Below are 288358 nucleotides of genomic sequence, written 5' to 3' on the forward strand. Positions count from 1 at the left end.
TCTGTCGCCTGTCCTTGGACTGTCCTTAGTGTCTGAGCCCCTTCTGCTCAGCTTCTACCACCTAAGGCCTCCGAAGGCCTCGGGTTGCCTGGGGTGCTGTGCCAGTCAAGTCCCAGGCTCTTCTTTTCTCTGGGCCCCTGCTGAGTTTGTTTCTGCTCAGGTAAACCGGAACCCTAAGTCTGCTCTTCATTAGCCCCAGGGCATGACTGGAACCTCTTTGCTGACATCTTTAGAAAGCTGGAGGAGACGCACTGGGAGGGGATGGTGAGGATGTTCCCTTGAGCCTGGGACAGGGTCCTGCCAGAATGACAGCTCCATTTTCAGAAGCAGTATTGCAGAATCCAACCCCCCCACTGCCCCTGAAGCCAAGTTCCCTAACCAACTACCCCGCAACGTTCACCTTGCAGGCAGTGCCTGCCATTCCTCACGCGTAGGCCCGCTCTTCAACCCTGACTGCGAGCTCCCCGCAGCAGGGAGAGAGCTGGTCTTGCTAATGGTCCACAAGGGCCAGCAGGAACTAAACTCCCACCGGCTCCTCTCTGAGATCACAGGCTCTACTCCCTTCTTCACTGCAGCCACTCTGGCCTTTTCCTAACTCGCCAAATATGGTAAACCCAAGGCCTTTGCTCTTAACATTGTCTTGCCTCAATGTTCTGCCCTTCTCCCCATATCCAGGACTCTCTCGACTTTAAGACTGTCAAAGTGCACTTCAACACCGTACTAACCATTCCATTTGAGATCCCACCCTCCGGGCTCTCGTCTTCCTCACCTGATACTGCTGTTTCTTCAGCCGTTTTTTGTTTTGCTTTGTTTTAAGGCTTTCTAATTTGCTACTTTATTTTGCTTAATTAATATATTTCCATGAATGGAATGTAAGCTCCAGCAAGGCAGGCTTGATGCCTTCTTCATTCCGTTTCCACAGCCCTAAAGCACTGCCTAGTCAGTGTCAGCAACCTCCAACTATCCATCAAATATTAAATGCACAGGTGAAATAATGCTCAGTTTAGACCCCTGCCCCTGCTATCCGTTCCAGTGTCAAGACCAGGAAGCCCCACGGATGACTTAGCATTCTCTTCAGAGGGCAAGGGAGCTGGCATCTGGGCTTGCTACTGTCCCAGCCTCACTCTCTACCAACATACATCTAAGGAACTTCGGGCAGGTTCTGGAGAAGTCTCCGCCCCTCCTGGCAGTTTGGGGCCCAAGGCTGCCTAGGGCAGAGGGGAGCCTGAGGAGGGGCACGGGCCAGCCCTGGCAACCTGCGATGGCAGGGCGAGCCGAGGCAGGCCCGCCCTTCACGCCCCCTCATACCAGGCACCCGGGCCTGCGGGGCCCCCGAGCATGCCGGGGATGGCTGCCCTGGCTTGACCCCGCACAGCCCCAGGCTGGCACCTGAGCGGATCCCGCGCTCCTCACGGCCCGCTCTCCTCCCCGTCCTCCCGGCCTCCGCCCCGGCCCGCTGCGGCTCCGGCCCTGGCCGGCAGGGGCCGCTCCTCGCGGCGCCCGGGGCCCCGCCGCGCCTGCCGCCGCCCGCTCCCCGCCCCTTCCCCGGCCGGCGTTCCCGTTACGCCGCCGAGCCGGGAGCCGGAGCCCGAGCCCGCGGCCGCAGCGGGAGGCGGCGCGGGGCCCGGCGGCGGCGGGGCCTGCGGGGCCTGCGGACGCGCGCCGGGCCGGCCAGGGCGGCCATGGCGACCAGGAAGGCGGGCTCGCGGCTGGAGACGGAGATCGAGCGCTGCCGCACCGAGTGCCAATGGGAGCGGATCCCCGAGCTCGTCAAGCAGCTGTCGGCCAAGCTCATCGCCAACGGTACGCTCGGGCGCACCGGGGCTGCGGGACCGCGGAGGCCTCCGGGGCTAGGCCCGAGGCGCGGGGCGCGAGCAGGGGCGCGGCCGGGCGGCGAGGCGCAGGCCGCGCGATGTGCGCGGAGCCAGGCCCTTGGGGAACGCGGGGTCCTCCGGTCACGCGGCGTGCTGCTGGGCCGGCGGGCGGTGGCGGCGCCCCAGAGTCCGGGCGTGCAGGGCAGGGAGGATCACCGACCCCGGAGGCCAGGGGCCAGACCCTGGTGGCTTCCAAGAAGTTGAAGCTGGTGTGTGTGTGTGTGTGTGTGTGTGTGTGTGTGTGTGTGTGTGTGTGTTTGTGTGTGTATGGCATCCCTAGGACATGCCTGTTGGCATCTGGAGGTCACCAGAGTGTGTGTGATGTGTTCAGGGGTCCTGCGAACGAGGATGTTGCAAACATATGGTATTCAAGGGCCCCGGGAGGACGCTCAGACTTGGAGGATGTTCGAGGTGGCATTGGCAGGTTGGGGGTGTGTGTCTTGAGGTCGGACAGTTGGATGTCAAATCTGCAGACCCAGAGAGGTCAGGGTGGAGAGTATAGGGGAAACAGAGTCAAGGAGAAGGTTATTGGGCAAAAAGGTGAGGATGTGGTTGAACACTGAAGGGTGATGGAGCTGATTGGATGAGGGGCTTGGTGTGCCCAGGAGCCCGGAGTCTGAGTTGGAAACCGGTGGCTGGACTTGGCCAACGACCCCGCTTGCTGAACTGAATCTCCCAACCCATCAAACCAAAATTGCAGCCAAAATCACATTCCAGAGCGAGACTCCACGTGGCCTTATTTGTTTTGGAAGCAAGTATGGTTAATATTTGCTTATGTTTTAGTACGCGCCAAAACCACAGGCAGGCACTAGGAGCACCGTGAAAGGGCAGAGGATTTTGTCCTGCTTCACCTCTGGCTTCCCAAGGCTGGCTGGGCCGGTGTGGGCCAAACAGCTAAGTCACAGAGAGAATGAATGAAGAGCTGGTACTGCTCATCCAAGAAAGGATGTGGACTATTCATCCGACTCACCTGTCCCTACCCAGATGGCTAGAGAAGTCACATCACATACCCTCTCTAAGGCCGGTCTATGCGATTTTCTGGAAATAGTGCCTGGAAATGAAAAGTTTTCTTTTCAATTGGGCTTCACTATGTAACCCTCAAACTCACCATATAGCTTAGGCTAGCCTCCATCCATCCTCGCCTCCCAAGCTTAGGACCATAGGCACATATCACCATGCAGAGAGGGGCAAGATTTTGGTTTTGCACACTGTCAACTACAGTACCTTTCTTTGAAGGGTTTTTTGGAAAATGATGGTTTGTCTTAGTTAAGTTAGCACCTTGAAAGAAGGGTTCTGAGTCCCCAGAACCCCAAAGGCAGCTTGCTCTTGCCCTCTTTGTCTCATTTCCGTACCCTCAGTTTCTTTTCTCTTGTTGAGGTCCCTGTCCTGAGTCTCCCGGATCAGCCATTCCATCTCCTTTGTGCAGGTTGATGGTAGGAGTCAGTGTGTTTTTGAGCTTCCTCCCAGATCTGCCCGCTGTCTGCCATGTGTAGTGCCCGTGCCCACCTGTGCCAGGTGCTGACTGGGCCTCTGCCCTCATGGACTTCCTTCCTCTGGGAGGACCCCTGAGAGTCAAATATGAAAGTAGTCCGTGGGAAGTAGCATAAAGAAAACAGACAAGTTGATGTGACTGAAAACAACGGGCGGGAGGAGAGACCGGACTGACTCGAGCCGCTGTGGTCCCTGGAATGAGTGGACGAGTGGACTTCCATGCATGGGCCCGTCCTTCCAGAACCTGGTTCCTGTGGCCTCAGCTGCCGCTGAGAATAGGGTGTGTGGTGAGCAGGGTGGTGGGGATGAGCAGAGCCCTATGGGAGATAGTTTTGTCCCAAAGCCTCACGTGGTGAGGAGCAGCCACGGATGGGGCAAGGTCACCGAGCTGTGAAGAGGGCAAAGAGACTGCTCAGAAAGACAAAAATAAAGCAGAGAAAGGGATGAAACAAACCCCAAATGGTGTATCTGCTGTTTGAGGGTGACTCTTTCCCTGGCTGATGGGGCCTTCCTGGGCCTGCTAGTGGGACGTCTTCCTGGCTTTGGGGTCCTGGCTCCCTTATAGCTCCTGTGGGTTTGCTAGCACATGTTTTGGGCAGGTGGGACACTGCTTTACTCCGTGCAGTAAGGAAAACAAATGAGCATCACACTGGTCATATAAGACAGCTTTTTGAAGGCAGCTGCCTGCAGGTCAACAGGAGCCTGCGGTCCTTGCAGCCAGCAGCCCTGGGCTTGGTCCTGCTGCTGCTTCACCCTGTCTCTGTGACCTTGGTCACAGCATCAACAGCCTGGAGCCTGTTGCCTCACCACTCAGTTCCCTTAACTTTCAGAGCCTCTTAAAAATGTTCTTTACTGAGTGTGGTGACACGCGTGTAATCCTGGCCCTCTAGAAACAGGCAGATCTCTAGGAATTCCAGGCCAGTCAGGGCTACGTAGTGAGACCACCGTGGTGTTGTTTTTTGTTTGTTTTTAAAGAAGTTCCTTGCAGGAATTAGGAAGATTAAAAACGGGCTGGGGATGAAGTAGAGCGGGATGCTTGCCTAACACACTTACAGTTCTGGGTTCAACAGGATGGATATGTTGACACTCCTTTAATCTCAGCACTGGAAAGGCAGAGGTGGCAGAACTCTGAGTTCCAGACAGTGACGGCCAGAGTGAGGCAGCGGTGTATGGGAACTGGGTGTGGCTGGCATATCTATAATCCCAAGCCCTCAGAGTGGGGGAGAGTACAGGGTCATCCTTGGTTGTCTCATCAGTTGGTGGCTTGGGCTATAGGAATAGGAGACTCTGACAGGAAAAAAACGATCAAAGTTTCTGAAGTCTTCCGTCAATAACCGTGGAGCTTTAGGTGTGGGAGTGTTTTGTAGATGTATCAGTTGGGACTGGGTGCCACAGCTCTGCGTTTTGATTGGTTGTGGTTTTCTGTAATGGTCTCCGTCTTCTTGCAGAGGGGTAAAGACTACACTTGTCTGTGGGGATGAAGACAAATGCTTATAGATTGTTGTTAGAAGTTATTAGCAGACTATTTTTTATTTATTTACCCCTTCATTCCATCAATCCTATAAATATCGAGTACCTACTGTGCGCTACAGAAGGCTGTATTAGTGAACAGACACCCAAGCCCACTTTTTGGCGGGGAAGGGCCAGTGAGGCAGGTGATGTGTTCATTGCATCATAAGCAGGGTGCTGATGGTGGTCGGCGCTGCTGGAGGGATGAAGGGAAAGGTTGGGTGGGAACTTGCAGGGACTGCTGATTTGAAAAGTAGGTAGGTGGCCGCAGTGACTTGGGACGCCCTGCTGAGAAGGCCTTATGGGAGATAGGCCCAGAGGAGCTAAAGGAGCTAGCTCTGGAGAGGGCGCTTCATGGCCTGGCCTGGGTGGAGGCAGAGCGTGTGGTGGACCTTGTGGGCTACAGTTATGGCTCTGGGTTTTCTCTGCCTGAGGTAGGAGCCAGCGGAGGGGTGGGAGCAGCAGCCGCTGATTCTCTGCTTCCCCTCAGCAGGGACAGCTCCTTCTGGGAAGGACGGCCTGGCCGTTTCTCACTAGGGACTCTAAGCTGTGGGCACTGGAAGTTATTGTCCCATCCTGACCCTGGAGATAAATGGGGCTAGACATTTTGCCAAGAGATGGGCAAGTTAGAAAAGGTCAAACGTCAAGTTGGAAAGGAAGCCAGCTATCTGTCTACTGCCCCCCTTATCTGTCTACTGCCCCCCTTATCTGTCTACTGCCCCCTTATCTGTCTACTGCCCCCTTATCTGTCTACTGCCCCCCTTATCTGTCTACTGCCCCCATCTGTCTACTGTCCCCCCTTATCTGTCTACTGCCCCCCTTATCTGTCTACTGCCCCCCTTATCTGTCTACTGCCCCCCATCTGTCTACTGCCCCCCCTTATCTGTCTACTGCCCCTATCTGTCTACTGCCCCCCCTTATCTGTCTACTGCCCCCCCTTATCTGTCTAGTGCTCCCCTATCTGTCTACTGCCCCTTCACTGTATGCACCATTTCTTCTGCTGTTTTAAAAAACAAGTTGATGTGTCCCAAGCTGGCCTTGCTTTAAACTCACTGTGTGGCTGACCTTGAACTTCTGATCCCTTGTCTTCACTTGCTAGAGTGCTGAGATTGTAGGCATTCCTCTGTGTCTGATTTATGCTGTGCTACGAATGGAACTCGGTGCCTTGGGTATGGTAAATGAACATTCTCCCCACTTCTAGACTCCTCCTGGAGCTGGCTGAGTGACCTTGAACCAGCTGGTCAACTTCTCCATTGGCAAGCCAGGCTTTATACACCTGCTCCATGAGCCACAAACATCTCCAGCTCCTCATTCCACACTGTCTTAAAGAGAGAGAGAGAGAGAGAGAGAGAGAGAGAGAAAGAGATAGAGATAGAGATAGATAGAGAGAGAGAGAGAGAGAGAGAGAGAGAGAGAGAGAATATGAATCACGACCTGGTTGTAATAACTGGCTATGTGCCAGCCTGTGCTAGAAAGATGATAATCTCTTCAGTGGAAGCAGGAGAGAGGTTTCTACTGAAGCCTAGGCTCTTGCTACCTAAAGTTTAGGGTAGATTCTCAGCCCACCCCACATATGCAAATTTTCCATCTGGGACTCAGTGGGTGCAGTGGGTACAGGGGTGAGGAACAGCAGGAGCCTAGAAGTGAGGCAGAGAACCAGGTATACGTCAGCTTGTGGTTGGCCCCCTGGGTACTCCATAGAACATTCCTGTTCTGACTTCCCAGAGTCATCGTCTAGTCTCTTAAGGTTTACCGCGTGTCAAGTGCAGTGCACGTGGGCTTTATCCGGACTGTCGCTGGAACTGACTGAGTGACCTCGAGCCAACTCTAAGCTCTCTGAGCATGCCTTTCCATTGATAAGATACCAGCTGCTCTATTAACGTGGCCGCGAGGATTGCTACCTATGAAGCTCAGTACATGGTGAGCTGGTGTTTCTTGTCCCAGGGCTTCATGTGGCCCCAGCTGGGGAACAGTGAGAGACAAAGACTTGGAAAAGCTGTATCTGAACTGGTACTTGGCGAGAGCCTCATATATTACTGTGGCAGGAGCTGGCATTCATGGATCCTGGGCAGTCACCGTGAGGTCATATAGAATCTCTCTAGACAGTTTATCTCTTTAGGCAGCCCTGCTCCTGAGCTCACCTGGAGCGGGGAAACCCACATGGTAATTCTCATAAGGGATCTCAGCCCATCTGATTTGGGGAGACTTGGAGATATTTTAATGACCTCTTGGTAATGGGTTGGTAGGGAAATGGTGCCTTTTAAAAGCCAAAGTTTGGCTCCAGAATTTATCTGGACCATGCTATGAGAGAGGTTCTTGGTTTGCCTGTGGCTGACCTCCTTGGTGTTTGAAGGCTTGGATGGCATCACAGTTTCCCTATCTAGACTCCTACCTAGTATCTTGAAGCCACTGCAGACTTCTCAAGAGAGGCTGTTATTGGTGGCCCAAGGTCTTCTTGGGAAATAATCTGATTGGGAAATAATCTGAATCTCTGCTGTGGAGTGAGATAGTGGCCTTGCTGTTTAGGAATGACCTTTTAGGACATTCCTGGGATACCCCACAAGCCTCCGGGAGTCAAACTGCTCCCAGGTCAGTGAGAACTCCCATGAGCCTCTACCTGTGCTTCCTGGCCAGCATCCTGCTTTTAAATATGGTCTTGTCACCCCTGAATATGGCCTTACTTTTGGGTTACTGGCACTAGGCTTTGGTTCTCATGGTCCCGACAGTGAGGGCAGAAAGACCTTGACTTAGGGCAAGCGCTGGGGCTGGGACTGCTCTGCTTTCCCCATGGCGTGAGTTGTTATACATGGAGGGACTTTGGGGCTCTGGGCTGGGGGAGGATTCTTGACTTTCATCTGCTTGGTTCATCTTCCCATCACCTTGGAGCAGGGTCCTTTCCCCTCATCCCTGGGCTAGTTTAGTTTAGATTCCTGGCCCCTGGTTTATGGTTCTTCTTCTGCATATGCCATTCAGCTCTGGGATCTTCAGTGAAAGTCAGAGCCTACCCATCTGTTGGGGTCTGGTCCAAGTTCCTCCTTGGAGCACGGATTCTAATTGGTCTTAATAATAAAATCCCAGAGTCAGCTATCAGGGGTGAAAGCTGAAGGATCAGAGAAGCAGAACAGCCAGAATTCTTACCTCTACCAGTGCTCAGACCAAAGGGGCGAGCTTGTCCCTACGAATCCTCAGACTGCATCTCAGACTGAATCCTCAGACCACCTTGAGCTCCTGTCTCCTCTCATCTTATATTTCTCTCTCAGCCCAGCCATATCTCTCCCATCTCCTCCTCCCTAGTGCTGGGATTAAAGACATATGATCCCAAATGCTGGGATCACCTTTGTGTGAGCTCTGTTTCTTCTTTAGACAGATTCAATCTCGTGCATCCCAGGGTGACTTTGAACTCACAGAGATACATCTGCCTCTGTCTCCCTCTCCCGAGTGCTGGAATTAAAGGTGTGCACCACCACTGCTTGGCCTCTATGACTAACTAGTGGCTTCGCTCTGTGCTCTGACCTTCAGGCAAGCTTTATGTCTTGAATCACAAACGGAATATCATCATCACACCTCCTGGCTGACCTTCCTTCACAGAGAAGGCGCCCATAACTGTGTGGACCATGTTGAGACCCTGGACATTATGTCAGGTGTCATTTTTCAAACTGTGCTGTTGGGGACCCTCTCTTGGGGGATGGGGCAAGCCTCACTTACGGGAGCAGACCCAAACCCCTGAGGTTTCCTTTGAAGGAAGGGCGCATATGCTTAGAGAACAAAAACTGTGAAATCTACCCATCAAGTCTAATTCACAGGAGAGGGAGCCCAGAGAAGGAGCTGCCCCCCCCCCCCCCCCCCCCCGTAAAGCCCTGGGCAGCTACAGGAGAAGCAAGTGGGTTGGAACACGAGCCCTAGAGCTTGCCTGCTGAATTCCCTGTGAGAGGGCCTGGGAAACTCTGGGTAAAGCTCTGGCACAGCCGAAGTCCGCTGAATCCCTCGAAATCAGATGATTTCCAGGTGAGGGCTATTTCAGAGTATGGAATATATCCTGGAAATTGCGGGTCTGGGGCAGCACTCCATTCATGTTCCGAAGTTATGTATAGTTCTTGCAAAGGGATAAATACACTGGGAACAGGCGTCAGTTCATCTTGGGTTTTGTTACTCAAATGAATAACAGTAAAAACCAGCTTTGGGGGGCTGGGGAGATGGCTCTATGGGTAAAGTGCTTGCTTATGAATGAGGCTCCGAACCCTAGAACCCATGAAAGAAGCTGGGATGTAGCAGCAGGCATCAGTAATCCCAGTCCTGGGAGCAGAAACGGGATCCCAGACATTTCTGGCCAATCTAGCCAAAAAGATGAACTCTATTTTTAGTGAGAACCTCTGTGAAGATTGATTAAGGAATATTTGCCAATGCCAACCTCTAGTCTCCAGATGCACATGAATGGGTGAGGGCATCCACATGGGCCAGCACACCTGCATAGATACACATGCATGTTGTGAGGGCATCCACATGGGTCAGCACACCTGCATACATGCACACACATGCGTGAGCGCATCCACATGGATCAGCACACCTGCATAGATGCACACACATGCGTGAGCACATCCACATGGGTCAGCACACCTGCATAGATGCACACACATGTGTGAGGGCATCCACATGGGTCAGCACACCTGCATAGATACACATGCATGTTGTGAGGGCATCCACATGGGTCAGCACACCTGCATACATGCACACACATGCGTGAGCGCATCCACATGGGTCAGCACACCTGCATACATGCACACACATGTGTGAGGGCATCCACATGGGTCAGCACACCTGCATAGATGCACACACATGCGTGAGCACATCCACATGGGTCAGCACACCTGCATACATGCACACACATGTGTGAGCGCATCCACATGGGTCAGCACACCTGCATACATGCACACACATGTGTGAGGGCATCCACATGGGTCAGCACACCTGCATACATGCACACACATGCGTGAGGGCATCCACATGGGTCAGCACACCTGCATAGATGCACACGCATGTGTGAGGGCATCCACATGGGTCAGCACACCTGCATAGATACACATGCATGTTGTGAGGGCATCCACATGGGTCAGCACACCTGCATACATGCACACACATGCGTGAGCGCATCCACATGGGTCAGCACACCTGCATACATGCACACACATGTGTGAGGGCATCCACATGGGTCAGCACACCTGCATAGATGCACACACATGCGTGAGCACATCCACATGGGTCAGCACACCTGCATACATGCACACACATGTGTGAGCGCATCCACATGGGTCAGCACACCTGCATACATGCACACACATGTGTGAGGGCATCCACATGGGTCAGCACACCTGCATACATGCACACACATGCGTGAGGGCATCCACATGGGTCAGCACACCTGCATAGATGCACACGCATGTGTGAGGGCATCCACATGGGTCAGCACACCTGCATAGATACACATGCATGTTGTGAGGGCATCCACATGGGTCAGCACACCTGCATACATGCACACACATGCGTGAGCACATCCACATGGGTCAGCACACCTGCATAGATGCACACACATGTGTGAGGGCATCCACATGGGTCAGCACACCTGCATAGATGCACACACATGTGTGAGGGCATCCACATGGGTCAGCACACCTGCATACATGCACATGCATGTGTATACATGCACACACACAAATAACAATTTTTCTATTTTTAGAGAGTTCTTGATTTCAGAAATAACTGCTAATGTACTGTGACCTGTAGTAGGAGTGTCCGACTTGTTAGGTAGCTGTAAGGACTCCCTACAGTCCTAATAGTGCTTAGCTCAATACTTGGTCAGAGGAAATGTCACCATGGGTGACATTTTATGCTGCTGGTGGCAGTGTTACCGTCTTCATTCCATGGCCAAGGCTCTTTCTCTTTCTCTCACCACCTCTCTTGTTCTTCGCCAAGCTGCTAACTTTTAGAGGGGCGAGGGCCCTTTATTTTTCTGGCCTCAAATTGTGGATGGAGCTGGGCTCACAGCTCACGGGTGCAGTATTGTGTTGACTTGGCCCACCTATAGACTTATGAGCCCACCCGTTCTCTGAGCAAATAGAGCGGGCCTCAGGAAGTAAGGTTGAGGGTCTCTTGCCTTGGAAGTGAGGGGTTCCCTCTCTACACACGCGCGCGCACACACACACACACACACACACACACACGCACGCATACACGCACACACACTCTTGAGTGCCACTTTCCACCTTCCTTTCCACCCTGTTCTGCTGCCAGCCACGTCTTGAGTATTTCATTGTGGTTAGGCCCTCCTTTGTGATTCTAACTTCATGCCTATAAATGAAGCTTGGCCCTGATTGGCTGAGGCATGAGCATGTGACAGTTCTAGTTAGTGAAACAGTAGTAGGTATTTACTTTATGCAGGGGCTTCTGGGAAAGATTTCCTCTTGCTGAAGAACCCCTATATGTGGGGAAAAATAGGCACTTTTCTTCTCTGGAAAAAGCTATTCCTGCCTTTGAAGCCTGGAGTTGCTGCTGTCTTGAACCCACTATGGTTCCCAGCCCCTGAGAGAGGCTGACCCAGCTTAAAGAAAGGTGACAGCTTAAAGAAAGAATGTGGTTATTGAGGGACCAAAGACTTCCTTCTGCCTGGAGCAGCTCTTGGGGGGGGGGGGGGCTTCCTGTTGTGTGAGGTAATGTGTTCCTTCACTGAGAACACAATAGGCAGGTGTGTGCTCAGTACTCGCTGCTGAAGGCATTCCAACGATCCACCCTCGGCCCTGGGGCTGCCTGGCCCGTGTTGTCTGGATGGGCACTCCAGAGCAGCCTTTGCTCTTCATTCCTATTGGCCTCACATGGCACTATTTCTCTCTCTGGGTGACCTCATGCTTGGCAGATGGTGGAGTTTTGCAGGCAGCTGATGTGTGTGAAAGCTGGTGTCCCATTGAGAAGTCCAGGAAGAAGGTTTTCATATGCCTCCCCAAACCACCCACTCAATCACGAGACAAGGCTGTTAGGCTAAACAGTGTCATGCAAAATATGAAGGACAGTCACAAGCCACCACAAATCTCGTGCAGGGGCAACACCCTGCCACCTGAGGGCTTGTCTTTCCCTGCCTGCTGCACATAGCGGAGGTGAAGGGGCCAGCACTGTGCTGAGCGGATCCTTTGGGCCTGGAGTTGACATGTGCATACTCTTGCCCCCACCGCCAAGGGCCTCATTTGGTCCTCACAGTTGGTTTTCCTGAATTGAAGCTGTTAAAATGGTGTCAGTAGGGAAAGAGACCTGGTGGCTCCCTTAGGCTTCTCTGTCAGATGTTGGGTGTGAACTTGTATGTGAATTCCTGGTAATTGCCCTATCACCAAGTGAGGCCAAGGGTCATGGTCCTTTTCATTGAGGGGATGAGTGGACTGGGACCCAGGGCTGCTCACTGACGGAGTCCAGCTCTCCTGGGATCAAGTCTGTTTATTCTAGCTCTCATGCTTTTCTGACCTGGTTAGTTCAAAGAATTCCCGAGACAGCTCGTTTAGAGTCCAGGTCACCACACTCCACTTCTGGAGACCCTTTGGAGCAAATCTCGTAGGGGTCTGCATTCACCAAGTCCCCAGGCAGTGCCAAAGGTACCAAGCCTTGTCATGGTTGGAGGTTCAGTGAAGACAAGGGCTGTGGGCATTGTAGATTTTCAGACATGTCTGGAGGAGTCTCCTTTACAGGTGGTGCTCTTCTTGGCTGAGGCAGGGGCTCAAACTACATTTTTAAGTAGAATCATTGGGGCTTGAACTGGCAGCTTTGAGGCCCTTGCTTTGAATCAAAGGAATTAAAGAGCACCTCCTGTGTGTAGACAAAGCAGCAGGCGACAGAGGGACGTCAGAAGAGTCGGTCACCCCAGGCAGCTGTTACCGTCCAGGTCGAGGACTCAGGTTTCTGGATCTGCCGAGCTTCTGCTTCAGGTGTGCTGTTGGGGTCAAGGAGAAGGACTCTGGTTTTTGTTTTATTTTTTAAAGGTTTATTTATTTTATGTGTATGGGTGTTTTGCCTGCATGTATGTATGTGCATCACACATGTGCCTGGTGCCTACAAAGGTGAGAAGAAGGCTTCAGATCCTCCGGGACTTGAGCTGGAGACAGTTGTGAGCTGCTGTGTAGGTGCTGGGGATTGAACTCGGGTCCGCTGCAAGGGCAACAAGTGCCCTTACTAGCACACGGAAGCATGGATCTTCACCACAGTGCCAGGTGTGAGACAGGAGAGCCCGCAGTCTGGGGAGGACAGTAACAGCGTCGGCCATCCCACAGGGCGTGGCTGGTTTGCTGGAGAGCCGAGGGGGCGGGGCACCGTGGCAGTGGACAGGCCTGGCGGAGTACAGGGCAGGCAGGAGGGGGTCGGGGCACCGTGGCAGTGGACAGGCCTGGCAGAGTACAGGGCAGGCAGGAGGGGGGCGGGGCACCGTGGCAGTGGATAGGCCTGGCAGAGTACAGGGCAGGCAGGATTATGAACAGGACAGTGGTAGAAGTAGACAAGTGTCTTACTTTTATGTTGCTGAGATTAAAAACAAAAACAAAACCTCAACAAAAGCAGCTTAAGAGAAAAGCTTTTGTGGCTCACAGTTTGAGGGTGCAACCCATTGTGGTGGGGAAGGCATGGTGGTGGAGCAGAAGGCCAGTTGTTCACATTTCCTGCGCTGGCTGGGGAAGCTGAGAGTGAGCCAGAAGTGGGCTGGGCTAGAAAGCCTCAAGGCCTTCCTCTAGTGACTACTTCCTGTATTGAAACTCCACCTCCAAAAGGTTAACAATCTTCCCAAACATGTCTGCCAGCTGAGACAAAGCATTTAAACACATGGGCCTATGGTGCATTTCACGTTCAGAGGGTGTCCTCCTGGACAGAGACTGGCTTTAATACTGGAAGCCCCAGTTATGTTATCGGGCATACAGTGGCGCATAATTAATCAACAACCTACCCTTTTGAGGTGTTTACTTGGCAGGCCTGGCAGGCAGGACAGCTGGTTGGAGTGCTTTAGCAGGGGAAGGAACTCTGGTGCAGGGACAGCGGGGACATTGCTGTCTGACTGCAGGGAAGGCACGCTGTGCCTGGATCTTGGAGGAGCGAAGAACAGAAGCAGCTGGCTGGGGAGTGAGAGCCTGGTCTGGGAAGGAAGTTGCCTCAGTCGGCAGCGTTCCATTGCTATGAAGAGGCACCGTGACCAAGGCAACTCTTATCAAAGAAAGCTTCAATTGGGGCTTGCTGATTGTTTCGAAGGGTTAGCCTCTGATCATGCCAAGAAGCAGCCAAGATGGCACTGGAGCAGTAGCTGAGAGCTTTTCACATCCTGTCCACAGGCAGCAAGCAGAGAGAGGGACACTGGGCCTGGTGTAGACGTTTGAAATTTCAGACACACCTTCTCCACCTATTCGAACCATCTAGTCCTTCCAAAGAGTTCATCAACTGGGGACTAAGTTTGCAAATATATGAGCTATGGGGGCATTCTCATTCAAACCATCACAGAAAGTGTTAGGGTTCCAATGCCTGACTCTGCAGAGGGGCACAGGGAGTAGGGAGTACCACGGCAGTGACAGCGGTGAGAGCAGATGTGAGCAGGAGAGAGCAGATGTGTGGGGCTAACTGTGACAAAGGTCCAGAGCTGAGGACAGATGGCATCTTCACGGCCCTCCCTTCCAGCCATTCGCTCAACACTTTGGTGAGCCCAGTACAGGATGTCCGGGAGTTGTATATGAAATGGGAGCAGATAATGTCACCACTAGACTGTCAGGTCCAAGAGCTGAACCTTTGATTGGTTTTGTTCATTGCCATACCCAAGCACTAGTTCTAGACACACAGCTGGTACACAGTTAATGATTTCGTGGACACCAAGCCTTGATAACTGAGTCAGGACACAGTGGAGCTCAGTTACTGAACACACCACCATTGAGGAGTTTACAGACTCATTTGCCTCTCAAAGGCTGAGTCTCTGCTGAGGAACACCCACTGCCCTGAGGCATATAGAGGGTGCTCAGGTCAGGGCTGGGTGTGGCAGTCAGAGGAGGGCTGTGGCAGCCAACGGGAGGGAGTGTGAAATCTGGTCCAGAAGCAAGACTGTTGGTGTTGGCTGACTTCCCTGGTTGGCTTGCCCAGGGCTCTGTATATCCTGTCTGATGGATTCCTCTCAGTGATGACCCAGCACCAAGCCTTTTCCTCCTCAGAGCTCTTGTGGGTATCTGATGAGCCTTTCCCAGGAGCAGAGGTGGCCCTGGGTCCCTTCTACTGCCCTCTTTGTCCAGCTCTACACACTTGCAGACTGCTTACCCTGTACCAGGAGGCTTGCTTTCCTGGAGGCACTGCCTTCATGGCTCTTGTCGAGTCAAAGGCGTTCTTCCAAGCTCTCTAGTGCCTGGGACTGGCCAGTTGATAAGGATGTCCTGCAGGGCATGCCAAGTCCATGACCTGCAGCAAATGCTACTTTTGCTTCCTGGCCCAGGCCAAAAGATTTGATTTCTACTGGGTGCAGGGCCCAGAAGCCTAGGAATAGGGTCTGTGAGAAGCCATGCAGTTTGCTTCACTTCCCGTGGAATCCTGTCTGTCTCTGCCCATTGTCCTGGCACTGAAGTCTTGATAGGACTGGAGGGTTCATCAGGCCTAGCCCCTTTGTCACAGTGAGTGTCCTCTGTGGTCCTCACTCAGGACTCAGGGTTCCTGTCTCCTCACAGAACTTGGTCCTTGGCCCGACCTGGGCTTTGACTCCTCTGGGATCCTGTCAGTTCTCTCTGGGTGTGTCTGATTTGTGTAGTGGAGCTGACTTCCTGAGAAGACCATTTCCTAGCCTCTGGGCTAGCCTGATAACATCCTCGGCCCTGTGGTTGCTTCCTGCCCTTAGAACTCTGGAGACAGGCTAGATCAGCTCTGAGCCACTGGCTTGCGGCTTTTCTTTCTTTTCTTGGGCTGATTTTTGTGGAAGAAGTATGTGTTCATGTCCATGTGGTGTGTGAGTGTGTTACAGAGTAAGTGTGAGCAAGGATGGGGTGAGCCTATAAGAGATTGTGACAGTGAATGTGTGTGAGCATGTGTGAGAGTATCTAATTGTGAATGTGTGTGTATGAGAGTGGGTGTAAACTGAGTATATGAGCAGCGGATGTATGAATGAATTTGTGGAACTGAGTATGAGTGAATGTCTGAGAATGTGTATGAGTATGTAACAGTGTGTGCATGTGTATAGTGTGTAACTGAGAGTGTATACACGTGTGTATAGTGTGTAACTGAGAGTGTATACACGTGTGTATAGTGTGTAACTGAGAGTGTATACACGTGTGTATAGTGTGTAACTGAGATCGTATACACGTGTGTATAGTGTGAGAGTGTATACACGTGTGTATAGTGTGTGAGAGTGTATACACGTGTGTATAGTGTGTGAGAGCGTATACACGTGTGTATAGTGTGTAACTGAGAGTGTATTCACGTGTGTATAGTGTATAACTGTGTTACCAGCATGTTCTCTCTTCTTTCCCCAAGTTGCTTCTGTCTCCCATCCTGTCTTCTCTCATTTCTTTGCTGTGTGTAGATATAGGGAGGAGATTTTGGCATGAAGCCTGGACTTTGACTACCAAGATTTCCCCAGAAGATCATTTATGCCAACTTCTTCTGGTGGGCCCCGTAATCTTTGCCATTTGCTATCTTTCAGTCAGGAGCTCCAGATGCTCTCCCACTGTGAACTGGGTCGCAGTTTAAACAAGGACAGCTGGAGTTGTCCAGTAGAAACCCTGTTCTGAGACCTCACGGTCAGCAGTCATGGCCAATGTGGGGAAAGCTTTGGGGGAGCAGTTCCCTGAGACCAGTGTCCTTGGCTGAGTTCTGCCTAGGGAAGGAGACGTGTATTCGTTGGTTTCAGGAGTACTTACTGAGCACCCACCATTCCCAAGTCTCAGTGTCCGGGCAAAGCGTGACAGAGTGAGTACTGAGGGGCTGGGCAAGACTGACGTGTGGCTTACAGTAGACCACAGATCCCTCTTCTACAGAAGGTCAGTGTGTGCCCTTCTTGCTTTGCTGTCGATGACCCCTGGTCAGATCCCCTGTCTGGGCAGGGCTTGCTGCCGTGCGCTGGTCACAGGAAGCAAGTATCATGCTCTTCTGTGGGTCTGTGCTCCCACCTTCCAAGGCAGACTTCTCCTGCTCCCTCATCTGGTGACCGCTCTCGGCCCTACAACCAGGACATCTGTCAGCTTCCCTCCTGCTGCTGCTTCGGACTTCAGCTCCTCCAAAGAACACAGCCAACTGCCTCTGCTCAGAACTCTCCCCTCAGTCCCTGTCTGGGGCCTGTGCTGCTTTGCCTTTGTCTCCTCCTCTGAGACTGTGCCCTCAGCACACACAGGTGCGGGGCTTTCCTCTCAAGGCATTGTTAGTCCTTGCTGCTCACTATTCCAGCCAGCCGTGACTGCTTCCTACTGATTGGACTTGCCTCAGCACCTCTAGTTCCTCAAAGACCACCCCTGTCAAAGTCATCCTTTGTTGTTGACGCAGCGCTGCTCAAAGTGTTGACTGTGCTTGCAGGCTTACCTCCCGTGATGCTCCAGCCTTTGTTACTTGCTTGGCTTCCTTCCAGAAGCACTAGACCACACCTGCTGGGTTCCTGCTGAGACGGCTCCTCCCTGGAATGCTTTTCCTACACGTCTAATTTTGGTTTCTGTGGCAGACACGTCCTGATTTTTCTTTCTAGGCCTTTCCCCTCAGTCTCCTCTAGCTTTGATCTGGAAACTGAATGTCATTGCAAGTTGAACTTGGCTTCGTTCCTCTGCTTCAGTAAATAGTGGTGTGGTACCGCTGCTCACCGCGAGGTCTATAGAATCATCTTTAGTCTCTGTCCTTTCTCATGGGCCGTGTATTAGATCACTTCCAGGCTGCTGTAACAAATCAGCCCACATTTGTATCCTCTTAGCTTTATGGAGGTGAGGAGATGAGACGTGGGCCTCATTGGTTAATCAAGGTCATTGTGATCTTTCTGGAGCTCCACCGGTGGATCTGTATCTCTCCTCTGCGGGTTCCATAGCGTGTGTACGTCATGCAGTTCCTACCCTCGTCTCCATCCTCTGCCCTGTAGCCCCATCTCCTGGATGCTGACCTTCAGCTGCTCACTCACACAGTCCAGGATAATTCTTCCTTCTCCAGCTCCCTCACAGTCCCCATTAACCATAAAATGCAGTCACACCTTCCTGAGGTCTGGGCGTGGACTTGTTGGGGCCATACCTCCAACCCAGTGCAGGAGTAAGCCTGGTTTGTTTTGCCTCTGAATTATATTCACACCTGGTCTGTTTCTCGCTTTCTTCACTCTTTCTTACCTCACTCGTGTCCAGATTGCTGTCACCTCTCACCTGCGTACCGTAGTAGTCTGTTTCTATCCTTGTCTCTTCGCCGAGTCCCCTCCCCACACAGCAGATGGAGGGAACTTGAGTCATAGCATTTTACCCACGACTTACAAACCCTGCAAGACTACAGCGCCGAGAATGCTTGCCATGCTCAGTAGTGTCTGCCACCCCCAGTGCTATCCCTCTGCTCCGACTGCACAGTTTGCTTGCTGGTCCTAGACCGTGCCACTTAAGACCTCGCCTCTCTGGAATGCCCTTTCGATGCGTAGGCCTTTGCATTCCTGACTCTGCGCTCTCATTGTCTCAAGAACCCTCTCCTTGGCTGGTCTTTCCCTGGCCTGACCACTCAGTCTGAGGAAGATACTTCATCCTCTGAGTCGTAGCAAGTGGTTAGAAGCTGGTAGACTCTGACTAAATGCTGATGCTGAGTGGCTGTGCAGGATTAGCGCAGACCAAGGGAACCGGGGGAATCGGCCCCAGGCTGACCTGCAGTGTGTCTTAAAGGATGCTGGATTCTGCAGACAGAGGCAGGAAATCCCAGCATGCACAGGCCTAGGTAAGACTAATGAACTTGGAGGATGCTGAGGACCTGGAGCGTATGTGTGAGAGAGGCTCGTGGCTCAGGCAGGGAGAGGTGGGTCTTTAGGAGTGATCATAGCCATGTTACTCTTCACTGGATTCTAAGAAGATGAGTGAAGTCTTGTGAACTCCTCTGTAGGGGGTCAAGAGCAACCACTCAAAATTCAGGGCGCACCATAATGTAGGTCACCTTTTCTCCTCTTAGATGAACTGGTTAGGGGCTGGTGAAGTGGCTTGGTGAGTAAAGGCATTTGCTGCCAGTCTTGGTGACCTAAATTCTATCCCCAGGACACACATGATAGAGGGAGAGAACTAACTCCCAGAAATTGTCCTTTGGCCTTCACATGTATACTGTGATGCGTGCACATACAAACAAATAAAAAATTATAATTAGTTAACTGGTTAATGTTTTGTTTAGCAAATGAATGTACATAGTGGTAAAAATCAATAATTCAGGGATATTTGGATGCTTCCCTTGACAATGGTGTTATGTCCTGATAAATTCCTTGTAGCAGTTACTATTCTTATTGCTATGAACAAACAAGATGAGAATCAGTTCATGAGAGAAAAGATTTATTCTGGCTCACAGTTTATGGAGACACAGTCCACCATGGTGGGCAGGTGTGGTGGCAGGAACAGCTTGTGGCTGTGGTTATGGGAACTTGCTCACCATGAGTGGATCAGGTAATGGAGAGTGGTCAATGCTGGCCTTCTGCAGATTGTTTCCTCTTGCCCTTGTTGTTATTCTAGGACCCCAGACTATAAGATGGTGCTGCCTCTGGGCAGGACAGGTCCTCCTTCCTTTGTTAGACCTGTTAGATAGTTTCACTCCTTTAACTACCCATACTCATTTCCAGAGGTGTGTCTCCAAGGTGGTTTTAAATCTAGTGACATTGACAGTAAAACTTAGACATCACACCCTTCATAAGTTGAAAGTATATTTTGTACACTCAGTGAATTAAGAGTCATAGCTTAGCCCTTAGATTAGCTTATAGTCAGACAAAAATCACCTAACCCAAAGCCTGTTAGTGTGTGTGCATGGACCATGTGGTTGCATGACTGACTGAGTCTCCTACTATATCACTAACAAACTTGGAAAAGACATTCACAATCCAGATACTGGTTTTCACTTTACACTTGGAAAGTGATTAAGTTTTCCATTGTAGATGAGGAGCCTTCTATAGTGTGGAAGATGAATGTCCATCCCATGCTGCCTGCTTGCACAGCCTTTCACCAACACAGCCACTCTTGGGGCTTTGTAGGGGACGTCTCAAAGCAGCCTGCCCATACGTGTATTTTAAATTTTATTTATGGCGAAGCAGGCATGAATGTACCATGGTATTCGGATGAAAGTAGAAGGACAACTTTTTCTTTTTCCAACTTTCCATCGTTCAGAGGAATTGAACTCAGATGTTAGGCTTGCATGGCAATGCTTCACCCTCAGAGCCGTTCCCTCACTCCTCCTACCTCCACACAGTAATGATGGTTCATAGACCTCACTCCCCCTCCTTCCACACAGTGATGACAGTCTATAGACCTCACTCCCCCTCCTTCCACACAGTGATGACAGTCTATAGACCTCACTCCCCCTCCTTCCACACAGTGATGACAGTCTATAGACCTCACTCCCTCTCCTTCCACACAGTGATGACAGTCTATAGACCTCACTCCCCCTCCTTCCACACAGTGATGACAGTCTATAGATCTCACTCCCCCTCCTTCCACACAGTGATGACAGTCTATAGACCTCACTCCCCCTCCTTCCACACAGTGATGACAGTCTATAGACCTCACTCCCCCTCCTTCCATACAGTAATGACAGTCTATAGACCTCACTCCCCCTCCTTCCATACAGTGATGACAGTCTATAGACCTCCTGACTCCTCCTTCCACACAGTGATGACGGTCTATAGACCTCCTGACTCCTCCTCCTTCCATACAGTAATGACAGTCTATAGACCTCACTCCCCCTCCTTCCATACAGTGATGACAGTCTATAGACCTCACTCCCCCTCCTTCCATACAGTAATGACAGTCTATAGACCTCACTCCCCCTCCTTCCATACAGTGATGACAGTCTATAGACCTCCTCACTCCCCCTCCTTCCATACAGTAATGACAGTCTATAGACCTCACTCCCCCTCCTTCCATACAGTGATGACAGTCTATAGACCTCCTGACTCCTCCTTCCACACAGTGATGACGGTCTATAGACCTCCTGACTCCTCCTCCTTCCACACAGTGATGACAGTCTATAGACCTCCTGACTCCTCCTTCCACACAGTGATGACAGTCTATAGACCTCACTCCCCCTCCTTCCACACAGTGATGATGGTCTATAGACTCCTGACTCCTCCTTCCACACAGTGATGACAGTCTATAGACCTCCTGACTCCTCCTCCTTCCACACAGTGATGATGGTCTATAGACCTCCTGACTCCCCCTCCTTCCACACAGTGATGACAGTCTATAGACCTCCTGACTCCTCCTTCCACACAGTGATGATGGTCTATAGACCTCCTGACTCCTCCTTCCACACAGTGATGATGGTCTATAGACCTCCTGACTCCTCCTTCTACACAGTGATGATGGTCTATAGACCTCCTGACTCCTCCTTCTACACAGTGATGATGGTCTATAGACCTCCTGACTCCTCCTTCTACACAGTGATGACGGTCTATAGACCTCCTGACTCCTCCTCCTTCCACACAGTCATGATGGTCTATAGACCTCCTGACTCCTCCTTCTACACAGTGATGACGGTCTATAGACCTCCTGACTCCTCCTTCCACACAGTCATGATGGTCTATAGACCTCCTGACTCCTCCTTCTACACAGTGATGATGGTCTATAGACCTCCTGACTCCTCCTTCTACACAGTGATGACGGTCTATAGACCTCCTGACTCCTCCTTCTACACAGTGATGACGGTCTATAGACCTCCTGACTCCTCCTTCTACACAGTGATGACGGTCTATAGACCTCCTGACTCCTCCTTCTACACAGTGATGACCGTCTATAGACCTCCTGACTCCTCCTTCCACACAGTGATGATGGTCTATAGACCTCCTGACTCCTCCTTCCACACAGTGATGACGGTCTATAGACCTCCTGACTCCCCCTCCTTCCACACAGTGATGATGGTCTATAGACCTCCTTTTGTATTTTGCTTTTTAAACCTCCTGTCTTTGAGACTGTTGGCTATTGCTGTGTAACAAACCAGCTCAGAATACAATGCCTATTACAGTGGCCACTTTGGATCCCCGGGATTCCAGGCTCACCAGGACTCATGCTTCTGTGACCTGTGGGCTCAGCCTGGAGCCTGCTGCTCTTGGATCTTAGATGGGCTCTCACGCATCAAGTCACAGCTCAGAGAGTGCCATTGTGTTTCATGTGGCCTTGGGGCTTGCTCTGGGTCCTATCTACACAGGCTCAAGCAAGTCATTCTGGTGACCACAGTGAGCCAGAAGTCAGAGGATGTGAGTCAGCCATTTTCTAAGTGCCTGTGCACATCACGGCATACACTGACCTTTTGATCAGAGAGGGGCGTTCATACGTCCAGGTTACCACACAAGTGCTTAAATAATTCCACCTGAGCCGGGCACGGTGCGCGCCTTTAATCCCAGCATTCTGGAGGTAGAGGCAGGTGTTCTCTGTGAGTTCAAGGCCAGCTTGGTCACAGAGTGAGTTCCAGCACAGCCAAGGCTTCACAGAGAGACCCTGTCTTGAAAAAACAAACAAACAACAACAACAACCACAAAACCCACCTGTTCAATTATCCTCTTTCACGTCAGTCTGACTCAGGCCCCTCCCACCCCTCCTCTCTGAGAGTTCGAGCAGATGGGACAGGAAGGGGATTCCAAAACCACCTGCCCAGTCTAAACCACAGGACTCAAGTGGCATAGGATGGAGGCTGAACACATTGAAATGCCAAGGTCCATGTAGTTTGTGCCGGCATGTTGGAGAGATGTGGTGGATGTCAGAGACCCCAGCTTCAGGGTCAGACCCCAGCTCCAGGGTCAGACCCCAGCTCTAGGGTGATCCGGCTGTGGCCTTGGCCATGCTGCTTTCTCTCTCCTGCCTGGCTCACTGTGAGATGGTGACAATGATAGACTCACACCTTAATGATGTTTTTAGGAATTGCTTGGCACATGGCCATGTGTTTAGTAAGAGCATGCTATGGCTGGGCTGTCAGCGGTCCCCAGTATTCCGTTCCTCTGATAATACTGCAGACCCCAGAAACACAGGGGATGTGTCTTACAGAGCTTTTAGGCCCTATAGTATCCAGTGTCTCTATTCTGGGACATAGTGGGCCCTTCATGAAAGAAAGGATCATTCTTAGTAGCTGGTGTTGCTTGGTACCTGCTGCATTCTATATGCATTGCATGTCTTTTGTGGGCCTTCCAATTGCCCCGAGGAAGTTAATAGGGACTAAGCGATTTGTCAGCCCCATACAGCTAGTAAGCCTGGTTCAGGTCTAAGGCTGAGACTTTCTCCCACCTTGTGCTGCTTGGGCTTCTCTGTCATGGAAACCACAGGCCTGGCCCCTTTGCTGCCCAGCTGCTCCCTGTGAAGCTAGAGACAGCACTAGCTCATGCTCTGCTCTCTGCCCAGTCAGTACATGCAGGAGCAGGAAGGTGCTCGGATTCAAGGCTCTGGTGGGCAGACTTCTAAGGGCAGGCCACAGATGGACACGAGGGCAGCTCCGTGTCTGTTAGCTGCTCTCGGGCCTTTGTGCTGTCCTTTCCCCATCTTCTGGGTTGTTTCTGTGACTGATCCAGAGGGACAAACTCCATCTCCATAGCTCCACCCTCGGAGGAGTGCGAGTCTGTTTGATGCTTTCTCCTTTTATACTTAATTCTTAATCCATCTGAAATTAATATTCCTGTGGCTTGCGGGTGCCTTTCTTTTTTCTTGCCTCATTGCCCCAGCATGTAGCCAGATATTTCTGGCAGTAAGAACTGGTTTAGTGATGTCTGCCCCTTTTCTTGCTGGTAGATTGTGAACTGAGGACTCACAGGACTCTGACAGCTTCAGGCAGAGTCCACATTGGCCACCCAGACCCCTCCAGTATTAGAGCCGAGTCTTGTCTCTGAAAGATGTTTTGGCGAAAGCTCTTGATGCCTTAATTCTCTGTTCTGACTGGGAGAATGAGTGAAGGGGAACTCACTTTTTTTTTTTTGAAGAGGACAAAGAAAACCATTTGTTCGGCAGATTAAAAGGGAGCCTAGAGAGTAAAAAAAAAAGCATTCATGAGATTTTTTTGGTTATCATGCTAAACTTAAAGTCAGACCATAAGCACTTGTTGGCCTGGAAGCCTGCTTCTTCCCTGACAGTATTAGGACACTGTAACACAGGTCACAAGAGCAGTGACTTCTGCAGGAGCTAGAGAAGTTAGTGTTGCCGTAGTAACTGATCACTGCCATGCCTGCTTGCATTTGGGCAGAGCCCTTCTGCAGTGCGCTCTGCCATTCTCATGGCCTGCACCTAGCGTTCTGAGACGGCATAGACCCATCCAGCCTTGGGGGGTCCAGTGAGGAGAACTGGCTTGGTGACCATGATGTTGTCACTTGCAAGCACACCACCGGGAAACCTAGAAAGGGTCGTCTTTAGCAGGGCAGCTGTCTTAGTGAAGGTTTCTATTGCTGTGAAGAGACACCATGACCATGGCAACTCTTATAAAGAAACCATTTAATTGGGCATGGATCTCACTCACAGTTTCGGAGGTGACCAGGTGCATGGTGGCGTGCAGGCAGACATGGTGTTGGAGAAGTAGCTGAGAGTCCTACATCTTACAGGCAACAGGAAATGTCTGTCACACTGAGGGAAGCTTGAGCAAAGGAGACCTCAAAGCCTGCCCCCACAGTGACACACTGCCTCCAACAAGGCCAAGCCTACTCCAACAAAGCCATGCCTACAAATAGTGCCACTCCCTTTTGGGGCCATTTTCTTTCAAACAACCACAGCAGCCACGTGGAATTGTGATATCAGAGGAGCCAAGGTGGGGTCAGGGAATTGCCTCAGGCAGTAGAGGGTTAAGCCTGGAGGATGTGGTCCAGTGCCTTGGCTGTCAGAGATTAATTCACTGCTGTGCACTAGGCACAGACTCCAGTGCCTCACTTGCAATTTGGAAAGAACGAGCCCTTGTTTCAGAATTCTGCCTTATAGCCTAGATGGAGCAGACAGGTAAACCAACACCCAGGTGAGGGTGCTTGAGCTTCCGGAGCAGCTGGGGTGGCCTGGGCTGGGCACGAGACGAGGAACATTCGCAATGCCTGGGTAGGATCTTACTGTGCCCTTCAGGGAATAGCAATGGTGCTGTCTCCAGGGTACCTGAGCGTGCCCCACGCTGGGTGATCTGCTGACCTGTGTGGAGACTCTCTAAGGCTTTGGATGCCACACTTTTCTCCTCTTCTGTCCCATCCTGCTGCGCCAGTCTTTTACTGAGCTTACCTACCTGCTCTCTCTCCAGACCTTTGTTCTCCGTCCTTCCTGTCCTTGGCTCTGGTAGAGTGTGCCATCCCTCAGCCTAGTACCCTTCCTGCTGTGCTCTCCAAAGTAGACAGGAAAAGGTTGGCATGGATTGATAATCAATAATCTTATCAATATTGTGGTTAATAAATACTCTGACATAGAAATTCACAACTTTTAAGGAAAAGTTCCATTTTCCCCTATATACAATTTAAAGTGACTTGCACGACTTGAATCCTAGCACTTTCAAAGCTGAGGCAGGTGGATCTCTGTGAGTTCCTGGCCAGCCTGGTCTACAGAGCTAGTTCCAGCATAGCCACGACTTTACAACAAGACCCTATCTTGGAAAAAAAAAGAAAGAAAACCACTGAGCTCTGCCTGGCCTGTTGAACACTGGCACTCCTGGCCTGTTGAACACTGGCACTCCTGGCCCGTTGCACGCTGGCACTCCTGGCCCATTGCACACTGGCATGCCAGTGATCCCAGCTCTTGGAAGTTAAGTAGAAGGATTACAGGTTCCAGGACAGCTTACACCAGGAGTTTTTTGTTTAAAAACAAACTAATAAAAGATTCTGTTCAGTGTGCACAATTTAAACTATAAAGATAAAAATATACATAGATCCCTAATTTTGTTACTCACAATTTTTTGTTAATTATTTTAGGCACCTTTATGGGGTCATAGACTTACACAGAAATGAATATTGAGACAAGCTTCCACAGATCTCACTCTTGTTCATTATGACGTCACTAGCCACGGGCAGCTATTGACCACTTGAGATGTGGCCGGCTTCCCTTGAGATGTGCTGTGCTTGTGAAGTGCACACTGGTTCTAGAAAACTGTGCGAACAGCTTTCCCTGCTGCCTGTTCCTTCCCACCCGCCTGGTGTTGGAGGTGTTGCCGTCTGCACCAGCCACCGTATGTGTCCATGTGCCCTCTGTGGGTGTAACTTCCTTCTCTTCTGGCACTGGAAGCTGCTGTAGGCCACCTGACTCTATGTTACGAGACATTTGCTTTCTTCCCAAACATCTAAGGAATTCTATGCTCAGGAACCTAGCTTAGCTGTTCTGGGGTTCTAGCTCCTCTGAGGACTCTGGTCTTATTCTTAGGACACAGACAGCAGTACCCAGGCTTGTCGCTCTTGCCATTTGGGTGAACTGATGCAAAGATGAGGTCACTGGGCCTTTGGTGGTTGGTGACTGTTTAATTGTAAATTTATGCAATATAGACAAAGTTGTTCTCCATTCTGTGTCAAGAATATTGTCCCCAAACCAACCTAAAGTCCATTGTAACCCAGCTGAGGTCCCCTAGACCCCGCCAGTAATAGGGTCCTTCTAGACCTTTGCAAGCTGACTATATGTTTAGTTTACCTCTGTCTGTCACAGCAAAATACACCACAGTCAGGCTGGAGTATGAGTTGTTCTGGGTTCATCCAGAACAGTCTGGATGCGTGGGTTCCAAAGAGCTGTACCTGGCTTCTTTTTAAAGCAAATTAACCAAAGTGGCGTGGAGATTATAACTACTTGATACATAAAACTTAGGTGTGCATTGGTGTTTTAACTGCGTGTATGTCTGAGTGAGGATGTTTGGTCCCCTGGAACTGGAGTTACAGACAGTTGTGAGCTGCTATGCTGCTGCTGGAAATTGAACCTGGGTTCTCTGGAAGAACAGTCAGTGCTCTTAACCCCTGAGCCATCTCTCCAGTCCCAGTGGAGAAGGCAGGGCTGTATAGTCGTGCTTTGTCGAGAGACTTCATTCAGGACACGTGACTAGGACGATGTCCCCAGACTCGCTGTCCATTCTCAAGGCCATAGACTTTGACAGAGTAGGGAATTCCACTGCTCTTCTCTTGGCAATAGACCACAATGGATTATGTGTGTCCTAAGGTCATCATGTTTCAGTATCACAGAATTGTTTTTACCTTTCCGAACTTGAATCTCCATGTTAAAATGTAGCCATCTTTCTGGAGTCAGTAGATATGAGGCAGAGGAATGACTACATGCTTGAACCAACGCTGCTGCCGCTCCTTGCTAAGAAGCAGTCCCTCACATAGACCCAGCCTTAGGCTGTAAAATTCCTGAGCCTTGCCAGGAGCCTGGAACCTTGGGGCATGAGGGTCCTGAGGCCCCCGGGGCTTTCTTTCTAGCACACACACCATTTCTTGCTTCCATTTTTCGTCTTGCCTTTCTTTGCAGATGATATGGCTGAACTTCTCCTAGGGGAGTCAAAGCTCGAGCAGCACTTGAAGGAGAAGCCCCTGCGCCAGGGAGCCAGTCCCCGCGGCCCCAGACCCCAGCTCACTGAAGTGCGCAAGCATCTGACTGCCGCCCTGGACCGAGGGAACCTCAAGGTACTGTGGGCCTCTGGGACCAGAAAGGGGTGGTGGGTGGTGCTGCTGTCATCTCCTGGGACAGTGTGAGCAGGGTATATTTGCAGCTCACCTGTATGGTGCTGGCGTTGTCCTCTTCAGCAGGCACGCTCCCTGCATGATCAGTACACCCACCCTAGGCTGCCCGGCCTGTGGGACTGCCAGCCTCACAGGGGTCTCTGCAATGCCACATTCTTCTGAGTGAGGGGATTGTTTCTCCCCGGGTTTTTGAAACAGTCTCATTATTAATTATAATTCAACATTAGTGCCTAGTTTCCTACTTAAATCACGTGGTTAATGAATGTCATACACCCTTGTAGCCTGAGCTGATGCCAATAGGCCAAGTGTTGCCTCATTGTGGACGAGAGCCAGGAACCTCCCCCACCCTTGGCTACCCCTTCGCTACCTGCTGGTCCAGGCCGTCTCAGCACTGCCCCTCCATCTTCTGTTTCTGGTCTCCACTGCTCAGTCTGCTGCTTTTCACACGGTTCCCCTCGCATGTTCCCTGTGAACCTGGCCATCCCTTTGTCTTTCACAGAACATGGCTCACCTTACTTGCCCTACCCCTCCTCTAGCCCTGGGGTCCAGCCTCTGCCACTTCCTGACATCACTCTCAATGTATTAGTTTCTTTTCCTGGTGATAAAATCCCCCAACAAAAGGAACTCAAGGGAGAGAAGCCAAAGAAGGCAGCAGGAGCTTGAAGCAACTGGTCACATCCACAGTCTGAGAGCAGAAAATAGCAGACGCTTGTGCTCAGCCAGCTTTCTCCTTTGTATACAGTCTAAGATCCCACCACAACTAATCCCTCACGCGCATGCCCAGATGCTAAATATAGCTCACACAGGTGTGCCTGGAGGCTTGTCTCCTGGGTGATCCCAGAGTCTGTCACCCTGGCTTAGCTGATGGCACCTCCTCCGGCCTGCCTGTCTTATGCTCTGCCCTTCCTGGAATGTTTTCCACTGAGGACAACAGTTTCTGGGGAACTTTGGAAGTTACGATTTCTTCTTCCTTTTATCTGATAAGTTGACTTCATCTTTCTCTTTCTGTCCCAGAATCCTCCTGGGCTGCCCCTGGCCTTTGCACTTTTCTGTTGTGCACCCTTCTTCCCCTCAGTACCAGAGAGACCATAGTCTTTTTTTTTTTTAATTATTTTTATTTTATATTTATGTGTACTTTGCCTACATGTATGTCTGTGTAACATATGTGTGCCTGATATCCTCAGAGGCCAGAGGAGAGTGTCAGAGCATCTGGACCTGGAGTTCCGGACAGTTGTGAGCCACAATATGGGTGTTGGGAATTAACTCAAGTCCTTTATAGAAACAACACAGGCTCTTGACCACTGAGCAGTCTCTAACCCCAAGGCCATATTCTTTTGGAATTCTAGATTGGAAACTTGTGCTTCCTGTCAACTTGCTGTGTGGCCTTGGGAGGTCCCTTTCTCCTCTGGCTCAGTTTTGGTAGGTTTGGAGTGGGCTTTTTGAGATGGTCCCTTTGGACCCTCCCAGTTCTTGGCTGCTTCAAGCTGTGATCTTCCTCTGTCATCTAGCTTCCTCCTCTGTGCTGTTGTAACAGGTCTTGGACAATGTTGGCCCAAGTATTCCATGTCATGGAACCTCTCAGAGTGAATAGACTCCGCATCTGCTGCGTGAGCTGGCTCTAGAGGCTAACTGAGGACTTCATTGTCACGTAGGATGCTCAGGGGATCAAGGACACACTGCTGCAACTGGAGCCTTTAAAAGCTGGTCTTCCGAGATCTCCTGAGTAAATTGGGAGCATGGGGACATGGGAGAGGGCTGAAGGGGAGGGGAGAGGAAGAAAGGGGAGCAGAGAAAAATATAGAGCTCAATGAAAATAATAATAATAATAATAATAATAATAATAATAATAAAGCTGGTCTTCACTTGCTAACTCGTGGCCAGTGCTGGGCCTCCCCTCACAGTTAGGGTACAGTTGTCTGCCTGGCATCTTTTCTTAACCGGGGCACTTTGGTGATGGGTGCTGATCAGCAGGAGAAGGAGGAGGAACAGTGGATCCCTGGGGCAATGATGACAACCGGTCAGACCCAGTATGGAGGTATGACTCTATTTCTTTTCCTAATCCCTTACCTTCTTCTGGGAACGTTAGTCATCCGTCTTACGTCTCTGTTCTCCATCCTTTGCAACCCAGTGTGGTAATAATGGTGAATTTCATATTGGAATTCCAGACTTTGTTTTAGTCTGGCTTTACAAGTCGTGTGATCTTGGGAAGTTCCTTAGCCTCTCTGAACTTCCTGTCTCTCAGGATTGTCCTGGGGTTCAAGTGTGGAAGTTCTTTAAAACTTTACCATGATACACCGGACGTGGGTTATCTACTGGTATCTTACTGCTTTTACTGAATTTTCTCCAGTTACTGGATTTTACTGTCCCCTGACTTGTAAAGAGTGTTCTAGAGCTGCAGAGTGTATGTGTACATGTTCTCTGTTCACACTAACATGACGCTTCTTTCCTTGACCAAGAGTCCATGAAAAGAGTAGATCCAACTGGCAATGCAGCCAAGGCAGATCTGGGGCCAGAGGTCAGAGGACAAGGAAGCAGCCTATGGTAGGCAGGGCAGCCCTGGTTCTGTGCAGCAGCAGGGAAGCTCAGTGGCTTTGGCCTCAGCTTGGCTGTTTGCTCACTGTACAATGCTGTGAATGGACTCAACCAGCAAGGTCCTCCTGGACCAGTTATCCTATGCTTCTGAGCTTGTCATTTTCTTCAAGCTGATTCAGATGCCCCTTCTGTTTCCTTTTTGTATTCTGTGGTTTTTTTTTTTGTGGCAAATACATGCTGCATAAAATTATTTCTCATCTAACCATTTGTAAGTGTATAGCTCAGTGGCAGTAAGCAAGCCACAACCCTTAGATTTTCCCAAACAGAACCTCTATCCCCATTCGGGGAAGGTGCCAGAGGACTCCCTAGGAAACCATTCTGGTGGTTGAGTGCCCCTGTGGTGGTGGTGGGGATTCTTTATACCCTCTCTCCCTTCGAAAGTCTGCTTTAGTCTTTGTCTTCAAAGACACTTCTGGGTTTTTATACAGCTATGTCTCCCTTGGGCCACCCCTAACTCCTTTTGCTGCCATTGGCCCTTATTGTTCACCCTCTCATCTGCTCCAGGGCAGCCTGCGGCCTCTGTTCCCTTCTGAGAATCACCTGGAAGCTGCCTTAGCTGCTCTTCTCTACTCTATGGTCCCAAGGGTCCTGCCATCCCACCCACTAAAGCTACTGGCGTGCATGTTTCTAGGTGTACATAAGTTTAGCCTTGCTCAAGAACAAGTCCTGGGAGAGGAGAACGGATGTTTCCTTATCTAGGTAGCTGGGCGCTTCCTCTCTCTTTGGCTGATAGGGTGTAGGGGAGGCCGGCAGAAGATGAGTCTGGTAGATAATGGGGGAGGGATGGGCGGAACTGTGACCCTTTAGCTGTCACAGAAGGGGACTCTGGTCAGTGACCTCAGCTTCCCCATCATGACTGGCTTCCTGCCTTTGTACCCTTTGGAAATCTTGACTTTGTGTAGTTTGGATTCCCTCTTGGGTATCGCTCACCACCTTGGGCAGGACCCACCTGGATGTCAGGCACCTCCCTCTTTTGAGACAATGCTCATATTCTCTACTTTGCCTTGGAAGCCTTTCTTCCTTCTTGATCCAGCCCAGGCCAGCGGAGAGCTGCAGGGGTTTGTGTAGTTTAGCTTTATTAGGGTGTAAGTCACATATTGGGCCAACTACATCAGTGTACAGATGAGAGACTCTCATGTATTCCTGAAGTCGTGCAACCATCAACGCTGTTGGTTCTCAGACATTTTCTTTCATTAGCTCAAAAAGAAGCCCCGTACTCCCTGATGTCAGCCTCAGGCACACTCATAGTTATGATTTTGTAAATTCAACCCTTCTGGACTTTCCTTACCAATGGGGTCATCTTGTAACATGTATCAGTAATTCATTTTTTTATTATGACAGTAATAACTTTATGGCTATCTCATGTTTTGATTGACACTTGGGTTGCTTGCACTTTGGGGCTATTGTGACTAATGGTACTTCCTGTGGAAGTTTTCCTGAAGCAAGCAGCAGGGCCCTAGGGAATACTGCATGTAATCTTGTAGGAATTTTTTTTTCTGTCTTTTTCCTTCTAGTCAGAATTCCTACAAGAATCCAATCTGATCATGGCCAAGTTGAATTATGTGGAAGGAGATTATAAAGAAGCCCTGAACATCTATGCCCGGGTGGGCCTTGATGACTTGCCGCTGACAGCTGTACCTCCTTACAGGTTGCGGATGATCGCGGAAGCCTATGCTACCAAAGGTGAGGACTGCGTGCTTTCCTCTAGGCCCCTGCTTTTTGTGCTCTTGACTGGTGATTAACTTGGTTATTCCCAGCAAAGCCACCAGGGTCGGTCTGTGTGCTAGGTGATGTTAAGCCCATCACCTTGTTTCCTCAGCACCTTGGTTCTACAGTTTTCACCTTTTGGTAAAATTTCTAGATACCGTGCCGTCTAGACAGTGACTTTTTGGTAATTACGTGGCCACACAGCATATGTAGGAATCCGCTTTATATGGTCGTCTGGCCACAGGACCAGCCATGTTTTATTTGTTGGTGATACATTTGGGCTAAGTAAGGCCAGATGCTAATTTCATAGCCATCGCTGTAGCAGTCCTCTGAAGGATCTGCATTCAAGGGTCAAGGAAAGTGTAGCTGCCCTCCCCTGGTGTGAAGCAGCTTGCGTGCGTGAGTGTGCGGAGAAGAAAGATGGGAGGCAGGGTGTCTGCTATCTGGCCAGTGCTACCGCCAAGCTGCCGATCCCTCCTCTGTGGTCACATCTGGTCATATCTGTGCCATGTGGTTAGAGTAGGGGGTCAAACCATGTAGTAATTATGAGTGGCAGGGCTTCGTCCCCAGCACCCCAGCCGCTAGCTTATGCCCCGAAATAATTACACGGACACTGTATTCTTTTAAACACTGCTTGGCCCATTCTCTTCTAGGCTAATTCTCACATATTAATTTAGCCCATTTCTAATCATCTGTGTGTAGCACCCCAAGGTGCGCTTACCAGGGAGATTCTAGCCTAGTCCATCCTGGGTCGGAGCTTCATGGCGTGTGTCTGCCCGGGAGCGGGGCATGGCGTCTCTCTCCGGCGTCTGCTCCCGAGAGCAGAGCTGTGGGGTCTGACATCACTTCCTGTTCCTCCCAGCGTTCTGTTCTGTTTACTCCTCCCACCTATCTTCTAACCAATAAAATGGGCCAAGGCAGTTCCTTTATTAGCCAATGACCTTCCTCCATCAAAACCATGTGCAGAAAGCACTTACCATGGCGCCTGGCCCCAACTCGGTGCTCAGTAAGTGATGCTTTCCTGCTCGCCCCAGACAATAACCGTGTGAAGAGACTGGGACAGCACCACCTTCTCAGAAGGAAGAAGGAGAAGGCTCTCTGGGCTCACGGGGGTACGGGATACTCAGAACTGGGCTTCCCGAGGCTACGGCATTCATAAATGGGCAGCATGAAGCCTCTGGTTGGCCTCCAGCCTCCCGCCTTCCCAGGTACACGTTGCACCTGACTGTGGCTGACCCAGGATGGGGATCTGGCCACTTGTATGCTGCTGAGATGTGGAGCTGCAGGTGGTCCATCCTGTCTGACTGACCCATACTCTATGGCACCGAACAAGGCAAGCCCAAGGCTTACTTCTGAAGAGATTTATGAGAGGCCTGATGTCCTTACTCAGTTCCCAGGAGCCTCCAAAACTTCCCGATTCATCTAATTATCTAAATGTTCCTGAGTGCTGGGAAAAGGTACCACTGCTCTTGACAGGCTCAAGCAGTTTAATTCGCATGGTCCTTTGAGGCTGTCTCCTGGGTTCTGAGAAGCAAGGGGCCTAGGGGCTGAACCCCAAGTCCGTCCTCTCTCTCTGGTGCATCGCACCCCCTAAGAGTCTTAAGCTGCTAGAGCTAGCTGTGTGTGCAAGCACATGCGAATGTATGCTCACTCCTCCAGGCCAGGAACAAAACTGTAGAATGAGTGAATCTTCCTTGGGTAGTTTCCAGTTAATGACCAGCCTGGGGGCTGGTGGGCTGTAACTGGGAGTTGGTTTGTTGGTTAGGGCTTCTGGGTGGCTCTGGATCTTCTTAGCATCAGAGTTCAGGCTTTGTTTTCCCCTAAGTCTAAAAATGGAAAAGTGAACATTGTCTGTCTGCAGGTCACTGCCTGCCCAGTCTTGTGGTCCCTGAGTTTGGCCCTGAGTAATAATGTACTTAGCAGTGGTCAGATACAAGACTGACACTGGCTCTTGAGACCTTGGCTAATGAGACCTGTGGCTTTTGTTAGTTTCTGATACCTGCAGGCATGGTGCAGAGTCATACATGTAGTGGGTCAATGAATAGTCACTTGGCCTAGAGGAAACAGCAGCAGTCTTGAAGGACCCAGACGCTGAGAGCCCGGATTGCTGGTGAGGGGCCATGCAGAATGATAGTGTGAGCACCAATTCTTAGTATCTGCTTGGGTCTGTCTGTCACTGCCACATGCTGGCAGTGTTACAGCTCGTGTCCCTCAGTGTTCCCTTTGTCAAAGTCTCCATGGTTTATAAGGATTATATAAAATTATCTGTCAGTCTGTCTGTCTTAAAATGTTACCTGACACATAGTATAATAGTAATGCTAGTTAGGTTGGAGAGATGGCTTAGTGGTTAAGAGCTCTTTGCTGTTTTTGCAGAGGACCTGGTGTTGATTCCCAGCACCCACTTGGTGGCTCATCACCATCAGTACGCACATATGTGGTGCATATCATACATGTATGCAGGCTAAACACTCATACACAGAAGAATAGAATAAAATAAAAAACTTAAGAAGTATTAGTGGAGAACTGTGATTTCTGTCCTAGTTGGGAAACATACTGTGCTGGGAACCTTTGTAGACCGCTTCATTGACTCTTCCCTGTTCCTGAGTTTGACATCTCTGCCTTTATACACAGGGTCTGGAAGTCCAAGGATTGTAGGCACAGTATCATCTCACTGGTTCTCGTTCTCCTCATCTGTAGAGGATGATAGCAGTGTGTTGGGGAGGGGTGCACAGCACTCGGTACACCCTTTGGCAGAGGAGCAGATTTACTTGTTTCTGTTCCAGTTGTCCCTTGGACCTGACAGCCAGTAGATGTACCTCTCCTGACGACCTAAGGAATCCAGTTAGGGGCAGGAGAGAGGCTAGCTTTCCTGCAGGAACACTCTGTTGCCTCTTGGTCAGACTTCCTGGATGTGTTGGAGGGAAACACTAAGGGCAGCTTATCTGATGATGAGGCATTAAGAGCTGATAAGTTAGGTGCCAGTGCCCAGGACAGCTGGAGAGGTATCTAAACAGGGTTGCTTGGGGGTGGGGCCTGAATGTGTGCCAGACCTGGATGTGTGCCCTGAACCTCATTAATCTTGTCCAGGACTGACTTGGAAGGGCTTCCATTAATGATTTCATCAGAGAAGGCCTTTCATGTTGGGATGTGCAGTCAGTTCAGGAAATATTTCATCAGGAGCAGGCATTCCCACAGCCCCATACAACTTCCTTCAGAGTGGGCTGGAGACACTGGTGAGAAGGACTCGCAGAGGAAGGGAAATATCCTTGGGCCAGGCTTCTCTTCTCTTCTACCGACCATGAGCAAGGGGCCCGTGCCGTGGTGTTAGCTAGCTTTCTCTACAGACTGCAGCATTCCCAGATCACTCTGCTTCCTGGCAGCGTGTGAAGGGGAACAGCAGTGAGGGGTGTCTCAGTGTTTGTCACCTGCTTTATTGCTTAGAATCAGCGCAGCCCTACACCCTCCTCTGATTGTCCACTCTGTGTTAGGAGCCTTTCTATAAAGCAGCATGTGAGAGAAGGAACTGGGGCGTCTGCCTTCCACAGTAGGCTGCACAGAAGTTAGGAGAGCTCTCAGGCCAGACTTTTCACAAGTCTGCCAGTTTTCCCAAAGCGTGAGAGCCATGGTCTTTAAACAGGACGTGTTCAGAAAGGTTTGTGTTTAGTCAGGCTCAGTTGAAAGCACCGTGTCCTCACACACCCACACACTCAGCTCACTGCGATCAGCCCATCGGCCAGACCCGCAGCGTCTGCCAGCAAAGAAAGAAGCTCCTGGAATTGCTGTTTTTGAGGAGCCTTCCCCCAGAACAGGGCCAGGCTAAGTCAACACCTCGGAGATGATCTACGGATGACTGGCGTTCACGTCAGGCATTGCTCTTTTGCCACCACACTTTCTTTAGTCCTGAGCACCTGGGTGCTCTCAGAAAAATGATAAAAACAAATTGAATTGGAAATTCTTCAGGTAGTGGGCAGCTGTGACTTGAATATCACCATGTTCTAAGAAGATGACACATTAATACCACTGAGGAAGCATTTATCTTTAATTAGGATTTCCCTCTCAATTTGAAAGAAAACAAAGCAATGAAAGCATAACAACTCTCTGTATCAGGAAGAGATGTGCACAGAGAAGGCAGGAGAGGCAGTACAAACCAAAGCCATCCACTGATGCTGCATCCATGGGGCTCTCTGGACACGGGGCCACAGCTCCTGCCCAGGTAGACATGAGGGAGCCGTGTCTGGCACACTGACCTCAGCTCAGGCAAAAATTCCTTTGAAGTTCTGCCAAGATTTCTTTAGATGAAAGAAAACCCAGCTCAATCCCAGTGGCATCTGGGTCCTTCCAGACTGATTCTCTGGTCACCTGTCCTCCTGCTGGTTCCCGTTTGGGTTGGTCACCTGTCCTCCTGCTGGTTCCCCTTTGAGTAGGTCACCTGTCCTTCTGCTGGTTCCTGTTTGGGTTGGTCACCTATCCTCCTGCTGGTTCCTATTCAAGTTGGTCACCTGTCCTTCTGCTGATTCCCATTTGGGTAAGTATAAGTGGAGTAGGTCTGGGCTCTGTGTCTCTTGGATTTGATGCTCAGGACTCAGCCAGGTCCTCAGTGAGTCTCGCTGGCCCTGACAGCTTTGCACTCCCATTCTTGATGGAGTATACATCCCATCATACCTATGATACATACGTATTGTGACAATATCCAGAATGGGCCCAGCGTGGAGCGTGTGAAGAGGGGGTAGCCCACTTTAGAATCCACGAAAGGGCAAGTGCCCATGACAAATACCCATAGTAGTGACTCTTCTGAGTAAGACTCCTCAGATAGATCCAGAGCCTTCTATTCCCTTTCTTCATTGAGGCAGCCCTGACAGGCAAACGGGGGAGCAAGCTAACTGCCCTGTGACAGGTCACTGTGGCCTTGGGAGCAGCCTGTCCAGTGGGTAGGAAGAACAGTCTGGAGGAGTTGAGCTAGGCTCGAGGGAAGGTTCTAGAGGAGATCTACATCTGTCTGTCTTCAGGCTTTGGGCAGTTAGATGGGGAATGGCAAGAAAATGAGTCAGTCTGCAGAAACTTTTGTTACAGCCTCGGCTTCCTTGGCCTGTCTTTATAAAGAGCTCTGGGGCAGGTGTGTAGACTGAGAATGCACTTGTCCTGGGAACTCAGGGGTATCATAAGGTGTCAGTCCCTGCAAAGAAGCTGCAGGATCTGGCCAGTGTAGAGCTGGAATTCTGTAGTGTGCACATGACCCTGCACACTACAGGTCGGACCCTGATTTGTTCTGGTTCTGTTCTGTGACTTGTAAGAAATTTAATCTGACTATCGTAGTTTTTCCCCAACAAAATGGGGCCAACAGTACTCTCACAAGAGTGTGGAGAAGACCAAAGGGGATAAGTAAGAAAATGCTTTGTAACACACAAATGTTTCAAGCGCAGGACCTTGTGAGGCGTCATCTCAGTGCGCCAGAGGTGGGAAACAAGATGGCTGCCTCCTCATCACTCCACGTCCTCACATCTGCACAGCAGTGAAGGCTTTGCCCTTGCACACTTGTTTGGTTGGGTTAGGTCTCACTAGAGCTAGAGCCAGGAGTGGTGCGTCAGAAGGACTTGGGCACACCATCTCCCCAGAGGCGTAGCTGTTAGCAATCCATTGTGTTCTCCATGCACTCACCATACTTACTTGCTTGAGTTTGGGTTTTTCTATAAAAATGGGATTTTTTTTTTTACATACTCTGCTTCTGTATATTTCCACCTTTGCTAGAGTTCTTGAATACCTATCCCAATGACAGATATATTTCTGTAGTTTTTAACAATTATCCAAGTTTTCATTGTGTGGGTAAGTTGTCACTATTTGAACACAGCTCTTGTTTTTACCTTTTCATCATTATCCCTAAGACAGTCATGTGCACCTCTTGGATAATTGCTTTGTGTTATTCCTCATGGTTTCCATAGGAAGTTCCCAGAAATAGAGATTCTGTGTCAAAAGAGAAGGATTTCTAGATTGTTCTGCAGAATGGCCAGATTTGTGTAAGGATTTGAATATCAAATGCTCTCCCAGGCTCATGTGTTGAAGCTTGGTAGAGGTGTGTCGGGATATAATGGAAAGAAAGAGATGGGGCCCAGGTAGAAAAAGGGGGGTTCTGCCAGGCGATGGTGGCGCATGCCTTTAATCCCAGCACTCAGGAGGCAGAGGCAGGCAGATCTCTGTGAATTCAAGGCCAGACTGGTCTGCAAAGCGAATTACAGGACAGTCAGAGCTGTTACACAGAGACACTACTCGAAAAACCAAAAAAGAAAGGGAAAGGAGCTTCCTGGAGGACTGCCCTGGAGAGGTACACCTTGTTCCTGCCTCCTTCCTACTCAGCCCCACTGCGCCCTCTCCACGTGGTGTCGCCATTTGGTGGACCAGGTGACCCTGAGCTGAAGCCACTGTGGGCTGGGAGAAACCTGCCCTCCTTTGAGTCAGTTTCCTCGGGTGTTACAGCAGTGGAAAGCTGAGTGGAACAGATTCTGTGCCTGTCCTCCTTCCGTGTGAAGGTTAGCCTTCTCTGTGTGGCCAGCACCATGTGACCAGCACTGTGTGACAGACAAATCGTGCCTGTGCCATAAGGCCATTTCTGTCCCACCATCTTTCCAGAATACTGTTTATAACTTAAAAATGTGTGTGTGTGTGTGTGTGTGTGTGTGTGTGCGCGCGCGCGTGCATATTACCACAGCACACATACAGACGTTGAGACAATATTCAAGATTCATTGCTTTCCCTATGTGGGTTCTGGGAACTGAACTGAGGCTGTCAGGTTTAGTGGAAGTGCCCTTACCTGCTGGGCTCTCTTTCAGGTGGTGTGCACAGCTTTAATCCCAGCACTCGGGAGGCAGAGGAAGGTGGGACCTTTGAGTGCAAGGCCAGCCTGGTCTACAAAGCAAGTTCCAGGGGGCTGGAGAGATGGCTCAGAGGTTAAGAGCATTGCCTGCTCTTCCAAAGGTCCTGAGTTTAATTCCCAACAACCACATGGTGGCTCACAACCATCTGTAATGGGGTCTGGTGCCCTCTTCTGGCCTGCAGGCATACACACAGACAGAATATTGTATACATAATAAATAAATAAATATTAAAAAAAAAAAAACAAAAAACAAAGCAAGTTCCAGGACAGGCTCCAAAGTTACATAGAGAAACCCTGTCTTGAAAAACCAAAAATAAATAAATAAATAAATAAATAAATAAATAAATAAATAAATGTTTTTAAGGAGTAATGCTGCTAGAAATAGCTGTGTATGGGTTGGGGTGGGCATGCATTTTCATGTCCCTAACTAGAAATGTATGTAAGAGTCACTGCATCATGAGGTACCTCTGACTTTACCATTTTGAGGAACTGAAAACTATTTTCCAAAGGAGTTTCACCTGTTCAGAGGTGATTTTTTTCCCTTACCCAGTGACTATCAGCTGCAAACAACTTCCTTGTTAGGAGTGAGATTTTGTGTTCTCCTGTGTGACGGGGTTTTGTCTAGTTTGACCTTGCAGGTCTTATGTGTGCTGTCACAGTCTCTGTGAATTCATGTGTGCACCAGCCGTGTTGTGTCTGGATGGCTCTTTCCCTGGAGTCACCCACCATCTCCTGGCTCTTAGAATCTTCCCGCCTCCTCTTCTGCTTAGACTTCTGACCCTCGAGGAGAGGAGTTTGATCCAAAGCCTCTCACCCTGGGCTCTCCACTGTCCAGTTGTGGGTCTCTGTTAGCACCACACACTGTGGAAAGAGGCATCTCTGGTCTCTGGGTGTGGTAGTGTGTCATCAGCAGTTGTGGGTCTCTCTGTTTAGCACCACACACTGTGGAAAGAGGCGTTTATGGGCATGGCAGTGTGTTATCAGTGTTGTTTTGTTCCATGTTCCTAGAGCACAGTAATCATAGTTTTTGAAAAACTGAGCTTTGTTAAGGCCAGTGATTTTCTGTTTTTGGTTTTGTATCTGAAAATCATTGGCTAATTGAAGCAAGGAAGATTTATTCCTTTGGTTTATTCTACAAGGAACTTTGTGCTATTAACTCATAAACTTAGGTCTCATAACTCCATCATGAGTTAATTCTTATTTTTATTTTTTATGAGGGAAGGTCATTCTTTTGGGTGTGGAGTTCCTGTTGTTTTAGAACCATGGTTAAGGCCATTATTTTCCCATTGAATTGTCTCCCATGCTTGTTGTTGAACATAATTGTGAGTGCTCCTCTCTGCACCCCACTGGCCACTGTGTCCATCCTTCCTACTGCGCTGTCAGAATCCCCGCAGCCTTGGATAAGCCTGGGACTTGGGCAGTCTTCTGATTTACTTTTCCGGCTCAAGGTTGTCTCAGTTCTGTCGACTCCTTACATAGCCATATAAACTTTAGGGCAGGAGAATTTGAACAGTATTGTCATCTTCCAATCCATGAGCATGGATGCTTTCTTTCACTTAAAGCATATTGTCTAGGTTCTTTGAGAATGCATCTCTTCTATTTCCTTTAAACATACCACTCTAAGCACTTTATTCTTTTCTCTGTTACTGTAAGCAGGATTGCCTCCCTGGTTTTGTTTTGAGATTGCTCACTGCCATGGACCTGCGGCTGGTTTTCTTGTGCTTGTTTCATGTTCCACAGTCCCGCTGAACTCTTTACTCTCATAGACTCTTCAAGGGATTTTAGTGTTTTCTGTTTACTCTGGTGACACCTGCATACAGAGTTTTACTTCTGCCTGCCTTCCTTTCTTTCTTTCTTCCTTCCTTCCTTCCTTTCTTTCTTTCTTTCTTCCTTCCTTCCTTCCTTCTTTCCTTCCTGTCTTTCTTTCTTTCTTTCTTTCTTTCTTTCTTTCTTTCTTTCCGTGCATAGTTGCACAGGCTGGTACTTTAGAGCCGACGTCCTTATTGTGTGGAAATCTTTGGTCTTTTATGATTAAGCTTAGGTCACCTATTGGGTTTTTATTTATGATGTTATCAACTCCAAGGACTTCTCATATTTCTAGATTGCTGGATTTTTAAAAATGTTTTTACTTGTGCTAGAGAATTCAAGGCACTTTTTTTCTTTTATGAAGGTCATATAATTTGTGTGCTTCATTCTCTTAGTACAGTAATTGGCATATGCTAGATCAGTCTTACATTCCCAGGATACCTCCCAAGTGGTCATGGTGTCTGATTGTTTTCTGTGTGGCTGAGGATTCATGCAGGCCACCCGTACCTTCCATGTGCTGAGCTTGCCCTTGCTATGAAGACACTGATGTCAGAAGATAGCTTTGTGGAGCATGCCCTCTGCTTCGGCTTTTTGGCATTGCTTCTTATTTCATCATTCATATGGGCCTTGGCTTGTCATGTATGTATGTATTTATTTATTTATTTATTATGTATACAATATTCTGTCTGTGTGTATGCCTGCAGGCCAGAAGAGGACACCAGATCTCATTACAGATGGTTGTGAGCCACCATGTGGTTGCTGGGAATTGAACTCAGGATCTTCAGAAGAGCAAGCAATGCTCTTAACCTCTGAGCCACCTCTCCAGCCCCCTTGGCTTTTCTTCTTAGAAGGATTTTGATTGCTAATGCAATCTCTTGCTATTCTATTGCCGTAGATTTTAAAGCCTTTACCCACGTTCTACATTTCTCTCTATATGACATCTGTTGTCATGTCGGGGTTTGTTGTGATGTTTTGTTTGTTTTGATTTTCTTTCGGAGACAGTCTCATTCTAGCTTGCCCATGCTAGCCTTGAATTTCCATCCTCCTGCCTCAGCTTCCTGAGTAGGTGGAACTAACGCCATGCACCATCCCACTATATGGCACCATATACCCAGCTATATGGCATCTTTTCAGAGGAGCACGGAGTCACTAGTGACAAACAACCATGGCTTTTTAGCTGGTTCCATTTTCAGGGTTGACAGCTTCAAAAATACTCTGTATTTCATCCTTCAGGGATAATCTGAGTAGTGACTTGCCCCATGTGATAAAGCAGACTCAATACACATCATAGTCAAAGCAAACAGCACTTCCTGTGCATGCCATTGATTGACAGTGTCAGTCTAGCGGTCAGATTCTCCTTCTCCTCTTGCCAGGAAGCTGCCTGCTATTGGCAGATTTTTAAGGAGGAAGTATGGGCTTGCATGAGTGTATAAGGAAGAGTATCTTTCTGGTGCAGGGTGAAGACTAGATCTGAAGGAATTAAAGACTGTAGGGAAGAAGGCCTGTGGGAGACTGTGAGCTGTCCGTGGGCCCTTCCTCCATGTTCTTTATTTCAAAGGCTCTGACTTCTGCTGTTTCCCTGGGTTCATCAGTTGATTTGTGCCTGGCTTTGGCCACCAGGAGGCACTGCTGGAAGGCATTGGGTAGGATGACATTAAAGTCACCGAATGTCCAGCTCCCTACAAATGAAACTTCCCTCTCTGTTTTAACTCCCACACAGTGACCCCTGTTTTCTGGGCTCTTTCAACTCCACCTCCTCCCTCTGGCCTTTCCAGGCTTTGTGATGCGGCGAGTTCCTGCTGATGCTGGTTCTGGGGTGGGGAACCATGTGATTTTTCTCCTTCTTTCATCTCTTCTGCAGACAGTTCCAAACATTAATTTCCCTTCATTTCAAAGAGCTAGCATGCTTTCTCTCATTGGTCCTGACCGATACCATCAATAGAGCCAAAGCCTGGATTCCAAGTACAGAGGGCTGCACCAAGGCCCGGACAGACGGTCCTGGTCAGAACCGGGAAGCCTTTGAAGGACACTGGGAGGAATGTGAAAGAGAAGCAGCAGATGGTGGGGTCAAGCTGCTGGTGTATGAGGGGCTAGTGAGGAGTGAGTGCAGGGAGGAGGAAGTGGCTGCTCAGTCCACTGCACAGGGAACAACTGGAGCCTCTGGGCTGCACAGGGCGTTTCCCTGGGCTGCAGGAAGTTGCAGGCTGGAATTTGGGATGGTGAATTCTGATCACCTGGGGCTGCTGTCCCGGGAACCTGACCACCTAAAAGGATTTCTAGGCCACTAGTTTATTGGTCCGATTAAAGGATTCTCTGTGGGTAAGGCGGGGTGCCTGACATTCACACAGAGTACTCAGGGAAAGAGGAGAACAAGGACTGATCTTGGTGCTACCAGGAAGTAAGGGTTGTCTGTAGGTGAAGTGCTCCTGGAGCTCTGGTGACACGGAACTCCCCGTCAGTGTTTCCTATTGTGGCAGCTGATGTTCTATATGAGGGCAGCACACAGACAGTGACCTGAATATCAAGCAGGACAAGTCAAACTGAAATTTAAACTGGATCTTGGAAAAGTAACATTTGACCAAGCAAGTATTCTTTTCCCCAAACTCAAAGCATGGGTTGTTAGTGAGTTTTCTGCTAAATGTAGGCACTCGTTGTTTTTCTAGATTTGTGGACAGTAGCTCCCAGATGGTCAGGCTGGCCACATATCCTGCTGTGTCCACCCACCCTCTTCTCCAGGCTGCCTGCCTGGCCACTCACCTGCCCTCACCTCTTCCAGGCCCACTCCCTAACTGGATTTCTCTTCTAGCTTGGTCTTATTCTGCTACCCTGAACTGGGTCCAGCCTCAGCGACACTGTTCTTGCATATATATTAGACTCTGCCCCGCGCTCCTGATTCCTCCTCTATGGTCAGTACAGTCTAGTTTGGCACTCAACTTTTGTTTGATTATTTTACATCTGCCACTTGCCTCTCTCTAGTAGATTGTATAATTAATTAATTCATGGAATCAGCAAATACGTGCGCACACGCTTAGGCTGGGCATTGAGGCTGGGCTTGTCTAAGCTGCTTGCAGCAAGGATAGAGTCTGCCACATAGGGTCCCCACATGAGACTGTTTATTAAAACTGCCCTGGCATGTAGGGTGCACTACTCAGATAGACCCAGGTTGTTTAATCCGAAGTTTCCAGTGTGTTTGAAATCCTGTCTACTTTAGATGACATAGATGTGGCCTTTGGCAAGCTTTAAAGCACACAATCCTGTCTGTAGCTCCTCTCCTGCCCACGGTCACCTTCAGAGTCTGGACTGCCTCTCAGCCTGCTAGGCTAAAGGGCTTCTGTAGTGCATTGGCTCCGGCACTGTGTGCTAGTCACTCAGGACTTTGTTCTTGGGAGTCAGCTCCATCCTTCTAGGATCTCGTAAGGCCCTGGGCTTGTACAGAGCTGGTCTGATGTGGACTGTCACCTGGCCTGGCTCCTGTGTTTTCACTAATTGGATCTGAGTGTGAGCCTTGCTGATCACAACCCCTCCTAGTCTCATTTGGCTGCTGGAGCATGTCTAGTGCTCATCCTCTTCCCCCAGATATTCATGATGCTCTGGAAAAGAAGAAAGCACACACACACCCATATTTGGAGAGCTCTGAGCTCTGTTGGGGGCGGAAGCAGAGCACTGGCTGTTCTGTGGAAAATGAGGGTGTTGCTGTGTGGCACGGAGTGTAGTTGTCCGTAGAGTGCCGGGGAGGGTACAGGAAGCTGAGTCCCTGCCCAGTGCCCTGCCCAGTGCCCAGCAGAGATGGCAACTGCCGTGCAGAGCATGCTGCAGCCTCCCAGACAGACAGGCCTCAGGTGTGTCCCAGGTTCTGGGATGTAGTACCAGATTACTGGTGATGGTTACAGCCTGTAAAACATCCTTCGAGCGTGGTCTAAGCCCTTGCCTCTTATTCCTGTTGATCTTTGCTACCCTAGAGACTGGCATAGATAGAGTCCCCATTTTAGAGAGCTGGTAGGTATAGATCCATCAGTCTGCCTCTTCACTGTTATGTCACCATGAGATCGCAGGCCCTTAGTGACAGAGAGACTGGTCCTGGTTGCTGTGAGGTGCATTGAGCAGACTTACAACCATTGTAGACCCTACATGAGGGAAGGAAAAACAGCCTTTCCTAAACAGTGCAGCCAACCCTCCTCCTCCTCCTCCTCCTACTCCTTCTCCTTCTTATTCTCCTTTTTTTTTAAGGATATTGGGGGCGCTTTGGAGCTCAGGACACACTAAAAACCTAGAACCCAGAATTCCATAGCAAGTTAGTGGGGGCCACATCTGTCAGACTCGACTTTTTACAGCAGTCAGAGGTTGTTCTGAAGCATGATGGCAGCTGCCACCAGGGGTCGCAGGAACCCTGTCAAGGCTCAGATAGGAACCAGTGTTGCCTGCGCAGTTGCTCCCTTCCAGGTGCATTCCATACCCTACTCCTAGAATCTGCTTGTCACTGTGTCTTAGCTCCTCATGGTCCCTGCCCTGCCACAAGGCAGGCTAACATAGTGCCCGCCAGACCGAGTTGGCATTTGCAGTCTCAGAGATTGGCATAGTTGTGATGCCAGGAGAAAGCTGAACTTGCCTGGTGTCTCTGTTAACCGGAACTTAGTGAGGGACACACAGCCTCTCTAGGAGGAAGCTGCACAGCCTGCCTTTGTGCAGCCAGGTCACACCCAGACTTATGTACCCATCTTGGGCGGAGGACCAGACTGCTGCCAGTGCCCTGGGGACAGCTTCAGCAAAGACCAAGTTAGCACAGGGACCTTTGTGCCAGGGCAGAGAGCCTTAGCAGGGGTCGTGCCCTGTATCCTCCTGGGTAGAAAGTCCCGGAAGTTAAGGATGCCCCTGTGGAAGGCCAGGCATTTCTTGATAGTTTTGAAGACAGAATTTCAAGTTTTAGGAACTGCATGTTTGCAAATGGCCATGCCCTTCTAGGTGAGGTCCCAGAGCTGTAGAGCAGACAGTTCTCTGGTCTGTTGGGGACTGTGTTCCAAGCGGGTACCAAAGTACAAAACTTGGGGTCAAGAATCAGGGTGGGTGTTGCTAATACCCTATGAGACCCTGGGCACAGCCTAAACTCCCCGTGCATATGCTTCCCTAGTTCCCGAGGGGGCAGGGGACCATAGAGGCCCCATTGTTTTTCTTTGAGAAGCTGCTTTTTTGCATTTGAAGCTTTGAGATCACTTTGGGCGATGAAAAGGAAGTTGTTTATAGGAAGTCGACGTGTGGTGGGTGTGGAGGCAGGAGTAGGTCATGCAGAGCTCCTGTGTGGACTTTGCTATGGTGGAAAGCCGGTTATGGGGACTTGTGGGAGGGATGCTGCCTGGCCTTGATGGGGCAGAGAACTACTAGCAAACTGTCCATCCCCTTTACCTCCCGTCCTGTTCCCACTCTAGGGTCACGATTCCCACGTGCTGGGAGACTGCATGCTGTATCGCTGTATGGAATGAACCACGCCTCTCAGGGTGCTGGTCAGAGCTTCCTGTTTATATTTAGATGCTGTAAGGAGAGCGCGAGTCCTTTCACTGCCACTGACCTACATTCATATTTAATGTTGCTTGTGTCTCTTGACTTCTCATTGGCTTTCCTTCTGGAGGCAGCAGAAACTCGGTTCATAGAAAGGTTGAGGACAGCGCTCTCAGTGAAAGTCTGTGGAGGTGTCTGTTCTGAATTCATTTAATGCCTTTGTATGTGTATGTCTGTGTGTGCACATGTCCGGAGGTCAGAGGGTATCTTGCAGGAGATGGTTCTCTCCCACCATGTAGATTCCAGGCATCAAACTCAGGTCAGCAAACTCAGATTTGGGTGACTTTATGGCCGACATCTTACCTGCCCTGTTGCATGGTTGAAGAATGTCTCCTCCTCTTTCCGCTACAAGTGGCTGCTCTGAGACTCCATCCCAGCTAGGACAGCACATCTCCTTGCTGCTCACTGGAGTCTGTGCAGCAAGACAAGGACAGTTGCACGTGTTTCCTGGTCACTGTCACCCTTGCTTCCATTTTGCATTGCGGAGTCCCCAGTGTGACCAGTCTTCTCTGGGAACACATGAGCCCCAGCCACAGTGACGAGGCCTCACACTGGGATCAGGGGTCTGTGGCAGCTATGCTAATCGCCCTTAACTCTGAGGGGCTCGAATGTGGGCGATGGGTACTTTCTGCTTGAGGCTTTCCTATATTTTTAGATATCCCTGAGAAGAAAATGGAAGGGAGTTGTCACTGGTACCAGGAGGATGCCTGCTGACGAGGGTGGTAACGGTTGGCTGAGTGTTTTCTGAATGCCAGGCACGGACATTGTCACCGGCACAAATGTCACTCGGCACATTTGTGTGATGTGAGGAGAAACAGTCTCCAGAACGTTAGACAGCAGGCCCCTGACTGACAGGGCGGCTGTTTGTAGAAGCAAGGGTTCGAAGCCAGCTGTCTGCCCAAAGTCCTGCTCCTTTGCCTCAGTATTTTGAAGGTCTATAGTTAGATGGTAGGTATGATTTTTTTCCAAACAGACCTTAAGAATAGCACGACAGAAAGGAGTTGGCCAACATAATCCACTAGTCCATGTCTTGCTCTGTAGCCAGGAGAATGAAAGCATAGGTTCCCGTGAGAAATAGTGCCTGAAGGTTTGTGGCAGGACTCTGGATAAACAAGAAGTGGAAATAAAATCCAAAATTCGGCAGCCTGTGAATGAATAAAGGAAATGAAGCTTCTACACAGTAGGATATTATTTGGCAATCAGAAGGGATGAGATTTTAAAAATGAATCGTGGTCATCATACGGTGCTGGACCAAATGCAGCTCGTAAGGGGCTAATCTTGTGTTTGTGCATCTCGCCCCAACTTCAAAAGTAATGAAGCTGGGATACTTGCTAAATAACTGCAAACCTTGAAAATATTTTGCTAAATCTAGCCAGACACAAAAGATCAAATCCCATATGATTCCATTTTTATGAGCTGCCTAGAAAAGGCACATCCGTAGAGGCAGGAAGTGGGTGAGTGGTCCCAGGGTCTGAGGGGGCTCAGGAAGGAGCTGCTGATGGCGGCTTCTTTTTGTAGTGATCACCTGCTCCAGAATTATCTGGTGATATTCCATTGGATTATATACTGTAGTTCGTTTTATAATATTTGAACAGTATCTCAGCCAAGCTGTTTAAACATTGACAAGCATCAGAGCGAAGGCTATGATGCTCCCGCCTGGAGCCTTTCCAGCCGCTGTTATCTAGGGCAGTGGTGACACGCGGTGTCAGTCACCGCTCACTCTTGGGGGCTTGCCGTGTGCCAGGCCCTGTCTTCATCATCTCCATGCTTTTGTTTTTATTATTATGATTGTTTGAGACAGGGTTTCTCTGTATAGCCTTGGCTGTCTTGAAACTCATTCTGTAGACCAGACTGGCCTCGAACTCACGGAGATTTGCCTGCCTCTGCCTCTCATTTAGCAGTCATGCATCTAATGTCATCTGTGTGCCATGAGCAAAGGAGCCTGCCTTCACAGCCCACGTCCTTGGCCATTCTAGCCCTAGGTCAATGCGTAGAGACTCTCGCGGCAGAGACAAGTATAATGGAATGCCAGACTCAGACTGGCTGGACCCTAGCTCTGTCCTTTTGTGTCATCTTGGATGAGTTCCTATCACCTCAAGGCCCAGTCCCTCTATCATGGAGCTCTCAGAGACCTGGCAGGTAGCACTCAACAGCTGTTATTATTGCTATATGTTAAATACATATTGGTATATTGTTATTAAATGGAAATGTAAAAGAGCATAAATTCAGATCACAGACTCTTGTTTCTAATTCAGTTTGAATTAGCATCTCATTTGCTTGTAGAATTATAGAGTGAGAAGAAACATTCACTGAAAGAGTGTTTGCTCTAGCAGGTAAATGCTGAATACGGGATTGGCTTCACTTCTGGAGATGTGTGCTTGTGTGTGTGTGCTTGTGTGTGTGTGTGTGCTTGTGTGTGTGTCTGTGTCTCTGTGTGTGTCCATGGTGTACACATGTATTTAGCTCCTGAGAAGGATATGCCGAGCCTAGAAGGAAAACAGTTCTTGGTGGTCCCCCAAAGGGGTCTGCCATGGCATCCAGCCAGGAGCCACTTAAACTCAGAGAAGCTGTGGGTTGACAGAAACTTCACAGGAGACCCCTGACAGCTTCTTTTCCCTCATCCCCTGCATGTGGTGTTTCCATGGTCGTGTCCCCTCTCCATGCTCCGCACACCTAATCCTCCCCTACACACCTGATACCTGTGGGAACCCTGAGTCTAGAGGCAAGCACATGAGTTCAGCAACTCCAGGCGAGCTGCCTTCCTATGACTTGCCTGTGAGTCTCGGGCTCTTCCTGGATTTCCTTTCCACTTTGGAACTTGAGATTCCCCTAACATTGTCTTACTGCCTTTGAAGCCTACACCGTGGTGCTGGGTTATCAGAGACATGGACTTATACTGAAGTTTAGTACGTCCAGTTACAAAGTCCTATAGACTCCCCTCCCCCCTCGGGTTACAGCGGCCTCAGGATGTGCCTCCCCTGTGTGTGAGTTCCCTAGCCGAGGTTGAGTTAACCGAGAGAGCAATGGCTGGTGCTGTAGTTCACAGGATCTCTGTTACATTTATAGCTTTATTGTATCATATAACTGAGAAGTTGTTATTCTGTTCATGTCCATGTGGCATTTAAGAATCAAAATATCAATTTGACTGTTCAGCCCTGTAGCACAAGGTATTGTCTCAGTGGTTCATAGCACAGAAGGCCTGGGACATGTGGTAGTCCTGGTGGTCCTGGAGGTTTGGATTGCTTGAAGTGGTGCAGCTCTTGGTAGGAGAAGCAATCAGCACTGGTTCATAGGATTCTGTTTGAAGCTCATTTTTATTGCCTTGCTAGGATTGGGCATTGAGTTCACTGCTATTTGAAGTTTGCTGCTCAGTAAAAGGATTGCCAGAGGGCTTTGTGGTTACAGGGAACAGGGTCAGAGCAAGGTGATGTTATCATTGTCAGCTGTGGTGTCCTAACTCCAATCATATCTACAAATTCTATGAGCACCTTCCTTGTAGGGTAGCTATGAAGATCAGAAACTGCACATCGAACCCAGGCATAGTGCAAGGTGCTGAGAAGGACCTACTTAAATAAACCTTGATTAGTGTGGGTCAGTCCTATACCCAGAAAAGAACGGGGGCTCTCAGATAAAGCTGGACAGGAGAGAATTCTGTAGTCCCACCTAAACAGAGCAGTGCAGAGAGGCTGGACAAGTTGCTCTCAGCTTGAGTCTCAGCTATCCAGCACCCTGTCCACTAGACTCCCCCCTGACCTTCCAGTAATGTCCTCCCCCTGGTCTTCCAGTCGTGTCCTCCCCCCCCCCCCCGTCTTCCGGTAGTGTCCTCCCTCCCCCTTGTCTTCCAGTAGTGTCCTTCCTCCCCCTGGTCTTCCGGTAGTGTCCTCCCTCCCCCTGGTCTTCCGGTAGTGTCCTCCCTCCCCCTGGTCTTCCAGTAGTGTCCTCCCTCCCCCTGGTCTTCCGGTAGTGTCCTCCCTCCCCCTGGTCTTCCGGTAGTGTCCTCCCCCTGGTCTTCCGGTAGTTTCCTCCCTTTGGCCCCTTGTACTACCTCAGCTTTCAGCACTGCACCCTGGACAGCCTGGGAAGGGCGTGGCCCCCACCCAGTGTGGGGCTTCCTCTCCGGCACCTGGGCAAGTCAGTTAGCTCCTTGGAGACTCTCTCTCCCCACATATTTAGGTACAGATATTACTTGCTGAGTGTTACTAAATAGCCAGTGTGTATGGAAGAGCTTTGAGAGCAAGGGGTGTATAATCCAAGTGATTTTATTTTTATCATTACGAGTTGACAGAAGGACCTGCCAGATCCTGATCCCTCTGTGGAACTTCATCCGGTCACAGGGAGATGGATCATAGACTGGCTGGGTGGGTGGTCTGCGCTTTTGAAACACAGCAATGTGGTCAGCCATTTATTATTAATACTTTAAACCTGGTCTTGTTGCCAGATGCATTTTATTATGACTTGACTGTGGCTTGAGTGTGTCCCCCAAAAGCTTTGTGTGCTGCTTCCTAGGGTGGTAATGCTACTCGATGAAGGAATGTCAGGATGTGGGAGCTAATGGAAAATGATTAGATCATTGGGCGCCAACCTGGGAAGGCGCTGATACAGCTCTTAAGGGACCAAGGTTTCTAGTTAAATAGAATGCACTTGGTCTTTTTGCTTCTTGTCCCACCATGACCTTTCTTCTTCTGCCATGATGCTGCCCACCTTGTTAGGGTGTAGTTAGAAGTGTCTCTTATCAGAGCTGAGAAGATGCTAACACTGTGTTACTGAACCTGTGACTAAGTCATCTGCTTTTCTGTGTAGTGCCTAGTCTTGAGAGAACAGATGAATATACACTAAATTTCTACCCTTTTGCATACAGCTTGATTTGGGGAAGCAGGTATTACTGAGATCTTACTGAGGTGTTTGCATCATAGAAGCCCTTTAGCAAGTCTGACCACCTCCCCATTTTTGATCATGCATTTCTCTAGGGGGGAAAAGGAAAGTCACTGAAAACACTACTGAGGATGACGGTTAAACTGACAAGGCTTCATCTCAGTTTCTAATGGGAGCCGATCTGGGCCCTGACCTAGGACTTTGCCTCTCAGACAGAGCTGATGTGACCCTGGCACTTGAAAATCACGTGCCAGTCCAGAGGCTTAGCTTTTGTCAGATACCTAAGGATTCTAGAACTGAGATGGTTGTTAGAATTCTGCCTGTGCTCTGATACATGCCCAGTGCATATAGGATGAAAGGCATGGTGTTGGGGGAAAAAGAAGCCACCATTAGTTCGACACCATGAGGGCCTTCCGCAGGCCAAGGGAGACTCGTGCAGCCCACACCTTAGGTGCTACAGACTTGCTGTCTAGATCATGATCCCACCCGAAGCACTGCTCCTCCTCTGCTGTGGAGGGCAGGTTGTGGAGCTTGTAGACCCAGAGGACTGGCTTTGGCTCTTTGGAACCTACTAACATACAAGGATCATCAAGCTGTATTGAACAGATTGGGTGTTTCTTTGGTTTTGGAGCTCTGACATGTCTCTGGATAGCTTGATAATTGCCATGGGCTTTAGCTGCCAGAGTCCAGCCTGCAGGAACACGGTATCAACCAGTAGGGTCAATTTTTCTTGATCTTCTAACATATTCTGGGGTATTGGTTTGGTTCTTCTTGTATTAAACTACTGGCTTTAGCTCTTACATTGTTTGGTTGCTTTTTATCCACAAAAAGACCAGACCATGGAACAATTTCTCTCCCCCTACCCCCCCCACCCCCCGTGGCTTTTAATTTAGTTCTAGTGGGTGTGTAAAGAACAAGATAAAACTGAAACCAATCACTTGCTCTCTTGCCTTTAGTAGTTCTGAGGCTGTTGTGTAAATGAGGAGTCTGGGTTTTTGTTTTGTTTTGTTTTTTCGAGACACGGTCTCTCTGTATAGCCTTGCTGTACTGGAACTCACTCTGTAGACCAGGCTGGCCTCAAACTCTGAGATCTACCTGCTTCTGCCTACCAAGTACTAGGATTAAAGGTGTGCATCACCACAGCCTAAAGGAGTCTATTCTTTTTTATCACGCATTTTCTTAAAAAAAAAAAAGTTAAGAAGTTATGGCAGAACTGTAAGAGGCTACTTGATGATTTGGACTGTGAATAAATACTAAAATTTAGAATTAAAAATTTAATTTTTTATTTGTGTGTCTGTGATCTGTGTGGGTACAGACATGTGTTTACTACAGGGCACATGTAAAAGTTTGAGAGCAGCCTTGGATGTGGGTTCTTCCTCCCATCCTACATGAGGCTCAGTCTCTTGTGTTCCCACTACGTATACCATGAGCTGGCCCCGGCCACAGGGCTTCTCCTGTCTCTGCTTCCTGTCTCTCCACAGGAGTGCTGGCATGACGGCAAGTGCTACCACATTTCTATTCTGGGCATCTGAACTAAGGATCATGGCAAGTATTTTACTCATTAAACTATCTCCACAGAGTTTTGAGTTTTTACAAAACTGTAAACACTCAGTTCTAGGAATTCAGTGAAGCTTTCAAGTACTTCATAATACAAACTGCCCACAGCCAGTGATGAAGCCAGAAAAGAAAAACCATATAAATTAACAGACGTAAGGGGGAGAAACGGAATTCCTTTCAGAAAGTATGTAAGTGCGAACTTAGTGGAGCAGCATCTTTAGAGGAAGAACGAGGGAGAAGCAAGCCATCAACCTTCAATTCCCTTCCCAGGGAAATAGCTCCAAAGATGAATATCAATATCGCATCTCCCAGACATAATGCAGCTAAGAAATCAGCAGTAGTAGGACAATCCCACAAATATATTTAAGGAATTACTTTGGGCAGAAGAAAAAAGACACCAGAAGGAAATGTGAATCAACACGAATGTTTAGCATGAAAGAGCCCAGCTATATTGCTGGAAATAGAAGACTAAGTTTCTTTAAAATATAATTGACTACTTAATACAATACTAGCGATGAGGGGACAGGTTATAAAGGTTGTTCAGAGTATGCGAAGTCATTTGAAACAGATCATAATTGAAACCAAGAGCAGTAGACATCATTTCTGCTAGTAAGTTAACAAGTGAGGTAAATACGCTAGCGAAATAGAGGGGAAAGAAACAGAACATGGGCACGTGGGACAAATACAAATTTCAGTAAATGTTACTGTGGGGGTCTGTTTGTCTTTTGAGACAGATCTCGCTGTATAGCCTAGGCTGGCCTCACATGCATAATCCTCAGCCTCCAGAGTACTGGGATCATGGGCATGTGTCACCATGTTTGCTGACTGTAAATGTTCCAAACACTTAAAACTAAACGGCCATCACAATGGAAAATAAGGAAGGTTTGAGTGTTGACTATAGGAAGTAGTTTAGAAAATAATGGCACAGTAGATTGAGAGGAAAAGGGATGAGAAATCTACTATGGTTACATTAACCAAATGAGAATTGGAGGAACTGGGTTAAAGTTGACAAAGGTGGTGTTGAAGCAAAGAAGTCAGTCTATTAAAGATTTAATAACAGTTTTAAAGTTTATATGCCCAATAGCAGAGCTTTAAAATATATGAAGGAAAACTGACGAAACTTAACAGAGAAATGGGAAGATGCACAGTTATGGTCGACTCAATGCCACTGTTTCAATAAATGTAGAGCGGGAAGACATATCAGTAAGTTAGAGAAAGAAGGCCAGGAGCAGTGTGTTGACTTGACCCAACCAACCTTAGTGTGACATTCCACCTTACAGTAGAATATACATTCTCTTCTAGCAAAAGACTTATAAGAGCAACTAAGTGAGAAACACATCGTGACAAAGTTAGAAGAATTCAGCTATGTTCTCTAGTGCCTGTCAGTGTTTCTCAAGACCACTGATTGCAGGAAAAAGCTCACACTTCAGAAAACTTATTTCTGCTTACTGTTTATTACACAAAAAGAGACAGACTAAAATCAGTAAAGGTAAAAGGCATGGAGGAACGAGTTCAGGAAAGAACGTGTTCCAATGTGGAGTTATCCTCTCCTTTCCAGAGTCCTGCAAGCAGCCCTCAGTTCTCCCAGCCGTGAGTGTGACGGCACTCACCAGGCATCGGTGTGAGCGTACACAGATCACTGTAACAGAACACAGTCCGGAGATGCACGCATTGGTGCCCATATGATTTCCCACAAATGTGCATCTCATTGGGAAAGGAAAGTCTTCAGTTATGTGGAATTAGAAAGCTGGAGGTCTGTTCGCAAAGAGGTCAGGTCAGTCTGTACCCTGCTGTGTATGTAAAACTGACGGCAGTGTGGGTCACACTTCTGGGCTCCAATTCTGAGGAACACGCAGGGCAAAGCCTTGTTAGCCCAAACTCAGCCCAATTAAAGAAAACATCCAATTCTAGAGGAACACGCAGGGCAAAGCCTTGTTAGCCCAAACTCAGCCCAATTAAAGAAAACATCCAATTCTAGAGGAACATGCAGGGCAAAGCCTTGTTAGCCCAAACTCAGCCCAATTAAAGAAAACATCCAATTTTAGAGGAACATGCAGGGCAAAGCCTTGATAGCCCAAACTCAGCCCAATTAGAGAAAACATCCAATTCTAGAGGAACATGCAGGGCAAAGCCTTGTTAGCCCAAATGCAGCCCAATTAAAGAAAACATCCAATTCTAGAGAAACATGTAGGGCAAAGCCTTGTTAGCCCAAATGCAGCCCAATTAAAGAAAACTTCCAATTCTAGAGAAACATGTAGGGCAAAGCCTTGTTAGCCCAAACTTATCCCAATTAAAGAAAATATGGATACCTTTGATTTCATCAAAAGTTTATTTCTGCTGTTTAAGAAATGTCCTGTTTGCGCGGCACAAACAGATCATGGTTGATCTCTATCCACCCAGGGAAAATTCCCTGTTAAAAAATGTAAAGAGAGGTGGGGGCGGGGAGAAGGAGGAAGAGGAGGACGAGAAGGAGAAGAAGTAGTAGTAATAGTATTCATAGAATGAAAATATTTCCAAATCACAAATCTGAGCATCTTTATCTAGAATATACAAACACTGTCAAGTCAGTAGGAAAACTAGTAACCTTGTAAGTGGATTAAATATTTTAAGACAATTGACTAAAGAAGATATGTAGATAATAAATAGGCACATGAACAAATGGGTGGCTGGAGTCAGTGGTTGTGGAAATATGACTCTAAACACAATGAGATGCCTTTTCCTGCCCTCTGAGGCAATGCTGTGTAAAAGTCAGACAGTAGCAATGCCAGATCTGTGGAGACAGGACGCTCACCCATGGCTGGCCAGATACAGAAAGCTGAAGCTAGTTTAGAAAACAGTTTGGCAACTAAAAAATTAAGAAGAAACTTGTCATGTGATCTAACAATTCCACCCCTATATGCCAACCAAAGAGTATTAAAATATTTCTCTACAGGAAGGCTGTCCATGAATACTTACAGCTGCATTTTTCATAGTAGCCAGAGTGGGAATGACCTGCGTCTGCACTGGGCAGTTGGGTAGAAAATGCAGCCTGTCGGAGCAGTGAAAATACTGTGAAAAGAGAAAGACAATAAAAACAGCACTGAAACTTTCTATATCCTGGATGAGCCTGGGAGCATGCATTCAAAAAAAATCTCCCAAAGGCCATATGTACAACTTCATTTATATAAAGTGTCCAGAAGGAGTAAGCTATAGAGATCGTAGATTGATGGTAGTCTAAAGCTGAGGGCAGGACTGGGAACTGACTTTATGAGCAGAAAACAGCATTTAAGGATGATGATATTATTCTAAATTCAAATTTTGTCTTAGTTTGGGTGAAGAGACACCATGACCATAGCAACTCTTACAAACATTTAGCTAGAGCTGGCTTGCTGTTCTGAGGTTTAGTCCAAAATTGTCATGGCAGGAAGCTTGGCATCGTGCAGGCAGACATGATGCTGGAGAAGGGGTTGAGAGTTCTACATCTGGATTCGCAGGCTACAGGGAGAGACTGTGTGCCACACTGGCTGTAGCTTGAGCATGTAAGACCTCAAAGTTCTTCCTCCAACAAGGCCACACCTTCTAATAGTGTTACTCCCTATGGGCCAAGCATTCAAACACGTAAGTCTGTAGGTGATATTCCTATTCAAACTACCACAAATTATAAAGTCTTTGAATTTATTTAAAAAAAATTGAATACATGAAACAGGCAAATTTTATCTCATGTATATTACACTGCACTAGTGATATCAGAATAGTATACTGTGATCACGACAGCATAATACTGATAAAAGAGCAGACAGGTAAGTCAGTAGAAAAGAGCAGGGCTAAAGGCTAGACCCATCCAACCGAGTCAACTAGGCTTTGACAAAGGCAGTCTTAATGCCAGGACTACTGAGTACAGACGCAGAAAAATAAAGAAGAAAAACTCAGCCATAGGCCTCAAGTGTTATAAGTGTCAAAATAAAGTGCAAAGCTGTGAAACTCCTGGAAGATAACACAGGAGAAAGCTGGGTGACTTTGTGTTTACCAGTGATGTTTAGTTATAATATCTAAAGTATAATCCATGAAAGGAAAAGTTGATAAAAATTAGAATTTAATAAAGTTAAATATATAAAATAAATAGTAAAGTTAATCTGAAAGATGCCAGCTAAGGAGTGGGAAGAGAAGGGTTGGACTTGGAAGGCTGGGGTCTGGCTCAGCTGGTAAAATGCTGCCTGTGCAAGCTTGCAGTTCAGAGCGCTAGCCTCTGTATAAAAGCCTGGCAAGTGCTCACAGTTCCAGCACCGAGGACCCTGGGGCTTGCTGGCCTGCAGTCTACCTGAATTGACAAGCCCCAGGTCCAGTGAGGAAACCCTGTCTCAAAAGTGATATGGAGAGGTAGAAAAGACACCAACACACAGATGAACATATCTGTGAATATACTCTATAGAAGTCTTAGATTTTGAGAAAAAATATTTACAAAAGAAATATTTATAATAAAGGGCTCTCATTTGAATATTAATTAATTTTAATCTCATTCTCATACAGAGAATACTTAAAACTCAAAACTGGAAATCCCTAAATACCCCAATTGAAAAAGAGCAAAAAATTTAACCAGGCAGCACTTGAGATAAGGATGCAGGTGGCAGATAAGCATGTGAAAGGGAAGTGCAGAGTCAGACAGGAGCGAGATGCCACTGTGCACCTATCAGACTGTCTGACTACCAGAGCCAGCAACACCAGTGCTGGGCACAAGCCGAGCGCTAGGAACTCACTTAGTCCTGCGCCTCAGAAAGCAGCGGCGAGAAGAAGTGTGGCGCGTTCTCTCCCAAGACTGTGTCTCCAGCATAGTCGGGCATGTGAGCTGGAAGGCACACATTTTGGTATTTACTAAGTTGAATTGAAGCATGTCCACAGAACAATCCTACATGAGTGTGTTTTTAACTTCTCCAAGAGCCAGAACTAAGCAGTCAAGCTAACCACTCAAAGGTAGGTAGGTAAGTGGAATGTTAGCAAGAGAACGAAACAAGCTAGCAAGCCGTGAAAAGACATGGAGTGGGGTCCACACTTGGAATGTTAGTGCCTGGTGTGACTTGGGACAAATCACTTTCCTTATCATGGCAGGTCTCCACGTCTTCAACTGGAAGGGAAATCCAGACTCTCAGACTTTGAGATGAGCTGGAATGTGTATCATGGCATAGGGCACTTGAGGCAGCAGAACTCCTATTGTAAAAATCCTGCCACACCATCCCCACCGTGTCTTCTCCTGCTGCCTTTTGTTGGCTAAAGACTGATCTCTCTAGGCCAGTTGAACATTGATGGACACTGGGCTCAAGAAGTGTCTGCTTGCCAGGCAGTGTTGGCACACGTCTTTAATCCCAGCACTCGAGGCAGAGGCAGGTGGATCTCTGTGAGTTCTAGTCCAGCCTGGTCTACAAGAGCTAGTTCAAGGACAAACTCCAAAGCTACAGAGAAACCCTGTCTCGAAAAACCAAAAAAAGTTTGCTCATTCTCACATTGTATTTTTTCAGCCTCTCATGCTTTCGCACATCTCAATCCTGAACTCTCCTCTGGCAAAGAGTTGTTTGCCCTCTATGAGAAAAATGCCTCCAGACAATGTTCTGGGTTGTCTTTTAGTCCAGAACTGAGTGTTGTCTGAATGTGGTAAGATTTCCTAGTTTTTAAGTAATGCTCCCTCTGAGCATTGAAGGCTTATTCCAAGGCATGCCCCAGTGACCCAGAGATGTCTCACTAGCTACCACCTCTTAAAAGATTCCATGTCTTCCCAGTAGCACCACTGTGGAGGTCACGCCTTTAACATAAAGGCCTTTGGGGACACTTAAGCTGTAAACAAGAGCAGCCACATTCGCTCACTTTTAAAAATTGTCAAAGAGCTTTGGGCATTGTTGAGTGAGTCTTTGTATTAGTTAGGACCCTCCTGGGACACGGTCAGTGGGAGATAAGACCTTTAGTTGACTGTTAGAACCCCAAAGGATCTGCTGGTGTGCTTCTAGTCCATTTTGAAGGCCTGGGAACCCGAAGGCCAGTGGCATAGGTTTCAGTCTGAGAGCCAGCAGGCCCCAGGCCAAGAGGAGCCAATGCTGCTGTTCAGGCAGGAAAGGCCTTGCTTTGCTCTATCCTAGCTAGTGTCCTGTTCTATTCAGGGTGTGCCCACTTAGGGAAGGCAGCACGCTTACTCAGCTTACCAGCCCAAGTGTAATTCTCATCCAGAAACACCCAACAGGCACACCCAGAATAATTGTTCAATCGTCCTAGAACCCCATTGCCTGGTGATGCTGATGTATAAAAATGACCCTCATAGTCTTCAGGACTGAAGAGCTTGTGGTGAAGGGCCCTCTCAAGGTCACACTGAGCATCAAGCTGAAATAGGCGGCTGTGTATTGTGAGTGGCCTCTTCTGCCACTGTAAATGTTCCTCCTGGTGCTTCATTTTGATGCTCCATTTGTCTTTAAGAGAAAGGACAATCAGAGTATGGTGTCACATGCCTTTAATTGAGAAGCAGAGGGAGAGGTAAGTGGATCTTTGTGAGTTCAAGACCGACTTGGTCTACTTAGGGAGTTCCAGACCAGCCAGTATTGCACAGGGAGGCCCTGTCTCAATTCAAGGAGGACAGGGTGGAGAGTCCAATTCTCCATCAGCCTCTAACGGCACAGACCATTTTCTGGCCCTCCAAAACCTAAAACTAAGTCCCATGGAAACCAGCTCATCCGGTTTCTGACTTTGCTTTGCTCTTAGGACTTTGTTTAGAGAAGCTGCCTGTGTCGTCCTCAACCAGTAATCTCCACGTGGACCGGGAGCAGGATGTCATCACCTGCTACGAGAAAGCCGGGGACATCGCACTCTTGTACCTCCAGGAGATCGAAAGGGTACGTAAGAACCATGTGTTTGTTCCAGCTGGTCTCCTCCCCAGCTCTGCACACGAGTCGGATTATGGGTAGCTGTAGCCTACCTCTGGAACACCGTTGACATGTCTGCCTCTGCATGCGAGCTCTGCTTGCATTCCTGAATGTTATGGAGAAAATGGTCATAGGTGTGGCATCTATGAAAATAAGTGGGTCAGTGTGTTTGTGCAGATACGACAGTAAGGGCTGTCCATACCTCTGGCACACTGGGATTGGCCAGTCACTCTTGTTTTCCTGGTGTAGACTCATATCTTTGCGTGATCTTCATACCAGCAGGTATTTAGCTGCAGTTTGGGCAGCTTTACCTTGATAGTATGGTAGAGGCTTGCCAGGTTCTTAACTAGTCTTTCTGGAATAGAGACTGTCTCCTGAGACTCTCTGGAAAGGTTATAGCAGTCAAATGTTTGGTCTTTCTCAGGGGAAGGAAAAATGGCAGCTGACAAGAATGTCACACAAGCAGAGACTGAGTAAGCAGAGGAGGCTGGAGGAGGGATGGGGTCAGGGATGGGGCCAGGGAAGGAGTCAGAGATAGGACCAGGGACAGGGTCAGGGACAGGGTCATGGATGGAGTTAGGGAAGGGGTCACGGATGGGGTCAGAGCCAGGGCCAGGGATGGGGCCAGGGAAGGGGTCAGAGATAAGACCAGGGATGGGGCCATGGATGAGGTCAGGGACAGGGTCATAGATGTAGTTAGGGAAGGGGTCACGGATGGGGTCAGGGCCAGGGATGGGGTCAGGGATGGCGCCAGGGAAGGAGTCAGAGATAGGACCAGGGACGGGGTCAGGGACAGGGTCATGGATGGAGTTAGGGAAGGGGTCACGGATGGGGTCAGGGCCAGGGCCAGGGCCAGGGCCAGGGATGGGGCCAGGGAAGGAGTCAGAGATAGGACCAGGGATGGGGCCAGGGAAGGAGTCAGAGATAGGACCAGGGATGGGGCCAGGGATGAGGTCAGGGACAGGGTCATGGATGGAGTTAGGGAAGGAGTCAGAGATAGGACCAGGGATGGGGCCAGGGAAGGAGTCAGAGATAGGACCAGGGATGGGGCCAGGGATGAGGTCAGGGACAGGGTCATGGATGGAGTTAGGGAAGGGGTCACGGATGGGGTCAGGGCCAGGGATGGGGTCAGGGAAGGAGTCAGAGATGGAGCCAGGGATGGGGCCATGGATGAGGTCAGGGACAGGGTCATAGATGGAGTTAGGGAAGGGGTCACGGATGGGGTCAGGGACGGGGTCAGGGACCGGGCCAGGGTCCGGTCTAGGCGGGGGGTCTGGAATGGGGTCAGGAATGTGGTCAGGAATAGGTGGCCATCTTACCTGTTCAGAAGGATCACTGTCTTTCTGGTCTGTTCTTTACTAAGCTCCTTCACAGCTCAGCCTCAGTTTCCCTATCTATAAAAGGCTCATACAAGTAGTCCTGCCACATGAAGTTCTTGCAAGAACTCTATAAGGTAACGTGGATAAAGACAGTCTGGATCCAGGAACATACTAGATTCTTGGTGTCACTAGTTTGTAAAGACACTAAGTCCTCACCATTTCTTCTGTGGCACTTTCCTGTGGTCTAACCAAAGCTGGACTGATATGCACCTGTTGGAAACAATAACCAACCTTGTAAGACTTGAATGTGATCGGAAGGTTTGCTTTCCATGAGCTTTCAAGGCCGTGTTTTTCCATAATGATTAGAGGGTAGAGGAACTACCTAAGCCTTTTTTTCCCTGTGTATACAGCTGGGAAGTAATTCTTACAGAAATCATTTCACAGTATGTTCATGGATGTGGGGAGAGACGGCCTTGTCTCTGAGCAGGGAAAGAAGAAACTCAGGAGTGCCTGGGAACTGCTGAGACTCATTTGACCCGGGCCTAACTAACCATGACTGTAAGACACAAGTTTGGGGAATTCAGGTTGATGTGGCTCTCTGGCCAATATGCTGTCCCACTGGAAGGTTCTGTGAGTAGTAAATTTTGTTGTTGTCGGAAATGATGGTGCAGGCTGATTTTGAAGACTGTGTTCCTCCCCTGCCGACCTGCCCTGACTGGCACATGGCTGTAGAAAACCCAGTTCGTCCCAACTGAGCTCTGCTGCTGACCATATATTTTGGCTTTGATCAGAGACCTTCATTTCTCAGCTCACCATCTACGTGTCCACTGTGGAGCTGCCCTTCCCTGGCAGGGAGAGAGGGATTCATTTGTCACATGTGTCTGCAGTGACACAGGAAGTGGTAGATGTGATCTCCTCCCTCCCTCTTCCCCACTTCCTTCTGTTTTGGTTTAAGGGAGTTAGGTTTTGAAAAGAAAGTTAAGACCCTGGGACATCCAGCAACTTTGGCCAATTAGGAACCAGCTCTTTCCTGACACCCAGTACGGGGCTCACCTCACCAGTTCATCTCAAGGCCGCTGTGTGGTACTGAACTGTCATCCTCACACCCGCCACGCCCACCACGCCTGCCACACCCACTTGTAGAAAGCACCCCACAGTACTTGACTGTGAGAACCTCAACCCCCAGAATCCCAGGCAAGCACTTCTCCTGCCTCCATCAAATCTCAGCCTCTCTGCGTGGCTCTTTCTGGCTCTGATTTTTCAGTACCATTTCCTTTATGGAAACTTTGGACCTGCCCAGACTTGAGCAAGGAAGGAGGTTGACCCAGCCGAACATCTGTTTTGACTGCAGTTGGTACTTGAGACGTTTTATGTTGGGCAGTCTAGAACCTGGGGAAGCTGCGCTGCCTGGGAGTTTAGGGTTTCATTGACCTTATTTGTTTTTAAAATTTGACTTGCTTTTGAACTTCTAAAGAGTTCTGCTGGAGTGAGAACAGAAATTGACTCTGAGAGGAGTAAAAGCCTGGGCAGGCCTGGGACAGGTAGTGCTTTACCTTCCAGTCGTCCCAGGAAGATCTGATGCGCCTTCGCCTTTCCAGGCTCTGGGCAGCGGCTGTGCACAGTGGCTTCTCCTGCCCTCCTGCTACCCTGAGGTGAGGCAGCTGCTCTTTGCCAGGATTTATTGTCATTTTATTTATAAGAATTGGCTCTTAAGTTCATTAACAGTAAAGCTTTGGGAGAACTCTTAAGGTTACTGTAGTGGCTAACAGTTTTCCAAATCTGAGGCTCTGCCATTCTCTGAATCTGCCTGCAGTTGGTCTTTTTGTTCATCCCGTGTAGGAGCTGTACAGAGCGGCAGTGGATGGCACTTCAGAAAAGGGTCTGAGCTTGTCTTCCTCTCGAGTCTGCTGGTACATGCTGTGAGAGGCAGCAGAGCAGAGTGAGTTGGCACTGGAGTCCTGGTCAAGACTCGGCTTAGCTGGGGAACTTTGAGGCATGCCGCCTAGCCTGTGTGTGTCCCTTAGCCTCATCTGTAAACAGCCGTTGGAACTGCCATATAGTATTCTCCAGTGCATTGCTAGCACATAGCAGATGTTAACATAGTGTTCATTACAACCTTTAAACGGTCCAGGTGTCTAGATGAAAATCTGGACTATTACAAGCACATTGTCTAGTTAGGAACATAGTAACACATTTATAAAGTATCCTTTTGGGGTCATGTGATTACTCTGTCTGTACCGAAGCCTGTTCTTCCTGTTCCTGGGTTCTGGATTGTTCTTTACACTCAGATGGACTTGGCCTGTTCGTTTATTTGTGCTTCACTTTCTGTTTTCACAGCAGACTAGGACTAGAATTGTCTAATGGCAAAGGGTTTGAGATCCAGCATTCCCAGGGATGGTGGGATGCCAGGTAGCTGGGTGCTGGCCCCAAATGTGGAGTCAGGGTCAATGGAGATGAGTCAGTGAAAGCTGTGTGTTCAGTGTTTGGTTAGGGTTGTCAAATGAAGGTTATAGAGATCTGGACCAATGATGTTCTCTGATAGTTTGTTTTCTGAAAGAGAATAAAATATAGCAAATATTGTGTGTAAAATAATTTGATCAGACTAATCAAATCCAAGCAAATAGCATTAACAGTGACATATGGTGGCTTTGATTAGTTTATATTCAGATAGTGGCAGCGTGCCAAGAGTAAATAAAGTTTTCTGCTCTGTTAGGCCCTTCTGGTGCTGCAGTGATATGGATAAAGATGACCTCATCCTTGCTGTCATAACCCAAGCCCTGCTTTTTGGCACATGAAGTCATCCTGTCTCCCGGCTTTGCATATACCGCCTGGCCAGCTGGTAGCACTCTAGAGCAGGAGCAGGGCCAGGGTGGAGCTCTGCCTTCCACTGACAGTTCATTTCTTCACACCCGGTTTTGGAAGAGAAGCTAAAGCTACATTGCAAGGCATCTGTACCTATTTAGGGGCCATTCTAGTGCTAAAGTTCTGAGAAGAAACACCAGGTCCCCAAGTATTGCAGAGCCAAGCCCAACACCAGGTCCCCAAGTATTGCAGAGCCCAGCCCAGATTCCTTCTCCTCAGTTAGCTACTCAGGGACCACAGGTCACGACTTGAGTTATGATGTCTGCTCTGCAAGGGAGCTTGAGTGGCACAGCTGAGCGAGACGGATCCAAAGCTGGATCAGATCAAGGTCACTGTGTGTCTTGAATTCAAGCTGGAATTGAAGCTGCCAAGAGAGGCAGGGCTTGAGTTAAACACATAAGCCACTGAAGTGGCTTTCAAATGTGAGGCAGCCAAGACAATGTCCTCCTCGCTGTTTGTTTCCATCATTCACTCCAGCTTAGAGCACAGGTCAGTACACGAACACTTCCTTAGGGAATGTCCAGAAAGGAGCTGGCCAGCCTCTGCTCTTGCACCTATAATTTTGAGCCTGACATCTGACTGCCTGGACCTGTGTCCTCCACAACATTCTTAGAACTCCAGACAGGTCCAGTAACTTGTGTTCACGGCTGTGCCTTGCTATAATGCCTTTTCCTTCCAAACAGTAAAGTAGTCTCTTTTTTTCTTGGTTTTTTTTTTCTTATTTATTTATTTGTTTATTGAAAAAAAATTTCCACCTCCTCCCAGCCTCCCATTTCCCTCCCACTCCTCTCCCCCTCCCTCTCCAGTCTGAAGAACAGTCAGGGTTCCCTGCCCTGTGGAAAGTCCAAAGTCCTCCCCCCTCCATCCTGGTCTAGGAAGGTGAACATCCAAACTGGCTAGGCTCCCACAAAGCCAGAACATGAAGTAGGATCAAAACCCAGTGCCATTGTCCTTGGCTTCTCAGCAGCCCTCATTGTCTGCCATATTCAGAGAGTCCGGTTTTATCCCATGCTTTTTCAGTCACAGTCCAGCTGGCCTTGGTGAACTCCCAATAGATCAGCTCCACTGTCTCCGTGGGTGGGTGTACCCCTCGTGGTCCTGACTTCTTTGTTCATGTTCTCCCTCCTGCTCCTCATTGGACATTGGGAGCTCAGTCCGGTGCTCTAGTGTGGGTCTCTGTCTCTATCTCCATCCATCGCCAGATGAAGGTTCTATGGTGATATGCAAGATATTCATCAGTATGGCTATAGGATAGGGTCATTTCAGGTTCCCTATCCTCAGCTGCCCCAGGAACTAACTGGGGATATCGCGGTTTTTTGAGACAGAGTTTCTCTGTGTAGCCCTGGCTGTCCTGAGAACTCTCTCCATAGACCAGGTTTAGCTTGAACTCAGAGATCCACTTGCCTCTGCTGGGATTCCAAGTGTGCGCCCCGCCTCCCGGCCAGTAAAGCATTTCCTATCTGCCTTGTTTTCACTTTGTTATTAAACATCACTTTCATAGTTATATACTATTTCAGCTGATGTCTTCCTATTGGGGCTAACTTGGCAACTTCCTCCAGGCAGCTTTTCCCTTGCTTTACACAATATTTCCTAGGGGCGAATTCCCAGAAGTGGGGATATTTTACCATTCACTTTACCATGTCTTGGGGCTATCAGCCAACACTCGCACTTTAAACATCTGCAGCTCAAGCAGGAGACAAGGCGTTGCTCTTCCTCTTGACAAATTGTTGCAAAATTATTTTCAAAGTGAACATAGTGTCTTGCATGCTTATTTTACATTTTAAAATTATTAAAGGAATTGACATTTCCCCCATATTTGCTTAGTTGTTGTTGTTATTTTAAAGACTAATGTCAGACCAGTGTGATAGCTCAATGGGGAAAGGCACTTTCTGGCAAGCCAGAAGTCCCGAGTTCAATTCCCGGACTCATATGCTAGGAAAGAGTCACCTCCTACAAACTGCCCTGTCCTCTACACACTAGCTCTGCAGTACCTGCAGCCCTCTCTACACAGTGGGTGAGGATGTGTTGCTGAGAGATGATTTACACACTGCATACAATGTGTCCATCCATTCGAATTGGATGATTCTGTGTGACTTTTGTTTTTATCTGTTAATGTATATGAGATAAGATAGCACCCGAACTCATCATCCTGTTGCTTCAGCTCCTGAAGTAGCTGGGATTGCAGACACAATAATGCCTTCAATATTTTTGATTGTATTCAGAGCTGTGTGAGCATCTCCAGAATTTAGTCCCAGGGTATCTTCATCAATCTCAAAGGAAGCCTCGTACCTGCCAGCAGTCACTCCTCATTTATCTATTCTAACGGCACTGAGCTCTTGCTAAGCCTCCTGCTTCCATAAATGTGCATGTTCTGAACATTTCGGATGAAGTCATATAATGTGCGGTCTACAGTGACGGGCTTCTTTGACTTAGCATAATGTTCTCCAGATCTGTTTGTGTTGCAGCATGCATTGGTTCTTTTTATTGCTGTGTAATCTTTTATTGTATTTTGTTTTAATGACTTTGTTTTTGTTTTAATTATGTGTCTTTGTGGCTGTGTGTGGATTCATACATGGAAGTGCATTGTGTATGGAGGCCAGAAAAGAGTATAGATCTCTTGGAACTGAAGTTGTAGGCAAGTTGTTAGCTCCCAGCCGTGGGTTCTGGGAAGCAAACTTGGGTTTTTGCAAGAGCAGTACATACTCTGAGCTGCTGAGTTTTATTATGGTTAAAACTTTAATGCTGGAGTGACCCCATCAAGGACTTCAGAAGTTTTCCACACTTCCATATTTCAAAAGAATGTACTTACAAATCAAGATTAGGGTTCAGTTTCATATAGTGAATACGATTAAATTTTTTGTTGCAAATTTTAATGCCTCTTCGTGGTGGTTTGAATGAGAACGACTCTCATACTTGGTCACCAGGGGAGTGACACTATTTGAAAGTATTAGGAGCTATGGAGGAAGTTTGCTACTGGGGGTGGATGTTGGGTTTCAAGAAGCCCATTCCAAGCCTGGTGGTTCCCCTTTCCTGCTGCCTGCCTGTGGATCCGGTTGTAAAACTCTCAGCTACTTCTCCAGCACCATGCCTGCTTGCATGCCCACGCACCTGGCCACCATGCACCTCATCCCACGTCCAGCCTGGATTATAATGGACTCTGAAACTGTAAGCCAGCCCCAGCCCCAGTCAAATGCTTTCCTTTGTAAGAGTTGCTGTGGTCATGGTTCTCTTCACAGCAGTGGAGCACTGACTAAGGTAGGGATTGGTACTGGGGCGGAGTTGCTGTGGCAGGTCCCACCATGCTCTTTGTTGGCCAAATGTTGACGCTGGAACCTTGTACTAGGAAAGCAGTTGAGTGCTTTAAGTGGTGCTTCCTAGGAGTGTGGAAGACAGTGGTGCTGAGAGAGTGTAGATTTTGATGGCTTGCCTTGAGAGGTTTCAGAGGAGAATATTAATAAGTGGCTGAGAGACCATTCTTGTGATATATTGGTGATAATGTGGCAGCTTTCTGCCCTTGTCCAAAAAAAAAAAAATCTGCCAGTGGTTAAAGTGAAGAAAGTTTAGATCAGGAGCCTTGGCAGAGGAGATTTCAAGGCAGCTACTCTTGACTCTGCCGTATGGTTATTGTGCTCAGTCTTATTCAGACCTGTAAGGAAAAGGAACATGCTGAGCAAGGAAAAAATTTTAAATGTCCAGTTTGAGGAGAAAAGGAGAACCAGGAAGTGTAATGGAGCTAAGCCCAGCACTCAAGGAGATGAAAGTTTAAAGAAAAGCCTGATGCTGGGTGGAATAGAAGGAGTGGTGCCCTCAGGGCAAGACCCCATCCAGCTGTGCTTTCACATTGTAAAAGGGAATTAAAGAAAACCTTAAACCAGTGGTTCTTAACCTATAGGCCGCAACCCATTTAGAGGTTGGATGACCCTTTCACAGGGGTCATCTAAGACCATCAGAAAACACAGAGATTTACATTGTGATCCATAATAGTATCAAAATTACAGTTATGTAATAGCAACAAAAATAATTTCATAATTTGGGATCACCACAACAGTAGGAACTGCACTAAAGCGTCTCAGTGTTAGGAAGGTTGAGAATCACTGGCTTAAGCAGTAGGGGAAAACCAACAGAAGGCTGACTTAGACGCAACTGAAAGAAGGGGCCTGTTGCAGCCCCAGAAGGTGCAGAATTTGGTGGCTTTGGCTTCATGGTGCCCACATTTGGCAGTTTGGCACCAGGATGCCTTAATGGAGAAGCTGCAGAACACATCCCTAGGAACCTCGCCACCTCAAGAGGATCAGGCTCTCAGCCAGCACGAGGAGCGCTTTGGTGTGGGAAGACCACTTTGAAGCCAGAGAATAATGTTGGGCCAGCGTGAAGTCAAGATCAGCTTCAGGAGGAGCTGACACCCGAGTGCACTCTGCACCACAGCACAGGCATCCAGTATGTCACAAAATGAACTTACATTAGTAGTTTATTGTAAGTAGTCAGAACATGTACAAGGTAGATTAGGCCAAGCTGTGATGGCCATTAGGTGTATTAAATGCTCTTGTAACTTATGATATATTTGTCACCATTAACCTCTTGGAAGCTGAGGAGTTTCTCTAGGAAGGATTATAGCCATGACTAAGAGATGTACAGTTCAGGAAGCATGTTGACATAAAGAAACTGTTTCAAAAGATTCAAAGAAAGCATTTGGTAAAACCCAACATCTTTTCGTGGTTAATGGAAGAGACAGCCAACAGTCTAGAGATGGGTGGGAACTTACTCAGCCTGGGAATAGGGTATATTCCCCCAAGATCTGAAACAAGAAAATTAGTTTTTTAATTACTTCATTTGATATGTTACTAGGAATTCTTCCCTGTGTTTAGGCCAGCAAAAGCAATAAAAGACATCTAGACTGGAAATTCCTTGCCAGATATGCGATTGTATAAACGTAAAATCCACACGCACAAATCTGTCAAAACTAATAAACAAATTCAACAGAGTTATGGAATATAAAGACTAGAAGACAAAGTCATGTGTTTCTGTACACTAACAAGGAATGGTTATAAAGTTAAAATTAGAGCATGTCTACTAACATCAAAAGACTAAAATTCATAGGAATTCATGTAGCAAAAAGTGTTAAATAGAAAAGGACTTCTCAGCAATTGAAAAGATACATCATACTCATGAATTGAAGCTCTCAGTCCATTAACATGGTAACTTTCTGGAAACGAATCCGGTAACAATCAAAATATGATCCACTTTTTTGAAGAAGGTTCAGAAATTTATGTGAAATTTCAGGTAAGCCAGAACAGCCAAAACATGTCTTGAAGTCAGTGAATCACGTTGGAAGACCCGTACAACCTGACCTCTGAACTTTCTACAAAGCCATAGTCTTCATCACCAAAATCACACCAAACTAAACAAAGAAAAAGTAGGCATTCAACTATATCTTTATCTGTCTGTCTGTCTGTCTGTCTATCTATCTCTATCCATACATCTCTCTGTCAGGCATATTTACATAGCAATATGAAAATGGTGATATAATGAAACAGAATCTTAAATCTAAAAATAATAATATAATAAAAATAGATGAAAAGTCAAAATAGAAAACATGAATATACTAATCTCAACATCTGTGTCATGTGTCATTAGTTACTATATAAAGTTGAAATATGAAGGTAAAAGAATAATTGTCCCCCCTTTTCCCTTGTATGTATATAGTTTTTATACACACATACTAATGCACATATAGTATAGTAAATATAATAAACTTAGTATTTAACTTTAGGGGAACTTTTAATGAATTATGTGAACAAAATTCTGGGGCAGGAAATATAACTTGGTGGTGGAGTGCTTGCCTGGCATATATAAAAGCCAAGCTTGATCCCTTCTACTGGAAAAGAGATTTCTCCTCTCGTGACTACTTCAGTTAACTTCTGTCAAGTTATAACTAGCATTTATAAGATGGCTTCTTTTTGTAAAATGATTTTTGTCTCTGCTTAATATGTATGTGCACAGAGATATGTGCATTGCTACTCAGCAGATGTTGCGTGGGCTATTACTTTATGGTAGAATTGTAAGCCAGTTTTTAATTTCTTTGGACAATACTGAATTGCTTTTGCTTTTGAATAATATAGCATTTCAAAAGTAAAGGCCATTGTCAAAAGAACTTGAAGGGTAATTGGAAAGTTTCAGTGTTGGACCCTCAAATTTCAGAGTTGTTGCATGAGTCTGGAAACCAGAGGAAGACCTGGATCAGAAATTAAACTGGAGAGTTGGTCACATGCCAGTGAGTTTTGAAACTCATAGAAATAGATGCTGTTATCTCAAGATAGACATAAGAGAAGACAGGGAATGCCTAGGACATGACTCTGTACATCTCTGTGACCCTTGACTTGACACACTGGAGGAGGAGAAGCCTGCATTGGGGTGGAAGTGCCATCCCTGCAGGAAGAAACACTACAGAGGTGGGAAGGAGCCGGGGACTTTTGCTAAGGTGTAGTGTAGTGTAGACACAACCATCTGGATTTTGTTCTCCAGTGGTGGCGCGTTCTTTCCTTTGTACCCAAAGGGAAGTTCGTAGCTTAGAGAACCAGCAATTGCTTCGCTTTTCTTTGGAGAGTAAATTCAAAGCCTTTGGGAGCTGCTGACTTTCAGAAAACGTGAGCAGCATGTCTGCAGAGCACCTGTGTGGTTTTTAAGTGCACTGTGAGTCTGGGCCTCTCTGAGACATGCTTTGTTCGCTGATGTGTGTTTACAGTTCACTCTGAACTTAGCTCGCAAGTCTTTTATCTGATGAGTTGGCAGCCTTTTCTGTTCTGTTTTTTCAGAGCTAAAGATTTAAATCTTTTCAACCTGGTTATCCACGGCACAAGGTGTCCGTGGCACAAAAGGCCATGCTCAGGAGGAAAAGGAGTGAGCGTTTTTTCTTCAGCTCTTTCTTTGAGGATAGATGAGTGCCACTCACCCTCCCAGCCTGAGCCTACAACCTGGGGAGTTTGTCTTTTGCCGAATTCCACACTTAGTGTCAACTCTGTCACTTGCTGGCTCTCGGTGGAGGAGTGTGACTGCCTGCCTGACCAGAGCCATTGGTAGATAGTGACTTTCTGCTCTTTGCTGAGACCCGATTCTGCTTGACTCAGCCTCCCTGGTAACATGTTGGCATTTAGCAGAGACTCCCTGTTTGATGATTCTGTTGACCCCATGCTCTGAGCTCTCCCAGCCAGCCTTCTGCAGGGCTGCCCGATGCCCCCATGCCAGACATCATCCTCTGCTACTCATGCTGCTCTTGGACACTGCATCTGTCTTTGTCAGATGAAGTTGGCTGTTCAAGTCTTCCATTGTGTTTGGAGCTAGGGTTTGAAGGAAGGTGGCATTGATCTGTATTTGATTAGTTTTCCAATTCTCTCCCCTTCTAGGTAATACTAACTAATATTCAGAACAGAAGCCCTAAGCCTGGCCCTGCTCCCCACGATCAAGAACTAGGTTTTTTCCTAGAAACAGGACTTCAGAGAGCCCATGTCCTCTATTTCAAAAATGGGTAAGCTTTCTTTTTGTTGTCGTGTTTTTAAATCCACTTCCTAAGAATATATGCTGTCTCTGGCTCAGTTGTTAGAACAGGTGATTTTAAATATGAATTACAGAACTGGGGAGATGCTCAGCAGGTAAAGTGCTTGCCCCACAGGCATGAGTACCCAGATCTACACATAAAACCAGGCAGTGCCAGTAATCCCAGTTCTGGGGAGTGGAGGTGGATCCCAGGGACCAGCTGGCCAGCCAGTCTAGCCTCAATAGTAAGCTCCAAATTCGCTAATAGTCAGTGTCTCAGAAAACAAGGTAGAGTGCAACAGATGCATGCTCACACACACACACACATGCACGCACACACACGCGTGCTCACACACACGCACACACACACGCGTGCTCACACACATGCACGCACACACACGCATGCTCACACACACGCACGCACACACACAGTCTCACACACATGCATGCACACACACGCATGCTCACACACATGCACGCACACACACAGTCTCACACACATGCGTGCTCACACACACATGCACGTACACACACAGGCTCACACACATGCACGCACACACACACAGTCTCACATGCACGCACACACACGCATGCTCACACACACACGCACACACACACAGGTTCACACACATGCACACGCACACAGGCTCACACACATGCATGCACACACGCATGCTCACACACATGCACGCACACACACGCGTGCTCACACACGCACGCACACACACGCAGGCTCACACACACGCGTGCTCACACGCACGCACACACACGCGTGCTCACACACATGCACGCACACACACGCGTGCTCACACACGCACACACACGCAGGCTCACACACACGCGTGCTCACACACACGCACGCACACACACGCATGCTCACACACGTGCATGCACACACACACGCACGCACACACGTACACTATGTGCTATAGTTGGATTGTTTTATAACAACGATGAGCATTGGTTCTTTCTGTGTCTTCTCCATCTGACTCTCCTGACTTCCTGTGAGGTTTGGGGGTAGGAGAGGAGACAGGGGGACCCTTGGGTGAGTATGAATTCCCAGTAGGGAGCTCCAAGGCTGGACTTGTGACTCTGGTGGAGCCATGTCTCGGATGCCCCTCCTCCTCCACATGAATGGCGCTTCCTCTCCACTTCGTCTAAGGAGACTCCAACACACAGAATCCCTTTCAATAGTTTAACGGTTCAGAAAAGTGGATTTTCCCCTCCCAAGAGCTTTCTGCACACGTGTGTGATGGCCAGGACTTTTCTCCCCAGACTGCCTTTGAGAAGCTTAGAAGGGTCACAGAATGTGGACGGAAAGGATGGCTCTAATGCATTGACGTCTGTTTTCCTTCTGTGTTGTTCTTGTGAGAAACGTGCTGATTCTGTTGCCATCTCTTCAGTTGTCCTTGTTTTGACATTGTGCTGCAGGATAGATGTGCATGAAGACCCACAGTAGGTATCTGGTTTCTCCCTCGGCTTTGCATGGGAGGCCTAGAGGCCCGTCCCCTTCCTCTGGGAGCAGTAGTCCAGTAGCGCTTTGAATGACAGAGGAGACACAAGTCCCAGTCTCTGACACAGTGAACGTTGGAGCCCTCCCCCCACCATCTTCATTTTCAAGATCTTTAAACCTTGAGGTGTAGCTCTCAGAAAGGGTCTGCCTGGAAGCTCACTGCTGTGTGTACCCATTTTTGTATTGTTGAAAGTAAATCGGTAGTTTCCAAATTGTATTAAACTCTTTGAGAAGGAAGGCCCTCTTTGCTCCAGAGTTCACTGTTTCTGCTCAGCATGGCCTGCCAAAGACCACAGCCAACATGCCAAGATGTGGGTAGCTTGGTACCTTTGGCATGAAGAGGCTTCAGATCCGATCTCATCAGCCACTGACTGAGATCGCCTGAGCAATGAGGCATGTCCCTTAGTTTGTTCTCTCTGCTTCTGCCAATGGAGGGCGAGGGAGGGCACAGGGAATGTTCTTCTAGTCGTCTGTTGAGTCCCCTTTTCACGAAGAATCCCCAATCCTTGCCTTCTCTAATCTGTGGGATATATTGACATGGTTCCACTGGGGATCCCAGGGGCCAAGTCAATACCTTCTACATTGTAGAATCTACAGGAAGTCCTTCTGTAAGATTGCCCATGTAGACTGGACAGCTCATTTTGAAGCCTATTTGTGGGAGGTGGGTGGGAATCAGGACTGTTAGGCTCTGACCTCATCCCCAGAATGCTGGCTACCCAATGCATACAACTAAAGTGTATTAATGAAAGGTTTGCACGGTTACATTCTGTGGATTACATCCTGATTCATTTCCAACACATAAATTCGAGGAAGTGCCTTGATGCGGCCGTCTGGGCCCGCTTACCTTTGAAGCCTTTCTTCTTCTTTTCTAATGCTTTCGTATTCTCTGTGCTCTGCAGAGCAGGTACTCTGAGGGCTCCTCCCATCTGCAGTGTTCAAAGGCTGTACTTGGCCACACTTGAGAGCTACTAAGTATGTGGAGGTGGGAGTCCCTGTTGAAACCTCAGAGTGATTTTGAATGTTTGCACTGGTGGGTTCTTGGGGCCTTAGGGTCAGCTGACCCTGGACATTGAGCCCATGGAAGAGCTGCTGTCCTATGCTCTAGGCCCCAGCAGTTCTGTCTTCTGGTGTGTACTGCTGTTCGTCACCTCTCCTTATTTCTCTTTCTTCACTTTTCCCTGTACGGGTGAGCGGAGTGATCTTTCAGTGGTAGGAAAATGCAGTGTAGATGACTTTTGTCTTAGGTAGAAATAGATAAACATCTTAGAAATTTACTCAGATCCACACTTAGCATCTGGGTTGTTTTTATGTACTCACTGAGTTATGGGGATGAATCTTACCTTTTATAATTTTCCATCGTTCCAGGAGTAACTACCAAACTAGTGTCCTTGAGCATCTTCCTGGGAACTTGGTCCTGCTGTTGTCTAAGCTGACCAACTGCCTTGACTTTGTATTCCACTGGTCCTCTTGCCACTGTCCTAGTCTCCGTGTCCTTGTGAACCTCTCCCTCTCCCCCACCCCTTCTGGTTGTGCTTCCCTTTCCCTCCCTTTCTTCCCCTGTTACTGACTAGGCCTCCAGCACTCCCAGCCTTCCTGTTCCAGGAGTCCTTGGATATAGCTGGATGTGGAATGAACTCACCCACCCTTCATATGTATTTCTCTGATCGCCCTGGCTAGCAGCCTATTAAGAATGAAAACATTGCTGGGTCACGGTGGTGGCTCAGGCCTTTGATCTCAGGGAGGCAAAGGTAACAGATCTCTGAGTTCAAGGTAAACCGGTCTAGAGTGAGTTCTAAGACAGCCAGAATTACATAGGAAACCTTGTCTCAAAAAACAAAAACAAAGAAACAAAAACATTTTACCACCTGTGTTGGTGGTGTGTACCTGTAACCCAGCTTCTCAGAAGACTGCCACGGAAGGATTGCAAGTTCAAGGTCAGCCTGAGCAACAGTGCTATTCTGTCTGAAAATAAAAGGGTCTGAGCTGTCACTGGCAGTGGTATGTGCAGGAAACCTGGGTTCAACCCCACCAAAATAAGTTACCTGCCTGCCTGTCGGTTTGTCTATTTCAGCTGACTGACCAGCTAAAATTGTGACAATATTCGGGCGAAGTTGGTTGAGGTGGTGTCTCGGAGAGAAGCAGGCATCAGGTGGTCACTGGGCTCCATAGGCCAGGGTTTGGAGCTGGACGTAGGCAGGTCACTTCTCACTGACAGCACAGCCAGTGGCAGAGGATGGGCTCACCCATGCTACTTCCCTGCTTAGAGTCACCAGAGACGCTCGCTTCAGGCTATTCAACCCTCTGTTGTAAACCAGGCTAGCGGAGGACATTTCAGGTCATTTTGCTTTTATCAGCAGGGTACCTCCCCTGCTTCTGAACTGGTTTTAAGCAGGGAGGGTAAGCATTGGCTGACATGACAAGGCAAATGTCTCTCAATTGGGAGACAAGCCTCTTAGGTTGTGCCGTCAGTTAAGATGCATCACTTTCTTAATGGGAGTCCCTGAGTCAAAGAAAGCAGCGTGGACGGTGCAGATCTGGAGCTCCCCTGAGATGCTGCAGTGCAAGAGCTTTTGGAGTTCTGTTTTCGCAGAAACAGCAGACCACTAATCTCTGTTAAGCATCTCAGATAATCTTGTTGACTTTTGCAGAGTGTCTAGCTCAGCTCAGTGTAGCCTAGACAGAAGGCTTAAGACAGAGCATCAAGGCTAGTGGGTGGGGACAGGGAAAGAGTCAGATTTGGAAGCTTGCTTTTGAGTCCGTTCTGTTCTGATATGCACCTGAAGGCAGCATCTGCAAGGAAGGTAGACAGACACAGACTGAACTCAAGTCATAAAGCTTGAGTTTTATCATGTTGTTTTTAGCTAAATCCCAGCCAGTGGAATTAACAAGAACAGTGGGAGAGAAGCGTTGTCTGGGAGCCAGCTCGGGACCTGCAAGAAGTGGAAATAAGGCAAGGAGAGCTGGTGGAGGAGCCAGCAGGGAAGCTGTGGGGAGCTCTCTGTGAGAGCAGGGAAGCAGTCACCTGCTCAGTGTTACTGAGCACTGGGGAAAGGGGCAAAGGTGAGCACTGGTTCAGAGAACAGAAGACGCTTTCTGTCACCTTGAGGACTAGGTAGGGGCCAGAGAGGAACCTGGACTGGAGAAAGCCAGGAAAGAGGAAGTGACCTCATGTAGTCAACCACCTCAGAAAGCGTTTTCCCGCAACTCTTGCTTTCTCCAGAATTCCTGCCCGTAGAAATCCTGCTGGCAGGATGGATAGTAGAAAGATGGCGGGAGACCAGATGCCGGGTGGATGGTCGCTTTCCTGTTCCATGATGAACACCATGGCCTAGAGAACTTAGAGAAGAAGGGTTCCAGAGGGAGAGTTCCTACTGTAAGGGGAGGCCTGGCAGCAGCTGGCTGGAGCAGGAAGCTGAGCCATCACGCCTTTACCCCTAGACACCAAGCAGAGGTGAGGTGGAAGAGGCATGAGCCCAACTCAGTGGCATGCTTCCTCCAACAAGGCTTCACTTCCAAAGAGGTACCGTTTAGTTTTCAGGCATCTGCTGAGGCCACACTGGGTGGTACCAAGTGTGGTCTGGTACCAAACACTGCTTCTGTGAGCAGGTCACGGTCACTTGCTGCTCTGTGGAGCCTGCACATTTCCAGAGCTTCATGTAGCTGACTGGTGGCAAAACTGAGACCTGCCCTTCTGCCCTAACACTGGGCACAGCTCTCTCCCCACTCAGACTATGATATCCATCCCAAGTAGGTGTCCTATTCTCTGAGAGCATTGACTTTTTGCACTGAAATTTGGATTTTTAAAGCACCTTAGATGGAACTATTTATGTAATTAAAAAGAACCAATCAAATTCTGTTTTATTTAAATGTGGGTTAGGGTCTCCTCCATCCCTTAATGCTGTCAAGACTTGATTATGGAACAAAAGAGCCCTTATCAATCTTGATTATGAAACTCAAAATCCACTGTGATGAATCACTATATTCTCTGTGGTGAAATAAGGTCATAGGTACTTACTCTCTATTCTTCACAAACACTTAGACTTAACTGCAGGTGTGGCAGAATCTTGTTTCTCCAGAAGCTTTCTCAGTGCTGAGGAGTCATGCTGGTCTGTCCGCTACTGCAGAAGGATGGGGTGGGTCGCCATAGGCTTCCGAAGTAGGGAGGTGTTGAACTAACTGGCGGTTTAATTGAACCTCCTAGAGGCCCTTCCCAGAGTGAGTGGGTTTGCCCAGGTATACACTGCCTCCTGCCTGCCATTAAACAGAACTAGAAGTTCCTGAAAAGCGAACTGCTGTAGGGTTTGTGTAGGTGTTTTCAGTTTTAGTAGGGTCCTGGTGTGTGTGTGTGTGCATGCCTCATCTGCTTGTTCATTCACTTAGCTGTTAACCTGTCAGATCATTGTATGTTAAGAACTAGGGTCCAGATAGCAAATGGTCCCTGTGGAATTTTCGTTCCATCAGGAAAATAAATTATTACAAATGGACTAAGCCTTTTAAGAAAGGGGGGAAAGAAACAATACTATTTTTTCTTTCTTTTCTTCTTGTAGATTTTCCTTTAGAAGAAAATCATATAATGTAGTGCCTTAAAATCAGAGGTAACTTGATGTTTGGGGACCACTTACTAATAACTCTTAATGGAACTGGAGGTCGATTGCCCTGGAGAGCCCTCATGTCCCAGTGATAGTGCAGACCAGTTCTGGACTGTGCTGGGGATGTGAGGAAACGATGCCAGGAGCACATGGCGTAGGTGGGAGTGTCACTCACCGCCACTGAATTTCAGATTGTTGTGGCAGTCACCTGCCAGCCTAGTGCTGACCAGCGCCTGCCCTGAGCTCTGGGATAAGGTGGTAAGCAGCTAGCTATGCCCCTTGCTTTCAGAGAGGAATTCCATCATCATGCCTTAAAATAGCCACAATACTGAGCCATGTTCAGATGGACTTGCCCTAGATTTGTTGGTCTGGGGGAGTTTGTTTTCCTTTTCTGAGCAAATGAGAGGCCCGAAATGGGCAGTGACTAGTCGCTAATGAGGTAGGGCAAAGGCATGAGTGACAAGTCCTCGGGGGCATGTCCAACCAGGCCAGCCTGCTTTGTCTGCTTTCTTCCCCTCGCCAGCCAGCTTTTGTCTAATCGGCAACAAATTCGCTCTGAACAGCGCCTCCCAGCGGCTCTGACAGACACTGACCTATCAGAATGAACAGCGCCTCCCAGCAGCTCTGACAGACACTGACCTATCAGAATGAACAGCGCCTCCCAGGGGCTCTGACAGACACTGACCTATCAGAATGAACAGCGCCTCCCAGGGGCTCTGACAGACACTGACCTATCAGAATGAACAGCGCCTCCCAGCGGCTCTGACAGACATTGACCTATCAGGATGAACAGTGCCTCCCAGCAGCTCTGACAGACATTGACCTATCAGGATGGTGCAGAGCTCACTTGTCCTGTCCTAGTTAGCTTCAGCTGTGAGCGTGACGCCACCTGAGTCATCTGAGGGAGTCTCAACTGAGAGATGGCCTGGGCCATGTGGACCTATACCATGTCCTGACAGATGTGGGGGAGCTCTGGAGCCACCATCCCTAGACAGGAAGGTCTGGACCATATAAGGAAGTTAGCTGAGCAGAGCCTGGGTGTCAGCCAGCAAGGAGCGTTCCTTCACAGAGTCTTGAGTTCCTGCTCCAGTTCCTACCCTGACTTTCCTCAGTGATTAGTTGTGACCTGGAAGTGTAAGCCAAATAAATTGTTTTCAACCCAAGTTGCTTTTGGTCAGAGTGTTTTATCACAGCAACCCAAAGAAAACTAGAAGAGGACCCATCAGTCCAGATGCCTGCACAAGAGTCCAGAGACCAGCGTCAGGATGTATTTCCCTGCGAATGTTCTTTCACTAGGCCTCGGCTGTCCAGAGCTGCTTTCTGTCCCTCTTCTGTCAGGCTCAGGGGTGTGAGTGAGGCTCACACTGAGGAAGTGTGCTTCTGCCTGGCCTGGGATTTCAGAGCCTTCAGTAGCGCCTGCTGAGTGTAAATGGTACCCAAAGCCACTATATCCACCAGGTTTCTGCAAGTCCTCCTGGTCCAGATGTAAGTTACTAATCAGGGGTCATTACTACAGTATGCAATGTCGTCTGGTAACATGAATGGTATCTTTCCTTTATTAGGTGTCCAGGGGAAGACAATTGAAAGTTGACCCAAGCAGCAGAAGGAGTTTGTTAGTTCTTTGTCCAGGTTGTTCTTTGTTTTGTTTTTTGGTTTGTTTGTTTACTTGCTTGTGTCTGCCTCCATTTATTAAGGGATACTACTTGGGCAGGAACTTTTCACTGTTTTGTTTGGTGACAGATCTGCTCCTTCAACAGTGCCTGGCTTTGGACTGGGTTAGCTATGGCTTGTGGCTTCCTATCTCATTATTGTATATCTTCCTTAGAAGTAGTTCGTTCAATGTGTCCTTGTCAGCAGAGACGCTGAATGCTGTGCTGAGAGGAGCAGAGAAAGAAAAGGTGGCCTGGACCGGCTTCCTGGAGCCTGGGCTTCTGCTCTCACCTCTTACCTGTGGACAGCCAGGTGTGCTGAGGCCGCTGGGTGGTCCCCTAAGCAGTTCACTTTGTTGAAGGAGGATGGAACGGGTTGAGTATCTGTATCAGTTACCTTTCTGCTGCAGTGATAAAGCCCATGACAAGAATAGCTTAAGGAAGTGATGGAGGAAGGTCATTGGCTAATAAAGGAACTGCCTTGGCCCATTTTATTGGTTAGAAGATAGGTGGGAAGTGTAGACAGGACAGAACGCTGGGAGGAAGAGGAAGTGAGGTCAGACTCGACAGCTCTCCTCTTGGGAGCAGATGCCTGAGAGAGACGCCATGCCCCGCTCCCAGCATGAAGCTCCAACCCAGGATGGACTAGGCTAGAATCTCCCCGGTAAGCGCACCTAGGGGTGCTACACACAGATGATTAGAAATGGGCTAAATTAATATGTGAGAATTAGCCTAGAAGAGAATGGGCCAAGCAGTGTTTAAATGAATACAGTTTGTGTGTTATTTCAGGCATAAGCTAGCCGAGCAGGCAGCCTGGGTGCTGGGAACGCAGCCCCGCCGCCCTTATTACTACAAGGAAGAGTTGATTTCGGCCTTCTGTTCCAGAGGGCTAGAGTCCAGAATCCTGAGGAAGCAAGAACACACATCTCAACCACACACAGGAAGCAGAGAGTGCAGGCAGGAAGTCAGACAATGCTATAAATCCTCAAAGCCCACCTGTAGTGACATATTCCCTCAGGTATTGCTCTGCCTCCTAAAGGTTCTGTAATTTCCCAGATAGTGCCACTGGGGATCAAGTGCTCAAATACGTGAGTCTATAGGGGACATTTCCCTGCAAGCTGCCACAGTATCGGAGTTTCTTTGACTCCAGCAAGATGGAATCTATTCTGGTATCTTTTGCTCTCTTCCCTACCTCTGAGGTTGGAGGATGTCTGTGATAATACTGCATTATTGTAATGCCTTAGGCAGGCTCTGATGGCATCTACTCTTTCTGGACTGTGCAGACTTCTTCAGTTGGGAAAGAATTGCCATGGCTCTAGTGCCTGAGGACATTTGCTCCCACATTTTCCAAGACCCTAATTTTTTGAAGCCTTTAAGCATGTAGTTGAAACCTTATGGGGTGAAGTTGTATACAGAGACTCATGAGACTCAAGAGTGGCCTTTGTAGGCATGTCTCAAGAGTAGACCATTGAAATGACACAGGTGTACTGGAAAGAGGAGTTCACGTCCTGTCTGGGCAAAAGGAAGCCAGTTATTGCCCTTGGAGCCCGCCAGAGTGTGGGGAGCAGTCCTGGCAATTTAGAGATGTACGCAGAGTGGCCATGGCTACTCCGGTGAACCTCACGAGCCTGCTGCCTTCCCTAGCTCAGGTGTCAAGTACATTAACATTTTACAGGGAGAGGGGCAGAGGCCCCACTCCTCTCCAGGGATAGTTCCTTTTCCCCCTCCATTGCCATTTTCCTCTTCATTCTTGTTTTGCAGAAATATTTTTAGCCAACACTTAAAACTATAGAAGGAAAGGCCAAGCTAACCCTCAGAAAATGGCTGCAACATACTGAGATAATTTATGACTTTTCTTAGGCTTTACTAGAAATTTTTATTTAAAAAGAGGAGGGATTGTCTATTGTCTTACAGGCCCCTTGCATTTTTCTTGATAGGACAGTGTCAGCTCTAGCTCTGTCCACCAAGAAGGAAGCCTGTGTCTCTGTTCTCCAGGCAAAACCCTGCTTCTAATGAGAAGATTTGAAGACTAATGAATTAGTGTTTTCAATTGACATTTGGTATTTCCACCTTCCCCTCTATTTTAGGTTTGTGTCTTCAGTTGTTATGCAGAGTTCTTTCGGTGGTAATTCTCTGAGTTGGCGTGAACACACTGTACCTTTCTTCTCCATCTTTTTCCTTCTACCTCCTTTTGGCAGCATTTGTATCCTCGCTGTCTCTGAGCTGGCTGGTTGATGGGCCCTAGTAGCTGGTTCCTTTGAATCTTGAAATGACTTCACTGACTACAATCTCCAGTCCTACTCCTAGCCCCAGGCAACTGCAGGGGCTCTGTCTCTAAGGCTTTTCTTTTAGTAGAAATTTTATGTAAATACAGCGTATGTAGTCTGGTGCTTCTCACTTCTTTCAATATGAAAGTTAATGCATCAGAATGGCATTCTTCTGTGTGTGCGTGTGTGCATGCACGCCCGTGTATTCGTTTGTGCTTGCCTGTGTGTACAAGTTGATGTGTTCGCTTGTATGAATGGATATGTATGTGTATGTGTGTGTGCATTCAAATGGAAGTAAGAGGGCACCTTTGAGTATCATTCCTTAGGAGCCTTTCCTCAGGAGGTCTCTCAATGGCCTGGAACTTTGCTGTGTAGGCGAGGCTACCTGGCCTGCAAGCTGTCCTGTCTTTTTGTCCCATCTTACCTTTGCTGGATTATAGGTGAATGCCACTGTGTCCGTCTTGTTGCATGGCTTGGAGGGACCTGAGCAAACACTTGTAAAGCAAGCACTTTACTGACCGAGCCATATTCCGGTCCTCGGATGCAAGTTGTCCTTCCAATGTATCGTTAGCTACGTGTTACTGACCCATTCACCATCTGATGGACAGTCAGACTGTTGTCGTTTATGGGCCCCTATAGAAAATGACACTATGAGCATTCGTGTATAAACCTTGGGGAATGCTTCATTCCTTTGTGTGCATTCACAGGTAAGGAATTGGTTAAGTTTGTTTAGTTTCTTAGGCAATCAATCAACTCTTTCCAAAGTGGCAATTTCATTTTAAATTTACACCAGCAATTAACTAGCGTTCCAGCTTTCTTTCATTCTCTTTAACATTAGATTCTGTCAGCTTTTTTAATTAGAGCCACTGTAATAAAATTGTCGTATCATTCCTTTTAATGTGTGTTTACTAAAGAGTAACGATACCAGCAGCTTTCACGAGGTTATTAGCAATCCCTTTGTCTTCTGCAGTGCAGTATCTGTTCAGAGGGGAAGTATCTACTGAGACTTTTGCTCTGTTTTCCATTGGGTTTTCTTATTGAGAGGTAAGAATTCTTTACACATTCTGGATATCAGATAGACATCTTGTGAGTGTTTTCTGTGAATCTCTGGATCAATTTGGGCTTCATTATGTGCACACGAAAACCTAAAGTTTACAACAACAGATGCTTCCACCCCGTGGCTCTCCGTTTAGAATGGCTTTCATTTCTCTAAAAAAAAAAAATGTTTTGCTGGGTGGTGGTGGCGCACACCTTTAATCCCAGCACTCAGGAGGCAGAGGCAGGCGGATCTCTGTGAGTTCGAGGCCAGCCTGGTCTACAGAGCTAGTTCCAGGACAGGCTCTAAAGCTACAGAGAAACCTGTCTCAAAAAAACAAAAGAAAAAAAAATGTTTTCTAGAAAGTTAGATACTGTGACCCTGGAAAGGTAGAGACAAGAGGATCCCTGGGACTTAACTGGCCAGTCAGTCTGTCCAGTCAAGTCATTGTGTTCAAGTTTATCTAAAAATAAAGTAGAGGAGTAGAGAGGTGGCGCGGTGGTAAAGAGCTTGCTGCTCTTCCAGAGCAGCAGGGTTCAATTCCCAGCATCCATATCTGGCAACTCACAATTGCCTGCAACCCAACTTCAGGCAACCTGATGCCATCTTCTAGCCTCTACGGGCACAAGCACACGTGCAGCAACTTACTCACACATACACATAAATTAAAAATAATTTCAAATTAATTAATTAACCAATCAAAAAAATGAGAGAGCCATTGAACTAGACTCTGAACATTGGCCTCCGTCTTCCACATCTACTTGCATACATGTGCATGCGCACACATACACACACACACACACAAAAATAAAAATAAAAAATAATTTTTAAAGTATATTTTATAAGTAGCTGGGGAGATAGATAGCTTCATTTATAATGTACCTGCAAGGAGTTTGAGGCCAGTGCCCATATTTAAAGGCCAGGCCTGGTGGTCTGTGCTTGTAATCTAGGGAGATGGAAACAGGACAGTCCCTGGAGTGTGCTCTACAGCCAACCTGGCTGAATCTCCAAGCCTAGGGCACAATGGAAAGCCCTGTCTCAAAAGTGTTAAGTGGTGTCAGCTTCTGAGGAGCTCACATCCTTTGGCTTCCACATGTGTGCACACCAGCGCATGCACGCACAGCCCACCACTGCCGTTGATATTCTATAGTGCCCAGTGTACAGGGATTACTTGTTGTTGTTGTTGTTGTTTTTGAGACAATTTCTCATTGTAGCTTTGGAGCCTGTCCTGGAACTAGCTCTTATAGACTAGGCTGGCCTCGAACTCACAGGGATTCACTTGCCTCTGCCTCCCGAGTGCTGGGATTAAAGGCGTGCGCCATCACGGCCTGGTCAGGGTTGCTTTTTAAATCCCATAAATTTAGCTTGGTTTTTCAATTAAGTATTTAATCATAATGTATCTGATATAATTATTGAAATGATCGACTTTACGGTGACTCTTTTGTTATTTGTCTATGTGTCTCTGGGGGTTGTTCTTTGTTTTCTGTTGTTGTTTGTTTTTGTCTTACTGTGTTGACCACGATATGACTTGTGATTCTCTTGCCTCAGCCACCTGAGCAGGAGAACTACAGATGTGCTCCTCTATGGATTATAGTGTGCATGTTTATTATCACAATATTTCTCTTATATTAGTTACATTTTTATTCCCCTGGTATGCGTATGGTCAGAGGACAACTTACAAGAGTTGGTTCTCTTCTGTCAATCATGTGGGGTCCCAGATAACAACTCAGGTTATCAGGCTTGGCAGCAAGTACCCTTACCTGCTAAATCATCTCACCAAGCATCTTCCACATTAGTGATGACTTAATTTACTCAACATAGTATCATTTTCTCCCTTTTAAAAAATTATTTTTTCAAAATTGATTTTATGGATGATTAGCAGAGCCCACGGAGGCCAGAAGAGGGTGTTGTGTCCTCTGAGACTGGAGTTACAGAAGATCATGAGCCACCATGTGGGTGCTGGGAATCAAACCTGGGTCCTCTGGAAGAGCTGCCACGGCTAACTGCTGAGCCTCTCCCTTCATCGTGACACTGTTAGTGTCTTTATGTCACAGACACAGCAATACGATATACTAGCTTCCCTTTGTGTCATCTTCTTAATGTAGAAGTTTTAGAGAGAGAGACAAGGAAGCGATGTAATCTTTTCTATTTACCCACACAGTGACATTTAGCTGCTGTTATTAGCTTATTCTGGGGATTCGTCTTACCATCTGCTGACATTTCCTTGTAGACTGAAGGGCTTCCTTAAGATTTCGGGTTGGCCAGGTCTGTACTTTACAGACTCTGTCACTTCCTGTTTTCCGAGAGTCCCTTTCCTTTGCTAGTTTCAGGGAGTTTTACTGGACACGGTGGGCAGTTTTTCTTTCAGCACCCTGGATACATCTCCCCGGGGCCTGATAAGAAGTCAGTTTACCTTCCTGCTCTCCCCTAGGTGGGGTAACTATTTGGGTGCTTTCCTGCCTCTCTTTTGGGTTTTGTATGTTGCTCTTCAGTTTTCTTTTGTCTCCATTCTGTATTGAGGAATTTCTGTTCACTTTTATTCTGTCATCTGAAAGCTCCTACTAAGCCTGCCTACAGTTCTACTTACTGTAGGGAATGCCTGTGTTTAGTCATTAGTTTATTTGTAGACAAGGCCTCATGTAGCTCAGGCTGACTTGAACTCAGGTCTCCCTTTTTCATCTCTTTAGTGTTTCCTACCAGCAAATGCACCATATCAGCTGTGTTTTAAAAGTCATTTTTATACATCCTTTGACCATATGACTGCTATGTAGAAGTCTTCATGTTGGCCAATTTAGAATGAATTTCTCTGAGCATGGGTTATACTTTTCTATTCTTTGTATCTCTCATAGTGGATACAGTCAATGTACAAATGCACATAGTGCATGAATTTAAAATGCAAAGAGAATGTTGACATCATATGCAGAAAGTGGAGGTGACTTACAGACTCCCAGTAATTACAGTTAGTAGTGGTGTTCTTAGTCTGCATCTTTGTCATGCAAGTTAGAGTAAAGCAATTGGATAGTCGTGGATTCCCTGATCTTATTGTCCCTTCTATCCTTGAGAACTAGAATTCTTAGCATACAGATGTAACATAGAAATGGCCAAAGGAAAATCATGGTCATAAGTGTGAGTGATTGAATTGGAAACATCAGTATGAAGTCAAGAGGTATTTGTAAGGTATGGGTGGGAAGAGCTGGCCAAGGTGACTGACCCATTGGCACTGAGCATCCTTGTCTCCTAGACCATCATATCCCAGTAAAGAGAACTTTTATTCCATTCCACAGATATATTCTCTCCCATTGAGTCTTGTATATCTTTGCATGAGTCCAGACATCTAAGACGCTATTGAAGTCCTCTAAATCATGTGACAAGGACTTTGGCCAAATATGGAGTAATTAGAATTTCAGCAAGGCTAGAAGTTACAACAGAAATATATGTTTGAGTTCATAAACTCTCATTCAGGGAACTAAGTGAGTGTCTTAGCTGGGATTTCTGTTGCTGTGATAAGCAAGCGGCTTGGGAGGGGTGGGTTTGTCTGGTTTAGGCCCCTGCACAGCCCATCCTCACATGAAGGCAGGACAGGAACTCTAGGCTGCACCGGGAGGCAGGGGCTGGAGCAGAGCCATGCAGCAGCACTGCTCACTGGCTTGCTCTCTGCTTTCTTAGACACCTTTGGTCGTCACCTGTGGCTGTTAAAGATCTGTTTATTAGGGTAGGGTGAGCGGTAATAGTCTGTCCTGTCATATGCTTGCATGGTGATTACAAGGATTCCTGCCCTGTAATAAACCCCCAATGACAAGTTTGCTTTCTGTGGCTTTCTTTTGTACAGCATTTTATACAGGAGAAAGCTTAGAAAATAACCCGGGCGGGGGGGGGGGGGTCAGTTAAAAGTAGAACAGAGCAGAATCCAGAGAGGGCAGGAATAAGAGCAGGCGTCAAGGTCCCCTCAGCCTGCCTCGCTGCCTGTCTCAGCAGGTGGGTGGGTGGGAAGCCACGTGGAAGGATGGCTAGGGCATCTCAGTGATAGCAGGTGATGTGACCTGCGGTTCCTTGGTAGTGACATTATCTCAGGATATGTTCACTGGCAGCCAGAGGGTAGGCATCCAGCAGGCTCTGCTACTGTCCCAGCCTCTGGAGACCAAGCTGTGCCCAGAGGAGCAAGACTTGTGGGTTCTCTCAGAGGAGAGGGCGGCACAAGTGAGATCATGCCGCGGGCCTTTCCTACCATGTGCTGGGAAACCTGACCACCTTCTCCAGGACTGACTGCGAGCTCTGTCTAGGGAGAGCACTGTGTGGTGGAGAACATTCTCTAGAAGCTTGTCCTGGCAGTGGGCATACAGACTGCATCTCCACTATCCAGTCAGAGCAGCGTTGGGTTTGTCAGCTGACCCTGCCTTCTGAGCAGGGCCCTGAGCCTGAGACCATCCAGCCGAACTTCCCTCATCCTCCTAGCTCTAAGGTCTAGCCTGAATCCTTCTTCTTTCTCATCTCCTGCCTCCGGAGTGAGCTTGGCTTCGGGTTGTATAAATTAGCTGTGTTCTCCATTTTGTGGCTGGTCTGTCCGCATGACAGAGCTTTCTTTCTGCTTTCTAGCACTAGAACTATACTGAGCCTAGGTTCAATCCCAAGTCTTCTGGTCTTCTGTTTATTGGCTTGGTGGCCATGGACATTTTTTTCTATCTTCATGTGTAAAACTGTGCATGAGAAGAATTTGATACAGCATATAAAGGAAATCAGCTTTGATTTTGCAAGTTTATTATTAAACCAAACATCATAGTGCCTGCTTTTGGCTTTCAGCCAGTAAATGTTTATATGTGCAATAGAGGGCCAGCTGGTAGGTGGGGGAGTTGGCAAATGGTTGGGGGATGCGAGGATGATATGTTTTAAGAAGCAGGTCAGAGCTCTGGGTGCTTTCTCCTCCCCATCAGGCAGAGGCACTTGTTCCTTTTCTCAGGTGAGGGAAAGCAAGACAGCTAGTGAGCCATTCTTCCTTCTCCGTGGGTTTGTCTGGCATCCGGTTCTTTCCTCCAGGTCCATGTCTCCAGGTATCTCACATCCCATGCTCCCTTCCTTCCATCCCTTCTCATGACCACTCTCAACTTTGCCCTTTGCTCCCTCTTTCATTTCAGATTATTAGCCAGTCCCAGTCCAGCAAGTATCTGGGTCAGCTCCACAGGCCCTTTGCTGCCTCAAGGTTCTGCTTCCTTCTTTCCCCAAAGAGAGCACTGGGCATTTTACTCAACAATTCAATGTCGGAGTCCTTCCTTTCTGCTGGTTAGTAATCAGGTGCCTGTAGGCCGCTTGTGGGTAGCGTTGGGCTTAGGACTAAAGGCTGCCCTTCGGTTTCCACCACTTCCTATCCTGGGCCCTGTGTTACCCCCTCTGTTCAAATCCTTGGAGCCCTTAGGGACATGATTCTTTAAAGCCTACAAATGTTACGTTCTTCCAAATGCTCTCTTAGATTTCTTTTTTCATTTGTCTTAGCTCTGCAATATTGTGCTCTGTTCATTTGGATATGCAGCCCCTGGTTTCCACTCACGGAACTGAAGGACCCTGAACTCTGAGTGTGAGCACGTGTGGTTCACTCGGAAGGGCTTCTTTCCTTTCTGCTTGCCCGGCGGAGGCCCTGGGAGATCACCGAGCCATGAAGAGTGCCTGCCCTGTGACTCTGCTGCGCAGCACTGATGAGTGGTCAGGGCTGGAACATGAACATGTCTGCCTTCTTCACTATCATTGCCTTTTACAGTAAATACTAAGTTGGCCTGCTGTTCAGTGACACTCTGTGTAATCGACTGGGCTCACCTGACAGCGCAGAGTATAGGCACAGCCTGTCTTCCAGACTAGGTGGGTCTGAGCAGGCCCTTATCCTGGTAGAAGTGCATATAGTGGTCTGGGACTCGCCTCTCCTCTTCTCATTACAGACTTAGAAAACTTGGGATTTCATTGCCAGATGTTTTAGTCTGTGCTTGTTCTTCACTAGTTCAGAGTGGTCTTCAAATGTCTAAGCTAAGAAATCACAGTAAAGATTCCCCTTCTAAACACCTGTGAGTCCCCTCATGTTCAGTGTTAGGATTGTCTGGGCCCCACCTTATAGCCTTTGTGGGAAACTCTGCCCTCTTCCCCAGAGCGCCGGTCTCCTAGGAGATGTCCCCATCATCTTCCCAGAGAGTGAGCACAAGGACATGAAAGTTTCTTCTTTGCTTCACATGATATCACCTGTCTTGTCTGTGTGTGCACACATGTACATACCTATGTACGTGCTTGCATCTAGGCATGTGTGTGCCATGACTTTTTACCACCTTTCCCATCTCATTGACCCAGCTTCTGTCTTTAATTATCATAAGTTAAACCTGTCAATCAGTCTCCTGGGCTATTCATTTGCGTTGTTGGTTTTCAACAGCTAGCAAAGTGACTAAGTGGCTCAACCAGGGAATGCCATTTTTTCTTCAAAATTAAATGATTCTGTCAGGCAGTAGTGACATACACTTATAATTGAAGCATTCAGGAGGCAGAGACAGGCAGGTGGATCTCTGTGAGTTCAAGGCCAGCCTGGTCTACAGAGCAAGTTCCAGGACAGGCTCCAAAGCTACAGAGAAAGACTGTCTCAAAAAACCAAAATTAATTAATTAATTAATTTAATGGTTCTAAAGAAATAAAGGTTTTCATGTGTTATAAATTGATAGAAGGTACATTCTAGTATCCTCCTCTTCCCCAGTGGTAGAGTTTGGAGGAGGTCTTAGGGTTTTCCTGTGATTAAAAACTGATCAAAAGCAACTTGGGGAGGAAAAGATTGGTTACAACTTGTAGTCCATCCAGGGAAGTTGGCAGGGACTCAAGGCAGAAACGTGGAGGCAGGAACTGATGGAGAGGCCATGTCCTCATGGCTTGCTCAGACTGCTTTCTGATAGCACCCAGAACCACCAGCTCAGGGGTTTCATTGCCCAGTGACCTGGGCCCTTCTACATCAATTATCAATCTATCAATCAAGAAAATGCTTACAGGCTCGTCTATAGGCCAGTCTGTTGGGGGCATTTTCTCAGTAAGGTTTCTCCTTCCATGACTTGAGCTGGCATCGACATAAAACTAGCCAGCATAAAGGATAGTCTCAGCAGTGGTTGGCGCTTACAAAACACTTCCTGCGTGTGCTTAACTGACTTTGTTTTTACAGCAAATCGAAGCTGTAAAGACAGGCAAGAGAACTGGGACAGAGGTTCCCCTTACAGGAGATTTAAAGCCATGATGTTTGGCTCCAGCGTCCTCACCACTGTCTCATCTCTCAGGTTAAGTTTACAGATAAACGTAAGGATTCTAAACAAATACATTTTGAAGTGTGAATTCCCCTGTGATAGATTTATATGGTTAGTTTGTTAAAAAGTTATTACACTAAGGAATCCACATATTTATTGCATTCTAATGGGCTTCTGGGGTTAAATTAAAGATCATTGGGGGATGGAGGGATTGCTCAGTGGTTAAGAGCACTTGCTATTCTTTTTTTTAAATTAAATTCTTCTCTTTTTAATAATTTGTATAAGGATGTGCTATACATTTCTGCCCACTCCTCTTCTACCCTCTCCCCATCCCTTCCACCGCCCCCCCCACCTTCCATGCTCCTAATTTACTCAGGAGATCTTATCTTTTTCCCCCTTCTTAGGTGGCTCCATGTATGTCTTTCTTAGGACCATCTTCATTACCTAGGCTCTCTGGGGTTGTGGCCTGTAGGCTGGTTGCCCTGTACTTTATGTCTATTATCTGATTATGAGTGAGTACATATTATAGTTTTTTTTTTCTGGGTCAGGATGACTTTTTCTAGTCCTATCCATTTGCCTGCAAATTTCAAGATGTCATTGTTTTTACTGCTGAGTATTACTCCATTGTGTAAATGAACCACGTTTTCCTTATCCATTCTTTGGTTGAGGAGCATCCCGGTTGTTTCCAGGTTCTGGCTATTATGAATAATACTGCTATGAACATAGTTGAGCAAATGTCCTTGTGGTGTGAGTGTGCAGCCTTTTGGTGTATGCCTAAGAGTAGTATTGCTGGGTCTTGAGGTGAATTAATTCCAAATTTTCTGAGAAACTGCTATACTGACTTCCAAAGTGGTTGTACAAGATTGTACTCCCACCAGCAATGGAGGAGTGGTCAACAAGATAAAAACAGCAGCCTACAGAATGTGAAAAGATTCACCAACCCCACATCTGACATAGGACTTATCTTCAAATTATACAAAAAACTCAAGAAACTAGACATCAAAAGACTAAATAATCCAATAAAAATTGGGGTACAGATCTAAATAGAGAACTCTTAACAGAGGAATGTCAAATGGTTGAAAGACACTTAAGGAAATGCTCAGCATCCTTAGTCATCAGGGAAATGCAAATCAAAACAACTCTGAGATTCCATCTTACACCTGTCAGAATAGTTAAGATCAAAAGCACTGATGACAAGCTTATGCTGGAGAGGATGTGGAAAAAGGGGAGCACTTGCTAATCTTGCAGAGTACCTGGGTTTAGTTCCAAGCACCCACATCTGAAAATCAAGGGCCCCCTTCTAACTCTGAGGGTACTAGCGTGCATACACCATACTTTCATACATTCAGGCAAAACAGTCATACACTACAAATAAATAGTTCTGTAGGAAAACTGTAAAGCGTTGAGATGCAATTTTGTTCATGAGAGACATGATTGGTTTCTTGGCTTCCTGTGGAGGCGGATTTTGGTGAAGGTAGGTGTCCTTTGACTGTTCTCAAAGGTTGGGAGGCAGGAGGATTTGAAATAGAACCCATCTTCCTGTGTTTCATGTTCTGCAGAGATTTGGGGTCTGGTGCTATAAAGGACAGCTTGAAGAAGGGCAGGTTGTCCTTGCAGCTGCTCTTGCAGCTGCTTGCTCTCTTTGTCACTATGGGCTTTCTTTCACATACCTTGTTGAATGGATTTCTTTATGTCCTAAGACCTGTCCATTTAATATGAACTCCTGGAAGCCACCCTCTGGGCATGGTTTGTTGTTTTCCCGTTACTTCGTGCTCCTGGCCAGCTGACCAGTTCTACACTTTACTTCACATTTATCATGAGGAAGCCTCAGTTGGTGGAGTCATCCAAAAAATGTTGTTAAGCCTACTTCAGCTCTCATTAGGTTTGCAATGAGACATCCAGAAGTCTGGCCTGCTTGTTCACATCTCCATTTGACATGGTTGCCACACCCTCGGTCGCTATATCTAGACTACAGCTGGCTTGTTTGTAGAGCCCTTTGCTAACGATGCCAAGGTTGTGGGTTTGATCCCTGGCCCCTGACTACAGAAGCCATCTGTCTTCACAAATGCGTGTCCTTGGATCTGAGGTGAAGAGTGTGTTCAAAGGAAGAAGTCAGTATCCTTTGGTACCAGGAAGTATGTAGTTTGGGTTTTTTATTATTATTATTCTCTATTTGGCTATCTGCTTCTGATGTCAGACGTTATCAGAATAGATGGTGCCGAAGTTTACAGACATGAAGGAGAAGTGAGATTCTCAAGCTGGGAACCCAGGGCCACTGACCTTTGGAAGACATGGGACATCTTGTGTTTCCACTGTTATAGATGGTGACAGTATTCACAGTGGGGGTCCGTGGGAATCTGCTTTACTTGTTCTCCCAGTAGTCACAAAAATCCTTTGTACCCAAGGGATAGAGAAAGAGATTTCAGAGTTCAGGCCCCTGGTCACTCTTTTCTTTCTTGAGGGCTTCCTAGCTTGCTATCAGTGTCCTGCCAGCTTTGTGAGACTGTTGAGACCAGATGTGGGTATAAAACAAGAGCGTTTGCTTTCAAGGTGTTCAGTTTGTTTGGTGAACTAACATGTGGCAAGAGCTGTCTAGGCACAGGTTTGCATCTCTCCTGGGAGCTCCCCAAGAAGCAACACCTGCCTCTTCAAAAGGAAGCCGGGAAACTTCCATGGGAAGCCTTGGCTTTGGTCTTGAAGAATGCCTAAAAGTCCCTTGGACTCTGGAGACTAACAGAACCATGTGGAGTCACAAGGACAGAAGGGATTTCCTAAACAGCCTGCAAGTTTTCCCTCCTCCAGATTTGGACATCTCTATTGTCTGCACCGCCCTCTGAAACTTGTTAGCTTTAAAATCATGCCAGGTGCGTGCCCCGGTGTAGGAGGAAAGCCTGTTTGGTCTCCATGCTACACAGAGCTTTGCTTAGGGGTTTAAAAGGGTATGTCGTCCCTCTGTCCGCCAGTCTAAAGTTACTGAGGTAGACGAGGGAAGAGGCAGGAAGAACACCTTCCGTGGTCTTGGTTGTTTGGCTCATTGTGATTAAGGAGATACATAGCCATCTGCTGTTTGAGATCTGTATCATGGAAACACTTCTATTCTTGTAGTGTGTGAAGCCACCTGAGCTCCACAAGGCAGAGATGGCATCCCCTAGTGCATCCTCAGGGGCCTGCTGGAACCTGGTAGGAAACTGTTCATTGATGGTGAAGCAACCTACTGCTTGAGCCCCTCAGTGCCTGTCAGTAAGAAGGAAACTGGAGAGGACCAGACTGCTTTGCTCAGGAGATCTATTACTCGCTCATCCTGTAATTGACTTTTGCTTAGAAATTCTCAACCAGAGAGGCATTGAAACTGAGTTTACTCTGGAAGGGCTGTTGCCTGATCACCCGGAGCTTCCACAAACTGAGTTTTCATGACAGCTGAATGTACATTACTGCCCCGAGTCAAACTTGGAAATCAGTGGAGAATTTAGAAATCCATTGTGGGTTTGGAGAGGTCACTAGCTGCTCCTGCAGAGGACCTGGGTTCAGTTCTCAGGACCCGTGTGACAACTCACTGGTCCAGGGCACCTGAGGCCATTTTCTGACCTCTGTGGGCACTTACATATATGCAGGCAAAACTCTCTCAGTCTCTCTCTCTCTCTCTCTCTCCCTCTCTCTCTCTCTCTCTCTCTCTCTCTCTCTCTCTCTCACACACACACACACACACACACACACACAAATAAATATAAATAAATACATAGTGAAAGAACTTTCTTTTTCTACTCTTCTCCCAAGAAAAAAAAGGATAAATAAAAGGAAATGTTGACTCTGACACTGAATTAGGTCATCACCATCTGAAAGGTTCTCAAGTTCTCCAGGCTCTCTCAGCCTTGGTTTTCTGTTATGACCTGATGTTGTAGCTCCGGCTCTTTCCAGAATATGTCTCCCACTTGTTTGATAGCACATATGATCATGGACAGGAGATAATATTAAAGAGCTACAACTATTCAGGATTGTAAAAAATTACGCCATTGTAAGCTTATGCTAAGAGTGTGAAATTGGAACTCAGCCTTAAAAAAAAACTGCTGCAGAGGGTGTTGGGGCCTGTCGCAAGGATAGAGGTTCAAAGGGAGATCTTAATATAAGATCTGAGGCATAAAGACTGTTGTAGGGAAACTTCTAGATATCAGCATAATTAAAAACATTCTGAAAAAGACTTGCATGGCATAGAAGATAATTTCAAGGAATTGACAAGTAGGGTCACATAAATTAAAAAGCTTCTTTATAGCAAAGGAAGCAGTCACCAGAGTGGATACAAGTCTATAGAATGGGGAGAACATCCTTGATAATTAAACATTAGGAACTAAATCTAGGATGCATAAAGAACTGCAAATAAATTAACTGAACCCTGAATCATCTAGTTAGTAAATGGGCAGTTGAACTGAGTAGACAGGTCTCAAAACACTGATCAATATTTGAGAAAGAGTTTAGTATCATTAGCTATCAAGGAAATGCAAATTAAAACTGTTAGATTCCATTTCACCGTGGTCAGAGTGACTGTCATCAAGAAAACAGAGGCCCGCAATGCTGGTGAGGATGTGGGGAAAGAGGAACCTTTGTTGACTGTTGGTAGAAATCAGTGTAGAGGTCCTCAACAACCTAAAAACAGAACTACCATATGGCCCAGCTATACCAGACTCGTACATGTGCCCAAAGAACTCGTAATCAATGAGCCACAGATAATTCATGTTCTTGCTCATTGCTGAGATAGTCACTATAGCCAAGATATGGACTCAGTCTTGATCTCCTTCAGCAGAAGAATGTATAATGAAAATATGATAAATATACACAGTGGAATGACATTCTGCTGTGGAGAATAACAAGGTGATGTTTGAGGAACGTGGATAGAATTAGAGATCATTATATTAAGCAAAAAAAGCCATACTTAGATAAGCACTACATTTTCTTCCATATTTAAGCATGTAAGTGTGCATTGCGGGCATGTAGGTGCACGTGGTGTGTGTGTGTGTGTGTGTGTGTGTGTGTGTGTGTGTGCTGAAAGTAGAAAGGGGATCATAAAAGGGGAAAAGAAGGGAGCATTCTTTGGAGAGGGGAAGAGATCCAACCAGAGGAGCGTGGAGAGATTTGGAGGAGGGAAGAGGATGAATAAGAACAAGATACAATGACATATATTTATGAAAGTGCTATAATGAAATCCATTATTTATATGTTAGTTTAAATTTTTAATTTAAAAACTAAAAAGAGGGAGGACCAATTGCTGGAGAGTTGGCACCTTCTCAGCTGTGTTGGCAACCTGTGGGGCTGACAGGGAGACCTGGAGGGTAAGGTTCTAGAGAATGCAGAGAAAAAGCAGAGAGTAAAGGGAGGAGAGAAGTGGAAGTCATTGAAGGGCAGAGGAGGCGTCCCACTGTGCAAAGTGATGGTTAGACCAAGCAAAGGCTGTGGGACACTGGCCAGCTCTACCTATTGGGCTGGGCACAGCAGTGGCACTGAGAGCAGAAGTGGTATCGCCTGCCAGGTGGCTGGCCACGCAGCTGGCCCTATGACGGCAGCCCCTCTCTTCCCTGGTCTTCGCTGAGCTGTTGGAGCTGCTCCAACCTGAGGGAAAGACAGCCAGTGCAGGAAGCTTCAGGAAGCAGAGTGCAGATGACCCGAGCTCTGACAGTTTGCCAGAGTGTGTGCTGCTCGCCCGGCAAAAACATTGCCATAATGAATTCTGACGTCGTTGCACTGTCTCAATCAAGGGCGTTGAATTGGAATAAATGACCTCATGTCAAGGGTCTGTGGAAACCCTCAAAACCAGGGGAAATCCTTGGCTCTCCAGTTTTCAGTTTAGAGTAGAAATTTTAAGCAACAGTTTGTTCCAGATATTTAATGGGTTTAATGGATATCCAAACTAATGGTTTGGATATATGAAGGCAATCATATGGATTTTGTTCATTTCCTTCATATTGGGTGATTTCATGGTATTTGGAATGTAATTCTTGTGGGCTGATTTATTTTTTCTTCCTCGTTACTCTGATTAAATATTTAGCTTACATTTTTTTTTCTGTTCAGTGGCAAATTGGAAGTGATTGGTTGAGTAATATGTGACTTTAAGATGTTTGTTTGTCATGGACCGCTCCCTGAGAACTATAGAACTGTAGAACTTGGTGTTTGGGGTGCTTGTGGCCATTCCCTCCTCTGCTGTCCTGCCCAGATGACACCCTCATCTAAACAGGCCCCAGCCTCAGGCCTGCTCCATTGTGCGGCTGCTCTGGATTCTTTGTTTCTGAGCAGAATTCTTTTGAGCTGAGGAGAGCTTGATTCTGAATCCTGAACATGGTCCAGGAGCAAGCTGGGAAGAGCTGGAGACAGCTTGCATTTGTTCGAAAGGCTTCCTAGGGAGTCAGTAACTCTAGCTGCCTTCCCCTCATCAGGCTCAGCCTCCTCCTGTCCTGGAGATTTTTGCATTCTTCCAGCAGAGGGCCTCGGTCCTTCATGGGAGAAACCACAGCCGGCCAGAAAGGGGAGTTGGGTTTCTCTAGCCAGCGGCGTGTATCAGATAACTGAAGGCATAACCATCAGTGCAGGCGTCTTTACCTGGCCTAGGGGATTTTTTCCAGTCTGAACCAGTACCTAAGGAGCATCTCATTAGCTGTCATCACCAGAACGTAGAATTTATGCTGTTTGTCTGTGTGAGGTATTTGCATATCAGCGGCACAAAACACACATCTGAGCTCTTGGATTCGAGTTTGTTCTCTCCTCTTGGGTCACTTACATTTCTTCTGCCCATGGTGGTAACAGCATGGTGGAAAGCTCCCAGCTTGCTCTCTTGCCAGGCTTTGCACTTGAGCAAGCCCTTTCACGTCTCTGTAAGCTAGATTGTGTGATCATTTCCTGCTAGAAAATCCCATGCTTGTAGAACTTTATCAATAGTTCATTCTGCAAAGAGGACACAGGAGACGTCCTAAATGACCAGGTCCTATTTGTAGCCTCCCCACAGTTATGATGTTTAGCTTTTAGTGCTTGTTCAAGGTCTGATTTTACAGCGGCAGCAGTGCTTTATGAGGGTCTCTCAGGGTCTCCGGAGACGCTGCTTCAGACATGCCCAGAGCACCGCCCTCTATGTCCACAGTCGGTGGACATGGTCGGCGATATGGAAATAGAGTTAGCTACCATAGCCATTCCCGTCCCACATTAGCTGTCACTTTTCCTCCCTCCCATGTTAGTCCAGAGCTCTGAGCCTCAGCCCAGAGCAATGTACTCTGTTGCCCATGATTACAAATCATACAAATGGGTGAAGGCAGAGTAGATTGCTTGTCCCAGGCCTAGTTCCTAATTTTTGTTCTTGTCTCTGATCGTGTCCTGAACACAGGCTTCTCTTTTTATGCTACTGCAAAACGTCTGAACTTCTGTCGTCTCCTCTGTGTGGCTGAGGGGGCTGGGGAGTCTTCACATCCTGAGCCAGCCAGCCACTGTCTCAAGGTTCTGGGCTGCTCTTGTGAATGAGAGCTCTGGAAGTCACATGGGCATAGGATATGAATCAGTCACCCTCATGGTGACTGTACCTTACAGAGTCACGTTTTTATCTCATACCTTTGCATGGTTTAAAATGCCATCCAAACAAGAGTTGTCTGTCACAGCCTGTGGAGGCTGCCTGGCAGTATTGTACCTGCTGACCCATTCTGTGGGTTTCTGGAAAGATGAGATGTGTTCTAATGAGCCTGTTATAAATATCACTGAGTTACGTCATAGATGGTGGCAGTGCTCAATGTAAAAGAGATGGCCGGGAGGTGTCCCCAGCCAAAGGCCAGACCCAGCATTCCAAGAAGACAAGTGGAGCCTGGATATATTTGCCAGGATTTTCTAAAAAAAATTATTTGTCCTCAGTGAAATATGTTGCTAAACATGCCTTTGTGGGGCATGTAGGATGATGAGTGAATGTGTTCTGATCTCACACAGGAAGCTCAGGCACTGGGCAGGACACAGTGGCCCTCAGAGAGGCCTTTGGCCCTTTGCTTCTCCTCCACCCCCAGACAGGGTTTTTCTGTAGCTTTGGAGCCTGTCCTGGAACTAATTCTTTTAGACCAGGCTGGCCTCGAACTCACAGAGATCTCCCTACCTCTGCTTCCCGAGTGCTGGGGATAAAGGTGTGAGCCACCACTGCCCAACTGGCCCTTTGCTTCTTTTTGTCAGTTCAGGGTTAGAGGTTCATGTGATGGACTTATCAGATAGTGATTACGTGAGACCAGCCCTCCCTTTTCACGCCTTTTCTTTTTATCCTGTTCACGAATTTTCAACAGGAAGCCTCACCACATTGCATGCGGTGCCTTGCTGATGTCCTTAACTGCCCAGTGTCACCATCTCCTTTTCAATTAAAGTACAGAGTCCAGTACCACTATAGTGGGGGCTGCAGTGAAGTTGAGAATAGACTCTTGTGAGACATCTCCTATCTTTTTTTTCTTTGCCTCAGAACTGATTTTTAGGTTTTTGTCTCCTTGAGGAAATTTGATTCAGTCTAAAAGGCACACACACAAGCCATTAATGTTAGATCAGTTGCTTGAAGACAGACAGGTATGTGCACAAAAAAGCATTTGCTTGAATTCTGGCCAACAGCTTTTAGATAGACAAAAATGCATTGTAATTTGTGTATAAAATGCTTAATATTAATGCATGCCAGATGGAAACCTTGTCAAATTCTGTGTGCACACAGGAACTTGACGAGAGGAGTTGGGAGATTTAGGGAGCTTCTCAGAGCGGTGGAGACGAGAACGACCCAGAACCTGCGAATGGTAAGTGATCTGACATGGGGCACCGGTCCTGTGAGTGCTCACACCACACACCGCGGGAGGCTGTGTGCACGCAGTAACTCACCCACTCTGTGCAGCTAGTGTGCCCACATGTTGAGTACTTAGTCTAAGACATTGTAATCACTGAGGGAAACCCGGAACTCACTGGTCGTCTGTTCCCGTTCTTTTCCTGCCCTGTTTCTTTTTTTTTTTTTTAAATATTTATTTATTTATTATGTATACAATATTGTGTCTGTATATGCCTGCAGGCCAGAAGAGGGCACCAGACCTCATTACAGTTGGTTGTGAGCCACCATGTGGTTGCTGGGAATTGAACTCAGGACCTTTGGAAGAGCAGGCAATGCTCTTAACCACTGAGCCATCTCTCCAGCCCCCTCCTGCCCTGTTTCTTGACAGTCACTAATCACATTCTGTTTCTCTAGATTTGCCTGTTTTGAACATTTCACATAAATAGTTGTGCAGTGTAGTCTTTTGTGACTGGCCCCTTTCATTTAGCATAAGATTCTTCCATATTGTCTCAGTATTTTCTTTCTATTGCCAAGTAACATTCTATTTTATGAATCCACCCAGTCTCCTTTCAGTTGATGGGCACTTAGGTTGTTACAGCTAACGCTTCTATGAGAACATTTGCGTACAGTTTCTGCGTGGACCAGCATCTTCTTTCTTCCCCTGTACTTCCGAGTGGAGCTATTGGGCCATATGAGAACTCTGTTGAGCAGTTTGAGGAGATTCTGTTTCCCAAAGTAGCTACCCCACCTTACATTCCCACCAGCAGCTTTTTCCAGAGTCTGGCTAGCACTTGTTATCTTTTTTTTGTGGCCCTCTTAGCAAGTGCACAATGCTATCGTGGTGTTCACTTGTGTTTCCCTGATGGCCAGCGACGCTGAGCCTCCTGCTGTATGTGTTCTCTCTTGACACTTTGTGTCCTAAAACACGTGGGATGAGGCTTCCTGGATGTGGAAGGGGTCAGATGTGTGCTTTTTATTCATATTAACATGGTAGAACATGGAGATGAGACCCTCAAGTCCTGATTGTTTAGATAGTGATATGACCATAAAACTCAGAAGTACAAAGATAGTCTATCTCATGTAAACTCTGTAGAGTTTGATCACGTGAAGGCCTAGTGCTCACTGTACTAATAAATATCCTCCATCACAATTAATATAACAACCCTATAGAAATTTGCAGTTTGTCTTTTATTACCCATGTTTGTCCTTAATTGTCATTGGGAATATTCATTTGAATAAGACTAAGATATCCATATCATGGGAAATGCAGAGAAAGCTTCATTTGGACATCTGCAAGGTTTTAGAATGTGGAAATATGATTTATGGTGCTAGGCAGCTGAACAGAAGGCTTTTCTAGAATATGTGGTTGAACTAGATAAGTAACTCTACATACATACATACTTCCCACCAAGAACTTATCAGGCCTTTAATATTTTATATTGGTTTACTTATATTCAGACAAAGCATTTTGAATTTTTAGGGTCCTTTAAGGCATAAGAACCTGCAATTGTATGCATGAAAATTGTTGCCAGATATCTTTTTTCTCAAATTTACTTATTCTTAGAATTCAATGATGCTTTTCAATCGATGATTTGAATTGCTTTTGAAGCATACTGAGTAGGTAGTGTTTCAAATGGACCATTTGTGTTGGCCCTCAAAGATAGACCAACAGGTAGATAGAGAGATATCATCCATTGTTTTCTTGAGGTGAGCAGGGAGGAACCTCCTCAAGTCTATGTTTTAGTCAGAACTGCCCTTGGGCCTTTCAGCCGCCATCTGGTGTTCCTATGGGGGACAGTCCCCACTTTATATCACTCTGAATTGGGGTGTGTCTTTGCTCTCAGCTGTTGGGGTCATCAAGTGCCTTAACCCATTTCTAATCTATGAGTTCTGAGCCAAAGGAGTGTATGAGAATTATCTGAGGAACTGCAGGCCTTGGTTAGGGTTTCTATTGCTGTGAAGAGACATGACCATGGCAACTCTTATAAAAGAAAACATTTAATTGAAGTGGCAGCTTATAGTTTCAGAGGTTTAGTCCATTATCATCATGGCGGGGAGCATGGCAGCTGGGAGTATGGTGGTATGCAGGCAGACATGGTGCTGGAGAAGTCTACATCTTTGTCTAAAGGCAACAGGAAATCAGCTGAGACACTGGGTGCATCTTAAACATGAAGATCTCAAAACCCACCCTACAGTGACACAGTTCCTCTAATATGGAAGCGCAAGCTTCGCCAACCCCAACAAAGCCACACCTCCCAATAGTGCCATTCTCTATGAGCTTAGGGGGGCCAATTACATTCAAACCACCAAATGTGGTTTTGGTTTTAGTCCAGTGCTCTGCCAATGATCTACATCCTTAACCTTACTGAGAAATGCCAAACAGTATGTCCTTACCTCCAGTTCCGGAATTCCAGTGGAGCAAGTCTGTGGCTGGGCCAAGAAATCTATTTCATAGCTATATGATTCTTTTTTCCTTTAGGTAATAGTTGCAAATGTATAATGTATTTATGAGATGGTAAAGTTGTCTTGTGAACTTGATTTGATGTGAAAGCATAGCAGAAAGGGATTTAAAGGTATTTTCATAGCATGCCACTCCTAGGTACTTTTGCCAAAGCATTTAAACACAGTTTCCAACACAAACTTGACCGTGAGTGTTCATTATGGCACCATTTCTAACATCCAACAACTGGAAACAAGATGGATTTGTGGACAAAATGGGGCATGTCTGTTTTGTTTGACAATAAAAGTTGTGGATACTATAACAACATGGCTGCATCTTGAAAATACTGCACTCCATAAAGGAGGCTGATCGCAGAGGCCATTTTGTATCCATTTCTGTGAGATCTTCTAAATAGACAAATCCATCAAGACAGAAAGCACATTGGTTTTTCTGAGGGTTTGCGAGGGGAAAATGAGAAGCCACAGCTTAAAAGGTATAGGGTTTCATTTTGGGGTGACGAAAATGTCCTGGAACTAGATAGTGGTGAGGGTTGCACAACCTTGTGCATGTACTAAATGCCATTGGATTGTACCCTTTAAAATAGTCTCAGAGTGCATGGGGCTGGGGGAGGTGTGTGTGGGTTCTTTATTTCTAACATTTAGCTCATGGCCATAGTGAGTAGAGGGTAACTGATGGCTGGCACTTTCAGAAGCCTCTAGCTCCTGTGATGGCAGTGAGATCAGAGATAAGCAGTAAGGAAGGTCCAGGAAGATAGCTTGTACCTTAGGTCCTGGAGATTGTGTTCTTATGAGATCTTTACAGACGGCTCAGCTCGGAATGATCTGGGTTCATTTAATTTCACATTTTTATAGACATTTAGAGGGAGTGCATTCTACACAGGGATAATCAAGAAAATTTGCCTTTACCCAGTGGTTCTCAGACGCCACCAGGCTAATGATTTGGTTGCATTTAGGTTTCCTTGGGGAGTTTTAGGAAGTTCTCTTCTGGAACACATTTACTTTAAAAGCTCATTCTCGGGGAACGTCAGCGCTCTTTGTTTCTTCAAAAGAACACAAAACCTGATGGAAAACTCTGTTGCCTGAAGTTTTATTTTGCGGCTCTGGGTGATTATGGATTGAATATCCTGGGATCACGGATTCTGTCTGAAAATGGGGAATGGGGAGACACATGTGTAGGCACACACACACACACACACACACACACTCACACTCACGGAGGAGAGAGGAAGGGAGAAGGGGAGAGAATATCAATATGCCTTTGTCAACAAGACCCTTCTTAGTAGGGACACACCTCTTGGGGTAATGTTCTAGGCAGAGGTGTTGCAGAGGACTTGGGATAGAATCTGCACTGGTGTTCTGGGTTTGCACAGGGAGGTGAGAAACACACCAGCTTTGTAGAAAGCCCTTTTTCATCAGAAACTACAGCCCTCACTCCACACAAAGCTGGCTTCTGAGCTGCTGGGCCAGGAGGTCCCGAGTGTACTGGGAGCAGGGCACCCCACTACTCAAGTGCTGCCTCCCGTGGTGGTAGCATAACTAACTGGTCTCTAGTGCTTCCAGGAATAGGGCATTGGAGTGTTTGCAGGTGTACACCTGGCCGTGCTGAGACACACACACACACACACACACACACACACACACCCCAAAGACAGCCCTGGCTTTTCTCTGAGTTTGAGTTGTAGCAAGCATCTGCTGCCGGGTGATGAGAACATCTGCAGTTCACCCAGGAGTTCTTAGGAAAGGCTTAGCTACGTGTTTAGTTATTTTGGGTCTAAAGTCTGTTAATGTATAGTGTAGACAAGACAGAATTGGAGGTGCATGAACTTTCTGAAACACCTCTTCATGGGCTGGAGAATGGTTCAGTGGTTAAGTGCAGGTACTGCCCTTGCAGAGGACTGGACTTCGGTTCCTGGCACCACTCATGTCACGTGCCTTACAACCCCCGGTAATTCCAGCTCCGTGGGAATGCAAAGCTTTTGGTTTCACCTGTGCTCATATATACATATCCCCAAATATACTTATTCATAATTAAAAATAAAATAAAATAAATCTTTTAAAAAAGTGTTCAGATGTTTAGTGTAATATATTTTCTTTTGCCATAAATGTGTGTGATTTTCATATAGAAGTAAACATTTGATTCTGAGTCTTCCAAATTCTGAGTGCTGCAGTAGCGTCTCACACATAGTGACAGCTGATATAATGATGGTGTGGATGATAGGAAACACATTAATAATCACGCTGGTCTCTCTTTGTGTTCCCAGACAATAGCCAGGCAGTTGGCAGAAATCTTGTTACGGGGCATGTGTGAGCAGAGCTACTGGAGCCCCCTGGAGGATCCTCCCTGCCAGTCACCTCTGGATGACCCTCTCCGGAAAGGAGCCAACACCAAAACCTACACACTCCCTCGCAGAGCCCGCGTCTACTCAGGAGAGAAGTATGGGACTGGGTGTTTTCACCTGGGGCCTCTGGGTGGGAAGGGGATGCGCAAATGGTTAAGGGCAGGGAGAAGGGCACAGGCCAGGTTTTGCCCATGTGAAGTCAGATGAGGATCTTAACTGACCAGGTCAGCAGAGGCAGGCACTCAGCACTGCTCACCATCCAGCAGAGGTCTGCCCGAGTCGGCTCCTACTCTCCGCTCAGTGCTGGACCACCTTCCTCGCTATCACTGTCTGTGCCGGTCTGTGGGATTCTCTCTCCGTTTATCACAAGATCCCAGCATGATGCGGCAGTCAGCAGCCACTGTTATAGCCAGAGCTAATAGGCGTTCATTTCTTCAGCAGCTCCCCATCTCTTAAATGTTGTTCTTAGCCAAACCATGTGTAAGGACACTGCTTGAGAAGAGATGTCTCTTTAGAACTTATTGATTTTTGCAAGATTTTAGTTTGGGACTCGGTTTCCTCAGAGGAAAATGGGTCAGAAGGCTACTACCTTCTTAGGCTTGAGTCAGGAGGTAGAGGGTGGAGAGACAAGGACGAAGGCTGAGAAAAACTCACTCGCTTCTGCCCCCTCAGAGCCATTAAGTTCCCTCTCTGCCTGTGGTAAAGGACAAGGCCTAGTGGCCTTTCCTCGTCTCTCTGAAGAGCAAAGGGACTCTCGTGACTAATGTTGCCGCACTGAGAAGGTGCTGAGAGACTTCAGGCAGCTGCTTTGGGACCCCAGGGAGCACGCTGCGGGATAGGCCGCCTGGCTTCTGGCTCCTTGCGTGACACCCCTGGCTTTCTTTCCCCCATAGTCATCTTACTCAGTTTGCATGTTTTGTGTGGATTTGGACAGGGGAATGTGTTCTTGACTTTTCCCTGAGACTTTGTATATTTCAATTTTGATCTTCATTTTTCTCGCCTTGCTGAAGCAGTTTACCTGATGTGCATGCTGTCCTTCCTCCTCAGGCCTTGTCTGGATTCATAAAACACCTGCTCTGGTCCTCAGGAGGGGCTATCCAGAAGCAGATCTGAGATTCAGATTTTAAGTGAATTTCAGGTCTTCAAAACAAAGTGTGGGTTTGCTTCTCACCCTAGCCACTTGTGAGTGTCCTAGGTGCCAGGTGCACAGAGGGTCTCAGTTACCGCCCTTCTCCTCCAGTGACCCCGGGTGGAGCTCTCCTCGGTGCAGCCTCACCCCAGAGAGAGAAACTCTCCTGTTCCCCGCTGGCTGTCACTCTTCTGAGTCTTCCCACTGTGTCCTCTTCCTAGCTGTGTAAGGACTCCAGGAGGCAGCCCCATACGAGCTCAGTTTCCTACACATACACGCAGTCTGTTTGGCTTGCACCTATTATACTGTCTGTAGCTCACATGCGCTCCAGCTCCCTAACTTAGAGTGTACATTCATTGGCTTCCAGTACACTCATAGTTATGACTACATCACCAGAGTTGAGAGTTTTCGCTTCTCCAAAAATAATGCCCAGTTCTTCTCAGGTGTCAGCCTTTCTCCCAGACCCTTAAATTCATTTGCATTTTTGGAATCCACTTGCTCATTTCTTCCAGAAATACATGTTTAAAAACACTGGGATTTTGATCAGAATTACCTTGAACTTGTAACTTGTGAAACAATGCAGGTAATACTGTAATCTAAACAGTATTGCATCTTCTGATCTGTGAGCACAAGGTGCTTATTTATTTATTCATTCTTTCATACTTTTAAAATTGCTTCAGCAATGATTCATAGTTTTCAGGCTGTAAGGCTTGTATTTCATTTGTTAAACATATTCCTAATTTTTTGGTTATGTGCATGCATAATTCTTTTTTTCCTTTTTTTGGAAAGGGATGTGTACTGTTTAGTTTTTATTGTAAAGGACACAGTCTAGAGTCATTTGGGAAGAGGGAAACTTAATTGAGATATTACCCAGATCAGACTTGTCTGTGGGATATCATCTTGGCTAATTTATATAGGAGGGCCCAGCCCACTGTGGGCGGCACCATTCCTATGCAGGTGGGCGTGGACTGTATAAGAAACTTAGCTGAGCATGAGCTTGTGAGAGTGAGCTAGAGAGCAGGCCAGCAAGGAGCAGATCAGGTTCCTGCTTTGACTTCCATCAGTGTGGGAGTATGACCTAGGAGTTGTAAGGTGAAATAACCCTTTCCTCCTTGAGTTGCTTTTGATTGAGGTGTTTGTCACAACGGCAGAGAAGCAGACTAGGGCAGGTGCTGGAGTGGAAACTGGCCTGCACAGGGCACTGGACAGTACTCTGTGCTGAGTCACAGCCCAAGCCCTGTAGTTCTTTTTGGTGCTATTATAAATAGAAAAATTTTAAATTTTACTTAAAAAAATTTCAACCCACTTTTACCTTTTTTATAAATTTCAATAATCCTATTCTTTTTTCAATTTAAAAAATTGGTTGTTTTATAATGTCATACAATGTGTCTTGGTCATATTCACACACACCCAATCCTCCCAGATTCACCCCTGCCCTCCCCATCCAGCTTTGTGCCCCCCCCCTTTTAAAAACTTTTCAATTCTAGTTTGTGCTGCCCATCTGCCCTTGGGTATGTGGCCCCCCACTGGAGTATGGTTAGCATACCAGGGCCCTCACCCTTAAAGAAAACTGACTCTTGTTTTCCCATCTGCTCTTGGGTGTGTGGCCCCGCTGGAGTATGGTTAACATACAGGGCCCCTACCCTTAAAGAAAACTGACTCTTCTTTTCCAGCAGCTGCCAATTACCAGGAGCTCTTGGGCATGGGGCTTCATGCCCACCTCAGTAATCACACATCACTCTTAGCCTAATGGTGGGATTGATGTAGACTTCTTTCATCCATTAGCCATCAGCATGGCCTATTCTGTTTGTTCTTAATTTCATGACTATTCACTGCAAGTGTATGGAAGAGGAATTGATATTTCATATTGCAAATTTGCTGAATTTGTTAATTCTCCATTTTTTAGATTCCTTAGGCTATTCTGTCATCTATAAATATAGTTTTACTTGTTCCTTTGAAAGCTGAGTGCTTTTGGTTTCGTTTTCTTCCTTAGGTGTAGGGCTAGACCTTACATTACTGTGAGTAGACATGAGAAAATATCCTTATCTCTGATATCCAGGCACAAAAAGTCTTTCAGATTATTAATTACGGTGTTTGCTGAAAGCTTTAAGATGCCCAATATCAGATCAAACGCCATCCTTCTTACTCCCTTTGCTGTCTTTATCATGGAGTATTGAGTCCTGTCAGACACTTTTGTCTGTCCATTCAGCTAATTGTGGTGGTTTGACCTTTAGCGTAGTGCATTTTATTCATAGGTTCTTTTTTCAGATGTCAAACCAGCCTTGCATTTCCTGGGATAAATTCTGTTAGGTCCTAGTGTATAATCTTTTAAAATTTGTCCTTGGGTTCTATATGTTTCTTGGAGATTTTTGCACCTGTGCTCCTAATAGATACTATTCTGTAGTTTTCCTATAAAACCTTAGTCTTTTGGGGCATCTGGATAATTTTAGTCACATAAAAAAGGGCTGGGTATTATTTCTTTCTATTAAAAAAAACTTGAAGGAGTGGTATTGTCTTGAAATATCAGATATGATTTACCTCAGAGCATCTGTCCTTGACTTTTCTTTGGGGGAATTCACTTCAAGCTCTTGGTTCTCTGTTTCTTCATGAATCTGTCTTAGTGGTTTATATCCTTCTGGATGTTTGGCCGTCTCAGCAGGGTCATTGAATTTTTCAGCATATACCTTCTTAGTCAGCCATGTTTCTGTTTGCTGCAGAATTTCTTGTTACAGCCCATCTTTTCTCTCTTTGAGGGTGGAGGGGCAGGAGCAGGCTACCGAAAAGCTTATCTTCTATTTGTCCTTTTGAAGAATCAACTTTCTGTTTTATTTCTGTAATCTGTTGAGTCTGTTCTGTGTTTCATCAGTTCCCACACCACTCAGTTTGTGCACACCCCCTTCTCGGTGGGCGTCTTCGTAGACATTCCCTGGGCTCCTGTGTCTATAATGCTTCCTTCCTACTGAAACGTGGCTGTGTGTCCCGCACACCCGCACTGAGGCGGTTACCACCCTCAGCTGGCTCATTGGGAAGTAGAAGGGAGAATCCGCACAGGATGCTCAGGCCTCATCTTGGCCTGACTCCCCTCTAGTTCAGACTTAGAGTGGAGCTTAGAACTTCGTAAACTTTTCTACCCCTTCTCTCCCAAGAAACTGTTGTGCAGCCTTAGGCATGTACATAGGTAAAATGGTATACAAATCATTTGCTGACAACAAATCAAGAAATTGATTTTAAAACCGTTGATTGGGATGCATTTAGTTTTACCCTTTATTGCAGGTGAAAGCAGGTTCGTGTCCCAATGAGATGGATGCATTTATCTTTTTTTTTACATAAAGAATGAAATCTTGTTAAATATTTGACTCTGTGGGATGTAGAGTTTCTTTAGCATTTTTCAGAGTTGATCAGTATTTTAATTTTATAATTGTCAATTCTGAGAATGCCACTTTGTATAAATACATAATATAAAATTGTAGAACTATGCCTGAGGCCATTTCAGAAATTATTGGAAATTCTGTCCTAATCTAAAACCAAAATCCATTGAAAAGTTTATTACTCAAGTCAGCAACTCAAACAGTAATTTTAAAAAACCAAACCCTCTAACATACTATGTACTAATTTTGGTACTTACATGCTGAAGAATGACAGTAGAAAAATGTAGAAGTCTTTATTTTTACAACTAAATCGTTATGCTTCTAGAAGAGCGTGGAACTCTGTATGTCCCGCGGAAACACTGCAGCTCACAGTGCCTGCTAACAGTGTTAGTCCGGAACCAAGGCTGCAGTGGCTTCTCTGGCGCTGGAAACCATGGGGTCGCTGTGTTTGACTCAGAATTAACTTTGGTCACTGCATTCAGATACATTTTACTGTTACCAGATTTTCATGACCCCATGAGGTTGCAGCCCACCACTCAACGTGCCATAGTTTACATGGCTCAGACTCTTATAGCTCCAGCAAACCAAAAAGACTTTCAGAGTGTTGACCAAGATGGGCTGCCCTGAAAAGCAAGCTTTTTAAAAGCTCTTCCCTCCACTGTGCCCTCTTGTGAGGTGGAGGCCATGCTCTTTCTCTGCCTGATCACTTGAAGTTGGAAGGAAGATAAAATGTTAAATCCTGGAAGAGTGATCTATTGTAGCCTCCACGCCCTTCTGGGTCTTTCTGCGAGGACGCCTGCCGCGGTTAACTTATTTTTAGGGCAAGCTTTGTATTCTGCATAAGTGATGGGATATGAAGTGGATGTAAAACAAGCAATGACTTTTGGCTAGGAGAACACATGTGTAATAGCATCCTGCTCACGGAGCAGCAGTTACCAGAGCCCTGAAGCTGTCTTTGTACCTCTCCCAGGGACTGATTGCCCCTGTTCACAGAAACCTGGTCCTGGTCCTGAAGATTAGTCCAGTGATTAGTCTAGCTGTTAGCGGTTTGCTTTGTTTTGTATTCTCTCTCTCTCTCTCTCTCTCTCTCTCTCTCTCTCTCTCTCCCTCCCTCTTCCTCTCCCTCTCCCTCTCCCTCTCCCTCTCCCTCTCTCTCTCTCTCTCTCTCTCTCTCCCTGTCTCTCTCATGTGCAGGTAGCAAGTGTGTGGGCACCTGCAGAGGTCAGAGCACACCTTGAAGGAGTCAGTTATTTCCTTTCACCCTGTGGATTCCAGGGGTCAAATCCAGTCCTCTGGCTTGGTGACAAGGGCCTTTACCTGGTGAATCATTTCCCCAGCCTTCTGTCTGGCTTTGGCAAGCTATGTGTCAAACATGGTGGCACACTTATATATTCAGTATTCAGGAGGCAGAGGTGGGGCAATCACTTGAGCCCAAGAGTTAGGGACCAGTCTGGGCAACAACATAGTAAGACTCCATTACAAAATAAATAAGTCATTGCATTATCTTCAACAATCATAAATTGCGTATTCATTTATGTCTAAGTTTTATCTGCTCTTGTAATTGAACAATTCACATGTATTTTTACATGTGGCAGCAGTTTGTTTTCAATGCTGTTTTATAAATATCATTTTGCCAGTCTGTTCCTATGGCCATTTGAGTTCTTTCCCTGTTCTGTTTGGGACTAATAGAAGCTGCAGTGCCACGAAGGTTCTTGTAATGTCTCTCAGTACATAGTTGGGTTTCAGCTAGGTGTAGTTTTCCTTTCATCCTTGTAAAAGCATGTTTGGTGGCTTGGATAATTGCATGCATATTAGACTAGAAAATTAGCACAAACAAAGCAGGAGATTAAAGGCCACCATTGTGTCTACAAGTGGCTAATGAGAAGGTGTTGAATGAGCAGCTGCGAGCGCAAGCATTGGGGTGACCTCCCAGGTAGACAGAAGAGAAGGAGGCAATCTCTGTTGTGTGGTCCTTTGGGTCTGGGCCTCCTAGTTTGCCGTGGAGAGGTTTTGGAAAGGCAAGAGACATTATGAGATCAGGATGACCTTTGCTGGTAGAACTCTTTGGTCTCCTCACAATCCCATTTTGAGTCATTGTACAGAGAGTCCTGTCCCCTCCCCAGAAATGCAGGGACCCTGTCCCTTCTCTAGGAATGTAAGATGACAAGCCACATGGAACTTTTCTGATCCCTGCATGGAGGAACACTCAACAGACCTGGGCTAACCTGATGAAGTACTTCTTTCTTTGTTCTAAGAGGTTGAGCCATATGAGTTGACAGGAAAAGAAAGGAGTTGTGGGGAGGTAATCCTCAGCTGGACCAGCTGACCCCTGATCAAGCTGATCTCAATTACCAGTTGAAATCCCCTTTCCTCTCTGGGGCTTCAGCTAGATCTTGGAGTTGAATCAGCTTCCTGTGGGTAGAGAACTCAGTACCACTCCTGCAGCCATACAAGTCACAGCGACTCCTCAGGGGCCAGTTCTTTTACACAGCCACTTCCTTACTGCAGAAATCCCAGGCAACAGGAAAGCTAAGATGCAGTTGGATATGATTGACTTGATTTCTCTTTTACTTGTTCTAACATGTGTATATGGCCAGGGAACTGGTTTTTCTAAATATTTACTTGGAAGCCCTAGAAAACCATGGTAACTATCAGTGTCTTGAGGACTCCCTTTCCCTGTGCCCTACAAAACTTCAAGATGCATTGATGAATTTACCCAGAGTAAACACATGGGCAGTTTGCTGAAGGTCATCCCTGGAGCCGATGGCATGGCTAGGCTGAGCCTGCAAACCTCCCACCCTCAGCCTCTCCCTGCTGGGGCTTGGGAGCTGATCATGGTCTGGTGGTGCCCATTGTCCCCTACCCTGCCCTTCTTGCAACTCCCTGTGCATCTAGCCCTCCAGCTTCCCACCCTCTAGAACTGAGGCCAGACACTCTGGGGTCTCCTCCTGGGGCACTGGAGACTCAGAGAAGAAAATATCAAAAAAGGAAGGTCCTGACAATCTTGACTACCCACACTGGGTCTATCTTGCATGAGCAAGGAAGAGAAGAAGTGGCAGAAATGGGTCTCAGAAGACTTGGTTGTTTCAAGGGAACATTTCAGTATGGTTTTCAGGCTTATATCCTACAGTTACTCTGCTGCTTCCACCTTTTGCCCTGGCCCTGGAGCTTCTCGGTGCCCATCCACCTGCCGTACATGCAGGGCCAAGGAAGTGGAATTCGATGCTAATTCACTGCTTGTTAGCGACTCCGGTAAAAATAAAACAACCTAGCATTTAAGCAGACTGGATGGCTCAGACGGAATTTGGAGATTACCCATGGACTGAATTGGCTGGTGTTAAGTCATAATTAGCACGGCTTGGGCTCTCTCTTTTCAATTAGTCTGAACAGTGCAGAACTAGGTAGCCATTAGAAAAATGGTTCCGGCTATTGCTTTATTTACAAGATTCCAATTGCATGTAAGCACAGCCAGGATATCAGGGAATAATCAGAAATGCTCTGTTTTCTGAAAAGCCCAGTTTACCACAAGCTGACTCCCCCAAAGAAGCTTTGGCTCCAGGCCCACCCAACAGCCTATTCCCAGACTAGCCTTGCTGGAGCCCTGCATGGCCCTGGGCTGGAGACCCCCACAGGCAGAGTTCTGCAGGCTCACCCCACAGCCTATTCCCAGGCTAGCCTGACTGGAGCCCTGCACGGCCCTGGGCTGGAGACCCCCACAGGCAGAGTTCTGCAGCAGAGCCAGGCACTGTACTTTCTGCGTCACCTCCAGGGTTCTCTGGTGCAGTAATAACGTTACTGATGCTTCAGAGAAATCAAGCATTTATAATTATCTGGAAAACATGGGATTTTGCCTTTTTTCTTTTGAAGAGGAAATCTCAATTAAATGATTGTTGTGTTGTTCCTAGGAAGGTATAAATTTAGTCATCTTCAAAATAGGCAGTGTTTGTTTTTTTTTAACCATGTTTATTTTTATTTATTATAAACTCCTTTTCAATTCTTGGGGAAAGTTGAGTTTGGCCCAGTTGGCGATAACATGCAGAATTCTACTCCAGAGGGGTGGGGTGGGGGGAGGTGGCTCCATAGCCTTAGCAGTGCTCACAGAACCTGGAGAGGACACAGGGAGGATTTAGGTGTGTTTGCGTTTTCATTGTTTCCTAATCAGCAACACTGGGTTAACATCTTTTTCTTTTAATCCAAAATTTTAGAGTTCAGCCAACTACCAAGAGATAGACTAACAGGGCAGCTCTTGCATGCTGCCCCAGAACAAAGTGTGTGTCGAAGCTAAGATAGCACCTTAAATTCTTTCGGTATGAGAAATAGTGTGTGGTCGAAGCTGCTCCTAATTTCATCAGGGAGACAAAAGGGTGGAACAGTTGGCGGGTAGAGCGGCTGTCCACTGAAATGCGTGCTCTTCCCATGACACTGCTCTAAGCAAGCACCTCTTGTTTGCATGCCGTTTCTGCCTCTGTAATATGTTATTTGAGCTTTTAACTTAGGTTTTTACCATTTTCTCTCACCCGTCTGCTTACCATTAAAATTTGTAGCAGAAATGTAATAATTCCACAGATTGCCATAGAAAAAAGCAAGCTAGCCGGGCGGTGGTGGCGCACGCCTTTAATCCCAGCACTCGGGAGGCAGAGGCAGGCGGATCTCTGTGAGTTCGAGACCAGCCTGGTCTACAGAGCTAGTTCCAGGACAGGCTCCAAAGCCACAGCGAAACCCTGTCTCGAAAAAAAAAAAAAAAAAAGAAAAAAGCAAGCTAATTCAAGTGTCCAAATTATACAGTGTTTTTCATGGATTCTATATAAAAATGGAGACGCTTTTAGCCTTGCACTCTGCTGTAGTGGTGTATCTCTTGTTATTTCAAAACTGCCGTATACCAAAGTTGGTTTTCTTTATGCAGCATTTTTTGTCCTCAAGAAAATACTGAAGAGGCGCTGCTGTTACTGCTCATTAGTGAATCTATGGTAAGTGGAATGTGACTTTCATTGTTCCTTCCCCGTCCTGACACTTCCCTTATTGTTGTGCCCGTTCCCTCACTAGGATGATTTTTGGTCTAGAGAAAAATTTTCCAGAAGGAATGCCTAAGAGGGGGGTAAAGCAACAGCGCTTGGAAAAGAAAGATGCCTGCGTCCCTGGTCAGCTCTCCTACCGCAGCAGAGAGGGCTCTCAGCGTATCCTCCATCCGTCAGCTAGGACTGGATGTTAGCACATTCATATGTAAGGGGACTGCAGTGGAAATGCTCCTCACAGGGGCTTGTCAGGGAGCGCAGCGCAGCGTGGCCCCTGTGTATCTTCCCAGTGTGCGGAGTGAAGGCAGTGCTGATGGGGCACTGTGGGTACACCCCTCTGCCTTCCTGGTGCTCTCACTCTGCCCTCGTCACCTGCTCCTGCCCCTGCAGAATCTAGGGATGCCCTCTGCTGTCTAGGGCTGCTGTCTTCAGGGCTGTTCCCGCCAGGCCACCAGATTCCTTTGAAATTCGCTCATTGTGTTTGACCAGGATGCTGACTTTTGGTCTAAACTGTGTGTGTGTTGTCTGTTGGGCTCCTGCTCTGTATAGCACTTGAATGCCAGCCCTGGCTTGAAGCCTCGGTGCTGAGGCAGCTAGAACTACCACAGGCCAGTAGTTTGTGCCTAGCTCTTGAGCAGAAACACAGGTTGCCAGAGGCCCAAAGGCCTCCTGTCTGCTTTCTCTTTTTACAGATGAGCACTTACAAGGCCAGAGTAAGCAAAGGGCATTCAGTGTGTTGGCCTGCTGCAGCCGTCTGTGAACTGTGTGGTTCCCTCCTCAGAGCTTTCAGCCCAGCAGGCAGCCCATAGAAGAAAAAGTGAATCCCCACCCTCTACATGGTGGCCAGCTGGAGACTAGAGCTGTGCTGAGGGGAACTGCGGACAGAGTGCTGTGTGCTGGGAAGAGTTGGCCAGCAGAGGCTAAGGCTTCCACATGCGTAACTCTCTTGCCTCAGGTTAAAACTTGGGGTTCTCTTGTTCTGCAAACTGGCCCAGAAGTGTTTACAAGAGCAGACTGCTTGAGTTGGCATTGCCCTCCACTGGGCTGCTGTTGACATCATTGGGCTCACTTCCTCTCTGGGAAGCAGGTTGCCCCGGTTCATCTTTCCTTGACCGTCAGCTTGTAACACAGGATGGTGGCATTTATATTCTCTGCTCTGGCTTGGCAGAATCAGGGAAGGCACATAGGTGATGATGCTGGCAGTGGGTCCGGGACCATGTCTTCAAATGGGCAAGACTGACCCACTTTGTTGCTGGTGTAGAAGGCAGCGTGTGTTGGCCTTCCAGCTGTCCTGGGCTCTGCACTTGGCGGTTAATTTCTTCAGTGCAAATGTGATTGGCTGTGGTGTCCATGCGCTCTGGTGGGTTACTGATGACAGTCGTGAGGTCAAGCGATCCAGTTTGGAATTTGGAAAACATGGCCACATGCCTATAGCTCTTGTCCTAGTGTGGTATCGATGCTTTGGAGTGGTGTCTTCAGCTCACAGATAGCCTGTGCCAAGACCTTTGAGACAGTCAGGTTGGCCTCCATGCTTTCTGGGATTATCTCTTCAGGGGACAGTGAAGTCATGGCTTCCCTGTAAATCTCTTGTACATGAAGTTGCCCTTAAGGGACTTTTTTTCCTCCAGTGTCCTTTGGCACTTTGATTTTTCATTCTTAGGACAGAAAATTATGTGCTCAATTTCAGAACAAAGTATGCCTTGTTCTTTGGGTGTCTGGAAAAAATATATTCTTTATTAGTTCTGACTTTAACATAGAAGCATAAATTTCTTCACCGTCTCTTCACGTACAAGAAGTCATTTGAAAGTGTAGCACTTCTCACTGCAGAGAAGATCCCTTCTCTCCTAGAGGAAGAACTTGTCAGGGGTGTGTCTGCAGAATTCAGCCAAGTCAGCATTCTGGCTGCTTTGGATCTGCTGAAGGTTCTAGGCTATAGATCTCAAAATATAGCAATGCTTTCTGAAAAAGAGGACATATTAGGAATAACTTGAAAACCTCTCCTACAGTATCTGTTAATTTTGTTTTCTTTTCTTCCGGACATTGGTCTCAGTATAGAACATTTATAGCAAATAAATACAGCAGGCCCCCTTCCTTTAGAGCATCTCTTGTTGGGCTCAAAAGGAGCTGCGTAAAGAAAACTCAGAATGAAATCTTCAAAAGCAGGCTTGTTTTCTTAAGAGGTGACTCACTTTGTAGGAAGCAGTCTGTTTCATGTAGTCTCATTTGGCTTTGACATTTAAAAGCCTAGAGTTTTCAAGTGAGTAAGTTCTGATGGGTGGCTGAGACTAAACGCCTCGGACACACACGAAAAGAAGGCATTTTGCCTCATTAGCAAGAGGCAAGGTGTGTGTGTGACCTTTCAGAATGTCAGGCAGGAAGATTAAACATCAGCCTGGGGGACAAGTGACCCCAGAACCTCCTGTCCCATCCTCACAGGGAATGCTGTGCAGGCCTTTTGCTGCTCCTCAGACAGATGGGAGTGGAGACCTCTCTGTTCATTAGCAGAGCCAGGGGTGGGAGAAGCAGGCAGAAATCTAGCTTTAGTGATTTAGAATTCCCTATTAGGGGAAGAGAAAGGAAAATGAGATCGCTATCAAGACTCTAGTGTGTGTGGTGTATCTGGAGGACTATGGAGAAATTAAATTTTAGGAGCAGTGAGAACATGCTGGTGTGCGGAACAACTGCTTTTCGATAGACAGCCTGGGAAAGCGAGGCTGTCCTGGTGGGCTTCTGCGCTAGGCAGACGAGATGTGAGATTGGCCAGTGTTCTCTGGAGTCCTCTATGGCAACGTGAAAATTGCTCGCTTCTTGTCTCGTACATCTGTTGTGTGCTTCCTTTTAGAAAACTAAATTAGTCTTTGAGGTCTGTTCCCATGGAGGTGTCATCCAGGAATCTGAGTGTCACTTAGTGACTGAGGGAAAGGTTTGATCACCTCCATGGGACCGTGGAACTTGATGACTCCATTCAGTGAGAGGAAGTACAGAGCTGGGAATGCTCTCCTAGTCCTCAGCATAGACTAGAAGCCAGATCACAGAAGACACAGCATGGGGTTAGGAGGACTCACTTGAAGGATGCTGTGGGTTCTCTGCTTTGCCCATCCTTGTAGGGTTTCCTTCAAACACCTGCTGACAGGCTCACTTCTGGCCTTGAGTGTTGAGTCAGACCATAGTCTGTCTGCGGTGATCTGGGGATTTTGGATATATGGCTTGAGGTGACAGGTCCATTACTCACGCCTGCCCTGTGGAGCAGGAGAGCCTAGGTGGCCTCTGTGCTATATGAAAATAGTAGAATGTAGGCTGGCTTACCATCTGCTTCTCTCTTCTGTGTCATCTTCAGGCCAACCGAGATGCTGTGCTGAGCAGGATTCCTGAGCACAAGAGCGACCGCCTCATCAGCCTGCAAAGCGCGTCTGTGGTCTATGATTTACTGACCATTGCTCTTGGAAGAAGAGGCCAGTATGAGATGCTGTCAGAGGTACAGCTACCAAGTCTGGCTGTTTTCCAGCTTGGGGCGGAGTGGGAGTGCATTTTTCTAGTCAAGATGACTTGGGGAAGGGCCATAAAACCTGGTCCCTGTTCCCTTCTGCCAGTGGCATGTATCGTTGGACCAGTTATTGAACTTTGCTGTCCTAGTTTGGTTATAGAAATGATAGTGAGCTTCTTACTGTGGACTGGACCCTGCAGTCTGTGAGTGGGAAGTGGACATCGCTTCCCGAAGCAGTGTCTTTCCCAGTATAACTTCTGTCATAACCCAAACCTCTCATCTCTGCTCTAATATCCTTAGCAAATAGTTTCATTTAAACTAGGACTGCGTAACTCCTGGTGCCATGACGTGGGTACTTACTAAGAGGTTGACTGGCAGAAGTCATTTCATGCCAGATAGGCACTGTCTTTGTTCAGAGGGTTGTGCTTGCTCAGAAGTGGACTGGTAGATTCCAGGTCTTAAGCAAGGGGCCGTGATGTTCTCACCCCCTCTGCTAGGAAACACTTAGGACAGACATGTGATGTTTTGGTTTCATGTGGAGTTAGTTCATCTGAGCTGGGGTTATGAATTATTAAGCTTCTGCCCAGAATACCAAATTTTGAGGAGGCAAAATAAGTCGGAGACCAACTTATCTTTCTTAGCAAAACAGAAAGAGGGACAGAAACAACTCATTTTGTAAAAATAAACTTTTCTGTGTTATTTATCTTTATCTTTCTAAATTTATACCCATTGCAACAGCCTCTGGGCACGAGGACAGGGAGTGGAATACTGTAACAGATTGGCTGAAATCAGACCAGAGCTCGGCTCAGCCTCCAGCCTGCAGTGCTTGCCACATTGGGCAGGAACCCAGGGACAGATGAGCATGTGTAGCTTACTTCTGCTTTCAGTCTTTGGTTTGGTGACTAGACAGGACAATGGTTATTCAGCCTTCTGAAAAACCAAATTTCCCACAATGCAGTGAGACAGTGAAGTGTGTCCAGGTGCCCAAACATATACAACCTTCCCTGCTAGGACCCAGCTCAGGCCTAGACTTGGGCTGGACTTTCTCACTCAGCCTTCCAGTCCCCTTTATGGGCCTACCCCTTAGTTCCCTGGGCCTGTACATCCCTCGGAGACTTTGGACTTGGTACCATCTCCTCTTCTTGCCTGTTAGAAGTATAAATCAATTAATAGGATTATAAAATTCATTTTTTTCAGTATACATGTATATTATAACCTGCCCCATGCCAAGAGCTGCGTAGGGTTAGGAATGCAGTTCTGAGAGGGATATTCTTTCTGTATACTAGTAGCCACCAGTCTACAGGTAAACAGCAAGCAACAAGAACTTACTGCATATATGAATGACCCAGGAAGACCCATATCCTATGATAAAGGCCTTGGACACATGGCTTCAGCCTTTCCTATCTTTTACAGGTAGTTGCATACGAGAAAGATGAGGCTCCCTGGTACCTAGCGGGGGGAGTGCCCAGTTCATCATCACTGAGGATGGAGCCAGGCAACCCTCTGCTAAGCAAGAACCCTCCTTCCATCTCAGATAACATCTTAGAATGGCCTGCTTGCCCATTTCTTCATTTACTGGGCTTTTCTTCAATGTAGCCAGAGACTGTACTTTCGTTCCCAGCCACCCAGACTTGAATAATCACACAAAACCTATATTAATTACAACAATCTCTGGCCAGTGGCTCAGGCATATTCCTAGCTAGCTCTTGCATCTTAAATTAACCCATTTCTATTCGTCTATGTATTGCCACATGGCCATGGCATTGCCTCATTTTCTATGTGTCTTGTTTCCTTGGCAGCTGGCTGGCATCTCTTCGACCCTGCCTACTCTCTCTCTCCATCTCATTTGTTCATTGACCAATAAAAGCGACACATATACAGAAGGACATCCCACATCACTCGAATCTACTTGGCTTGTTTTTGCTGTTCTCATTTACCCTTGTACTTTTCCAAGATTTTTAGTTAAAACAGGAAAAGAACATTTTTTTGGAGTTGAGGTAAAGTTCACATATCAAACTTAGTAGTATATAATTCAATGCTGTTTGATACATCCCTACCACTGTATGGTTGTATTAGTCAGCTCTGTAGCACCATAGTGAGATTCCTGGCACAGGCTACCGAAAAGAGGATTATTGATCCTACAGTCTTAGAGGTTCATAGTCTGTGACATAACCCCTGTGGAGAGAGCCACTGCTTGGCTTTGTCAACTTACCCCAGCTAGCAGAGAACAAACAAGAGGTTACATCTCAAATCAGGAGCAGAAAGGATGGGAGGGGCCAAGAGTGCTTCTTCTCTTGCATACCCCCCTTTTGAGAACTCACAAGGTACGTGAGAACTGCATCATGGCCCCGATGCTTTGAGGCCCACACCCTGGCAGTCATGCCATCTTCCCAAAGTGCCTCCCGCACACAGACTTTCACTGCAGTGAGCCCCTGTGACCACCAAAGTCATAGTAGCAACTATCGTCTTTAATTCCTAAACATTTCATCATCCTAAAAGGAAAGCCAGGTCTGGAGAGATAACTAAACATGCTTGCTGTTCCTGCAGACCCCCAGAGTTCAGTTCCCAGCACCCACATCTGGTGGCTCACAGCTGTTTATAGATCGCACACATCATAACTTGTTTCAACATTTTATTCTGTTTTATGGATGAGTAATATCCCATTGTATGAATATATCACAACTTGCTTTGGGGCTCAGTGCTTGGGCTGGTTCTACCTTCTGGCTGATATTAAATAGTGTGTGAGGGCAGCTGGGTTTGCTGCTAATGTTCATGAATAGATTTCCACTCTTCTTTAGAAAGCCTTTTCCCTTTCCTCCTACAATGAAATTTACTTTGGTATTTCTCTCTCTGTCATAAGAAACAACTCTCCATGCTCCTTGAAGAATCAAACACAAGAAATATAAATCAAGAAAATAATAGTCACTTAGAGTCTAGAAATCCTGAGCTGGCTGACTGTCCACCAGCATCTTAGAGATCATCTTTAATCCATCTTTATGAAGAACAACCTGAGGGTGTGTGTGTGTGTGTGTGTGTGTGTGTGTGTGTGTGTGTGTGCAGACGCTGAAAAAAAGACATCATGTGTCTTTCTCTGTTGGTCTCTAGGCTATTGCCTTGAGATAGAATCTCAGTGAATGAGAAACCACTCTTTCAGCTAGACTGGCTGGACATTAAGATCTTGGGATTCTCCCTCCACACACAGTCCATAGTGTTGAGGTTACAGGCACACCAAACATACCTGGCTTTTTACTTGGCTTCTGGGCATCCAAACATCTTGCAAAACAAGTGCTCCTACCACTGCACCATCTCCTCAGATAGTAGTTGATTCCTGTAAACTCATGGATGGAGCCAACACCCGGAGCTCATTGTGCCGCAGCTGAATGCTTAGATGTTGCTGATCCTCCACTGCACACAGGAGCTGCCAGACACAGGGCAGTGACAGAGTCTAAGAGGTACAAGAGAGACTTTTACCTGGCTGTAGAGCTCACATAAAAACATACAAAAGATGGTGAAATCAGAGAAGACAGCAGAGCAAAGCTGTGGCTCCCTAGCTAGGAACAGGCCAGTTCTAGGTGAGGGGTTGGAGTATGCTGGGTAGAGGTGATGAGCTACTGCGTCTGAATGGGGTCAAGGCCTGGTGGGAAGTAAATACAGTCCTCCTTTTGGGCAGTTTTGCCCTGTGGTTTCAGTTTTCTGTAGTCAACCTTGGTCCAAGAAATAAGCTTTAAAATAAAGGTCCAAGAAATAAGCTTTAAAATAATTCAGAGGCTCAGTTGCTTGTCGTGTAGAGAAGCAGATGAAACCTTGCCCCACCCTGCTCCAAAAGGAGAAGACAAGGAGGGTCAAGGCCGTCTCACTGACTGTCAGGTGTGACAGTGCTGTCAGTACTGTCTCCCACACCTCATGGCAATCCTGAAGAGTGTATAGAAGGGAACAATATGTCGGGTTTGGGGTTGGCCCCTCTCCAACAGGATCTAGTCACCTGCCCTGACTGATCAATGAGCCGGCCATGTGTCCTCAGAAACTGGCATCTTCCTTCTGTGCTCAGAGCACCACTGTGCTGGGCTTTGGGAGGGAAGAGGTTTTTTCTGAGAGCCTTCCCTCCTGTCTCCAGCAAACCTCATGACCACAAGAGCAGGCTTTCCTTCCTTTTGGCTCTTCTCCTTGGCCAACCTGGGCCCACAGGCACCAGAAAAATAAAAGACAATGGCTCCACCATGAGTGTGCCCCTCTCCTGGCGCTGGCACCCGCAGGCAGCGGTGTGCGTGAAAGCACTGTGGAGGGCAGGGGGCGCTGTTCTCCCCACGCCCCATTCTTTCTCCAGATGGAGGGCTGCTCTCTGAGCTCGAGATTGGCTTGCCTTGGCATGTGCCCACACCAGCATTTCTTTTCCTCAGGGCCCTGTTTGCCCTGTTAGTGGGCATGAAGAGTGGAACAGTAGAAAGAGACCGAGGTTTATCATGGCCTTTGTCTGACAAGTTTAAATATGAGCACAGTGTTTACCATCGCCCCAGTGCTGGGTTTTCATGGTTTTTTAAGGACTAATTGTGAGCCCTGCTGAAAAGTTTGTGTAGGAAGGAACACTTCTTTTTTTCTCCTTCAATTTAAACAGCAGCCCTAGTTGGCATGACAACCCCTCTATTAAAAGTAAAGCCAGGAGCTCTGCTTCCTCTGTTTTTCAGAATGAACCCAAGCTGCTAAGGAGGTTTATTTCTCGAGTCTGACTATTAGCAGTTCCACTTTGACAGGATATTATGGGGTCTTTTTGGAGATGGTGTGTGTTCCCCCTACATAGACATGGCAGCCTTAACAACAGAAGGGATATTTTTAATCTTTCCATTGAAGTCATATTCATTTGTTTATGGTAAATCTGTAGTTCTGTGTGTAGAACTGTATGGCTAATGATGGTACCAAAAGGACATTTATACCTCCGCCATCTCAACCCTTTTGATACCCAGACTCTGGAAATGCTGCCCGTCTCCAGCCCTGCTTAGTGGGCCACCATCAACTAGGAGGCCCTAGAGCCTGACTGCACCCTGCCCTGCCCTGGGTACCCAGGTGAGGTGGCAGTGTGTGAGGGTGCCAGTGTAGAGACTTTTGTCATACATAGGGCACAGTCCAGGTCCTCATGGGCCCAGGGAGCCCTTGGTGAAACGCCACTACTTTGCAGCCAGTGCCCACTAAGCTTTTCTTGGGTTTTGTAGATAAACTCTCCTGGAAGAGCAATGAGTGCGTCTTCTCAGACTATTACCCAGGTTCTAAAGGGTCCCTCAGTGTGAATTAGGACACTATAGGAAACATGGACCTTTCTTGGGACAGAGCCACTAGCTAGATCTCAACTCTGGTCTACCTTTCTGAACCAACCTGGTAGAACCATTAATGCTATTTTTGCACGACAGCCTGCCCCAGAGAATCTCAGCCCTGGTGCAGTGGCTGGGGTCTCCATCTCCCCACTGTTGAAGTCTTAGTAAAGCCTGTTTTCCTCACCTCGGTGAGAATGCTGGTTCTCCTCAGAGCAGCGGGAGCAGCGGGAACACCCTCAGTGGCTCCAGCTTCGAGAAACACTTTTCCAGGTGTACACTGCCTCGTGTTTCATTTTCATTTTTTTCTTTAAAAAAATAGTATGGTGTCTGAATCTTTGAAAGACACAATTCATAAATATTTAATGACATTCACACTGGTGCGCAGCTGTCATCACCATTCCAAACTTATTCATTAACTCAAATAGAACTTTACATAGTTAGCAATAGTTCTCCATCCCTCCTCACATACACGCACGCACGCACACATACCTCTTCTTTCTGCCTGTGAATTTGCCTATTTCAGGTACCTAGTATAAACAAGCCAGGTAGCATGTGCCCTTTTATGTCTGGCTAAGCTAATGTTTTTAAGATCCAACCTTGTTGTGATAGTACATTTGACAGCATATTATCAGAATTGCATCCTTTTTTGTCAGAATAATGTTCCACTATCTTTATCTGACACATTTTGTTTATCCATTCATTTATGGATGGGTGCGTTAGTTGTTTTTACCTTTTGGCTATGGTGAATACACCATGACCACTACCACATTCTAACAGTTGGCATAAAATTGATCATCCAATCCGTACCCTTTATGTCTGGCTTATTCCCTTTGCTAGTCTTCATAAGCCAGCCTTGTTGTCATAGTGGATTTGACAGGACCTCCAGCACTCCCGAGTTCCTCTTCTTAGTTCTCTAGGGGTGGAGCCGCCAAGTCATATGGAAATTCTGTGTTGAACTTTTTGAGGAACTACCAACTTTTTCACAGTGGCCTTCCCATCTCACACTCTACTCCGGTTCTCCCATGCTCACCAGCATCTGTTACTTTGATTATAGCTCTCTGGTAGGTGTTAAGTAATATTTCACTGTGGGTTTGACTTGCATTTCCCTAATGCACAGACATCTTTTCATCTACTCATTGTCCATTTGTATGTCCTCTTTGGACAGATATTATTCAAGCCTGTGTCCATTTAATTGTTACAGTTATTCTTTATGTAAGATGTAAGATAAACTCTCATCAGATGCATGGCTTGCAGGTAGTTTTCCTGCCCTGCGTGTTTCTATTTGCTTTCTCGGTCGTGTCCTTAAATGAGCAAGGGTTTGATTCTAAGTAAGCTCTGTGCATTTTCTTCTGCTACTTAAGCTTTGTCTTTCTAAGGATCCATTGGTTCAGTGCCAAACCCAAAATCATGGCACTTTACCCCATTGTCTCCCCTCCTGTGCTTAGGGCTATGGAGCTCTTCCGGGTGGATTTTGTATGTGATGTCTTGTTTGATTTTCCTGTTGCTGCCATGAAATACTCAGACAAGCAGCTCAAGGGAGAAAGGGCTTATATGGCTTTTAAGTACAGGTTACAGTCCATCAAACAGGGAAGTCACAACACCAGGACCCTGAGAATACTGGTCACATGATATCTGTAGTGAAGAGCAGAAAACTAGAAATTAATGTGTGCATGCTAGTGCTCCCCACTTTTCTAGTCTTACACACTCCATGACCCAAAGTCCAGGGCATGACGCCAGCCAGGCGGGCTTCCCATCTCAACTAACATAACCAAGATAACCTCTGCCAGGCATCCTCAGAGGCTCTTCTCTAGGTGATTCTAGATTGTGTCACATGAACAGTCAGAACTAACATCACGGAGGCCATTGTTTTAGTATGGAAATCACATAATCCAGCACTTTTCCTTGAAGAGATTATTCTTTCCCTTTTGAATAGACGCATCACTCTTGCAGAAGCCGCACTGGCCATGTCTGTGGTCTTTATTCTGGTTTCACTGGCCTATATTTTTTTAGCTTTCGAATGAACGTCAAGAAAGGGTCCTCAGGATATGATCTAATCACCTCCGCTCCAGTCCTGTCAGGAACTCCACCGTCTCTAGAGTCTCCAGAGTTCGCCGTACTCATCCCCGTTCCTTCTCTTTTGTCTGTGGCTCTCCTTAGGACGGAGCAGGTAGACTACCTAACTCCGTGTGCTCCTTCTCTTCACTTTGATACACATTTGCTTTGTCTATAGCTGCCCACTGACCTGTGTGCCACTGGCCTGCCACACTCTTGGCTCCGTCCTTCCCTCTGTAGTCTTTGCATCCCTATGCAAGGTGAAGCTGCAGCCACCATCTAAGGGTTAAAACCTGACGTCCCAAGCCAGGCGAGAGGGGCTAATAACAAAGATTAGACGGGGAAAGGCCAATGAGGAGGAGGCAGAGGAGAGGAACTGAATTTAGTGCTTTTTGCACGGCCAACAAAGAACGCAGCCGAGGGGTTGGATTTGAGTAGGAACCCGGGCTCCTATACTCTGCACACTTGCCAAGCTGCTTCATAGAGCTGAGAAGGTTGACTGCCAGAGGATGCCATCTGGGACCATTTAATACTCCAGTTTCTATTCTCACTGTAGCCAGAGGCAATAATGCCCTTTAATTTAAGCATTTCCCAAAATAGTAAAACTTGGTGATCCTCTGCCTGAAGCAGGTTTACTGTTTGAAAGCCACAAAAAAAAAAAAAAAAAAAGGCAGGGAGGGGTGGGGGCAAGTGTATCTTGTATTTTATTTCCAAAATAAGGGGAAGGAAACTTGAGCGAGCTTTGACATTGTGTATATTTTTCCACACTTCGAGAGGGGGGGCTTTTGCTTGTTCCTTCCAGTCCTGTAAGTATGACTTTTAGAAGCTTTTTCCTGGACTCTCTTCTCTGAGGCAGATTGCTCAAACTTCATTTTAATTTGTACTTTTAGTTTTAATTAATTTAAAAACAAGAGCACCGTGAGACCTGGGTTCTGATTCTGCTCTGCCACTGTGTGCCCTAGACAGGTCTTGTTGGCTCTCTGGGTCTGCATCCCCACATTTGTAAAGTGAGAGCAGGACCAGGGAACCTTGACGGTCTCCACACACCCTGTGATTAGGTATTCTGTGCATCCCAAATGGTTTTCCCTACTAAAAGAAGCAACGTGTCATTCGTCTGCCTTGGTAATTTTTAATGTGTTATTACACAACTGCAAAGACTTATATTAATAACATTTAGTAATCTACTCATTAAATACATACAATGCAGGAAATAACATCCTCCTTGGTGAACAGCCCTGGAGGATCTCTGCAGTGAGAACTGTCCACAAGGAAAAGGGTGGTACTCTTCTCTTAGCGGTGATGGGTATCAGTTTGGGGTATCAAGCCAAGAGTACGAGGTATCTGATTATTTATTTCTACCCTTTCCCCTGTGGGTTTTGGATGCTGAGTCTCATTCTTGAATTCCCAGAATAGGCCCTGGCTTCTCCCTGCTGTGGTATTGTGCAGCTGTCGCTGCCACACACCCGGTTGGTGTAATTGGGCTTTACATACAGGGAAGGTAGTTGCTAAACCCTTTCCTTATGCCAGAAGAGCAGCTCTTCCTGGAACCCTTCAAATACGGTTTCATATGAAAAGCCAAAATAAGAGAAAGGCAAAGTCCTTACGCCAGCAGGGAAGAAGTTTGCAGGTGACATGTGACAGCCACTCACATGACGATGCCCTCAGCCCCCAGGGACCCACTGCCACATATCCATGGCATCAGAGGGTGTTGGAGTACTTGTCCATACTGGAAAGACATTATACTGCAGCTACATTCATCTTCTCCATGATGCTGTGTGTATCTGACCCACATCCCTCCCCAAGCCTCACCGCCCTTCCTCTGACACCAGAAATAAAAGGGGCCGGGTCTCACTCTCAGTGACTGTTTCCTACCCAGGCTCCTGTCACTCTCCCATCCCCAGGGACTTTCCTACTTCAGATCAGAACCCACATTGTGTCACAAAAGCAAGTCACAGCAGCTGTCAAAATTGCAGAATTTCTATGCTCACTCCGCCTGCCACCCTTGGGAGCACTGCCCATGCACCACTTCTGCCCCACTGATAGCCCCGTGGCTAGAGAAGGGGGTGGTGATCAAGCCTAGGCCATCTGATCTCAGAGCTGGTGTCTTCTCTACAAAGCCATGCCAGGTCTGTGCGCTCCAGCGGCTTCTCACCACTGTGCACATGACACCTGCTGCCTTTCGAGAAGTCTGTTGTCATCGGTCCTTCGTCTTCTCTAGAAACAGTACTGAAACGCGTGTGTTCTTCATTTTATTTGTCAGCCTTCATCTTCTCAGCAACCTGCTTACAAACATTCAAACTGGCCACTTTCACTGTAACACACAGTTGTTTACAAGTGTTTCAGGTGTCTTAAAGGCTCCTCAAACAATGGGCTGAGCACCTACCCCTGTAGGAGAAAGGTTATGGGCATCAGGTGTCTCCAGTCACAGCTCGTCTCTTCCTGTAATGGAGCTTTGGGTGACCTGAGTTCTTAGAGGTGAATGTCTGGATGTTCCTGAGAACATGGGGGGGTGGGGCTTGGCTGGGTCTGCAAACACTGGCCATGGCCTTGGAGTCTTGGAGCATCTAGAGCTGTTTGGACATTCAGAGCTGGTGTGATTGGACTGTGTGGTGAAGATGCCCAGAGCCCACAGGAAGGCAGGACTATCAGCTGAGACACAGTGCACACACCTCTGATCTGGGGTGAGGTTAGTTTATCACTGTTAGTTTGCATAGTCATTCATTCGTTCATTCATTCATTCATACTCTCTCTCTCTTCTCACTCTCTCCTTTTTTTAAAATTTTATTTTGTATGATTGTATATTTTGCCTGCATGTATGTTTGTGTACCATGTGCATGTCTGGTACCCAAAGAACCAGACAAATGAATCAGAGGCCTTGGAACTGGAGTTACAGACTGTTGTGAGCTGCCATGTGGGTGCTAGGAACCAAACCTTGGTCGTCTGGAAGAGCAACCAGTGCTCTTAACTTCTAAGGCATCTCTCCAGCTACTCTCATTGCTTTTTGAGTCAGGGTCTCACTATGTAGTACATGCTGGCCTCCTGTCTAGCCTCCTGAGTACTAAGGTTACAGGCATTCACCACCGTACCTGGCTAAAGTATTAAGGGCTTAGGGTGTTTGCTTGTTTATGTGGTATGTGTGTATGGTAATTAGTGTCGAGCCCAGGGCCGTGCATATGCTAGGCAAGTACACTTCAATCAGTTGTATCCCCAACCCTTTTGAAGTACACCCTCAGCCTTTGTAACTCTCTGTGATTCCTCCATGGCTTCATGGGATGTGTGTTGTTATAGCCTTGGGAGAGAGGATGAAGACTCTGAAAGTCTGCTCCAACAGTTCTCAGTGTGTAGATGTTGTCTTCTTCTTTCCAACCAGTGCTTAGAAAGAGCCATGAAGTTTGCCTTTGAGGAGTTCCACCTCTGGTACCAGTTTGCTCTGTCTCTGATGGCTGCTGGAAAGGTGAGTCTCTTCATGAGTGCTGCTCTCTGTCCAGGCTTCTGCAGTTAAATTTCTTGAAGGATATACCTTCCACCTCATGGAATGCTAAGATGCAATTTCAAACTATCCTATGGCCTTTTCATAATGGATCACCAAATTTAATTATTTAGGGCCCAAGATGGGCATAGCACTAAGATGGGGAATTCTTAATTTGTCTTTTTTTTAACCTATTGTGACACAATCATGTCAAATGTACATGGTTAGATCAAGTCTTGAGCTCCTTTGGGAATGTAAACATGTCCCAGAGGTGTGTGCACATGTGTCCAAGAGTGGGGGGTGCTGGGACTGGGGTAAATGGTGGAGTATCTTTAGTGTCTTTACCGTGTGTAGTGTTAAGCAGCAGGTGATCCTAGCCATAAACATGACTTACTGCTGCTGCTGGTGGAAGCCTGGGTGCTTTCACAGCTGAGTGACACCAGGCATGTCACTTAGTGCCTCAGTTTCCTTTTTGGTAAAATGGAGTGGTGACATGCCTACTTCCCAGAGTTATCGACAAATACAGAAACATGCACAAATACTTGGGGTGGCAGTCCTGCCATATGCACTCGTGATAAAGATGCAACCATTAGGGAGTCTGGCATTCAGTAAATTGTGAAGTGCGCCATAGATTATTTGTGCTAACTGAGCTCAGAAATATGGTTTGGTGTGCTTCTAATTAGTGTCTGTTTTTATAGCAGTGTAAACTTCTGCAGTCTGTTTTTCTCACTGCTGCAGTGGCTGCATAAACAAGGAGTGAGCTAGGCATGCACTAGGGCGCATTGCAACTTGCTCATGATAGCAGTTCAGGCCTCTGTCACTGTGAGCCCCAAGCTCTGGTTATTACAGGCCCTCGTCCCTGCTTGGGTGGGAAACCCCTCTGAGAAGGCTGGAATGTTTTGCTCAATCAGACAATGTGAGTTTGCAAACCTGTGCTGTCTCTGCAGTCCGCCCGTGCCGTGAAGGTGCTGAAGGAATGCATCCGGCTGAAGCCCGACGATGCCACCATCCCGCTCCTGGCAGCCAAGCTTTGTGTGGGTTCCCTTCACTGGGTAAGTGGGTGCTTCTCCCTTCTGCACAGGGCTCTAGCCCAGGGTCGGCTTCCACCACGCCTCCTTGTCAAGCCTCAATCACCCTAAGGAAGTCAGTGATTTCCAGGGTGCTCCGGGTTTTCTTTCGTAGCAACTAGCAGCCACTGGATTCACACTCAGAGATACAGCTTGCTGTGTGTGACACATAGGACTGAGAAGGCCCCAAAGCTTTCAGAGAGAGATTTTCCCTCTGCCTCAACATAACTTCCTTCACGCGTCTTTCTTCACAGGCACTTTCTTCAGATAGTCTTGTTCAGACTTGAATGTGGCAGTATAGTTTATCAGGGTTCTAGTACCTCACCAAACACAGCATTAGGAAGCAGAAAACTCTGGTTAACTTGCTCAGCTGGTAGAATAGATAAGTGTCTCCTACAGTGGAGCTGTAATCTCTTTGTTTCAACTTCATATCCAGTTAATGCATGTGAAGTCTTTTGCCCCGAAGCCCAGGACTCCCTGCTAACTCAGGTTTCCTTCCCCTACAGTCCTCACTTCCTTTGTTCCCATGTGTTCTCACCCAACAGTAGGAAACTGAGCCTTGTAAAGAATGACCCATTGTTGTTTGGTTTCCCTTGAAGGAAGGTAGCAGAAAAAAGAGCAAGCAGGCATAGGCTCACAGCCGTGCTGTGGTGTGACGAGTGCCTGTGGATCTGACAGTTTGGGGCTGGGAGCAGAGGGAACGCTGAGGGCCTGAGGAGAGCAACAGAGTGTGCCTTGGCTTGGAACCCACGCACGCGATTGCTGCTCTCCTCCCAAATGGGCTTCTATTTATTACTGTGATAAACAGGTCCCTAAACACCAAAAACACATCGTTTTTAGAGATGGGTAACAAATCTTCTCTGTATGTCTTTTCACACCTTTTACTATTAAGTTTTTCCAAGACCTCAGCAATCAAGAGTGTAATGGACTCCATGGGTTACATCCAGCTTCAGCACCATCGTTTGTCACACTTTTTATTTTAAAGATTTATTTATTTATTATATATACAGTGTTCATATGGATGCCTGAAGGCCAGAAGAGGGCACCAGATCTCACTGTAGATGGTTGTGAGCCACCATGTGGCTGCTGGGAACTGAACTCAGGACTCTGGAAGAACAACCAGTGCTCTTAACCACTGAGCCATCTCTCCAGCCCTGTTTGTCACACTTTTAAAGAAACTTCTTTTTCTAGTGAATTGTGCAAGAGGTCTCACTGGGTGTGAGTTCACAAGTGCTTGTTCTCACAGGAATCTGCTGGTGCCAGGACTGTGCTGTGTTCTGTAAAATAGGTTGAGTTTTGAAATTTTTAACAGCTTGTGGCAAAGAGAATCCAAGTCTGAATGCATTTTTTTATGTCATGAATAAAGAGGAAAACCCAAAAGCAAGTCATTTCAGGAACTTTATTCTTTTCAAATACATTTCATTTGACCTCTGATCCCTGAGTCCATCCACATTATAGAACCAACCAGTGAAAATGAGGATGGAAAACACAGAAGCCCACCAAATATGATAGCAACTTTGGAAAAGAAGGCAAATAAGCAAAGGAGGAAAGTTTTAACAAAAAAGATAAATCGGAATCCTGCGGGCTATTGGAAAGGCTCACTAAAGAAAAGAGAATTCCAGGGTAGAGTTGGAAGGTTTGGGGATCATTTCCAAAGCAATCATTGGAAACCCATGTTTAGCAGCAGGTGCTCCTGGGAACTGATGTTGGGAGTTTGACAGGTTGTTGTTTTTTAACTTCTCTTTCAGTTGGAAGAGGCTGAGAAGTTTGCCAAAACTGTCGTTGATGTAGGGGATAAAACATCGGAATTCAAGGCCAAAGGCTACCTAGCTCTGGGGCTCACGTATAGTCTGCAAGCCACTGACGGTGAGAGAGGCCCCACCCTGCAGTATCTCAGTCTCCTGTGTCTTAGGAGGGCACTCAAGCTGGGATGTCCTGGGATCCTGGCCTGTGGGGCCCCCAGTGTTCCCTCTTCTCTGTCTAGACTGGGATGGGAAATGTCAGAGCCTGAGATGGGGTCACAGGCACATGGGGCTAGTGGTGCCCAGGTTCCTAGCCAGTGGGTGCTGGGACTCTATCCTGACAGTCAGAAGAGTAAGGCCTCAAGAGATGAGCCAGCCAGCACGACTCCATCGCGGCCCAGCCCTTCACGTGCAAAGGTGGGCATTAGATAGGTACGGTAGTTTAGAAGTGTTTAGGGCCAAAAGCTTGCAGGGCGCAGCGTTTTCTAGCAGGGACTGTCCACTTCTTTGTCCCCACATTTAACTCACAATTCTGCGCACATGCAATGTAGCTAACCAGTACCCATGGTTCCTGAGGATGGTGATTTATATATTTTGAATATTCTAAAAAAGTTTTGGTTGATGGGTTTTTGACTTTAAATAAATCTTAATGCTTTATACACTTAAAACTTTTGCAGAAAATATAAGTTAATGTTATTTTATGATCTATTTTTTAATATTTTATCAAATATAACTTGAATAAAAAATATTCTCAAAGACAAATATATAACTTAATGACTAGTATAAGGCAAAATGCCCTGAAGCACCACTCAGAGCAGTAGGTAGAATCTTACTAGCCCCTGTTAGTCATAGGAAGACAGGATACCACTGTGACTCCTACAAATTAACCCAAAGTTTTCTTTTCTCTACCCTAAAATGCTGCATTTTTGGCATGTCAATTACTTTTCAATATTGGTTTCTGGCGACATTTCCATATGCATACGCTACATTGTCCCTACTCAGCAATGTCTTCAAATATTGACTTTCAGGGGAAAGTCTGAAGGCCATAGACTTACCCACATACATTCTTGATTCAGACTCGACCCCTAAACAGCCTTTAGAATCAATCAGTGCACCCTGCAGAATGCACCCTCTCACAGCATTTGAAGTTGAGTTGGGTCAGTTGAGGTTCTCAGTAGAGCAATTAAGGTTCTCTGTAGCCCCAGGCCCAGCTCCATCCAGCCCTGAGGACAACCTCCCACTGCTAATCTCTTGGCAAGCAAGAGCTGCCTTTGTGCAGTGATTGGATAAGGGCCTCCTGCAGCGTGACTGCAGACAGACTCCTCTGGACTCTTCCTTACTCCAGTAAAAAGTCCCCTTTTTGTTCCTAGGCAGACCAGACCATAAGGGAGCCATTGCTCTTGTTCTACACAGGGAAGTGTTTGCTCACACATGTGAACTGATATTCCTATACCCATGTTAAGTGTGGCAGCTCCGTCCTTTATTTTGATATCACAGAATCCTGACCTTAGGTAGCATGAATTAAACTAGCATCAAGCCAGAGTTCGTAGCCCAGGGTCCCAGCTGCTCGGCACAGAAGGATCTCTGAGCCTGTTGATCCGCTGGTGCTTGGTCCGGCTGCACCATCCTGGTCCAGCCAGTTCTACATGTTTATCTTGGGGGAACCAGTGTGTTCTTTCTGCAGTTCAAATGGCCTTCGGGAAAATGCCTCCCCACCCCCTTGCTAGCATGCTCCGGTTTTTCTTTTTAACAGAAATGTGCTTAAAAAGTAGCAGTGATTAGCTAGACTGGATTCACATTCAGAAAGATACAGTGTGCTGTGTGTGACGTATAAGACTAAGGTCCCAAAGCTCACACTGTCTCTGACATTGTTCACAGTAATGTCCACTGAGCATGGGAAGAGCCTTGGGGACATTGTTCACAGTAATGTCCACTGAGCATGGGAAGAGCCATGGGGATGGGACAGGGATTCTATCCTAACAGTGCAATAGGCCCTTGGAACTTGGTCCATGTAACATGGCTTTCGTGGGGGGTTTAGTATTGTCATCCCCACCCCAATCTTTCCTGACACCTACTAACAGAACCCTTTTCTCAGCTTCCTTGCGAGGGATGCAGGAGGTCCTGCAAAGGAAGGCGCTGCTTGCGTTTCAGAGGTGAGTGGGAGTTCGTCTTTTCACTCTGTGTACATAGTGACAACCGAGGATGATGAGTATGAGAAAGGCAGGATATTTTTAAAGATTATGTAAACAGTGTTTTGCCCCGGGGAGTATGTTGTCTTGAGCAGCAAACATGAAACCTCGAAACTGGAAGCAGGATATCACTCCTTGCCCTGTTCGCCCACTTTTAATCTATTTGGGTATTTTTTATTCATTCCTGATAAAGTGATTTCAGCACAAGAAAGGTAGACACTTTGTCTATAGAGCTGGTTCCTTTATTGGAGGTATTGTCGTTGTCTTGAAAAGAGGTCCTTCTTTTCTGGCTTTTTCTGCATGTCAAGCTGTAGGCTGTGACATTAACAGATGCAGAAACCAGAGGTCTGAAAGTCTCTGAAACACCCCAAACCCACTGCCCACAGCACCTTCGCACTTGGACAGGGCATTGTTATCATAAAATCCGTGGTTATCCCCATACCTGGTAGACAGAAGTAATAATGCCATCGCAGTATGGGGAGGAGGTGCAGGAGTGAAAGGAGTCGCTAGGGACGTATATTGGAGCCAGTGTTGAGCCAGCATCTAGGTAGTTTTCCTTGCAACTAACTTTGCTCATTGCAGGTGTAATAAATCATCAAAATCAAGTTGGTCCCTGAAAATCCAGCCCTGTGAGGTGAAATCTAGAATTGGAATTGATCCTGTCGTTTTAAATACACCTGAGTTACATTGATTTCTTAAAACTGTGCTGGAAAACTTAGTTGCGTCTTTAAAAACCTCACGAACCAGCCCATACCAGCCACCTTTGTTAGATGCTTTCCTCAGCGATGCGTGGATCGTATCTGCCTGTTGTCGTGTGCCTTTCTCATGGCGTCCTCATCAGCTGGGTTTCTCCACCGAAGTGTCCCAGCCTCATTTCTTTCTGTTTCCAAGCAGGCTTGTCCAGCTCCTTCACTTTGCCGGACCTCTTCTTGACGTCTGCATAGACCCCTGATCTGGGCTCAGCATTTGTTGTTAGTGTTTCTCAGCCCAGAGCAGGAAAGCATTTCCATTTCAAAGGATTCCAGGTTTTGCTTTCTCCAGTTCTCGTCAGACCCACACACGGATGCCTGAGAAAGTGGCCATCACATCTGTTCCGCTTTCCTTAAATCAGCGGTCTCATTGGCTCTCTAAAAACAGCCACAGTGGTGGTCGGCCTGGGGCGGCCTGGGTAGCGAGGGTTATGTAACAGCTGTTCTGTCGGCCTGAATTCTTTTCTGTTCCTTCTCCACTTAGGTTTGAATTCAAAGAGATTTAACATGTTTGTTCATAAGGGACTAAGGAGAAATAAGCTCTCCTAATCTAACTGACTACTTTGCAGAAGGCTAACCTAAATTAGTGTTTATCTGAAATACAGAATGTTTTTCAAATGCATACAATCATTTTGATTCAAGTAGACATTGACTATTTTAGTCAATTGGGGACCTAATAAAAGCTTTAAGGAAAAGATTTTAAATAAATAAGAAAGATTGTATTAATTCTTAAATGTAAATAGAGCATTTAAATGGGTGAGAAATGTTTTTCTACTATGTATTTTATATGGTTTCCCCCAAAGTTCTGTTTATACTATTATTTTGCTTCTGGTTTTGCTGTTCATTTCTTTTGAAAAGAAAAGTGGTACATTTAAAAGAGGGATAGCCTGTGGGAATGAAGTCTTAATCATAACTAGAGCCAGAATTTGGAAAGATTGTTTTCTGGGGCCCTCAAGGGGGCAATGTCTGAATATATCAAAGTGGTGTGGCTTTACCCAGATACTGAGCTGTCAGCTCATAATCTAGTCGCCCCCACCAGTTCATCCATGCTGAGCAGAATACGGCGAAGTAAATTCTGCTGTGTGCAGTGCTGTAAGCTTGGCGAACTTCCACGTCCTCTGGAGAAAAGCGGTCCCAAAGACGGTGACAGCATGTGCCTGTCATGCATGCACTAGTAAACGCTGCTCCTACATCATCCATGTCTGCCACTCAGGGTGGCTGGGATACATAGCTTTACTTTCCTGTCTCTCTCCCCTAGCTTGGGTTTAAGTGTGGTGGGTGTATTTGTAGAGGATGAGAGCTTGGGGCTGAGCTGGTCCAGAATGCGGACGTTCAGTGCTAAAGCCACCTAGACAAGCTAAGGTGTGTACCTAGCGAAAGCGCTCTGATTTAACTCTGCGTGTTTCTTCCTAATTCATGAGTTCTGTGCCCATTGTAATCAGAACTGAAGGGAACTTTGGGAAATTAGCCAGACAGGACAGCAGGATGGTGGTATAAAGACCAAGCCTTGGCATCACACACTTCCCCATTCCATTTCTGGTTTTGCCTCCTTTTCTGAGTATTCTTAGGTAAGATGCCTATAATAGAGGCTTCATAAATTGTAGTCATCATTGTTGTGAGATCTGTGCTTTATGAGCCAGAATCAGAATTGATCAGCATCGTTTATATGATCATGATCAGCTCTAGACAGAATCAGAATTGATCAGCAGCATTATCTATATGATCATGATCAGCTCTAGACAGAATCAGAATTGATCAGCAGCATCATCTATATGATCATGATCAGCTCTAGACAGAATCAGAATTGATCAGCAGCATTATCTATATGATCATGATCAGCTCTAGACTATGGAGCTGGAAGTTAGGAGTCCACTGGACATGCTGGGCTCTAGCCCAGTAGTCTGAGCCATCCATGATCCAGCAGCAGCCAGTATGCCTTTGTCTGGACACTGCATCTGTTACACTGTGAAGATCATTTTGGGTCTCTCCTTCTGGTAGGGTGGGAAGAGCTCCCTAAGGAAAACTTGTATTATTTATCTCCAGACTTCCTAGAGCCTTATTCTTTGGAGTAAGTACTGCATAATATAAATGGATATATAAACAGATGAGTGGGTGGGAGTGGATAGGGTAGGTGAATGGGCAGGTGGGTTGGTAGATGGATGAAAGGGTAAATCAGTAAGTGGGTGCATTAATGGATGGGTAGGTGAGTGGAGAGTGGGAGTATGGGTTAGCAGATGGATGGGAAGATGGATGGATGGGTGGATGGATGGATGGATGGATGGGTGGGTGGGAGAGTGAGTGGGCAGGGGGGAATAGGTAGATGGAGAGTCAGCTAGGTTGGTAGATGGGAGAGGTGGATGGATGGGTACATAGGTGGCAGGTAGGATGATGGATGAATAGATACTTACCTATTCATGGGAAGAAGAACTGAATTCTTTAAGATATAGGTGCTTTATCGGTAGAGGCACTGTGAGCATCGCTGTGATAGATTTTAGGTTGTCTGAGTTCCTTTTAGCAACCTGGCCAGGTGTTGTCTACATGAGGAGGGCTTGTGGAGCTGCTTTAGATTTGTGTAGAATTCCAGACTTGCAGCTTCATGGGCACTTGGTTTTTACTGAGCAAAGTAGCAGTAAGCATACCAAAGGGCCCTTGTCCCAGGAAGCTTAGCTGCTGGAGCTGTCCCACACAACAGAAGCAAGGTGTGTGGCATCTACAGGGGGTGAACCCCACTTAGTTTTTCTTGTTTTATTTGCTATTTCCCACTCCCTTTCTTTTGCTAAAGTAGTCAATTTCATTCATTAACAAAATTGTGCAAGTAAGTCACTTAAAATGCATGTTTTAAGGTGTGCTTCAATAGAAACAGGCCGGCAGAGTCTCATTATTAGCCTCAGTGGAAATTCTTTAGAAGTCACCAGAATGCTCTCTGGAAATGGCAGAATTGCTAGCTCTTCCAGTTTGTTTCTTTTCCAGGCCTGTGGTTAGTGGCCTGTGCTGAGACCAGAGTGGGGCCTCTGCCCATAGCGGTCACCATCCACACTCGGCATTCACCAGAGCAGCTGCCAGCTTCTCACTTAGTTGGCACTGGATAGAAGCAACCATGATTTGACTTACTTTGTGGAAAAATACAAACTGGGCTGAGAAAAATTACAGTTCTGACAAATTATTTTTGATGGCTGTAGAAACCTGGCCTTTTTATTTTTGAAAGAAGACGAGATAAACTAAATTACTCTGCATAATAAATGTTTCTTCATAATCCATCTTTTACCCATTTTCACTGGATAATTGGGAAAGACAGAAACCATGACATTTTCACCTCATCCATGAGCACCAAAGAAAATTCTTCTCATTACTCATGCGTGGAGAACCAGGGCGTGTCAGTCACGCGAGCTGGAATGCAGTGGAGACAGCTCTAGTGAATGCTCAGCCGCCATCGCTTAAACCCAGGCCAGTAAAGCCCAAAGGTTGTGGCCTGTCGAGGGGCTGCTAGGAAGGGTTCCCCAGGACTCCCCAGTTGATATTAACAAATGCTCGCTGCATGGGCATGAGAACCTGATTTGATTCCCAGCACTCACATAAAAGCTTGATGTGGTGATGCATGTCCTTAATCCCGGTGCTGAGGAGGCAGAGTCAGGGATCCCTGTGGCTCAGCGGCCAGTCAGTCTAGTCATAGTTCAGGGAAAGATGAAGCCTCAAAAAAAAAAAAAAAAGTATGAAGAACAAGAACAATAGAACAGAGGCTTCTGTCCTCCAGATGTGCACTCACAGGCAAGCCTACCAGCACACATGTGTACAATGCACACACAAATAGTAATAAAAACTATTTTTAAGTAAATTAAAATACCAAGGAAAGAGCAAACCCCAGTTATGCATACAGTACAGCATTTGCCCAAACAGTACCCAAGTTCATGTATTTGGCATGTTTTCTGGGTCGTGCATATTACGTGCCTTTTTCTTTTCCCGTGGAAGTCTAACGATTACGTAAAAGACCAATGTCTCTAGAAAACTTTGGTGAGTTGGCCGCAGATGACTCCATAATAATTTCAGTTTCTGTTTCATCTTGAACTTGCTGTCGGCTGGTGAAAGTCCCTCTTTTGATCACAGAATGCTGTCAAGGCAGAGATGGTTTGCTATCCACGACCACACTTTGTGATTAGTCTGCTCCATGCTCCTTCTATGGAAGTTAAGTTTGTTTTTCTCTTCCTACCAGATTGTTAAAAGTAGAAGTAGGTTCTGTACACTATCACATTTTGAATTGCTTCTAATGAAATGCATGAAGTTCCACATAAAAACCAAAGAAGGTTACCCTTGCAGCCTGCTAGACAGCCCAAGCAGCCTCTGCATCCAGCAGCCAGGACCAGTGGATGGAGCCAAGCCAAATGTCCAACCACACTGTCACACAACATAGTTAGAGGAACACAATTAGGGAGCTGCATGGAATTTAGTAGACTCCTTACAGAGTAAATGGGTGTCTTTCTTTCCTCCTTCTGGTTCACAAAAACCCAAATCTCATTTTATAAGCAAAACTGGTCTTTGATTTTCATATGGCTTTTTCTGAAATCCAGAAATTTGGATGAAGTAGCGTTAAGGCCACTCCAAACTTAACCAAAGTAGCCATCATCTGGCCGTGGGTTTATGTTAGAAAAGGGTGAATACTTTTTCAGGGCCCACAGCCTGTTAGTTGTTTTTATCATGACCCAGAATGACACTGGTTTCTGTTCGGCTAAGGGGAAGCATCTGTTGAGAAGGCCAGACCTCTGGGTCTGGGGAGTGATTACCTGTCTCTAGGCCCCTTCACAGAGTCTGGGAACCGCTATGGCCATTTTAGGCTCTGAACAAGAACCAAACACATATTCCAATTCATTTTAATTTAATTTTACTATTTCATATTAAAGCATAATCTGTGTATGGTGGTCAGATTGTGTAACTTTCATTAGCGATATTGGGGAAGGGTGAAGGAAATGATACATAATTCAGCTGACAATGAGACTTTGACACCAAAATGCAGATGTGCGGAGAACTTGTGATGGGCACGCACAGGTGGCCTCGTGTTCTAACAGCAGTGACTACTTTTCCAGGGCCCACAGCCTGTCACCTACAGACCACCAAGCAGCTTTCTACCTGGCTCTGCAGCTCGCCATCTCCAGACAGGTCAGTGTCTATAATGTCTAACGCTGCTCTCGGAGGACGCCAGCTCCTCCCAGAAAAGACCCTGGGGTTCCAGAGAGTTTGAGCATGTGCTGTGAAGATAGATGGCCTAGGCTGTACTACTGAGAGTAAATCCACAAAGGCCCAGCCTGGAGTCAGATGGCAACACGGCATGTACCCTGATTCCAGGGGTCACCAAGGGCCTTTGTTGCTAACAGTAATGGGGTCATGGAACCCAGTGCTGAGTTTCATGGTGGAAATTTAGTCACTGATTGGAACCTGACTGTCACGGGGTATCTGTGCTTAACTGGAAAATGCTAAAAGGTATCAAGAGACACCAGATCTTCTAAAATGCATAAACGATATAGCATTTCCATGGTTGCATGTTCTTGCTGGAAGGCCAAGCCTTGCTAGCTTCATCTTCCCAAAGGTAGCTTGAGCTGCCTTTCACATTCTACTACCCTCATTCCCTCCCAGCTGTTCTAGAAACGGCACCCATATGCTTGCTAGCCCACCAGGTGCAAGACACTGGTGGTAACCCCAGCACATTCCTTAGTGCACACTGGAAGGGTGAATCAGAGGTTAGCTCAAGATGTCATTCCCCAGAGGCTTCCCAGTTGCCTTAGAATGGTGTTAAGAAGTAGCTGCCATTGGCATCTTGGAAACACAGCAAGCCAAGATGCCTGCCCTAGAGAGGTTTGTTACCTGGCCGAATGTGGTCACAGCTGGACTGGTTAGGAACTGCCACTGCAGCAGAGGTTGGCTGAGCACTGATCATGTTTTCCCTTCACCTCCTCATTTTCCTTATAAAATATCAGTCCTTTTCACTTGAGATCAGGAAGGGAGGACCATGTCTGCCATTGTCATTGCCTAGCCTTGGCACTTGAACGCTGCTGGTATGTGTTTGACACCCAGTAAGAGTTTTTTAATGAAGGAGCCAGCTCTGAACCCTGCATCTACTCCCTTCTAAAGATATCCTTTTGAGCCCCATCTCTATCCCTAAATACTTGCCCATCCCTACAAACCAGCAGCACCGTGAGGATAGCTGCCTTGGCCTCCCTACTTCAAGCTGAGGAATGATCATGCAGGAGGCTGTTACTGTAGACAGTGGATAAGTAGATGGAGACTTATGGGTGCAACTCATCCACAAAGATTATAGGCATGAGTGTTGAATCGCCAGGGCTCTAAATGAGTATGTCTCAGCTACCTGGGACAGAGGTCATGGCCCTCCTAGAGAGGGTAGAGAAGGATCAGAACAGCCAGAGTCCCCGCTTTCCAGCACTCAGCACCTCACCTCTCTGTACCTGAACTTCCTCCCTGCCACTGAAGCATGAGCGTAGCACTGACAGCTCTAGGGTTCCAAAGAAGGGAGTCTCCGTAGCCAGCACTTAAGGCATAGATCCATGTGAAACTGCAGTTCAGAGTGGAAAATCAGGGGGCTCTGGAAAAGGAAGTCATAGATTCTCCTAAGGGGTGAGATTCCTGAAGATTTGGGAAGTGACAGGAGAGCTGAAGGGCAGAGTTGGAAGCCACATGGAGTCCCCTGTGCAGATAAGTTAGATGCCTCTGTCCCCAGCTCTGCTTTGAAATATAACTTCAGCTTCTCCTTTCTATTAAACCTGAAGTCTAACGTGTTCAAATACCTACTGTACACATAACCCTGGGCTCCATGCCCGTTTAATCTTCATTAAAGACCATGTTGTGAACTGGATGACACTAGATGGCTAGTGGGTAAGGTTCTGCTCCCTGGCACTCACATGACGGCCAGATACAGAACACATTTCTAACCACAGCACTGTGGGGCAGACACAGGTGGATTCTGGGAGTTCTGAGTTCAGTGAGAAACTTGCCTCAAAAACTGAAGCTGGAGAAGGAGAGAGAAAGCACCCCATGACAACCTTAGCCTCTGCATGCACATCTACAGGCAAGGGCACATGCACACACCACTACACAAGAACATGTTGAACAGCTGTTGCATTCATGGTTAATGCTGTGCCTGAACCTGCTTAAATTTGGATACATCTGCTTTGCAAGTGGCCCTGTAATTTGTTTCTTGTCTCCAATTATTTTGGGATGTAGTTTGGAAAGGTGTGGGGTTTTGTTTGTTTGCATATTTCCTTCATGTCCAGTAGAGGTCCAGACATCTGGTCCTTAGAAAGCTCTGTTAAAGGTTTCGTGGCCTATGAAGTATTTTAATTTCAATAATGTTATGAAAGGGGAGAGTGATTCAGCTAAGGCAGTTTAATTCCACTAAGAACCCTTGGTAGCTTGCCTGCATCTCTGTTTGCAGTAAAATCATCTTAGACATAATCAAAAGTACATTGGTTCTGTGGGGAACAAAAGTGAGAAAGTGTTTCTCCAGAGAGATGGAAGAGCATGTGGACAGTTAACTAGAGAAGTGGTCTCTCCGGTCCCTCATCAGCCCTATTACTGCTGAAGAGGATGTGCTCCCTTGTTTGGCCAGTGTCCTGGGGATGCCATGAGGTTGACCCCTACGATGTGAAACCGCTCACAATGCACCTTCTGTAACCATGGCCCCTTTCTGTGGAACTGTTTAAGCATTCCTTTTGGTCTTGTTTTAAACCAGATACCAGAAGCTCTCGGGTATGTCCGTCAAGCTCTTCAACTCCAAGGTGATGATGCCAACTCCCTGCACCTCCTCGCTCTCCTGTTGTCAGCCCAGAAACACTACCATGACGCTCTCAACATCATTGACATGGCCCTGAGTGAATACCCAGAAAATTTTATGTAAGTAATCCCACATTGATCTCCCCTACTCTGGAGTTACTGGATGAGCTTCACTCTCCCTCTTTCTTCTCTGTCAAATGTCAGATCTTCATGAACACTCAAGGAGGACAGAGAATCTCTGTTGCCCCACCCCCACCCCACCCTGTTTCCTAGCTACCCATGATGTGCCTCAAGTCACCCTCACTTGTTCTTCCCTTCTGTGTGCCCTGGAGCACACAGATGATTGTACCAAGATGGTGGGTAAATCTTTTAATAGTTTTCTGGCACAGGACAATTGTCTATATTCTGTCAATTATGTTTTAAATAAACGCTGATTGGCCAGTAGCCAGGCAGGAAGTATAGGTTGGACAATCAGACAGGAAATAGAGGCGGGTCACTGAGAACAGGCGCATTCTGAGAAGGAAGAAGCCCATTTCTCCTGAATCCTGTCCCAATCACAGAAGAAGGAAGATGTGATTGCCCTGCTGAAAAAGTTACTAAGCCATGTGGCTAACATAGATAAGAATAATGGGTTAATGTAAGTTGTAAGAGTTAATAAGAAGCCTGAGCTAATGGGACAATCAGTTTATCATTAATATAGACCTCTGTGTGATTTCTTTGGGACTTAACAAATGCGGAAACCGGGCAGGACAGAAACCCTTTGTCAACAAATGTCACCCAATGTGGGGCTCGAACCCACGACCCTGAGATTAAGAGTCTCGTGTTCAAGAAAAATATTGTAAATACTAATACCAGTGCACTTGGCTGTGACAGAATCCTGTTACACTCCAGTGGCTGGAGTATGGGGAAGTGTTGCTTTGGAGACTGTTTGCCCTGTGTCCCTTGAGAGCTCCCACAGGTTGTGGGTGATTATCCTGTAACTTGGATCTGTGTACTTTACCTCTCTGAGCCTAGGTTAATCTCTAGGAAATACAATTCCTTGGATAAGTTAATAACTATACATATATAAGAATTGTCATTGTAAGAAGCCCCAGGCTTTGAAACTCTCTGTCCATCATCACATCTGTCCTCTGAGTCACATTTTTTATTGAGCCAACGGATGTGGGATCCTTTGACTCCTGGTGGTTAGGCTTTGTGGAGAACATTGTCTTCTGGGCTACTGAGTTACCATTTTATCTTCAGTGGTGCTTAATTACCAGTACACAGTGGCCAAGAATAGTAAACACCCCAGCAGGCTGGAGGGTTCCAATTGTCTGCATGGCTGCAGATCTGGTAACAGGGTGGGGACTGCTTGGGGGTCGGGGAGCACAGGGAGAAGGGAAGGAATGTGGAAGGTGGCCCTGCTTCCTCTCTACTTCAGAAGTGCTGCAGCAGCATATAAATGGGTCAGTGCTGGCTTGATCTCCTGCCTCATCCCCTCCTGGGGGTTCTAATCGGTGCCTTTTTGTCTCCTCTTGGAAAATTGGTTTACACATTTCCAGTACAAACATTTCCTTGTCTTCAAGGAAAGGGTGCTTCTCCTCTCCCCAGCCAGAGCTGTCTTCTTATAATCCAGGAAGCCTCTGACTGGAGTTTGCTTCTGTAGGCTCAGCTTTTTGCAGAGTGAACTAAAAATCTTTGCTATAGTTTTGCTTCTTGCACATCTAAGACTTGCTCTTGGGATACCTGTGTATTTCTGGATTTTATCCCAAGACGTCTATCCCTGTAGAATCTCAAAGTATTTAAATTACTTTAAAAAGTGTTTGGTCCTTTCTCCATCTCGATAAAGTAGTAAAGTACAACGTGATACAATTGAATTTGATCTCTCTTATCAGTCCTTATAATGCACCCTCCTGTGATTCCTGCCTCCTGCCCTATGTGTGTACACGCCCACTCCGCTCATTAGATCCTGCACTCCAGCACGGGGCTCCTCTCTCAGTGGCTCACTCCAGCACTGTTGAGGAGCTTCCTAGACCACCAGCCACGCTGCACAGGAAGCAGTAAACAGTGGTGGCTGCCGTGGTGATGCCTCCAGCCGTAGGAATAAGGAGCAGCAGTGGAGATGTTTAGGACGGCAAGTCTGTTATTCCAATGCTAAGCTGTGAGCTAGACAAAGCGCATGGCAGCAGGCCTGAGAACAGCCCATGACGTGTTCGCTTCTCAGATGTTCGTGTTCTTCCTTTGTGATCAGAACTTCTCCCCAGGTTTTAGTAAGAATACGTTTCAGTATTCTTATTTTAGTAAGAATATTACTAAAAGTTGAGACCAAAGGTGGGTCCTGTGGTTTCCTGCTGGCCGGGTAAAGCCTGTTAACACCAACCTAAACAAGAGTGACTCCATTTTGTTTCAGCCTAGGGTTTCCTCTAGTTTCTTTTATCCCTAACCCACTGATAGTAACAACCGCATAGTTGATATTATGTTTGTACTTATTCCCTAGGAATGAACATCCTTCCACTAGAGTCAGCCCTGTCTGTCTTGTTGAACAGCTGTCAGATAAGATAGTTGAAGGTTCCCACAGAAGCAGCTCGTCCTCCAGTGTTACCCCATCTGCACTGGTCTGTTCTCCATTACTATAACAAAAAAGAAAAGCAAAAAAGATCTGAAGCTGGGTTAACATTTGTGAAAAAATTAGATTTACTTATAAATAGATTTACTAGAGGTCCAGGGGCTCGGTGTAGATGTTGCACGTCTTTGATGGGGGCCTCCCTGACTTCATCATATCTGTTACATAGTAGATGGTACACAGAGGGAACACATGCACAAATGAGAAGTCACAATGTGAACATGAGTCAAGAGAACGGAACTGGTCCAGCCTTGCACTGTTACAGCAGGCTGTTCACAAGAAAATTAACCAGGTCCTGTAAGGATTACGTCACTTACTCAGAAGGGTAGAGCCCCCAGTGACATAATTACCTTGTACTAGGTTCCACCACTTTCCACCATCGCCACACTGAAGATCAAGCTTCCAACACCTGAACACTTAGACACACAAACCATGACCAAAGCATATACCACATGCTTTGGCTTACAGGCGTGTCCTCCAAAGATTATTGTGTTAAGGCTTGCTCCCCAAGGTGACACTTTGAGGAAGTACTTTGAATCTTAAAGGGTAGTATCTTGGCTACTTTTCTGTTGCTGTAACAAGGCATCATGACCAAGGCAACTTGTAAAAGAAAATGATTATTGGGGGCTTACAGTGTCAGAGAATGAGTCCTTGACCATTATGGCAGGGAGCATGGCAGGCAAGCATAGCACTAGAGCAGTATCTAAGAGCTTACATCTTGATCCACAAGCCTGAGGCAGGGAGAGAGCTAACTGGGAATGACATGTGCTTTTGAAATCTCAAATCTGCCCCCCAGTGACATACCTTCTCCAGTGAGGCCACACCTCCTAATCCTTCCCAGATGGTTCTACCAACTGGGGACCAAACATTTGACATATGAGCCTATGGGGTCATTCTGATTCAAACCACCACAGATGGTATGTATCTGATAGAAGTTTCTAGGTTATTGGTTATTGTTATTATTAACTGTGGCTTATGGATAAAGAAATGTAATGTGCCCTAGGCTTTAGTAAGTCTAAGATTCTACTGGAAACATCATTAGGACCTTAGCTTGTCTTCTCTCTGCTTTCTTTTTCTTTATGATCTACCAGCTAAGTTTGCTCCATTAGTTCCTGCCAAGATGTTCCATCTTTGTGAGAGGCCCAAAGTGACACAGCCCTTATTTGTGACCTGGAACCTCTAGAACCATGAGCCAGAGTCAACCCTCCCTATGTATGAGATGATCGTTGTAACTCTTTCAGTACAGGGTCAGAGTAGACTATATGGCATCCTCATTCTCCATGAAATCATAACCCATGTTTTCATACCTTGAAAAAGCTTAACAGGGACCTAAAGAGTCTAAACTAAGAGGCACCATCTCAGCCATCTTGTCATTTGAAGCAGAACTGTAAGTGGATAAATATTTGCCAGCTATGAGATTTCTGAGAACCAGAAATGCTTTTTTTTTTTTTTTTTGGATGGGGGCACATAACAGCAGGGTCTTATGTGGCTCAGCTTCAAACTTACCTTGTAGCTGAGGATGATCTTGAACTCCTGGTCCCCCACCTCGACTTTCCCAATGCCAGGATTACACATGTGTGCCCTCATACCCAGTTCCCTCATACATGTTCAGGATGGAGCCCAGGGCTTCATGCACGCTAGGCAAACACTACCAACGGAGCCACGTGAGTCACAGCCTCACCCAGAAACTCTTTCCTAAAGGAACTCCACAAGTAAGTCTGGAGAAGCTGGTGTTGTGGGCTTAGTTCTGCACGGAAGGAAAGGAATGCAGATTCTTTTTATAGAAGTTAAGGGTTCAGCTATAAGAGTTGGGCAAACCTGGCTTTGAACATCAAACCCTCCAGCTCTGAGTAAGTCACTTAATGACTTTGTCTCGTCTTTTCATTTGTAAAATGTGGCTAATAAAATACCTATATCAGAGGATTATTGTAAGAATTGAGTTAGCTAATGCATTTATAAGGCTATTGTATGTGACAACTGCTTAGAAACAGAAAATAATTTGTATTATCACACCACCCCAGTGGCTTCAACCGTAGTTTAATTGTTGTCAAATAATGATAGAACCTAAAGAATGTTTATTTAGTATATTTAAGACGATAGTATAAAACATGAATATTCATTCCTTATTTAAGGAAAAGAACATTAGTGGTGCCTATGAACTGCCTTTGCATTCATTTGTGCTCACACATATATTTGCAATATGTCTTACGTGATGTAATGGGTGTGTTTCCTTTCTATCCAGTCCTGTTGCCGCTCACCTACCCGTTAATTCTTGTCTTGACTTCTGTGTTGGTCATTGTCTTATATCTCTCTACTATTTATTTTATACTTGTAAATAACAAAGATTTTTAGTTTTGAATGTTTTTATGTATTTTAAAATATAACCCAGATACTACTTGCTTTCAGTGCTTGAATTATGTTCCTGAGGTTCTGTCTTGTTTCATCTTTATCCAATCTACTGTAAAGAGACAAGATTGCTCTCTTTGGGGGCTGTGATAGGAAATGCTGCTGTAAATATTCTTTACAAGTCTTCTTGAGCCTTCATTCAAGGGTTCTTATAGATTCATAGGTCATAGCATTTGTGTTTTGTAGTTGCTTGGTTTGATATCTCTCTCTCTCTCTCTCTCTCTCTCTCTCTCTCTCTCTCTCTCTCTCTATCCCTGGCTGGCCCCGAGCTCACTATGTAGAGCAGGCTGGTCTTGACTTCACAGAGATCTGTCTTCCTCTGCCTCCAATGCTGGGATTAAAGGCAGGCATGCACTACCATAGCTGGCAGTTAGGTGTATTTTTGACTTCGCTGGTAATTCCAAAGCATTGGCCAGGTTGCATTCCTTTCAGTCCTAGAGCCCCTGTTCTTCTCCGCACTGTGGCCACAGGCTAAGGATTGCATGTGAGTTGTGGTGTGCACCTCCTCACCAGTGAGATTGCATTTTTTTTATTTGCACATTGTTCATTTAGCCTTCCCCTTTTGTAAAGGATAGAGAAGTCTTTGCTTATTTTTGACTTGGGTTATCTTCACAAATTACAAAATTTGTAAGGTTTTTTATATTTATAAAAAGCAAGTTCTGGTTTCTTTATATTTGTTGCTTCTCTTTTATTTTTAAAATTTATTTGTTTATTGTTTTTGTGTGTGTGTATGCCTGTGTTAGTTTGTGTGTATCGTGTGTATTTGGGAGCCTAAAGAGCCCAGAAGATTCCCCAAAACTGGAGTGATAGACAGATGTGAGCTACCATGGGGATATTGGGAACTAAACCCAGGTCATCTTTTTTTTTAATTGAAAATGAATTTTTAACACAATATATTCTGATCATATTTCCCCGCCCCATCTCCCAGATCCTCCCCAACTCCCCACACTTCTGAATCCACCCCTGTTCTTTTTCTCTCTCACTAGAAAGCAAATAGGCATCTAAAAACAATAATAACAAAATAAAAACAAACCAAAATAGGACAGAACAAACAAATGGGTGGGTGGCGAAACCAAAGAAATAGTATAAGAAACACTTGCTGTGGTAGTTTGAATATAATTGGCCCCCGTAATCTCATAGGGAGTGGCATTATTTGGAGATTTGTTGGAGTGGGTATGGCTTTGTTGAAGGAAGAGTGTCATTGTAGGGACGAGCTTTGAGGTTTCCATAGTTCAGGATACCAGGATACCACCTGTCTCTCTCGACTTCTGTTGCCTGCAAGATGTAGGACTCTCAGCTACTTTTCCAGTACCATGTCTGCCTCCACGCTGCCGTGCTCCCTGCCTTGGTGATAATGGACTGACATGAAACTGTAAGCAAGCCAAATTAAATGTTTTCCTTTACAGGAGTTACCATGGTCATTGTGTCTTTTCACAGCAGTAGAATCCCTAAGACACTTGCACATGTAGAAGAAATACTACACACACACACACACACACACACACAATATATATTAAGAAAAAGACCTGTAAGGTAGAAAAATGTCCAGCAAAACCTTATTAGACAAAAATTTTACAGTTCCTGCCTTCTACCCCAAGTGGCTGGTTACAGATGTACGCCCAGGCTCTACAGTGGTGTGGCACACACCTAGAGCTTGTGCATACATGGCAAGCCCTCCGTCAGCTGAGTTTTGTCTCCTGCTTGTTCTTACTGCTTTGGTTTTGTTTTGTTTTTTTTTTTGGTTTTTTGTTTTTGTTTTTTGTTTTTCGAGACAGGGTTTCTCTGTGGTTTTGGAGCCTGTTCTGGAACTATCTCTTGTAGACCAGGCTGGTCTCGAACTCACAGAGATCCACCTGCCTCTGCCTCCCGAGTGCTGGGATTAAAGGCGTGTGCCACCACCGCCCAGCTTCTTACTGCTTTGTTATATGAGAGATAGGCTTTCCTGTACTTTGTGATTTATGGGTCTCATGGTCATGGTCATTCTAAGCTTTTTCATACAAATTCCAAGTCAGATTGTCAAATTCTACCACCCTTAATTTTGAATGGGATTACATTAAATGTAATACCTCAGTTGGGGAGAATTATCAGTTTTTGGCAGTGGCTTTTCTAATTCCTTGCCATTGTATGACTGTAATGAACTTTAAAAATATTTTATGAAGGACTAGAGAGGTGGCTCAGCAATTAGGAGAACTTCCTACTTTCTCACAGGACCCAAGTTTGAGTCCCAGCACCCACATGGCAGCTCCAGCTGTCTGTAACTCTTGTTCCACAGGGTTGATGCCCTCCTTTGACTTTCATGGGCAAACTAAGACACACATGCAGTACACAGATATACATGGAAGCAAAACACTCATACACATAAAATTTTAAAGAGTAGAGGAGGCTGAATGGTGGTGGTGGTGCACACCTTTAATCCCAGCACTTGGGAGGCAGAGACAGACGGATTTCAATGAGTTCGAGGCCAGTCTGGTCTACAAAGCGAGTTGGATAGCCAGAAATGTTACACACAGAAACCCGTCTTGAAAAAAAACAAAACAAATAAAAAATAAAAAGTAAAAAAATGAAAAAAGAGGGATAATAATAATATCATCTTTATGAAAGCTAGACATTTTGGGTCACTCTAACCCCATCATTTGGGAGGTAGGGGCAGGAGGACCAGGATTTAAAGGCAAGCCTGGGGGATAGTGAGACTGTCACAGATAAAACATATCCTTATGAGGTTTTGCAGTTTTCTTCATAAATATTTTGTTCATGTTTTACTAGGACTATTCTTAGTTCCCTGTAAAATCTTTTAGTTTTTTTATATACAATTTATATTTGTAAAATGTGGAGTTTTTTTGAAACTGGAGATCAAACCCCAGTTCTTTTTTTTTATGGTTTATTTAACATTTAACTTTGTTTTATGTGTATTGTGTGAAGGTTTCAGATCCCCTGCAATTGGATCTTCAGACAGTTGTGAGCTGACATGTGGGTGCTGGGATTTGAACCCAGGTCCTCTGGAAGAGCAGCCAGTGCTCTTAACCACTGAGCCATCTCTCCAGCCCCTGTAAAATGTTTTTAATCTGATTTGTTACCTACATGCTGCTAGAGTATAGAATGGGAACTGACTTTTGTATATTTTCTTAGTCCAGTTTAATTCTCAGTAAGTCAAATAACATATATCAATTAGTTTGGAATTAGTACTTAGATAATTTCATTAGAAATAATTAAAATTATATTTTCTCTAAACTCTTGGTTTTTTTTTACCTGACCTCACTGTGTTAAGACCTTGAGCACATTTGAATGGAACTCCTTCACTGTTTGCTGTCAGATATTTATGCTTATTACAGAGTTTTTACAGATACTGTTTAAGAGATAGAGGATGTTTCCTTATTCCTCATTTGCTAATAAATGGTCTTTTGTTTTGCTTTAGTTTGGTTTCATTTTGGTTTTTCAAGACAGGGTTTCTCTGTGTAACTGCCCTGGCTGTCCTGGAACTCACTTTGTAGACCAGGCTGGCCTCAAACACACAGAGATCCACCTGTCTCTGCTTCCCGAGTGCTGGGATTAAAAACAGGAGCCACCACTGTCAGGCAGAAATGTTTTTATTAATCAAAAATGATAATGAATTTTATAAAATGGTTTTTCTGCATCAACTGAGATGATTGTATGACTTGACTCCTTTAATCTATGAATATTGTATTGATATTTTTAAATGTATTATAGCTATGTCTTATAATAATACCATTTTGGTTGTGATAACCTAACTTCTTATGGATTTCCTTGGCCAACTTTTAAATGATTAGTTAAATTAATTGATAAATTTAATTGATTAATAATGCCATTTTGATTGTGATAAGCTTATCCTTGACCAATTTATGTTTATATTCAAAATAGCCTGTAATTTTGTTTGCTTTTATATCCCCATCATATTTTGGCTATAATTGGGTTAGGCTGGACTTCCTAAATGATATGGAATGCTTCCTTTTTATTTTTTGAACACGTCAGAGCAATTTGTGTAAGGTTAGAATTGTTGTATTAAGACGACACTAAGGAGCAGCCCACAGAGACGTTCTTTGAGTTTCTGCAGGTCAAGATCCATGAGGTACACAGGCATCTTCCTTAGGTCCAGCATCCTATCGAAGGCAAATTTAAGGGGCACATTGATTATGTCATTACTCAGCTCAGGTACAGTGATAGTCTCTGTAATCACTAATCAAAACACTGCTCAAGAGGAGGTTTTAACTTAAACTGAGATCCTTTGAGAATATGTAGGCAAGTCTTACTATTTTTTATTTTATGCATGTGAGTATTTGCCTGCATACATGTAAATGAACCATGTATGTTCTAGTGCCCACAGAGGCTATAAGAGGGGGTCAGATCCCCAGAACTGTTTTTACAGATGGTTGTAAGTCCCCATGTGGATGCTCAGAAGAACAGCAAGTACTGTAAACCACTGAGCTGTCTCTCCAGATCCATCTTTCACCATGCCTCCCACAGTGTGGTGTGCGAATATAGTGGTCATAGCTGACTGTATGAATGTTTTGTGTCCAGATCTTCTCACATAGTTTCCACTAGTGTAAAAAAATCATGACCACCTGAAAAATCTCCCCAGGTGTGAGGATGAGGGATCCTTGCAGAGGTAGGTGTTTTAGAAGTGCTGTGTCCTTCGACCCAGAGAGATGTGTGTTTTTAGTTGAAACACCTGAAACTGTCCACCCACCATAAAGATCCAAACTTGTATCTGAAAATTTTGAAAAGTCACTTTCTTGTGCTTTGCCCAACATCTGATGGTTTCATAAAAGTGCTCTCGATCTGATGACCTCACTAATAAACAGTGCATGAGTGAGTGTGAGCGTGTACTCCACTTAAACTTCAGTGAGTGTGAGCGTGTACTCCACTTAAACAGGAAAAATCAAATCAAACTTCAGACAAGACTGCTGGAGAGTTGCATAACCATGTTTGTTTCAGGGCAGGAAGGAGAGGGACAGGAAGCAGGGAAGTTACTGTTTAAAGGATACAGACTGCTTTGCAAAATGAAGCGTTCTGGAGGCTAGAGAGATAGATAGTTCGGTTAGTAAAGTGCTTGCTACAAAAACATAAGCACTTGAATTCGGTCTCTGGAACCCACATAAAAAACTCTATGTAGTGCTAAAGAGATGGCTCAGTGGTTAAGAGCACTAGCTGCGATCCTAGACAACCAGGGTTCAATTCCCAGCATCTACATGATGGCTCACAACTTCTGTAACTCCAGTTCCTTTCTGGCCTCTGCAGGCTTACACACATGTGGGGCACAGACATGCATGTGGGCAAAACACCCACACACATAAAATACTTTACAAAGGCCATATGTGATCTTTAATCCCTGCATTGAAAAAGTGGAGACAGGCAGCTCCCACTGGCCAGTCAGCCCAGTCAGTGAGTTACAGGCCAGTGCTAGACCCTGTCACTAAAACAAGGTCTAGAGCAGCTGAGGAAGGACAACTGAGGTTGACCTCCAGCCTCTGTACACACACACACAAGGTCTGGAGATGGCTGATGGATGGTGGCACCTCATTGTGAATGAACTTGAACGCCACAGAACCATATACTTAAAAATAGCTAAAACGGCAAATTTTATACTATGTATGTTTTACTACCTTTATTAAAAACAACTTTCTTTTATTTTATTGTTGATGTGCTTGGCTCTAGGATGGCTTCTAGTAAGTATTCTTCAGAATTAGATGACTAGGAACTGTTAGTGTCTGGATCATTAAGCCAGCCTTCTTTCAGAGTAGACTTGCTGAGCCCAGGTGACATATCCCAGTTAGTATCCTGATGTGTGTCACCTTTCTGGGAGGTCTGGGTTTGTGGTGAGGTCTTTGGTAAACTTGGATGCTTGTTAGGAGTAGGACCCCAGTCTATTGACAAATGAATGGCTCGGAGGCCAACACAGCATTTCCAGTCAAAGACTGGGAAGACTGGGAGAGCGGTTACAGCTGTATTTGTTTTTTTTGGGGGGGGAGGGGTTCAGGGGGACTCTATCCTGCATGGCCAGAAGCAGACATCCCCAACAGGACGGTGGTACTCCCTAAACCTCTTTCCCCATGTTCACCTCGCCAGGCACTTCTGATTTAAATTCCTCAAGTATCTTGTGCCCTTTCCAGAAGAGCCCCCCTTTTAGGAAAATGTTTATTTCCTTCAAGATGGACCAGTCTCCTTGGCAGTTGAAGGTCAGGTCTGTTAAGCAGATCTGGGAGAAGTCAGCCCGAGGCAAGAAGGTCGGCATCGAAGCCACCCCTTTCTAGTCAGCACCCAGAAAGTTGATTTAATATTTTCCTTTTCAAGACCGCTAATTTTCCTAGTGTCAGTCAGTAATCCCAAGAGTCACCTTCAGAACTCACACAGTGTACTTTCTGGAAACTGTTGTCCGCAGTGTCTTGCCCACCGTGCTCAGCATGCCACAGACCTGAGGAGCTGTATTGTCAGCAGCTGGAGCCCACAGCCCTGCACAGCGGCTTGGGAGCCGTGGGGAGAGTCTGCCTGTTCCTTTCTCTGTGATTGCTGGGCCAAGGGCATTGCTTACCACTCCCTGTACAGAACCTGAGGACAGCTTCTCTGCTTCCCTCTCACTTTGCCCCCTTGATGTCTCATGCCCTCCAGTCAGAGCCCGTAGGAAGGAGTCCTGCCTGTATGTGTAGACCCTGTTGTTTTGAGGGTAGCATAACAATTCAGCGGCTGCCATCGCTAAAGCAGGAACTGAAAGTGGTCGTAATGATGGTGGCAGTGTGATTCCAGAGGTGTTTTCAGTTCAACCTGGGCAGGTCGCTTCCAACTTAGGCACCACAGCTCCAGAATTCAAACTGAGATCAGTTACCGAAACAGAAGCCAATAACGAAGCAAATTGCCGTGCCTTGAGGTGATTTGTGTCTGTTGTTAGCTCTAAAATACTTCTAGGTGGCTAAGGGAGTATTCCAGTTGAGAGGCAACATGTAAGGAATATGGTCCATCATAAAGAGGAGGGGCTTAGGGTCACAGGTGTGCGGCACATCGTCAGGTTGGCTCTGTCCCCAGCCCTGCCCCTCCCAGGGCAGGAGAAGAGGCAGCTAAGCCCTGAAAAACCAGCTACTTACATATTCTTTGGCACTAAGAATCTTTGTTTTCCCAAATCAGTGTGGTCTTGATTTCTGGGACAGTTGACCTGAGAGTGAGGGGATATGGTGCAGCTCGGTCACTGCTGACAGCTGAGCCCCGAGAGCAAGGAGAGCTGATGAGCTTCCAGACCTGCTAGCACATTGCGCATGTCTCCTGGAGCACCTGAGGGTGTCAAGATGGTCACGTTTTTACAACTTCCTTAGCAGTTAAATAGCTCACTTCTGTCAGGGAACCAGTAGAGCCGTCACCAGAGAAGCTGCTGCAGCAAAGAGAACCTAGCCCTCAGACACGCCTCCCCTGTTGCCTGCTAACCAGGAGGCAGAATGCATTTGGGTGTGTGATAGGACCAAGCACCCAGATTAACCCCTTGAAAACCTGAGAATAGCCTCTGAGCTGTCATGTATCGGCAAAGAAATTTGGACCAGAACACATTTCAAAAACATTTAAATTTATGCCCATTTGGGTCAGCATGATGCCACACTCTCCCAGCCATTGAACCTGACTTTGATTTGCCTATTCTGCAAAACATTTGATTCTTCATCCCTGAAAGATGATTTACTTACTAAGCCCATTCAGGATCCTACCCTGTCCACATGCTGGTGGGGCAGTCGCTCCATGCTCTGCAGACTCAAGGGAGGACTGGGAGATAGCTGCCCCTCTGAATGATGCCCCAGGCCGGGAGACCATGGTTGCCCCTCTGAATGATGCCCCAGACCAGGAGACCATAGCTGCCCTTCTGAATGATGCCCCGGACTGGGAGACCATGGCTGCCCCTCTGAATGATGTCCCAGGCCGGGAGACCATGGTTGCCCCTCTGAATGATGCCCCAGACCAGGAGACCATAGCTGCCCCTCTGAATGATGCCCCGGACTGGGAGACCATGGCTGCCCCTCTGAATGATGCCCCAGACCGGGAGACCATAGCTGCCCCTCTGAATGGTGCCCCGGACTGGGAGACCATGGCTGCCCCTCTGAATGATGCCCCAGACTGGGAGACCATGGCTGGATGGTATACCCTCAGTGTAACTATGTGGGCAACACTAAGCAGAATTCTAGCTCATCCCTCAGGAAGTGCTCTGGGGTTCTCCCTGGAAGGGCAGGTACCATGTATTTCATACCACAGCTAAGGTGCCCACAGTTGTGAGCATAATGTGAATGGTTTGCAGAATTCCCACCTAGCTTGGGAACTAAAGACATGCTCCCAAGAGTCTCACTGGAGGCAAATGTGGTGCATACCAATAGTTCCATCTTCCCAGGAGCCCAGGAGTTTGGAACCAGCCTGCGCAACATAGCAAGCCCTCAATTCTAAATAAATAAATTAATTTCTCCTGGGAATGAATAAGCACAGGAAGAATTTCTGAAGTGCAAGAAGCATGGGAGCCCTTTCCTGGGCAGCTGTTTTCCTCTGTTCTTCAACAGACCACTGAAGTCTGTCCTCCTTTAGGGTGGGGAGCTGTGAACAGACCACTGAGGGTCTGTCCTCCTTTAGGGTGGGGGGCTGTGAACAGCAGTGCTTTTTCAATTTAACTTTGCACCCACCTGGGATTACTTGGGAATCTAGAGGTGTGTGAATTCTGACTGGGGGGTGGCAGGTAGAAGAGAGATAGATTCTGTTTTTCCTAAGAATCTTTCCAGTAGATTCTGCAGCTACATGTCTTGGTCTATACTCAGAATAACAAAGTATTCAGAAATCTGCTAAGGCCTTTTCTAGTTTTGCATTTAAAACTTGTATCTTCTCTTTCTCCTGAGATCATAAATAGGAGATCATATATATCAGTACAGTAGGTAGGTAAGCCAAATGGTCTATGAAATTACTTCCTGGGTAACAAATGATTAACCAGATAGATCACTTGAGTGTCATTTGCTGACTCTTTGCAATTAGTGAGGCCTCGAGGAGTATTTGGTATGTATTAACAATCCTGTGACCTGGGTGACACCTCATTCCTTCCATCTGTTGTGTAGGGGAATGGCAGGGCTGTGTCTCAACTCTGGCTCCCGTATGGCTGTAAGCCAGCATCACAGGCTGCCCTGGTGGTATCAGTCACAGTGGCTACACTAGGGCCTCAAGTTAGTTGTTTGTTGGTGTGTTTGTTTGTTCCTCTGGCACTGGTCCATTAAGAAATCCTCGCCAGGCCAACTGTGGCTCCAAACAGCACATAGTAGGCATAGAAATGTTGAAGACCGTCAACAGAGGTAGAGTTCGTTCAGGCTCGATGGGAACCTTCAGAAGGTTGAAGGCGTGCTTCTCCTGGACACGGCTGGCTGCACATGGCCTGCTTCGCCTTCTCTTTCGGAACACCTGTTTCCAAACGACTCATCTGGCTTCAAATCCTCATCTCTCCTCATCGCCACACTGCTTTTCATCTCTCACATCGCTCGCATCAGTGGGGTCGGCGCCAACCCATCTCCTGTGTTTAAAATTCCTTCTGAGCGCTTGCCCTACCCACCCTACACCCCCTCCTTTGCAGATCCAGTCTTCCCTTAGCCTAGCGTCGCATGCATGCATTCCTTCAGGTCCTTGCAGCAGCCCTGCTCCATCTCTCCAGGTGGGCTGCCCAGCTCTGAAAGGTGGAGGACGACATGCAGGGCCCACTGTAGCAAACCTCCCAGGCTGCTCTGCCGGCTGCTTCTGCACCTGCCCACATTCAGGAGATAAGCCAAGGAAAGCTCCTGACATGAGGGCTCTAAAAGTTCACAGAGCAGCACAAGCTCCCAAGGATTCAGGTGCCTGTCATTTTATTTCTAAACCAGCTGCCGTGAACGCAGCCCTCACACCTAGTTGGCAGGTTTGGATGGCTAATACGCATGTTTCCTCCTTGAAGCAGTTAGCAAGCTGGAGGAAACTAGAGCCTCAGACTTTCCAATTTTTTAAAATTTGTATGTGAGAGAGAGAGAGAGAGAGAGAATGAGAATGAGAGAATGAGAATATGAGAATGTGGGCTGTGTGGCTCAGGGCATAGTGGAAACTGAAGACCACTTTAGATGCAGTCCTTGCCTTCTATGTTGTATGAGACAGGGTCCCTTGTTTCCCACTGCCTACTCCAGCCCAGCTAACCAATGATCTTATGGGGATTTTCCTTTCTCTGCCTCCCATCCCACTCTAGGAGCACTGGGCCTACAGATAAGTGCTATCACATCTGGCTTTGGGTGGGCTCTAGGGACCCAAACTCAGGTGCTTATGTTTGCACAGCACCCACAGAGCCGTCTCCTCCACCCTCACTGAGTATTCTAGATCAGAACGTTTCGAGAAGCATATTAAGTTTCTGAATTTTGAAATATGGATCTTTTAGCTTCATCTTCCCCTGAGCCCAACTTGGGATTTAGGGGAATGGACCAGGAGAAGGTGAGCAAGAGTCACACAGGATAGGGCAGACTCCCAAAGATCAGAGAGTCCTCCTAGGAATGGTTACTTAGACTCATTTCCTATGAGAAACAATGAAATTTCACAATACCTCTTGGCCTAGCTCCTCACTGGGGCGGGCAGTTGTATGTCCTTTCTTAGCTCTTCCCTAAGCCAAACATAGTCTTTATTCCATGATTTATCTTGGGATTCTTTCCAAAGTAGGGTAAAATATTATTTAATGAATTTTAATGAAAAGTAAAAGTTTGAGTAACTGGGGTGTTCAAACACCTAGAATTTTTTATGTCTGAGACTTGGGGGTGAAAGGCAAATCCCAAGCACGCATGCACAAATGTGGCTGCCCTTTACTGAATGTTGTGTGTGACAGTCTAGGGCAGAGCCCCAGCACCCAACTCCTCAAGTTCAAGGCCACAGGGTGGTCCTCACTGGGCTGGAAGTTCTCAGGGGGGCTAGGAAGCCTTATGCCACATTGTACTGCCTCCAGTCTTGCATTTGGGAGTTTTAAATACTTGGTGGTGGAGTAGACAGTGCTATGCCCACCTCCTCATTAGTGTCATTATAAGATTTGAGATCATCCTCTGCTTCTTGTTCAGTACTTTGGAAGTCAGACAGATTTAGAGTTAAGTGTCTGTGATGTGAGTTTGGGCAGATTAACTCTCTGCCTAATTTGTAGGATTGCTGTGGAATCGGTGATTAAATATTTCAGGTGTCTCTCAGCTGCTGCTATTGTTATTATTTTACTTGTCTTGGAAACATATGTTTCCTGGCTTATAATTTGTTATCCTGCAGTTGTGAACTCTTGTGGTTTGGCAATTGTGTTGTCATTGGATGGGGGTTACTCCCGTTCTTGAAGGCTGAATAGGTGTTGTTTGGCATGCACTCTGCAGGATGAGTAGGTGCGTGAGAGGCCAGAACACATGGCTTCAAGGACATTTCAAACAACAGAGAACTCTGTGCAAAGACCCAGAAGCATGAGGACTAGTGAGGAAAGAGTTGGCCGTGGCTTGAGTTGGGTTAGAGATGATGGGCAAGAGCCAAAACACAACAGGCATTGTAGAGGATTCAAATTTTAATTGTTAATAATGAAGTCCATATTAGTTACTTTCCTCCTTATTGTAGCCAGAGTGCTTGACAGGAAGCAGTTTAAAGAAAGATACAAAAGGCGGATCTCTGTGAGCTCAAGGCCAGCCTGGTCTACAGAGCGAGTTCCAGGATAGCCAGGGCTACACAAAGAAACCCTGTTATGAACCGCACCAGCCACCAAAACGAGGGAAGATGCAGATAATGAAGAGAAAGCAGGAACCGCGGTGGCAGGAGCTAGAAGTGCTGGTCGGTTTGCACTCAAACCAGAATCCCTTGACAGGCGATCATTCTCCACTTGCTTTTCCTGTTTTATTCAGATAAGGAACCCCAGCTTACAGGATAGCTCCCCAAATTTAGAATGGGTCTTTGTAACAGGAGGAGGGCCTGCTTGTTGGTGCCGGCCACCTGGCTGCTTAGCTCCAAAATAACCACACAGAAATTATATTAATTAAAACGCTGCTTGGCCCATTAGCTCTAGCTTCTTATTTTTATCTAACTCTTATATTAATTTAACCCATTTCTATTAATTTGTATATCGCCATGTGGCAGTGGCTTACCGGCAAAGATTCTAACCAGTGTCTGTCTCAGGTGGAGGATCCATGGCTTTCTGACTTCACCCTTCTTTCTCCCAGCATTCAGCTTAGTTTTCTCCACCTACCTAAGTTCTGCCCTATTAACAGTCTGAGGCAGTTTCTTTATTCATTAATGGGAATCACAGCACAAAGAGGAGACTCCCACATCAGGTCTTCACATCCATAACACACACAGCTAAACCAATCTAGAAATGCCCTCACAGACCTGCTGAGATTTGTCTTGTAGGTGATTCTAGATCCTGTCAAGTTGAAATTAACCATCACAGAATTGAATTGGTGTTTTAGCATGTTCTGGTCTTCTTTAATTTTAATACGTTTTCAGTGGGTCTCTGAAAAAAATGATTTAAATAAGATTATTGAACTTCGAACCAAGTCTAGGAAGTCTGTGACTTCTGATGTTAAGTCATGGCTGTTCTTGACGACACGGCCTGCCTGTTCTTACCCATGTTCCCCTCTTGTACTCACTGCTTCGGACGAACAGGTGTGTACTCTATCCTACACTGCTTTGTCCTGAGCTGTTTCGTCACTTGTTTTGTTTTCCTTGCCTTGGGATTTCCACGGTGGATTGAATTTATAATATCTTTGGATTTAGCAGCATCAAACTAATGCCAGGCATTGTGTAGTCTGTGTTTCTGTGCCAGCATTGCTTGCTTCCCGCCAGATGTTTTCAGCAGCCTTAAGACGTTCAAGTAGGTTTATGGAGAGATGACAAGCACAGGTTCTGTGTTCAACACTCTTTCCTGCCTTACAAAGCCACCGGAGTTCAGGAAGAGGGTAAAGAGGCGGTGTCATCTCTCCCTGCTCTTCCTGTGTGCTCATAGCCAGCCCGTGTGCTCACAGGCCTGTGCACGGGCTAGCTGCCTGTGTTCTTGGCTCCCTGGCTCTTCCCTCTGCCAGGTTCTTTCATGCTGTTCCCTTCCCTCCCTCCCCGTGCCTTTCTTGTCACGTGTGTTACAGTTCCGTTATTGTTCTTCCTGTCTAGTTCTCTTAAATCCAGCCCACACCTTTTCAGCTCCATATCCTGAGTCAAGTGTTTGAAAGCTGTTATTTCATGTTAATTAGAAGTTCTTTTCCCAGCCAGCAAACCTTCACAGAAGTGTTCCCTCAAGCCAAGGCTGCAAGATGCACTCTGGCATTTGTACTTGGGGACAGAAGGTGTCATGGCTAATTGCTGCTGAACAAGGAAACATCCTCACCTATTCCCAGACCTTTCTATGTACCTGGCCAAGCCATAAGACCCTACCCAAGAACCCAGCCACCTACAGTAGACTTCACAGTCCTAGGAGAACTCTCTCCTGGCCACCATGCTCGGCAGTCACCCTCACTTAGAAGATCCCATGGGCCTCCACGTGGCCTCCACTGGAGACTGACAGGAGACCAGTCAGAAGCTGCTCCTTTCCTCCTGACATGTTGGATCTGGGTAGAAGTTACTGCTGGTACATTCTCAACTCATGAAGCTTCAGCAGGAGTTAGCTTTTGGTTCTTCTTAAAAACTCTTGAGACCCCCTGAATGGCTGCCAGTCTATAGGTGGACCTAGTAGGTTTCAAGGGAATTTTCATCTCTTCAGATGTCATGGATCAAAGCCAAGCCCCATGCTTGCATCTGGCCTTCCTCTTTGTGCCCACTGCTTATAGGTCAGGGACCACAACCTTCTCATCACCTGGCCCATGGCTGTCTCAGCCCAGGTTCTATACTTCAAACCAAGGCTTGAGGAGGAAGCTTGAGACCTAACCCATCCCTGGGAGCCACCAGCAAGCACCCCCGGGCTTTCTGTGCTCTGTTGGGAAAGTGTGGCAGAGCCGAGTTTGGTGTGCTGGGGGAAGGCTACCCCTGTCCCATCTTTCACTGGCAGGACTTCACTGCTCTGGTTACCATGAAGGTGGATATTATATCACAAGTGGCTGAAGAACTCTCCTGTATCACATTTATACCACTTGAAGTGCATGATCTCCCATGGGCTGCAGAGATAGCCATTGGTGAGCAGATGTGATACAAGGCCCAAAAAGCAGAGCGCAATCTCAGGCAGTGTGGAGGGGGAGTTCACAGATAGGGAAGTGAGGACTCACATAGAAAATCACCTCCAATGGCCCCATTTGTTGGGGCAAAATAACTACTACCTACCTAGAAAGGTGATTACAGAGACGACAATACCCATGTCTTTAAGTGCCACATGTAGGCCCGGCACATAGGAGGCCTTAGCAGTCTACAGCTGTCACCTCCTGTCTTTATTAGCAAACTACAACTATGTGCCAAGTAAAGAAGATAAGTAAAAAAGACTTATGTGATAAGGTCAATTTAGCTGAACTACAGAAAACCAGAGAGCGGGTAAGTGCCAGGGGTTAGGATCCAGGATCCAGCATGAACAGCTGAGGGAGATGCAGCAGCCGGTCAGCTCCAGGGAAGTGAAGGGTGTGTGGCACATGGCTGGGTAGTGCCGTGAGCGCTTCGAAGGGCTAGCAAAGAGAGTGTAACCCACTGTTAGAGGTGACAAGAAGTGCTGGGTCTAAGTGCAAACATTAGATGAGAGCTGAAGGAGGAGAAGGAAAATCTGTCTGTGCCAGAACCTTTTCAAGGACAGTGGGGAGAGTCCAGAGATTGGGAGAGCTGTGGTCTGCAGTCATGGTCTGATGTCTACAGGGAGAGGTTTGGAGGAGGCTAAGTCTGAGGGTCTAAAGAAGGGAAATCCCTCAGCTTAGCACACTAGATGGAGGCTGAAGCCATGGGTGATGTCAGGAATAAGGAGATGCTTTCATGATTGTGAGGGACTTGTGAAGTCTTGGCACTAAATAGCCGGGCTAGGCAGGACACAAGAGGAAGCCTGCACCATGGTCCTCTTGCCTATCTGACTTCAAGGAAGTCTTTTTAAAAAACAGGGTATTCCATAGATCAGATTGACCTGCAACTCAGTATATAGAAGCTAACAGTAATCCCCCTGCCTCAGTTTTCTGCATGTTGGGACTACACACATGGGTTACCATGCCCAGCTATGTAAGCTTTCAAAGCCTCTGAGAGGCTGAACATTCTTCTGGAGGGCTCTCTGCAGATATTTATATCAACTGAGTCATATCTCCTGTGTAATCTTATAAATAAACCAAGGTTCACTTTTAATGAATTTCTGAAGTTTCATAAATAAATTGGATCAGTTCTAAAAAGCATGCTTTTAATAAAATCTCTGTTCTGGATAAAATTGGCCACTCCAGTGCTTTTAACCTCCCCACACACTTTGTCACCCTATGCTTGCTTGTGCCTCCTTCACAAAGCCACAGGTTGAGCAGCGAGTTTAAGAGTCCTTGACTCTGCAGCCGCTACCTCCCCTAGACCCTGCAGGTGCTGGATGGCCCATTTTAAGACAAGTGCAGTTCAGGGCCTACACAGGCCTAAGCCACATGGGGTCCTGATGCTGAAGGGGACATGGACACAGCCTGATGCCTAACCCATGAACTATGCCCAGTTGAGAACCACTCACAAAGGGAAAATTAGTGTCTCCAAGGAAGTCTGTCTGTATATAAACCACACTTAAGGGCGGGCTCCGTGCCCAACAGTAGACGGCCAACACAAAATTAACTCAATTGTATCTTTAAAAGATTTTTGTCTCATATTACTTTTGGCATTTTTATAAGTCTTTTGCGTATATATTGTGGTTTCCAACTTTGTGCATTTAATAGGATTCTGTGTGTGCGGTAGTATGTGTCTCTGCATCTATATATGTTTCTTGTACTTTGGCTCTTTTTTCCATTAGTTTATTTGTTCTCTCTATTCTGGTTTGTTTTTATTTTATTTGGTTGTTATTATTTTAGAAACTTTTTTGTTTTCTAATGAGAAAGCAAAAGGGAGTGGATTTGGGTGGGTGGGATCTGGGAGGAGCTGGAGGAGGGGAAACTGCAATCAGAATATATTGTATGAGAAAAAAATCTATTTTCAATAAAAATTAAAATGTATGCAGTTGCCCCCTGCTCTAGGATGAGCCCACTCCTCATGTGATTTGAGAGGTAGGCCTCTGGCTTAGCTGTGTGTCTTCTCTTTTCTCTCTCATTGTAGACTACTGTTTTCCAAAGTGAAGTTGGAGTCACTCTGCCGGGGCCCAGATGAGGCGCTGCTCACCTGTAAGCACATGTTACAGATATGGAAATCCTGCTACAACCTCACCAATCCCAGGTAAGAGACCAGCGCTGCCTGTTTTGTGTCATGTTTGCATGGATATCTGCAAATCAGAGCCATCTCCTATGGGCATTTATCTGGCATTAACTCTGTCACTCCCCTGTACACCAGTCTCCACAGATGGTCGATAATAATGATAAAGTCTTAGTGAGGGTTCTATTGCTGTGAAGAGACGCTATGACTATGGCAACTCTTCTAAAGGAAAACATTTAATTGGAGTTGTCTTGCAGTTCAGAGGTTTAGTCCATTGTTGTCATGGCAGGGAGCGTGGTGGTGTGCAGGCAGACATGGTGCTAGAGAAGGAGCTGAGAGATCTACATCTGAATCTGCAGGCAGCAGGAAGAGAGAGTGAGCCGCTAGGTTTGGTTTGAGCATCTGAGACCTCACAGCCCACCCCAGTGACACACTTCTTCCAACAAGGCCGCACATCAGCAAGGCCACACCTCCTAATAGTGCCACTCCCTATGGACCTGTGGGGGCCATTTTCTTTCAACCACCACATGGAGCTTCATGCTTCTCCATGGTTGATGGAGCCTCTAAGTCATGGGTTTCATTTGTTCCTCTGTCCTCCCCACTCCCATGGATGACTCGTAAAAGTCATTCACAAAACCTTTTTCTCTCTTGCCTGTGATAATTGCCATCTCTCTAGAAACTGATGTATAGATTGATCAGTGACACACTCCAAACATTTCCTATAATATTTAAAGGGTCTGTGTCAACAGCAGACTACATCCTGTTAAGACGGGAAGTCACTGTGAATATAGTTAAAAATAATTTTGAAGAAGTTAAAATTATGATTCATACAAATATAAAATAAACATGCATTAAAGTTTTTAACTTTACTCATATGTGAAGGAGCTAGTACAAGTTAAGATCCATTCAAAGAAGAATTTGAATATGTGCATAGACAGAAATGCTGAAATGAATTTACAAATATACATATTTACAAAAAACATAGTATCCTATAAGATGATGGAATATGTATTGTGGGACTGTCTTTTCCACAGGGTAGAAATCAATTGCATACCCATAGATAAATTTGTCATAATAGTTTCTACAAGTTAACTTCTACCGCTCAGAGCTGTGTAGTACCTAAGTTAACAGGTACTTAAAGATGCTATCCTTTGTGCCAGAAGATGTGGGGAGAAACCGCCAGGCAACCCCAGCAGCAAACACCCCATAGCCCAGTTGCCCCAAGTCTGGGACACATTGCCAGAGGGATTTAGCAAAGAGTTATCTGATGATTCAAGTGACTGCCCATAATGCAAATACTTGATATTTCTCAAGTTCATGGCAAGGTGTATGGATGACTTATAGTATGTCCTAAAGAGTCAGGAGGCAGACAAGGTGTCATTCAATGGTACAGGAGTGTAGGAGGCAGACAAGTAAGCTAGTTGTCGTGGTCTACAGAGACCTACAGAGAGGAAGGGCTGACTGTAAGTAACTGTGTCAGTGGGAAATGGTAACTTTGACTTTTTTTTTTAACAAAAGTTTTTTCAGTTGGACAGGTTTTGGTGGCTCACACTGTAATTCCAACTCTGAAAAGCCAATACAGGGGGATTGCTGAGAGTCCAGGACCAGACTAGACTGCTGAATGAGTTCTAGAGTAGCCTAGCCATCAAGATTGGAGCATCTTTGTCCTATACCCAGCCTACAGCAGACACTTCCTCAGCTGGTTGCCTCCGTGTGGAGCCCATCCTTTGCCTGCTCCTCCTTTAGAAAGGAGAAAATAAACCCTCCGCTTTCTCTTTGCCAATTCCCTCCGTTCTCCACACCTCTCCCACCTCCCCACTTTTCCTCCCACTTAGCAACCAAGAATATTGAATATGCAGAGGAAAAAAATAGCAGAATTGGAAAGCCTTTAAAAATACCTAACCAAATGCCTGGGCTGTGTCCGTACTCTTCTTTCCTTGAAAGATCTCTTAGGGCCAGAGCAAGGCGTTCCTGCCCTAGGGTGGAGATGACCTCTTCCAAAGCCTTGGGCATGAAGCGGAGACAGAGCAGCCCTTTACTAGAGAGCTCCCTGAGTGTTTGTCTCAACTTCATTTTCTTGGGTCGTAAATGTTTCTCAGCAGCCCTTACCATTGCACAGATTTCAGCATGCTTGGGCAGCTGGGGTGAGAAGTGCCCCTGGCTAAGGAGTGCAGCTTGCAGAAAGAGGGCTTGCTCTCCAGCATCTGCACACTTCAAACCCCCAATACAGCAGCATAGGACCAACAGCCTTCAGGCTGTCTTTAGGTGGCATGGACGTTAGCACAAGGCAGGATCGTGATAAGAAGTGTGTGAGAAACAGCCTTTCCTAAAAATAAATAAACTGAAAACTAAGCAGAAAGATTTTTACAGGAAACAGCTGGTTTCTGTCCAGAGGAAGTGGGTCTGTGCCAACTGCCTGACTCTACTGCCCTTGCCTCTGCCTTTGCTCCACCTGTCTGGGTTTCCCAGTCTTCCCCAGGCCCTTGCATATCCTTCCCAGGCTCAGCACAGGCCTTCGGGGACACTAAGAGGAGGAGGAGTGGCCAAATTGAAAAAGCCCTTGACTATGCTCTCAGCAGCTCTTTCCGTCTTTCTTTTGGCTTGAGGGAAATCATAATAGAAGCTGACTGCTGAGCTGAGCCTTGGACAGTGTGTACCAAGAGCGCTCCACCTGCAGTTGTAGGACGCAGCTCCTGTTCGGAGCCAAGTGGGTGGACATTCTCCCCAGCATACGTTCGAAGTGCCGCCATTTCAAGAACCCAGATTCTCCCGTTCTGGGTCTGAAATATTTCCTGTATTTAGGATGGGGATATGTCTCGGGTTTTGTCTTCTCTCCCTTAGCAAAGAATAAAGCCCCCTCAATTCTTTATAATGACTTAGCCACTCAAAACAGCCTGAATCTGAACAGAATCTCACCAGAAAGGTCCCCATCCTCTCAGCATTCTGAACCACAGCACTTCAGCCAGGGGTGGTAGTAATTACTTTCACCGAGGATTTCCCTGTGCCATTTATGCGCTGCCTTCAGACCCTGCATCACCCTGCAAGATAGCTACTGTTTCCTACTTCAGAGGAAACAATGGAAGCTAAGGAGACTGTGTAACAGGCCCAAGTTTTCCAGCTTAAATATACACAGAGCTATCATCAAACACAAGGCCGTCTGACAGCAAAGCTCCCTCCGGGACAGCAGGCTGCCTCTGCTGATGACAACCAGTTCTCCCCCCGCCCCCCCTTCTGATTACTGCCACCTGAGCTCTCCCTGTCATGGCCATAGGTTGACATCTTCGTAATAGGAAGAAGCTTGCTTTCTTCTTAACTCCTGTTTCAATCATTTACCAAGAAGTAGGTTCAAAGCTGACACATAGAGATGCATGTTTTCCTGACTGCAGCCCCACTAATAACCATCAGCATTTTGGTAGGGCTTTTTTGTTTTTCAGAACATCCTCTCATTCTGTGAAAAGCTGAATCACATGGGAAATGCCATGTGGCATCGGGCTCATTTTACTGTTGCAAAAAGTGCAGTTCAGAAACACTGAGAGCCTGTGTGATCATCATGACCCAGACCCAAAAAGCTAGAGGGAAGCAGCGTCTGTTGCTGTGAAGATCCACCATGACCACAGCAACTCATATAAAAGAAAACATTTAATTGGCTTGCTGTTTCAGAGGTTAGTTGATGGTCATGGTGAGGAGCATGGAGACACGCAGGCAGACATGGTGCTGGAAAAGTAACTGAGAGTTCTGCATCTGGATCCAAAGCAGCAGGAAGAGAGAGACTCCTCCACCTCGCTTGGGCTTTTGAAACCCCAAAGCCCACCCCCCTTGACACTTCCTACAACAAGGCCACACCTCCTGATCCCTTTCAAGTAGTGCCACTCCCTAACAACCAAACATTCAATTTTATGAGCCTATGGGAGCCATTCTGATTCAGACCAGCACATTCCACTCCCTGGCTCCTATAGGCCTATAGCCTATATCATAAGGCAAAAAAAAAAAAAAAAATACATGAAGTTCAACTTCAAAAGTCCCATTGTCTATTACAGTCCCAACACTGTTTAAAAGTCCAAAATTCAAAGTCTTCTGAGACTCAAAGAACTCTCTTAACTATAACCCCCTGTAAAATCCAAATCAAAAAGCAGATGACATGGTTCCCACATATAATGGCACAGGATATACATCACCAGTCCAGAAGGAAGGAAAGGGAACATACCGAGGAAACACCGAACCAAAGCAAGACTGAAGCCTCTCTTTCCGCCCCTGCTATGGGTTTCTATCTGCAGACTCTCTTAGATGTAGAATGTATTGTCTGTTACACACTTTTCCAGGAGCTGGAAAGAGGCAAGACTGCCGTGGGAACTCCATGGTTCTGACTCCTGATCCACCACCTCCTGTTTAACCTCTCTGCAGCCGTGGAAGACGGGAAGGGTTTCTAAGAGAAACTTAAAGTTCCAGTTCGAAGCACTGTTTACTCTGAATTCCCTGGAATTACTATTACATATGTATGTGTAGACATTTCCAGCTTATACACCGTGGACTTGGAGAGCCTTCAGATTTCCTCTCCCGAAACTACCTCTTAGCACCCCTAACCAGGAGTGGTTTTCTGCCATCTCATTTCCTGGGAGGTGTTCCTGGCAGCTCGAGTGCCAGGCTGAGAAGTGAGGGAGAAGTGATAAGTGGTTCATGAGAAGTGCCCAAACAGACAGAGTCCCGGAGGGAGAAAGGGAAGTGATTGAGGGGTACATCTAGAAAGAAAACATTCAGTTGGAAGTAAAAGCATCTCAATTTTAATGATGCTTAGCTGCATGTGTGCAGTTTTTGAGGACGCAATGGAAGACAGGCTGGGGGATATCCCAAGTGTCGCTGTTCTGCCAATGCAAGTACATGGCCTCGCATCATTGTCAGTGACTATGGTCGCAACTGGGATTTCTGATGTTTTAAGTAGGAAGCCCTTAGCTTCCCCCACCTTCCATAGTTGCACCAGCAGGCCAGGGGTAAGCCATCTCTGGGAACTCACCAGACATAGTAACCCAGGCAGTGTTTATAAGGAGCTATGTTTCTGACCCTTGGCGTGGACCTGGAAGTTATAACTCTTCCATGTGCACACACTTTCCACCCTTATGCAGTTCTGTGTAGGAAGATAATCTTTCCTTACATGATCCGGCCAGAGAAGTCACTGAGGTACAGTGGCCTTGCCCAAAGTGATGATTCATTCGTGACACAGGACAAGAGCCTAGATCGCTGTCTGGGCTCCAGGACCCCAGCTTTTGGGCCCTTCCAAAGCATCGCACATGGCAGCCACGCTCATGATCTGAAACTTGGCAAGGTGGAATCCTGCAGTCCCCACCCCCCCAACACACACACACCCCATGTAGCCACTGGATGCCCGGGTAGATCCTTCCTTTGCACCATGAAGGCCTCATGTATTCCAGAATCCATTACATATTGAGACAAAGCCTTCTGAAAGCTTCCTGAATGAGGACCCATTGCAGCATTCAGATCATTAACCCTTTGTGGTTGTTTATATTGAAAACACCACACGAACAGACCAGTGTTAGAATCATTCCGTCCATTTTTTACGGTTGTCTGCTCAGGCTTTTGTATTGTCTTCTGCTAAGGGAGACGTCTTGTCTCCCAGTGTGGAAATAATGAATAGTGCAGCTTCCAGCAAGCCTGTGTGGATGATGTAGTAAGTGCAGGCTGGCAGTCTGCAGTGAGGGAAGTTTCCTCGGCTTCCTGTTTCTCTAACTACATCTCTGGACGCGGAAATTGCAGCCTGTGAACTGTGTTAAGGTTCATAACGAATCTTGTTTGCTGCTTCTGAGCAGCAGCCACAGCTGTGCACAGGAAGGAAACTGTTCCTTTATTGTAGATTTCAAATGTCTTAACAGAAAAAAAATTCACTCCTAGTGCTCCAGACGCTAGCATGATAGGAAAAAGCAATAATAATTTCTACCTACTTCACAGATTGTGTCTTAGACTTGTATGGACTAAAGTCCTTTAGCTGCCTCATCCCCATTCCGTCAGTGGTGGCTTCCCTGTGGCAGTGCTAGTGAGGGATGCCATGCCTGATTTGTAGTCAGAACTGGAGAAATGGGGGTCAGAAAGATGGGACAGTGCTGGAATAGAAGCTGGTGGGGTGGCTGTGTAGAGGCAGGCACCAAAATCCTGCTTTGTTTCCCCCAAGTCCCTTCTGGCCAGCCTTGTAAGCTCGGGAAAGCCACAGGACCCTGGTTCTGCTGTGACCGGCTCACTGAAGCACCTCACACCGCCTTTCCTCATGTATTAAGTGGAATATTTTCCATGTAAGGGCTTTCAGATTGGTTTGGAGACACATTCAAATTCATGATGATCACACTGAGAACCAGGAAGCCTCAGGTGCAGCAGCCCTGGGAGCTAGAAGAGTTTTGAGAAATCACAGTTGTCCTAAGGATTTTTAATATCCTTGGTCTGGATGGGGCCTTGAACATTTTGAAAATGTTCTGGGTAAATTCTCTCATGCCACAGAGTTCAGAGCTCAGGTGTGGTTGGTAAAGACATCTTGGAAGGTAGGGCTTTAGGAGCTGGGTAAATTTATTCCGAATGCCAGCCACTCTCTCCCTGTCAAGAGGAGATTTACCCTCTCCTCCCCTCTCCTTTCTTTTCCCTTCCTCCTTTTCTCCCTGCCTTCCTCCCTCCTTCCTTCCCCTTCTTTCTTGTCTTTCTCTCTGTCTTTCTTTGATGTAAGGTGTGCATGCGTGCAGGTGTGCAGACACCGCAGCTCATCAGAAGGCAGTGTGCAGGAGTCTGTTCTCTCCTTCCATCCTTGGTCCCGGGGATCAAACTCAGAGCATGAGGCTTGAGCAGCAAGTGCTTTACTCGCCGAGCCATCTCACTAGCCTGGTCTTCTCTCATATCTCATATGACTTAAGAATAAAAGCAGCAAGGCTCTGTGGGCATCACTGGAGCTGCGTCTGTGAACACAGTTATGCAACACTGAAGCCGAGGGTACAGGATCCCTCCGAGTGTGGAAGGATGTGAGGAGCATCCAGACACACGTAGCTACCCACCCCTGGGCTTCAGCTTTCTCTGCCAGTTTGTTCTTGGTCTTTTGGGTGACTGACATTTACAGTGTGTTTTGCAGTGACTCTGGACGTGGGAGCAGCCTCTTAGATAGAACCATCGCTGACAGACGACAGCTTAATACAATCACATTGCCAGACTTCAGCGATCCTGAGACAGGTGAGAACCAAAGGCCAGAGGGGGTGGGATCAAGAGCAGAAGGTGGGAGCCAGTGCCAAGTTGAGCATGTGAGACTGTCAGGCCCCAGGGTAGGGTGGGGGGTTGGAGGGGTGGGGGAAGAGTGTGGGAAGAGGCCTCGGGCAAATAGCTGCACACTAAACTGAGGCAAACTTCTGCAATCTCATTTTCCAGTCAGGAAAGGAGTATTAGCCCAGATCAACTCTTAAATCTGTTTCCCCTTGCTCTGAGAACTTAAACTTTGAAACTACAGTTGGGTGGTGTCCGTGCACATCAGTTCTCTCTGCTCTGTCTAATGGAGCCTGGTCAGATGCCTGCATAAACACACAAGCTTCCAGCAGGAGGACCTGTTGGGTAGCAGGGCTTCTGGGCTGCTAATTCTGCTGTCCCCACACGGTGGCCCATAGCACTTACTGCCTCTGAGCAAATGTTCCGACTTGGCTGGTTAAGACCTCTGGGGGTAGTGTGCTCCACGTTCATGTGCCACAGCTCCCTGAGTGCAGGGAAGTGAGCATACCTCCCTAATCTGCACAGCTGCAAACAGGCAGTCCCAGTAGCAGTCACTGACAATCTGGGGACTCCATAGACCCACAAAACATAATGAAATTCACTCAGTTTTGAGCCTTAGTGGTAATTCTAGAACACCATTAGAGCCAGCTTTTGCCACTTCTCCCCTCAACACCCAACAAGGGACACTGCAACCTTAATCTCTATGTGGATTGCTTCATCTTTTATGGGATAACTTCACAGAAGCCTCAGGGTCTCTTTCCCGTCCATGTGCCACATCCCAGCTCCTGATACCCAGCAATTCCAACCCTAAGTGGGTGGAGTGAGCCCGAGTGGTACCCACAGAACCCATCTCATAGCTTTTGCTGACTCATTCCTGCCAAGGCTCCAGATTCAAAGTCAGCCTAAGAAATTTCATCGGAAGGCCCTGGCCCTGTTGTAATGATTGTTGGGCACAAGGAATGACACAATTGTGACCTGATAGCACAAGTACTGTTTACCAGCAGCTCCTGGAGTAGCCCACCCCAGGTTGGTCAGCATTTGAGGGTGGACTCAGACTTCAAGGCAAAGCCCTGCCTTGTGGGTACAGTCATCCCTTAAGGGCCTTGTAGAAAGGAAAGGTCAGACTGCCAGCTCTAGTCAAAATGATGAGAGACTGGAACAAGGAGAGAGGAAAGCCAGGGACACTAACTATGGCCACTGCTGAAATTCAGGCCGATTCCAGAGAGCGGGTGTGGCTACTGAGGGTTGTCGTCCCCTCGGGCCTCTTCCCTTTCAGCTGGCCTGGGTCTTAATTTCTCTTCATGTTCCAAGACTGGAATGCTGTTCATCAGTAGCAGAGAGCCACAGAAAATGAATAAGGCCCTTTTTCTTGCTGTCCTCTGCTCCCGGGAGCATCTTCCTAGGGCTCTCCGGAGTGCCTTCTGCAGGTGCCGTGTTGTCCGAGTGGACTATATGGCCCTCGCTAGTGTAATGGCCCGTGATTTCTTCTCCCTTCTCTGCCTTGGTGCCACTCATGTGGCTGATCCCTTATTCCAAGGAAATCCAAGTATTTGGAGTTTGGCTTCTGGTTCCTGTGTGTCCCTGCCCAACAGCAGTGGAAACCACTCCTTCCCAGACACAGGCCAGTACTATCTTGTAAATGAACGTAAATAAACCTCCAAGACCCCTCTTGTCTGATTAGCTGTGGGTCAGGGCTGTTTACACATGGCATCATCTAACCAGTAGGCCAGGATCAGAGAGCTAAGAGGCCTTCACAGGGGAAGTCCTGTTATTGAGCATAAAAACACTGAACCGAGAGTGTAGTTTGGAAGGATTAGGAGGGTTCATCTAGAAGGGCTAATTGATCGGCAAAAGCCAATTTTCTTTAGTTTGGTTCCTTGTGAGGCCCCTGGCAGCACAGTTACCTTAGTCATATCCCTTTATGGATGGTCTGTTTACCTCAGCTGCCCATAGACTTTATCTGTTCCTCTCATTGTTATTTATTTCAAGAGAAAACAGGACTTGCAATTCTACTCCAAGTGTGCCATGGAGAGGCTTGGTTTCCATGGCAGTTCCCATGACGTACCTCTGTCATGCTTCCTGACAGCAGCATCTCTAGTAGACATCCGGCTCCCCTTCTGAATATGCATGCACATTATCTCCAGGCCTAACAGGAGCAGCCACTGCTGGGTGTGCTCCACAGACCTGGTGTTCCTCTCCTCCCAGTGCCTCCCTAGACAGTGTCCTTGCTCGGTTTCAGAACTCTGAAGTGCTCCATGACCCCGTGTTTTACACTCTGGATTCTATCTCGGACATTTTTCTTCCTTTGTCTGAGTTTTTGGCTCATGTGCTGGCAGAGGCTATCTAATTTTGAACCTCCACTACAGCATTGCTTGTTCAGTAAAGAAGGGCTACAGAGAAAAGAAAAATGGAAGGTCAGTGTGGCCTTAGTCTAACCAGAGTGTCTTTAAGATCAGATTTTGTCTGGGGAAACCAAGCTGGCAGGTGGCAGTGTTTTCAGTCCATGCCCAGTGCCTAGTTTTCCAATCCCAGGGCATCTGACTCAAGCAAAATCACACAGTGCTGACATCAAAAAGAGGCCTTGGCTAAAGCAATAGCAGTCTTCCATTGTCTTGATCCTGCCACTCTGGGGCACAGAGCAGAAGCTCCCATCATACACAGACTCCCTTGAGAAGCCATAGACCATGTTGGTCTACATTTTGTTTTTCTCTAGAATTTAAATGTACCAGATTACAGATACCAATATAATGAATTCCCATCACTAAGTTATACATGGATCATACATATGAATAAGAACTTTTAAAGTATAAGCCATAAACCATAATTATACATTCTTAGACATTACACAGTGTAGACTCAGTCTTCATAATTCCAGAAGGTTTTGATGAACAGAAATAGGGTTTTTCACGTCTGAAATTATCAGTGTGCAGATCGCCACATACGTAAGCCCTGGCCTAGCCACATCCAGCACAGCAGAGTGAGTTCAGTTTTACTGAGCAGAGAGGTCCTCCAACAGCCCAGTTACAGAGCATGGAGTTCCTTCTGTTGTCCTCTAAATTCTCTTCCCCATTGGTAGCCCCAGCCAGCAAAAAGGAGGAATCGATGTAGTGGCAGTTTTGAAGCCCTGAGGCATTGTCTTTTCTTTGGAAAAAGTTCTGAACTAAAGAGGGGAAAATATTTTGCTTTCTTTTGCCTTTGAAATAGGATATGGGGCAAGGGGTTTTTAATCATTTAATCATAAAGTTATCTTTAATCATTGGTAGATATTACCAAACATCTATCCAAAGCAAAATAGTTTTTAATCTGAAATTCTGATGCATTTTGTTTAGGAAGGTTTCTGGTTGCAGCTGTGGTGATCTTTGTGGCACTCCGTATCACCCCACCCCCAGGCAGGGCTAAGGGCTGCAGTATAAGCTTCCTTTCCTAAGGGCCAATCATTGAACACAAGAGACCACCCAAAAAGCTTAACATCCCATTGTCACCGAGACTGGGACCATGACATGTCATTGCATTAAGCCCACTGCACCTTGGGAAATTTGAGTTTTCAAATGAACATCATATAAGTGCTTCTTAGAAAACCCAATCTGTGGATGGTTAAATGGAGAAGATTGTCATGCGGAAGGTCCTGTACGCTGTAGGTGAAAGACGGGTCATTTTCAGTGGATCACTGCTGAATCTGTGCCCAGGTAAATCGGAGTTATTTTTTGCTCCGTGATGTTGCAGAGCAGTTAAATGGCCAGTGGAAAACAGATTTGTTTTCTTCGAAAAGCACTTGTGTCCTGTTCAGGTAGGGGATGACTGTATGACATGACCTCATTTTCTTTGCAGCTTATGTGAGTATATTAAAACCTAGTTTATTTTTTCTTTGTGTTTCTAAAGGTTTCTTTTTTGCTTTCATTTTTTTCTCTTTCACTTTTTAGTGTCAGACTCCTCCTCCTCCTCTTCTCTCTCAAGAACCGAGTCTCCTCTCCACCTGTTTGTGTCTTCTCCTCTTCATTCTCATCCCAAACCTGACATCTTTGTGTGGCTCCCTGCTGCTCATTCATTCAGTGACCCAGGTCCCCACCGGGAACCTTCACCCTGTAAACACGGTTTTTCCTTTCTTCTTAGATGCCCTTCATTTGCCTGGTGTGTTGTTTCCTGATAAGCTTCCAACTGATAAGCTGGCTAGGGAACCCTATCAAATGTGTCAGGGAAAGATCTTGCTCATTTGAAAATCCAAAATTGTTGGGGACAGAAGGAAAACTAAGACTGCAGATAGTGACCACACTCCAACCTCCCCGGAAAAGAAAAGGAGATGGGGTCCCAAGCAAAACAAGTGATGCTTTTCCAGAGTGTCCCTTTGAGTTCCTGGGTCCTTCTGTGCTTTCCTGGAGCAGGCATAAAGTATGAAAGCAAAGTCAAGGCCTGAGGAGATGGCACTGTTGACAAAGTACTTGAGGCACAAGCAGGAAGACCTAGGTTTGGTTCCCAGCATCCGCCTAGACGCAGGACACGACACGGTGCATCTGTGATCCCCTTGCTGGAGAGACAGGGACAGGCAGATTGCTGAGGCTCAGTGTATTTGATAAGTTCCAAACCGGTGTGAGAGCATGTCTTAAAAAAAAAAAAAACAAGATAGGCATCTGGAATGATGGCTCTAAGGGTGTGGTGCACACCTTTAATTCTTGGGAGACAGAGGCTGGCAGGTCTAGAGGCCAGTCTTGTCTACAGAGCAAGTTCTGGGCCAGCCAGGGCTCCTTAGTGAGACCCTGTCACAAAACAAAAGAAAACCAAGATTATCTCTGCCCCCGACAAACACAAGCACTTACACGTGTATCCTCACATACATGTATAGGCACACACACAGAAGAAAAGACAAGCTATACTATTTTGCAAATAATTTAATCCTAAAATATGTCTGCATTTCAGTTTAGAAGTTAAATAATTCCAACAGCATAGAACAGTGAAAGCCATAATCTAAAGATGACATTTGCCTGCCTGTCAACATGGAGCAGAAAGCTGTTAGAGCACTGCTCCCAGAACCTTTCCTCTGTGGCCAGTGCCAGCAGGTCAGAGAGCACACTTGAGAGACGGTGTTGGAAACTGGCTTTCACTTGTACAGGAGGAAGATGCAGGGTCTCTATCATGAAAGAGTGTCATGAACAGCATCTTTGCCTAATCTTGCTCTTAAGTAATACAGAAATTTTGAAGGTCTACTTTAGGAAGTTCTGGGACTCGTGAGTTTAAAAAAGAAAAGAAAAGAATCCCCATATTAAAACGAAGCACACTGGTTGGTGAAGTCCTTAAAAGGGACCTAAATCTGGTGCTCATCGGGAGAGCCTGCCCTTGCTCTCCTCACTCATTTATTTCATGTTCACTTTCCTGCCAGAAGAGCCAGCAGATTTAATCTGCGGCTGTGATTTATAAGGCTCATCTTTGTTCCAAATGCTGTTGCACGCTGAATAAGAGCCCATAACAGGGCTGCTGCCAGCCAGAGCCACTTTGTCTAGTGTGCTCTTTATTGCCTGGTGCTGTTATATAAGCCTCCGTACAGGTCAGAACAAAGGGTCAGCCAGAGTCCCGTTCACACCTCCCTCATCTGCATACGGCAAATCTCAGCTGTGCTTTCATGGCAACCCCAATTCTATGAAGATAAAGGTGATATTTATAAACTGTTATCTTTTTATCTACCCCAGCATCATTTTCTCAATACAGTGCTAGGGGCAATTGCCAACTTTGATTTTTCAAGGAAAAAAAAATGTTTTTTCTCTTCTGTTGGCTTTTGTTGAGTTTATTGTCTTCAATGAGATCCTGTGGTTCTAGAATAGTGCTGTTTCCTCTGCCCACTGTTTGCACAACAAACCCACCAACTTCTGCACCCTGCCGGCTTTTATCTTCCTGGGAGCCCTGCGTTGCTTCTGAAGTTCTGGCTCTTCCAGTGCCTTCAAATCAAACTAATTAGCAGAGTGTTGAGCACCCACTGGGCTTTCTGCTGAATGTGACCAGTGCTCTGTGGTTATTCTGAGTGAGGCCATGAACCACTGTCCCTTCTCAGGGAGAGCCTGGCTGGTAACCAGCTGTTACCAGAGTCTTTCTTCCTGGTAGATGCAACTTGTTAATTTAAGAAAGAAAACCACTGATAAATAGATACTTAGTCTAATTGTAAAGAATCCCAGTTGACTTTCCTAGCAATGAAAACTAGCCCAGCCCTGCACTTTGATGGACGCAGGGTTAATGTGTGGGGAGATCCAAAACCTGCTGATTTCATTGTTTTTCCCTTCCTTTTGGAATTTCCTGCTTTGGAAACAAACACATGGCATGAACTGGTCAGTTTCCATGTGCAGGGCGAACGTGTCAGTGTGGAGAGGGACATCTGATTGGCCTTTCTTTAAAACAAAAGTCATTGTTAGTAGAAAAATAGGATCTGATTCTAGCCAGCCAGACTTACAGTTGGAAGGTTATTAGAACCTTCTTTGCTTTCTTAGTTTTAATTTTGAGTTTTCAACTGTTCTGTTTCTTGGTTTTAATTTTTGGTTTGATCTGTTGTCCCAAGGCAACTCTCCAGAAGCACACTTTCATGGTTTTCCCTCCCTCTTTTCAGTTAGTAAGTAGCCTTCCAATCTATTAACCGTGTGAGGGTCTCCAGAGTCACACCTCCCCCACTGTTGAATGTGTGCTGTGGTTTTTGAATGTGGGGAATGTTGGGATGGTGTGATCATCTCACTGCCACCTGCTTGCCCGCTCTGCCACCTGGGCACACTCCCTGAGACTCCGGGGCATAACCTAGCCAAGGCAGTGCTGCTCTGAGGACTACAGAGGAGGTTAGATGAGAAGTACCTCTGGCACAATGGGGTGGGTATGACTCCCAGCCCTCCACAGTGGATCTGGAGAGATGGCTCCAAAGGCTCTGATGCCCTCTCCTGGCCTTAGTAGTCATAGAAACATGTGTCATCTATCACACACCCCCACCCCCCCCACACACACACACAACAATCCAAAATAGGAAACAGGTGTACTTTGGCATTTTCATTACATTAAAGCTCACCACAAAAAGATTTTACCACCAGGCCCCTTTAACACTAAGCTTCTCTGAGAAAGTTAAAAAAAAAAAAAATCTGAGTTTTTAAAAACTAGACTAGATTAAAACCTCCAACAATCTTATTGCTTCATTTGATACGTGTTACATTTATACAAAAGACTTAAATATTTTTCACAAAATACATCCAAGTCTCTGGGAAGAGCCAATTCTGCAGAGGAAGACTCCTCCTCGTCTGTAAAACTGTAAACATAATACTGTAATTACATGCACCTGTGTGATCTGCCAGTGCGTGATCCAGAGTTTAAGGCCCATCACGTTCCTGGAGATGTCGCCCTGGAAGTGGAGACTCTCAAAGGAAGGGACTGTCCAGATGTCAAGTCTGGAAGAGACTGGGTGAGCTGAGAGCCAGGCCTCCCTCCATGCAGCCCCGCACTCTGAACCCCAGAGGCCCTGCTCTCAGGGACTCGAGCAGTTGTTATTGGGGAGAAAAAGTGTATGGAGTTTTATTCTCTTCTCCAAACATGTAATAAAATAAACAAGGCTGCCTGGGGCTCTTGGCTCCGACCTTCCCATGACTGACTGGGAAGGGTGCAGCTCTGTTTGGGAGGAAATCCCTGGAGAGGAGGAGGAGAAACAAAACAGCGCGGGAGACAGGGAGAGCGAGCAGGAGAGAAATGGGCTTTTACTTTCCATCCTGACTAGTGATAATGATATACCCTCAGACGTTAATGAATATCACAATCTGAAAGTCAATAGTCCAATGGCATATTTTACCCTCTTGTTTCTTGTTAATAGAGTTCTTGAAAAAATACGTATGAAAACATTAGTGATAACCCCACTACTTTTGAGAAGTTTACCTGATAGAAACAATCTTTTTCAAATACAACTTTTCTTTGCTATTTATTAAGTTAACATAATTAATATTAATAGATAGTCAATATTGATTTAACATAATTATCCTTAATTCTGTGGTACCTTTCTCTAAACAAGGCTGAATGGGATTATAAGCAATTGGCAAGTCAGTATAGAAGTGGGTGTCCAGACAGGGCAACACCTAGCCTGGCAGGTGTTCCCCATGGCGCTACAGTCATGAGTAACCATGCCAGGCTCAGAACAGCCTCCCCAGGCAGAGGGCACTCAGTGGCCTCTGAGGAAACTTCTGCCTGCTGTAGTCCTCTAGAAGGTACTGTCTCCAGCCAGAGCTGCCCATGTGGAACACCCTGACAGCTGGCATCCCTCTGCATGCTTGTGAATGGCTTCCCTTCATGCTTCATGCTCACCAGCCTTGGCTCTACTGCTTCAGCCACGCATGCCCCCTGGAGATGACATAGCCCTGTCTCTCCCTGCCCTGTGGGCTCCTGCTCCAAAGCTTTCCCCCCAGAAAGAACTTCTCCTTCTTAGGAGAAGACATTTTGTGTGTTAACTGATTGAACCCTGTTAAGTGGCTGGAAAACTGATTCATCTTGGAGCTATGGGTGTGGCCATCCTAGTCTGTTCTTCACTCAGGGTAAAATGGAAGTTCTCCTGGGAACAGTAGCCTAGGTTTGTGAGAGGAACCCAGTGGAGGCGGCAGTTGTCCACTGCGCTGCTGTGGCCCTGGCCTTGCTGTCACACTGATAGACATGTCCCAGAGAGGGGCGATGGTGATGTTCACAGATAAGGAAGATGTATAGTAACCCAGTGGGAGAGTCAGCCTCAGAAAAGGCAGGCAGGTCAATCTTAATCCCCAGGGACTATGGGAAGAGAACCAAACTTTTAATGTAAAGCAAATGTACAGATAATAGGCCTGATTTGGTGGGTGAAATGTGTGTGACCTCTCTCATCTCTTCTTCCTCCAAAAATTGAGAGCTGTGGCTATTCCATGCGAATGTGCTGATGTGGAGGAGGCAGGTGTGGACATGAGGCCACAGCTGCCAGTGGACTGCAGTGTCGGACAGATGCACTTCCAAGCCTGTCTTAAGAGACAGGCTTTTCTTGTTACAATGAGAATGACTTAAGCAGGCCAACTGGCAGAATGCTCAGCCATTCCGATTGCTGTTAAGAACTCAGGGTCTTTAGGGGTAAACAAAAAAACAGCATCGCTTTCTGCTTTGGTTTAGGGGCACAGCTTCTAGGTGATGGGCACTGAATAAAGTCCTTTGACTGACAGCCTTGACTCGTTAGAGCTCAGAGGGAAATGAGCGCTGGGCTCCATCAGCCAGGGATGGCTACACACCAGACACCAGAGTGGCAGGCTTGGGTTCTTTCCAGAAAAGACATGAGGAAGGCAGGTATGGGCTGCAGGAGCAGCAGGCAGAAAGAATGTGAGTGATGAGAGGGGTGAGGCAGCCACATGCTCCATCCCTCTCCCACGCCATCATATGGCGTAACCCAGTTAATCCTCCAGGGCCAGGGCGCAAAGAGCTGCCCAAATCCTGGCCAGCATGTGTCCTGTGTGTCTACTGCTGTCTCTCTTTTGGTAAAGGATGTTTCCCAGCTCTGGGGTAAGCACTAGGTCACAGACAGACAAGGTTTCACCTTCTCCATGCTGAGATGACACGAGAGGACAAAGGAATTGCAGAGTTCTTCCATCTACAGCCATTTGTCCCATCTCACCAGACAGTCAGCCAAAGAGGGGGGCCCAGATTTGTGAAAAGTGCAGGGTGACCACACCTAAGTAAGCCTCCCAATATCACCTAGCAAAATTGTTGCCTCTAGGGTCCCTTTGAACAATGAACTCTAGTGGCTAAGAAGACCTCGTATGTAGTTGTCACATTGAAATCAACGCAGGCATCTCTTTCCATAGGTGTAAAGGAGCTTGGCCAAGGCTTCGGCTGAAAAGCCATTGAAGCCAGCCATTGCCAGTGTCCTACTTATGGCAAGGCTTCTGATAGGAAAGCTCAGGAGGACTTTAGAGCCTGGGTCTGTCTGAGGTCTTTTCACCCTTGTTCCTGATCTCTATCTCAGGGTGGACCCACAGAACCTAAAGAAACCCTAGGTTAGGAACCAGAACAGTTCTTCAGATGGCACTTAGCCTTTTCATCAGGTGTCCCAGACAGCCTTTCAGGGCAGAGGGTGACAAAATGCATGGGCCAAGGAAACGCAGGTTGCCTCATTTCAAGGCATCTGATCCCTTTGGACCATTTGAGCAGTGAGTTCACAAGCCTTGAGCCAGATTTTAGGGCATAGTCTCTCCTGCCTCCATATGTTCCAGTTGAGCTGATCCTGCAGTAGCTTTTTCCAGCCGCCATGTCCTAAGGGAAGGGAAGCTTTATCTCCTTGGCAGGGCACGGCAGCTGCAGCACACAGCCCTGCACGCCCTGGGTTCCAGCAGTGATAAGCACGTCTCAAGTTAGCGTGATAAGTAAGAGATGCGAGCGACTGGGCATGTTGCCTGGCTCATCTGTTGAACCTGATGATTTGGAAACATCTCTCCAGAGTCTTAGATTTCAAGTTGGAAATATGTCCTTTAGTCTTCCTTCGGATTCCTTTTCCAAGACTCTGCTCCATTTTCCCCTGGGTCACGCACAGTGTGCATTTGCTTTGGTGAGAAAAGAGGAGCTCCTTAAAAACAGTTGGCTGAACACCAGCATTTCCGACTGTGTGTCCTCATAAGTCACAGCACAGACTCCTGCTCACCATTTCAGTTCCACTCAACAATAACATGGCTGCTGTTTGGCTATACTGTTAGCTGTTCCTCCACATTCTAACCCAGTGGAAGACTTACTTATTATGTCATTGCAAAGAACAGTAGATGCTAACTGTTGTGTACTTTGGCCACTATTGTTTGTTACCTGCTATTAAAAGCCTCTGAATTCCCTAATATCTATAGTTCATCAGAGCAAGGCTTTCTACCCATGTGATACATGTTACAAGGAGTTGACTGAACAGAGATTCCTGATCACCCTCTCTTCAGTGGTTTAGTAGCATTAGAGGGAGAGAGTCACTAAATGACATCAGTCCTTAATTCTGGACCTCTAGAAATGTGACAAATACACTGAAAAAGCCCTTGAAAGCAGTGACGGTTAGAGCCTTTTACCATTGTTAGGAAGAACGGAGCACACCGACGTGTATCTTCTGCGACCATACCACGTTGAACACACGCAATCTCACCTGAATGTGATAAAGAAATATGCTTGTCCACACTACTCTTATTGATTCTACAAACACCTACCCAGTACCTAGGCTGGGCTGTAATGACTTTGAAAAAGCCTGAACAGAAAACACCTTGCTGTCTTGCAAGCCACACAGTCAAGTAAGGCAGGCCAGTGCGTCTGCTTTGAAGCTTGTTGTCTGCACAGTGATAACGACACTGGTGTAGAAGTTGAGGACCCAAGACTTCTGTTACTGAGGGACAGTAGGAGGCTGTCTGCAGCCTTCCTGCAGGAGGGGCCCTTATTGGCTGGAGGTGGAGGTTGGGATTAAAATCAGACTGTGTTTGCATCCTGGTCTTACCACCAACTGGCTGTATAGCACTGGGTGGTCACATGACACATCAAGTCTCAATTCTGTCACTTGAAAAGTGCAAAAGGCTATCCATGGAGCCTAAAATGGAACCTGTTCTGTAAAACTGATCACCGCCTCTGCCATCAACGCCATCATCACCACTATCGCCATCATCATGGATTATTATTACACTAAACATTAATAAATTCTGTCATGTTATAGATATTGCAGAGAAAAATAATTTGGGCAGGAGTTTAGTAAGAACCATGTAGTTCCTTTCTTGAGCAAAAGAAAAAAAAATCAACATTAGCTCCTCCAAAAGCCACAGATCTTTAGCAAGGGATCCGTAGATTGTGGGACAAAGTTTGTACCATTTTTCTATAGCCATAGTGCATTATTATCTTTAAATAATTAAATAAGTGAACATGTTGAGCATGTTTTAGTTCCTAGTGTGCAGTATCAGTAGACAAAGCCCAGTAAATATCTTTGGGGGCTTCATGATTTTCTAGCCTCTGAAGGGGCTCTGAGGACCTCTTCCAGAGACCTTCAAGCCAGTGAGGGACTCTGTCTCAAAACACAAGGTGTCCCCTGGCATTGCACACTCACTTACACATGTGCATATGCACCAACACACACATGAACATGTACACACACATAAAAGTTACAGCATATTTTGTGTAAAGTAGCGTAGATCCTTGGCTGGGCTTCATGGGTTTCCCCTGTGAAGTATCATCATGGCATCAGTTTCCCTACTCTTGGGCAGCAGCTTTCTCTGGAGAACCTTGAGGGCTCCTGGGGCTGGTGTCCCTCCAGAACCTTCCAGAGCCTGTCTGGTCAGGGTTTATCCATGGATGGTAGAATGGCTTGCCTTCCATAGATTTTTGGATTCTGTCTACCAAACTCCCATCAAAAATCTGAACGCACTTAGAAGAATCCACCTTTCTACCTCGTTGAAACGGTGAAATAATATGGATGACCAGTTGTTGCTGTGACCAGTTGTTTTTGGTTTTTGAGATCATCTTACTACTTAGCCTAGGCTAGACTTAAACTCACAGTACTGTCTCAGCTTCTTGAGTGCTGGGATTAGAGGCATGAAACACCATGCTAGCTTACCGAGCCTCTGAAGTAACCCATAAATAATAATAATAATAATAATAATAATAATAATAATAATAATAAATAATGTGACTAAGTAATAGCTCATCCCAAAGCCCAACTGAGATATTTTTTATATTCACAATTTTGTATTACCCAGTATATGGTGAACTTGATTGTTTTCTATCTTGAGCATTTATTTTTACATGGTTTTTCACTGTTGTAAATGTTGAATTCATAGTTGTTACCACTAACAATGTTGTGATATTTGTCTCCATGCTAAACTTCCTGATAAGTGATAAATTAATAATGTTGTGTATATATTTATATATACTATATATATATGAATGCTTCTAAATTGAAATAACAGAACCTTCCTCTCAGTTCTGAGCCATGCCCCTATGACTGAGTGTTGGGAAGATGTGGGGCACAAGCTCCTGTTAAGGCTGTGGGCTCTAGTCATCAGGCCCCCATTCCATATTTGGTTAATGCACCATAACTATGCCTTTGCCTGGTACATGTGCCCAATAGCCTTTCAGGAAAGCGGGTTTTAGGAAATAGGTGTGTGTTCGAAGCCCGAGCATCCAGGCCATCCTCCTCTACTCCGGTGTCAGCCTTAACAACAGGCAATGCTGTGTACAAAGCAAGCGTGTACTCTCTCGGTGTTTAGTCAAGTCATAGAGTTTGATTCTCCATCCATGGTGTTGCCCATGTCTTGAAGGAAGTTGGGTTGTCTTGAGAATGGCCAGCCGTCTACTCCAGATACTATACCAGGAAAGAAGCATGGCCTTTCCCTGCTGCTGGTTAGGCCCTAAGAACAGGGTGCTTTGTATCGTGCCGTTGTACTCCATCCCTGATGCTGTTTGTTAATCTTGGGTCCCTGTTGTGTGTCAAGCTGCACTCCCCTCCTGCCCCAGCACTCACATGCCCGACTGAGCTCCTGGAGAGTGCTTAGCATAGCATGTGCCCTGTGTGTGGACTAAAGGGTCAGCTAGACAGAGGGGGAAACTAAGGTACTAGGCCATCATGGTTGCCCCCCCCCCATTTCTTTAAGAACAGTAACTTGCATCCTGGGGAAAGGGTGTGTGTATGTCCATACTCATGTCTGTGTTTGGGAGGGGGTCATTGGTTAGATATATAGTTTGTGGTCCCCCACTTTAACACCTAACATAGTCTTGAAACCTCCCACAGGCTCTGTCCATGCCACATCCGTAGCAGCCTCAAGAGTGGAGCAAGCACTGTCAGAAGTGGCCTCATCTCTGCAGAGCAGTGCCCCCAAGCAGGGCCCGCTGCATCCCTGGATGACGCTGGCACAGATCTGGCTCCATGCAGGTACTGCTCTTACTTAGCCCTTGGCCCCACGGGCCTCTTCATTTACCCATCCTTTCTCACAACCTGCTGCTGATCCTAAGACTGTTGGATTCTGCAGGCGCAGTCAACTGTTTAGCCCAGAACCCCCCAGCCTTTAGGAGAACTTAAAGCTTTTGTGACCAAGCACCAAACTGATATTGTATCTGTACAGGGGCCATGAGCTGCCATGCATCTCCTCATCCTTCCTCAGTGAGTACAGTTGATACAGAATAGGCATTCAGTAGAAAATTGGACTGAGGACCCCTGAGGAATTTGCAGGTTGGGGTTTGTTGCACTATAGAAGGGCCAGTATTTTGCACCTTATGCTGTCTTTATAGGTGACAGAGAAGAATCCAGCCCTGCCCTACCTCTCCGCCTCTGTTTGCATGGAGGATTAGGATAGCACCCATCTCCAAGGGTCAAGGAACACAATGCTTTAGCACATCTCACCGTCCACTCTTTGAGTCTCCAGCAATGGCATAGGAAGTGTTGGTGGCACAGATGCCTCTAAAGAAGCCAGGGCAGGGCAATATGTTTGGTGTCCCCATTTCCCTCCAAAGACAGGCCTGGTAGCCTGCAGAGAGTAGGAACAGTAGCAGCAGCCCCTATTCTGGAAACTGCCCCCTGAGGAAGTATAATCCCTTATGCCCTGGTTTCATATGGCAGTAGCTGGCTGCACAAGGCTACCCCCAGCGAGCTCCCAAGAAAGTGATGACTGTCAGTGTATATGCATATTTCTATTTCTGCAAAAAGTAACCTTTCTCTCAAGTTTTACCTCTTTATCTGAATGACCCTGGTGGACCCTTCTTGGGCTCATCACTGCCAGGGAATGTGCTCAGAGTCCAAGTCTCGCTAGGAAGGGTGCTCATTACCACAAGTTGTCCTTCTACTAATGCCATCATTCTCTGGACCGGTTGTGTGTCCTGCCTTGTGTGTCCCCATTAGCAGATGTGCGTGTGTGCAAGCATAGCTGATTCACGGCTTGCCAGCCCCGGGGCCAGCCCATCTACATTGTCTGTGTCAGCATCCTTAATTGACCCATAACAACTGCTGTAAATTAGCAAATTATATTCTTCTAAGTACAGAAGAAGGCTGATTCATGCATGTGTGTGATTGCTCCTTGTCCTCCACCCACTCCCCAAAGAGGTCAAGACAGGCTGCCTCTGAGAGCCAGGACCCAGCAGGGGGCCACTTCCCAGCTTTCTCCAGAACAGCCAGTCACTGCACAGGAGTCTGATACTGTCTTGCTCAGCCACTGATATGGACAGTGACCTCAGAAGATAGAGAGGGGACAGAGTGTTGTTTAATGACCAGACCAGGAAGCCTGGCTGGACATGCAGGGCTGGCACAGGTCAGAGCTGTCTTCTCCACGGACTTGAAATCTAGTTTTTGAAAGAGCACATTGGCTTGCATGGGAATCTCTGTTGCCCACTGAACCATCTCACCAGGCCCTTCTTAGAACACTTAAAACTGGGCACTACAAAATGCCAGAAAATTTGACCTAGACAGTCCTGACATCCCATCCCACCTCACTGCACCCCTGCCCCCACTCAGTTGTCCAGGGCTGTTGCCCCTGTTTGCATGGCCCTCCATGACTCCTGGGAAGGAAATGTTATAGCTCTTTCTAGAGTAGTGGCGACCTCAATGACAGATTACATTTAGAGCAATGTTTCAGTTTTGTTGCTGTGGTTCAGAGTAATGCCCTCGTTACTAGCTAATGGGTGTGACTTTAGCATTTTGCAGGTTACTGGGATGGAACTATGGAAAGCAGATGCTAATCTTGCCTCCCAGCCTCTGGGCAGATGTGCGTGTGTACATACAGTGAGCATAGTGTGTCATGTGGGTGGATGAGGGCATTTGTGCACTGTCAGATCTTTCAGTGCAAACACTGAAAGGAGTGGCAGTAGAAGGAAATGGGCGGCCCCTGAACTGCGGGGTTCACCCGTGTGCCTTGTGCTTGACTGCTCCGAGAAGTAAGGTGAATCGCCTCCCTCTGACAGTTTCTGGAGACCAGGTGACATCAGGGCTTTGTGTCCATCATCAAGCCTAACAGCTGTAGATCCCATACAGTCTGCAGGGTTTAGAGAACCAAGCAGGGCCTGCCTTCCAAAGCTGCACTGTTTCTGTGGTGTTCATGGGCCTGTTCTTAGCTGTCCAGTTTTCCTGGTGGGACCTTGTGACGGGAGCCTGTGGTGGAGGTTGCCTGGGTTTGAGTCTCTCAGGAGAGCAAGGTTTCTCTGAGACAGTGTCAGGTTTTAGCCATGCGTATCAGGGTTTCTGGGCCATATTTCTGACTGCAAGAAACTGTGAGCATGACATAAGAGCCCCAGGAACAGGCAGCTGGAGCGTGCAGTGAGGGATGCTTGATTATAGAGGGCCCTTCTCTTCCTGGGCGGTAGGTGCTCCCTCCCCTCACCACCTCCTCATTGTCTTGGAAGCCCTGACTGCAGGACTGCAAACTTCCAACACAGCCTGGGCTGTGCATGAGTGTTCTTTGATTGTTTCGACACGAATCTAAGTAATTTCAGGCAACACACTTACATAGTGCACACTGAACAGGTGGGAAAGATGGAAAGTGGGAAGGCTCCTCTTGTCCCTGTGTCACCTGCTACAGACCCTGGTGCTAGTTCTGGGACCTGCTTTGTCCCTGTTGCCCTCTCCCCATGTCCTCTTCCGAGGTCTAGGAGGTCATTGTGTGTCAGCCCATGTAGTGCTGACTTACACTTCTTACCGCTGCATGCTATAGTTCCATGGTAGGGAGGATCATGATATCAGCGGGACACTGGATTAGCGTCATCATTTCTCATACTTTACCATTGCAGACAGTATTTCAGTGTTCTGATATGTGTTGTTCTGTGTCTCTAAGGCCAGCTCCAAAGAGTGGATCTGATAGGTCAAATGGTATACACTCTTTAATTTGGATAAGTGTAGTCCTCCCACAGAGCAGTACCAATTTCTATTCCAATCAACAGCATGTGACTGCATTTTCTTATCTCCTTGCCAAAACCATGCATTTTCAAAACCCCGAATCTTTGCCAGTTGGATGCATGAAAGGTGGTGTTTTCGTTGGCTGCTTATGGCTTTTGCCCACTTATCTTCTTAGATATCAAGCATCTCCTTTTCACTCATAAACCACTTATTCTGTGTTGAGGAAATTCACTTGTGTCCCGTGTGTGTGTGTGTGTGTGTGTGTGTGCACATGTGTGCACATGTGTGCATGCACATAGAAGCTAGAGGACAACCATGGCCATCATTCCACATATAGTGTCTACCTTTATGTTTATTTGTTTGTTTGTTGGGAGGCAGGGTCCCTCACAAGCCTGAGTTAGGCTAACTGGCCAAGAAATTCCAGAAACCCCCCTTTCTCTGCCGCCCAGTGCAGTGATGCTACCAGCATGCAATAATGTTTGGCTTTTTCATGTGAGTTCTGAGGATTAAACTCTGGTACTCAGGCTTGCAAGACAAACACTTGGCCATTTGAGCCATCTCCCCAGTCCTTCTGTTTTCTTTGCATTTGCCCCCACCCCCGGGGATTACACTTAATCATCTTTGCTTGCAGCCTGTGAGCTCCCCCATGATACTTAGAAAGCAGCTTCCTAGCTTTTGCTTTTTTCCTGAAAGTGCCAAGAATCTTATGACATCATTAGTACCCAGTCTCCCACAGAGAAGGGACCTTGCAGCAGGGGAGCCCCACTAGAGAGCTGTGAGCATGGGCAGAAGCCGGGAGAGCTAGAGTACAGTGGTGACACTGTAGGGTGGCCCTCAGCACGGACCCGCTGGAGCTGAGTGAGCCCTTTTCTCCCAAACTCAGCAGGCCTCACTGTCTGTGGACAGTCAGACAATTCAGAGCCCAGCCAGACCCCTTCCAAGCCAGGCAGCTTCTGGGTACCCACAGTGGGATGGCAGCTAAAAATGCCACTGCGGTAGGTGGTTAATTTCTGCTTGTTACTCACTAATAATTATAGCTTTTACTTTGGCACCTCTCACAGCCGAAACCAGCAGCTATTCTTAGATGTGCAAGATCAGATTTTCTGATTTCTGCTGGGGATTTGAAGCTGCGATACTGTCATAATTTCCTTAGCCTGACCCCTTCCCCTCCTCAGCTTCTCTCAGCCACCATGAGGTTGCATCAGCAGAATCTAGAGGCAACTGTGGTTCGACCACCATGAGGAAATGAAGATGTCCTAGACACGTGGTAAATGGGCCATTACACAAAGGTGTCTTGGACACAGAGCTCTGGGGATCAGCCCTGCCCCATCAGCCTCTTCTCCATCTGTGGGGATTTGGGTTAATAGTCTTTACTTTCCATATAACTGGCACTTAGGAAGCACAAAGTATAGCTCGGATACTGTGCCAAGAGCCCTGTGTTGTGACTTGTCTCGTCCTGGTCATAACTGAGGCAGAGTTGCCAGGTCGCTCGTCTCAGGTTGCAAGGTTCACATGTTGGGAGGCCTAAATTCAGAACCAAGTGTGCAGCCCACAGCCCTGCTCAGACCTTCAGTGGTTCCATGCAATGCTGTCAGTGTCTGGTTGTGTGCCAGGCTCTGCAGTGCAGTGGTCATGGAGACAGACACTCAGTCCCTGCCTAGGAAGGGCCTGCAGATGCAGAGCAGCAGCTCCAGAAGCCAGCGGCTTCCATGTGCAGCTCCTGTGACCCCTGGGAACGAGAGGTCTTGCCGAAGCCGGAAGCAGGAAGCAATAGAGTGCATTCGAGCAGACCAGAAGTTTGGTTAGCACTGGTCAGGAACAATGGAGAGAGGTGCAGCACCACCCTGCATGGCACAGCCCGAGAGTGCTGCCACAGCACGGGCTCTGAGAGACACTTCGAGAGCCAAAGGCTTTGCATGAAACTTAAAGAAAATGCAGTTATGGGACCCACAGGGAGGCAGCGAGGCCTGTGGCCAGGGTCGGGCCATGCACATTAGGCTGTTCCCAGTAGCCACATTAGATCTTCGAACTCCAGCCTGGGAGCCCTGAAGAGCTCGAAGATCTGAATGGGGTTCTAAAAGCTCCCTCCAAGTAAGTGTGGAGGGGACAGAAGACAGCAAGGGTGGGAGCCAAGGACGGAAACTCAGAGTATAGGATTGGTATTTATCTCATGGCTGAAACAAAATTACTGACAAAAGCAAATTCAGGCCTGTCACAATCAACCTGCTGATTTAGTGAGACCCTAAAACAAAAGGAAGGGAAGGACTGGGCATGTCGCTCCATGAGAGCGTGTTTACATGTTTGATCCCTGCACACATGATTCTGACTCCTGCCTCTTGCTCGTGGGAGGACACAGGCAAATTATTTCTCATCCCATTGAACAGATGAAGAAGTGGAACAGTCACACTAGATCACACGGGGACATGCTCAACATGCAGCAAACACTAATCACTAGTGCAGTCCAAGTGTGTGTACATCTGTGTGTGCTATGTATGTGCATGTGTGTGCTATGTATGTGCATGTGTGTGCTGGTGGGTGGAGACCAGAGGAGGCTTCTGGGTGTCTTTCCTGCAGCTGTCTACCCTGCTTTCTTGATACAGCCTCACCGAACCTAAAATCCACATTTTCTGTTAGGCTGGCAAGCTAGCAAGTCCCAGCGGCCTTCTTATCTCTAATCCACCTCACAGCTGGGGCTCGGACGTGCACAGCCATACCTGGCTTTTTACATGGGCCCTGAGGATCTGAACTGGGGTCATGCTTGTGCAGTAAGTTGACCCACTGAATCAGTTCCCCAGGCCAGGAAGAACTCTTCTGAAGGAGGCTGTGTGGCACAATAAAGACAAATTATCCCGTGGACCTGCAGGGAGGGGGTGCTGATAGCCCAGACAAGATCGGCGTTAGTGGAGTGTTGGACTGCAGATTATTGCCAGGGTGCAGATGGGATGGTGGGAAGAGAGGCAGAGAGACTGCAGCTGCCTTGCGATAAGAATCCCTACAGTCAGCACAGGGGAGCTGGAGAGGCATGTGGGATGAGAAGACCGGGGTGTACAAAATGGCGGGCATAGATGCTAATGACAATTCGGATAGCCCAATAAAGACCTTCAGCATCCCAAAGATGGGAGTTGTGTGGAGGTACAAATTTCTTAGACAGTGAGAGAGTTGGGTGGGAGGCTCAGACCCAGCCCAGGGTTCAGAGTGGCTGTGACAAGAACATAACTTCGTCGGTGTGGTGGCAGGAAGAGGCTCTGCCTTGCAGCCTTCTGGCTCCTCACACTGATGAGTCAAGGTCTCCAAAGGAGTGACTCCAATTGGCAAAGCTCCTGAGTCAGAGGAGCTGGGTCGTGGCCTGAAAGGGTGAAGTGTCTCATGGTGCCGTGAAGAGTGTGCCTCTCTCTCTCACTGAACCCTGGGAAAGGAATCACTCTTGGCAGACTGGGACATCAGGCAGAGGCTCAGAGACAAATGGAAGCTGTGTGGCTAAGGACCTGGCAAAGACAGTGGCTAGGCTATCCGTGAGGGCAGGGCCTGGGCTACGCTCAGCTTGGGGACTGCAGACCCATCATTGGGGTCTGTCTCGGAAATATTCAGGGTGAGGCAATACTACAACAAAACTTCTACCTCCACTCCCTGCTGGCCCCTCCCTAGACAGAGCAAAACACTGGCGAAATGAGGTCTGACCATGATGGGGACTCCTGGGCCCTGATGGCTTGGAAGGGTAACATGAAACCCACTTGAATTCTGAATGAAAGAGAAAGTTCCGGAAAACACACAGGCATGCTCTCAGCACCTTTGCATGCCAGGCTAGCACATCCCTGCCCTCTGTGGTGTCCTTCTTCAGGGAGTTTGGGATAAAATAAAGTTTGGAGGGATCATAGATTCTATAGCCAACTCTGTCTGCCTGTTGACTTGTCCCAAGTGACAGGGAATAGCCAGTGCTATGCTCTCAAGGCTGCCTGCCACTCACAGGTGACTTGAAAGATAGATATCCTGCCAGCTCCTAATCCAAGTTCAGCTCTCATAGATGTCTCTAATAGACTTCTTCTTTGAGTTTCATAAACAATACCGCTTCCGCATGTACCAAGCCCCCAGAAGGCCCTTTGTCGTGCTTTTAGCCTCAGAAGAGCAAGCTCTGCGGGGCAGAGCCACTTCTCTGCGTGGGGCTGTGTGCCTCTGGTCCACTTGTCCTTGCGTTCATCTCTGCCCTTTCTCAGCTTCTGCGTTAGGCTGAAGGGCCCTGGGACAACTGTCCTTAGAGGTTGGGGCAGAGCCCAGGAGGACCTCACTGCCATCGGTTTGGTAGTGGCATATGTGTGCCCTTCAAGGACCAAAGCGCAAGTGACCTGGGCATAAAAGACTATTGGCCTGTAGCCATGTCCAGTGGGGTAGAGGGCAGCTGGTTCTGGGCCCTGCCAGACTCCTGGAATGTGAAAGTCCCCAAGCAGAATACCTGCTGCCACAGGGTCTCTGAGGGCAGTGATTTGGGACAACATCTGTTGTCTGCTCTTTGCCCACAGCTGAAGTCTACATTGGCATTGGAAAACCTGCTGAAGCCACAGCCTGTACCCAAGAAGCTGCCAACCTCTTCCCAATGTCCCACAATGTGCTATACATGCGGGGCCAGGTTGCGGAGCTTCGAGGAAACTTCGATGAGGCCCGGCGGTGGTATGAAGAAGCCTTATCCATCAGCCCCACCCATGTGAAGAGCATGCAGAGACTGGTGAGTCTGAGACCAAAGCCAGGACTTCCATTTCCTGGATTGGGGCTCAATCCCCATGTGCATCAGAATACAGTTAGCCTGTTGAACCATCACATGGCACAAAGCAGTCAGTTCCTGTGTTACCTTTGGAGACGATGGTACCTAGCCTCAACTGTCCTACTAAGGTCGTACTAGGTGCAGTGGGGCAATCAGGTCAGCAATGCAGATCACCCCATGGCTCTAAGTTAAGGACAATCTCAGTGTTGGTCACCATCATTGCCATCTGGGCCTCTGCACTGCTGGCAGCAGCTGCCTTAAGGGAGTGTCCATACTAGAGATTTCAGAGGCCTCTTACTCTGAGGGAGCTGGAGGATCCAGCTTATCTCCAGGACACTGGCCAGTGGGGAGCAGCCCATTTTATAGAGGGGAGATGTTTGGCCAGGTGCCACCTTGTGTGTCCCTGTGGCAATTTCAGAAATCCATATGCCCTTCCTCCGGTTACCCAAGACAGAAGAGGAGCACATTGCCCTGCTACCCTCCACCCCTGGGGATAGGCCATCTTTGAGAGGCCTTAGAGTAGGCCCCTTGCCATCTTGGAATCATTCCACAAGGTTGTGGCCATCAGGGATGTATATGGGATGTTTTCTCCGACCAAACATCCCATCTGTGTCTCCTTTCTGTGGGATTCTGACTGAACACAAGGCTCTGTGCGGTGTTCTAAGCTGGTGGAAAGCCACGGGGCCTCCTCTGGACCAGTATTCCAAGCTCAAGTTCTGAGATCATTTGGTTCTTAACAGAGGGCATCTCTCATTTAATAGTCCACAGGAAAGAGGACTGCCTTGCAGGAAAGGTGAGGTTGGTGTCTTTCACATCTGTGGCTCTGGGGAGCTCATGGCTATCATCAGACAGCATGTGTCAGGGGGGGCATGAAGCACAGAATCCCGGGACACAGATCCAGTCCTAGTGGTGCCTCTCACTCTCTTTAAGCCCAAGAAGGGTTCGGAAGCTCTCTGTGCCTCCATGTCCTTTTTGCAAGAAGTTGTGTTAGACTGGCTATGTGTCCAGAACTGAGAGGGTGTAGTTTTGCAGCTAATCAGTAAAATGTGCTCTGAAGGATACCATAGCCGTCACTGTGGTCTCTCCGTTGTTTACCAGTGCTGAGCAGTGTAGAGGACTGAGCTAGAACTGCTGGCTTTGTTAGGACAAAGTTGACGAATTGAAAATGCTTTTTATGAGGGAACTTGTGCCTGAGGGTAGTTCTGAACCTGAACCTGGATTTGTTGTTCAGTCTCCAAAAACCTTGGCATTTCTGTGATTTGGGGCTGCTATTTACCCTGGTGGGTTGTGCGAGAACTAAACAAAGCGACTCTGTAGCTCAGCAGAGTTCCTGGTGCCTAGTAGGTGTTCATTAAATAGGGAACAAGAGGCAGTCATTTTCGGTTTCAAAAAGAAATCCAGCCTGGTGATAATTACAGTCACTCACTTTCTTTTCAGATTCTTTCTGTGAGCAATCTGTAACTCAATGCAGCTTTATAAATAATTTCACATATTATCCAAACATTAGTTTGTTTGATTAAAGATATTACCTGGCTTTTATTTTTTGTCTCACTGTTAAAAGAGGGGTGTATTACGAGCTTCCAGCTTTGGTTAAGATGTTGCAGAAGGATTAAACACAAAGTGCCCAGTCCTTATTGAAAAAAGAAGTAGCATGTTTCTTTCTACCTCAGGGCCTATGAATTATTAAGAGACATGTTTCTTGTTCATCCCCAAGGGGAACACTTGAGACAAAAGATCAATAGGAAAGTCACCCCAGGAGAGGTTTCTGTTTTCCCCTTAGAGCTTTTCAAGCTTTTCAGCTCCTGACAAGTGTTTTCCTTTCTGAAGGGCCAACCAGGTGTCCCTGAAGTGAGACAGGCCTCTGAGCCTCACCAGGCCTGGAGATACTACCCACCTGGGTGGTCAGGGCCCTTTTCTGTGTATCCTGGTGTCTTCGGAAACCACCCAGACTGAAGGCAGGCTGAGAGCAGAGGTTAGCAGACTTGGGTCAGTTCTGTTCCTCCTGCTCTGCAGCTTTGCAGAGTGCCTGTGCTCAGGGACTCCTTCCTGGTGATCTCGTACACGGTGCTCCTCGCCTGGGCTCCTCCAGCTCCCTGTCACAGCTGAGGGCAGGTCTCCCTTCTGGCGTGCTAGGTCCTCTAGTGCCCGCCGAGAGTCCCTGGAATCCACAGGCTCTGCAGCCCTGAAACATCAAGACCTGGCCCAGCTACTTAAAGCAGAGCCACTTTCCCATGTCTCAGAGATCAAGACGGTGCTCAGAGGTTATTGCAAGGCCAGGGCTAAGGTTCCGGACAGGCCTGGGCTAGAGCCCCAGTGCTGTTATTCATTACTCGTGGGACTTTGAGGCAGATACTCCACTCCTCGTACCTCTACATAACTAGGGAGAACATTAGCACACGTTGCTCTTAAAGACTAGGCACAGGGTCGGGCGGTGGTGGCGCACTCCTTTAATCCCAGCACTCGGGAGGCAGAGGCAGGCAGGTCTCTGTAAATTCGAGGCCAGCCTGGTCTACAAGAGCGAGTTCCAAGACAGGCTCCAAAGATACAGAGAAACCCTGTCTCAAAAAACAAACCAACAAACAAACAAATTAAAAAAAGAAAAACTAAGCACACGAGAGAGCCAAACCCTTTAGTTGGCTCACAGAGGTCTGCTGCGTCACGGGAACCAGGCTAGTCGTCTCTGAGCCCCTTAACTCCTTGAAAGCAGAGAGCAGAAGTCTGGGGAGAAGATGGGGATCCAAGTTCATGGGGCAGCAAGAGGCAGAAACAATGATGAGCACTGAGTTTCCTGGGACTCAGAAGAGAGTGAGAGCAGCCATGAGGCCGGGCTACACCACACTGTGCCACATCAGAGCCCAGGAGGGTTAGGAGTAATGGGTGGAAACCATCATAAGACCAACTGAGAAGGCCTCAGGATAAGGAACCATGGGAGACAGACCATGGGCACAGAGAAAACCCAAGGACGGGAAGTTTGTCCGTGCCAGCCCCAGTGCTCAGAAAGAAGAGCCAAGCAGCTGGAGGGGTGGTCTCCAGGAATTGTCCTGAAGACAGGAACCCATGTTGTCTGGCACAGGTAGAAACTGGCAGCTGATAGAGGCCGCAGAGACCTGCAGGGCACAGACAGGAGCCTGGGCTTGCACTGAGAAGAGTGCCTTCCTAACTTCTAGGGCTGAGTGGCACATGGCCCCATGATGCAGAATGCAAGCGTGTTTGCACTGTTAGCAAAGACAAACCACGTCGTATTGATGAACGTAAGTGGAAAGTCAGACAAGAGAAATGCAAAGTAGACCCAAGGGAAATGGATAATCTCCTTCACCTCTGGTTTCACTGCACATACGGTGAAAAGGAAGGGAAAAAACAAAGATGTTGTCTGGTAGTAATTAGCCCAGACCAGGAGGCAGGGGCTGAGTGTGGGCAGGTATTAAGCAAACAATAAGTTCAAGAGATAAGGAATTGCAAAGCTGCAGAGGAATTCTGAAAGGGATCCGACTTTTCCCAGAAAACCTAAAGGAATATTTCAGTGTTAGTCTGCATAAATGTATAAATTTGTGTTTGTTTACTGCCTGTGTTAAAAGCCCTTTAGCTCCCGGTACCTGGAGTGCATTAGTGACACATGGGCCAGCTTTTCCCAAAGCAACCACTCTGGGTTTCGAGTGGAGGGAGAAGAGAAGGTGCACAGTGGTGGCCCATGGTGGCCTCGGAGAGAAGACTGTCTGCCTGGGCAGGACTTTGCAGGCCAAGGACAGGCATAGAAACCCGGTGCATCCAAGGACACAATTACCAGGACAGGAACAGACTCCACAAATAGGGACATCTGGCTGCCCTCTGATCACGTCAGTCTGGGCTTTTGAGGGCAACGTGTAAGATGGAAAGGTAAGGAAGGACCAGGGCTTTCTGAAGTAAAGGTGGAAGGCAGCCAGGGGGCTGTGAGGAGGGAAGTCATTAAGACCAGAAGGGAAGGTGTTGCTGGGCAACAAGCTTGACTGTGAGTGTCAACAGGAGGCTTGGGCCTGCCTCCGCTGAGCCTGACAGGTTGAGAAAAAGGTATAAAACAGGAGCAGTGGGGCTCATCTGAGGTCTGGGGGAGGAGACAGCATGGGGGTGGTGAGGGGGTGGGGAGCTGAGATACCCAGAGGACGGGGAGGATCAGGAACTGTGGTGGCAGAGCACAGAGGATGACAGCAGGGCCCAGCAGGGGTGACACTGACGGAGGAAATGTGGAGTCTGAGAGCCACAGCCTTTCTCATCTCAGATGAGCAGAACAGGACGCTAGAGTCCTGGACAAATCAACAGCCACCAAAACAAATCGGGGGCTCGCGGCTTCCAGGTCCTTTGTCTCTGGAACTCAGTGCCATTCACAGACAGAAAGGTGCTTCACAAGAGTAGAGTTGGGAACTCAAGAAAAGAAGGCAGAGCTTCCTGTGGTAGGAGAGTCCTAGAAAGAGGGGTACTATAGAGCTGCATAGTCTGGGAGCCTATGGAAGAAGCTAGGGTGGGGGATGGGGAGGTGAGCTGGTCGGTTCACTCGGTCCCCCAGTGAGATGTCCAGTACCTCTCAGTCTCAGCTCCGCCCTCACATACAGTTTCCAGGCAGCAGCGTTCATTTAGGTTGTATAAAAAGGAAGAAAAGCAAAAAACAGGTCAGGGACCTAAGGTAGAAAGAAACAGGCCATTTCCAGCTTCTCCAAGACCTAGAACTGTCCACTTTCAGGGTCCCTACCCTAAGACTGCCTGATCAGTTTCTCCCTCCGTTCTCATCAACACTGCCCCACCATTCACCTGACAGAGACAGAACACAGGGAGGATCAGCCACCCACCAAAGGAGTGAGCAGCCCTCGGAGATGAGACTCGGGCAGATCTAGGCAGTCAGAGGCGATGCTGAGGTGAGATCATCAAACTGAAAGCACAAAGAGAACCACCCGTAAATGTGGAAGCTCCAAGACGTGGCCAGAGACTAGAAAGAGACAGGATGCCATTGTCATCCAAGGAGGAAAATGAGATTAGGGAAACTGCTAGACTTCCAAGGTCCGCAGAGGAAGAAGCAGTGATAACAGCCTGAGGCCACCGCTTCGTGAGCCCGGCTACCTGCAGCTGCTGGCAGGTCACTGACACGTCAGGGCTCTGTCAGAGGCGTGTGTGATAACTAGCTTCTGTCTGGAGCGTGGCACACCATGTTGTCTTCTGCGGACAGGCTGTGAGACAAAGAACCCTCTTAGTTGGATTAGGGTGCCTTCAGGCTGAAGGGCTTGTACACAGGCTGTCTCTGAGGAAACCCTGGCTCTCCTGTTCTCTAAAGCATAGGCTCTGGACTGGCAACAAGTACATAACCTCTAGAGGGAGCGTGTTAGGGCCAGAAAGAGGGAGGAGCTGGCTAAGGTGCTGGGAATACTTCATGCTGTCCTGTGTGGATGGCAGGCTGTACAACACAGTGTTTGCTGGGACGTGCAGTCTGCATTATACCTGCGTCTTCAGCTCTTTGGACAGTGTTTAAGGTGTTCTGTCAAAACAAAGCTATCCACATATACTGTGCACAGAGATAATGACATCTCTCCTCAAGTTTCGAACAGAGGCCTGATGTCAGAGCTCTATTAAACTGACTTCAAACTTTCAGGCCTATTTACTGTATGAAGACACTTTCTCCATTAGGGTGTGGTAGCTGGGGGCCTGGGAAAGAGGGCTGAGGAGAAGGTAAGAGGAAGCTTCTCTTGGCGAGGAAGCTTCTCTTGGCGAGGAAGCTGACATGGACATCCTGAACTTGGTTTTGCTCCCTCCATCTTTGAAGGTGTCTGTCGCCTGAGCTAGAGGAAGTTGCTGTGTCTTAAGGTTTATTAGTCAAAATTCTGTCCCCCAACATGTCTCTGGTGGGCAGAGAGAAGGGTTAGAGAGGGTAGGACTGTAGGGCCTGGTAGCCTGCGCTCCCGCCTTGGTCTCACTGGTCCATCAGCCCAGGATTACCCTCTGACCCTCCATTTCTCTGGGGGATGCATCTGCTCCTCCCATTGGTCTGGCTCCGACCTGACACAGGTGTGCTGCTGGAGGAGAGCCCAAGGGTCCTCCAGAAGCCAGTCTCCCCCCTCCTCCAGAAGCCAGTCTCTCCCTCCTCCAGAAACCAGTCTCTCCCTCCTCCAGAAACCAGTCTCTCCCTCCTCCAGAAGCCAGTCTCTCCCCTCCTCCAGAAGCCAGTCTCTCCTCTCCTCCAGAAGCCAGTCTCTCCCCTCCTCCAGAAGCCAGTCTCCCCCCTCCTCCAGAAGCCAGTCTCTCCCCTCCTTCTCCAGAAGCCAGTCTCTCCCTCCTCCAGAAGCCAGTCTCTCCCCTCCTTCTCCAGAAGCCAGTCTCTCCCTCCTCCAGAAGACAGTCTCTCCCCTCCTTCTCCAGAAGCCAGTCTCTCCCTCCTCCAGAAGACAGTCTCTCCCCTCCTTCTCCAGAAGACAGTCTCCCCCCTCCTCCAGAAGACAGTCTCTCCCCTCCTCCTCCAGAAGCCAGTTTCTCCCCTCCTCCAGAAGCCAGTCTCTCCCTCCTCCAGAAGCCAGTCTCTCCTCCAGAAGCCAGTCTCTCCCCAGTGTCAGCTCTCTCCCATGCATAGAAGGAATGACCCACACAGCAAAGCCACCCCGAGGTCGGCTATGAAGGTGCTTCCATCTATTAATTGCCTTTTGTCTTCTTTCAGAATTAGAAAACTTTGAAAATTGGGGAGAGGAACTTTCTCTCTGAAGGCCTGTGAGCTATTTAGATGCCTCCCCGCCTATGTGTCTGTGTGCTTGTGTACTGAATCCCTAACAGGTCTGCAGTCGTCTCTGCTTAATCTCTGCACTTGGTATAGTTGGGTGTCAGCCCATGGCCCAGAGTGGGAGGCTGCCACATTCTAGGCAATGGCCATCTTTGCCTTGTGTTGATCTTCATTCTTTTCAGTAAACTACATGGCATTTTAGCCACTCTGACAACGTAAGGCCTTTTCAACAAGTGTTACATAGCCCTAACTCTTACTTTTTCTACGCAGTATAATTTGGAAGGTTATGTGGCATACCCATTCTCACAGTACTTAGTGAAATGGAGACTTTCTTGTTTGCTAGAGGGAAAGTAGCCCCAGTGATCTGCCCTGGACACACTGTAAATTAGAGCAAACCAGGACAAAGGGGGAACACACGTGTTGTCTCATCCTGGAGGAATTCAGACTCAATGACATTGCATTGGAGTGGCCACCAGCTCCCAGCTCTGCTACCTTTTGTCTTATTTTGATTCTTGTTACTTGAGGGCTTTGGTTTGGGTTGGGTTGGGTTGGATTTTTTTGGACTGGATGTTTTTAGTGTTGAACCTTGGACCTTGAGTGTGCTGTGCAAATGCTGAGCAACTGAGCTGTGCGTCACTTATAAACCCATCTTCTTGTGGTAGACGGTGCAGCTGGATGCCCACATGGGTTACTAGACAGGTTCGTCTTCTTGTGGTAGATGGCGCGGCTGGATGCCCACATGGGTTACTGGACAGGTTCGTCTTCTTGTGGTAGACGGTGCAGCTGGATGCCCACATGGGTTACTGGACAGGTTCGTCTTCTTGTGGTAGATGGCGCGGCTGGATGCCCACATGGGTTACTGGACAGGTTCGTCTTCTTGTGGTAGACGGCGCGGCTGGATGCCCACATGGGTCACTGGACAGGTCCAGTGCAGGGTGAGTGGTGCGCACCACAGTCATCCTGAGGTGTCGGTTACAGGTCTGGTAATCTCTCTGAGTCCTTGGCTGTGAGTAGGACCACCTCCTCTGGAGGAGAGCAACCATGGCCCATGTCCAGGGCAGCGGGGCCCTTGGGTTGCTATGTGAATAGGCTCTCCTGGTGTAGGGTTTCGAATCTGGTTTGGGAGCCGCTGGCAGCTCTAGAAGCAGCCATCCCAGCACAGGATGCCATTGGGCATCCGGAGGCATGGTCAGTACAGGGATAGAGCAAGAGACGGAAGTGATGGGGGAGAGCCAGGTAAATGGCCCTTTCTGTGACATCAGCTGTATCCTCAAGATTATTACATTCTTATTATTTTTAGTTTATAGCAGTTTCTGGATGCTGGGTATTTGTGTCCTCCTTGAAGCAAAAGAAATATCCCTGGGAATAGAGACCCTGCTGTTCATCACTTGGCCTCTGTCTGGCTATAGCCCTGCTGCCCATCCCCGGCCCGCCAGTCCAAGCATCCCTCGGGGCCAGGGACTTCCTCCATTGGCAGTTTGCATTTGGGAGAGAGGCCTGCCAACCCAGCAACAGTTGTCCCAATACTGGCCAGGAAGAAGTGGCATCAGGTGACCCGGGTCTCCCTAAGGAGAGACACGGACACAGAAGCAACCTGGGGCAGGACAGGCTATGAAATGCACGCTGTGTAGTGCCTTGTATCATTCTTTCTTCACTTCAGCCAAGAGGAACTCTCAGTGCTGTGCTTACTTCTCATCTTTGCTCTGGAGTCTTAGGTGACCAGGTACTGACAGCCAAGTTCAGTCTCAGTACTAACTATGACCTATTTTTTTTTCAAAGTTGACGTATCCTACCCTTGACATCTATTCTTAAAGATTCTGCCTCACTGCTCCTGTAGAATGTGCCAGTGAGGCTCCTCGCCTTCCTGCCACACACAGGAAGCTTTCCGGGCTTGGGCCAGACGTGGAGTTCCTTGCCTGGGTTGATCTGTATCTTCATGAACTGATGCCAGCTCGGATCCATATTCCCAGGCCCTGGATCTCAGTCCTGATGCTCTCAGTCTGCAGCCCTCCCCAGCCCACTGCCTGCCTTTGAACACAGATTGAGGGTTTGGGTGCCACCATGAGGAAGTGCCCTTTGGGGCTTACTGGACCACTGGTCCCAAACCATCTTGTGTGTATTTCCTTTCCCAATATTGGAGCTGACTCTAAACTCCCCACTGAGTAACATGGGCGCTCTTAGGACCATGTCAGCTCCCCTCATTTTCTAGACTTCCAAAGGAGACTTAAAACTTCTAGACCCGAAGCTTTTGGGAAGGTCTCTCTCATGGGAAGGTCTCCTAGAATAACAGATGGGAGTTCAGAAATGGACACGTGGCAGGTGTGTGTCTCCAGCCCTTACCCTCACCAATGAGTTGAACTCACTGCGCGCTATGGGAAGACTTAGAATCCATCGTAGCTTATTATTCTTAGCTGTGACCAGGCAGGAACGAGTGGCTGCAGAGTGATGGCTGCACCAGGAGTCCTGACTGCATCGCTCCTGAGGGGACTGTTGAACTGTGAGTCTGATGTGCTCAAGTGTTACAAGAAAAGGTCCTTAATTTTTAGAGAGTGTTTAGGAGTGAAATGTCACAATGCCTGTCATCTATAATAAATTCTCCCCCTTCCCCAGACAGATGAGCTAAGCCAATAGAGGGGAAGTCAGCAGCTCCAGCGAGATGGCTCGGAGGGTGCCGAGCCCGAGTTCAACCTCAGGACCCATGTGCTTAAGGGAAAGGTTTTAACTGTTAACTTTGGCTCTCGGTGCGTTGTATTAGCCTTTTGCTTTCTGAAGGTTTGAAACTGTACAGGATAACATTTCAACAGCCAAGCCCATGTGCTTATATTTGCGTTATAGAGAGACCACACTCTGGAAGCTGTGGAGGGCAGGGCACTTGGACACTCAGAATCCCTAAGGGCAGTTCAGGATGAGAAGTTCTGGGCAGGGAAGCCTGGTGCGGCTCGGTGAGGGGACTAGAGGGTGCTCTGCTGGCATTAGGCACCTGCTCCAGAAAGAGCTGCCTGTAATCCTGGCAAGTCACACATAGCTAGGCTGGAACAGTGACCTTGGGGTTGGCAGCAGGCAATAGGTGGTAGCTGAAGCTAAGGCATAAATCCTAGAGAGGAAGCAGGAAAGAGGCCTAGGGCATAATCCATGGAATGCCAACACTTAAGGGACAGGGGAGAACAGCACTCTGGACATTTAGGCTCTGATCAGTTATGCAGACTCTACTACCAGTCCCTGTAGAAGGAATGTGGGCATAGCTCCCTAAATCCCAAGTCCTTGTGCCCACAGTCCTCTCTGCTGTCCATGCAGGCATTCAGGCAGCCCTACTGCCTGCCCTGTGCAGAAGGAGGAGCTCAGACAGCAAAGCCTCTCGGCTAAGCATCAGGAGCAAACACAGCTTAAATTAGAGCATGGCTTCCATGCAAAGGAGCTGGTGCCCCTGAGCAAGTTGCCTTACTTCTCTGGGCCTCAGTTTCTTCTTCTGTCCATGGGGACGATGGTGATCACCTTGGTGGACATGAGGAATGATCACACGTGAGAGCCTGAAGGACTACAGCTGTGTCTAACAATTACTGTTATCCCTGGATTCTTAGAAGGATAAGTGTCCCCTTTTCCTGTCTGTCAGGTACCTGTACCCAAGGGACAAGTAAGTAACCCCAAGCTAGTAACAACAGTGATTTTTCTGCGGGAAATCTCGGGGCATGGTGCACACATACTCACATGTGCGCGCGCGCGCGCGCGCGCGCGCGCGCGTGTGTGTGTGTGTGTGTGTGTGTGTGTGTGTGCATGCACAGTGTCTGGCTAAGAATTGGCTCTTGGTAAGATCCATAATTGAAATTCTGGCCAGTGTCCTTCTAAATGCAGCAGAAGCTGCTGGCCTAGCAGAGGGGAGCCAGTGACACTGGATGCGGTGTCTTTCTTCATAAGAAACTCGGCCCCTCCCTGCAGGATCCCAGGACCCTGCAGGTTCTCTTTCATCCTCTGCACTAGGCTGCCAGATCTAGACAGGTACATAGGGCTGAAACCAAAGCTCAAGCGAAAGGTCCCTGCAGAGACCTTCCAGAACAAACTAGAAGCAAAATTGGCTCCTTCCTAAGGGCAACATGCATGTTTCCCGGCCTTTCAAAGCAAGGCAGGTCAATTGAGTTATAATTGGCTCTCTAATTAGAACTCCCACAAGCTGTTAAATTCTTTACCTGCCGATTGTGTCGTATACAAAGGTGGCAAATACACTTCTTCCTTTGATTGAAGAGCCAGCTACAGTCACCAGCTTCGTGCTGGCAGCAACCCCCTCCAGTCACGGTTCCCTCACTCAGATGTCTGCTGCCCACGAGCAAGCATAGCAGGGACACAGCCCTCTGCTAAGAAATAGCTATGGGGAAGTCAGGCTCAGAAGGTCATGTTGCTGGCAACCAGCTTGAAGCTGCATAGAAGAGCAAGCCAGCCATGTTTCCAGGGTGATACATTCCTGGGGAGATAACCATAGAGCCTGGGGCCCCCTACAGGAGCTGCTCCATGTTAGACAAACTGCATCCGGTGCCCCTCTGTATTCTCGGTGCTGAAGAAAATTGGGTTTTTGTGTTGCTCCTCTCAACCCTCAAGAGGGCAGCATGGCTTGGAAACTAATGTTGGCATCTGATGGCTCTAGTGTCACTGGAGAAACACCAGCAGTTTCAACTGCATTTGGAAGGGGACTGGTCCCGCTTACCCAGTGCTGCCAATGAAGAGGCTCCGACTGTACATACCGGGCCCAACAAACAAAGCCTTCTCCTCTAACTCCAGGCCACTGCAGCAAGCTCACATGGGTGGCATGAAGTCCGTCTTGGTGGGAGTACTTAAACGGTGGAAAGTGGCAAGTGCCACCATTCTGGGCTTTTTCTTTGAGAGCCATTTTAGCCGGCACAGCGCTTGCACTCATGAGCCAGATGGGGATTGTTCTGAAGGAGGGAAGCAGTGACTGTGGTAGAGAACGGCACGCAAGGCTCCAGCTCAGGAGCATGTGCAGGAGATGCGTGGTGCAGAGCAGACAGCACCTCTGAGTAGAGGTGGCTTCAGGAAGCCAAGGGAGGAACTGCAGAAATACCTGGACCCGGGCCAGAAAGACTGGCGGCTGGGAGCACAGTTTGGAGCAGAAGAAACAGCATCTAGAATCTAGCTCTGACATCCTGGAGATGTGTGCGATCAGGACTTGCCGTACAGGGGCAGTCATGCCAGCCTCTTGTCTGCCCTCAGGGATAGACATGGTCCTGGCCCGGCACAAGTGCCTCACCCCAGTTCCTGCCCTTCTCCCAGACATGGCAGCAGTGAAAGTCACATGGAGAGGAAGAGATTCCCCCAGATTGCAGAGGGGACAGGCATGAGGTCTCCATGTAGACTTGTCATTTCCGTGTTCTTTAGGAAAGAGGGGGCTTGCTTTTAGCAACGTGTCCAGTCAGAGAGCAAGAGTTGCTTGGCACAGGGTTATAGAGCAGTTGGCCTGGATAAACCAGTGTCCATAGCAGGTCACCTCTGGGTATGACCATCCAGGTTGGAGCACAAAAGAGCCGTTCCCTTTCCTGAATCTCTAGGCTGTACGTGGCACAGTGAGCAGGACAGCCATGGGAGTGATAGTGGATGCATTGATTTATTCTAATTTTCCAGTCTCCCTCCAAGTCATTGTTCAAGCCCCCGGGGACCCATTTTGAGCTTCTGAGAAGTAGGGCACGCTCGGTGTTGGCCAGGGCCCATCCCATAAGCAGGGACCACATACAAATGAGCACGGTCCCTTGCCAGCAGGTGAGCAGCACCTCCCACGCCAGCTCTCAGCACTGCCTGGGAACTCTTGAGGAGATGCCTCTGATCTTGATGCTGATTTATTCTGCGTCGCAGTAGGGAATGAGAAGAGCTCAGTGTGTGGGGGAAGCAAATACCTTCTGCTCTCTGTTCTCTCCAGGAGCTCTGCAGTGGAAACCCTCTCTCCACAGCCCTGTCGTCCCCCAGGTCCTCACCAGGTCCCCAGCCTGGTCACTCTCTTCCTCCACCCTGGGCCTGAGTTGGGAGCACTAGAAATGACATTTATTCAAACAAACAAGGAAAGTCTGCTTCCGAACCAACAGTCTATTTCTCCTTGGTGAACCGCGGCTCTCCCTGCAGTGGTGTACCAGCAGTGCCAGCCCGCGGTGGGGAGCGGCGGAGTGGAGCCTAGCGCTGGCCAGTGAGGGCCATCCCTCTTTCCCATCCAGATAAAGGATTATGAGTTGTCTTGTTATTTTGGGGACAATTTTTCCAAGGCTAATCATTTTCAGACTCCCCCCTTCATTGGAAAATGTCTTATCATTTCTGTTTGTTCCTGTTTAAAAATGGAAAAATTATTCCTGCCAGACCCTGGTGGGGATGGGGAAGGTACTGGCCAAAGTGACCACATCCACCCTGGCAGGTAGTAAATCATCCTGTGTTTGTATCCCAGTGAGTCAAATGATCCCATGGAGCCAGCACCTGGAGGCTCTCCTCTTTGGTTCCCTGTCTATTGAAAAGGCTGCAGGGATGCTGAGGCTTTGTGTCGTCTGGGCAGCCCTGTTGTCCAGATGGGGCCCAGATGGGGCCCAGAGATGTCTCCATGCAACCTTCAGGGTTGGACGCTGACTTTCCTGACTGAAGGGACTGTCATCATCCCCACCCCCACAGCATGCTGCACAGGACCCAGAGTACAGTTGGCACAGAAGCTGGACAAGAGAGGTGATGGTCAAGCACATGGTACCCATCCCATAGTCAACTATGGAGTGTCTATATATCATACCAGAAATGTTCTGGGGCTGGAATGGCTTCTCATTAACAGCATGCATTGTCTGGACCCTGTGAATCCCACAGGTGGAAGGGTGAGCAAACATGGCCTCTGACTCCAAGAGCCTATGGTTCCTAGTCCAGCAGCTAGTGCCTTCTGCTTCATACTTGACTTTGAGTTTTCCAAGTTTCCTGTAAATCCTGGAACATTCTGGCACTCAGTGAGCCCAAGCCTTTTCATCCTCCTATTCCTGAGAGTCAGAAAGCCCAGGAGCCCTTGGGGCTACACTTAGCCATCCTCACCTGTAGCCGCTCTGTGTGCAGAAGGGGAGTGGAATTGTCCCCTGGCCATGTGTGGAGAGCTCAGCCCCTTTCTCTTGCCCAGCTTCTTCCTTGTGAAGCCTTCCTGGCCACATCAGCCACTACTTCTCAAGTCCTGGGACAGCATACACGTTGAGTATATAAAGGTACTCCCAAAATATGTAGTGCTCCCAAAATACATTTTAAATAAGAGGCCTAACCAGTCATATCCTCTGCTCTTTGTCTTCTAGACTGAAAAAGTGAGACTCTTAGAGAAATAAGGCTCAGTCTAGGTTGGCAGTCAGTAGAAGAATACACAGTAGGTTGGAGGGGGAATGCCCCACCACTGGGCTGCTCCCAGTCCTACCTTCTGCCCAGGCATCTCGCTAAGTTTGCTGGAGCCGGGCTTTTGCTCACAGTGTTTGGTGGAAGATGGTCATACTGAGTACAGAGAGCAAAAGGCACGGCTCCTGCCCCACCTCTCTGAGAGCAGGTTGGCACTACGGTTTGGATATATTATACTACCATAGGCTCATTTGTTTGAATACTTGGTTCTTAATTGATGGCACTATTGGGGGTGTGAGAGGATAGGTGAGACCTTAGGGATGAAGTAGGGCCTCACTCATGGATATGGGTCACTGGGAACCAGGCTTAGGAGCAATGTCTCAGTCCCTCTCTTTGCTAGTCTATCAAGATGTAAGCAAGCGGCCTCACACGTCTGCCTCCACAGCCAAGAGCCCCTGCCTGCTGCCATGTCTTCCCTGACACAGTCTACACCCTCAAACCCTGAGCCAAAATAAGTCCTTCCCTGAAGCTTCTTATCTGGTTGATGGTCATGTGATGAAGAAGAGGCCTACACCAAAAATCTGCCAGACTACTGGGAAGGGATTCCAGGCTTAGGCCACCATAGTAGGGGCCAGGGTCTCTCGGACTCCCACTCCACAGGCCCTGTGACTCTATGAAACCCTCCTGACAACTTCTCTTTTGGTTGATTGCGTGTAAATTGTTGTGACCATGACAGACCCATAATTGGAAGCCCCTGCCCTCCCCAGCCAAGGCCCTGAGGATGTGCCACCTGTGCATGTCCTCTCTGCCAGAGGAGCTGGGCATCTTATGTGCACCTGCTCAAACCAACTGTGGAAACCGTGGTCCCAGACAGCCATGCCTTTGCACACCGCCTGGGTTGGCACACCATCTTCCCAAACAGGCAGGGACAGAAGCCTCCTGTGGTCCAGGTAGGCCCCTCTTGGGAGGTAATTAGCACCACACTTTCCACTGTGTGGATAACTTGGGCCATGGGGAAGCGCTTGACTTCAGGGCTGTCCTGCCTTGTTGTTTTCTGCCTGGCTTGTTGTTGGCAAAGGTAGATAAAAATAAATAAATAAGTCAACCAGGGAGATGTATAAATAAGTCAGCATGAGTCTCCTGCCCATTGCCAGTGGAAAAGTACCAGTAAGGGCAGCCAGGTAGCACCCACAGAATAGAACGCACTGACTGGGGAATGGCAGTAGCCACAGCATCTGGACCAAAGCACTTCTCTCACAAGAGCAAATCAGGTCCAGCCTATGAGCTCATCCCTTTGCAGCAAAGCAGTTGGGGGAGGGGAAGCTAGAAACTCAGCTTGGACCATTACCAGGAACTGCCTCCAATTTTAGAGTGAGACAGATGCCTGTCCCCACATCTTGCTAAGGACCCAAGGCTTCCTTGTCACTTCCTTCACTGCTCATCAGTGGCCTTGGCTCTCTGCTCACTGCTGTCCTTTGCTGATTAAGATTGTCTGGCCTGATGGGTCCTCAATTGGGTCAGATGCCAGGCAGCGCTGCAGAGGCGCTGATGCGGAGCTTCTCTGCTGTGGTTGAGTTTGTGAACATCATGTCTCAGACTGCTGCCGGCAGGGACTACCCTGGTGCTGGGATTCCCAACAGCCCCTGGCCTGGCTCCCAGGGTCCCTGCCTGCAGCAACACCGAGCACCAGGTGCTCAGAAGCCAGAGCCACCGAGTGTTCCCTGTCTCAGGCCAGGAGACAGCACTCAGACTGCCTGGGTATGATTTTCCAAGGCAGCAGGACCCCAGCGAGAGCAGAGACATACAGTGTTTTCCACTCTAAAAGATGTCTCCCTCTTCCTCGATGAGCAAAATCATTGTTCATTAATCTGAGGAGCAAGTCAAGGTGTCTGGGGCCAGAGCAGTGCATCCAGGCAAAGTGCCTGCTTCTGACGTCGTTCTAACAATGACTCCCTGCTCCCCTGCCTCATTGCCTTCTGATTGGGCTTTGGCTGGTAATGAAATGACCTCATCCTCTCGAGAGCCTTGATTTGATGTGTCCACCAGAAGGAATTGGGCACATAACTGTTCGGGGGGGGGGGGATGCTGGCACCCCAATGTGGTTCTGGACCCAAAGTTTCAGCTTTCTCATCCATTTAGCAAGTGGGTAAGAGAGTTGTATCTTGTCTCCTGGGGTGCTGTCCTGTAGCTCAGGCATGCTTAAGGGAACTCTGCTCTGCTCAGGATACCAGCCCAGGGCAAGAGCCACAAGTCCACCCTCCAGGCCCGTGTCTGTGTCCAGTCACAGGAAGTATGGCCCCTGTGACAGTCCTTGCCCCTGAGTCTCTAGCAAGCCACATGGTGCAGGCACACTGGTGCTGAGATACCCACAGTGCTCCATTCATGTTTGTGGATAGAAGGAAAAATCTAGAAGTTGTGATTGTAGCAGAGTAGGCAGCGCCCCCTGGGGACACAGATACTAGAATGTCCGTCCCACCGCTCACTTCTCTGGTCCCAGCATAAGGCAACTGGCTCCACCTTCATGGGTTCTATATCCACAGACTCATCCAACTGTGGAGTAAAGCTGTTGGGGGGAATGCATCTGTTCAAGATACATACCGACTTTTTCTTGTCGCTGTAAGTAGTTCAGTATAGCTGCTAGCAACAGCGTTTCCATGGCAGTGGATGCAGTGCATAATGTGGAAGTGACCTTCCCTCAGAACCTGAAGATGGACCAGGGCTGGGAGTGGAGGATTATTAGACCTCTTTATTCCTTTTCTCAATGAGACCACATTGAATAAATCTCCTTTTTCTGCTTTTCTCTTTAAAAAAAAAAAGTACATAGATGATAAGCAACTAGTGCATCATCTGTACGGGAATCTCAGACGACTCACCCCCAGCAATCCTGAAGACAGCCTGGCCTCCACCATCCTACCCCACCCATAAAATAAGGATGCTGGCCCCTGAGGTGCTCCTGTACCCCACTCTCCACCCCCCATTTGCATCCCGTATACCTTCTGTGGGAGGGGCAGGCTTTGGGGCACCTCAGGCCTTGGAAGTGGCTAGCCAGTTGACTGTGACCCCTCCCCAAACTGTCCCAGTGATCCCCAGTTCTCTAAAGGCCACCACCACCTATTGCTATATTACCACTAGTGCTGAGCACCCCCTTTCAAAGAAATTAGAGCAGAGGAAATTGGAGGCCTGTGCTGATGCCCTTGGGCTTACACCAGACTGGTGCCCCCAATGTCCATGTCAGCTGCCTGGGAGCCATCACTCCCCCATCTCTAACTGCAGAATACACGCAAGGGTATTCCAGACGATTCTGAAGGAAGGGTGCTTTAAAAGATTCTGCTAGTTATTTAAAAAGGAAAAGCTATCTTCGTGTTTTCCTGAGGCCTTATGGTGACTCCCTCTGAAGCAACAGTGAGGCCGCATCCTTTGAGGACCCCATGATGCAGAATGCAGCCATATGGGGAGAGGGTGGCATTTACCAAGCCTGGAAAGCCCAGAGGGGAGGGAGGGAGGGAGGGAGGGAGGGAGGGAAGGAGGGAGGGAGGAGGGAGAAGCTATTCCAGAAGATTCCCTTCAGGTCCTTAAGGGCTGCCAGGTAGAAACAGAAGGGGACTTATCCACGTGACTTCAGGGGACTCACAGAACACCAGAGCTTGGGGGTTGGATAGAAACTCTCAGGAGAGATCCATTAGTGCCAGGGCTACAGGGGGTGGGGGGGTGGGGGAGATAGAGAGGGCTAGAGAATAGTGGGGGAATAGAGAGCTCCCAGTCACTGGAAAATGTGAGGATAGGAGGCTGCCTGCTGAGGCGAGCAGAAACCCTGAGCCCGGCAGCTGAGAAGAGCTGTTTCTGTAGCTGGTTGGCCCCAGGCTGACAAAGGTAAGAGGATTGTTTGCTTCTGAGTTAGTTTGATGCTGGAAGACCAGAAGGCACATTTCTTCAAGTAAAGCTTTTGACCTGGAAAAGGAGCCCCATGGGAGAGCAACCTCCTGCCCTCAGATATCACTGGTGAGCAGAGGCCTCTACCCGTGTAAGGCAGTGGGGGTCCTTCAGGAGAGGCACCAGGCCCTTCCTCCTGGTGTTTGCAGCGCTGTGGGTAAGAACTTCAAAGGTTTATACTAAGCGCCAAGACCTCTGCACACCCCCACACCCCCACATTCCTCATCCCCTGCCCCAAGGCAGAAGTAGTTCCCTTCCTTACACACTGTAACCAGGTCTAGGGGCTGCTTACAAGTTAGACTATTTGTTATAGTTAGCTTGGAAGAGAGCAAGAGAAAGAGGGGGCAGCTGGCATTCAAGCAGGGCTGGGTGGGGGAGGGTGAAGAGCAGAGGCCATGGGGATTAGAGGTTACCTTTAATGTCACCCTAGTCCTGTCCATCACCGATGGAGAAAGGCCACATAGCACCAAGCTTAGCCTCACTCAGTAGCTACAGAGCTCTTTCCTCAACCCATGCTGACCTTTGGCAGAAGTCCCTCCCTGCAGTGCGACAAGGGCTCTGGCAGCTGGCATTTCCCTCCTGTCTCTTGTCCCTGCAGCCTTCCCTCCACTGCCCTTCAGCCCAGGTCCCCAGAGTAGAAGTTAAGCTGCCCTTGCGGTTCTGGAGGCTGGGCAGCCTCATGAATGCTCTGTCCTCACTGAAGTGCCTGGAGGACACCCAGGGGTGGTAGCAGAAGCCATGTGTTGCTAGGGAGAGGGTTGCATGCAAACAAATTGGGGTACTGGCTGTCTCTGCATCTTAAGCGGGCACAAGTTTGTCAGGAAGGCCTTTAGGTAGACCGGATCAAAACTGTTTAAATTGACTCAAGCTAGAAAACCAGCCCTGCTCTATTCTGACCTCCGTGCTCCTTCTCCAGGGAGCCAAGTGGCAGTGTATAAACCCCTCCTGCAGTACGCTCTGGCGGGATGGGCAGAGTAATGCAGGCAGGTGACCGGACTGAGGACACCTAGCATAGAACCAGCCTTCCAGACTGACATAATTGTCCTGGACACATGCAATTGCCTGTCCTCCGCTCAGAGCAGACAAAGGAAACAGAAGACAGCCCAGTGTAAACCAGCCCTCACCCATGGCTCTTGGGATCAGATAGAGAAACCAGAGCAGCCCCCACTGCCACCTACAGGTGCTGTTCAGTTCCTTCTGCAGGAGCCAGTGGGAAGCAGTGTGGGCTGATCCTGTCCCCTGAGCTGCATCACAAAGTGCTCATGCCTAGAACAGATGGATCTTCTAATGCTTCAGAGGAGGAGGGAGGCTGTGGTGAGGCCCAGGGAAGCCCAAGGCTCTGTGTTCCAGTGCCGTTATCCAGCCATCATGTCAAAACCATTGTTCCTTGTGGCTTCTGAGCTGCTCTAGGTCACTGTCATTCTCTGATTTGAAATGGGCCCAGCTTATTCTCTTCTTTCTGATCAGGAATGTGTGCTGGTCCTCCTCCAAACTGCCATGAAGGCAGACTCGGCCTATTTACTTGTCACATAAAGCCTCTGTTTGAGCCCCAGCTCTCTGAAGCAAAGTCTCACATTGCTTCAGCTGGCCACACAAGTATACCAGTGCATGTGCACAAAAAAGACAAACCCTTCACCTTTTCCCAGGCCAGCAAGAAGAGCCAGGGCAGCGCACTGGTCGGTACTCAGTTTAAACATGTTCTTGAATCCAAGACTTTTCAGGGCTTGATTATTTACCTTTTCTGTCTTGATTCCTTCTCACCTACGTGGAGGTGCAGAGATGATGGAGCTCACCTGGTCCCTGCCCTGTCGTCACCCACAGGAAAGCCCAGTGAGAAAGCGGGGCTGGAGGGGATTCTCTGCAACCATATAAAATCTCTCAGGACAGTTAAGCACACTCTTGAAGTTACCATCAACTCCTTACACACTAAAAACCTCATTCAAGCTGCTGGCCCCGGGTGTTTGTCCTCGTGCGGTTTTTGAGGAGCCAACAAACATCACTGCCTTGAGCCACTTGCCCTAACCCTACCTCCTGCAGGGTTGCAGTGATGGCATTTCTGACCTAGAAGTGGGAACAGAGCTATTAAAAGTCCAGTGAGTAACAGATGGGCTACCTGGAGACAGTGTGGGGAGGGAGGCAGAGCGCGAGTCATCCATGCCCTGCCTGGAGAGCGCCCAATACTCGTTCCCCAGACACTGCCTGGGAAAAGTACAGCCAGCTGGAGACAGGACACCTGGCCCCCTCTACAGCTGAGCACATGAATTCTTAGCAATGGCTCTTTGAGAAGGATGCTTTCATGGTTTCTCTCCCCATGCCTGTACCCCTGGGACAGGCAAGAGATTGCAGCATGCCTTGAGCTCAGCAAATGGCTGCCCTTGCTCTTGGGTAGAGTACCGTGGAGATGCCCAGGATCCCTAAAGGACCTTTGGCCTTGTAGGCTCCTGACTCCATGAACTGCAGCCTTCCCAGAGCTCCTGTGTACTCCCTAGGCATGTGGCAAGGTGTTGAGTCTAGGACAGTAATTATCACCACAAAAAGGCGGATGCTAATTGCCCTCAAACTAGCCAAGTCCATTTTATCACATTTGAAATAACAGGTTTAATTTAATCTTTTATTTCTAATTTGGTGCATCACCAAGATCTTATTTGTATAAAACACCTGATTAGAATAATTACAAGCTTGGGAAGCTGTCTGCATTTGTGTCTGATAAAAGGGACCAGTAGGCAGCTCGGCAAAAATGAGGGGACCCAATGGTGAGGGCACACACATGCATCACAGTTCCAGGCACAGCTCACAAGGCCAGGGCAGGTGCCCTGCCGAGGGCACAGACCTGTACTAATATACACCCTGTTCAGGATGATGGAGGTGGAGCCAATACCTAGCACTGGAAGGGGCTGGTGTCATTAGACATTTTCACTATTTAAGACAGGCCTGCACCACAGGTTGGTGTTCCGGAACATCCGGACCATCACCCCATGGGTTGTGTTCGCTTTGATACTGAGGGAACTGAGTTCGAGGGTCATGTCATCAGCTTCCGTTCGTCTTGCTTCTTGGAAGGCTGAGAACCCGTGCTCCTGACCTACCTGTGAGGGGCAGTGGCTCCTGGGCTCCTCAGGGAATGGGGACCCAGAATTTAGACAGAACTAGAGTTCCATCAGGAAGGGCTGGACTGACTGAGGTAGGGGAAGTAAGGGGCTCAGCAATGTGTCCGCTGGCAGCCTAGCTCTGAGAACCATGGAAAGACAGGGAGAAGAGTTAAATGCAAAGCTCCAGACTGAGGCTTCTGGTCTTTGGAGAGAACAGGCAGGGCTGTGGGCCTGGCAGCGGTGTTGGTGTTCTGGTTAGAATCGCTCTTCAAGGCCAGGGCAGGGAAAGAAGGCCTCTCAGGGGTCTGGGTCACATGTCCAATTCGCAGCTACTTCTGGCCAATCCTTTGCTTATCGAGAGCATACTGTGGTGGTTCCTGCAGTGTGGCTGCGTTTCCAGATGGGCTTGGCATGACAAGTCCACACTGCAGACCCCGTAAGCCTCCAACTTTAGGAATCAATTCCAGAGAACACATTGCTTGTTCCAAGGTTAGCTGAGCAGCGTAATGTCCTCTGCTCTGTGCCCTGGAGCCCTCATAGCAGGCTGCACTGTGATCAGTAGCTGCTGCTGCAAAGCAGAAGCCCTAGCCTAGAGCTGGGGCTGCTTCAGCAGAGTGAAACCAGCGGCCATTGCGAGAACAGTCCTCCAGGTTCCCACACTGGCCCACTTTTTGGCTAACAGGACACCCCAGCAAGCCCAAGCAATAGAAGGCAAGGAGTCCTCCTGGGCCATGAATAAATGAGTAGCATGTTCCTAAGCCACAGGCCACAGCCAGAGAATCCTGTCCTTTGAATAGGAGCCGTTTCCCAATCGTAGCATGCTGAGGACCAATGCGGTCATCAACCTGTGACCAGAGAAGCAAAGAAAACAGTGTGGCTACTTCATGTAGCCTGCATACACTGGAGTGTGCTATCAGAGAACTCACAGAGCCCCTGCTGTAGCCACGGCTTCAACCTTGGGTCACCTCTGAAAGCCACAGGGCCTCTGGACCCAAAGCACAGAACAAGCATCTTGTTCCCACTGCAGAAAAATAAGCAGGAATGCCTTTGTGCCTTCCAAGGTGGCCTTTCCCTTGGCACTTGCCAGAGGCATGCAGTGTGTCTCCTCACCAGGAAAGCCACCCAGTCCCCTTTTCTCAAGTGTGTTCAGAATCATGGCATACCGGGATGCATCTTGAGAGACGAAATGGACCCCTTTTGTGGCCCCTCCACACTGCTGCTTGCTGCCCCCTTACAGACCCTGTTTGCATCTGTCTCCTGTTGGCTACCTGGAAGATTCAAGGGAGAGCTAGACTGATAGCACCTTCTAGAAGGAGCAGACAGGAGCTCTTTAGCCTTGATGTGTGGCTTTCTGGCCCCTGGGGTTGGCAAGCGATGATGTCAGGTTGTCATGTTTTTTCTAGAGGAGGTCTGGGTGGGGAGCGGCATCAGACAGTGGGTGCTGTTGTTGTCCCACCACCTGCCATCGCCCCCACCATCCATCCTCACACAGAGAGGTGTGAACAAACCCAGGAGCTAGGAAAAGGGATTCTGCAGTGGTCCATATGCACCCCAGTGGCATGCTACTCTGGGGGAGCCATTTTTGCTCACCTGAAAAGCTGGAGCCACTGGATACAGTGACACAGCTGGAGCTCACTGCCCTTTAGGCAGTGAAAGTATCCCTCAGCCTGGTACACGCTGGGCCTAGCATGCCTCCCGAGATAGCTATGATGTCCCCTACGGAATCCAGTGCACACAGGACAGGGCTGGGCCTGCCGCAGACACTGGGCAAGCATTTGCTATCTGTACTTAGTTATCATACTCATCCCTTCAGGGAGGCCAGTCCCACAGCTGAATATCTTCCTATTCTACCCAGTTCCCTTCTCTCTAAGAGGCCTAGAGAGGCTGAGAAGAAATCCATGTGCACTGGGACCAGGTCTCTGTGATGGCCTCGCTGCCACTGCCAACGCCACCAGTCCTCCTTGCTCCTCCTCTTCCATTTCTTTTTCCTCTTCTGCTCCCTCTTCCTTCTCATCCACCAAGACACCCTAAACCATGCTCCCCTCACCTCAGAGCTAGGATTCTCCCTCTGGAGCCCCCGTGGAGGACCTCCACAAGGTTTCTGGGCTATCATCCCACTGACCACCAGCTTGTCCCAGCGGGTGACTCAGAAGTCAGTGCAGCTGTCTAGGCATCCGCAGAGCACATGTCCTAGGGAAGAGGCAGCTGAAGCTACCCCCTGGGCCTAGGTACCACCTGCTGCAGGCACTTGTTCCATGGTGCTCTGAGAGTGAGCACCACCCGCTGCTGTACTCAGGGTGCCATTACCTGAGGGGCTCAGGCCACAGCTGCCGCTGTCTGTGCCACTGTGCCCTCCACTTCCACTCCTCGGACTTGGCCCACTCTGGGGGAGCATACGCTGTATATAGAAAGAGCAAGACTTACTGGGTGAGCTGGGGTTAGATTTGAGTGATGTCAGGTCATGCCGTGTTCTCAGGCAGGAAGATTATCATCATAAAGTTGTGAGCTTCTCCATGCATACGTGAAAATTCAGTGTAAGTACAGTTGACTTCCAAAGGGACTAACCAATGGATTGCCACATTTGTCTGAACAGTTCAAGGCAAGGTGGTCAGGAAATATTTAAAAGCAAAGGGTAGAGAGGAAAGCCTGCGAACCTACCAATTAAAATATGACTCATAGTTGTGGAAATTCCAACAGCATGATGCCAATCTAGAAGGTAGCCGTGTGGCTCAGTGGAACATAGTGGATGGCCCCTGCATCCTGCTCCTGTCTGCTGTAAGGCAGAGCCAGTGCCCCACAGCGTGAATGACAGGCAGGATTAGCCGCTTTGTGTCTTGCATAGCAGCAGAAATCCAGACCTGTCTGCCAAGGCAGAGTAAACTCCTTAAGACTGGACAAGTCATGGTAGGCTGTGAGGAGTTAGTCCTCTGGAGGGTTAACCCTCTCCAGATTTACAGCTACTCATGAATTTAATTTAAGTGCTAGGAACTTCGGGGCTGGGCATGACTCCGCAGTTCAGAATACTTACTGCTTTTGCAGAGGACCTAGTTTTGGTTTCCAGCATCCAAACTGTGTCTTGCAAACAACTGTAACTTCGTTTCAGGGTGCTGTGCTTTCTGGCCTCTGCGGGCTCCTGGACACACATATGCACAAAAGTAATAATACTTAAATGTGGGAGGGGAGGAGAGCCTTGGTTCAAAGAAGATGACAGCACAGTCTTCTAAAGGGTCCTAAAGAATGCGGGGAATCCGGCTCTCCTCGGGTTACTAAAGAAATGCAGACCTCAGCAGGGAGAACCACTCACTGCACTCATCTTAGATGCAGATCTCAGCAGGGAGGACCACACACTGCACTCATCTTAGATGCAGATCTCAACAGGGAGTACCACTCACTGCACTCATCTTAGATGCAGATCTCAACAGGGAGGACCACTCACTGCACTCATCTTAGATGCAGACCTCAACAGGGAGGACCACTCACTGCACTCATCTTAGAAATGCAGACCTCAACAGGGAGGACCACTCACTGCACTCATCTTAGATGCAGACCTCAACAGGGAGGACCACACACTGCACTCATCTTAGATGCAGACCTCAACAGGGAGGACCACACACTGCACTCATCTTAGATGCAGACCTCAACAGGGAGGACCACTCACTGCACTCATCTTAGATGCAGATCTCAACAGGAAGGACCAGACACTGCACTCATCTTAGATGCAGATCTCAACAGGGAGGACCACTCACTGCACTCATCTTAGATGCAGATCTCAACAGGGAGGACCACTCACTGCACTCATCTTAGATGAAGATCTCAACAGGGAGGACCACACACTGCACTCATCTTAGATGCAGATCTCAACAGGGAGGACCATATACTGCACTCATCTAAGAAATGCAGACCTCAACAGGGAGGACCACACACTGCACTCATCTTAGATGCAGACCTCAACAGGGAGGACCACACACTGCACTCATCTTAGATGCAGATCTCAACAGGGAGGACCACTCACTGCACTCATCTTAGATGCAGACCTCAACAGGGAGGACCACTCACTGCACTCATCTTAGATGCAGATCTCAACAGGGAGGACCATATACTGCAGAGATGGAAGGGATGGGGGAGTTACCTACTGACCTCTGGAGCACCAGACCAGCAAAGCTGACCCTCACAGAAAATGTACAGCAGGCTTGAGAACTGTAAAAGGAGTCATGGCCTCTACTTGCCACCTCAGAGATGTTTACCCTAAAGAGGGACTCTCCAATGACCCAAGGCCACTGTGAGGGATGCTGATGACTCTGGGCTCCCCCACCCTTCATCCTCTACCCAGATCAATCCCTCCATGTCTGTTAATAAACAGACCATGAAGGTTTTTCAGTAAATGTATTTTACTAGAGGTTGTCGGGCATAGCAGACTGACAGTCTGGTCAAGAGTAGCCAGCCGCACATGCCTTTGGAAGGCAGAGGCAGGGAGACCCGCATGGATTCGCGGTCAGCGTAGTCTACAAAGTGGCATTCCTAAAAGAACAGAGGAGCAGTTTCTGGAAAAATGGCGGTGGCTTTGTGACACTTGAGCAGAGGCTGCCATGGCCTCAGTGAGTCTCCACAGGAAGGAGAGGCTGCCATGGCCTCAGTGAGTCTCCACAGGAAGGAGAGGCTGCCATGGCCTCAGTGAGTCTCCACAGGAAGGAGAGGGTACTGACATAAGAGTGCGGCCAGCACATACACTCTGACGGAAGCTGAAAGGCCTGCTGAGCCTGGCTGAGCACTGGACATTAGCAAAGGCACCTGATTAAGGCGGTAAATGTCATAACTAGTGATGCCACAGATGACAGACCTCCTCCCATATAGGCCGGTGTCAGCTAGGACACCGCAGATCAGTCACACTGGGTCACCACAGACTTTCTAATTGGTTGATTCTTGATACACTTTCAGATGAACCATATAAATACAAAATTGCCTTTTTGTTTAGTTTTTTTATTTGGGAATGGTGTAGTTGTTATTTTGGTTTGGTTTCCATTGGGGAGGGTTGCTTTGTTGACACTGTCTCACTGAAGCCTTCACACTCGCTACCATGCACCTGGATGAAACTGCCATGTTTGTTGTCAAAGGTAAATGGGTTTCCACAGTTTCATGTGGTCAAACTATGTCTTAAATCTTGCCCCTAAGCCCAGGAGTAGGTAAGAACTTGCTGTTTGTATAGAGAAGAGATAACGTTCCTACCTCCGGGGTCCTTACTCTGGAGCCCAGGTCAGGTAGGTACCTGGCACTCCTTGAGTGTCTAACTCTGTCTCCACAGGCCCTGGTCCTTCACCAGCTGGGCCGCTACAGTCTAGCTGAGAAGATCCTCCGGGACGCAGTGCAGGTGAACTCGACAGCCCATGAGGTCTGGAACGGGCTGGGAGAGGTCCTCCAAGCTCAGGGCAACGACGCAGCAGCTACCGAGTGCTTCCTGACGGCCTTGGAGCTGGAGGCCAGCAGCCCTGCTGTGCCCTTCACTGTCATCCCTCGAGTGCTCTGAAGGGCCCCCCACCTCACCTGCCACACGGGCCCAGTGGGCGGATCTGCAGTATCGAGGCCCTGGATGGATGTTTGACCACAGCGGAACCACGCCAACCCTGAATCATCGCTCTCCCCTCTTGCATTCATTCATTCTTGTCGTTTTTGCCAGATCCATGATCATTTTCTGAATCTACCGATGTCATTGAAAATGGATTATGTGCCATATTCAGTTGTTGTCACCTGAGTTTTAAGTAAGATGATTATGGACTTAATCAGCAAATGCAGAATATATTCCAGGTTAAAATTCCGCGGCAGAAGGGATTATTTTTATCAGTGCTGTAATGAAAGCAACTGTCCTGTCCTCTGTCCCCTCCACCACCTCTCCAGCCCCTTCCTTGGCCCAACACCAAATGTGAATTTTCTGGTTCCCACCTCAGTACTCGTCCATGCCAGGACACCAGCTGACGACTTCTCGGTCTGTCGTCCACAGTTGTACCATGTGGTGAATTACTGTTCTCCTACTGTTCTCCTAGAGCAAAGCCTGAGTCTAAGAATATTTATATTTTACCAATATATGGCTGTTACAAGAGAAGGAAATATGAGTTATTTAAGTTTAACTTTTTTATGTGAATTCAGAGTTTATTTATCGATGGAAATATGTACAAAGAAGCTTCAAATGGAATATTTACCGACATTCCTTATACATGACAGACACTTGGCTAAACAGGAAGATGATGTTAATAAAAAAATGATTTTTAAATGGACCCCTGGCTTTTGTGTCTCACAAAGCTGGCAGACCAGAGACTAGCTGTTGGCTCATCTGTGGGGTGTAGACTCTCCCATTCCAGGGCCTGCTCTGGACGGTCTGCCTGGGCACAGGGCGGGTCCTCCCCCATCTCCGCAGACAGCAGCTCGAGCTGGGTGAACTCTTTGCGCCTTCCTTCCCAGCCTCTAGCTCCTCATTTACATCCGTCTGTGTGTCAGGTCGGTCCCAGCGGCCCTGGGCTGTCTAGTCTGTCTCCGACCGCCATGCCTTTCTCAGCTAAGGGCATCACTTGCTCTCTCACTCACTCATTCCTTCATGGGTAAGGAGTCATAGAAAGGTCAAGACACTCACTTGGGGAACTACGTGGCCAAAAAGGGCTTTGAGTTGCGAGCCTGAGAGCTTTTGCCAGATTTCAAGGTCTGCCCTGTGGAGAGGGGCTTTGGGGCCTGGGCCATGTGCGAGATACCCTAATTCCAGCCATGCTGATCGTTACCTAGACAAGTCCTGAGGGAAAGCAGACAAATGTAGGCATGGTAGAGGGCGATGACCAAGCCAGGTCACAGGCATAGTGAGGGGCCACGCTGCCATCTCAGAGAAAGTTGGCAGGGATGCATTTCTTATAAAGCAACATAGGCTGGAGGAAGCTGGGTGGGTCCATGAAGAAGGGACACCCCCCAGAACAGCTGAAGCCAAGGCCAGAGCCCAGAGGACACCCTGCCCTCAAAGCCCCCAGCACAGCCACACGAGGCTGGAATAAGTGACACACTGGCTGAAGGCCTGGGGCAGTAAAGGGACCTCCTAAGAGGAGCCGGCCATGTGGCCTGCCGCCTCTCTTTGATGTCCTTCTCATGATGGAGAGCATCCCAACATCCGCTGCTTTCTAGAGCTCAACCAGCTTCATTGTTGCCCCTCCCAACCACTTCTCAAGGCCAGGATGGAGGTTGTTCAAGGCGGGGGTCTCTGTGTGGGTTGACGATGGCCTCCCCTGCATCCCCAGCAGTTGACAGGATGCCTGGGGCCTCAGAGACCCATGCATCCTGAACACACACACAGAGGCAGGGGAGCCAACACTCAGCTCTTGCCAGTTTTTCTGCCCCACTAGTCACTCATTTCCTGCTGTTCCCACCCACACGTCACTGTCACCGGATGGAAACCGGAAAGGGACATCCTGCAGACATCCCATGCAGACATTGGGGCTTCCAGAAAGCCAGGCTGTGGCCCCCTCTGCAGGGACTTGCCCTAGGAGACTCCCACCAGCTCCGCATCTCCCAGGTGATCCCGAGTCTCCCCCTCAGGGCTGTCTGCCAGATGGGGACAGTTGCCCCTCCCCAACCTGCTTCTGGGTTAAGCTTTGAGTCCACAGGCAGGTATCAGGAGTGTGGGGTACCAGGCAGAGAACACCGAGGATTCAACAGAGCTGCCATCCAGAGCTTCCGTGGGTGCAGGCACAGGTCCTGACTGGAGCTGGAGACGAGGTGGCAGGAAGGTGGTGGGCACTTTCTGCAGGTCCGCCCCTCACCCCTACCAGGAGCCTCAGCTAGCCATCTGGTTGTCTACAGTTTCTCCATATCCAATCTGCCATCTGGCCCCTAACACTCCCTGAAAATAATAGGGTTCCCTAGCGACCACTGGGCAGTGGGGCACACAAATCTGGCTGGAATCTCAGCTCTGACTACTTATGTCACCTCTAAAGGAGAAGGGACCTTCATCTCCAGTCTCCAAGATGGAGGCAGTGACTTCGCCTCAGGACTGCTGGGCGTATTCATAGAGACTAATCCCCACACAGCCTGCTCTCCTGCCCGAGCCCTGTTAAGGGTGTCCCTCTTTGTACAAGGTTGAAGGTGTCACCCGGTATATGCCAAAGATGCCCCCTGTCCTCTCCACAGATGGATTGACAGATGCGGAAGGAAGGTAAGTGCCGCTCTCATGGAGACAGAGGCTATTGTGAGGGACACGGCGAAAAGGTAGGTTGTGTTTGGCACAGAACCTGGCCCATTCTGTCCGCCCGTCTCACACCTCCTTGGCTTTCTTGACCCCTAAGCGTGCTTGGGTTCTGGGTTCTGCTGAGGTCTGGGGACTGACCTGAGGCCCTGATCACAGCGGCCTGAGGCAGGGCCCTGAGAGCCAAGGGCTTGGGCTATGATAACCTCTGGGCTGGGGTTTTCACACGGGTCTGCTCACCCGTGGATCACCAGGCCTCCCAGAATCTCAGTTTCCTCACACACCACACGGGGAGAACAGATCTGTGCATGAATTCACAAACACAAGTGTGTGAGCAGCCTGGCAGGACGGTCTCCTCCAGTGTGCCTGCCCACGAGCTGAGCCTGGCACACACACACACACACACACACACACACACACACACACACACACAGCTCCACGGGCCAAGAAGGAAAGAGAGTCCAAGCTGGGTCTCAGTCTCACCCCCGACTCACCCCAACCCTGCTGACTCTCAGCTTCATCCTAGAACATATGGCTGGCTGCCTGAAGATGGAGTTCCCCAAGTCTCCTGGCGTGAACCCCATCTCAAGTGGCAGTGAGGCCGTCCTTGTTCAGCCTCTGCGCCTGGAGCATCCTGTGTGACAGACCCAGAGGCCCGGACTGGGGAGCAAGGTGTCTGAACTGGGTGCTGGGAAGACATAGAGCAAACCAGGGTGTGAACAGATGGCCGCCAGAGCTGCCAGGAGGGAGCTCAGGGATGGGCGGGGGTGCTTTACATCAGGAGGTCATGGGTGACAAGAAGGTGCCTGTCATAGACAAGTCTGAGGTACTCTATCCTGAGTGCTTGACCAAAATGCTAGATGACTAGGCCCAAGCAGTCTGCACAAGAAAGACCCTCCCATCTTCAAATCGGCAGGGAGGGCCCCACCTTGGAAAGAGAGCCAAGCTTCCCCTAGATGAAAAGACTCAGGCGACCCAAATCCCTCTAATATCTTGATATATGGTTGTCCAGAGAGAACTAATTTCAACCTTACCCCTACAAACTGCTCTAGCAAGATGGCAGTGCAGGGCTGAAGACCTAGGTCTGATCCCGCAGAATTCACGTGGTGGAAGGAGAGACTCAGCTCCCCAAGTTGTCCTCTGGCCTCTAGTGCACACTACAGCACACACACCCGTGCACACAAATAAGCAGACAGACGATAGATAGATAGATAGATAGATAGATAGATAGATAGATAGATAGATAGATAGATAGATAGATGATAGACAGATGATAGACGATAGATAGATAGATAGATAGATAGATAGATGAATGATAGGCAGATAAATGTGATTTTTTTTAAAAGATAAATGTAAAAACATGAACAGAGCTCAGAACCAGTGAATTCCCTGGTGCTCAACTCAGAGAGATTTTACTGATTTCACCTCATCTTTAAAATCTCTCTTATGTCTGGCTGCTCCTGGCTGCATGGAGCGCACAGACTCCTGAGTGGGGATGAACCTGCCCATGGTTTGAGCAGATCTGCGGTCCCTGATGTGCAAAGGTTTCTGAATCGTGGCACTGTGGAAGGTGGGAGAACCTTGGAGGAGAGGCCTCACTGAGGGCCTTGAGTTGTTAATGACGCCCAAGAGAAGTCCCTCTGTGGGGGACTCCTCAGTACTCTTGAGAGCCTTGTTACAAGATCCCAAGTTTGGCCACCCCAACGTTCTCCTCTTCCTGTTGGAGTTGTGACCACTTGCTCCATCTGTTGCCCCCACCATGGTAACCACTGTCACTATAAAGTCTTCATTGGACCTGAGCCAATTCAGGCACCATGTCTATGACCACCAAAACTGACTCAAATAAACCTCTTCTGTCATTAAGTTTGCCTCCAGTGTCTCCCTGTTGTCACGCTAAGCCGAGGAACACGCTCACCTGCCTCTCTCTCTCTTTTTTAATGCCTACCGTATCAGTGTCCTCCCGTCACGATAATCAAATGCTCCAAGCTGAGTCAGCACCCTGAAACTGCACACATGTTACCTTGCAGCTCTGGAAAAGTCTGAAGTAGCTACTATGGGGCAAAAACCAAGGCAAAGGCAAGCTGTATTCCATCTGAGTGTCCCAGGGGAGAAGCCATTCCTGTTTGTCCCACTTCTCCAGGCTGCCCTCACCTCGTGCCTCCTTCCATCTCCAAAGCCAGAAGTAGCATGGCTCCTGCATTTGCACGGTAATTGTCATTTCTCTTCCCTGGCTCAGCTGCTACTCTCTTTCATGTATAAGAATCCTTGGCTATGTTGGACTGCCTGGACCATCCAGGCTCATCGCCCCGTCTCAAGGGCCTTCTCTGCGTCGTGTCTACAGAGTCCCTTTCATCATGTGCGGTCTCTACATGCCCCACTCCCAACATTCATCGGACAAGGGTCTCTAGAGAGGCAGAAGCAATGGTGTGTGTATGTAATATAAAGGGGTTTGGTCGAATGGCTTACACAGCAGAGGCTGGGCAGCCCAACAGTAGCCTCAGCAAGCTTGGGTGGCTGAGAACCCCATCGTTGCTCAGTGCACAAAACTGGATACCTCAGCAGCCCCAGACTGGTACTGGAAGCCTAGAAGATGTCTGGAAGCCTAGAAGATTCCTGGAGAGTTGCTGGCCTCCAGTCGACTTTGGAAAGTAAGCATATAGGAGAAGACATTTTCAAAATCACAGAATCATATTACATATAACACTTTATAACCTTTTTGCTGAATATTCCTTTGTCATTAAAACTCTTTATGGACAGTATATAAAGACAGCATAACCTTCCCTCACAGGGAATATTATCAGTTAATTAGACCCAAATAAGTGTCACCAATTAAAGCCATTTCACCTTGTGGTACTGCATGTGATGGGGTAATTGTTGCTAGCTCACACTCATTTCTGCTTCTTCATGTAGCAGCTATCATTCCGAGGGTTCTCCCATTGTCAGTTCATCCTCACAACAACTGTATCTACATCGCTCTTTCATCATGATGATGAATGTCTAAGACAAACTACAGAAAAGTTTTCAGTTGGGGTAGCCAGACAGCGAGAGCATGCTATGTGACTCCATTGATTCAAGACTCTGGGAAATGTGAGCTAACCCACCGTCACTGAGAGTATATCCATGGGGCCCTGAGGCAGTTGAGACCAAAGGGAAAGGAGATGGGGGTGATGGGGTTGTTGACTGTCTTAATCAAGGTGATGATTTCATAGCAGTAGACAAGTCAACACATGTTACACTGGGCACCGAAAATACATAAGGCTTGTTTGATGCCAGCTACACCTTTAAAAGTTATATTTTAAGATTTATTTTTAATTTTGCATATATATCTCTGTGGAGGTGTGTGCACATGTGTGCATGTGCCTTCAGAGGCCAGAAGAGGGCGTTAGGTCCTCTGGAGCTGGAGTTACTCGTGGTTGTGAGCTACCTGCTGTGTGAAAATCAATCTACAGTTCCTCAAAAAACAGTGAGCGCTCTTCTCTTACCACTGAATTCCTCTCCAGCTCCAAAAGTTATATTTTAAAAACCACAAGGACTGACACAGAGACGGGGGTAAAGACAGTTCTCCAATCCCCAACTTGAAATAGGGGCCATCCCTTCATACCTTGTACCCTTAAGAGCACAAAGTAGGGGTGGGGACTTCTGTGAGCCCTGTCTATGGCCAGAAGCCCTGAGCTCAGAAACCCCAGGCTGGGCAGCCACAGGCAGGTCACTTGCTGGGCTCCTCTGGGGTCAGCTCTATGTGAGACTCCTCTAAAGGATGCAACCCATTTTGGGAGGGTGTGGGAATCTCCTATTTTCCTTCTCAAAAAAGAAAACACATGATGTTGCATGCACTTGGGATTTTCAATACAATTGACTAAAAATAGCCTGGTCCACAGCAGCCCGATTCCTTTTTAGGAAGGGCTCCAGCAGCCCCGCCTGCCCTGGCAGCGAGCTCAGGAAGTAGAGGCTCAGCCGGATGGTGCTTAGGTCGGGGACCAAGGACAAGGATATGGAGACCCTTTGCTTGCTCTGGTCATCCCACTCTCCCGGTTTACTGAAAACCAGGCTCCTGGAAGCACAAGGTGGCGTAGGCAGCAGCCTCCCCTTCCTTGTCTCTCACCAGGCTGGGCCCATCGTGGTCCCATGCATTGCTGCCCAACAGTTAGGGTGACTTGTGCCTTTCCTCACTGCCTCCATTTCCCCATCTGGAAGGGAGTCTTCACGCCCTTGTCCTGCTGTCCCCAGAGCTGGCACCATGCCAGCTGGCACCTGAGATGGAGGAGTGGGCAGACCGTGAACTATGTAAAGGATAGGATCTGTAGAAGATCATGGGAGTTACTGGTGATGCTGGGCAGACTCCCCTGGGATAAAAACACCATGAAGGATTGGGGAGCACTTCCCTACAGCCAAGTTTCTGTCATTTCCAGACAAGCACTGGTATCCACAACATGTCAGCACCATGCTGTCCAGCCCGGGGCACAAGACCTAGACACCCAGATAAATGGGCAGCCACACACAGGTCTGCTCCTTTGCCGATGCCTCTGCAGACACGCCCAGGCCCGGTGGAGCACACCAGATGGGGTAGCAAAGGTCAGGCCTTACCACCCACGTGACCTCTGTTTCCCTAGGGAAGACACTGGATTCTGGTCCAAGCAGAGGTCCCACGAAGGCTTTTGTCTGCTGTTTCAGTGACCCCTCAGCCACCAGGTCACCCCTGCAGAGGCCTGGACAGTGATAGGTGAGTTAAGGTACCTTCTTTGGACACCTGCAACATACCTGGTAAGCTTCCAATCCTGAAGGCCCAGTTTTGATCTCTGAGAGACCATGGGCCGCAAGAGAAAACCGCAACAACTCAATTTTCAAAATGACTCAGAACCTCTAAATTCTCAAAAATCTGGCCCGAGTTACCTACTCTGTCCCTTGCTCCCCTGGCCCCAACTCAAGCAGCTAGCTGGGACCCTTTACCCCTCAAGGAGAGCGGGAAAGAGAAACTGGCCTTCTCACTTTGGATCGTTAGTTTGGAAGAGGTGTGGACACACCTATGAGAATGACCTCAGGCCTGCCATCACGCGACAATAACCCCCCATTATCACAGTCACCTTCCACCCACTTAGAGACAGAGACTGGCTTACCATGACTGAGATGCTCAAGTGACGAGGTCCCTGATCTGTTTAATCCAACGGCCTGAGCCTTTCTTCAAAAATTCCCATTGCAGGGGCTGGAGAGACCGTTCAGTCAATGAAGCTCTGGCTTCATGAATTCTGTCCCCAGACCCATATAAGAGGTGGGTGTGGTGGCACGTGTTTATACCCCAGCTCTGCAAAGATCAAACTGGTAGAGCTCCTGGGCCCCCTTGCCCACCAGACTAGCCTCAGGCCCAGTGTAAGACTTTGCCTCCTGCCCAAAGCCGGTGACTCCTGAAGATCAGAGGTCAAGGCTGACCTCTAGCTTCCACCTGTACGGCACAGACATACACATACATACATACACACACACACACATACACACATGCAGACACACACATACACACACATACACGCATGCAGACACACACATGCATACACCCATACATACACATATACACACATACACGCATGCAGACACACACATGCATACACCCATACATACACATATACACACATACACACATGCAGACACACAATGCATACACCCATACACACACATACACACATGCATACATCCATACACACACACATACACACGCACACATGCAGACACATGCACAAAAACAGTCTCCAGTAGCATCTTTGACACACACTCAGGTAAGATGTCTCGCCCATGAGGAAGGGAGAGTCCTGGGTGGACCTCACACACCTGCCTTCCTGTAGACAGCTGAGGGAGGAATGCCTCAGCCAGCATTCCCCTTGGCCAGGCCCCAGGCTCTGGGACCAAAGGCTTCCTTGGGACAAGACCATGCACCCCTTTAGATAGGATGATGGCTGCAATGTAGCCTGAAGGTGGTCGGTCCAAGCTTAGGGGCTGCATTTTTGTGGCTAATATTTTCCACAGCAACCCCTTCAAAATTCACACATTAAAGCCCTCACCCTGAAGGCCTTGGGCGTTTACAGAGTGATTAGGTTAAAAGGGATCACTAGAGAAAGGCGTAGACTCAGGTTTTTGGGCTCAGCACTCAGGGAGGCAGAGGCAGGTGGATCTGATCTCTGTGAGTTCAAGGCCAGCCTGCTCGACAGAGTGAGTTCCAGGTCAGCCAGTGCTTCACAGAGAAACCAGGTCCTCAGAAACAAGACAAAAGTCACCCGTCTCCCCCATTGCTTCACTGAGGTCTCCAGGAAAGAGAGCAGAGCTTTGCTGACGTTCCTGAGTGCTAACCTAGGCCTAGGCTGTAGCTGGTGTGTGCGTGCTCACACGAACACACACACACACACACACACACACACACACACACACTCCAGCTCCACACTCCCCCATTGGAGCAGGAAGGGAGGGGCTGAACTGACTAACCAGCACTCCAGTGTCCCGCCTCCTCTCAGTTGCCAGGCCTCCTGCCATGGGTTGTTGTTGCCGTAGCAACCAATGCAGGCTCCAAGCCTGGAGCAAAGGCCTAGTTCTTCTATCACCCACACCATGGTGCCCACGCTGAGTGTGCACTCTGGTGATAGCTGGTTTCACTGAGGGTGGTACAGACCAAGCTGCGGCTTAAATAAGGACAGGAGGCAGGGTCTTGCCCTGCCCTGCCCTGCCCTGCCCTGCCCTGCCCTGCCCTGCCCTGCCTGTCTCACCTCCTCAAGAATTCCAGCACAGTGCAAAAGACCTCAAGGATAGGCAGGCTGGTAGGCTTTCAGTGTTAGGCTCAAGAGGCTTGAGAAGGGCTGCAGCTGGCAGAGAGAGGAGGCCAAGAGTTCACGGTACAGACAGGGCTTCCCAGCCCTTTGGATTCTATCATGCCCAACCAGAGCCAAGTGTCTAGAGCAGTGGTTCTCAATTTTCCCAATGCTGTGACCTTTTAATACACTTCCTCATATTGGATATTATGTTCCTATTTCATAACTGTAACTTTGCTTCTGTTGTGAATCAGAATATAAATGTCTGTGTTTTCAAATGGTCTTAGGCAACCCCTGTGAAAGGGTCATGACCCACTGGTTGAGAACTACTGGTCTAAAGGAAGCTACCCCAGCCAGCACTACATGGCTCCCAGACAGTGGCCTCTCCTCTCACAACCTTTAGTCCATTTTTCTGACCAGTTTTAGGCCACACTGCCTTTCAAATCACCTCATGGGTCCGTGCATCATGACCATCCATCCCCACATGTTCTCTGTGAACACCAGTTTCTCCGCTGGGCTCTCGGCCAGCAGGCCCTGTATTAACATGCTGTGGAGCCAGCCTGCCATTCAACCAAATGCCATGCCCGCTGAACACCTGCTCTTGTGCCAAGCACAACACAGGAACACCCAGCAGGCAGTACCCTTGTGCCCTTTCCCACCAGGCCCAGAGGTGTGGGGAGTAAGCAGAGGACTTTGTCAACCTCTCTCGTCTGTGTGTAAGACACCGCCATCAGTGCAGAGGTGTGTGTGTGTGCACATGTGAAGGTGTGTGTGTGTGTGTGTGTGTATGTGTGTGTGTGTGCGCGCGCAAAGGTACACATGCCGGGCTGTGTCTGTGTATGCAGAGTTTTATATATGAGTATGCATGGTGTATATACATGCGAGGGCCTGTGTGTACACAGAGGTATGTGTGTGCAAAGGTGAGGGTGTGTATGCAAGGGCACATTGCAGGATATGTAGACCACATGCAGTAACCTGTGCACAAGGAGTGTACATTTATGCAGAGATACATATACAGGTGTATGTGTGCGGTCTGTGTATGGCGTACTGCCGTGTGTGCGGGTATGTGGCTGTGAAAACATGTATATGTGAGCAAGAGTGTCCTGGCTTCACTGTGGGTCTTGTATGTGACCTTGGATGAGCAAATGCCTCCTCTGGGCAGGTCACCTTACTCAGCAGTGACTGAGGGGCGGTAAGGGCGCTCACTGCTCCATACACTGTAAAATCAGCTCTGATCATGATGAAAGCCCTACCGCCACCCCACCACGCCCTCAGGAAGCAATGTCCAGGAACTTTGGATTCTAGTTCCCACACAGTCTCAAATGGGTCCAGTGCCCAAAGAGGTTCCCACTTGAAGCCTCAGTGGCCTCAGCTAGGCAGTGAGGTGAGGGTTTCTGATGATGCTGTAACTGCTGTCATGTCTCCTCCAGGCCAGTTAGGGGACAGGCACAGGGAACCACAGAGAGCTCAGGAAGAGTCAAGGGTACCTCAGCTTCTCTGCTTCTCACCTGTCTTGTAGACTGATGTCTCACCCATACACATGGTCCCTCCCCAACACTGGTTATCTGTGGGGCTCACCAGGAGCCAGGGGTTCCATGCCAGACCTCTGTGGTACCCATTTCAGGAAGGTTATGATCCCCCGGGGTCTGGGTGTTTCTCCACACCTCAGCAGACATAAGTCAATCCCTGCACTCTGCCATCAGCCTCGGGGCCACCCCAAACCACCCCTCCCAACACCTCAGCTCCTGACTGCGCCTGCCCAGCCCCCATTTCCACCCTCCCTGCACTCCTGGGAGAGCTAGAGCCTGGAGGGTGACAGCGTTTGGCTTTCTCCAGCCAGAAGGGATATGTTCCCCTCTCCCTGGCCGCACTCTGCTTTAATGACTTTTTGGCTCAGGGCCCAGGCTGGATCAAAGTCTCCCTGCAGGGAGGACACTAGGACAAGATAGTGGGAAGGAACGAGAAGACTGTGAAGGTGCATGAGGCTTGTAACCGGAGGACTGGTGACCCCAGAGTCGGGGCTGCCTCACACGATAGGTGGTGAGGGGGGACTTGAGGATGAGATTTTAAAAATAAAATAAAAAGAAGGGTAAGGGGGACTAGCCTGTTGACCAGCATTGGCCAACCAATGAGCCAGAGTTTCTGGTCCAGTGGATCCTGTTCTCAGGGAAGCCAGGAGGCTCTGCTGTGACAGGGAAGAGTGTGATGAGGGAGGGGCAAGCAACGGGATTCTAAGAGCCTGGGACTTCTTCACCTTCCTTCCTACTTGTGCAGGTCCCAGCCTAAGTCCCCGAAAGAGCCCAGATGGAGAAGCCTAGAGGGTGCGGCATGACTTGATGGGTATTTTTGTCAGGCCTCACAGGAAAAGGAAGCCGTTGGGAGGGGCAGCTGCATCATAGCTGCTCACCCTGGAAGATGCTGGGAGGGAAGAGTCTGGATCCCAGAAAATACCGCCCTAAGGTGGGCAGGCAGGCCAGACCGGCTACCAAAAAGAGGGGGCAGCTGCTGTTGGTACTGCCGCTGGTAGTGTTTTGAAGAAGGCAGCAGGAGGCAGCCTTGGGGAGCACTGGCCTCTAAGGAATCAGGGGTGCACAGGGGAGGTGTGTGAAGGCAGAGGTCTGGAAGCCTGGGATGCACAAGATACCTCCATTCAACTAGGGCCAAGGACAGGCACCCTCAAATGATAGTCTCTAGGGTTTCTCTACACAGACTGGAATAACTGGGTGTACATACCCCTGCACATATACACACACTTTAGGTGCACCCTTGCAGACATGCGTGTGTTCACACACACATACTTGCACACAGAAGTATGCCATACACAGACTATACAAATATAACCTGTATACGTACCTCTACATAAATGTACACTCCTTGTGCACAGCTTACTGCATGTGGTCTACATATTCTGCAATGTGCCCTTACATACACACCCTCACCTTTGCACACACATACCTCTGTGAACACACAGGCCCTCACATGTATACACACCCTGCACACTCATATGTAAAATCCTGCATACACAGACACAGTCCTGCGTGTGCATGCACCTTTGCACGCACACACACCCCTTCACATGTGCACATATACCTCTGCACACATATGTACAGCCCTGCCTATGTGTCTTGTGCACACACCGTTATACAAGCATGCACTCAACTATGCACACTCATGCACACACAGCCCTCCAGCATATAGATTCTGTATGAGGCATTTTCATGGGCCTCTCTTAGTCTCAGTTTCTCACCCCCACCTCTGAGGTATGAGGCCCAGAGTGCTAACAACTTTGCCACTGTTCTCAGCACACAGTTAAGGAAGCAGACTTTCATCAGGCAAAGGGAGGGGCCCACTTGCCTGAGCCAAGTGACATTTCCTGGACTTCTGTGACATTCTGACCCCAGAGGTCCTTGTATGTGCAAATCACAGTTCTAGCATTCATCCACAGGCGCTCACATGAGTAAGCAACTTATATACACATGATGGTAGTGGCATTCACTATCTCCTGGGGACCCATTGTGTGCTAGGCGCTGCTCCAGGTACTCACAGTGAGCACACCCATACCAGTGCTTCTCTGGTGTGCAAGCAACAGACTCCAGCTAACCACAAATGGAGGACAATTACCCATTTAACAAACTCTGGGCTTAGGTGGTCTCAGGATAATTTGAAAGATTGGTGAGATCACTGAGGACTCAACTTTTTTTCCCAGTTATCTTCAGGTCTAAGTTGGAGCCATAGGCTATAGACTGACTGCTGCCACACCAGACATTATGTCTGCCTTCCATAATAAACACAGAGTGTGGCAACCTAAGAAAACTCTCTTGCCAGATTCATCTCCATCATGGAGAAGCAGAACCTCTCTCCAGAGTCTGTCCCCACCTAGACTTTCCCTTACATTTGCCTGAAATGGTGCCAATGGCTTCCTCTAGCTGCAAAGGAGTCTGGCAAACAAGAAGACTCCAGAGTGGTTATGACAGGGACAAAGTAGCAGCAACAAAGATCTGTCTCCCGCTGCGTTGAATACAACCCAGTTTTGCGGGCTAGGGAGTGGAAAGCAAAGGGTACCATAATGTCTACCACCTGTGCTCCTGAGCACCATCCCCTATCCATCCTCCAGGGGGCAGTCTGAAGGCAGGCGAGTGTAAACTCTGAGGAGGTGAGAGGAACCCCGAATTCCAGTGCAACTGGGCCTCTACAGTGGAAATAACTCTCTAGAAGCAAGGGCTGCTCTCCTGGCCTGTACCTGTCTCAGGAACATGATGTTGGTCACACTGTCACTGTCCCACAGACCTACACACCTTGTGCTACAACTCTCAGCCTTTGGTGGCACTGTGACACACCTAGTATTCCCTGTGGTCCTCTTCTCCCATGACCCTCACAAGCCAGTCTTTTGTACAAGCTGTGGGTGAATGCTGCTGCCACGGCCCAGCCTTTGTCCCCTAACAGACACAGCAGAGGACATGCTCCCCGTCCCTGGGATCTCACAGGGCCAACTGGATCCTCTCACGGGGCAGATCAGCAGGAATTCATTTAGGAATTTCCTTTGTTAAGAATGGCCTAGTGGCGATTCTTTCTAGAATGAAAATTAAAATGCTTTATCTTTCAGTTCCCTAAGCCAGAGTAGAGGCAAGTTGGCTGACCCTGAGTGTGGAGCTTGCTTGTTTGGGTCCAGCATCTCCTCTCTGGGGACAAATGACAACCTTTCCTTCTGGTGGTGTGGCTGAAAAGCCCTGTGGGAGTCTGCCGGTACCCAGGCTGTGCATCTGCTTGTGGCACTTCTGAGACACACAAGTTTGGGGTCCTTGGCTTTGCAGATGCCTGGAGCTCCTTGGGTCCCTGCATGGACAGCCCCAGCCAGGTAGCTGCAGTGGAAACTGGCCTTCCAGGCAGCTCTGCCCCACACAGGCCATCTGCCGGCCTCAAATGGCTTTGTCTTCAGGCAGGACCCTACACACAGCACGGTGGTCCTCCCCTGAGCCTGAGAGGTAGGACTTCAGTCCCCGTCCTGGAAGTGCCCTTCTGGGTTCCACAGAGGTGCATTTGGGTGTCACTGTGCCATCCTGGGGCTGGAGATGTGGCTCAGTCAGAAGACTGCTTGACTAGCATGCACACAGCACTAGGTTCGATACCCAGCACTGCATAAATTGGGCCCAGTGGTGAGCACTGGTATTCCTAGCACTCAGAAGGCAGAGGCAGGAAAGTCAGACATTCAAGGTCATCTTCAGCTACATTGTGAGTTCAAGTCTAGCCTGGGCTACATGACATTTCTGTCTTAAAATAGTGTTAAAAATAATTTGCCGCCAAGTGGGTGCTGGCACGTGCCTTTAATCCTGGCACTTGGGAGGCAGAGGCAGGTAGATCTCTGCGAGTTTGAGGCCAGCCTGGTCTACAGAGTAAGTTCCAGGACAGCAAAGTCTACACACAGAGAAACCATCTCTATCAACAAACATAATAATAGCAATCGTTGGCCGTGCCTCCAGTGGCTCTGCCTTGTGAGAACACAGTGACTGAGGGTGAAGGACATGGGAGCAGCGATCCAACAAGAGTAAGCCTCCCTCCAGTGGCAGGTTGATAGGGCTGTCACCCCTGTGTGTAGGGGGTGGCAGACAGCTATTACAGCAAATAAAAGTTTCACTAAAAAAGTAGGGATGCTTCACCCGCCAGAGCCAATAACTTGCAGAGGTAGCTCCCAGCCCATCCTCCTGGCCCAGGGCCAGCTGAGGACACTGATGGGCTGAGGGCTGAGCGTTCTGCCTCTGCTCTTCCTCCTTCCGTGGGCAGGGTGCTCGGAGCATGAAGGGTGTGGAGACTCTGCCCAGGAGAGGGGACTGATGGTCACAAAGATTACAGAGAGCCAAAGTTCAGACCTGGGGTAATTGTGACTCCCCACCCTAGGAATTATTTGGCAATAAATGCCTGCTAGCATTTGGGGTTGTCACATTGTCACAGCTGACAGGCGCTGCTGCTAACTGAACATTGCACAGGGTAAAGGACAGCCCCCAAAAGTCTGCAGTAATTTCTGGGCCAGCAGCATGATGCCAGGGAGCTAGCTCCTCCTCCTTCAGGTACGAGACCCTGGCAGCGAGCCACAGGGCGGCTGGAGCACAGATGGCAGAGTCCCGTTTGTACAGCACCACATGGTCGGACCTCTGTGCTGAAGAGTTGGGCAGTTCTGGGGAGTGGCATGCGTCCTTTGCCTCTAAGATGGCCACAGCCTGGTAACCATAGATAGTTCCAGCAGATATGGGAGACTGGCTTATAGGTTGCAGGGTAGCCCAGGCCCTGGGCCCTGATCCAGTCACAGCTCAGCCTCAAGAGGTCCCAAGAGGGAAGATTGCTGCTCTGAGGGCATCCCGCTGCCCCCTTGGCCTGTCTCCTTGAGAAGACAGGCAAGGGGTTCTCCCCGCAACCCCTTCTCAGGTACTCCGCGGGACAGTATCCAAACGTGAGCAGCTAAAAGCAGCAAGAGCCCTGGGAAGAGGCCCCTCTCAACTCTGACTCTTCTGATAAAGCTGTCCTGCACCTGGCCTGTCAGTCCCCAAGGTGGAGGACAACTTTTCTACCTGTCCTCTCCCTGTTGCTCACTGTGTTTCGAGTCCAGGACCTTTCCCGTGTCCTCCCTGGTGGATGGCATCCCTAGCCTCCTTACCCCATAGCACTGACTAGATTCCCACTGAGAATCTTCAGATTATACCCCACCTGCACCCCTGTTCTGGACCCAGAAACCGATACCTAGATTTCCAGTCAATTCAAATTTGCATGTGTGCACATGTGTGCATTCGTGCATGTATGTATGTGTGCATTTGTGCGTGTGTGTGTCTAGAGGTGTGAACATACATGCATGTGGAGCCCACAGGATGACCTCAACTGTTCCTCGGGAGTCCCATCTACCTTATTTTTTGAAACAGGGTCTCATGGTTCTCCGTTCACTGACCGCGGCTGTGTTTGTGCTGCGATTGAATTCAGGTCCTTAATGTTTGTACAGCAAACACTTTACCAACAGAACTATCTCTCCAGCCTCGTGTTGCTCTTTCTAAACAAAAGCGAATAACTTCCGGGGGCTTTTAAAAACAAACAACTAAAAACAATCTACACTAAAGAAAAAAAAATTCAGGGCCGGATATGGTAGCATGAGCCTTTAATCCCAATACTCAGTAAACAGAGGTAGGCACATGTCTATAGTCCGAGGCCAGCCTGGTCTACGTAGTGAGTTCCAGGGCATCCAGGGCTATTTAGTGAGACTATTTCAAAACAGACAGACAAAAATGATTTAGACCGTACATAAAGTTTAACAAGGAAATGGAAAGCAACCTTAGAGCCTTTCATGCAGAGGAGCCTTTCCCACACTTGGGGTCCCCTCCCTGGTGCAGCCTGCACCCAGATACCCATCTCACCACCCTGCAGAGATGCACCCCTTCCAAGTGGCTGCTTTTTTACCCTTTGCTATGACGTCTGCAGAAGCACCCCTGCTTCCTCTGATGCTGGACAGCATCCCGCTACATAGACAATCAGAACAAATGGCTCACCCCTCACGGACATTGACATCACCTCTTGTCATTTGTTTTTAGGGTCACACATCCTTGGGTGCTGCCCTGTGTCAGCTTGTGCTGTTCCCCACCCTGGACTCAGGTTCACTGAAAACTGAAGTGCACAGCTCTTCGATGGTATTTAGCAAGGCTGTGTTTATGCGACTTGCACTTTGAACAACAATAACCATAAAGGGAATAGCTACCTACGCGGAGCCCTTCAGCCCACCTGCCGCATCTTCAAGCACTCAGGAGTAATAAACTAACAACACAGTGACCGATCCTCTCCCCCAGGGAGGCAGGTGCTGTCGCAGTCCACTTTACAGACCAGCAACAGCAAGGTCCCTAATTTATGTAGGAGGTAAGAGGCCACTAGAGGGGCCCAGCATTGTGCAGATTTGTTTGCCAGACTCTGGAAGAAGACCCTCAGATCCTCTGCGAAAGCAACGGAAGAGAAGAAAATCTCACTGTTGCTTTCATTGCTATTAATGTTTTCTGCTGTTGTGGCCGTGGAAACTGGGACTTCACCCACGCTAAGCCAGGGCTCCATTCTTTATGTTCACATTTGTCGCCGGTCAAATTCCCTAGGGTTTGCCACAATTCCTTTTCATAGAGATTATCCTTTTCCAGTCTTTTTCTGTTTGTGTCCCTTTAAAAAAAAAAAAAGATTTATTTTGTGTTGGGGCGTGAGTGCGGGTGTAGGCATGAGGGCGAAGGTGCACGTGAAGGTCAGAGGTCAACTTCAGACGTTGTTCTCTTGTTTTTAGAGACAGGATCTCTCACTGGTTAGAGAGCCTCCTGACTAGGTGAGGCTGCCTGCAGAACCACGAGGATGTGCTGGTCTCTGCCTCCCAGATCTGGGTTAAAGAGGGCCCTACCACACCTAGCCTCGTGTGGGTGCTGGGGATCAAACTCAGGCCTTCATGCTTGTATGCGAGCTCTTACCCAGCTGAGCCATCTCCCCAGTCCCTCCCAGAGCTCAGCTTTGGTTTCAGCTTTGGCGTTCATCATTCTAGCGATCCAGAACAGCTCATCCCCCACTAAAATCAGACGGTCGGCACCTCCGCCTGCTGTATGGGCGCTGCCGGGACCCGGGGCACTGGAAACACCCTGCCCTTGCCATTCTCAGATGGGCTGAGGGGGTTTCTGGTGCTCCCTGGGGGACGCCTCAGTTTTCCTGACTCCTGCCTGTTCTCACAGCCCAGGTCAGGGCTTGCAGAGTTTACCAGGCAAAATCCTCACGCCGCTTTTCTCACTTCCGGTCCACATGCCAGGAGATCCGTGAAGGCTGTGTCAATCCTAATAACAGATGGTGGGAGAGGGGTTCGACATGCATGCTGAGTATAGTTCCCTTGGACAATGCTGCTTCCTTGGTCTGAGAGCACATGCTCCATCTAACCCCTGTCAGGCTCCTCTCCGAGCCCCAGTTTGCTGGTAGGAAGAATGGGCGGTTTCCTGCCTGTGCCGAACACTGCCTGAGGACCCGACAGTTCAAAGCAAGCACAGAGCAAGCCCTGCGTGCACTCTCTGCTCCCACCTGCCAGGCTGCTGCAGGCGAGGTCCCCTGCCTCTAAGAGAGCTCCCAGTCGGGCTGGGCTGGGGAGGGAGTCCAGGGAACAGAGGCACAAGGGCCCCTTTGTGCCTGTTGCTAGGGCCCCGGCTGTATTTGCTCAGCCTGGGTAAACAGGAGGTGCCTGGAGGCCACTCTGTTTTGACAACGTAAAGAGCCTTCTCTTTGCTTTTTGAGCTGTTTAGCCCATGCCTAGCTAGGTGATTCCCCCACGTGAGCGGCTTCCCCAGGGCCCAGCAGTTTCCCCCAAGGCCCAGCAGAGACAGAACAGAACACTACACCTGAAAGGTCACTCTGTGACTTGAGGTTTAGGTCATGAAACTGAGACCAGAAGGGGTTCCTGGCCCCTAAAAGACAGATTGAGATAAGCCTGGTGGCCAGGTGGACTTCTGCCCAGAGTGATTCGGAGGTGGAAGGCGGTCGCCTGCCTGTCCCTCATATGCTGACTGTCAGTGTTTGGCTAAGTCCCCAACTGTTCCCCAGAGTTAGGGGCTAAGTAGTTTGCCCAGTCTGCTTCCTCCCAACTGGACCTAGTGCCAGGCCTTGGAGCTAGAGGACCAGCCAGCGATGTCATGTCCCAAGTTCTTAGTCTCTTACTCAATAGTGGCCATCAAGACGGGGCTGTGTCAATAAGAAGCCTGGTGACATCGCTTAAGGCTTGCAATGGACAAACTGCCACTCTGAAGCCCTAGGTGCAATAGTTTAGTGGTATCCGCCAGCCAGCTGCAGGACGTTGGGGACAGGATGGGACCTGATGAGGGGACCCTCTGTGTTAGCTGCAGATGTCTCGGTGGTGTGGGACAGAGGCTGTGACCCTCTTTGGGAAGCATGTCAAAGGTTACCTTTGAGGTACTTGGCACACCAGAGGCCACTGGTAACCAGCCCAGCCCAGGGTGCCAAGCAGTCAGCATTCCTGTGTGAACTTCAACCGGTGCCCACTCTCTGGTTCCCTTCCTTCATGGGGAGGGCAGACCATGCCCTAGCCTCTGCCTGTCCCACCTTGATTGACCCAGGAGCACTGGATGGGGGCTCCTCTGGCTCAGAAATGGATTGTTGGGCATGCCCAAGATCCAAGCAGATGCCTCTCCTGGCCAAAGTCCCACCCTCCCCTTCTGCCTTCTGCCGGAGAAGCCTGGACTTCACAAACAAATGTTCTGTGTACCTTGGCCCAGCCACATCCCTGCAGGGAATCCTTTGGTGAATTTCCTCAAAGGTGGGGGCGGGTCATCCTGGGGAGGTCTCCTGACCCCAGGGTCACCCAGTCTTGGAAAACAGCCCACAGTTCAGGGCTAAACCCTGGGTTTCTGGGATCCTGGCCCACTGCTCTCTCAGGCCCCCAGCTGTGGCTCTCTCTGGCAGAGAGGTCAGGGGCACACAGGCCCTCCCTTACCTGGGAAAAGCAGATCACAAGGCTGTCACTCCAGTAGAGCCAACCCCGGTGTCTGTGGAACCCTGTTTGGCCCTGTCATAATCCCACCCCACCCTCGGCATATTGCTCCAGTCACATGGTGGGCAGCCAGGAGAAGGACCATGTGGATACCAGTCCCCTCAGCTGTGTGTCCCCCTTGCCACTCCTTCCAAGATGCCATTATTACCCACTTACCACTGAAACTGAAGTTCATGTGGTTCCGCCATGGCAAGCATAAGGGGTGTTTTTGGGGTAACATGTCTGGGATGAACCCAAGTCTGCATTTTGTACTTCAGTCACAGTCTCTGGGAAGACAGCAGATTATCCCACCGTGCTGTAAGCTAGTCATGTGACATTGGGTGTGCATGCCCTTGGAGCCTCCAGGTTGATCGAAAGGACACCCTATGAGCTGCTGAAAGTGTGCCCATGCTTTCTGCACACTGGGAATCGGACCTGGTGCACCACACACACCGCGTGAGCTCCTCGAGCGAAACCAAGCGTATGTGTGGTGATGGCGACACAGACAGGCCGGGCGGTGGTGGCACACCCACCCATCACTTGGGAAGCAGAGACAAGAGAGTTAGGAATTCATGGTCGACCGGTCTGTGTCATAGAGCAAGTCCAAGGCTAGCCCGGGCTTTGTAAGGCCCAGTCCAAAAAGGAAAAGAAAAGAAAGAGAGAGAGAGAGAGAGAAAGAGAGAGAGAGAGAGAGAGAGAGAGAGAGAACGCCCAGGACTCCAGCCTGAAGCTGAGCTCCTGCTGCGGTGCCCCAGGGGAGTCTGGATGCTGGGAGGAACCAATTAGCTACCTGAGTCAGACCACCTAAGTGGGCTGGGCTGGACCAGCCCTTGAGCCTCAGTCTAGGAATCCCCCAAAGGCCTGTGGCATTTAAAGACTGCCTGGTGGCTCACCAGGAGGTGCTCTTTAGAAGCTTTTTCCCCTGGTCCCTCAGTGCTGGCTGGAGATGTGAGGTCACAAATTAGTGTGGCTGGGTGTCTACCAGATGAGCTGCTGCTGCTTAGGGCCATGTCTGGGTCCACGGTCCAGCTGCAGCTGGGGTCTGTGTTGAAGTCTGTGGCCCAGGTGGCCACTAGGACCCACACTGAGGTCCGGAGTCCAGGATGCAACCTTGTTGGAGTCCCGGGGGTCATGCTGCAGCTGGGGCCATAGAATCTGGGTAGACTGTGCCACCACCTGGGGCCATGGTGTCATTCAGGACAGAACTGCAGCTGAGAGCCATGTCTGGATTCGTGACTTTACCGCAGGCAGGGTCTGTGTTGATTGATGTCCAAGGCTCCTGTTACCATCAAAGCCATGCGCATGTCTGAGGTCTGGGTCCATGTTGGTTGGTGTCCAAGGGCCACAGTGCCACTGGGGCTGTGCCCATACACACTGAGTAGCAGACACTACTACCTGGGGCAGTGGTGACATTCAGACCCAGCTGCTGCTAAGTACCATATCTGGGTCCATGGTCCTACTGTGGCTGGGGTCTGGGTCAAAGTCCAAATCCCATCTTGCTACCAAAGGTTGTACTGAAGTGCAGGGCTGGGGCCACAACCTGGGGCCTTGGTGGTGACGAGGGGCCACACAGGAGCAGCATCAAGATCAGTTCAAAAGGGAGTCGTATGTCAGAGTCAGGAGGGAGCACCTGGCATTCCAGGACTGCTCCTACTTTCCCCACAGTAACGGTGGCAAAAGTAAAGGGACCGACCCATTCAAGGTCACAGAGCTTGGGAGGGGCAGAACGAGGTTTGGGGTTCACTTCCTTGGTCATGACTCCCATCTCTTTTCTTTCCTGAACCTATCTCCTTTGCTGAGAGAAGGGAGCAGGGAGAGCCGGCCAAGACAGAGGGTGAGCTCATAATTGCAAGGTCAGGAGGACACAGTAGCCAGCACCTCTTGAGCCAGGGGCTCCAGTTCCTTCTGGTGACTGGAACAGCCAGGCTCATTCTGGCTGGGAAGTCAGGGTCTTTGTGGCCGCTGAAGGTGAAGCAGGGGTGGAGGGAAGGGCAGCCAGAGCTTCTTCATGTTGCCTCTTCAATCTTTGTGTTGGCCCAGAAAGGGACCGCTTGCCTTCGAGAGGCTCAGAGAGGTTTGTTGGCTTGGCCAGGGTCGCAACGCTGAGAGGAAAACCTGGATGTGGTTTGCTCTGAAGCCCACACGCTGAGCCGCCCCTCCCCCATCTTTGTTGATACTGAATGATCCAGGCCATCAGGATACCCTCGTGCCAGGGCCAGAATGCTGAACTGTATCTCTAGTGGGGCTTGGTTGCAGGACTCTGGTTGGCTCTGGACGGACTGGTGTTGCCAGTCTTCTAGGGAAGAAGGTCTGTAGAAGGGAGTTGCGGGGGGGGGGGGTGCTGCTCCCCCAGCTCACACTTCTCCCTCTATACCTCTGTAGCCATCCTGATTGTGGGTGATTTTGTGTGTGTGTGTGAGAGAGAGAGAGAGGGAGAGAGAGAGAGAGAGAGAGAGAGAGAGAGAGAGCTGTGTGGCTCTGGGATAGCAATATAGAGAACCATGGCCAAGAAGGCTGCCCCTCAGTGCTCAAGGGAGGGGATCTGCCTGAGGGGAGCAGGTGCCTCCCAGCATTCTGAGGCCTGAGGAGGATTTGCATTGGCTTCCAGTAGAGAGTGAGTCTCTGCAGACCCTGGAGGAGATAAAAAGGTTTTCCCGCTCCACTGTCTTCACTGAGGAGAAGTTCCCAGGCGGCACGGGAAGCAGGCAGAGCCTGAGAAATACACAGGGACAATGCTGCTTGGCTGGGTGGGGGAGGAGTAGCAAGGGGCTTCTGCCGTGAGTAGGGGTGCAAGAGTTACAAACATCACATGTTCACTGCTCTCTAGACTCTGGGTTGCCCAACATTGCTGTCTTATTTTACCATACATGCCACAGCTCTGTGGTCAAATGGTGTCACCCAGGGCCTCTGATCCCTTAACGGGGCTGAGGGCATCCCTTTGTAGACAACCTCACTCACCTGTCTGGTGTCAGATGGGGCTCAGCAGGCCTGCTGGCTGGAACAGATGGTGAGGAACTTGAAGTGAGGCCCCGTCCTTCCCTGGACTCCTCCCCCTAGCATAGACTGTCCCCTTTGACTCAATCACAGACCCGAGGACAGAGAAGAGCAGACCCCTAGACCTCTCCAAGAGAAGGAAGAGCTAGTCTAGCGTTATTGAGCCTGGCTGTGTTTTTGGTACAGTAGCAGACAGTCGAGTTATTACAAGCGAGGCTGCAGGACCCACCAAAGTTTAAGATACTCACTGACCCTTCCCAAGGTGTCCTGACCCCAGGCCTAAGTATGTGTGCCTTAACTTTGGCTTCATTCACAAAACCCCACAGCCCAGCAAGCCCACACCTTGGCACAATTCAGATATGAACATATACAAGCACACGTGAAGATTAGAGCCTGAGCCCCAGTTTTCTGTAACATCCTCTGAGGTGTCTCTGTGAGTGGATACACGTTTCTGTGTTTGCCTGAGTTGGGAACACCTGTGGGAACAGGACAGGGTGGTAGCCTGAAGTGCGATTAGAAACCGCAGATCCTTAACTCGAGAGAACAACAGCACTCAAAACCACAGCTGGCACGAGGCCCACAAGGGCTGAGCGTCTGTGGCTGGAGGCATGGACTGGCTGGCCGTGCGCGTGCGTGCGTGTGTGCGTGCGTGTGTGTGTGCACGTGAGTGCATGTGTGTGCGTGTGTGTGCGTGTGTTTGTGTGCGTGTGTGTGTGTGCATGTGTGTGCACAGAGAGGAGAAAGCCGCACCTGCAGCCCCCACGAACTGCCTCCTAGGAAACTTTGACTTTCCCTGACTTTAAAGGAGAGGTTTTTTTATTTTCTTTTTCTATTTTTTTTTTCTAGTCACCATAGTAACTGAAAAAATTCAGGGTGAAGAGAGAAAAGGGAAACATGACAGCTTCAAAAACACGTGCTTTGCCCTTGGCTTCCTCCTCAACTTCATACAGAACGTGCATGTGTTCACGCATGCGTGCGTGCACACACCTGCCTTGCAAACCTAGACAAGGATACGGAAAGATGGAATCCTCTTTTCTCCCTAATGACACCTTCCAGAGTCTGTGCCACTTGGTGCCTAAGCTCTCTTGCTCTGGGTTCTGGATCCGCATCTATGTAGAAAAGATTCCAAGCTGCTTCCCTTTAGGCTGATGGACTATTACCATGGCAAGGGGCCCTGAAGAAAGGGTATGGGGAGAGTGACAAGTAGCCCAAGCATGGCTCTCCTAAGTCACTACAAGGATGTGGGACAGTGGGTACCACACGTGAGCCAGTATCTTCCAGAAGCTTCGTTGAGTAGGTAACGGGTGAAGAGCTAAGAAAGAAAGCAGCAAGGACCACCATGGGAAGAAAAATCTTTGGTCCCTGACTTTCGCTGTGGGGTTTGGCAGGAGACAGGAACCACAGACCCCTCCATGTCTATGTCCTGTTCTGGGCTTTCTGAGGAGCCCTCTGGCCTTCCAGCTGGCCTCCCCTTGGGGGTCCTCTGAGTACCCAGACCTTCCGTGTGTCATGAGCCTGACAGGTGCCTTGATGATGGTGCTGAGCCAGTCTTTTCCTCCCATGCCCAGGGTCACATTCAGGGCGGAAACACAGCTGCCATGCCAGGTCTCCCAAGCCACACCCTAGGGTGAGGTCACTCGCCTGCAGGCCAGTGAACAGGGCAAGCATTGCTCAGAGTGAGCCTCCAGGGAGAGCTGAGCTAGGGGAAGACAGTGCAGATGGGCTCAGGAACTGGCTATGACTTGGACAGGCTACTCCAAGGCCTTTGATCTCCATTTTCCCCCAATTCTCCTGAATCTATTAAGTGATCTTCAGATCTCAATTTTCTTCTTTTTTAAAAGGAGGAAATGAATTAATATTTACGCTTTGGTGAAACGAGGAGATGGGCTCTGAGTTTCTCTCCCATTTTATCCTCCTTATTATTATTTTAATTTGTTTTTGTTTTGTTTTACTACCTTGTTCCTCTTTTACCTTTTATTTTTATTTTTTGCTTTTTTTTTTTGAGACTGTTCCTGGCTGTTCTGGAACTCAATTTGTTAACTAGGTAGACCTCAAACTCAGAGATCCCCCACTCCCCCTTGCCTCCCAGGTACTGGGATTAAAGGCATGTGCCATCACCTCCCGGCTCCTCTTTTATCTTAATAACCACAGACAGATGGGTTACTGCCTAAGGCAAAATGTGCAAGATACATGCACAAAGTTGGGCAGCTGAAATGCCTTCAGGGACTGCTTGAAGCCTAGACGTCTTGTGAGAAAACTCAGCAGCTCCAGAAACTCTACCTTTCCAGCCATGAGTCCAGGCATCCTCTGTTCTCCTCCTCTCTCCTCTCTCATGTCCCATTCTCCCTGCTACCATCCACCCACCCCTTCACCCACCCAACCACCCATCCATCCACCCTTCCATCCATCTATCCCTCCATCCATCCCTCCACCCATCCATCCTCCATCCACCCACCCACCCATCCACCCATCCATCCATCCACCCTTCAATCCATCTATCCCTCCACCCACACATCCTCCATCCATCCACCCATCCATCCCTCCACCCACCCACCCATCCCTCCACCCACCCACCCATCCATCCATCCCTCCACCCACCCATCCTCCATCCATCCACCCATCCATCCCTCCACCCACCCATCCTCCATCCACCCATCCACCCATCAACCCATCCATCCATCCATCCACCCATCCATCCACCCTTCCATCCATCTATCCCTCCACCCACCCATCCTCCATCCATCCATCCACCCATCCATCCACCCTTCCATCCATCTATCCCTCCACCCACCCATCCTCCATCCATCCATCCACCCATCCATCCACCCTTCCATCCATCTATCCCTCCACCCACCCATCCTCCATCCACCCATCCTCCATCCCTCCACCCACCCATCCTCCACCCACCCATCCTCCATCTACCCATCCATCCATCCACCCATCCACCCATCCTTTACCCACCCATCCTCCATCCATCCATTCCATTCATTTTTTTATAGTGTTGGTGATTGACTCTTGGACTGTATATACGCTAGGCAAACACTCTGACAGCTTAACCACACCCCAACCTCATTCTCCTGATTTCCTTCATTTTTCCATTCAACACCATCCAATTATTCTTTGATCCATTCATCCTATCTCCCAACCTTCATGTTTTCCACTCTCCATCCTTCCAACTATTTAGACTTCACTCTTTCCACCCATCCATGTATCCTTCCACTGAATATCTATCCTCTCCTTCTCTTTAACTAGCCTCCTTCTTTTATCATTTTTTTCTTTTTGGTATTTTGAGACAGGATCTCACTAGGTAGCCCCAGCTGGCCTTGAACTCACAGAGATCTGCCTACCTGGGATTAAAGGCATGCACTCCCATGATGGGTTCCTTCCTTCTTCTATCATCATTCTTTCATTCCATCCATCCATCCATACATACATACTTATCTCCTTACTCCCATCTACCTACCCATCCTTCCATTTATGCAGTCTTATCTGCCCACTGGTCCTCTTGTCCATCCACTCTCCCCATCAATACATTCACTGGTTGTATTTTTATAAACACCTACTTGAGCTAGACACTGCTTAGGTTTAAATAGTCGCATCTATATTCGTGTCTAAATTTACTATCTGAATAAACCATGAGCCTATTCTAGAAATATCTCAGAGAGAAGAGGGGACTCCAAACCCCTTAGGTGCAGCTTGAGAATTATAATACAGTAGATGTGTTCATGAGAAGCAGAGGGGGGACCGTCAGCCTTTGGGTGGTCAGAAAGGCATTCTCTGGGTGTCATAGAGAGGTCTGAGGGGTAGAGGTTTGTCGTGCAGGTAACACAGGCATTCCAAGCATGGAAGGAACAAGGAGGTTCTAGAATGCTGGAGGAGGGCATTTAGTAGGACGAGGTCAGGTGTGTGGAGAGGGAAGAGGCAAAGGATTAAGCTGAAATTCTGTCTCAGGGCTAAGTTAGCCATGCTGAGAAACCCAGGCTGGACCCTGAGAATGAAAGCGGTCCTGGAATAAAGACTCATTAGACTATGGTGGGGGGGTAGGTGCGGGGGCTTTGGAATTGGAATGTATCACTGGAGGCTGGAGATTTTGGAAGGTCACAGGGAGAGATGGCATGGTCTGGCCTACACATAGGGGGTCAATTGGAGGAGGTGAGAAGAGCTGAGCATCATTTGAGGTCGTGGACAAATGATGAGAGCCTGGTGATGCTGAGGCCCCCATGGCTGGTCAAGCCAAGGGGCGGGAGCTTCAGAGTGTGAGCAGACTTGGAGTGGGAGGGGAGGGGGTAGCTAGGTCAGGTTATGGGAGTCTGAGCTCTTGAGGCCTCTGAAGAGAGAGGACTGAACTGTCCTCCAATACCTATTAGGTTATCCGCCATCGCTGCTCTTGGACGAAGACTGGGTTCTCATTCCTTCATTTGTCTTTTTTATTTCTTTTTCTTTTTTAAATGAGACCTCTCTATGTATCTCAAGTTGGCTTCAAACTCACTATGTTGCCCAAGTTAGCCTTGAACTTGTTGCCATCCTCCTGCCTCAGCCTCTTTAGTGTCAGGGTTATGTTATGTGCCTTCATGTCTGGCTTTCATTTACTTTCCAATTTCTCCATGAGCCAAGCAGGGGAGATGCCTCAGTTGGCAAGGTGCTTGCCTTGCATGCATAAGGATCTGAGTTTTATACCCAGAACCCAAATAAGAATGTCATTTGTGGTGGCTAGTCTTGGGAGACAGAGGCAGGAAGAGCCCTGGGGCTTATTGACCAGACAGTCTAGCCTAAGAGTTGAATGACAGACCAATGAAAGACCTGGCCTTAAAGGGGGTGGACCGTGTTCCTGAGGATAACACCAGTGTTGTTCTCTGGCCTCCACAAGCATAGGCACATGAATATGTACAGGTATGCATGCAGACATGCACACACACATCTCAGAGATGCATAGAAAGAAGAAAAGTGTGGTCCTGAGCAATATGTATCTAGCACAACATGGGCCCTGGGATATAGAACAAACTGGTCACCAAGGAGCCTGGCTTCCTCAGACCTTCATTCCAGTGAAGGCAAGCCCCCTGGACAACTCCAGCATCTGCATTATCCCAGAGCCATGGAGCAATCTGCCAAGGACACACAGCAAGGTGGTAGCCAGGTAGCAGAAGCTGGGCATGGAAATACGGCTAAGATGGGGTTTCAGGGAGTCTGAGGAAACCATGCCAACTATAGGGTGACTAAGCAAATGGCTTTTCTGCTGAAGCTCTGGTAGGAGGAGCCTGAGGGGGACCCAAAAGGATAGCCAGGTGTCTGTGGTGAGAACGATCACTGCCCTTCCGGAGGCTGCTGGGTCTCCTCCCTCTCTTCCTGCAGAACTACTCCCCCTACATCCCCCCACTGAGTCCTACTGGACCTCTGCTTCTAACATAGCCTTGAGCCCAAGTCCCAGTGTCACCAGAGCTCTTGGCAGCTGCCTCTCTCCTGGGCTTCTGGCTGTGAGCTCTGAGACCTCTTGGTCTGCCCGAGTCGCCTCCACTGCCTTCTTTGTAAAATGGCATTGTCTGGTGTGTGCACGGGGGTGGAGGTGAGGGACGGGACTCAGTGGGTGAGAGCCCTTACTTTGCAAACCTGATGACCTGAGCTGGAATCCCTGGAACACACATACAAAGCCAAGGGCGGTCGCAAACATCTGCAGTCCCAGCACGACAACAGTATGACAGATGGTGGAGATAGCAGCATCCAGTAAACCTAGGGTGCACAGGATCCCCAGCAGAAACAAGAAATCCTGCCTCAGAGCAAGATAGAAGGGGAGAACCGACTCCTGATTCACCCATGTGCTGTGGCATGATGCAACTTCATTTGCATATCACACACACACACACACACACACGATGACTGAACGCTTCCATCTGGCTCATAGGTTGGCACGAGTTTTGGGAGCTGTGTTGGACCCATCAGGGTTTGCTGATCTGACAGAAGCTGAAGCCGCAGCAGCCACATCCTAACTATGACAAGAACGCTCAGGTTTCCTCATGTTTCTTGAGAACTCCCTGTGTCCAAACTTGCCCAACCTCTGCAGCTTAAACTCACGGCAGTTGCGTCTCTTCCCCCAGAGAGGAGGAAGCTGAAGCACTGAGGAGTTCAGGAACTAGCAAACCTGGCATGACGAAGGCTTGCCGTTAGACCCCAGGAACACATATCTACAGCTCCTCCTTTTTTTCAGGTCTGAGGCCACGGCACAGCAGCTTGAGACCCCAGAGGTCTTCTTGGGGTAGGAGGAACTGCTTTTAGTCAGAGCTGTTCAGACACACGGTGGCCCTAGCAAACAGTGTCAACAGCTCCTGGACCCAAACTGGTAGCAATGAGTGTGGGAACAGTGTTCCAGCTTTGAGAGAAGCCTGAACTCAAACATCTTTGGGACCCACCTTGGAGTGGAGTTACTCCAGGTCATGAAGTCCAGAAATGCTTCCAGTGTGTCTGCGGGGATGTCTGAAGGGCATCCCACAGAATGTGGCTGAAGCTGAGTCACTGTGTGTGTGGGGAGGAGGGTATGTGTGTCAGGTGGGAGGTGTTTGTAGGTGTACTTGCCTGTGTGTATGTGTTCATGTGGATGACAGGGGTTAACCTCAGGTGTTGTCCCTTAGACACTATCTTTTTCTTTTTTAAATGAGGTCTCTCTTTGGTTTGGAACTCACCAAGCTTGCCCCCTCTGTGTGTGGGGGGAGGAGGGTATGTGTGTCAGGAGGGAGGTGTTTGTAGGTGTACATGCCTGTGTGTATGTGTTCATGTGGATGACAGGGGTTAACCTCAGGTGTTGTCCCTTAGACACTATCTTTTTCTTTTTTAAATGAGGTCTCTCTTTGGTTTGGAACTCACCAAGGAGATGAGGCCAAATAGCCAGTGAGTAAATATTTTATCAATTGAACCATCTTTCCATTCCCCGAGTGTGTTCTTCTTGTAGCGGTGCCCAGCTCTGTTAACAACTCCCTTGCTTTCTGCTCAGAATCCTATGGTGCCTTTGAACCCAGAGCAAAGTCTGCACAATCAATGGGTCTCCAGACATGGCTCCACCTCCTGACTGCCCTGTCATTTGGTCCTCCCTTGGCAGCCTCACTGGCCTCCTTGTCATGACTCGTCAGTACAGCCCCATCTCCTCGCAACCTTTGCTCAGGCTGTTCCCACACATTTACATGGCCACGTGGCCCACCCTGACCTCTGTGTCTTTTCATGTATATGAGTGTGTTGTCTGCATATATGTCTGTGTGCCACTTGCATGTCTGGTGCCTAACAAGGCCAGAAGAGGGCACTGGGGTCCCTGAAAGTGAAGTTACAGATGCCTGGGAGCCACCTTGTGGGAGCCAGAGATTGAATCTGGGTCCTCTGTGCCACAAGTGCACCCCTGAGCACCCCTGATCTGAGCATCCCCTGAGCACCTTTGAGCTGAGCATCCCTTGAGCACCCCTGATCTGAGCATCCCTTGAGCACCCCTGATCTGAGAATCCCCTGAGCACCCCTGAGTTGAGCACCCCTGGGCTGAGCATCCCCTGAGCACCCCTGATCTCTTTCCAGCCCCTGATCTCTGTATTTAAATGGCAGCTTCCTCACCTGGCCTTCTGCCCCTGAGCCATCGCTGCTGCCCCAGCCCCCATTACCTTGCTGGGCAATTTCCTTTCATTGCCCAGCACTTAGCAGAGGATTTGGAACTGTTCGGTTCCTTTTTCTCTAACATAACACTGTAATATAAACTCTCAAGACATATTGACTTCATATTTCCTGCTCATTGATGAATCCTAAAAACTCATAATGGATTTAGAGGTGCTCATAGTTATTAGTAGATTCGGCAGGGGGTCCCCATAACCTGACTGGAGATGGGTCCAGGTGGACTCAGCCTCACTCTGCCTCCACTTTCTCTCTCTGCCTCACTCCTCTCTCTCACTCAGATTGGATTATCCTCTGGAGGGTGACTGGCTCTTAGCCATATCCGTAGTGTGCTCTGGGATTTTACAAGACACGGATCCTTTGTTTCTCAGGGAGAAGAGGCTATCACCTGACACAGTATAAAATATGCTGGTTTATTGTGTTATGCTTATAAACATATCATTCACAATGTGTTCAATTTTTAAAGGGCTTTATGGTTTTTTTTTTGTTGTTGAAGATTTGCCTATTATGTATATAGCATTCTGTCTGCTGCCTTGTGGTTGCTGGGAATTGAGCTCAGGACCTCAGAAAGTCCAGCCATTTTTCCATCTGAGATGTCTCTCCAGCCCAGTCTTTATGGTCTTAAGTCTCCGAGAACCACTTGTCTCAATCATTCCACTGTTTTGTGTGACGAGCAAGGTTCTTGATGTGCAAACCAGGCTCTGGTTGGTAGAGGACAGTCAGTACCCTCAACCTCAGTCAGACATCCCCTGTCTGGCTCCTAGCCTGACAGTTTCCCTGCTGCACAATCCTGCCCTGCATCTTCTCCCGGTCTAGCCTGAACCGAATCCGGTGGGGCCGTAGGACCAGAGAATTTACTGAACAGTGTGTGGTGGCGCTCTCCATGGTCCTGAACCTCTCCTGTCCCTGCTTAGTTGGAGGTGGTTTCTCTGGGACACAAACGTTGGAGGAAGAGGACATACGTGGCTCCAGAGAACCCTCCCCCTTTTCTTCCTACACATACTTCCTGGAACCCTAACAGGCTTCTTTTGCTGACTAATGTAATAATTAGTGATAATTAATAACCTTATCATTGGAGCCCTGACTGAGCTGGGGCCTTCTCAGGAAGTCTTCCTTGATTCTTCAAACCCAGGATTGTCTCCTCTTTGGTGTTCAAGTAGTGTCCCAATGCATCTTAGGATCTAATGTGTGATGTCGCCTGTCCAGTCCCAACAGTGAGTTGGCAGCTTCTAGTCTGTCTACTTATTGACTAGAAAACAGGTAAAGACCATACATTCTGGTTGAATAAATGAACTCACGCCGGGCGGTGGTGGCGCACGCCTTTAATCCCAGCACTTAGGAGGCAGAGGCAGGCGGATCTCTGTGAGTTTGAGACCAGTCTGGTCTACAAGAGCTAGTTCCAGGACAGGCTCCAAAACCACAGAGAAACCCTGTCTCGAAAAACCAAAAAAAAAAAGAACTCATGAAAGAGTCTGATGGACAGTCTCGGGAAGGGCTGCTTTTACTCTGTGATTAGACCAAGACCACTGTACCAGAATCTATGGTAGGAATTTGGAAGAGAAACAAGAGTCAGACACGGTCCTTCCTCTAAGGAGTACAAGACTCAGTAGTAGCTGGTTGGTGGCCTGAGTCCTGTTTTAGAGAGGGTAATATTGAGGCCCAGGAGAGTGATGTGACCCTTCCATGATTGCATAGCTCAGGAGTGAACCTGAGCCCACCCTTTGGCTCTTGTCCTGATGCCACCTCCTGTTTACACTGTCATTTCCCATCTCTACAGGGAGTCTGCGCCTTTGTGTGAGGAAGGCATTGGGATAAATCCAGAGGCAGCTGAGAAAACACTAAGATTCCAGGGCAAGTTAAGACCCAGGGGCTTAGAGTTGATTCTTTGGGAAATGGCTTTAGGAACCATGATGGATCAGGTACCAGAGGAATCCCTGTCCTCTTAGTGATGGGGCCTGTGGTATATGAATTTTATCATCAGAAACAGGATAGAAACGTCCTTCTCATGCTACCTGCCTTTCTCAAGGACCATAGTCTCCACACTGCACAAATGTCTCAACAGTTGAATCCTATGGGGGCACTGTGGTGTGAGTGGCCCAGCCTGGCCTCAGTGTGTCCATAGCCAGAGCAAGGCTCCTTCTCTCGTTGGCACATAGGCCTGAGGAAAATTCCACTGCTCCGATGCCTGGGGATCATCTTCTGCAGCAGACAGATAAGGGCAAGGGCTGGGATAGAGACAGTGTCCAATCCCAGCCCTTCTGGCATTATCCCAATACCTAGTACACAGCCATCTTGGGATGAGAAGCATTTCATCTGTTTGGGTCCTACAAGGCTGTTATGGCCAAAAGTGGGCCACTGTGTGTGAAGTTCCTGAACCAAGGGGACACTGCTCAGGGGACACAGCTTGGGCTGGTCTAAAGGCTATTGTGCATAGGGTTGAATGCTGATCAATGGCTTATATCTCTCGAGTCTGGGAAGTCCAAGTTGAAGGTGCTGGCAGATACAGTGGCTGCTCAGGACCCATGCTCTTATTGTCTCCTAAGAGCTCTTCAAGTCTCATTGCTAAAAGCACCAAGGTCTCTACAAATAACATAACCAGCACTCTCAGGCCAGGCCTCTTAATATCATATAGTAGTGATTAGATTTCAACATGAGTGTTTGGGGTGCACAAATATCCAGTTCACAGCTCTTCACCACCTCTGTGTCTCTGGCAGGGGGGGAGCAGAGGTGGTGGTGGCTTCCCTAGGGCCACGTTGTTTCCTGCATTTCCCTGACTCTGCTGCTACCCTGTTCTCCGTCTGTAATGTCCTCAGACCTACCATGTCCACCAAGCTCAAATCTGACCTGGAAGAGAGAGACCCCTGGGATCGGAAGCGTGGGCAGGCCTGAACAAGTCGCTGTTGTTGCTTGGCTAAGCATCCCACCTGTAAAATGGGGCAGGCTGCATGTTGTCTGAGGGCTTCCATCCTAGATTCTGTGGGAGCAGATCTGGGCCCCCATCGGAACTGTGCTGGCCTGGAATCCTGGCAGCAGCCGTAGCTGGCCGCCCACGCACAGGCAGGCAGGCAGGAGGCAGGGTGCTGCAGCCTCGTTGCCAAGAGCACAGAGAACTTTCCACTGGGTCCAGATTTTTTCATCACCATGGCAACTGCTAGGGGGGTGGAAGCAGAATTCTTCAGAGTGCTGGAGAGATCACATGGGAGAAAGAAGAACAAGAAATTGAGTGCCGAGCCAGGCGTCAAGTCAAAACCAGCACCCAGCGGGTCCCACAACACACACACACACACACACACACACACACACACAACACACACACAATACATACCACACACACAACACACTCACACACAACACACACACAACACACACATACACACCAGACACACAACACACACATACCACACACACACACACACACACACCACACACCAAACACCAAACACACAAACACCACACACCAAACACATACACACACACACACTCTTCTTCCTTTCCTTCTCCCAAGCTTCCTCCCTCTCTTGATGTTTCTCTATTCGCTTTTCTTCTCTGTGCTCATCCTTCCTACTCCCTTCCTGAGATCTGGCTCTCGGAAGCTGGGCGGATAGCGTTATTCTTAGCACACACTGTGTACCAGGCAGGCACTACTGCCAGGACTTTACACACATGATCCATTCCACACTCCCAGCCCTGGGCAGCATGATCTCCCCGCTTCACAGATGAAGAAGACATGCAGGCCTATGGGGCTCAGTGACTTGCTCAACAGGGGATAGTCACATTCCAGTGGTGACATCATCACTCACCCCCTCCCCGGGGTGTTGAGAAACTGAGAAGCTGCTAATGAAATAGGGAGTGACATGGGGGACAGACAGGGGACATAGGTGCATGCAACAGGGTCTTCCCAGTTCTCTCTCCTCCGTCTGTAGCCCACACTGACCTTCCTGTTTTAGCGGGAGGCAGGTAATATCCCCGGCTCTGCTTCAGGCTGATTCCCAGCTCCACTTTCCCATTATTCAGGCTCAGGGAAAGATCCTGCCTTAGGGATGCGGGGAGAGTCTGGCATGCCAGACACCTGTGTGCCATTCCCAGCTCCCTCCCCACCCCATTGGGAATGCCCTGCGGGGAAAGAGCCTGACTCATGCCACACAAGGATCTTGAAAAGATCTTCAGAATTCCAGGGGGTGTTCATTCGGGTCCTCAAGATGCTTGTGAGGGGGTGGCAGGAGGCCACAGATTAGATAATGTGGGTGACCTAATGGTGAGGACTCCTTCAGAGGCATGTATAGTGACCAGAACCAAAGGAGGCCTGGGAAGGAGCCACTTCGCCTCTGGGGACAGAGAACCAGATTTAAAATTGGATGGTTCCTCTCCAGCTGCATCCACCTCCTGCTCCTCCCTCCTGCCCTCATTTCCTGGGCCCAGTTCCCTCTGCTCCCTGCCCTTGGCGCGATTTTCATCTCCGAGTCCCTCTGTGGATCATCACACATTTCTCCCAAATTTCCACCAAGAAAGATCTAGCGTGGTCCTTGTAATTCCTGGCACTATAGTGCACAGAACTCCCCCTCCGTGCCGCCCCACTAGCTGCTGGCTGGGCTTCTAACTAGCTGTTGTATGCCCAACAATAACCCTCTGTCCAATCAGTGGTGGCCGGAGCGATGGAGCCTCAGGCTGCAGAACATGGCTCCTGGGATGACAGGTGTATTTTCTCATAATTGAGCCCTTTGAAGTTGGGGGGGGGGTTGCTTTATCCAAGCAGCTACCTCAGTGGCCTAGTTGGACCTTCTGCCCTGGTCATGAGCCCGTGACTTCTGTTTCAGTCAGGCCTCTTCGGTTGGGGTTTCTGTTACTCACAGCCCCAGCCTCACAGTTGGCACCCATTTCGTTGTGATGCTGATGAGCACACAGCTGTTCCAAACTCAGCCGTGACCTTACAGATCTATGCCCAGAACATTCCCACAACAGGTCCCGCTATGGTCACAGCCTTCTGCCACTGGCCAGGGGTTCGAGATCCCACCCGCGCCATCGGGAGCTGCTCCCTACCTCCACAATGTCTATGATGGAAGAGATGAGAGAGAGTAACTCACCTGAACTCACCTGAACTCCTTCCCCCATTTCAGTCAGAGGAGAACCTGCAGGCAAAAGCAGTCCCTGGGAGCCTCATCCTGGACTAAACCCCTCCTGAGGAGTCAGATCCTCCACCCCATATTAGCTCACACCCCCTCTTGCTGGAAAAAAATAATAAAAGCAATTAATGGCAGGAAAGTCAAGGTACCACACGTGACACTGGTTACATTGTATCCAATATAGGGACTCAGAGAGGATTAAGGCTGGTGCTCTGCCCACTTTCTCCCTTGTTGCTCAGTCCAGGGAATGTCGCTGTCCATGTTTAGGTTGGGTTTCCACACTTAGTTAGTCTAATCTAGAAAACCCTTTACAATCATGCCCTGCGGGTCCTGTCACATTAGCAATTAGTGTGAACTATCACAACCCCCTGGGGGAAGGACCTGCAGCCCCTGTCATCCTGAAACCACCAAAGGGGTCCCCTGGGATTTCCAGTCATGTATGTGTCCCTGGCGCCTGGTGTCTCGTGTACAGCTGTGTCCCCAATAGATCATTCATGCCTATGTGTGTGGGCGGGACAAATCAGCTCTGCTGGCACAGGGAAGGGTGGGAAGATGGGATTGGAAGGCAAGATAGGAAGACAGGTGGTTCTTGGAGGAAGACAAGCTCTCTGGTGGGAGCCAACTGGGCGCTGGAGAGTATCCAGTCAGTTCCTGTGTCCTCCAGCTTCTAGTGGTACCAAATCCATTTTTATAGGGTCTTCCTTGACACCAATAAGAGCAATAAGAGTACTGTTCTCCCCAACTGGCTTTCCCTGGGGCCCATCGGGTGGGCAGTCTAACCACATGAAGCCCCCAGCCAGGCCTGTCACCAATCCAGACAAGCCTCAGAGCCCTCAGTGAAGCCCATCATTTATGTCTGCTCTTTTTTTGAAGTAAGTGACAGCTAAAGGGCCAAATTTGACTGGTCTCCTATTTTTGTTGATAGAGGAACACGGACACGCCCCTTTGTTTATCTTTGTTGGTCGCTGGTTTGTGCCACAAAGGCCAAGTAGAATGGTAGACACTGACGTCCGTGGCCCACAAAGCTTGGACTATTCATCAGTGACCCTTTACAGAGAGTGTCTGACCTTTCCACTAGAGCATCAGGGACTTCCCACATGGCACAAGAAGCCCAGGGGTGGCAGCTCAAGAGGGACATTTCCCTCTCCTCCTGAAATCCCGTGTGCAACCGGGAACAACTCCAGAAGCAGCCTGAGGGGCTGTGAGGTTGCTGGGGTCAAATACCGGATCCCAGAGAAGAATAAAACATGCCCAGGCCATCAGCACATGGCCTGTTGCTAAATCTACGTCCAAGACAAGCTCTTCAGCCCTTGCATGTTGAAGGACTTGTGTTTATCTTAGCTCCGTTTACCTTTGTTGTCTGTATGAATCTCTGGCCTAACGCTATTTTAAATGAAGTCTCTCATTCAGCTTCCTTTGTCTATTTCTGTCTTTCAAAGAGCCTTGTGTCACGTCACAAGAGACCCTCATGCCAGGTTGTTCTTCAGTCTTATTAATCACCTCACTGTGACTGTTCAATGTGTACTGTATTCCCTAAGATTCCATTTTACCTGGAAATGGCTGGGCTGGGGCCCAGATGGGTTAGGTGGGTGAAGCTACAGTCCAAGCCCCCAAGAAGAGGGGGGCTGGAAGCCCCAAGCAGCTGATACCTGTTCCAGAGTCACCCAGCCTGAGCGGGAGGGCACTGCGTCTCCCGTTCTGTGTCAGGAGGGAGCAGGAAGCTGCCACTGGCAAGTCTTCAAGTGGAGTCTGCCCACACCAAGCCACAAATCCCTCTCGATGAATTCCAATGAGCTGGTCCCACGGAGAAGGAAGCAATTCCCTCTTCTGACGAGAGTCGCTAGCTAGATGAGAGACTGTACCCACAGACTCAGTGAGGAGCGTCGCTTTGACGGCTGCTGCCATGGCTGGCTAAGGCTGGGATCCCTGTTCCTCTCCTAGACATTCGGTGCCCACCAGGGCCTTCCTTGCTGAGATTTCTCTTGAGATCTATGCTGGGGAGGTGCTGATGGTTTTTGTTTCTGGCATTTGCCCTTTGACGTCTGCTCCATCCGCACCTTGTCTCTGTCTCCATCTCCCCAGAGTTTGTTCTTTGTGTGGTAGAGTGATGGGGGAGGGGGACTACCAGTGCAGCCATTCAATTCCTAGCTTTGTCCCTTACCAGAACATGCCTTCCATAATTTATTGTTCAGTCTCCTTATCTATAAGGTACTAACAATTAGTCAAAATGTGGGCTGGGCGACAGAAAGGTCTGTGGGGGAGGCGAGGACAGTGGTCCACACACACTAGTGTTTCCATGAGGCATCTGTGGACCCTGGCAACCATCACTTAATTCAGTAGCCTTCTAACCAAGACCCAGGCTGGTCTACTGAAGGGAGAGCCTCTCTGACTAGCACATCCCAGCACTCTTTGCTGGAGTACTCCTTGGGGATCCTTAGGCCTTTAGAGCCTGCCAAAGGCATAGAGCGCCATGAGAATCAACTTTTGCATGAAGGTGTGCTCAAAGACATGCAGTCCAGCACCAAAACTGATTCCAAGAAGATATTTTAGACTTTATTTTTAATTCTTTATTTGTTTATTTGGTTGGTTGGTTTGGTTTTCAGTTTTTTTAAGACAGGGTTTCTCTGTGAAACAGTCCTAGCTGTCCTGGAACTCAGTCTGTAGCCCAGGCTGGCCTCTAACTCACAGAGATCCACCTGCCTCTGCCTCCAGAGTGCTGGGATTAAAGGCATGCACCACCACTGCCCGGCTAGACTTTATTTTTGTCTCTTAACTAACGATCACATGCACAGCCCATTGCAGACTTCTGAGACTCCTTTGGCATCTCCCTGACCCTGTAACTCTCATAGGCCTACAGCTCTCCACCCCACCCCACTCCCAGCCACCTCCCTACAGTTCTTTTGGTCTCTCCCTTCTCGAATCTTCATTTTGCATGCTGCAGAGGTGAGGCAGAAAGCATGAGCACCCACAGATTTACACGCTGTACCCTCTTTGTATGCAGATGCATTTAGGGGACTGTCTCTGTGAACTCCAAGAGAAAGGGACTGGGAGTTTGGGAGTTTACTTTTTACTTTATGTAATCAGCCAACACTTGCAAAATAGCACAAGGAGCTCCCTTACAGCCTTGGCCCAGATACACCAATCACATGTGTTCATGTTCTCTCTCTCTCTCTCTCTCTCTCTCTCTCTCTCTCCATATATATATATATATATATATATATATATATATATATATATAAATTATATATAATGCATACAATTTTTTCCTCTGAAATCATTTGCATGTAAGTTGGAGATATCTTTCCCTTTAATCCATAAATAATTCTGTGAGAATTTTCTACAAAAAAGAACATTCTCTTATATAACCACAGTGCAGTTATCAAAATCAGGAAATTAAACATTTCGGCAATTACTGCTATCTCTTCCACAGCCCATATTAAAATGTCATCAGTTGTCCCAGTGATGTACTTTAAAACTTTCGCTGTCCAAGGTCCAATCCACAGTCTTGAATGCATCTAATTGTCAGATTTCTTTAGGAGCTATTTCATTTTTTTTTTTGTCTGAATCCTTACTCCTACTCAACATTACTTAGAACAGCACCGCTGAATCAATAGTAATTCAGTAGATACTTTGACTCGAATTGGATACAAAGGGTTTAAAGGTAATGATGGTAGGCTCACTTATTAAGGAATGTTCTCTTGTGAGTTCCAACAGTCATTCTGTCTGATCGCTGAGTACAGGGGTAGACATAGGAAGGATGGTGAATAGGTCGGTGGGCGAAAAGCAGATGGATAGATATAGTGATAGGTGGGCGGGGTTCTATGGATAGATAAACAGAGGAATCCATGGGTAAGTGGTGGGTGATCAGAGATGAATGGTTAAACAGAGGGGGGAGGTCTACGAATGGTGCTAATATTCATAATTTTAAGATGAAGCACTCAGATAGGTGTCAGAAACTTTTTGTTCAGGAGCCAACTCCTCCTACCAGCTGGGACTACGAGAGCCCCTTCCCCACTCAGGAGCTGAGCAGCTAGGCAACTTTCATGGAATTATGGGATGGTGAAACTAGTTGACCTTTGGATTGTTCTGGTTTGGACCAGCTTTAAGTGTGGAGCTAGTGCATGACAAAGCTGATTTGGGTCTGGGCAATCTCTTTTTAAAACGGGTGCTTTGTAAATATTCTGTCCCTACTTGGACCTTGTGAAAAGAAGGTTTCCATGGCTAGCCTTGTCCTCCTTCCCCATCACACAGAATCAAGGCCTCCTGGCACCTAGAATTCCAGCTCCAGGAAGCACCAAAGTTTATTCCACATTTTCTGCCTCACCCAAACCCCATACATAGGATGGCATTTTCTGCAGGCCTTTCCCTGTTCAGCACAGCCTCTTTACCCCACACCCTCCGTCACACCCTCACCTCCACACATTGCAAGACTTCCAATCTCCATCCATCCATCACAGGAAAGGGGCTGCGGCTCTGAGACCTGGCTCCCTTCCAGGCTTGTGTGGGTAAACATCCAGGGCTTGCCCACGAGAACAGAAATCCAGGAACCAGGCTCAGCTCCCACAGGGACCAGGGATGCAAAACCGTGAAGGTGCTTCCAGAATAGTGTTACTTACCTTCTGTATCCTACAATGGGAAACCCAGCAGATGCTGAAGAGGACAGCAAAGAAGACCAGAAAGACAGAAATAAGGGCAAAAATGGCTTTTAAAGGTTTTGATGCATGAAGTAAAAGTGATATTCAGGGGACAGTCAGAATTCAGTTGGACCGGGGGATTTCCAATAGCGTCGTTTAAGTTTGGATTTGTTTAAAGATTTTTATTTATTATTCTTTTATGTGTATATTTGTGTGTGAGACGGGGAGAGGGAGGCACCTACTCATCATGCCGGAGGAAACCAGAAGAGGGTGTTTGGTCCCTCAGAGCAGGAGTTACAGACGGCTGTGAGCCGCCAGACATGCTGCTGGGAACTGAACCCCTGCAGAAGCAGTCTGTTTCTCTTGACCACCAAGTCATCCCTTCAGTCCTGAAGATGGACAGATTGCATTGACGAGGTATCAGAATCAGGCCAACTTCCTGGCTATGCTAAGGTGCTGCGCTCACTCCTGTACCAACACCACACCGTGGTTTGTTTTTGTATGACGGAGGAGGTGACAACAAATGTATTTGGAACATAGGGCATCCAACAAATCCAAAGATAACCACCTATGACCAGTCTGAAGCTTCATTAGCAGGAGCTGAGAGAAAACCTACTTGAGTACTAAGCCCATGATTTGGGGGACCTGCTGATACAGACTGTAAGGCTGTCTTCCTTCATCTCGGTTCTCTGTAGTTCAGCTTCGCTAAAGCCATCCTCAGATCAGAAGGCATATAAAGCTATCCACCTGTGCTGTGTAGTTTTCTGTCAGCTTGACACAAGTTAAAGACATCTGAGAGGAAGAAATCTCAATTAAGAAAATGCTTCCAGAAGATCAGGCTATAGGCAAGCCTGTAGGGTGTTTTCTTAATTAGTGATTGACGGGGGAGGGCCTAACCCATTGTAGGTGAGGTATCCCTGGACTGATGGTCCTGGGTTCTATAAGAAAGCAGGCAGTAAGCTGCAACCCTCCATGGCCTCTACACCAGCTTCTGCCCTGCACTGTTTAAATTCCTGTCCTATCTTCCTTCGATAATGAACTGTGATGTGGAAGTGTAAGTTGAATAAACCTGAGTTGTTTTGGTCATGGTGTTTTATCATAGCAACAGCAACCCTAACTTAGACACCCCCTTTCCCAGATTGCAGTCCTCTGGCCTGAGAGGAGACCCCATGTTATTATGCTCTCTTAAAATTGTTTAAATGCTGAGGAAGGAGCAACAGCTACTAAAAGATATTTGCTTATAAATGCTGCAGAATTAATCCAAAATAGGTATTTTGAAAATACCTTGACTTTACAGTTGAAGTCAAAAGCTATGTTACTTTGGAGAAAAAATTTTGCTTTTGTTTCCACAGAAAATGAGAGGCTGTGGATTTATTCAGAGTTAAAAAAAATCCAGTTTGATCAAGGAAGACCACCTGAGAAGTCTCTGGTAGGAATAGATGGACCAGATGTCTGAGTTCTTCATCCAGAACAGGTTCAAGACTGCTGCCTGAGATGATCAAGACTCACAGGATACTCCAGTCAGGACTTGATCATAACTCTAAATTTTCTTTAGGTCCCCATAAGATTATCCGCACCCCCAACCAGCTGGAAGTAGCCTGAAATACTACACCCACCTTTCCAAAAAATGGACTATGGATGTTTTCCTTTGTTTTTTTTTTTTTTTTAAAGAGGGGGAAGTGGTGTGAGAGAATTGTCTGTATTCTGTAATCATGTTTTAAATAAATGCTGTTTGGCCAGGTAGGAAGTATAGGTGGGAAAACCAGACAGGAAGTAAAAATGGTACAATGAGAACAGGAGAATTCTGGGAAGGAGGAAGTTGATTCCTCCCACTCCTGCCCAGACCACCGAAGCAGCAGACTGTGATCTGCCTCACTGAAAAAGATACTGAGCCACATGGCTAACATAAATCAGAAAAATGAGTTAATCAAGATGTGAGAGTTAGCCAGTGAGAGGCTAGAGCTAATGGGCCAATCAGCTTATAATTTATGGAGACCTATGTGTGATTTTCTTTGGGGCTAAACAACTGGGGGACTTGATGGGAGGACAGAAAACACAAACAAGCAGGCCCCTTCATGTTACACCATGCCCAAGATCTTGTTCCAGGAGCTTGTTCCAAAAGGAGCCAAGTCTTGAACCCAGCACAGAAGGAAGTAAAGGACCTGTGAAATGCAGCCCGTGTCACTTTTTCCATTACAACAATGGGAGCCTTAACTGAGAGATGTCCCTGGAGGAAGCCCAGCATTATCTCTAGGCTAACAGTTTGCTTTGAGATTTTAGGGTGGGAGAAATGGTTAATGGGCTGTTACCACATCCTTTTACAGACGTTTTGCAAATACCAGTCTTTATCCATTGTATGAATATAACACATCAACATACTACGTATGTACCTCATTCAACCCACTCACCCTTTGCTGAACACCACCCATGAGTCAAACACTTCACTGGTGGCTAAGAAGGTGTATATAAACAAAAAAATTCACAGCCCAGTTTGTAATCAGGAAAGGGCTTGCTCTAAGTGTCCCCGGAGCACAGGAGGCAGAATGACTCATTAAGTTTGCCTGTAGAGACTGAAGGAGATCTCACCAGAGAGCTAACATTTTAGCAGAGTCTAGGGATGAGAAGAAGGGAAAGTCAGAAGAAGCAGCCATGCTTCCCAGAGCAGTTTTAATTTTGGTGACCTTAGTTATAACCCTGAAATAGACAATGGGTCAAACATGATAGATGTCTCTAATTTAGTTGTATAAATTCCAACACCGTATTCCTGAAAAATATGAATTTTCACTTGAACAAGTTGCTGCATGCACCATGTTCTTGGATGGAAAAGTTATTCAACATAATAAAAATGTTATTACTACCTCACAGTTTTAAAAAGGGTTATATCTATTGTATGTATATTAGTGCTTTATCTGCATGAATGTTTGTGAACCACATAATTTAAAAATAAAATAAATCTAAAAACATTTTATATCTCTTTCCTACAACTTCATAAATACTTTTCTGCTCTCCCGCAAGTGTTGACTCCCCTAAAAACACCTCTGGATCTTTCTATCCACCATCTTCCTTTTATCTATCCATTTATCAGCGATCCATTCATCCACAAATATACTCACACAAAAATAGTTTGAAAATAATTGTGTTGACTAGCTTTTGTGTCAACCTGACATGAGCAAAAGTCATCCAGGAAGAAGGAATCCCAAGAAAGTACTTCCATAAGATTGTCCTACAGGTGAGTCTGTTTTCTTGATTGATGATTGGTGTGGAAGGGCCCAGCTCACTATGGGAGGTACCTGGACTGGTCATCCTGGGAGCTACCAAAGCAGGCTGAGTAAGCCAAGGGAAGAATGTCAGTGAGCAGTACCCTCTGCATCAATTCTACCAGGTTCCTGCCCTGCCTAAGTTCCTGTCCTGACTTCCCTCGGCTACGGGCTGAAATAAATGCTTTCCTCCCCAGCTTGATATTGGCCATGGTGTTTTGTTATAGCAATAGGAACCCTAAGACAATAATCTTACTGGTATTGTCACTAACCGAATCCAATTTAATGTGGTTAAAGACTGCTTTGTATGCTTCTTTAGGATATACAGCCAAAATAATGTGCTTCTGGGTCATTTAAAGCCATTTCCCCTACATTGTTAGAATGACAGGCAACTTGATATAAGAATCAGGCTCATGCCTCTCAGTTGAGAAGGTGATTTTGAAGAAATGCTCCGAGTTTTCAAGTTTTTATCCACTCAATGCCAAGTAAAATGATCAAACTGAGGACATCCAGAAGGGCGTACAGCCCCTTCGTTTTTTGAATTAATGTTAGGATTAATGTAATGATTCTTGATTCTTCAATCATTTATTTTTGGAAATATAAGGAAATACACACATATGCACATACCTTTCTGTTGTTGTGATAACTAGTCGGTAAAATTCCTGCCATACAAGCATGAGGACCTGAGTTCAGATCCCAGCACCACGTATAAACCTGGCTCTGGTGGTATGTGTCTGTAACCCCAGAGCTTCGCACGGTGTGGGCAGTGCGTGGAGACAAGATCGCCAGGATTTGCTGGCCACCAAGTCTAGCCAACAGATGAACTCTGGGCTGAGGGAGAGACCCTGTTTCAAAACGTAAGTTGGAGACAGATAGAGGAAGATCCTGCATGAACACACATACATACATACACAAGTATGATATGTGAGTTATATAAGACGCAGGGCGGGGGCAGAAACAAATGACAAAGATGATGATATTCTCTCCGGTCTGAGACCACACAGATGACAAATACACTAGGATCCTGCCCCCAAATCTGGAAATCCATAGAAAGAGCAGATTCCTCCCCCTCTTTGCACTAAGTGTATATACCAAGGCTTGAAGTATTTTGTTTTTGTTGGTTTGTTTTTGTTAGTTTTGGAGGGAGAGAGAGTTGAGACAGGCTTTCTCTGTGTAACAGCCCTGGCTGTCCTGGAACTCACTTTCTAATCCAGGCTGGTCTCCCCCTGCCTCTGCCTCCCCAGTGCTTAGATTAAAGTGTGCACCACCACCACCTGATGGGGTATTGATTCTTGAAAGCAGTACTTGAAAAAAAACCACAATTATACCAAGACACTAGCAGATACTCGCCAGAGGGAAGCATGTTCAAAAATTGTTATGGTGGGGTGCGTGATCAAAGTGTGGAGAGAGTTTTATAATGCTCAAGGCCAGTGTGCAGCGGCCAGAAAAATAAAGATGGCAATGAAGACAGGAGTGGCAGCTTGACTGAAGCCAACTTCTTCTTTACCAGGTTGAGCAGGTTGACCTAACTCTGGGCTTCTTCTTTGAACAAAACGTGTATAATACCAAATCTGCTTCATAGAGCCGTGGTAACGACCTGAATGGGCCTTGGTTCAGAGTAAGCGATCCCTAAGAACTGGTGCTATCAATTGCAAAATCCCATAGGCACTCATCAGATGGAAAAATAGCTATGAATAACCACACCAGAGGATAACCTAGCCTAGGAAGTATGAGTCATAAATGTGGCCTGTTTGGAACAAAAGTCAATGCAACAGATAAATTGCTAATGCCAGGCGAGGTGTGGCACTGAGCCTCTCTCCTCCTAGGTAGGCTCATGACACTTTCTACCCCATCAAGCCCCACCCTGGCTGGTGGATGCGGCTGCTGCCCCTAGCCTGATGGAGGATGCCTTGATACCAACAGATTTGGTGGTCCAGGAAGAGAGGTCCTGGGACAGGGCAGGTCTGGCCTCTCCTTGGTGTGCCTGTTTCTCTTTAAGTTGAATCACTCTGCTCCTTCCTCAGTCTCCCCCTCCCATCAACTGAAGTAATCAGGGTCTTTACAGAGCCTGAAACATGGGGCGCCCACATTGTGAGTCCCCAGAAGCCAGAACACAGGACGTGGTATCCCATAGTGTACCTCCTGGCCTCCCAATGTGAGGATCTATTATTTATGCAGTGGTGTGGGCTGAACGTCAATTTATTTCACAGAAGCCCAGACAGCTGAGTGCCCTGTGCCATCCATCAAAACAATAACTAAGCAATTAGTAAATAATAGACTGGAATCGAGTTTCTGAAAGACAAGTAGCTAAAAAGTCCACAGGCTGCGACTCTGGAAGTCAGAGCCCAGAGAGGGCACAGGGGAATGACAAGGACTCAGTCCTTAGGGATTGGGACAGAAGAAAAGGAACACTGTGAGGGTACAAGCCAGGCCCATGGCTGCTCTGCCTGCCTCCAGTCTGCTTCACTGTGGCTGTCTGCTAGCTTCTAGCTCAGCCTTGGGTCAAAGCTTAAGAGCTGCTCCCCAGAGAAGATATTGAAGAAGCTGGGGTTCCTCCCCAGGGACAACAAAAAGGGGCCTGCCTTTGGCTTTCTCCTGGTCAGCAGAACCCTTATATTCTGTCTAAGCCCAAGTCTGATCAGGACAGAAACTTATTCATTATTCGGTGAGAAAATGAATATTCATCACCTCAGAAGCCAGAGGAAACGTTGCGGAGGAGTTAGTCTTTCAGACTGTGGAACCCCACCACCTGGCCCTGTGTTCTGCTTCTGCTGGTTCCCGCATGTGTGGCCTTAGCTGAGCTCTTTGATTTTTCTGCTCTGTTCATTGGAATAGAAAAACAATCTCATAAAATTGGGGGGGGGACCCTAAGTTAATTACATGTTGGAACTTCTAGAACACTGCCCATCATGTGGCAACGGCCAGCAGTCATGATCTGTAGTCAGGGATCCCTGGCAGCACAGCTTTGGGACAAACATCTTCCCTACTGCCCCACCATGGGCCAAGTGTCAAGACATCCCGTTCATGGGTCCCTGACATCTCCCAGCCCCAATCAACCTCCCCAGCTTCATAACCTTCCCTCAACCGCTTTGTAGCCTCCTCTTCCTTCTGGCTCCTACGCATTGAATGCCAGGCCTGAGGTGGGAGGGGCCAAATTCTTTCCACTCAGACAGGACACTGAATAGCCCTGCCAATAGGTGACAGACTGAGCATTGCAGAGGCAAGCTCCACTAACTCAGAAACAAGGGCCAAGAGCACCAGGTTCACTCTGCTTGGTTCTCAGCACTGCCTGTGGCGGAATGACCCTACAGAGAGTACTTCAGATCACTGGAGTGGCACTTGGCCATCATATGGATTATCAGGCTGCCAGAGTTCAAGACCATGGTTTCCCTTTACAGACAAGCTGCTAATAGGTCTACAGTCAGCATGGGTGTGGGCAGCCATAGAACCCTGGTCCCTGTCCCTGAAGTGCCAGAGTGAGAGCCCAGCTCCTCTCTGGGTGTCATGGGGAAAACAGTGCATGCGACAATGAGCTGGTCCTGTTTGGGGGAGGGGGGGAGAAAAGAGAGAGAGAGAGAGAGAGAGAATCATGTAAAGAACGCTAAGGAAGTGTGGGACAGGCGAGGTCTAAATCAAGACCCCAGGGACGTAAGAGTGACCTGTCTCTTAAGGTTCCGCCCTCAATTCCATTTCCATCTGTGTTTTGGAGGAGGCAGACATTTAGAGCATAGCAACAAGGACTTGGGTCAGTGAGTCTCATTATAAAGGTTCAAGAGATGGCCAGTGAGCACCAAACACTCCCGACCTCTTTCTTAGTATCAGTGCTGGAACACTGCTTGGGGACCCAGTTTGCTGCCATCCAAGCCTTGAGATGGGTCCCTGTGACCGAGTTCTGTCCAGCAGCATGTGGGCAGCTGGGATCTACAACACATCCCATCCTGCCGGGCAAACCTCCCTGGGGACACTCCACACTGGCAAGTACTCCTTTCTGTGTGCCATTGTCATTGCATGTCTTTCATCTGGCATCCCGGGAGAACTGGGGTCAGAGAAATGAACTGTCCGCCTTGTGAGAGTGTAAGGTTGGAGCTCCGTCCCTGACGTTGATTGTACGAGTGCCACCTTGAACAAGGCAATCAGACTTGCTGAACCTGGTGAAGAAAACAGGGGTTAACTTCCTCACGGGGCTAGCGAGAACCTTAGAGAACGTAGCAGAGTGCTTTCAAAGCTTACATAAGGACGGGTGATTTTCCCTGAAGAGACGCGGCATTCGGAGCACGCTCGTGTAGTGTGCTTCATTTAAACAGTGAATCCCAGAGATGGTCTAAAATGTGGATGGCCCAGCGCTGCCCTAAATATGGCTGGGTGATTGCCTCTGGGCCTGAGCGCTTGCTTTCCCCTCATGGCCCCATATTGCTGTGTAATTGGCATCTGTGGATCCAACCAACCATGGACTGAAAATATTCGGAGAAAAAAAACAAACTGCATCTGTACTGAATATGTACAGATGTTTTTCTCCCCAAACAAAACAGGTCAGCAGCTATTCACAAAGCCTCACTCTGTGAGTAAATAACTCAAAGCCTGCCTCCTTTTTAATTTTATATTATTTTTTTAAAAAAATATTTTTTCATTTTACATACCAATCCCAGTTCCTATCCCTCCCCTCCTCCCATTTCCTTCACCTTCCCCACCACCCCAGACCCAATCCACTCCTCAGAGAAGGTAAGGCACATTGCTTTGAAGAAGGACCAAGGCCCTCCTTACTATATCTAGGCTGAGCAAGGCATCCCTCCAAAGAGAATGGGTTCCAAAAAGTCAGTACAAGCAGTAGGGATAAATCTGGGTCCCACTGTCAGTGGCCCCACAGTCTGCCCCAGCCAAACAACTGTCACTCATATTCCAAGGAACTAGTTTGGTCCTATGCTGGTTCCTTCCCTGTCTGGCCAGAGTTGGTGAGCTCCCATTAGCTCAGGTAAACTGTTTCAGTGGGTGTACCCATCATGGTCTTGACCTCTTTGCTCATATTCCCACTCCTCCCACTCTTCAACTAGACTTTGGGAGATCAGCCCGGTGCTCCTCAGCTGTGCCTCTTTGCCTCTGCTTCCATCAGTTGCTGGATGAAGGTTCTATGGTCACATTTAAGATAGTCATCAATCTGACTACAGGGCAAGGCCAGTTCAGGCACCCTCTGTACTATTGCTTAGGGTCTTAGCTGGGGTCATTCTTGTGGATTCCTGGGAAATTCTCTAGTACCAGGTTTCTTGCTAGCCCCAAAATGGCTCCTCAATCAAGATTACTCTTTCTTTATTCTCTGTCTCTGTCCTTTCCCCATCTTGACTATCCTGGTTCCTCAAGTTCTCCTCCCCGTCCCCTTGTCCCTTCCCTTCTTCCATCCTCCCTTCTCCCCCACCCCCATGCTCCCAATTTTCTGAGGAGATCTTGTCTATTTCCCCTTCCCAGGGGGATCTATATATGTTTCTCTTAGGGTTCACCTTCCTTTGCTTAACAGCTATGTATTCACTTATGAGTGAGTACAGACCATGCTCATCTTTCTGGGTCTGGGTTAACTCACTCAGGATGTTTTGTTCCTAGTTCAATCCATTTGCGTACAAATTTCAAGATGTCATTTTTTTTTACTGCTGAGTGGTACTCCATTATGTAAATGGGCCACATTTTCTATATCCACTCTTCAGTTGAGGGTCATCTAGGTTGTTTCCTGGTTCTGACTATGACAAATAATGCAGCTATGAACATAGTTGAACAAATGTCCTTGTAGTATGGTTGAGTATCCTCTGGGTATATGCACAAGAGTAGTATTGATGGGTCCAGAGGTAGGCTGATTCCCACTATTCTGAGAAACCGCCATACTGATTTCCAGAGAGGTTGTACAAGTTTACATTCCCACCAGCAATGGAGGAGTGTTCCCCTTAGTCCACATCCTCTCCAGCATAAGCTATCATTGGTGTTTTTTGATCATAGCCATTCTGACTGGTATAAGATGGTATCTCAGAGTCGTTTTGATTTGCATTATGACTAAGGATGATGAACATTTCCTTAAGTGACTTTTGGCCATTTGAGATTCTTCTGTTGAGAGTTCTCTGTTTAGATCTGTACCCCATTTTTAAATTGGATTATTTAGTATTTTGATGTCTAATTTCTTGAGTTCTTTATATATTTTGGAGATCAGTCCTCTGTCTGATGTGAGGTTGGTGAAGATCTTTTCCCATACAGTAGGCTGCCTTTTTGTCTTATTGACTGTGTCCTTTGCTTTACAGAAGCTTCTCAGTTTCAGGAGGTCCCATTTATTAACTGTTGCTCTCAGTGTCTGTGCTACTAGTGTTATATTTAGGACGTGGTCTCCTGTACCCATGCATTGAAGACTATTTCCCACTTTCTCTTCTATCAGGTTCAGTGTGGTTGGATTTATATTGAGTTCTTTAATCCATCTGGACTTGAGTTTTATGCACGAGAACAGATATGGATCTATTTTCATTCTTCTACATGTTGACATCCAGTTATGCCAGCACCATTTGTTAAAGATGCTTTCTTTTTCCCCTTGTATAATTTTAGCTTCTTTGTCAAAAACCAGGTGTTCATATGTGTATGGATTAATATCCAGGTGTTCAGTTCAATTCCATTAGTCAACCTGTCTGTTTTTATGCCAATACCAAAGCCTGCCTCTTAAGCATAGGTTTTCAACCCTGTAAGGGATTGTGTAGCTAAGTGTAGAGGACACACACACACACACAAGGTTTTGGAGTTACAAGATGGTCAAAAAGTAGTTCAAAATCAAATGTGTAATGAATCCAAAGTGTTTCTGGCCGAGCTCACCCAGACTCCCCTTCACCCTTAGCTCAGAAGGAAATACACACGAAACGGGCCGTGTGCAGACCGTCATACCTCGCTAAACCTGCCAGCACTGCCTGGAACACCTTGCTCAGATCCCAGATTGCCACATGGCTATGAGCCGCAGTGTTTCTGCTGCACGTAAAATGTTTTCTGCTCTTGTATAAGCATGATGCTGTAATTAAAGACAACAGAGACTTTTAATATTTTCCTGCTGCCATTCCTCAGCCTGTAAACATCAAATTAGCACATCTTTAGATTGAATGGTGTTCAAATACCTGATTTTTAAAATGGCTGTTAGAGTTGCCGATTTGCATGTCATTTTTTAAAAAAAAAATCACTAAATCAATGCTGCCTTCGAACAGTTTCTGAAACTGTCCTGGACGTCCTTTACCATTTGTTGGACATGTTTATGTGAAGCAGTATTGTCAGCATTAATTATTCTAAAACCAAAGCATCGGTCAGCTCCAAAAAGCACTGATGTCACTCGGTGTCCCTCAGGAGCAAACGCTCAGCCAAGAGTTAATTCTTTATGTAAAATAAGGAAACATGGGAGTGGAGAGGTAGATTGACAGGTAAAAGCTGCCCCTGCAGAGGATCTGGGTTCAGTTCCCAGCACTCATGTCAGGTGTAACTCCAGTTCCAGGAGGCCTGATGTCCTCTTCTGGCCTCCATGGGTGTCTGCATGCACGTGGTGCACCTCCACAGGCACACATAGGTAGGTAGGTAGATAATAGATAGATAGAGGGACGTATGTGGAAAAATAAAAACAAACACATTCACCTCGTTGGCTTGTGAATTTGCTTTTACCTTTAGTAAATAATAAAATTATATGCATACCAAAATTTTTTTAATAAACTTATTTATGATTTACTAACAGTAAACATTTGATCCGTATACTTTTCTTTACTGCCATGTGTGTATTCACATACATGCATGGCACAGTGTGCATGTTAAGGTCAGAGAACAAGTCCGTGCAGTCTGTTCTCTCCTCCCAACTTTATGGGGTTCCCAGGAAGACCAGGCGTCCAAGCTGCTTTTAGCAGCTGAGCAATCCCCCCGCCCATGTATTTCTGTGTTAATGCCTATACGCCCAGGGTCACAACTAGTCTCTCCAGTAAACAGGGTTATAAGTGGAAAAGTTTTAAGAAGCCCTGTTCAAGAAAGGATTAAAAGGATACCAGAGACATGTATGTATACATGAATATGCAAATGCTACACCATTTTATATAGGGAACTTAGGCATCATTAAATTTGAGGCCCTTGGGTGGAATGTGCAGTTGAATTTGGTCAATTTGACACACACCTAGACATATCTGGTGTCTTAGTTCAGGTTTCTATTGCTGTAATGAAATGCCATGACCAAAAAGCAAGTTGGGGAGGAAAGAGTTTATTCAACTTACACTTCCTCATTGCTGTTCATCACCAAAGGAAGTCAGGACAGGAGTTCAAACAGGGCAGGATCCTGGAGACAGGAGCTGAAGCAGAGGCCAGGGAGGGGTGCTACTTACTGGCTTGCTCCCCCTGATTTGCTCAGCTTGTTTTCTTATAGAACCATGACCACCAGCCCAGGGACAGCACCACCCACCACGAACTGGGCCTTCCCCATTGATCAGTAATTGAGAAAATACCCTACAGCTGGATCTCATGGAGGCATTCCCTCAACTGAGGCTTCCTCCTCTCTGATGACTCTAGCTTGTGTCAAGTTGACACACAAAACCAGTCAGTACCTCTGGGAAGAGAGAATCTCAGTTGAGGAATTGCTTCTATCAGATCGGCCTGTGGGTATATCTAGAGGGCATTTTTTTTTATTAATGATTGATGTGGGAGGGACCAGATGCTGTAAGTGGTCCCACTCCTGGGTAGATGGTCCAGAGTTGTATAAGAAAACAGGCTGAGTAAGCCATGGGGAACAAGCCCATATGAAGCATTCCTCCATGGCCTTTCCTACCACCGGGTTCCTGCCTTGACTTCCCTCGGTAACGGAGTGTGACCCGAAAGTTCTAAGATGAACCGAACTCTTCCTTCCCTAAGTTGCTTTTGGCCATGCTATTCTAGCACAGCAATAGAAACCCTCAGAGGGGAGGTTCCCCATAGGACCGAGACAGGATTATATAGCACACATTTATTGAATCTTTGGGTCTATGTGACATATAAAGATCCGGCCACGGGGCTGCCAGGAAGACCTTTTTTGAAAGACTCTTGTCCTCCATCAAAACTCAGCTCCCGGGTGAGGTCCGTGAGTCCATCCCTCTCTCGCTCCAGTGGCTCAGGTCTCCTTGAACCATCAGAGCACCTGGTCTGCCATGGTCCCCCTTCCCCATCAGTTCTCCTGCTAAGCTTAAGCCGCTCGCCGGTGGGACCTAGCTTGACTTCACCTCCAGCCTGGATGGAGCACAGCGTTTGGCCCCTCTCGGGCTCTCGGGAGATGCTGCGAAATGAATGACTCATAGCACCAGTAATTTTGGACAGCGATGGGGATTATCTCACCTCCTACGGAAGAATCCATTTCTCCTTGGTTTTGAGTCATATTTAAAGAGTCTGAACTATTCCCTTCGTTTCAATTGCATTAGCTAATTACTTCAGTGCTTAAGTTCTTTCTTGGACACTTTCCACCGAAGATACAGTTGCTTTCCATAAATAATTGAGGTGCACAGTGCAGATCCCATTAGAAGATGAGGAGAGGCAACAAACGCTCAGGAGCGGGCTGGGAACAGCTGAGAAAGGAGGTCTCCACAAGGGGGGCCTCTCAGCAAGACAGGAGTCATGATCCTCCTCCTGCACCCAAAGCATGCTCCCAAAGGTGATGGCCACGATTGTTCCAAGCCAATGCTGTCCTGTGTCACCTTGACATTCCTCCTATTGAGAGATGACACCTGTTTGTGCCTGCTCACCTTTGTCCTGGGCGCCTTGTGATTTCTTAGGCTAACAGGAATGGCTCATTGTGATACAATCGTAACTTAGACTGCACGGCATTAAGACACCAAGGCATCTGGTTTCCACTAGTGGTCTGTGCTTCTCATTGTCTCAAGTTCAAGTGCAAGGCTAGATCTGCTTCTCAGCAGCCTCTATAGCCTGAGTCTTTTGACTCTCTTTTCTCTCCTCTCTCTCCTCTCCCTACCTCTCTCCCTTTCCCTCTCCCTGCTATCAAGTCAGCCAGGTTCATGGTTCTCATTGTTCATAGAACCCCTCTAATCCAGTGGTTCTCAACCTGTGGGTTGAAACCTGTATATCAGGTATTTACATTACAACTCACAACAGTAGCAAAATTATAGTTATGAAGCAGCAATGGAATGATTTTACAGTTGAGGTCACCACAACATGAGAAATGGTATTGAATAAAGGGTCATAGCATTAGAAAGGTTGAGAACCACTGCTTTAAACCTTATTTGAGGGGTCCCAGGGTCATGGAAAAACCTTCTCCTTTTCTTTTTAGCTATTTCCATATTCTCTCTCTACTCACCATATTGGTTAAGGGTGGGCAGGGCTGCTTTCCCACTGGTCACTGAAATGACTGAACGGAGGGTAGAACATTAACCCCATCCCCATCTCAGATGTTCTAACACTCTGCCATTCTGGGTGGTAAATGCTTGCTGCATCACCTCTGGCCTTAGATTCAACTCCTTGTATCCGCAAAACAAAGAAGCTGGACAGAGCTTCCACAAGACAGACACTTACTTCCCTTGCATACAAACAATGAAGGGGGTGGGACTAGAAAGCCCAGAGATCTTGTATCATTAGAAATGTAAGCTCCTACCATGTTCGGTCAACTATCACCCCCAAGTCATTGTGTCAACATTCCAAACCAGTGGCAGGAAAAGATGAGGATAAAGAGATTATCTTCCTTGGGAACTTAGTTCCCGGCTCTTCAGACGTTCCATATAATACTCAGAATCCCAGTTTGTGGCCGAGACTTTGTCACGTGGCCCTATCTAGCTGCAAGGGAGTCTGAAAAACAGTCTCAAGTTCATTATTATGGGGCAGGAGGATGATCAATACAGAGGGGTCATCTAACACTTTCTGACTCTCTTATTCCTCACAGTTTAGTGACAACTGTCCCTAAAGGTATCTTATCACAGGTCATTCAGAACCACAGTTTGAATTCATTGTTAGGCACATCGGGTTTCATGTAATGACATTAATAATACTATTTGCCATTTATTGAGCTCTGCAATGCATCAGAGGCCATTGAAAAGTTTACACACTTTATCTTATTCATCCATTATTATCCAGGATTTGCAGGTAAAGAAATGAGGCCCAAGTACAGGTTAAACACCCGCCCGAGGCCACAAAGCTGTTAAGAGGTAGAGCCAAGCCAGATTTTACTCATGAACTTGAGATAGAATCCACATACAGCACGCAGCTTGGCAAAGGGAAAACATTAACAACAAGAAAGACCTTGGTGGTCGGTCAAATACTTGGCTCAGCAGTCAGCTAAAACTGGAAAGAAGAGAGGACTCAGTGGACAGACCCAGCCTTCTCTCCCTATGGGAAGCCACAACTTCAGAAACAGGCAGGGTATGTGTCTCCCAAACCTGGGAGCATTGTACAGAGTGCTGGGTTAAAGCCTGGCTGAGGCCGAGCCCAAGGCTTCGGGCTTCTGAGATCTCTGTCCCCACTGCCGGCTTTTTAGACAGTGTGCTTCACTGGACAACTGTCCAGGAATGACCCTGAGTTCCTCACTTTAGCAAGCAAAAAATTCTCTTCCTTGCTGGTCTGTTGCTTGTTTGGATTCTTTTTCTTTTCAACTAAAATGCTAACGAAGCCATTTCCCACACTTTGGACAGGTCCAGGCCTGTTGCTGAGGATCTGGTACCCATGAGCGACAAACTCTTACTCCATCATGTCTGCTGTTATTGTTGTTAGCAGTGCAATGCTCCCTGCTTTTTATGACAGTCCCGACAGAGTTCAGTGCTGATCATAAGAAACTCTCTGTACAGAAGTTTCTGGAAAGACAGGTTGGGCCCTACTCTTTGCTTCTAAAAGTTTGGTGTGTATGTGTTTCACTAACTCTGCCGTTTTCTGTGCATTTATTATGTATTTATATTCTCTCTCTCTCTCTCTCTCTGTGTGTGTGTGTGTGTGTGTGTGTGTGTGTGTGTGTGTGTGTAAATGTCATGGAACATGTGTGGAAGTCATAGGACAACATGCATGAGTTGGTTCCCTTTTTCCACTGTGTGATTTCCAGGAAGTGAATTCAGGGCATTCTGCCTGGTGGCAAGTGCCATTATCCACTGAGCTACCCTGCTCAATCTCCTTCATTTTTTGAGATGGATGTCTCTCACTGTGTAGCTCAGGCTAGCCTAGAATCTTTCATTCTCCTGCCTCTGCCTCTCACGTTCTGTAGTTGAGGAGTGAACCACCAATCCTGACCCTTACAAGAGAGCTTTAATAATATGATCTTAATTTTAGTAGACATATCACAGCTGCACATATCTCAAGGTGTGTTTCCATGTGGATACATTAGTATAGTATGCAATAATCAAATCAGGATATTCAACCTATATATCACCTTGGGAATAGCATTTCTATAGGAATAGTTTACCATGAAAACTTTCAAATATATACCAAAAGATGAGTTTGGAGCCTATGAAATGGATGTTTTGAAAGTGTCTCACCTGTGTCCATCAACACCCATCTCCAATAAGAAGCAGCCAGCGCTGACCTTGGCTTAGTCAACCCTTTCTGCTCTCCCTCGCTCCACTATGGACATAAAGCTCCTCCCAGATATCTGCTTGTATGAATCCCTCAACAATCAGACAGCTTTTAAACAATATCCCAACACCATCTTCACACAGCTCAAACGTGAATGTCACCCCTGATACCACTCACTGTCTGGTCTACTTCAAATATTGCCAGTTGTCTTGGGAATGTTTTCCTTTGCATTATGACGGTTGCTCAGTCTGCATGTGTTTGGTCGTCTGTGTTATAAGTGGTAGCTGTTTCTTTGATTACGTTAATCTTTTCTTCCCCTGTGGCTTTTTTTTTTTCATAATGATCTTGAACTTCTGATTCTCCTGCCTCCACCTTATCAGTGCTGAGACTTCATGTGGGAGCCACTCCATCTAGTCCCCCCCACCCCGCCCCAGGGTGCTGAGGATTGAACCCAGAGCTTCTTACATATAAGGCAAGTGCTCTACCAACCAAACTGCATCCTCAGCCAGCTTTCTCCCCAGCCCCACCTTCTCACCCTTTTCCTTTCCACACATAAAATCTGACCCTAGCCCTATGGTGTGATTTAAACACATTAACCTGTTCGTCTATTGTCTTCTTTGTCATGCCAACAAATCGCATGGCTGGGGTCACTTCTAGAGGCTTGCTGTGATTTGGGTTGGATGTTTTGGCAGAGTGGCCTTCCATCTAAAATGGCAGGATTCCTAATGCCCTGTGATGTTAGCTGTTGTTGGTAACCATGGCCTGGAGTACGGTCAGGTAGCAGACCCAGCTGTAGAACCACTCCCTTTCAGTTCCCTTTTCTCCATCCCTAGCTGTTCTGCTGGAGAGATGACCTGGGCTGTAATGCTGCATCCCCCATTTCTCACTCCTCCCCTCCTATACCCCTGAGGGAAAGCTCCCCCATTAAGAGATCGCTAGGGAATTAGAGCCTTGAGTCTGGGCCTAGCCCTACAGATGCCAGCCTCCGAAGTTGCTGGGTTGCTAGGATACGCAGCTCCCAGAGCCTTCTCAAGCTGCATCCTTCTGGAGTAGCTCATGGACAAGTATGGACAGGATGTGCTGGGGGTGGGAGGAGATGGTTCCCCATAGACAAGCCTGTCAACTGGTCCAGGCCCCTCCTAAAACTACATGGAGTTGGGGGAAATGTCCCCCGGAAGCATCTACCCAGGAATCAATTCTGCTCCTGTGGTATAGGCCACTCTGTGTATTTTTAAAGTAACCCCCCCTCCCCAAAACACCACCAAATCCTGTCCTCTATTGCTACCTGCATTTCTTCTGCCACATGTTTCTACTTCCAAAGCAGTCTGTGAGTGAATGCAGGTCTCCTGCCCAGGTGTACTATGGGTGTCCAGTCCCCGTGAAGGCTCACCCAAAGACGGTGAACTGCCTGTGCTCCAAGATGCCCATAGTGGCCTTCAGGGCCTCTGCCTGTGCTCCCAGACACCCAAAGTGACCTCTCAGTGGCCCTCTCCAGGGCTACAGCAGCAGTGTCTGGTTCTCTGCTTGTTTGCCTGCTCCTCTGGGCACTCGGAACTCTTCTTCCTGCCTCTGCAGACAGGGGGCTCCCTCACTGCCATAAGAAGACTCATTCTGGATAGCTTCCAAGCTTTTGCTATGAGACCCTTGGTGAGTCTGCCAATGCCACACTGGCTGAGCCGGTGGTTTCTTCCACCAGACATCCCTGTGGAGCTGCATCTTTCTCCACTGCCTTCCAAGCATCCACCAGCAGTAATAGGCAAGAGGATGAAACGTGAGGGATCTAAGTGAACAAGTTTGGCTCCCTGGAGGTCTCCCTAAGGCCTGAGATGCCCATTCTATTGAGCCCCCAGATACCTGCTCCCTCCCCCCTGGTCCCACAAAGCTAGAACCCCCCTGTGGGGCTCAGGTCTTCATGCCAGCATGCTTGGAGTTGAACATGTCCATCCTTTCCTAGAGCTGAGTGAGGCCTGAAGAAGGGGGAGGACAAGAAGGAGGACATTTCACAAGATCATGGGAAAATCTTCAGCAATTAAACTTCAGGGCTGGGAGATCAGCAATGCGCCAGCATCAAATGCCAGAGTGGACCCGACAAGTTTCCTCTGATTTACACACCACTCTCCGTGGGGTGGCGGGGGAGCTGAAATTCTCCAGGGGCTCTGGAGACTGATCCTCAAAATGGTCTGTGTTGATGAGACAGCTGGGGAGGCTCCCAGCAGAACCGCCTACCAGGCAGGGAATTCAAACCGAGTATGACGGTGGGGGTAGGTGGCCTCCTTCCTTCCGCAGGCACGGCGTTATATGCAACCTGCCTTCTGACTCAGTCCTTTCTTTCTGTGAGCTCTAAGGCCCAGAGCCAGCTGAGCTTCTCCTCACCCACCTCCCAAGGCGATGGTGTATATCTCTAAGCAATCGGGACTGCATGGGGAGTTAGTATCTAGACAGGATGAACTCCTGGATGAGGCTCAGCCCTGGATCTGATCTTTAGAAAATGCTCAGTTAGCATTAACCATTATTCCAAAGCCCACTTCCCAAAAGAAACACAGGACAGGCAAAATTGGTTCTAGGACTCCCAGTCCTGGGCAGGGCGGTCCCTGTGAGTGCGAACTGGAAGGCCTGGACTAGGCAGTTACTTCAGATGGTGAAATCTAGGAGGGTCGGGGCCGAGGAAATCGTTGCCAGCGGACTCCCTGCCTCTCTCCTATTTAATGACCGAATCAGACCTCCTGCAGGCCCAGAGCTCCTGCCCAATCCCAGAGTTCCCTTGTTCTCTGAGAAGTCCGGCACAGAGTTTAGGAATCGTGAGCTGCTAACAGGCCAGGACTGAGGTTACGATGTCCGCCAATGAGAGCCCACAGTGATGATGTAATGCTTAACTTCTACGGTCATTGGATGCCTGTCGTGCTAATCTAGACACTCTTCTGTCTCCGCAGAAGGCTTTGCTGCGTAGACGGAGGTCTAGGGGTGGCTGATTCAGGAGCTAGTGTCCCCGCCGTCAAGAGAGCCGGAGTTTCTGCCTTTACCAAGTTCACAGCTCCCAGGGGAGCTCAGAGAGGCGTTTCTAAGCACCTGTACTTCATCACCCCCTGGGGCAGAGCGGCTCTCCTAGGAGAGCCCAGAGGAGACAGGCAGTCGCCCAGCCCTCTGTTCTAGGAGGGAAGCAGAAATAAAGCTTGCCATTCCAATACCCACGACCCACGGCAGACCTCTGGGAGGTTCCCAAAGTACAGGTTCCCAAATGTGAGGCCCACAGCCCCGAGCTCCGCAGAACTTGGATTTGTTTTGGGGACCTGTACTTAAAAAATAAAAATAAAAATAAAATAAATAAATAAAGTCATTCAAAAGGCCAGGGGCGGGGGGGGGGGGAGGGGACAGGAGTAGGTTTTCTTTTTTCCAAGGAGAATCTAGGAGCTCCAAATCGGAGGGTTCTGAAATGGACGGAAGTTGCATGCTGGGAGGGCTCCCTCCCTCTCCTCCCCGCCCCCCTCCCGCCCCCGTTTCCATCTGAAGTCCGGGAGTTCCAAGTATTGATGGGAGGCAGTCCACCTGGATGCTCATGTAACATTTCCTGAGACAACTCCCGCCCCCTCGCCCCCCCCCCACATATTGAGCAACCAACACAGAGGCCTAAAACCACCCCCACCCTCCCAGTTCTCCATGCAGGGTCTCCTTCCTAGCTTCATAGAACCCCGGTCTTCCAACTTGGGTCTGACTGCGTGGGTTCCTACTCCGCCCGTTTGTATTCCTGCACATTAGCCAAGGAAACGCCATCCAGTGAGAGGAATACTAGAACCCACTGGGGCTGCAGTATCAGCTTTTGATAGCAAATAAGAAGAAAGAAAATGAAGGGCTAATAAAACACCCTTCCCCTGGTGAACCTGTTTGGTGATGAATTTCGCAGACATCCAACCTGCAGTCTGGTGCCTGTCAGTCATGTAATGAGACCTTCATTTAATCAGTCACCTGACAGCCAGTCCAGCCAGTCAGACAGCAGAGGTTTTGGATCCTCTGGGTTGAGGGCACTTTGGGGTTGCCCTCCATCTCCTCTGAACCAGAGGTTTGGATGCTCATTCCCTGGCCTCAAGCAGCCCCATAGCTCTCATCCTCAGAGTGGTTTTCTTTCCTTTCCCTCTGCCTTCATCCAGCCTTTCTCAGTTGCCTGTTGTCAATCACAGTAGCGCTCTACCACAGACCACAGAGCGCTGTAGCTTAAGGATGCTTTTCCTTTTGCGGGAGAGTTTTAATTCCGCCTGGTCTCACTTATGCATCTGCGGCCAGCTGGCCGATCAGATGTGGGCTGACTCTCAACTGGTCTGGAGCCTTTGTTGCAACATCTGGGCTGACTTGGCTCTGCCCCATATGGTCACTCATCCTTCAAGAGGTTAGTCCAGGCTTGCACACTCTGAAGAGCTGCAGAGTGAGATCCTCTTAACCACTTGGGCTTGGGGCTACTCCCTGTCATTTCCACTGAAGTTGACTGCTCTGACAAGTACCAAGGCTATCCCCAAGGCACGAGACTGGAAGAAGCTACAGCGCTCCCTTACAAAGGGTATGGCTTCAGGGAGGTGCCTGGTGGAGCCGTCAAAGTCGTCGTAGTATAGCAAACACCATCTTAGACTGTTGATGTGTTTCTTGATCTGTTCGTACGTGTGAGTGAGTGTGCGCATGCGCGCACGCACACATTGGCTAAAGCCAGCTGCTCTAGGCCGAGTCGGTAGGTTGCTCTGTAGGTATTGAATGAACTCGTGCTGTCTTCAGCTGGCAGGCTTGGAGATGGTTCTATTGCACCTGCCTTTCCTCCTCCATCGATCACTAAGCTAGCCAGAATATCTCCCTGTCGTATCAATGTTAGAGGTGCGTAATCTGCCCCTCAAGGGCTTGTCAAACTGCTTGTATTATCCTATTGGCCAAAACAGGTCATGTGGTTAGATCGGTGATGAGGAAACGCCTCTAGCTCATAGAAAGAATCGCAAAGTTCTATGGCTACAGTTTTATATTTTGAACCTCGTGAAATCATTCAATTCCTTGTGACAATACAGCTCCCTAAACATTCCTTATGCGGTTGAGTCCATTGTATGCCATATATCAAGACATATCAAAAACAGTTCCGACTTTTCAACCCTCCCAACTTAACAGTACTCATGAGGCTGAGGCAAGGGGATCTTAAGTTCAAGACCAACCTGAACTACATAGTGAGACCCTGTCTCAAAAACACAAAACAAACAAACAGCAAAGAGATAGGAAAGGGCCTCCCGTCCACGATAACCATGGGGCTGAAGTTATAGGGTGCAAGTCAAGGGCCCAGGAAAGGGTAATAAAGGGACCGTCCACGTGGTCTGGGGCTTCTGACAAAGCAAGCATTTGCACCTGCTCTCCTCTCTTCCTGGGTAGCCTTATGCACAGGAAGGGTATCCTAATTACTCAGAAGAGCGAGCTGATGCTCAGAGGCGCACTTCCTCAGGATGACAGCTAATGGGTGTCAGAGGCCTCCTTTGAACCTAGTCCTGTTTGGGCCCGTGTCCAGCCCTTACTAAACCACACCACGGCAGCCTTTCAAATCTGCAGGTTCTGTACTCACAGGCCCCACCCTTGGATTGAAAATACTTAGCCCAGGGTGCTGAAGAGATGGCTCAGTGGTTGAGAACATTGGCTGTTCTTCCAGAGGACTTGGGTTCAATTCCCAGCACCCACATGACAGCTCACAACTGTCTGTAATTCCAAGATCTGACATCCTGTCTCACACAGACATACATGCAGGCAAAACACCACTGCAAATGAAATAAAAGTAAATTATTTAAAAAAAAAAACCTGGCAGGCAAAGTTGTGACTGTTTCAGACATCTAGACTTTTCCTTGTCGTTATTGACTCCTAGTAACCAGTTGTATAAAACCAGTACCTTTACCTTGTAAGTACATCAGTGCTCATGTCACATGCCAATGCAGCGTCATTTTATATGTGGAATGTGAGCATCTTCAGGTTTTGTTATTTGTGAGGGTCCTAGATCTAATCACCCATGGAAGACGACTCATTCCTGTGATGGTTGTTTCCAAGGGGTTCTTGAGTTGCAGACATTAAAAGCTCAGCCTTGATTGGGAGCAAACTGAGTGAATCACAGACCGGAAGAAGCAAGGAAGAAACGGGCAGGGGGTGGGGGTGGGGGGAGATGGACACACCATTGTGAGGCTGACTCAGGCAACTTTGTCACTCGGCCTCAGAGTCGAACTCCTAGGGAGTCTGATTGGCTCAGCATGAAGCATAGTGCCCACCCACTGGGTAGGGCTTGATAATTAGCAGGCCAACCCAAGGGGAAGGACTCTGAAAAGACACGTGAGTGACAGCACCACAGAAAGGAGGAAGTGGGGGGGGTGATTTGAGGGGAGTGTTCATTGCCTTTCAGGAGGCAGGACGTGTTGCTTCCGGTGGATATGGAATCTGACTCCCTAGGTTTCCAATCTTGACATTACCACTTACCGGCAAGTAGGGTTCTATACACTTTTCTGTGCCTCAGTGTCCCCACTGGCAGTGGTTTGTGCCATTACACAACCACCTTGCTGAGTGATTGTACAGTGGAGATGAGCTCACTCTCTTCACAGACATTATGATGTAGGTGCAGACACTGTGATGTAGGTGCAGACGTTGTGATGTAGGTGCAGACATCTCGATGTAGGTGCAGACATCTCGATGTAGGTGCAGACATTGTGATCTAGGTGCAGACATTGTGATATAGGTGCAGACGTTATGATGTAGGTGCAGACACTGTGATGTAGGTGCAGACGTTGTGATGTAGGTGCAGACACTGTGATGTAGGTGCAGACACTGTGATGTAGGTGCAGACATTGTGATGTAGGTGCAGACATTGTGATCTAGGTGCAGACATTGTGATATAGGTGCAGACGTTATGATGTAGGTGCAGACACTGATATGTAGGTGCAGACACTGTGATGTAGGTGCAGACATTGCCATGTAGGTGCAGACACTGCGATGTAGGTGCAGACATTGCGATGTAGGTGCAGACACTGTGATGCAGGTGCAGACATTGTGATGTAGGTGCAGACATTGTGATGTAGGTGCAGACATTGTGATGTAGGTGCAGACGTTGTGATGTAGGTGCAGACACTGCGATGTAGGTGCAGACGTTGTGATGTAGGTACGATGGCCATTCTGTCTGCATCACAGTGTCAAGGGAGCTGAGGCAGCAGAGTGATGGCCTCCCTGGAGACACAGCACAGCTGTCCAATGGAGCTGCCCTGGCTGAGACAGCTGTGTCCTGGCCTGGAGAGGCGCAGAGGCTGCCAGGCTGGCCAGGCTCCTGTGCTCTGAGTTTAAGTGGAGGAACTGAGAACTGAGAATTCAGGACTGGCTGAGTCACCCTCTCAGAAAAGTCCTTTGGAGAATGAGACAAGTGCATACTCATGTCTCCAAGTCCTGGGTTTGTTGGCATGCCACTCGAGGTCCTCTGGGTCCTGCCTTTGGTCCCTGGGTCATGGTTTCCTCAGCTGGTACAGGACGAAAAGGCAGCATGGAGCCCTCCAAACACGAGACACTGCTCCAGCAGATGCAGCCCTAACGTCCTCCATATGTGCACGTGACTAGCTACCCAAGCAGGGTTCACGCTGTCCAGGAAGAGGCTGACCGAGGGACTCCAACTGCCACAGAACTCCCTGGCCCTGCCCCACAGAGATTAACCCCAGAGTGGGGGCCAAGTCTACCATTTCTGACAAATAGCCAGGTGACCCTAAGGGTGCCACTTTGCTTTTCTGCCTAAGCAGGCACCGGGGTTCAAAACAACCAAAGCCTCAGATACTCAATTCTGTTTAGGTGAACCCCATAGTCTAACAACTCACAATTTGAGTCCCTGCACTGGCATTTCTGGCTGTGAGTATCAGAGCAGCGTCGTGATTGGACGGCGGTCGGGGGTGGGGATGAGCGGTCAGAGGATGAGGTGGGCTCACTGCACAGGGTACTCAGGGTACACAGGATACTCACATCCTCTCCATCCAAGAGATACAGGAAGAACAAGGCGGCTCCTCCTAACCCCTGGCTCTTGGCAGGGCTCCACAAGCCACCAGCGTGTTATGCCCCCAGGCTGCCTGTTCACTCATAATCTCATGATCTCCAGGAAGGAAATCAGGTTAGCTTGGCAGGCTCATCTTTTATAAAGCAGCTTTTTTTTTCCCCCTTGGGTGACACCAGACTGCAATAAAGGATTATCCTCATGGAAACAGACTCGAGATCTCGCCAGTGTCTAACCCCTTCCTTCTCAACCTTCTACCAAAAAAGGGGGAGGCAGGGTAGTCCAAACAACCAGGGTTCAGATCCTAGCTCTAGCACTGAGTGACTCCAAGCCTGTCTTTTAGCCTCACTGTGCCTCAGTTTCCCCATCTGTGTAAAGGAAACAGTAATGCTCCATTTGAAAATAGAGTAAGTGCCAATAAAACTGTCAGGGTGTTTTCTCAAGTGAGTTAGCACATGGGGTGCTTAGGGAAGTACCCTGTACATCTGGAGGGTCCCCAGCTTCCAGCCCTGAACTCGCTTCCTTGCTGGAGTCTATAGTATTCCTGGGGAAAGGACTGTGTCATCCTGAAAGGGGCCAAGGGAGTCTATAAGGAGCACTCCAGAGGGCTTTTCCCTAGGCCAGGGGCTATGGCAGGGTCTTGTCTTCACAACCTTGTCTCCTTTCTAAGCACTCTGACCCCAGCCGTGTTTCTAAAATGCCCAGTTTGTTAGTTTCTGATTTTGTTTTGCTTTGGTTTTTGGCTAATCTGCCCTGCTCACACACTTCAGCCTCTGCCTGCCCGACATCTTCAGGCACAGATAATCATGTCCTCTCCTTCATTGCCTCCTCTCTCTAGCCGAGCAACACCCCTCCTCCCAAGTCTCGCCCTCCAAGAATGCAGCAGGGGATGTGGCCACCTTCACGGGGCTCCCTGAGACGATATGAGGGAATCATTATTTCTGGTAGCTGTTGAAAGTTATTGGACAGCGTTTCCAAGACCTTAAGCATCTGAAGCTAAGAGACTGGGAAAACACAGAGCAACATGAATGAGCAGTTCTCCAGGGAGGAGCAGGAGTCTACTCTGGGATTTCTAGCTGCCACAAATGCCACGATTTTATGCTATTTTTTAAAATTAACATATTTTAATTATATATAGCAATGGAGTTTCATTATGACATTTTTATATATGTATACATATATAAGCATTTTGATTTTAATATATAATTTATCTTCATCATATACACCCCTCATTACTCCTTTTTGTTCCTTTCCTCTCCTGTTGGTCCCCTTCCTCTACTCCCCTTCTATTTTCGTATCTTTTGCTGTGTTACCCAATGAGTTTAATTGGAGTAGCATGGCTGAGCCTCAGTAAGGGATATTTGAGGAACCCTAGCAACATACTAGTGGCTACACCACTGAAGAAAATATCTCCCCCTTCCCCAACAGCCATTAACTGCCAATAGCTCCAACAGCTCTTCAGAGAGGGTTGGGGGGGGTCTTAGGAAAGCTCTGTTTCCAGCATTTTAGTCTAAAAGTGTTGGTCTGAAAGGTGAGGCTGCCTGCTTACATTTCGGGCTGACTTTTAACATTGTAGCCTAACTCATATGTGGACATATGTGCTCAGTGAGGTTTCTGTCTATGGCAGAACATACATTCAACAATGGTCCCATAGGATTATAAGGAAGTTCAAGAATTTCTAGGCCTAGCAGTATCGGTGTCATAATGTCTCAGCACAAGACATCGCTTGTGTCCTTAGAGATGCTGGTATTGAGAAACCGGCCACCACTGGAGAGTCATAAAAGCATAGAACATCAATTGCAGCCAGGACAATGTATACAATAGTGACGGTAACGCTGCTGTGTTGCTGGTTTATGTATTTACTCTATTTTCTTCTTATTATTTTAGAATATGGTATTACTGATTTTTGTTTGGTTTTTGTTTTTTTGTGGGGGGCGATGGTTGGTTTTTGAGACAAGGTTTCTCTGTAGCTTTGGAGCTTTGGGCTGTTTGGAGGCAAGGGGGTTGTTTTGTTTTGTTTTGTGTTTTGTTTTTTGAGACAGGGTTTTTCTGTAGCTTTGGAGCCGGTAGGTGGAGCCTGCACCACCACCCCGGCTCCTGATTTTTTTAAAAAAAAAGAAAAACAAGCCGGGTGGTGGTAACATACACCTTTAATCCTAGGATTTGGGAAGCAGAGGCAGGTGAATCTCTGTGAGTTTGAGGCTAGTCTGTTTTACAGAGTGAGTTCCAGAACAGCCAAGGCTACACGGAGAAACCCTATCCCGAAATACAAAAACAGAAAGGAAAAGAACAAAACAACAAAATCAAGGTAAGTGGGTAAAGGTGCTTGTTTCTAGACTGATGGCCTGAGTTCTGTCCACATGGTGAGAGAACCATCTCCTGAAGCTGTCCTCTGACCTCCATAAGGGCACCATGTCCTGTGCATGCCCCCTAAAGCCGGTAAATGAATTGATAAATAATCACAACTTAAAAAGAAACAAGTGTGCTATAAGCAGCAGGCCACGTTATGCCGACAGCAGCCTCTCGCCTCTCGTGTTTACTGCCTCTCTAGATTGCATCATTCTCTCTTGGGCTTGGCTTAATTTCATGTTGTTTTGTTCATCACGGTCCTAAGAACAGTAGATTATTGTGTGCGCATGTGCACACACACACACACACACACACCCTGAAAAACAGGGAGGGAAGAGGGGAAAGAGAGAGACAGAAAAGAGAGAGATGCTGTCATGATCATATACACACGTGTATAGCCTAGACACATGGTACCTAATGACATATAGGTTTGTAAGTATACACTGAGATATTTATACAATGACATAAATTATATAACATAAAATTCATTAGTACGTATCTTGTCACTAAGTCCAATGTGGCCATTGAAGAAACTGAAAATGACTAGCCTATTGCTATAGTTTGGTTCCACAGAGTTCCTCAAAGGTCCATGTGTAAATCCTTGGTTGCCAAGCTTTGCCCGATTGGGAGTTGGAACTCTTAGGAAATGGGGCCTGGTAAAGGGATCTTAGGTCACCTGGAAGCAGTTGCTGGGACCTCAGCCCCTTCCTGTCTCTTTTGCTGCTATTTTGAAGTTCTGCCTTAGTGCAGTCCCCAAGGCAACCAGTTGTGAATTGAAACCTCTGAAATCGTGAACCAAAATGAGGCTTCCCTCTTTTTAAGTTAAATTGCTTGGGCATTTCATCCCATAAGGATGGCTGGCTAGCACAAGAAGGGCTGAGTGACAGGACACAGGACACGTGCTGTTTGAGGCTGGCTAGCACCTCCTCCCAGTTTGCTTTGAGGGACTCACCCCTCCACCAGAGTCTCAAAGGAGAGTGATTTCAGGTGTAGGGCTTCTTTGTCTGGAGACTGTGAGCTTGGCTCAGCCACATGGACCATCTCTTGTGTCCTCAGTCTACCAGGGTGGCCTGGGAGGTCATCACTGGGCAGTGCAGTGAGAGAGTGTGGCTTCCCACCCCAATCTGCTGTGACTAGGTGCTTGTCTTTTGGTATGCCACTCAAGCTCTCTGGGGAGCCGTTTCTTCCCTCTTAGAAGACAGTCGAATGTTCACAACCATGGCTTTGAGTTGCTGGATAAAAGCAACACATACTTTAGGGAGCCATAGACGGACCCTTCAGAAACCTGTAAAGGCTTTATGACTTGGGGTGAATATACACTGTCATAATTGGTTTTGCAAAAGGAAATGAGACCCGGCACAGCACACACCAGTAGTCCTCAGCTACTTGAAAGATAGGACAGGAGTATCACTTGACCCCAAGAATTTGAGACCAGCCCACATGACAACACAGTGAGACTGCCCCACCCTGAAAAGTTAAGTAAAAACTAGGGATAAAATTATCTCCGTAAAACCCTGGAGCAGTCACTAGGGAGTGTAATGGGGAGGAGTGAGGAACTAGTACCTAACTATTCTTCTACATAGACCCAGGTTGTGGGTCACATGGATGTCTATGATTGCCAATAACTCTTTGTGTGCGTGTACACATGCATATGTGTAGAGCCCAGGCATCATTCCTCAGTTGTCTCCCACTTTGATTTTGTTTTTTCTAATGGAGCAGAGTTGGAGTTTAATAAACATATATTGAAAAAGTTTTAGTTGCTTTTAGTTATTTTATGTGTATGTGTGTGAGTGACTGAGCATTTGTGTGCATACTACATATATGCATGAGCCAGTGGACACCGGAAGAGGTGTCGAATCCTCTAGAGCTGGAGTTACAGGCAGTTGTCACCCACCATGTGGGTGTTGAGAACTGAACCTGGGACCTCTCTGCAAGAGCAGTAAGTGCTCTTAACTGCTGAACCATCTCTCTGGTCCCTAATATAGACCAGTGCACAAGAGTTAAGATGGGGGGGGGGACTCAGAAGAAAGCAAGACACCCCCAGAGCACAGTGTGGGCTTCTCTGAGAAGAGTCTCAGAAAGTAAGACACACCCAAGCATGGGTACAGGCTGCTCAAGGGAGAGCCACCACACCTTGCTTTTTGGAGACAGGATCTCTTGCTAACCTCGGGCTTGCCAAGTCCGGCCAGTCAGTGAGTTCTGAGAATCCTGCCATCTCCACCTCCCTAGTGCTGGCTTCCAAGCATACGCCACCATGCTAGGAGTTTTTACATGTGTTATGGGGCTCAAATTCAAGTCTATGTTTGTATGCCAAACACTTTACTGACCTGATCCCTAGCCTGTTACTCGTAAGCCTTCCTGTCGTTCGTGTCTTTTCCAAGGGTCTGTTCTGAGAACAATGGATGAAAATGGACCGTGGTTTACAGCAGTCTTGTAAACTGCTGACCACCGTTTTTAAATAATAAATAATGATAATGCAGAGACTGCCACACAGCTCCCTTTGGTGGGGCTTATTATAGTAAGTGCCTCAAGGCCATGGTCAGGCCTCTAGGTGAGCAGGAGAGACTGTATAGTATACAGCAGCATCGGAAGATGATGGGGCCTTAAAACAAAGGGAGGCTTCCTTTCTAAATCTAAGGGGAGCCTCTTCAGAGAGCAGCCTTGCTCTCTAAACCAACTTCAAGCGGCCTCCCTGTGGAGTCTTCAATCCCCAGAACAACAGACATATCTGACTTATATAATCCTTTTAGAAATGACCGGAAGTTCTGCATCACGTGACAAGGACCTTGCGTGGAGGAGCCAGGTACCATAAAATGAGGGTGACTTTTTAACTCTGTGCCCCAGAGAGAGCTGCAGGGAAATGTGGCCTTGATTTAGGTTATGGGATCTGGCGTGTGTTCTAACATCCACCGATTAGGGCTCATGAACAACTTATTCCCTCGTGTCTTTTTTTTTTTCAGGTTCATAATCCAGATTGTACAAGACAGAAAAGATCAATCTCGTTCAGCCTCCCTTGTCCCCTCTTATGAAGGAGTGAACTGAGGCCCAAGAAGGCACCACCTAGTCTTCTCTCCTTCTAACCCCCCTCTAAAGGTTCGGGACCTAGAGTATGATTTCTCCTGGGATCTGAGGTTCTCTTGCCTTCAGTTTCTGGAGTGTGCGGGGAATCAAGAGCCCACAAACCATTTCCTCTGCTTCTCGATTCCATCTCTGGCTGGAAAAAATAAAACACTGGCAGTTTCCTCCTGCCTACAGTTCCATTCAGATATGCTCAGCCTCACAGTAGAACAAGCTGTCTGATATTCTTAAAGAATGCATGTGCGCCGTCCCCAGCTCACATCCCTGTTTCTGCACAGCCTTCTACCAGCCCTCCAAAACCGTAAGAACTGGGTGGGGAAGAGCATGGGCCTGCTGCAGAGGGAGCAAAGATTCTGGCTGAGACCGTAAAGATCAGGGCGTGGCTCTTTGTCCACTCCTCACCTCAGCAAACGCAGCCCTAGCGGCCTTATTTCCCTCCGCATAAACTGCCTCCTCTTGGAACCGACAGGAACTTTGAAAGCAGCCCAGTTTCCGAGGCTGGTAATTTGCCAGACATCAGCAGTGACTAAGCCACACTAGCCTCTCTTTGTTCCAGGAGAGAGGACCAGCTTGTCTTGTGGTGGATAGGAGGGCCTGAGGCAGCCAGGGCGAGGGCTGATCTCTGAGGTATGCCCGTAGCCCTCTGCCTCATGAGAGCACTGGCTTGCCCTGATGGTGGTGTTTCTCTGTCCTTTTTCCATTCCCCTCGTCCTTGTTTTCCAGAACAAGAGAGAATCACAATGCAAAGACTGAATTCCATGTTGCCAGCGTTTTTAGAAGCTTCAAATTTTCCCAAAGACCGTGGAGACCTCTGCCTCTAAGAACAGATGAGAAAGGTTCGGACTCGAGTTTGCGGACCTGTAATTTGCCCCCAGCCCAGGCAGGAAGCCACAGCATGATGGATCCTACCTTATGAAGGACCAGGCCTGGACCCTGGTTGCAGTTTAAAGATGGGATTAACTTTCTTTCTCTTTTCCGGGGCTCATCGTTTGTCCTGGCAACCAGACCCACGCCAGGCTGTGATCTGAAGAAATAGTAAAATGTCAGGGCCTGAAGCAAGAGGCAAATGTGAGGTCCTTATCCAAAAGTTAATCCATTTTTAAGATGGTAACTTAGCATTATGCTAAGTGTGGGTCCTTCTGAGTTGGCTGTCCAAGTTTGTGTACCTGTGGAATCTATTCTGGGAGAAGGCATTCATTCATTCATTCATTCATTCAGCAAACAACGAAGGACTACTTGTGCCAGGCTCAGGTCACACAGCCACCAAATAAATGCCAAATGTGTGTCACGGGCCTGGTAAACAAGTGGGTGTGCAACAAGTGGTGCCATGTGTGTGTGTGTGTGTGTATGTGTGTGTGCCCGCACGCGCATGTACATGTGTGAGTGCGTATGTTCACGTACAGGCATACATGCTAGTGCACTTGCACAAGGAAGCTAGAAGAGGCACCGCCCTTCTCTGTCGCTCCGCTGTCTCATCCTCCCAAACCAGGATGCCACAGTCGTGCAGCCTGTACATGGCACAGTGAGAACAAAGCTCCCTGAGTCTCCGACGAGCTGCAGAGAGCCGAGGCTACAAGCCAGTTCACCCCGTTTCATGCTCAGTTCTTGAGAACCGGTCCCTTAAGCCCCTGCTGGGTTCCCAAA

General features: G+C 47.9%; 1 protein-coding gene across 10 annotated transcripts; it reads left to right on the forward strand.

Annotated features, from left to right (window-relative positions):
* Positions 1 to 1533: 1533 nt before the first annotated feature.
* On the forward strand, positions 1534 to 217891 carry Ttc7b (tetratricopeptide repeat domain 7B). Of its 10 annotated transcripts, none has more exons than XM_041633213.1 (23): positions 1534 to 1803; positions 27470 to 27624; positions 31788 to 31956; positions 59345 to 59475; positions 71087 to 71208; positions 72648 to 72671; positions 98213 to 98291; positions 103039 to 103211; positions 112517 to 112580; positions 115963 to 116100; positions 126835 to 126918; positions 127881 to 127985; positions 129749 to 129866; positions 131838 to 131895; positions 137756 to 137828; positions 140413 to 140573; positions 161650 to 161766; positions 168845 to 168954; positions 172902 to 173063; positions 175517 to 175567; positions 182714 to 182854; positions 190315 to 190517; positions 216925 to 217891. In XM_041633213.1, the coding sequence occupies exons 1-23, from the start codon at positions 1683 to 1685 to the stop codon at positions 217144 to 217146; spliced, it is 2781 nt and encodes a 926-aa protein (XP_041489147.1). In that variant the 5' UTR covers positions 1534 to 1682; the 3' UTR covers positions 217147 to 217891. The 10 variants fall into 10 exon arrangements, with proteins under 10 accessions (XP_041489147.1, XP_041489148.1, XP_041489150.1 ...); XM_041633214.1 differs by having other exon boundaries at positions 1535 to 1803; positions 168857 to 168954; XM_041633216.1 differs by lacking the exon at positions 172902 to 173063 and having other exon boundaries at positions 1535 to 1803.
* Positions 217892 to 288358: the final 70467 nt, after the last annotated feature.

This window comes from Microtus oregoni, unplaced genomic scaffold (genome assembly GCF_018167655.1).
Source record: "Microtus oregoni isolate MIOR12 unplaced genomic scaffold, Mior012 000043F_ref0000047, whole genome shotgun sequence".
NCBI classification, from domain to species: domain Eukaryota; kingdom Metazoa; phylum Chordata; class Mammalia; order Rodentia; family Cricetidae; genus Microtus; species Microtus oregoni.

What these genes read in the sequence shown, in the direction of transcription:
- Ttc7b (XM_041633213.1), top strand. Translation starts at nt 1,683, where the DNA reads ATGGCGACCAGGAAGGCGGGCTCGCGGCTGGAGACGGAGATCGAGCGC. An exon ending in GGCCAAGCTCATCGCCAACG is followed by an intron (nt 1,804 to 27,469) that starts GTACGCTCGGGC and finishes CTTTCTTTGCAG; the next exon opens with ATGATATGGCTGAACTTCTC. An exon ending in GCGCTGCTTGCGTTTCAGAG is followed by an intron (nt 131,896 to 137,755) that starts GTGAGTGGGAGT and finishes CTACTTTTCCAG; the next exon opens with GGCCCACAGCCTGTCACCTA.